Source organism: Bos javanicus, chromosome 18 (assembly GCF_032452875.1).
Source record: "Bos javanicus breed banteng chromosome 18, ARS-OSU_banteng_1.0, whole genome shotgun sequence".
Taxonomy (NCBI): Eukaryota; Metazoa; Chordata; class Mammalia; order Artiodactyla; family Bovidae; genus Bos; species Bos javanicus.
The window spans coordinates 8250646-8483654 of NC_083885.1; the positions used below are offsets into that span (position 1 = coordinate 8250646).

At 56.8% G+C, this 233009-nt stretch overlaps 2 protein-coding genes and 2 long non-coding RNA genes across 8 annotated transcripts; 2 read left to right on the forward strand and 2 right to left on the reverse strand.

The window, feature by feature from the left end:
* The first annotated feature begins 11185 nt into the window (after positions 1-11185).
* CMIP (c-Maf inducing protein) lies at positions 11186-224096 on the forward strand. Of its 2 annotated transcripts, XM_061386844.1 has the most exons (21): positions 11186-11689; positions 143397-143522; positions 151407-151457; positions 174775-174936; positions 179347-179388; positions 183766-183828; positions 186148-186228; positions 190414-190517; positions 191989-192093; positions 197600-197953; positions 205611-205676; positions 210222-210248; positions 210542-210590; positions 213264-213371; positions 216270-216386; positions 217436-217576; positions 217917-217964; positions 218988-219134; positions 219865-219970; positions 220492-220562; positions 222138-224096. In XM_061386844.1, the coding sequence occupies exons 1-21, from the start codon at positions 11393-11395 to the stop codon at positions 222189-222191; spliced, it is 2319 nt and encodes a 772-aa protein (XP_061242828.1). In that variant the 5' UTR covers positions 11186-11392; the 3' UTR covers positions 222192-224096. The 2 variants fall into 2 exon arrangements, with proteins under 2 accessions (XP_061242828.1, XP_061242829.1); XM_061386845.1 differs by lacking the exons at positions 11186-11689; positions 143397-143522; positions 151407-151457 and adding an exon at positions 169349-169553.
* Positions 48698-98688, forward strand: LOC133230007 (uncharacterized). 2 transcript variants are annotated; one of them, XM_061386846.1, is made up of 2 exons: positions 48698-94518; positions 94762-98688. In XM_061386846.1, the coding sequence occupies exon 2, from the start codon at positions 96855-96857 to the stop codon at positions 97947-97949; it is 1095 nt and encodes a 364-aa protein (XP_061242830.1). In that variant the 5' UTR covers positions 48698-94518; positions 94762-96854; the 3' UTR covers positions 97950-98688. The 2 variants fall into 2 exon arrangements, with proteins under 2 accessions (XP_061242830.1, XP_061242831.1); XM_061386847.1 differs by having other exon boundaries at positions 48698-93713; positions 94489-98688.
* LOC133230008 (uncharacterized) lies at positions 139990-153989 on the reverse strand. 3 transcript variants are annotated; one of them, XR_009730705.1, is made up of 11 exons: positions 153015-153989; positions 152063-152278; positions 151717-151914; positions 149423-151507; positions 148539-148677; positions 146918-147070; positions 145541-146485; positions 145014-145228; positions 144674-144924; positions 142046-144278; positions 139990-141667 (listed from the first exon to the last, which is right to left on the reverse strand). It is a non-coding gene; the product is annotated as an uncharacterized LOC133230008 (long non-coding RNA). The 3 variants fall into 3 exon arrangements; XR_009730706.1 differs by having other exon boundaries at positions 145014-145072; positions 151717-152278; XR_009730704.1 differs by having other exon boundaries at positions 151717-152278.
* On the reverse strand, positions 211857-213323 carry LOC133230010 (uncharacterized). Its single transcript, XR_009730707.1, has 2 exons — positions 213241-213323; positions 211857-213097 (listed from the first exon to the last, which is right to left on the reverse strand). It is a non-coding gene; the product is annotated as an uncharacterized LOC133230010 (long non-coding RNA).
* Positions 224097-233009: the final 8913 nt, after the last annotated feature.

Sequence of the window (233009 nt, forward strand, 5' to 3'; positions counted from 1 at the left end):
GGAGAGAGGAGGCTTTGTGCAGACCCTCCCTCCTGTTCTTCCCGGGGCCTGGCTGTTCCGTGCTGGCTGGGTTCTGACGTGTATGTCCTTTCTGAAGATTCTCCTTCCTTGAGGTGTCACAGAACAGCATGCTAGCTGATCTCTTTGCCTGTCTTTGGAAGTGCTTTGAAACTTGTAAAGTGGGGAACACGTTTTCTCGGCAACAGCCGCCTTATTGAACACCTGCTGCACGCAGGTAAAGAAGCTGTAAGTCCTGCCCTAGGTGGGCCAGGCCAGGGCGGTGCCACAGGGCGGCGTGGGGAGGCAGTGGCAGTGCCGTCCTGCCCAGCCTCCGCCCAATTCAGAATGGGACAGGCTGCCCGTCAGGGCTCCAGTGTTTTTCACTGTCGACTAGAAGAGGTTTTGTGAGACGTCAAAGACGGCATTCATCCCCTTCCTCGTCTTTTTTTCTCATTTTGAGAAACGTGAGCTAACAGCAAAATTATGAAAAGCATAACTGGGGCTAAAACAGGCAGCGCTGGGAACTCCCTGGCCGTCCAGTGGTTAGAAGTCCAGGCTCTCACTGCCAAGGGCCCAGGTCGAGGAACTAAGATCTTGCATGCCATGAAGCATGACCCAGAAAAATAAAATAGGCAGGGACTTCCCTGGAGGTCCAGAGACTAAGACTCCAGGCTCTCAGCGCCAAGGGCCAGGCTTGATCCCTGGTCAGGGAACTAGATCCCATCCCACATGCCGCAACTAAGATCCTGCGTCCTATAAGATTCTGCACTATACAGCGGAGATCTGAGTGCCACAGCTAAGACCCGACGCAGACAGATGAGTAAGTAAATAAATATTTAAGACAAATAAAATAGGCAACGTGGCAGGGTGGCTAAGAGAGGGAGTCTAGTACTAAACTGACCAGGCTCAAGTGTGACCCTGGCTAGTTAATGAACCTCCCTACTCGCCAACCTCCTCATCCATGCAATGGAGACAATAACCCCACTGCAATTTCGTGAGGATTAATTTAAAGGAGTCAACACAGGCAAAGTGCTTATACCAGTGGCTGGCACAGAGTAAGACATATGTAGGTATTTGCTATTGTTAATAAAATAAATGCACAAGGTTGGGGAACACAGTGAAAGAAGTGGTTATTATTTGGGATAAGATGTTTCTTGGGAGACTGCCCAGCCCACAATGACCCACCTGACCATCCTCACCTCTAAGGAGTCGGTGCCAGCATCCATATTTGGACAGCTTAGCTCAGACACTGGCTGGGGTGGGCATCTGGGCCACCTGACCAGCTAAATTCTTCCCTTAGAACTGAACCAAAGAAAGAACTCCCAGTAACTGTATATAACTTTGTATATGTAATTTTTCAAGTCTCCTGTAAATGCATTATCATATTTTCATAATTTAAAAGACAGGAAGAAAGAGCTCGTAGATTGTTGACCTCAGCGGATCTCTCGAGGGGTCCCCTTCTGTCAGGCTGAAGTGACACAGCAGAGGAAGTCTGGAGGCAGGGTAAGAAGATGCAGAGAGAAGCCGGCACACAGAGCCGAGAGAAATGCCCTGGTTTCTGGCCGTTTCTGAGACCTGTCTACCTTTACGCTCTTAGGGGTCCTGTGAGACACCCTTGATTCCTTCTAAGCCATTTCCACTCTATTTGAAGCTACCCTGGTTGGTTTCTGTTGCAGCCGGGGTCTTGGCAAGCACCCTGATGCTGCAGCCTGCCCTCCCCTCGTTTCTCTGAATCTGTGAGGGTCTGCTCACCAGAGCTACAAGAAAACGTCCACTCCTCTCCCTTCAGCCCAGGCAGACTGCAGTTTCAGTTTCATGGCTGCCATGAAGTTCAGTTTAGTGGCTGAAGAAAGAAGGAACCAGGAGTTGAGCAACCTGGCTTCCCTACCATGCATTGGGCACTTCTTCCTAAACCTCGTTCTGAGCACTTTACATGCATTGTCTCATTTGCTTGATTGTGACTATCAGATTGGATCTCTATTTCACAGATGAAGAGACTGAGGCTTCTGAGAAGAGGTTTGGGTAGTGTCACCCAGCTAAGTCAGGTGGACAGCTGGGATCCAGATCCAAAGTTTGTGCTTTCAGCCTCCTTCCCATCCCTCCTGCAGCCCCTGGATTCCATCCTCCTGTTCTCCTGCTCTGGGATCCTGGACAGACCCTTGATCATGTCTCGGCTGATGAAAGGGGGTGTGGCTAGGTTTTGGAAGAGCCACACATACTCCACACATGTTAACACGCTGCCCCCCGCCACCCCGCCCCCCGCCATACTTCCTTTCCTTGCTTCTTAGCAACTGACTCAGAGCGGATGGAGGGGAAAGAAGTGAGGTCACATTTAAATTGGTCAATTTGAGCAGCTCACCGCAAAGGCTGGTGTGGGAGAGAGATGCAATTAATCTGAAAAACACAGTGGTTTTTATTTTTAAAAATATGATCCGTGGCCTTCAAACCTCTGTGTGGCTGTGCCAGGCATCCATTTCCACGCGTCAGCAGCAGCCTGGCATTTCATAAAGTCCCTGTGAATTTTTAAAAAAATGAATGGCATTTGTCTTTTTTCAAAAGTAAAACAAATCAATACATGTTTATTGTAGGAAATTTGGGCTTGGGGGGTGGGAAGAGAGCAGAAAGAGGGCAACAGTATTTGCCCATAAGTGTTGCAACTGTGTAGTGGATAGATTAGCCAGCCACGAAAGGAACAGACCACAATACGTGCACCAACACGGATGGATCGCCAAAAGTGTTATGGTGCGTCAGAGGTCAGACCCAAAGGAGGATGTATCTTCTGACTCTATTTATATGAACTTCAAGAAGGGGTGAAACTATCTATAGTGACCGAAGGCAGATGGGGGGATGTCTAGGCCAGCAAGTGGGTGGCTGGGATCAACAGCAGAGGAGCAGAAGAAGCTTTGTTTGGGTTGTGAGAATGTTTTATATTGGTGTCTTGATTCAGGTGGTGGTTACCTGGGTGTAGACCTTCATCAAAACTTATCAACCTGTTCTTTTTAAACGAGTGACTTTAATTTCATGTAAATTGTATTTTGATAATGTTGATTTCAAAAGGCAAAAGAATGACTTATAACCCCACCCACTGCAGAGATAACTGCTATTAAGGTTTTGGTGTGTGTATGTAAATCAACTGACTGATTGTGTGTAACAAAGATTCAGTTCAGTTCAGTTCAGTTGCTCAGTCGTGTCCGACTCTTTGCGACCCCATGAATCGCAGCACGCCAGGCCTCCCTGTCCATCACCAACTCCCAGAGTTCACTCAAATTCATGTCCATCGAGTCAGTGATGCCATCCAGCCATCTCATCCTCTGTCGTCCCCTTCTCCTCCTGCCCCCAATCCCTCCCAGCATCAAAGTCTTTTCCAATGAGTCAACTCTTCACATGAGGTGACCAAAGTATTGGAGTTTCAGCTTTAGCATCAGTCCTTCCAATGAACACACAGGACTGATCTCCTTTAGAATGGACTGGTTGGATCTCCTTGCAGTCCAAGGGACTCTCAAGAGTCTTCTCCAACACCACAGTTCAAAAGCATCAGTTATCTTCTGCACTCAGCTTTCTTCACAGTCCAACTCTCACATTCATATATGACCACTGGAAAAACCATAGCCTTGACTAGACGGACCTTTGTTGGCAAGGTAATGTCTCTGCTTTTGAATATGCTGTCTAGGTTGGTTATAACTTTCCTTCCAAGGAGTAAGCATCTTTTAATTTTATGGCTGCAGTCACCATCTGCAGTGATTTTGGAGCCCAGAAAAATAAAAGTCTGACACTGTTTCCCCATCTATTTCCCACGAAGTGATGGGACCAGATGCCATGATCTTCGTTTTCTGAATGTTGAGCTTTAAGCCAACTTTTTCACTCTCCTCTTTCACTTTCATCAAGAGGCTTTTTAGTTCCTCTTCACTGTCTGCCATAAGGGTGATTTCATTTACATATCTGAGGTTACTGATATTTCTCCCAGCAATCTTGATTCCAGCTTGTGCTTCCTCTAGCCCAGTGTTTCTCATGATGTACTCTGCAGATAAGTTCAATAAGCAGGGTGACAATATACAGCCTTGACGTACTCCTTTTCCTATTTGGAACCAGTCTGTTGTTCCATGTCCAGTTCTAACTGTTGCTTCCTGACCTGCATATAGGTTTCTCAAGAGGCAGGTCAGAAGGTCTGGTATTCCCATCTCTTTCAGAATTTTCCACAGTTTATTGTGATCCACACGGTCAAAGGCTTTGGCATAGTCAATAAAGCAGGAATAGATGTTTTTCTGGAACTCTCTTGCTTTTTCCATGATCCAGCGGATGTTGACAATTTGATCTCTGGTTTCTCTGCCTTCTCTAAACCCAGCTTGAACATCTGGAAGTTCACGGTTCGCGTACTGCTGAAGCCTGGCTTGGAGAATCTTGAGCGTTACTTTACTAGCGTGTGAGATGAGTGCATTTGTGCAGTAGTTTGAGCATTCTTTGGCATTGCCTTTCTTTGGGATTGGAATGAAAACTGACCTTTTCCAGTCCTGTGGCCACTGCTGAGTTTTCCAAATTTGCTGGCATATTGAGTAACAAAGATTAGTTTTAGATAAATGTTCAATCCTCTGTAATACATTTTTTTTTTTTTTAAATTAACCTCAGGGACTTCCCTAGCAGTCCGGTGGTTAAGACTTCACCTTCCAATGAATCCGGTACAGGTTTGATTCCTGGTTGGGAAGCTGGGATCTCATATACCTTGGGGCCAAAAAAAACAAAACATAAAAAAACCAGTAGCAATATTGCACCTCCAAATCTCCCAAACTAGAGAAGTAGGGGGTGTGGCAGGTCATCACTCAGCTACCCGGTACACAGGCTGCTAACTAGGAAACGGAGCTCCACATCCCCTCCCTCCCTCCCTACCCGTGAGCCTAGAAAATGGGCTGACTTTACATCAGCTCAGAAGTGGGAGGGGGATGTTCCCTGACTTCAGGATGAAAACATGACTCCTCTCCTTACACCAGGAGAATAAGCACATTATTTGATTGGTACATTAAATGCCATCAGTACAGAGTGTGTGCTCCATTGTGCTGGGATCTCATGCCTGTTAAAAATGAGGCTCAGGAATACTCTCCTGGATGATGTGATTTTGAGATGGAGTTTTCAGTTGGAGCTTTGGGAGTGTTCCCCCAAAGCAGCAGTTCCATGGGGCAGCTACGAAATTAAGAACAAATAATTCTGCTTCTGGCACCTGGCATATGATTACAGGCGTAGCTTCATGCCATTAAGGGGCTCCAGAAACATGACTCCAAACAGGTTGCATCTCATTTCATCCTGTGAGTTACTGTGTTCCTTGACAGCCTGATAAAGCTGGCTGTGAGTTTCCTCCAGCCCCTGGGAAGTGGCATCTGAGGAGGGACGTGCTGTTGCATGAGTGTGGACGATATAATCTCCCCCAGACTGTGAAGCACAGGATGCCTGGGGAGCAGCCTGTACCGGCTGAGAAGGTGGGAAAAACATTTTCCTTTAAACCAGGGGTTCTCAATCAGGGCTGATTCTGCCTCCCAGGTGACATGCGGTAACGTCTAGAGACGTTCTGTTTGTCACAAATCGTGGCTGCTCCTGGCATCTATGGGTTAGGGCCAAGGATGCTGCTAAACACCTCTAGTGTCCCGGGCAGCTGTCTGCTGCCAGGAATGACCCAGCCCTTAAATGTTCATAGCAGCCAATGTTGAAACCCCTGCAAAGACGCTGTACTGAGTTTCCGTGCTCCAGTTGTTGGGCAACATGAGCTTGAGAAGGGCTGTAATCAGGGCCTTGGGAACACGGGTTCGAAGATGACAGTGGCAACATGAAAACACAATGCTTATTCTACGTGCTCACCCAGTGCTGGGCTGTGAGCTCATTTAATTCCTATGACTCTGGGAAAAGGTGCTGTTATAATCCCATTTTACAGCAAATCAACCAAAGATACACACATCTGGTAAACGGAAGGGCAAGGAGTTTGTTTTCTTCTCGGCACACTTTTTTGAGGGGGTGAAGTGGGAGGAGGAGTGTCCGATTCCCCTCACTCAACTATGAGCCCCGCAAGGGCAGCATCTTGTGTGAGCTGGACCTATAGGCCCCAGCAAAGTCCTTGGCCCTCAGTAGGTGCTGACAAGGGTTTAATGGAATTGAATGAAGGCAGGCAGGAAGCAGGGCAGTGTTGCCTAATGGTTAGAATGTTGGCATTGCAGTTTGATTTCCAACCATTCAACAGATAACCATCATGCAGCTTCTATAGTCCAGAATAGGCAGGGACCTGTTGGAGCTGACCTATGCTCGCCCATGAGAGCTGACTGTTTTTCAGGAATTTTGAAAGCTGGTTGTCAGAGCCATTAAACAGGATGGAATTAGTATCAACTTACATTTAAATAAATTGTATCTTTAAAAAGGTAATAAAACTCATCAGTTCAGTTGCTCAGTCATGTCCGACTCTTTGCGACCCCATGAACCGCAGCACGCCAGGCCTCCCTGTCCATCACCAACTCCCCACTTCCTAATTATTTTACTAGCATTTCTGTTCCGAAATGTTATTTATGCCTATTTCAGGGGTTGCCAAGCTTCTTCTGTAAAAGGGCCAGATAGAAATATTTTAGGCTTTGCAAGCCCTGAGCTGAGACCCCTCCGCCCCTGTTTCATGTCCCCTGGAATGTTGTATCTGTAGGGTGGAAACACTCTGCAATGGGGTACGTCCCTTCCCAACTCTCCATGTTCAGTGAGGCCTGCTGATAACCTGAAGATGGCCGTGGTGGGAATATTTCCACCAGGGAGATTGTCAAATGCTATGAATCAGCACCCCCGCCCCCCACCCACCGCAAGCTGATGCTTAAACCTTCACCAGCACACCGCTGGACACAGTGATGGGCAGAACTGGAACAGATCCTGCCGTCTTGGAGGATACAGTGTGTTGGGTTTGTGGAGCATTTTGTTTGTGGGGCCTACCTATGGCCGTGTGGTAGGTAGAAGCAGAGGTGGCCCTCTCTCAGGGCTAGTCATCGGCTCTTGCGCCCTCCTCCCCACTTCTTCACGTCCCTCTGTGGGCTGCCAGGGCTCTCTCAGGGCTAGTCATCAGCTCTCGCGCCCTCCTCCCCACTTCCTCACGTCCCTTTGTGGGCTGCCAGGGCAGCAGGTCTGTCTTTACCCTCGGAGTTGGCTCCAGGGGGTGACCTGAGGGACCTCAGTGTTGAGCTGCGAGCTGTTTCCCGCTCCCTCACTACATGTCCCCAGCGTCTAGCATGGAGTAGCATCTTCACCAACATGGCCCCGAGTGAATCCGTGGTACACTGTTGATCCGAGTGGAAGAGGAACTTGCAGTGAGCCGGTGAGAGCAGAACGCTGGTCTTTGGGACGGGCTCAAACGAGGAGGGGCTGCCAGCAAAGATCGGAGAACATGGAAGCTTTGTCTGGTGATCTTTGTGAGTCAACTGGCCCACGAGCCCCGGGAGAGTGATGGGTTCGTGATCTTGCCTGTCGTTCCTACTGCTCCATGACCCTCAGGTTTGATGCCAGAAGGGTGACCTCTAAGGGACTTGCACTGTTGCTGGCAGAATCTGGACTCCTGTGGCACCGAGGATGACCTGGGTACCTGAGGCATTGGTGGAAACTCAGTGGGCTCTTGTCTCCTACAGAGGCTGGGGGGCTGCAGGGAGGGAGCTTCCGATGGAATCTGACAGCTGGACTTACTCATTTTTAGGTCAAGAACCTGGGCCATTGGGAGGCGAGGGACTCTGCGTATCACTGAGTATAAGCGCATCCCATCTCCTCGCAGCCTCGCTCACTGACCTCAGTCTACGGCCTAAGCAACAGGGGACAGGTGAGCCTGACCACAGGTCAATGTGTATTTGCTTGCAAGCACGAGGGCTACCGTTGACCAGGAACTCCTGCTTTCAATTTCCAGGGAACTTCTTATAGTATCTTGTGGGCTCCATGTCACTGACCTCAAACTCAAACCAAGAAATATTATTGAAAGATATATTGATCAAATTCAGCACTTTTCTTCCTGAGCCTCTGCTCAGGAAAACATTACAAAAGGAGTGGGAAAAACATGGTCAGGCAGAATTTTGGGTGAAAATCTTGGCTAAGATCCTCATGTTTGTCTAAACCTCAACTTCCTCATCCTTAAGATGGAGATGGTAATTTCTGTCTTCTGGGTTGGTTGAGAGGAAGAAAAGAGAACAAATATATATCTCCCCCAGCATAGTACCTGGCACTTTATCACGCTGTTCCTATTCAATGCTTATAGATCAAGCACCATATCAAGCAGTGCTGAGGAGGTCTGGATGAAATCTGAAACTGCATCCTGGTAAATCTCATTCTGCTGAAGTTCTGCCCCCTGAACAGGGTGAGGAGGGTCCACAGATGTCCCTCAAGTGGACAGCAGCCGCTTTGTCTGCCATCGAGTCTCCCCACTCATGATTTCCTGTTGCACCCCATCACCTCCTTCCTGGGTACTCTTGACGGCCTCTCCACCAGCCTCCCAGCCTCCAGGCTGCTGCTTTGCAAACCTTGTCCAAGTTGTGCTGTGGACAGTGACCTGGATGAAGGTGACATCTACAAGTCACTCCCCTGGATGGCCTGTGTGGTGGCTTCCCACTGCTCTCAGGGGAGAGTCTGGTCCCTGGGCCTGCACTTCAAGGCACTGCTTGCTCTACCCCTGCTCACCTCTAGGGCCTTTGCCCTGCACCCCCTGGGCTCTTTGTATGCCGTGGCAAAATGCCTGCCATTTCCTGCACGGGCTGAGGGTCTTCCCTGATTCCTAATGACCACTTGGAGTCAGGACATGTCCACAGTGCCACAGCACACACCCGCAAACCTCTCCCCACCCCCAACCCCACTCCTGTAGTGCCATGAGTAGTATGGTAATTGTCTTCACATGGCCTTAGATGCTGAGCTTCGCACCTGGGCCGGGTCCTGATTAGCCACATGAGGTTGGCAGCCTCTCTGTATCCTTACCTGCAGGAGGGGATGGTGATGGGTCAACCCTGTGTCATAGTGCTGCTGTGAGAAGGAAAAGTTGTATGTGTGCTTAGGACGCTAGGAATTATTCCTGCAACTGGCAAACAGCAGCTCAATAAAGGTCTGAACAACAGATCTAACCCCCTTAAATGGGCTTCCCAGGTGGTAAAGAACCCGCCTGCCAATGCAGGAGATGTAAGAGATGTGGGTTTGAGCCCTGGGTCAGGAAGATCTGGAGGAGGGCATGGCAACCCACTCCAGTATTCTGGCCTGGAGAATCCCAGGGACAGAGAGGAGCCTGGCAGGCTACAGTCCACGGGGTCGCTAAGAGTCAGACACGACTGAAGCGACTGAGCACGCACAAACCCTCTTAAAGGTATGGCCTGGGGCGGTGTCATCAGTTAGGGGCTCCGGCTTGACTCCTTCTTGTTTGATGGTTTTCTCAAGGCTGTTGAAGTTCAGAACTTGAAGAAGAGAATTTGCCAGCAGGTTGTAGGGAGTCAGTGAATTCCCCATTTCCCCACCTAATTGGCCTCCCCAGGGCTCATGAGAGAACAGCTCTGCACATCTATCTCCCGGGCAGCCTGCACATGTCTTCTCTGCAGAGGGACACACATCGGGCCTTGACTTCCACCCAGGTGCCAGCCCTGGCCTGGCTTGGGTGAGTATCTTTTGGGGAGCCGTAATCTTGCATGTTCTGGAGCAGGGGAAAGGGACAATCCCCACTGAAGGGCTGCCGTGGACAGACTTTGGCATTTATGATGCAGTTCAATGCATGCTCACACACCCGTGTGTCCACTTACAGACGCACCTTCACTGAACAAAAAGGCACAGATCTGGGGGTTTTAATGCTATCGACTGTAGAAGTGTGTGGATGTGAGGAACCCAAACCCAGAGCTGAGCACTGGCTAGGTAGCTCTGGGTACTTCTCCCGATGGTGCATAGGGACCATTTCTTGTTGCACAGCTGGAGTGCCCCTGTGACATGGCAGTTTGTTCCTTGAGGGTGCTTCCAATATGGTTCTCTCACAGCCCTGCAGGGCCTGGGGATGCAGAGAGAAATGACCCGGCCTGAAGGGGAAAGGAAAAAAGGTCCGGGCTGCTGGGGTGCAGGCAGAGGGGGTGCCCATAACGCTGGAGAGGGATTCTGTGTCTAGGTTCCTGTTAGGAACTGATCAGACTCCAGGAGGAGAAGGAAAGCAAGGAGGGATGGTGGCTGGGGAGGCTTGTCTCCGCACCCCCGGCAGAAGCTTGAGGACTCCAAGGGCAGACAGACATCTGTAAATGACCAGAAGGCCCGTGGAGTCCGACCTGCTGAGACAGGGTGTTTGTGTGGCTCATTATTTGGATACCTGATGGGACATTTGCAATTCGAGGGAATATCTGTGTCCAGTGGCCATCCAAGTGGGTGGCCAGAGCTAAGCTGGGGGTGGAGGGTCACCTGGTCATCCAGGTGGGCGGCCAGAGCTGCGAGGAGGGTGGTGTCACCTGGCCATCCAGGTGGGCAGCCAGAGCTGAGCGGGGGTGGAGGGTCACCTGGGCATCCAGGTGGGCGGCCAGAGCTGGGCGGGGGTGGGGGAGTCACCTGGCCATCCAGCTGGGCGGCCAGAGCTGGGCGGGGGTCCCAGGTCGGGCAGCCCTCTCCCAGCACCTTCGGCCCAGCCCGCCCTGGCCCCTCGGGCTCGCACCCGGCCGGCCCTCTGCCACCCGCGCGGACCGCTCTCGGGCCCGGGCCGCCCGGGTACCGGCGGCGGGGGGGCGCGGCCCGGCGTGACGTCAGGCGCCCCGCCCCCGTCCCCGGTTCCGGGCGGGGCGCCGGGGTCCCGCAGGCCAGGCCGCCCCCGCCCCCCGCCCCGGGGCCGCGGCTCCAGCCCGGCCGCGCCCGCCCCTCGCCCCCCCCGCCGGCGGACCCCGCCCGCGCGAGGCCCAAGCCGCGGCGGCGGCCGGCGTTGCCGCCATTGACGTCAGAGGGCGGGCACATGACCCCCGGGGACCAATCGCGCGCGCGCCGCGCGGCTCCGCGAGCTCCCCGCCGCGCCGGCCCCCGCGGCCCCGCCGCACACTCGCCCGCGGACGGCCGCCCGGACACACGCACCGTGCACACGAGCGGGCGGCGGGCCCGAGACACGCCCGCCCGCGCGGCCGCCCGCCCCCGCCGCCGCCGCCGCCCCCCGCCCGCCCGCGCCCCCGCGCCCCCGTCCGCCGCCCGCCGAGCCGGTCCGGCCGCCGCGAGCATGCACCCGACGAGCTAGGAGGAAGCCGGAGCCCCGCAGGAAGCCCCGCGCCGCCCGCCGCCCGGGCCCCGCCCCTGCGGGGCGCCCCCAGCCCCGCGCCCGCCGCCTTCCCGGGGGCTGGGGGGGTGCGGGCCGCCGCCCGGGGGGCCCCGCCGCCCCGGCAGCCCGGGCCAGCCCCTCTCCCCGCTTCCCTCCGGCCCGGCCATGGATCTGACCAGCAGCTCGGGCGGCGGCGACCCTCGGCAGATCGAGGAGACCAAGCCGCTGCTGGGGGGCGACGTGCCGGCCCCCGAGGGCACGAAGATGGGCGCTGTGCCCTGCCGCCGGGCCCTGCTGCTGTGCAACGGGATGAGGTACAAGCTGCTGCAGGAGGGCGACATCCAGGTCTGTGTCATCCGGCACCCGCGGACCTTTCTCAGCAAGATCCTCACCTCGAAATTCCTGAGGCGCTGGGAGCCACACCACCTAACGCTGGCCGACAACAGCCTGGCGTCCGCCACGGTGAGTCGCTCTTCGCGTCGGCGCGCCCGCACCCCCGCGCCTCCCCTCGGGGCCCAGGAGGCGCCCCCTCCCACCGGCCGCAGCACCTGGAGCTCGGGGCCTGCCCGGCGCCGGGGGGGTGGTGGGGGCAACGGGAGAACCAGGCACCCCTTTCCTCGGCTGGGCTCCTGGCTGCATTGTGGATTCCGGCGGGCCCGGGGAGACCCTGGAATTCTGGAGAGGATCTGGCCCTGTCCCCAGACTGAGCATTCGGGCACCTCCGGGCCCAGCGCTTGTGTTCCTTACGGCCGGGACCTTGGGATAGACCCGAGGCTGGGCCCCGATGGTGGTGAGGGTTCCCTTTCTGAAGGCACATCTGGATCTGCGCCGGAGGGGAAAACAAAACAATTTTTTTAAAAAAGAAAAAAAGGCCCCAACAACCTCAAAACCCCAAAACCCAAAAAATTTCCAGAAGCCAGTTCCTTTCTTTGCTCTACCCGTCTTTTTCCTGCCCGGGCTGGTAGGCAAAACTGGGTGCTTCCCTTTCTGGGGAAAAAAACAAAAACAAAAAAACCCCACATCGTTGGCAACACAGGGAGGGTGGAAGTGAGGGGGAGGGGGCGGGGGTCCTGGGTTATCTCCTCCCCACCGAGGGCGGTCAGGTTCCAGTGCGGAAGCTGGCTTGGGGGCTCTGGTGTTGCATTGTCTGTGTAGTATTTGGTACGTGTGTTTTGTTGCTGGAGGTTGTATTTATGTTATTGTTTTAAAATGTATGGTTGGGACTGGGTCACCCTGATGAGAGGGAGAGAGAAGTCGCGGATTGGTTTCTGAAATCAAATCTGCAAGGTGGAGAGAGAAGGCTGTGGTGGGGTCGTTGCGGGGGAGGGTAGCAGGCAGGAGGTGAACAGGATGCTTTGTGTTTTGAAACAAGGACAGTTTAAAGCACCAGCTCTGCTTGGGCCTGAGTCTTGCTGGGTGCAGGGTGGTGTGTGGTGGGGGGTGTCCCATCCTCTCTGGAGAGGTGGCAGGTCTTCCCCAGAATGCAGTCTTCGCAGGGGCATCCGTGATCCTGTTTACTAAGCCTGTGGGGCAGTGGGGGTGTGCTGAATCCAATGTCTGCCCACACCTGTGCCAAGAACACCCAGCCAGGAAGCAGGGTGTCACTTACAAGACATGTCACAAACGTGTAGCGTGTGCAGATATCCCCCCGGCGTCCATGTTCCCTTGGCAGTGTGTCACAGGCCATGACACATGCTCCAAGGAATGGGGAGGGGGGAAAAGTTAGCAGAAGAAACCATACTCTTTGAAACAGCTCCCCCTCCCCCCCACCTCCCGAGAGCATTGAAACACACGAGGACTCTTATTCTGAATTTTGGGTCCGACGTGCTCAGAACACCTATTTTTTCTTTCCTGTGGGCACGCTGGTGCAATCTGCAATGACCGCCTTCTCGGGGAGGATCCTGGGTTGCCGTGAAGCCTTCTAGCCCCAGTTTCAGGCTCGCGCACGTTCTCAAACCCTGTCCCAAGCCCCAGGCCGCGGCATTGGGCTTTTCATTTGACAGAGGGGGAGCCTCGGAAAACCCGCCAGCACACAGCGTTTTAGATTCAGCCCTCAGTGGTCCCCTGCCTGGGAGCTGCAGCCTCCGAATCTGGCTTCAGAATTTTCCCCTGGCTGGCGGGGGGTGGGGGGTGGGGGGTGGGGGTGGGGGGAGGTCATAGTGCGGGACCTTTATCTTTCTTTCTGCCACCCCTTAACATGAAGGGGAGCTGGGGAGGAGAACGCTTCTGGGAGGCACAGTGGCCCTCCGTGGGAAGGACGGGCCCAGCTCCTGTGGCCCCCTGGGGGAAGCCGGGCACTGTGCTGTGCTGCCCGTGGTTGAGGGGAGCCAGCTTGGGAGGCGCAGGGTGCCCCTCCCCCTCCCCGCCCTCCCCCAGTTTACCTCTGATTGCTCAAGAGGTGTGTTTTGGAGAGAGAGAGGGAAGGAGGCGAGGTGAAGCCACTCGCCCTGGGCTTCTCAAGCAGCCCGCCTTCCTCCCCCCCCCCCCCCGCCCCCAGCCCCACACCACCTTCCCCAGCTGGAGTGGGTGGCACCTTCCCCTGCCCAGGCCCCTCTGGAGAAGAGCCGTGATTTTTGGGCTTGGGGGCCAAGGGCCTGATGCGTCTCAGCAGAGCCTTGCCCTGGCGTTGGGAAACACGTAGGGGGGTACTCCGGGCCGGTGTGCCATGGGCTGCCCCCCTTCTTCCCCTGTCAGCAGGCCCCACTGGCAGGGGAGGGGTTGTCCCTAACTTTGGCCATGGTGGGCTCCAGGGGGGTGCACGGGTCTCTTTGTGCCAGGGCCCGTGGGCACGGACTGGGGCTGCTGAGGCAGGCCCAGCTACGGCAGCGGCCTCTAGGGCAGAGGTGGGGTTGACGGGCACCTCATCCCATCACCAGACACCTGGCTGGTGCTGGTGTCCAGGCCCCGGGGAAGGAAAGCAGTCCAAGGGGTTTCCCTGAGGCCCGGGCGTTATGTAATCTGTCTGCGTTTTAGAGCGTGGCCCAAGCCCTCGATTGAGAAACGTTAGCCCAAATGAAACAAAGGTGAACTTGAGAGTAGCTCACGGCAGCGGCGGAAAGCCCCGTGCGGCCCAGCCTCGATGGGCCGGTGGGGCAGTGTTTCGTATCGGTCACAGCCTTCTGTAAAATATGCATCGTCCTTTCATTAAGCCGTCTACACAGCTCCTCTCAGAACCATCTGGTGATTATCTGGTTAACTGTGTGGGCTTCAGGCACAAGACTCAGAGTGATTGATCTGGATTCAAACCAATAAACAAACCAAATACACTCTTTGCCCAAACCCTCTTTGTAGTCTGTCTACACCATCCAATTAGCTGGATGGTGGTCAGAGATACAGACCAGGCGTCCAGGACCACAGCTGTCTCAGGCGGGGCGGGGGTGGCGGGGAGGCATCCAGGCTCTCAGTCCCACCTGGCGGCAGCTCCAGCCGGGTGCCCCCCACCCCCCAGATGGACGGCCCTCTCTCCATTCCCTGCTGGGGAGGTGGGCTCAGCCCGGGGCCCCCTGGGGTGGGCGGAGGATGGGCTGGCTGGTGGCAGCCTCCTCCCCTGGCCTGGCTGTAAACTTTGCCTTCGGTGGGGTCAGGTTGGAGCTTGCCCCCGCGCCTATCTGCTGGGCCAGTTACTGATTAAATCCTTGCAGAGTCAACAGTGTGCCTGACATGGCGGTGACAGCGCCAGGCCTGATGCACTGCGTGCAGGAGACTTTGGATCCGGAAGACTCATAAACAAAGAGGGGAACACAAAGGCCACAGCGCCCGGCGGCTGCGAGGGGTGGGCGGGGTGCCTGCCAGGCGCCTGCCCCTCCCTGGGGTACACATGGCCGCACCTTGCGGGGGCAGGGCCCATCTGCCCAGGCTGTGGCCTGCACACGGCGCCTCCTTGCCGCTTCATGTCCGGACTTCCCAGTCCCCCGCCTCCCTGGGCCTCTCGTGGCTGCTGCCCACGGTGTCGGTGGTAGCCAAAGGCTCACAGTCCTGCAGAAGCAGGCAGGATTCGGGTCTGAGGGACCAGAATCCATTTTGCTGTTGTCTTGCCTGGGCTGAATTTGATCACCTGCTGGGCATGTTTGTCCGCGGGAAGAGGGCTTTGTCCTGCGCTTTGTCTCCTCTGCACCAGAGAAGTGCGGGTCAGCTGCTAACCTTTCATTCTACCTTTTTTTTTTTTTTTAAATAACATGTAGCATGTGACATCTCAGAATTGGAGGAGGTGGTCTAGAATTGGGGGAGGTGGTCTAGTCTGACCAAAGAGGGATCAGAGCACAGGTTAACAGTGGCCTTCTTTATTCTTAAGCCTCGATTCATCGATGAGACTTGTTTGTAAATTCTCAGCCATTCTGCTGCTTTGGCTGAAATCTCTCTGGGCTTTTTGCTGCGAAAGGGAAAAGAGGAGTCCCTGCACTTTTTGTTGCTTTCTTTGGCCTGATGTTTTCTTCGGGGCCCGACCTTCTGAGCTTGGACTCACGCTTCCTAAGCACCTACTGGGTGTCGAGTGCCAGGTTCCTTTGAATGGTGGTTTCTCTTGGGAGTTGAAGTCTGCGTCCTCCCGAGTAAGTCCCAGGTCCCGTGGGAACTTGCCTGCGTGTGCATGCACGTGTGTGTTCGTTTCTCCACTCCCGTCACTTGCACCTCCTCCTTGGGCCCGTCCCAGCCTTTGATTTCTGTGGTGCTTTTCGTGGTGTGAGTAAACACAGAGAATTCTTTTTTCTTCTTTCGGTGCCATTTGTCATAAGATTTTGGAGTATATCAAATTTGTTTCCCAGGTAACTTGTCTGATTGGAGGGGGTGGAGGGGAGGGGCAGAGACAGAAGAGGAGGAGAAAATCTGAATTCTCTGTAAACAGCACAGGTGGTCTGCCCCCCAGGCTGTAGTAAATAAGTGCGTTTTCAGGAGGGATAGTTTTGACGCTGCCACTCACCTGGTGCGATCTGAGGTGCCCTTTCTGGCCACAGGCAGAATCACGCCGGTCCAGGTTGAAGGTGTCAAGCCTGCCACTCACGACTGGGCTCTGCTACTGAGCCAGCGTGGGCTCCGTGCCCACAGGTGGCCATGCCCGGCGTGCCCACTCTTCAGTGCCAACTGGGGTGCCCACTGACTCACCTGGCAGTAGGAGAGGGCATTTGTGGGGCACCACATTCAGCCAGGCTTAGGGGAACCCTGGCGGCCAAGTCACCCTGAAAAACTGAAGCTCCCCGAGGGTACCTCATTGCTGGCTTCAGCTTGGCCCACGAGCGTGGTACCCACTTGGTAGTTTGGTGGAATGGACCTCCAGATGTGGTCAAGTTATGCCTTAGATGAAAGGCTTACATGAGATTCAGCAAGGCAGCCTCGCGGTTCAGGCGTCTCCACTGCAGAGCAGCACAGAAGGGTTTGCTTAGGGTCTGGATTGTAAACTTCCTGGCTGTGTGACTTTGGGAACGTTGCTTTCCCTTGCTGGGCTTTGCTTTCCCCCTAGAAGAGGGGATGAGCCTGCCTCATGTCCAGGGCTCCTGTGAGTACTGGAGATCGGTCACGTTGGCACCTGGCATGTTCCAGCACGCAGCAGGGGTGTGACAGGGGGCCTGTGATCCCCTTGGGGTTCTCCTCTTTAGCCTGAGAGAGCGTCGTGAAACGCTGGACGCATGCAGAGGCGACCGCTCTTTAGAAACGGGCCAAGTCCAGAGGAAAGTCTCCGGGGACGAGCGGTGTGTTTGGGAGACTTAGGGCTATTTAGTGGATCTGGGATGTATGAAGGAAGAGAAATTGTTGGAAGCAGTTTGTGAACAATTTCTCAAGGGGAACAGTCTAGTTTTTTTTTTTTAAAATACAGAATTCCCCCCACCACCTTTTTTTTTTTTCCTGAAAACTGAAATACTAATACGCACGTCGAGTACCTTCAGATGGTACGGCAGGGCATATGGGGAAGGTGATGCGTCCCTACAGTCCCCAGTTCTGCTTGCAGGCTGGCCCTGCGTCCTTGCTGAGTGTTCGGGGTGTCTTCACAGGGTCCTGTGCTGCCGTTCCTGGCCGGGTGGTGTGCTCTCTGTCGGTCGTTCTGTGCAGATCCGTCCCAGCTGAGCTGCTCCTCTCTGCGGCATGGCAGAGGGGCACCGCAACGGCGTCAGTAGACTGTCCCCTGCCACTGGACACTTAGCTTAGTGCCAGGCTTCTGCTGTTTCCAGACAGACAACTTGCCATTTTTATGGAGCGGAGTTGCTGTTTTTATCATTTGAGTCCTCTTCGCCTGTTTTTCTGGCAAGTGTTAAAATATTCAGGCCCACAGTGCTTTGGGAGGGTGTGCTGACCCTCCCACGGCGGGGACAGGCCGTGCAGCCTGGGGTCACTGCTGTCTTGAGTCACGCCTGGGTCTGGCTCACTCTCAGTGGCCAGCGAGCCTCCTGAGCGCCTGGCTGCCCGGCCCCGGCCAGAGCTGCTGACCTCCGCCCTGAGGACAAGGGTCTATGTGGCCAGGCGGGCCGTTTCCTGCTCCACCTGCGAGCATCGCTGCTGTCCCCCAGCTTCCTGCTTCCCCAGGATGGAGGCCAGGCTGCCCAGCCCCGTGGGGGAGAAAAGCAGGAAGTGACAGTGTCTCTTCCCAGCTCCCGGCGCTGGTGACAAGGCACCCAGTGTGTTCAGTGGGGCGTCGAGGGGGGCCGTGTGAGGCTGAAGCTGGGCTGATACCAGCGGGGCCCTACGAAGGGTGCGCGCGCGTGTGTGCGCATAGCTGGGCTGATACCAGCGGGGCCCTACGAAGGGTGTGCATGCGTATGTGTGTGTGTGTGCATAGCTGCGCTGATACCAGCGGGACCCTACGAAGGGTGCGCGCGCGCGTGCGTGTGTGTGTGTGTGTGTGTCATAGCTGCGCTGATACCAGCAGGGCCCTACCAGCAGGGCCCTACGAAGGGTGTGCGCGCGTGCGTGCGTGTGTATGTGTGTGCGCATAGCTGGGCTGATACCAGCAGGGCCCTACCAGCAGAGCCCTACGAAGGGTGTGCATGCGTGTGTGCGTGCGTATATGTGTGTGTGTGCATAGCTGCGCTGATACCAGCAGGGCCCTACGAAGGGTGTGCATGCGTGTGTGTGTGTGCATAGCTGCGCTGATACCAGCAGGGCCCTATGAAGGGTGTGCGTGCGTGCGTGTGTGTGTGCGTGCGCATAGCTGGGCTGATACCAGCAGGGCCCTACGAAGGGTGTGCGCACGTGCATGCGTGTGTGTGTGTGTGTGTGTGTGTGCATAGCTGCGCTGATACCAGCAGGGCCCCGTGCGCGTGCGTGCGTGTGTGTGTGTGCGCATAGCTGGGCTGATAGCAGCAGGGCCCTACCAGCAGGGCCCTACGAAGGGTGTGCATGCGTGTGTGCGTGTGTATGTGTGTGTGTGTGCATAGCTGCGCTGATACCAGCAGGGCCCTACGAAGGGTGTGCATGCGTGTGTGCGTGTGTATGTGTGTGTGTGTGCATAGCTGCGCTGATACCAGCAGGGCCCTACGAAGGGTGTGCATGCGTGTGTGCGTGCGTGTATGTGTGTGTGCATAGCTGCGCTGATACCAGCAGGGCCCTATGAAGGGTTTGTGTGCATGCGTGCGTGTGTATGTCAGTGCACGCGCATAATTGGGCTGATACCAGGGGGGGGCCCTACGAAGGGTGTACGCGCGTGCGTGCATGCGTGTGTGTGTGTGTGCGTGCAGAGCTGGGCTGATACCAGCAGGGCCCTACGAAGGGTGTGCGTGCGTGCGTGCGTGTGTGTGCGTGCGTGTGCGCGCGCATAGCTGGGCTGATACCAGCAGGGCCCTACGAAGGGTGTGCGCACGCGCACGTGTGCGTGTGTGTGTGTGTGTGTGTGTGTGTGTGCGCGCGCATGCGGGTGGTTTTCGCGTCTGTTGAGACTAAGGGGATCACGGAGAACATATTTTTTGGTGCGGAAATGGGTTGTTGTGCTGAAAGTGAATGTCCAGTAGCTTTTATACCTGGCACATCCCACTGTCTGGGATGTCAGTGGGGTGGGTGGAGGGGAGCAGCCAGACTCAGCAGAGGGGTCAGACGGGCAGGCTGGAGTCCAGCCCCTGCCGCGCCCTGGATGGTGGGTGACCTTGGGCAGGCCACCTCCCCTCTCTTGTTATCTGTGAAGTTCACATTATGGGGACTTCCTTTTAGCATGATGTCAGGGTTAGGTGAATTAAGGCTTGGTAGTTCATTTAGCAGATAAATATCACTGTCTGTAGGCACTTTGAGGAAAACCAGTCCCTGCCCTCCTGGAGCGTGTGTCGGTGGGGTGGGGGACAGACAAGAAACCACTGAGCAAGGAAATATCAAGTCTGTCCAGCCCCTGAGAAAGCAGCAGCAGTGGGTGGGCGAGCTGTGTGGGGCTCAGGCCTTGCTGATCTACATGCTGTGTTCAGGGCAGGAGGCGGTGTCTGGTGGGAGAGCATTCCTGACAGAAAGGACCGCAGGTGCAAAGGCCCTGAGGCTGGCCTTAGCTTAGCGATCCACCCCTGCCTTCCAGGAGCTGCCGTCATCTATTAAAAAATATCTGTGAGCATCGGACGTGCTCAGAGGGGGGCACACCGGCAGCTCCCTGCCCCGTGGAGCTCCTTCCTTTCTTTCTAGCACTTCTGGGGTGTGTGTGTTTTATTTAACCCACTCCCTCCCTTAGTGGAGAATGGCAGTGCTGTAAGAGACTCTTAAAAAAAATTATTCAGTACAAAACCCAGCCAAACTCTTCAAAACCAGCTCCCTTTGTCCATACTGCATTACAGAGGTTCTCAGACCTAGAACCTACTAATCATTGAATTCGCCTCAGGCTTTTTTTCCATTGAGGAAGCGCTGAGGGCCGGCGTGATTCCCAAAGACCCTTGCACTTGACCCAGCAGCTGGGCTGGCACTTACCCTGGGGCTCCCACCCCCCAGCACCCCAGGCCGCTGCTGCCTGCCTTTCCCGTTGGTTCTCCTACTCTCAGGCTGCTGTCAGAAATGATGTGACCGGGAGAGCGTGCACAGATGAGGCTGAGCAAACTCCTTTTGGAGGGAAGGAGAAGGGCCAGATTCTCCAGTCACCAGTGGGACTCCGTGGGGCAGGGCAGCAGAGGCTCCTGGGGCTGGGGTCATCAGGGGAGAGGAGATGGCCCTGGCATGTTTCCTGGGGTCCTGGGCTGGTCCCCAGCTCTCAGAGGTCCAGGAGAGTTGCAGGTAGGAGCGCACAGCCTGGGGAGAGCCCAGACTGCCTCCCGGCCTATCTGCTGCCTCTCTCGGCTCACTGTCCAGCCCAGGTGAGTCTGGTCTCCTCCGCGTGCCCGCGTGAGGCTCACCGTGGGCTGGGGCCTCACTGTGCACAGGCCGGGGTGCTGTAGGGGGTTCGGGAGAGCCAGCCTGTGCTTCCCAAAGCACGGATCCCTTCTGGCTCCTGTCCTGGGCCAGTGGGGGGTTTCTGCCCCGTCCAGGGCCTCATGGAGTAGGGGCTGGGGAGAGGGCGCGAGCGCCATGTGGAGGTTTGGTCTGTGAGTCTGGCCACTCTGTAGGCCACAGCTCAGTCACAGGGTGACCCCGGAGGGCGGGGGAAGCTGGGGAGCAGAGTTTGTCACATGTGGGAGACAGGAGCCCCTGGATCAATGGTGACTCCCGCCCTGGGGCCTCTGAGACGCGACAGCAGTCTGGGGGTCTCCAGGGTACCTGGAGTGGAGCCGCTGCCCTGGAAGGGAAATCCACACGGCCTGGTCTTGTCTGGCTCCTGGGTTTGAGCGTGGGGGAAAGTCTGCAGTCTTGCTGTCTGGTGGGGAATAAAACAGAGAAGGTAAATCTCTCGCACGGGCTGAGCAGTGCGCTCATGATCACCATGAGGCTCACCGTCCGTGCGCCGAGGACCAGGCAGCGTGCTCAGTGGATTTTCCGAACAGATGCTGAGGTGGAGACTCACACGGGGAGAACTGGGGAGAGGCGGAGTGGCGAGGCAAAGGCGGGTCTGCGCCACACCTGGGGGTGCTTGTCCGTGAATGTCCACGCGTCTGTCTGCTGGAGGTCCAGAATGACTTCAGCCTCTTGCAGAAGCTTCTCAGTTGGGAACCAGTGCGCTTATCAGTTTCGTGTTTGGCAGACATCCCTTGGCGAATTTGTCAAGTGAGTTCAGGGAACTGGTGTTGGAATGTGAATGCCAAGTATTTGCACAGAGTAAGCGCCAGGTACTAGGTTTTTGGGTGGAGTACCAGCTACTGTGTGTGCAGAGGGGTTTCCAGGTCCTGCCCTTGGGAGCAGGTCCCCCCCACCCCAGGCGCTGGCTGGACAAGGTGAGTGTTCACTGGTACCGCACGTACAAAGTCAGATACACCCTTTGCCCCCCAAAGACTCACAGTCAGATTGGGGTGCACTTCAAATGAGGGGGCACTATAGGAGCACGCCTCCTCAGAGAGATTTGTGCCTTGTCCTGCTGTTTGGAGGCAGGAAGAGGTGCTGCTGCTGGAGGACAGGGGGTTTCATGAAGGACTTCGTCAGAGAGGCTCATCTCGACGGATAGAAGTGGGATTGGGGACTGGCAGAGAAGGGGGTCGGAGAAGGCGATGGCACCCTACTCCAGTACTCTTGCCTGGAAAATCCCATGGGCGGAGGAGCCTGGTAGGCTGCAGACCATGGGGTCGCTGAGGGTCGGACACGACTGAGCAACTTCCCTTTCACTTTTCACTTTCATGCATTGGAGAAGGAAATGGCAACCCACTCCAGTGTTCTTGCCTGGAGAATCCCAGGGACAGGGGTGCCTGGTGGGCTGCCGTCTATGGGGTCGCACAGAGTTGGACACGACTGAAGTGACTTAGCAGCAGCAGAAAAGGGGGTAGGGGCCAGGGCCGTGGGAGCACCCTGGGAACACTGTGCTGTCCTCCGCAGGTGGTGGGCAGTGTGAGAGCATGTGGGGATGAGGACAGGCAGAGTTGCTCCTCAGTGTGGGGGGGCTCACCGGGGCGCGGGTGGGGTGGGAGGGCCCGTATCACGACGTGGGGGTGGGGGGCCCGGCTGAGAGCCCAAGGTGCCCCTGAGTGGGAGCTTCGGGAGAGCGGGGGTCTGCGTCACCAGGCCAGGCTTCAGCCCCAGCAGCAACCACTGGACCGCAATTCACCGCCCCGGGTTCACTTTCAGGAGCTGGGCTGGGTGGACACTGCCATGACCCCTAGGCACCCCCACACTGCTGTCACCCCTCCTTTTCACAGAGGGGGCCCCGGGGCCAGGCCTCTCAGTAGATGCTCTGTGGCTGAGCGGGTGGATGACTGAGTGAAGGAAGGAGCGAACGTTCGGTCGGGTGGGCCCTCGTGTGGGTGGGGCGGGGAAGACCGCCACCATACGAGTCCCCTGCCTGTCTCCATCGCCTCCAGTGAAGGGCAGCGCGTGCCCTGCAGTTGCCCCACAAAGGGCTGGACAGGCCTGCGCTTCCTGGCCCGCAGCCCCCAGGGCCCTCGGGTGCTTTCCAGATCCTGGGCCCTCCGCGGGGCATTGTGGCTCCCAATGCTCCCCTTCTGGAAGCTTCCTTCCTGGAGGCCTGAGGGGGAGGCCCAGCCCGGCCCTCGGGCGCTTGGGCAGGGGGTCCCATGGAGCCGAGGCTGGGTGGCCGTGTTGGCCCCCGGGGGCCATCGTGGGCCAGCGGGCCAGCGGGCCAGCGGGCCAGGCGGTGGCGGGGGCAGGGCCGCTCTCTGGGAAGAGGAACAGCCCCTCTCTGACGTCTGTCTGCTGTTCCCGTGGGTTTGTGTTTCCTGACCCAGCGACCTGCCTTGGGGATGGGAAAAGGGAGAGCTTGACCCCCTGCCATCTGGTGACTCCTGCGCTAGGGGGTCCCAGCAGGGGGGCCTCCGGAGTCAGACGGCGGAGGGGACTGCTGGCCAGCAGTGGCACTGAGCCCTTGGTGTGTCTGCACGTTCAGACCAGCCCCCTGTTTACTCGTGGGGAAACCGAGGCTCCGAGAGCCTCAGCGACACTGGGACCCAGACGGCCTGGCTGCACAGCCACAGGCTCCTTCCTTTATAGCACGGCGCCCGCAGGGCAGCGAGAACTGCAGCTGGCACCCACCCCGTCTCTGTGCTGAGTCCTTCACGTACACGAGCGCTTCTCTCTTTCATTATTTTGAGCACAGTATAGTCAGTTTACAGCATTGTATTAGTTTCGGGTGTATCAGGTATAGTGATCCGATGTTTTTACCGCTTTTGCTCAGTTAGACGTTATAAGGTAACGGCTGTAATTCCCTGTGCGGTAAGGCGTGTCCTTGTTGCTTATCCATGTTATACGCAGTAGTTTGTGCCCCTGTCTTGCCCCTCAGCCCTGCCCTTTCCCTGCTGGTAACCACTGGTTTGTTTTCCACCTCTGAGTCTGTATCTGTTTGGCTGTATGTATGCATTTGTGTTGTTTTTCAGATTCCACACATAAGTGACATCATGCAGTATTTATCTTTCTCTGTCTGATTTATTCCACTAAGCATAATATTCTCTAGGTTCCGTCCTGTTGCTGCAGATGCCAGAATTTCATTCTTTTTTATGGCTAAGTAATATTCCATCGTAAGCATACATCCCGTTTTCTTAATGTTTGCCTGTTGAGGGACACCTGGGTTGCTTCCGTGTCTTGGCTATTGTAAACAGTGCTGCTGTGAGCATTGAGGTGCATTATTTTTTCAAATTAGAGTTGTCTTTTTTTTTTCCAGGTATATTCCCAGGAGTGACACTGCTGGGTCAGATGTAGATGAACTTGTTTAAACTTCCCGATGCCCCTGTGAGGTGCCACCTTCATTGTGCCCATTTTGCAGATGGTCAGACTGGGTCCTAGAGAGATGAGGTCACTGTTCACCCAGCTAGTGGTGCTGGAGCTGGGATTTGCCTCCAGGGCATCTGGCTCCAGAGAATAACTGCGAGCGCCGGTGAGCAGGGCTCAGGAGCAGAGGCGGAGAAAGGGCCAGGGTGGTCAAGGCTGTGTGAGGGGGTGGTGCCCGTGGAGTGGGGGAGGGTGGGGACTGAGCGAGCGTCTCACCCTGGGGGGTTCAGCTGTCTCCCTGCAGACCTGTGGAGGTTTGCTTCTCACCTGCCCCTGGTAAGGTGTCGGGATCATGAACTCAACCTCTCAGAGCCTGTTTGCTCACCTGAGATGGCCTGTCCCCAGAGCTGACTTTGATGGCTCGGTGGTGGCAAGCCTGGGGTCCAAAGCCCACTGTGGAGCGTGGCTGGGCTCCCCCGCCCTTGGGGCTCTGGCTCGGCCCCCAGAGCCTTCTCTGACCGCTGGTGGGATGAGGGGAAACTTGGCCCGGTGCTTACCCAGCTGGGGACCATGGCGTCTGTGCCCACCTATCTTCTCTGTCAGCTGTTCGCCTCCACACTTGTAAAATAAAACAAAAATAATCCCACGGGGACGATGATGATCTTACAAAATGCAGAAGGAAATCATTCTCCCATAACCCCGCCACCCAGAAACCACCCAGGTGGACGCTTTGGGGTAGAGGTGTCTCTGCTCTCCCCTGGATGAGTCCGTGTGACACACGCGGTTGTGTGCACAGTGAGCTGGGCCAGGCCTTCTTAGTCACCGGTGCTGAGCCGTTCTCGTGCACCATCTCAGAGTGTGTGTGCGCTCTGGCCCCGTGGGTCTCGGGGCCCAGATCCTGCTTGCTGGTGGGGACTGTCCTGGGCTTTGTGGATGTTGAGCTGCGTACTTGGCCCTGGGCCACTAGATGCCAGTGCTCTGCTCCCCACAGTTAGAACAGCCCCCGATGCCCGCAGATGCAGCCGGGAGTCCCCTGGGGGGCACAGGGCGGATTGAGAACGCCGTGGTGACCCGGCAGGGGCCTCGTCTGCCCCCAGAGGTCCCACGTGAGGAGCGGCCCCAGCTGCGGGCTGGCCCCTGGCGGAGCTGGGAGCCTGCACTCCGTCTGCAGTCACCTTGCCCCCCTGGAACCTGGCACACGGTGGGAACCAGGAGCTAGCTGTGTGGGGCCGCAGGAGCCCTGACCCCGGCGTCTGTGGTGCAGGGCCGAGAGCCCCGGAAGGAAATCCCGAGCTCCCCACACCTTTGATCCCTGCTGCGGGGCACCCCCCACTGTCCCTGCCTTCGCCTGATGACTCAGGACTTCAGAGATCTGGGTTGTTGGAAGGGGAATTGCATCATGCCAATAAAAAAAGAAGAGAAAATTAGCATTAGAAAGTTTTGGTGTGGGGAAAACGACTTTGAGACTCGCTTCTTGAATCCTGTCTAAGTTGTGTTTTAGGGGGATGGGGCGCAGAGGGGGTGGTGGGCACAGAGAGGAGGGGGTGGGTGCAGTGGGCGGCCGGCTTCGTGGCTCTCCTGTAAAGGCCTCCTGTGCTTGAATCAAGCCCCACCCGTGGCTGTGCTTTGGGTTCCCCTGCTCTTTGTAGCCGGGTGACCACACCACCAGCAAGGATACCCAGAGGAAGCTTCTGGAGCCTGTGTGGGTTCTGCTGGCAGGTGCAGTGACGGGGTGAGGGTCTCTGGCCAGAGACTGTTGCGGAGGGCAGTGGTCTGGGGCCCTCTGATGCCCCAGTGGTGAGCAGGGCGCCCTCTGGGCTGGGACAGCCAAGCATTGGTGGATCTTAGCGCCTGGCCAGGTGGTCCTGTGTCAGGCACGACCCGCTCGGCGTTCACGGCGGGTCCTGATTGAAGGGGTGCCCGCTGCAGAGCGAAACCCTGGGGAAGAGGTAGCTCATGACCCTGCCTCCCGGGTCCAGCCTTCCCTGATGGGGACGTTCATTGTCTACAACTGCTGCCCAGTGATTTTGGATCCAGGTACTTCTTAATTAGGCCACAGGAGCAGTGGCGTGATGCAGCCCTCGGTTTTCTTGTCTGTAAGATGGGGCTAAGGGGGGCTGCCCCCGGGTTCTCTGAAGAATGAAGGGCCATGGTGCACGCATGGAAAGTGCCCAGTGGTGTCACGCAGGGAGCAGCGCTCAGCAGACACCCCTGCGTCGTCACTGCCAGCTCGAGCCTGTCCTGCTCTGCCTGCCGCGCTCCTGATTCTGCTCGACTGGGAACTTCTTGAAGGCAGGGGTCTCATCCAGCAACACCCGATGACGTCAGCGCTGGCTTCTGGCAGAATCCAGTTGCCTGACGTGTAGAGGCCCCGGGCATCACAGGCCGAGAAGGGATGGAATGGGTCTCAGGTTTTGTGGGAAACCCCAGCCCTGCCTGGTGACCCCGGAGCTGTCGGGAGAACCTCCAGGGTGTGCCTGTGACCTCGGACCCTGGGACCTGGAATGGACCTCAGCCCTGGACTCAACCCCAGCCGCCGCGTCACTGACTCGGGCAAGATGGAAACCGGCAGTTGGGAGGATTAAGCTATTATTGGTGGTTTTCACCTCAGCTTTCAGCAGCAGTGCTTGGGAAATAAGATTTTGATCTTGGAAAATATGATTTAAAAACAGAAATGAAAGTCGCTTTTATTTTCTCAACGAGATTGCCCCTGACACATGCACAGGGCCTAAATGTTGGCGTTGAGGCTGAGCCTGCCGGTGGGGAGGCCACGCGTGGTGCTTCTGCGAGGCATGCCTGTACACACGTCTTAACCCCCGCACCCCGGCTTCCCACCTGTGATCCCCCAACTTGGGTCTGCAGTGCAGGGGCATGCGATTTAGACAGGGCCCTGGCAGGCCCTCGTCTCTGGAGGTAGCTCATCGTGTGGTCTCAGCCTCGCTGACAGCGTCGGCGGTAACCCTGCTGCCAGGGGAGGGGGCACCTCCTTTGGACCCCTGCCGAGAATTGAGCCCCTTGCTGAGTGGCTTCACGGGGCTTGCCTCTGGTTCTTCACTCCCAGCGTGCCCGTCTCCGAGCGGGAACTGGGTGCTCTCCCGTCGGTCGAGGCCTGGGAGCTCTGCGTCCCCACTGGGCCTCTGTGGAGCCTTCTAAGAGGGGAGGTATCCTGGCTGCCCCAGGGCTGACGCTCCCCTTCGTGCACTCTTCTATGTGTCAGTTCACCCCCAGGCTTCCATGCCCTCAGCCTCCAGGTGGGTCTGGCCCATCGGTAGGGACCCTGGAGGGAGATGGGCCCTTTAGCTTCTCCCTCGGGCTGCCGTGGGCAGGCAGCGTCCCTCAGCCACAGCCCCTGTCCCGTTGCCCCCTGTCCCGGCTTCTGCAGCTGGGGCTTCTCCATGTCCCTTTGGGCTGCAGGGCAGGAATTAGGCAACCGAAACTGTCCCACGCGTTTCCACTCACTCCTGTGTCCCGGGAAAGCCCCAGCCCCAAGCTGGTCAAGACAGTGGGTCGCCCCAGGTAGAAACCCCCTCTCGTGCTTTGCCCGTGCTCTGCCCAGACCTTGCTGTGTTGGCCTTTTGTCGCAGTTTCTTCAGAGGACACCAGTTTGTGTCTGCCATCTGTTTCTTTCCGGGGCCCCGACTGAGGCCCCAGAAGCTCCAGGAGGATGGAGCTGTTTGCAGAGCTTCCCTCCCCTTAGAGTTCGGAGTGACCAAAGGGGCTGTACTGCTGAATGTGGGGAAAGAAGTTACTCTTTTGCACTTAGACCTTTTTTTTCTGAAAATATGCCCCTTCAAAGACAAACGGTGATGGTGGTGGTGGTGGTGGTGGTGAAAGCAGTGGCTCTGCCCACTTACTACGAGCTTGTTGTTGTGTTAAGAACCCCGATGCATTGATGTGTTTAATCATCATGACAACCCTCAGCGGCTTTTCCAGGATGAGAGAACTGAGGCTGAGTGAGATGAAGTAATCTGCCGGAGCTCAGGATGGGCCCGAGGTCGGGCCAGGGCCTGAACCCCAGAGGCCCTCCCCGCGAGGTCCCTGTGCCCGCTGATGAGGTGTTCTGCAGCCCAGGCCGACCCAGGCAAGCCCACGGTTGCACTCCTCCTGGCTTGGACGGGCTGTCTCGCTGGGTGTGCAGGCAGCAGATCTGATGTTTTCCACTTCCTCTCATGTGGCGGGGCTTGTGTGTATGGAGCACGCAGGGCTGGCTGGGCGGCCGGTTTTGGCTTTGCTGAATTTAGCTATGGCCAATGTTGGAAAATGTTAGTCTGTTCTTTCCTTTTCCGTCCCTCCCCACTTTTAAAATTTTTGTAATTAAAATCAGAGGCAGCCAGAATTGAAAGCGAGTCTGCAGGTCATCTAGCTCTGGGATGGCAAATGCATGTGACACATGTGTAGCCCCTCCTCTTTGCTTTGCCCCTGGTAGATACTACTAATCAATCCTGGCAGAATCACTCCTTCCCTTTAAACCTGGAGACAGTCAGTACCAATCAGTTGTTGGCAGGCAGCATGTGTCCCACTGCACACATTCGGAACCCAAGGCCCAGAGAAGTTACATGACCCTCATGGGAGCCACTGGGGTTGTGGAGCTCACTCTTCAGGGGACTCGCTGGGAGATGACTTGGGGTTGAAAGCCTGCCAGTGTGGGGGAAGGACCTGGGTTTTGCATAGCAGTGTGTGGATCTGGGTTTAAATCCCACTTCTGCTTCTGGTTGCAACTTGAGGCAGGCCACGTGGCTTCCGTGAGCCGGCGTCGCGGGGCTGTGGGGGGCGAGTGCCGCGGAGGGTTCACTCAGCCTCCTGCAGATGCCGATTGCGGGCCTGGCGGCACGGGGACTGCTCTGGTCCCGGCATGTGGTGTCAGCCCCGTGGACGAGGCCCCGCCCTCCGTGACCTCAGAGACCAGGCCTGACTCAAGTAGCGCTGGGTTTCTCCCCCTCCGCTTCTTGGAAGCCTGTGAGATTGTACTGGTATGGTTATTTTTTTTCTTTAACAACTCTTCCGTCACATCCACTTAAATTTGGCCTGTTTATGCATCACAGGGAATTTATTTTTTTCTTTCCTCCCTAGTTTCGTTGTTGTCCTTATATCAAGGCGGGTTGGGTCAGGGAGACCGAATGGATGGGCCAGGATACTGGGTCCTTTAGACTGTTTAGAGGGACACCCTCCTCTTGGAAATCTGATGAGAGCTGTGGACCCTTCCTCAGGCAAAATGGTAAGAAGACAGGATCATAAAGTTTGGCATCTAGAGTATAGGCATTTTTAGGAATTGATTCATGGACCACCCCCCCCCCCCCGTCAGGTTATAAACCAGTCCAGGGGGCCTGTGAGACTCCACCAGCAGGAAATGGACCTTTGCCCAGAAATAAACGTGTAAGTGACAAAAGAAGGACGTTTCATTATGAAAGGTCAAGGTTTTTATTTGAAAGGTCAAGGTTTTTATTAGGAGTTCCGCTCCATGGCTGGGCCCATGGGTTTGTCCACGTAGCACTTCGTATGCTCGTTAAGCTGTGTTTAGTCTTCTTGGTTATGGTAAAACATTTTTTCTTTTATCCTAGTCTGGAGTTTCAAGGTTGGTACTTCTTGCCCCTAAAGTGTTTATTTTAAGGTTTAGCACAGTGCTTTACTCTGATAAGGCAGACAGCATCCCTGCAGACACGCTGTGGTCAAGCCCAGGCCGATCGCGCCGGCATCGCACATGGTGGCCCAGCACTCAGCTCGCCCAGCACACAGAGTGCCCTTGGGCCCCTCACCTCTGACCTGCGGAGCTGGGGACAGAATGACCCCCAACCCCTGGAGGTCAAGAACTAAAGAAGAGTAAGCCTGACAGTCTAGGCCTGGAGGACCTCCAAATGGGCCGCAGTGGGTTTTGCATTTACTTCCTTTTGGAATTTGGACTCAGAAGTGTGGATGCTTTGCGCTCTGAAAGGTTGGTGTTTTGTGTGATGGAGGTTGCCTGGCAGATTCAGCTGAAGGGGACTGAGTTCCTCTATCAGCTGCAGGGTGGGTACAGTTCTAGCACCTCCTCCTCTGGACGCGGGGGACTTCGGGCAGGCTGACGTGCAGAGTGAGGAGAAGGCCAGGGTCTTCCTTGGTTGGCAGCTTGCAGAAGAACCCCAGGAATGGGTTTCCTCATTGTCTTTGACTCTTTGATGCTGCCTCCCCCAACCTGGGTACTCTCTGTAGCCACGCCCTGGAGAAGCATGATTTAGGTGACTAGAGAGAGAAGGTTCCAGGGGAGCATTTCACATGTAGACCTGGGATTTTGCCGGGCTGGTTCCTTTGCCACGATGTTGCACTTGTGTGTTCTTAAGCCAGAGAGAAGAGCTGAACTTTCCCTCTTGTTTGCTTCATCACTCCCACCACATTTGGCAGTTTGGGTGGGATGTGGTTGTGTTTTTTTTTTATGACTCTCAGATTCGATTTTAGAAGTGTGCTGTACGCCTGGAGGCCTCTCGCATCCTTGAAGATTTCGTAGGGAGTTCCAAACCGACTGTCCAGCTGGGCATAACAATGGAATCTGCCGTTTCTTGAGCACCTGCTGTGTGCCAGGCGCTTGGGCACCTGATTGCACCCTTGCAGCACCCCCCACCCCCCAGTTACAGCCCATGTTACAGGGCTGTGGACAGCCCCTGGCCGCTGGGCTCACACAGCTGTAGGCTGGGAGTCACACCCTGGTCCGGCTGGCCTGAGTCCGTGGGCTTTTCCCTGAGTCCCACGCTTCTCCTGTGACCTCGAGGGACTTTCTGAGTGTTCTTTCTGTCTCCACCCTGGTAAGATTCCACTGGAGGAAAAATGAGTAGGCATCGGTTGGATAGCAAGGCAAGGTCTGGAGAGTTCTGCTTCTTCAGCTCAGCCGCCTCCCTGCTGAGCTCAGATGTGGCTGGGGTCATCTCTGCCATCCAGCCACTGGCCAGGCCGCCCCTCTCCAAGTAACTAGCTCTGGGGTGAAGTTGGGGCTCCGTCTGCCTCACCTCTGTGACCTTTCCTGGCAGCCGGGGCTGGTGTGTAAAAAGGGCAGAGGAGGTAGCTTTCCCATCAGTTTCCCTGTTTTATGGAGAGGCCTGGGCTCTGGGGGCGTGGCTTGGGCGTGGCCACTCAGACAGACAGATGGGAGTCCAGGCTGAGCCTGAGTTGTTCCTGGTAGGCGTGCACCGCCCCTTTACCTGGAACGGATGCCTCTTGGGGGTTGGTGTCAGGACCTGGAGGCAGATACCTGCCAGCATCTTCCTCAAATCAGCTCTGAGTCACTGCAGGAAGGAACGGATCTGTGTGGTCACTCAGTCCACCTCTGGTCTGGTGGGATCATCTGGGCTGGTGCTTCCATTTTGCAGTTGGGCAAACGGAGTCACCGTTCCTTCCCCAGCACAGCTTCTGGTTTTCTCTCTTTAGTTGCAGTGTACTGCTGTGGTCTTATCTAGGCATCTGAGTTCTGTGTGTGAGTGCTGTAACACGCACACCATTTATCATTCTAGCTGTTTGTTGGGGTAATGGTGCCATCACCACCACTGTACCCCGATCTTCATCACGCTCAGCATAAACCCTGCCCCTGTTAAACTATAACTCCCCCTTCCGCCCTCCCCCCAGCTCCTGGCGACCGCTGTCCCGCTTTCTGTCTTTGTGGGTTTGCCTCTTCTAGGTGCCTCACGTGAGTGGCATCACACGGTGCTTGTCCTCCTGTGTCTGCCTTCTGTCACTTAGCTTAATGTTTTCACAGTCTCCCCATGTTGTGTGTGCGTGCACTCAGTCATATCTGACTCTTTACCCCATGGACTGTAGTCTGCCAGGCTCCTCTGTCCATTGGATTTTCCCGGCAAGAATACTGGAGTGGGTAGCCATTTCTTTCTCCAGGGGATCTTCCTGACCCAGGGATTGATCCCAAGTCTCTTGCGTCTCCTGCGTTGGCAGGTGGGTTCTTTACCAGCTAAGCCATCATGGAAGCCCCTGCCCATATTGTAACATATATCAAAATTTCATTCCTTTTCATGGCTGAATAGTACTCCGTCGTATGGGCGGACCATATTTCGTTTATCCATTCATCTGTTGATGGACATTGGGTTGTTTCCATGAACTTTTGTTGTGCGATTGATGATGCTGTGAACATGGGGCAAATGTTGGTTAGGGCTGTTGGTTGCAGTTTTTTTTTGTTTTTTAAAATGTTATTCACTTCAAAGCCTTTATCAGAGACACGATTCTCTTCTGGGGTGGGTGGGTAGCCTTGAGCTCCAGAGGGACTCTGATGTTTCTTTCCCCTTCCCCACGCAGGACAAACCAGACCTCCTCCTCCTCTCCAGCAAAGGGACGCAGGATGGGGCCCAGGCCAGACCACAGAGGGGTCCTCGGGCCTCTGAGCGTTCACCCCGGATGGAAAGTGCGGTTGATTGCAGTTCTTTTGTCTATATGCCTCGTTGTAGACGTTTATTATTGAAGGACGGTCATCTCCACCTCTCCCATTTCAAAGGGAACTCAGGTGCACTGTAGAATACTTAGTCGATACGGTCAAACAAGAGAAGAAAATAAAATAACCAGAACGAGAACATCCAGGAATGATAATTTGTGTTTTTTTGGTAGGTTGGTCATTGGCGTGGGCTGTTTTTTCCGTGCACCCGGGATCACTCTGTATCTGCAGTCTTTGGTGCTGTGAATAGGTCTTCGTGCAGGGATGGGAAGGCCTCGGCGTGAGGCGCCGGGAGCAGGGAGGAGGCGCCGGCCAGCCTCTGCCACGGGCTGAACGTGTATTCCCTCCAGGAAGCCCCTCTCGGGGACCCATTCCTGCCTGTGACTGCTGGGCCTCCTTCACCCAGTCCCCTTGCTGTCACTTGCCCCCTGGCCAGTCCGCCTAGCCCCACGCCTGGTGGTGCTTCCTGTTCCATAGCGAAGGGGCTGAATGAATGGGTGAGTGAGACTGACAAGCCTGCTGACTTGAGACTCACGGAGATAAAGGAAGGGCTTTTCGGGGGGCCCTTCCGCCCGCACCCTGCGCCCGGCGCGCTTCACACCGCGTCGTCCCTCTTCTGTGTCCCCTGCTGTGGATGCTCTCCCCCAAAGCTGCCTTCACATGGCCCCGTTTACGCCCCCTGTGCGTGTCCCCTCCCTGCACACGTGCTTGCCGCGGGTCTCCTGTGTATCAAGTGCCTGACTAGTGGCTGGGTGTGGGGTGACCAACACAGGGCCCCTTCAAGGACCTCACATTCCAGGGTAGGGGGACATCTGTGTGCAAAAGAACATGGTGACTTCAGATAGTCGTTAAGTGTGAAGAAGAAAAACACATCTTTTTCTCCTGCCGCCCCTTTCTTTTAATCCAATCCGGCACTTTCTTGCTTGCTTGAGGCCAGGGTTGTGTGCACTTTACTGTGTTCGAATCCCAGCTCCTCCTCTTGCTGGCAGTGCCCTTGGCAGTGCCCTTAAACTTGGCAAGCCTGCGTCTTCCCACCTGTGTAGGAAAGAGTGGTGTGTCTGCTCTCTGGGCTGTGGTGCGGCCCGGGGGCGGCGCAGCCCGCAGCACGCCGTGCTCAGTGAGTGCCTGGTGTGCAGCTGCTCTCGCCACGAACCTGCGATCCCAGAATGAAGCTGCCAGCTCTGTGGTTTTAAAACGACGAAACCAGCCCATCCGGAGCAGAGGAGCCAGAGGAGCATTGAGTATGGGGGACTCGACACAGCTTCGCTTCCCTGGATGTGAGGCTGAATCACGTTTGTCCAGCCTGCCCTTCTCCCTGGGAGCAGGGACAGAGGGGTCCAGCGTGACGGGCCCCGGGCCTCACCAAGCTGGGGAAGCCGGCGCCGGGAGTTCTGCATCAGGGCCCGCCCCTTTCCCTTTGCCTTAGATGGGGCCAGGGCTCTCTGGTTAGATGGTTGGGATGCTCAGAGCATACAGGAGAATAAGCAGAAGCCCCCAGAATGCCCTTGGAAGCATCCCCATCCTCATAGGGCGTGGACAGGGGCTTCCCTGGGTTCAGAGAGGTTTCTAAATTGAGCCAGTTTCCAGGTCATCAGGCACAGTGCTTGGCAAGATCGCAGGGTGCCCCCCTGGCCCAGGTGGGCCCAGCCAGTGTGGCCATCGGTCTTGAACCCTCATGGCCCCTCACTGCGGGCCCTGGGTGAGCCCTTCAGTGGCTCTGAGAGTCCAGCCTCAGGTTCGCCTGCACAGGAGGTGCGGCACGGGGTGGGGGACAGAGCAGCCCCAGCAGGGGCGCCCCAGATGCCTGCCGTGTGGATGCGGTCCCCTTGGGAGCACCACCTGAACCCTGGCTCAGGTCTGGAAAGAACAGACACAGGGCCTTGCTTTCTGGGCCTCCTTGTTGTGCTCCTCTTCGAACCCGAGGGGTCCCGGGCCTGGGCCTGCTCCACAGGACCGTGAGGGGCTCAGCCATACTGGGGCTGTGCGGTGGCTCTCGAGTCTGAGACGACGTGAGGGTGGGGAGGTGGGCGAGGGCTGCATGGGGAGCTGCTCCCTCCTTCCCAGGTCGGCTCTGAAAGATGCTCCGCTGGGCTCACCCCCTCCCCTCCCGCCCGCCTCTCCCACCCGGCCGCGGGTCTGTGCCAAGTGGGGAAGGGCGGCTTCCAGCCCCAGCCCTGCACTGCCTTTCCTCATGGGATGGAGCCTTCCGCACGAGGGAAGACCCTCGTGAGAAGACCCTCCTGCCTGTGTGCTGGGGGCTCCCGCTTGGCACTTAGGTGTCCGTGCCCGAAGCACGCACTTAGGGAGTGTCTGCTGGATACCAGGTGTGGTGGCAAGGGTCAGGAACACAAGAGCTCAAGAGAAAGAGAGCTGAGGACAGTTGGAGCTAACACCCTGTGTGCTGGAGGTTCGGGGGGAGCACCAGGGTCCCCCGAGGAGAGAGCTGCTGATCAGAGAAGGAGTTGACTCTGGCCGGTTGGAAGAGGCGAGGGGCAGCATTCCAGGCCTGGAGGCGTGGCAGGGCCGGCCCAGCTGGAGAGGGAGATTCTCCTTGTGCCAGGACTGTGGTGAGCGGGGTGGGCCCAGGCGAGCTGTCCATGTGCCGGGCTCAGGACTTTGGACTCGGACGTGGAAGCCCAATCTCTGGAATGTCCCTGAACATCTTGCTCCTTCGTGCTCAGCCTTGCAGGGACCTCGTTCTTTGCCCCCACTTGGTCATCCTTAGGCCTGAGAACCTGGGGAAGGCCAGCTGGTGACCAGGGTGGGGCTCGATTCATTGCCAGCGAGGAAGTGGCCTTTCCCCCTGAACCTTTGGTGTTGGTGGGGAGACTCACAGGGCCAGCCCTTAAGATCTCCCTGGGCCACAAGCTTCTAGGCCCAAGACGGTGGAGAGAACTGCCTGGTATTTGAAAGGCTGGGATCAGTTTTCCAGGGTGAAGGGAACCCCGGGGCCAGTGATCAGAGCAGCAGGTTGGGAGTTCTCCTCCAGGCTCCAGCTGTGTGACCTTGGGCAAGTGTCCTAGCCTTTCTCAGCTTTCACTTCTCATTGGTACAGTAGGGTGGCTCTCGGTACCAATCGTCTGGGCACCAGAGAGGATTTGCTGAGAACAGTGCACATCTGGTTAGAGCTGTGCCCGGCACGTAAACGGTGCCCGAGACAACGAGGGAATCTTAGCAGTCCTCCCCCCAAGACGAGCAGGGGCCTGACTCCTGCACCTGGGAGGGAGGGGCCAGAGACGGCTTCCCAGGGCAGGAGACTTGGCGCTTTGGAGACAGGCTGTGCCCTGTGTGTGACCCTGGGCAAATCTCTGAGCTAAAGTTGAGCACGTTATTTACAGCCTCATCCTCACCCCTTAGTTGCCTGGCTTGGAAAATGGGATGACAACCCTTTACTCCCAGGCCACGGTGGGGACGAGAGCCGCCAGGTGGAGGCTCCAGTCTGAACCACGTTTGAGGGGATGGCATTGAGCAGGGCTTTCCGCAGCTCCCCCTGTCTCCCAAAAACCCCCCGCAGACGGTTGGGGGCAGGGAAGCCAAGGCTCAGCCCCGGTGGGAGCGCTGGCCTCGTGACATTTCACCCAGAGCTGTGTGTTATCTTTTGCAGAAGTCATGAGCTGGAGGAAGGACAAACCACTTCCTCTACAGTCTTCAGATTTATCAGGCTCAACTTTTGACAGTTTCAGTTTGAAGAGAATTGAAAAAAAAAAAAAAGAAAACGACGCAAGCAACGATGTTGAGAAGCGTTAGATAAATACAGCGGCCTCCAGCCTCTGCTCCCTGCGCCCCGCCTTTGGACAGGGCGCCCATCTGTGGGAGGCTGCGGGGATGCCCTCGGGTTCGAGAAGCCGTACAAGTTGGGAGCCTTCTGTGTGTGGGCTGCTGGCTGAGAGGCCAGGGCTGCAGGGCTCTGCCCCGGGTTCCTTGTCCTGTGCGCTGTGGTATCTGCACAGACGTCAGGTTGTGGAGATGATGTTTTAGAAGTTTGACCTCAAAGCAGCTTTCTTTTCCCCTCGCAGTGTTTGAAGAAGGTGCTGAAGATAAGCTGGGCCACCCTGCAGTGACTGGCCGGCCCCCTGGGACTCTGGCCTGGGTCTTGTCCCCTCAGCCCCTGGCCACCTGCTAAGACTGCACACACAGGGTACTCTCGGGAGCCTGGGGAGACTGCAGGGAACTGCGACCTGGTGGCAGAAATGATTGAATATTGGTTTCACAAAATTCAAACTACAACTTTGCAAGTCAACTCAATTCCTGACTTTCTGGTGTCATTTCTTGGCTGTGGCCCCGAGACTCCTAAGATCAGTAACAGGAGGAGGCCCTTTCTTGGGGAGGAATGGGGAACGTAATGGTTGGTGTCCTTATGCATGTACGTATACACATGTAGATACACGCGTGCATGTACACAAGCATGTATATACACATACAGACACACACGGGCGTATACACAAGTGGGCACATGCATACATGTGCACACGCTCCTATACACACGTTTTCAAGGACTGGTGTTTCACTCCTGTGTTCACATCTACCGGGTAGGTCTGCGTGACTGGGGGCAAGTCGTCCAACCTCTGCCCTGAGTCCTTGTCTCTGACGAGATCGGCAGTACTATTGATGAGTCCTCATCTCTGTGAGGAGGTTGGCAGGACTACTGATGTCCTGAGATTGTGGTCAGGATGCAGTGAAAGCACTCACGCAGCAAGCTTGTGACGAGGCCCAGGGCCTGGAAGTGGCTCAGTGCAGATGAGCTGTTGTGTTCCTCATCTCTCCTCGTCTCCTTGGCCGTCCTCTCTGCTGTTCGCACGGCCCTCGGCCTGCCCACGGCTGGAGGATTTGGCCCGTCCGGCCTGTGGTTCTCCTGGTTGCACAGTGACTCTGCCACCCACTCAGCACCGCCAGACAGCTGCTCCGTGCCCCGCTCTGTCCCAGGGCCACGCACAGCCTCTGTTCTCAGGAAGCTTAGAGCTCATGGTGCGGCTGTGATGATAGCAGCCGAACTAGTCAGCAGTCACCATGGTCCCTTCAGGGGTGCCGAGTGCTAGGGCAGAAACGGGACGGGGGAGGAGCCACACTGTAGACGGTGCAGTCAAGGAGGATCTCTCTGAGGTGGTGACGCCGATGCTGAGCCAGTCCTGTGAGGTCTGGGGAGGAACGTTTCCGGGTTGGGAACGGGGTGCAAAGGCCCTGAGGTGGCAGGCTCGTGGGGCAAGCATGGTGACCTCAGCAAGGAGCTGGGATTTTTGTTCCCAGTGTCTTGGGGAGCAGGGGCGTGGTGAGGTCAGCCTTTTTCTCAGGCTGGTGGGAGAGGGCTTGAGGGTGGACCGTGTGTCCTGTTCTCCTGCTGCCCCTGTGGGCCTCCTGGATCTGGCCACATGGCAGCTGCCTGGCGGCTGCCCCAGGCAAGTGGAACCCTCATCCCAAGGGTTTGCGCACAGACGGTCCCTGGGTGTCTGATGGGCCAGGCCTGTGTCCTCGGCGTCCTGACCTGTGCAGTGAGCCGAACGTGGGCGCCTTCAGCCCAGTACCCCTCTGCCTGGGGCCCTGCCCCCGCATCCTCTCCTGAGGTCAGCTCCGTTCCGTCCGTCCCGGGGGAGGGCGTCGCGGTGCATTCCTGCCGCGTGAATGGCACACAGGGCAGGGGCGTGTCTGCACCACCGCTCTGTAATTTTCATGTCTGGGACGGGCCCGCTCCGAGCTGCTCTGCTCCGACGGGGCGGCTGTCGCCCGAGTCAACAGCAGTGCGTCCCCCGGTCTGCCTTTGTTGGTTTCCTTTTTTCTTTCTTCTTCTTGTTTTAAGAGGTCTTCCTCCACCCCCCTGCCATGAAAAAAATCTGGCGACTTGGATGTGGTGGGTAGGAATTAGTAGTTTCTGTCCTTTTGGTGTGGGAGGCGGGGGGCCAGGGGGAGTGCTGATTTAAACGTTTATTTCCCATTAAGAGGTTCACGGGCTGGAAGCTGGTGCTGGAAGTGGGGCGATCCCAAGGCCTGGCTAGTGGTTTGCGATGCCCGCCGACCGGCCTGCCTGGGCGGGAAGCAGGGAGCCCGCCGCACGGAGGTTACAGGCGAGGATCCGTGGGCCAAGTCCAGTCTGCCGATCTGTTTTGTTTGGCTCACACAGTATTTTGGAAAAAAGAAAAAAATCTCCAGTGAGTTGTCCACATTTAAAACTCGGGAGAGTTCCCCTAAAAAAATGGGATTTCCATTTTCTAATAATAATAAAAAAGCAAACATTTCTGTGTCGCTTACTGCGCGTGGTGCCCTGAACGGCTCACGTCTCTCTGCTCCCCAGACTCCCTGGGAAGGTTCTGTGCTGCAGGCGTTCATCTTGCTCTTAGTCGCCTTCTGCAGCTGGGGCAGCCGAGGCGGTGACCCAGGCTGTTCCTGGTGGTGTGTGTGCCTGCCTGGTGGCCGTGGGCCCGGGCTGGAGGTGGCCTGGGCACATGCCCTCCACTCACCCCAGCCTCGCCTGCTCTCTGTACTCGGGCTCCTTCCTTGCCCCGGCCCAGGCCTGGGGGTCACTGGACTTGGACCCTCTTGAGCATAGAGAGGTCAGGATGGGTTGGGGAGGAACGCTGCTCATCTCAGCACTGAGTCACTCATCACCAACCCATCCCTCCCGCCCAGGAGCTGGCAAGTCAGCCGGGCCACCTGGACCGGCCGATCGCGCACCACTGCCACCCCCGGGGGAGGCGCCCCATGAGGATCTCCAGGGTGAACCGGAGTCAAGTCCCAGGGGCAGGGGACCCAGCCTTCCTAGAGAGGGAGCTGGCAGGGTGGCCGAGAATCCGTGGCTCACCTGTGGAAAGAGCTGCACGGGGGCTGTGCTTGGGGGCGCCTCCTTGTGGGGTGCCCCCGCCTCCTCCACCCACCCCTGCCTCGGTGCCAGGGAGCAGGCCCAGGGTGCTGTCTGTCCCCGGCCCCGCCAGCCTGGCCATCCTGTCCTGCTGCCGGGGGGTGGTGAGGGACGGCCACTGTTTGTCGAAACTGCTGGCGGGCGGGACGTGGTTCTGGGTGGCCAGGCTCGAGCTGACTCATTCTGGAAGCTTTGAGATGGCATTGCACCTAAGGAGGCTTCAGCAGCATGGAGGTGAAGTGGCCTTTTTCACAGAGAGCCTGTGGCTTCGTGGATGGAGCTGCTGTGGTCAGCGTGGCTAGCCTTCCCCGGGGCAGAGAGGAGCGTGTGTTGTGATGAGAAGCCGCTGTGTTTGGAGGCCTTAACTCTTCCCTCCCTCCCTCCTTCCTATCCTCCCCACCCCACCCCCTGCCCCGTGCTCTCCTTCTCTGGGTACATTATAAAAAAAAAAAAAGCCTCTTTATTGCAGTGTAATTGGCGTACAATAAACTGCACAGTGTCCCTCTCCTTTTAAGATGCTGAACAATTTCAGTGGCTCGAAGCAGTGTGTAAAGTGTTCTGTGACTGTGGCCCCCCCAGCATAAGCAGTAAACCCTCCCAGCTTCGACTCCTGCTGTTTCCGTGTTTGGGAACAGCCCCTCTGTGCCTTCCCTCCTTGGCCTTTCTCCAGGCCCTGAATTCTTGTAAATATCCCCCTTCACAGAGCGAGGCATTTCCCCTGCTGACCCATCCTCCCCTCCTCTCCCCACGCCTCCCTTCCTCACGTCTTCACATCCCAGAGGCAGCCAAGTTTGGCCCGTTGGGCCTCTTGGAAATCCTCAGGGTACAGTGAAGAGTAATGGAAAGAACTCCAGGCCAGAGGGCTGGGTCTTTGGTTTTTGCCCCAAAGTGCTGGATGTCTTTGGACTTCACCTGTAACAGGGCTGTTTCCATCTTGTGGGGCTAAGATAATTCTTGCAGAGTTGAGCAGAGCACCAGGGGCATACAGTAGGTACTTGCTAAATGGTGGCTAGTTGTATTACCCTTCACTGGTAAAACCAGTCCATCCACTGACTTGGCAGAAACATGTCAACCTTGGAAACGCTGGCCCTGAATTCCCGAGGGGAAGATATCAGGGCACGGTGGGGGCTGTATGTCGAAATCACAAGAGCCTAATGACTGGGGCTGCCTCCCTTCCTGCTGAAGATGGCAGGGTGCTTGTCTTGTGTGAAGGCAGCCAGACTCTTTCATCATCTGCAGTAAGACTTGGTTTATCCTGTACTGGGATTCAGGGTTCATAAAATGTTAAAGAACTCCCAGGAGCTTAAATAAACTGAAACTTTGTTTTTTTTCCTTCTCATATAAAAGTGTAGGGTATAGGCTATCATAGTAAGACAGGCTATCGTGTTAGAGCTAGTGTGGTTGCTCTTTGCTCTTCATGGACTCTGCTGCTTTTATCTTGCTGTTTCACTGTTCTTAGCACCTTGTCTCATGGTCCAAGTAGCTGCTTAAGTTCCTGCCATCACGTCTGCATTCCAGTTTGTAATAGCAGGGAGTGGGGGCAGGGAGAGTGGAAAAGGACTTCTCTTTTAAGGAGACTTCTGCTGTCATGTTTTGGTCATAAGGAGTCACACAGCAATTCCTAGCTGCGAGGGAGTCTGGGAAATGAGTCAGGAAGGCACGTGGCGAGTAGGGCACAGACACGCCCATATGTTTCAGGCCATCCTTGGGAAGCCTGCTCACACGTGGAGCAGTGGAAGGAAGTCTTACTCCGGGGTCCCAGGGGGAGCAGTAGGTTTTCTTCTTCAAGGGTAGTAGACCAGAGGAGTAAAGTAGCCTGGTAAAGCGAAGTAGACCAGAGAACTGTCTTATTCTTCATGGTATACGAGATTAGAGCTAAGATCCCTGAGAAAGGGTTGAAGGCAGAGATTTTGGCTTCCTGTATGTGGAGCAGTAGGTTACCAGGTGAGGTAGTGAGCTCCCCTGAGAGAGGAAGTACGCAAGTGAAAGTTGAATGGACGTGTGTTAGTCAGGGAGGCCACCGAGTGTGTTCCAGATCTGGAAGGAAGGTTCATGGGACCTCATGGAAGAATCGCTGTCCAGGGGATCTCATCCAGGACTGGACCGTGCATGCTCACCTCCCTCCCCCATCCCGCCTGTGGTAGTCATCACTGGTTCCCCAGTGCACCGCCGAGCCATGGGCCACCTGAGACCTCTCCCGGAGCCTCCCGTTGCTGGCCTTGGCTCAGTCGCCTTTCCTGCAGGAGTCCAGTCTGTCAGCTGAGGACGAGGAGGGCGAGACAGGGCCATGATGTGCCCAGCGGTGCGCAGTGTGGGCCAGCAGGCCCAGATTCAGGCCCCCGTCAGCCCCGCTGTGTGCCTCCTCGGTGAAACCCAGGCCTGCAAACAGTGCTTCCAGGGGCTGGCATGGCTGGGTCATGTTTGCCGGGGCCCAGTGTAGCCCCGTCCCCCGTAGCTGGCTGGAAAGCCGCACCTGCCCCCACGCCGAGGCTGGGCTGGACGCCCGGACGCGGGGTGCCGGGCGAGCGGGAAGTGAAAGTGTACGCCGGCCCTTTTAGTTCTGCTACTGACCCGGCAGAGCCTTTCCTGGGGGGAGGGGAGGGAGGCGCTGTTTTCTTTACTTAATCTGGCCTTGCCCCGGAGAGAAAACAAATGGACAGTCTCCATCCTGTTTGTAGAGAGGGCATACGGGCACTCGAGGTCGCGGGCCTGGAGAAGCTGGGACAGTGTCGCCCGGACAGAAGTGAGTTGTGTGCATCCACGTCTTGGACGGTCAGCTTGTGACTTCTGTCACTGTGGTTAACAACACAGGACATACGGTTTTACCCTTCCAGCCATCTGTACGTGTGTGTGGTGCTAAGTACGTGCATTGGTGGTGCACCCTTCACCACCACCCATCTCCAGAACTCTCTCCCCTCCCCAGCAGAAACACTGTCCCCTCCACTCACCCACCCCCCGTCCCCTCCCCACCCTTCCCCAGCAGCCCCGCTCCCAGCAAGCACCCTTCTGCTTCTGTCTCTGAGTTTGGCCACGTCAGGTACCTCGTGAAGGTGGAATCGTATATTGCACCGTGCTGGTCCTTGTGTGTCTGGATTATGATTTTTGTGTCCCAGTGAGGTGAGATTGACACAGTCCAGCCATGTTAAAGCCAACAGTTCCGTGGCATCTAGTGCATTCACGGTCTTGGGCAACCAGCACCTCTGTCTAGTTCCAAACTGTTTCATCACCTCCAGAGGAACCCCCTGCCCGCTCACAGTCGCTGCCCTACGCCCTGCCCCTAGCCTGGGCAACCAGCAGATGGTTTTAAAGCTGAGACGTCTCCTAGGTGTGTGCTTGGCACCCTATGTACAAAATGCGTGTTGAATGAACGAAGGAAAGGCCTTGCCAGTTGATGAAATAGCGAGGAAGCTTGAATCTCCTGAGCACTGTCCATGCAGGCATCGGTGTTTCTCTGCCCTGGTTGTGCTGTGGAACTGCCCAGGCGGTTTTCATAACCTGGAGACGCCGAGTGCGTTGGTCCAGGGCAGGCCTGGGCACTAGCCTTTTGCAGACCACTCCTGGAGTGTTCCGGTGTGAGGATGACCGATAGCGCAGCGTGTCACTGTGCTGCAGCCCTTCTTTGGGGCTACGTACAATATCTCCATTTTATAGAAAAGGAAACAGGTTCAGAGAGGTTAAGCAACTTACCTAGGCTCACACAGATTCCAGTCTTTAGTCCAGAGCTCTGACCCAAGCCTCTCTGCTGCCTCACCCTCCCCTGATTATACCCTGTTGTAGGCAATTTTGAAAGGGGGACCTGTAGCTACTGAAATGTGTACTGTGGGCTAAAATAGCTGAAAACTCTCTCGCTAGCATCTTTGGAGCACCAACTGTATACCAGACACTACACGCTTCATTCAGCTTCCCTGGTTTCACCCCTGCGGGAGCCCTGTGCTAAAGAGACATCACAGGGACACGTTGCCCAGGAGCTGGAGCCAAAGGGCACGTGATTTGCTGAGACACTCCTGGAGAGCCAGGTGGGACCCTGCCAGCTGTCATGCAGCTGTCTCCGCAGGAGGGCAGTCTGAGCCTGGTCCTGAAGTTGGGCACAGCGTTTTCACAGGAGGGCTTTGGTGGTCGATTTTCCCTCTGCCCAGTCGGAGATATTTGGGGGCCACTGGCATCAACCCAGGAGAAGTCACTGTGACCTCAAGGGCCTGGTTTGGCTTCCTTCAGGAGTGTCAGGTCATGTGGTTTGTGTCTTAGCTCTTTTGATGCTGTGGGCCTCAGTTAACTCGTTCATTCATTCACCAAATAGTACTGAGGCCCAACAGCCTGGCGCTGCGGGGGCTCTGGGTGCGTAGTGGGAAGGCTGGGCACAGTTTCCATTCTCCGCAGTCTGGGCTTCTTCCTGGGACACAGATGGTCGTGAAGACCCTCGCCAGGTCTGCAAGCTGGGACCATCTCTGCGTGGGTTCTCATGGCCGTTGTAGGGGACACGCCCTTGGGGTGGCTCCGTGTGGGACATGAGGAGGTGGCAGAGAAGTTGGGAAACCGTTTGCAAAGTTGCGCGGCTTGCGAGAGGTGGAGGCTGAAGTTGATCGGGCTGCCTGGCCTCCTGGTTCAGGCTCCCCACCGCTGATGGATCATTGTGAAAGAGGAAGTCCCTAGAGCGCCTGTGCGGTGTCAGACCACAGGGTGGGGGGGTGTGTTGTTTTCCTATGGCTACTGTAGCAAAGGACCACAAACTTGGTGACTTAAAACAGAACCCGTTTATCTTCATACGCTTACGGAGGTTGAAAGTCCAAAAATGATTCTCATGCAGGCTGCAGAAGGTGCTTGCTCTCCTTCTAGCAGCTGTAGGGCAGAATTTGTTTCCCGCCTTTTCCAGTCTCTGGAGGCTGCTGGCGTTTCCTGGTTCCCAGTGCCTTTAGTCCAGCCCCTGCTTCTGTTGTCACTTCTCCTTCCATGATCCTCCCGCCTCCCTCTCATATGGACCCTCGTGATGATGTTGGGGCCACCCAGGTGATCCAGGGCAGGATCCTTGGCTTAGCGGCATCTGTAGAGTCCCCGTTACCACCGACTGTTGCACGTTCCCAGGACAGGGACCTCGCTGCTGTGTCTTCCACAGGCTGGCCCGGGCCCCGGGGGAGAGGGGGCCCTTTACCCAGTGGTCTCCGGCCCAGAGAGTGGAGAGCTAGGGTGTCAGTGCCCCCGGGTGCCCGTGGCCACTGAGACAGGACGGCGTCTGGCTCCGTGGGGTCAGGCAGGCCCCGCGTGCTGCGTGCGTCATCCGCTGCGACACGCCCGGGCCCTGGAGCCTGGGGCTGGCTGGACGCGGGATCCGCCGCGTTCTAATTCGAGCCCATTCTAGTGTAAAACGGGGGTGCGGCGGTGGCTGTCTCCCAGGATCACCTGTGAGCAGGTGCCAGACGAGGCTCATCTCGGGACAGTAGGGCTGCAGAGCAGACGGGGGCCTGGGCCCCACGGGGCTGCCCGGCCATGGTAGGAAGGAGGAGAGAACAGAGAACCCTGTGAGCTTCTGGAAAACGCACCTCAGAAAAATGCAGCAGGATAAGGGGCACGGGAGTGCCGGCTTGAGTGGGGCGGGGTCTGCATGTCGTGGCACTTTAGATAAGGTGGCCAGGGGAGATGGGGGTGAGGGGACACCTGAGCAGAGCCCTGAAGGGCGTAAGGGAGCAAGCTGTGCAGCCATCTCAGCACGTGTCAAGGCCCTGGGGTGGGAGCTTGGCGTACCCTGGTGGGGCCTGGAGGTTAGTGTGGTGGAGATGGAGCCTCTCAGCTTGAGGAGGGTGGTGGGTGTGAGGGGCCAGACGGCCTAGGGCGCTGCGGGGAGAAGAGAGAGCCGTGCAGGAGCAGACATCCGAGAGCCCGGCAGCTCTCAAGGCCTGAGCGCCTGCCTCCTGCCCTCCCTGCCCCTCTGTGTCCCCTCCTCTACCACCCGCTCTGCAGCACGAGAAGGGCTGGCCCGTCAAGGCCTTGCTCCGCCGAGCTGAGCCTCACTCACTCTCTGGTTTGGGGACCTCACTCAGCTGTCCGCTCCTCCAGCCAGCCTCCCACCCATCTGACACGGCTTTTGCTGTTTAGACAGCACGTGGTTTACAAGCTCTGCTTCTAGAACGTCACAGTCTCTCCTCCAGTACCTTCCCTCTCCAGGTGCATAACGGCGAGCTTTCTCCAAGTCAACGACCACAGAAAGAATTGTCTGCATTTCACGCTTCCCACCCATTATGTTTTCCCTTATTCTTTGGACTTGCAATGGACTCGTGTAAGGTAGCATGTGGTTTAGCTCAAGTCTGTGTGTAATCATTTCAGGGTTACTGGATTGGTTAACGTTGGTTGAGCATCTACCCTCCGCGCAGTTTTCTGGTAGATGTGAGATTTGACTGGACGGAAGGGTCCCTTCTCTTTTTCTGAGTGGCTTTATAGGAAGCGAGAAAACAAGTCAAAATGATTTTTGTCTTGTTTCGATGTCATCACCCCAGGTCAGCTTGGAGGCCCTTCTGGCGGAAGCCATCCTCCCCTCCTGGGCCTTGCTGGCCCCCGTTCCTTCTGGCTGGCGGTTGCACTTGCCAGCCTGGGGCACCTTCTGTGGGTTCAGGAGCAGAAACTGCCAGCAGCTCTCACAGGCCTCCTCCTGGGCCAAGGTCTTGAGGGTGCAATTGCCATGGCTCCCTGCCTCCCCGAGGTCCTGGAGAGGGTGCAAGTCCTCCTTGACTTTAGTGAGAAAAAAGATTACTCGCTTCTAGAAACCCTCACGGTAAAAACCATCTCCCTCCCCCTTGGTCTGAGTGGAGCTGGAGGTGAGGCGTGTACACAGAGCAGCTAGTTAAGGGCCATTGATCACTTTTGCAGACCTTTCAGTTCAGTCGCTCAGTCGTGCCTGACTCTTTGCGACCCCATGGACTGCAGCCTGCCAGGCCTCCCTGTCCATCACCAACTCCCAGAGTTTAGTTAAACTCATGTCCATTGAGTCAGTGACGCCATCCAACCATCTCATCCTCTGTCGTCCCCTTCTCCCGCCTTCAATCTTTCCCATCATCAGGGTCTTTTCCAGTGAGTCAGCTCTTCACATCAGGTGGCCAAAGTATTGGAGTTTCAGCTTCAGCATCAGTCCTTCCAATGAATATTCAGGACTGATCTCCTTTAGGATGGACTGGTTGGATCTCTTTGCAGTCCAAGGGACTCTCAAGAGTCTTCTCTAACACCACAGTTCAGAACCTGTAAGTGATGGAGATACTGGGCAGACCCCATCCTCTGAGGCTCTGGATGCCGTTGAAGATACTAGGTGGCTTCTAGAATGTGTGGGACTTCACCCCCTTCTCCTGCTCCCTGGCCCGCGGGCCTTCAGTTGACTCCCAGCTTCCTTCTTCCTCTGTCCCCTCTTGGTAGTGGCCTCTGCTCAGGACACCCTCTTCCCTCCCCTCCTGCCTGCAGGTGGACCCTGATGGCCTCCCTTTTCTGTCCAAGGCGGCAGCTTTCATCCTGGGCTGCCCTTCAGAACGTCTGGGGGTTTAGGAGACTGTGCCGATGCCTGGCCCCACCCCTGGGGGCTGGGATTCCTGCGGTGTTTGGTGGGTCCCAGGCATCGGTCGTTATGGTGACATCATCTCATCTAACAGCTGCGGAGTCGTCTCTCGCACGTATGTACCAGCATTGTTTCCTTTGACAGACATTTCATTTGTCTGAAATTTCCAACTATAGTACGTTTTACATCCATCTTTTTCTGAGATCGTGTCTGTCAGGAAACACTGTAAATGACTTTGAAATGGGTGGGGAAAGATTCCTGGGTGTCTTGTCTGGCTCACTCATCTGAGCTATTTTCTGCCTTTCATTGTCTTCGAGCTATTTTACAACTCTATTGTAGAAAGCTAATGATAATGTAAATGATTCTTGTTCATAGAAGTGCCGATTGAGCATGCCCACGGAATGCAGTTGGTTACTGCTGGACACCATCGTTTGTAAACACGCCCCAGGTGACTTTATTGTGCATCCAGAGTGGGCATCTCCAGCTTAGACGGTTCCAGGTCATCTCCAGCCACAGACTGTCATCCCTCTGGCCCTGATGGGAACCAATGGCTTATTTGTTTTGCTGTAGGTTTTGACAAACAGTGGACATCATTGTAAGAGTTCTCGTTTGCTGTGCATTTACACTACCCCAGAGCATTTGGGGTATTGTCTAGTTGTGTGGGTGCCGTCTTACACAGGTAAGAAGCGACCTGGTGAGACAGGTGGTGCTCCTGTGACCCCTGGTGTAGACGGGGAAGTCGAAGCAGGAGGAGTGGCTGGAGGTGCTATCAGTGTTCGGGCCGCCACACGGAGGCAGGGCCCTGGGGTCTGTCTGCACCCACCCCTCCTTCCACCGTGTCACCCCGCTGCTCTGAGCCGCGTCATGGGGCTCAGAGCTCCCAGGCCTGCTGCTGAGAGGCGAGCCTTTGGGTGTGAGTCTGGCTCCGTGCCTGGGGCTTGGGGGTGCTCAGCCAAGGTCACGGTCAAGGTCACCCTGTGTTCTCTGCCCATTGGGTGTTCATTCTCGTTACCTGCCTGGTCAGAGCGAACACGTGTGTCAGACCTCACGTGAGTGGGTGCGGGGGCTCTTGGCTTCCTCGGGGGTGTTCAGGAGCCCAGGACTCAGGCTGTGAAGTCTGGAGTGGACAGACTGAGAAATGCAGGGGCGAGCGTGCTGACATGCTCTGCCAGGGCCTTGCGTCTGTTTCCCCGTCTGCCCTCAGGAAGCCTGGGGGGTAGAAATGATCATGTCCATTGGACAAATGAGGAAAACCGAGGCCTGGGTGTTCATTCCCAGGTTCCTCCACTCATTCCCCTCGCTGGACCCCAGCACACAGGGGCCACTTAGGAAATGGCATTTTGGGTCCTTTCTGGGGTTCATTCTCCATCGGGAGAGGTGAGATGATTTGCCCCGCAGCCCAGAGAGGGCAGGAGAGGTGCACAGGGGCACACAGCAGGCAGTGCCCGGGCTGGGCCTGCTGCCCTCTCAAGCCGCTGTGCGGGTGAGCGCATACCAAGACTTCAGGCACACCTAGAGGTCCATGCTCCCTATGGAGGCAGTTTCCGGGTGCCTTAGCCCAGCGGGCCCCTCACCCAACCCCCGGAGAGACCCAGGCTCCCCAGGAACTAATTTCTTAAGAGAACTTTATGGCTCTTAACTCCCTAAGCGGATCCAGATGCGCCTTGTGGCCGGCGCTGCTGCACATGTCCTGGCCAAAGCCAGCTTGGTTTGGAAGCCCAGCCTCGGCAGCCGCCAAGTCTGGAAATGCAGTAAATGAGCGAGTTGTTCTTGGCCGTTTTCCCCTCATCTCGGCCCAGCTCAGATCAGGCTCAGGCTGCGACCTCAGGCATCGCACATTCCAGCCTCCCCCGGCCTCCTGGAGGCCGGGGCACAAGGCAGGGGTGACCCCGTCGGGGGCGCTGAGAGGGGCGTGCCTGGAGGGAGCGTGGGACCCGGGGTGGGGGCAGCGGGAGAAGGCGAGGGGAAGCCCGCGGGGGGTCCCGGGAGAGCGGCCAGGCCCTCTCTGCTGGAGCAGAGGCGAGAGCTCCTGAGCAGCCAGGTGTGGGGGCGCCTGGGGGCTCCCGTCCACACCCCCAGCATCTGCGCGGGAGCCCCAGCCCGACTTCCTGAGCCACGGCGGTGTCCTGCTGCTCCCACTGGGCAGCCGCGCGGGCTGCACCTGGATTCCTGAGGTCCTGGGGAACCCGGTTCAAGCCTGGGTGGTCAGGGGTTAGCACGGCCCTGATTCCTCCAGTCCCTGCCCTCGGCCCAGACCAGACCACAGCCCTCAAGGTGAATCACTTTAAAGTGACGGGGTTCTGGGTCCCGTGGCAGCTGAGGGGCCGACTGGGCGGGAAGGGGCACACCGGGCTTGTCCCTCTTGGCTTCCGCCACTTCCTCCCCTTCGTACTGAAGGAGACTGGACCCTGGGGGCCAGGGGCCAGGCGAGGGGGTCACAGAGGCTCAGTTCCGAGGTCCCTTCCTACCTGTGTGACCCTGGGAAAGTCCCTTGACCTCTCTGAGCCTCAGTTTGCTTTAATTTGCTGCATCTTCAAAGGAGAAAATCTACAGTGAAGTGACTGGCTCCAGAGTTACAGTATCAAACAGTAGTTAGTGGGGGGAGGCACGAGCCACACCCCAGCTGAGGTGCAATCCAGACAGAAAAAGTGCTAGTTTTGCAGACCGCTCTTAGTCTCGTGATAGCCCTCGTCTCACTGACTTACTGCCTGAAGTCCCTCTTCATATACATTCTGGAGGAGCCTTTGTTGCACTGTTTTAATTATGATTGTTGTTGGCCATGTGACCTTTGCACACTAACGCTGAGAGTATTGTTAGATTATCGTGACCATCGTCTCCACGACCAAAGCACCTTAAAGCTGAGAGACGTCGACCATAGCGGTTACGAGCTCAGGTTCCACAGCCAGCCTGCGTGGGTTTTAAATTCCTCTTCGTCTGCTTCCTAGCCGGGTGACCTGGGGCCAGTCTCGCCCCCGTCCCCTTTCGGTGGGCTCTTTCCCCCTCGCCCCCACCTGACCTCAGCCCTGGCGTGTCCGCTGAGATGCCCAGAAGCGCCTCCGGTGGGCCCTGGAGCCCCCAGACCCTACTCTGGGAACTCTGCCCTGGGCCCGACTCCATCCTTGTGACCCAGAGTGACCTCTAGGGGACGAGGAGGAGGGGACTGTCCAGCCCAGGTTGGCGCCACTGTTGTGAGACTCTCGACGCTGGCTCCTGACTCTGGGCGGCCGCTGAGGTGGGAGACGGCTGCCTGTGGTTCCCGCGTTTCATTCACGCTTCAGTCTGTCGTTCATTTGGGAGAGGGCCCCTCTGTGGTTCCCGCGTTTCATTCACGCTTCTGTCTGTCGTTCATTTGGGAGAGGGCCCCTCTGTGGTTCCCGCGTTTCATTCACGCTTCTGTCTGTCGTTCATTTGGGAGAGGGCCCCTCTGTGGTTCCCGCGTTTCATTCACGCTTCTGTCTGTCGTTCATTTGGGAGAGGGCCCCTCTGTGGTTCCCGCGTTTCATTCACGCTGCTGTCTGTCGTTCGCTCGTGTTTTTTTTTCGCCCTGTTCCCACTCTTTTTGCTCATTCACTGTCTTCGTTGTTCTTTTGTCGTCACTCACTCACCACCTTTCTGAGCGTGTGCTGTGTCCTGGCCTCACGCTCAGGTGTGGGAGATATGGCCAGGGCCCACACAGGGGCTGCGGGGACCCTCAGGCCGACTTGAGGGATCAGGAGAGGCTTCCTGGAGGAGGCAGCATCTCAGTGGACCCCCGGGGTGGGGCTGGAGGTAGCCAGGTGAGGAGGGGAGGTGGCGCTCATCGTGTAGAGTGGACCTTCCTGCAGAGCCTCGGGTTCCTGAGGCCAAGCATGGGCTTCCAGAGCTGCAGGGGGCCATGCTCTCTCTGCCCCGTCATGAGAGGCACTGCCATTGGGCCCAGGGGCCGAGGTGCTAGACCTGCAGGTGAGACCTGGTTTGTGGGTCCCTCATCCCCAAGATGCCGCTGTCCCCAGAGATCTGGTGGCCCTCTGGGACAGCTCTGTCACCAGAGCGACCCCCACGGCGCCCTTCTCCCAGGACGCAGCCCCCGGGCCGCCTTGGTGGCCCTTCCCTCTGGGTTGGAGCCCTGTGCTCCGTGGCCTGGCTACGTCAGGCCTGCTCCACGCCTGTCCACGCCGCTGTGGAGGGGCAGAGCTGGGACGACTGTGAAGTGCCCGCACAGGGGCGGCTTCTGCAAACACCAGCGCCCACGGCCCTGGTCCTGGCCTGGTGCCCCTTCCCCCAGCAGCAGTCATGTGGGGGGCTCCACCCCTGGGGAACTCCCCCAACCACCCAGCAGCAGGAGCCTGGCTTTGGCCTCTCCAGGAGCTCCGGAATGCAGCGCTTGAAATCTGTCATTCCCGCTGCAGCAAGGCAGTTTCTCATGTTTCTGGCCAGTGGGACTAGTGACACCTTCTCAGTGGCAGCCTCTGGGCTGAGGCCCTTTCGGTCCCTAGGGAGGGGGCAGGGAAGCAGGGAAGGCGTAGGCCAGTGGGCACTGTGGTGGCCTGGCCAGAGGCCTGCGGCGTCCAGGGAGTCTGGTGCCCCTTGGGGGCTGTAAAGGCCGTGTCAGCCCTTAGTCACATGTGAATGAAGGTTCCTGTTTCTCCGGCAAAGTTACCACCGTCCATGCTTCTTTCATCTTTAGTTCAGCATTTATTGGGTTCCTGCTACGTGCTTGAAAGATGCATCACAAAGAACAGAAACGATCTTTGTTCTCATGGTGGGCGGAGCCTGACCCCAACCTGTGAACACGCCGCATGTCAGGTGTGGACGAGGGCCACGAAGGGGACTGAGGCAGGTGAGGGGGAGGAACGCGCATCTTGTGCATGCGGTAGGCTTTCCATGCCAGGGGAACCCTGGAGCCACGAAGAGGGCAGTCACGCAGATACCGTTCTAGATAGAGCACGTGCAAAGGCCCTGAGGCGTGGAGGAGCGCGTGCTGTGGCCGGGCGCGTGGCGCACTGCCCCCTTTCATCAGCGACCCTTGGGGTCCTGACCACGTTGCTCACGGTCACGCTGAGGCTCAGGGCGGCTCAGCAAGCGGAGGAGCCGGACTCACAGCCTCAGCTCCGCGTTTATACCGTCCTGCCCATCAGCTGCAGGGTTGAGGTGAGGGACGCGTGGTGGAGGTTCCCCTGTGTGTACGGTCAGCCGCAGGCCCGGGGGTTACCTCTGTGAGGGGGATCTGGCTCAGAGTGGGGTCACGGCCAGAGATGTCCAGGGGCTGGAGCTCTGGTGTCTGAGGACGGGCCTGGGGGCCTGGTGTGGGGCTTGGTGCCTCCCTCCTGGTGGCCCTGGTTGGAGCTCTGTCTCTGCCATCACGTGGCCGTGTGATGCTGGGGAAGTCACTCTGTTTCTGAGCCCTCGCTCTCATCTCCGTAAAAACCAGGGTCAGCAACTTCCCTGCCCTGCCTCCCCTTCTAGAGGACCAAGAGAGAGTATAGACGAGGAAGCTCTTTGTCAGCCCTCAAGATGGCACATGAAAATTCTGATGGTTTCCTTTATTTAATAGCAAAAATGGTATCAAAGCAATATTAAAAAGAGTATAAAAGGAAAAGAAAAATCCTTTAGTTACAGTTCTACCGCCTCAGCGTAGCCACGAATATTCTGTCCTGCCCAAACACGCCCCAGCTGTACAGCTTGGGATGTGTTTTCCCATAAATTCTGTATTTACCAAACTTTGCACTCATTCCTATCCCCCGCTCAGAGCCGCACAGATTTCCTTTATCTGGTATCCTCTCCCATCTGACCTAGAGCCGAATGGATTTGGCCATCAAGAATTTCTTGTATCGATTTTCTAATTATTCCTCTTGGTTTCTGTACATATATGCCTGTGTTTTGATGTCTTCGCTGGTCGAACGCGCCAGCTTCCTTTTCATTTTCTCCTCCACAGTCACTGTTTTTAGTGGCTCCTCAGTCATTGCCGGAGAAGGCAATGGCACCCCACTCCAGTACTCTTGCCTGGCAAATCCCATGGACGGAGGAGCCTGGTGGGCTGCAGTCCATGAGGTCACTAAGAGTCGGACAGGACTGAACGACTTCACTTTCACTTTTCACTTTCCTGCATTGGAGAAGGCAGTGGCAACCCACTCCAGTGTTCTTGCCTGGAGAATCCCAGGGACGGGGGAGCCTGGTGGGCTGCCGTCTATGGGGTCGCACAGAGTTGGACACGACTGAAGCGACTTAGCAGCAGCAGCAGCAACAGTCATTGCACCATGTCTCTATGAAACCCTCTCCCTTTGGTGAGAGAGGTTAAGGCAACTTCCAGCCTTTCTTCTTCACTGGAGTCTGTCACCGTGCATATCTGCATGCTCCTAGTTCTTTCCCCCTTTTCCTTGTGATGATGAATAATTGTTTGGAAAAATTCCCAGGAGGGAGATTAGTTGGTCAAAGGAGTATGAGCATTCTGATGGCTTTTGATAGCGGCAAGGCTCTGTAGCTTTCCAAAGAGCTGAACCCATTTGTAATACCATCGACGGTGACGTGGCCTTGTTTTCCCACAACTGAGTCTTCTCCAGGTGTCGTTTTTTCTTTCTTTTTTTTGGTCTTAAATTGACTTCATGGGTGGGAAGTGGTGTGGCGCTGTGTCGTCAGCCAGCCATCGGCTCTGAGACACCTGCTCATGGGCCTTCAGCTCATGTTCCTTCTGCCCCTTGATGCTTGGCCGTCAGCACCACCGCTGACCTGGGCCCCCTCCCCTCCGCCTGCAGAGCTGGGGGGCCGAGGAGCGGAGGAGTGCGGGAGAGGGTCTGGGCTCGGTGGCTCCTGAGGAGGGCGTACCAGGCAGGGAGGGCCCCGGAGAGACCTGAGGAGGGGAGCACAGGGCATCAGGAGTCGAGCCCCGGGCAGCAGCGAGGACCAAGGAGAGGCGCGGGGCGAGGCAGCATGCAGGACGGACGGTGGTGTGGGATGGACGGGGGTGAGAGAGAGACAGACAGAGATGCGGGGCGAGGCAGCATGCAGGACGGACGATGGTGTGGGATGGACAGGGGTGAGAGAGAGACAGACAGACAGAGGCGCGGGGCGAGGCAGCGTGCAGGACAGACGGTGGTGCGGGATGGACGGGGGTGAGAGAGACAGACAAAGGCGAGGGGCGAGGCAGGGTACAGGACGGACGGTGGTGCGGGACAGTCGGGTGGTTCCAGGGGAGGAGCAGGGAGGGAGGGTGAAGAGAGAAACAGGGTGTGAGAAGGGCTGAAATGCAGGGAGAGGTGGCTGCTGGCGAGATAGAAACCCCTGTTTCTTAGGAGGTGGTCGCTTTCTCTGCGGGGGAGGGCGGTGGCCTACAAGATGGGTGGGATCAGGCGGGGGGACGGAGGCTGGGACCCCCGTGTCGTCCCCGTGGCACTGGATGGGGAGCTCTGCGCCATGACTTGTGTCTGGGACCTGCTTTCTGCCCCATGCTGCCCCTTCCCAGGCATGTGATGCCATTCCTGTCTCCGGTGATGGTATCGTCCCCGCAGGGTGACAGGGCCCGTGCAGCCGGCACACAGGCATGCCTGCTTCCCAGTGACAGAGCCCCCTGCCTGGTGCTCCCGGATGCCCCGCGGCAGCAGAGGCCAGGCCGATGGGGTGGCGCATGGGCACGGGCCCTGTGGCCGGGGTGCCTGGGCGCTCAGCACGCTGTGGTCATAGGCCCCCATCCCACGGTGCCCATGCTGTTTGTCATCCTGAAAACCGTGGGACTGACCCATGAGCAAACCAAAGCTCCAGGAGGAGCCTGGGCTGCTCCGGCCCCATGGCCACCCAGGGCTGGGACCCACCTGGGCAGGGTGCACCCAGCCTTCCGGGCGCTGGTTTCGTCCCCAGGCCCAGAGCCGGTGAGCTGGAGCTTTTCAGGAAGGCTTAGGAGAGCTGGCTTCCTTACTAGCCATGTTTCATCTCTTAATTTTAAAAAAAAGGTCTGTGAGTCTGTGGAGCTGTGATCCCACGTGGGACCTGAGGGTGGAAGCCAGGGTTCCCGACCCAAAGGCTGCAGCCATGCCACCTGGCTGAGGAACGTTCCAGAAGCTTGTGTCCAGGCGCCGTCCTCATTAGCCTGGGGAAGCAGGGTTGGGTTGGATTGGCACCAGGCTGTTGGGGCCGCCTCTTCCTGGGTCTCCAGCCTGTCTCTGGCCCCGACCTCGGCCAGGCCCCCCTCAAACTGTGGCCCCCCTCTTCCCCGTCCCCGGCCCTCCACTGGGGCACCCGCAGCGGGTCCGGTTGTCCGGGGGTGTTTGCCGCCACCTGCTGAGAACAGGGCAGGTGCGGAGGAGGGCCGGGGCCGAGCTCCGTGCATGCAGAGGGCGGGAGAGGAGTGGGGCTGCAGGCAGGGCTGGCCCCCTCGGGAGCTTTCCAGGGGAAGGCCGAACGGCCCTCCTTTCACCCCAGGGAGGAAACAAACAGGACGCACTTCCTGCAGGAAGCCAGCGTCAAAAGAGTGGGTTAGAGAGGGGCGCTGGCTGGTGTCCGCCCAGGCCGAGAGTTCAGGGCGGCCCCTGGTGCCAAGCCCTCTCGGTGTTCCTCTGCGGGGTTCCCGGGGCTGCGGTGTGACCCGAGCGGCCCCCTCACCTTGCTCACGGTGCCCGGGGCCCCGTAGTGAGGAGTGCTGAGACCGGATTCCAGCTCGTCATCTTGGGCTGCTCTGACTCCCCGTTGCTGCCCAGGTGCCTCTTGGTACTGGGTCCTCTTGTCCCCAAGCAACACAGAATTGACTTCTGTCTTGAATGTTCTTATTAATAATGGCAGCTGCCGCTTATCCAGGAGAAGGCAATGGCACCCCACTCCAGTACTCTTGCCTGGAAAATCCCATGGACGGAGGAGCCTGGTGGGCTGCAGTCCATGGGGTCGATAAGAGTCGGACACAACTGAGCAACTTCACTTTCACTTTCACGCACTGGAGAAGGAAATGGCAACCCACTCCACTGTTCTCGCCTGGAGAATCCCAGGGACAGGAGCCTGGTGGGCTGCTGTCTATGGGGTCGCACAGAGTTGGACACGACTGAAGTGACTTAGCAGCAGCAGCCGCTTATCCAGAGCCTGTAGACGCAGGCGCTTTTCTGCAGTCTCTCACTTATCCGCCAAAGCCGGCCCTGACACGGGCCCCTTTATCCACCATGATGCCTGGATCGCGTCACTAGCCATCCATCACCAAGCTGGTGTGGAGATGGAGGGACGGGTCCTCCCCCTTCTCTGATGACTAAAGTCCTATCCCTGGGCACTCCAAGGCTCTGGGCAAGTCAGGTGAGCTCTCTGAACCTCAGTTTCCTCCTCTATACATGGACCTAACCCTGCCCCCTGTGGCACAGTTTTGAATTCTGTGAACTAATACATGAGCAGCACTTTGCATGGTGTCAGCTGGCGTCCCTGTCGTCATCGTCACTGTTCCATCACACAGGGTCTCCCGAGGAATCCACGCTGATGGTCAGAGTGGATCTCCCTGGCCTGGACGGGGAGCGGAGGAGCCCCCGGGGGTGTTCCCGGGCAGGCTGGGCGCAGTGGTGGTGAGAGCCAGGCAGACGCAAGGGAGCGAGGCTCCTGAGGGGCCTGGGTGCGGGCGGGCGGCGGAGGGGCCTCCGGGAGAGTAGCAGACTGGCCCAGCCCGGTCGCTGCTCCGTTTCCCGCAAGGAGGGAAGTTATGGGTTTCCTCCCTGGTGTTCAGGGAAGGATGGGACCCGCTGCGGGGGCGCTGTGTGAATGGAGAGGACGGGGAAGCCGGCCGAGCTCTGCCCCACCCGCGGGCTGAGTCAGGGCCTGCCCCCACGCCACTGCCCACAGGCCAGCGGGAGTCACAGACCTGCTTCCGGAGGGTGGGTCGGCTTCTCCTCTACTCTCACATAGCCTGGACCCCCTTCCTTTTGGGGGGCTTTCTTCCTGGCGTCTCAGACAGTAAAGAATCTGCCTGCAGTGCGGGAGACCTGGGTTCGATCCCTGGTTTGGGAAGATCCCCTGGAGGAGGGCATGACAACCCACTCCAGTATTCTTGCCTGGAGAACCTCATGGACAGAGGAGTCTGGAGGGCTACAGTCCATGGGGTCGCAAAGAGTCAGACACAGCTGAGCAGCAACTTTCAGTCCACTTCACTTCCCTTCCTTCTGTGTGAGTGGGAGGAGCGGCCGAGACCCTAGAGCTGTCGGCCTCTGCTGTTCTCAGGCCATGGCATGCAGCCCTCCCAGCTGGAGGACACTCCACTCCAGCCTGCCCATCTTGAGGTCCATCGCCTCCTGGAAGCCCTCTCTGATGCTCCGTGGTGGGCACTCATTCTTCTTAGAGTGGGGTTAGCCCCACTTAGCAACTTCCTTTCCACTTCGTTCCCTACCTAGAGAGGATGCTCCTAGTCGCACGTCTCCTCACCTTGGGACTGTGCACATTTGCAGGATTGTTGCCCGCACTCACCCCGTCCCTCCTGTGCTGAGACTTACAGGCCCGGGGACAGTGGTGGGAAGGGGAGGATCACGGGAAGCAGGGTCCTGTTCCAAGCATGGGTGGGGGCTGGGCAAGAGAGCCAGCAACGGAAAGCGGGGGCCTTGGAGACACTGTGAGTCACCACTGTGGGTTCGAGCCCTTGGGGGCCTTGTGACCTAGCCAGCGTGGAGAGGTCATGGTGCTCACTCGTCCTCCCCATGATGTCCCAGCCCCGGTAGGGTGGCCAGGCCTTGGCAGCTGGAACCTGGCTAATCTGAAATCCCAGGGGAGCCCTGGTGAACGGGATGCCAGTTTGCAGCGTGCAGTTTCCAGGCCCGCGTGGGCTCTGGGCTGGTGGAGGTCGGCCCGGGAGCCTCCACCTGGCACAGGCTGCCTCCTCTGCCCCGTGGGCCCTGGGCCGCCGTCAGAACCACTGCCGGGAGCGGCCCTATGGCCTCGCGGCTCCTTGACTGTGGCGTGCCTGCGGTGCCAGCCCTTCCCTCGTGCCAGTCCCCTGGGCTCGGTTTCGGTTTCCTCCCCGTTGTCTTTTGTCTGTTCACTCACTCCTGCCCCATGCACGTTCACTCATTCATTCTCTGCTTAGAGCAGCACAGGGGCTGAGAGGGCAGGCCCAGAGTCACAGAGCTGGCTCAGCGCCCCTGCTCCACGTGGGGCGTCTGGGGGCAAACCGCTCAACCCGGCAGGCGTGGTGCTCCTCCTGGGGCTGTCTGGAGGGTGGGGGTCTGGTGAGAGCGCGTGCAGCGGCCGATCCGTGCCTCGTCGTGCGTGTCCGTCCCTCCCCTGCTTGTGTGAGACGCAGGGCCCCGTCAGCCTTACTGGAGTGGGTCCCGCCTTTTCCCGCTTACAGTTGGCCGATGGGTGCCTCTGGCCACTCCTGGCCCAGGCCGCCCAGAGCTGCCATCCTCACCGGCGTCATCAGGCCTTCGCCCACCGAGCGCGTCCACCTCGCGCACACGCCTGCATGCCCCACGTGCACGGGCCCAGGAGCAGCGCATCTTGGGCAGTCACACGCACTCCTCAGGCACCGTGGGGACGCGGGACACACGTGCGTTGCACACACACTCCACCACTGCACCCCCGGGCACCCCCAGCCGTGTGTCGCTGCTCCAGGTGTGCACGCAGCCCAGTCAGTTCTGCACTCTGTGCCCCTCTCCGTGTGCACAGGTGTCCGTGCCCAGCTGTGCCAGTACCCGCCTGCCGGCCTGTGTTTGTTTTTTTAACTCCCACATAGGTCGCCTTTATTCAGGCCCTGTCTCAGCGCTTTACAACTGGGAGTTCACTCAGCCCCGCTTCCGGCTCTGAGCTGGGGGCCGCCAGGAGCCCCGTCCCTAGATGAGGAAGCAGGCCTGGGAGGTTGGGAAGTTGGGTCACGAGCCGGGCCACGGCAGGCCAAGACGCGATGGCCGCCCGGCTCCGCCCAGGGCTCCGAACCCGCGAGGATGCTGCTCTCTGGAGGTATGCGGCGTGCGCTGCCTCCCCGCGCGAGTGTGTGCAGACGCGACGTGCACCCGCACGGTGCTGGTCCCACGTTCTCAAGGTCATGGGTGCACACCCCTCCCGCACGCATGGCAGGACTCGTGCTGGAGAACACGCTTGTGTCCGCACACACACCACTCACACTCTCTCTCTCACACATACACACGTATCCTGCGCCCGCGTCCTAAGCCTTGCCCTCGTCTCCAGCTCCCTTTCCCACCTTCTGGATTGTTCTCTGCTCCTCTCATGTGCTCTGCTGGAGAGGAGAGTGATCTTGTAGGTCTTGACTCGCCCAGCACAGTCCACCACAGGCCCCACCTCCCGGGCCTGTGGCCTCTGTACGGAAGGCGACCCTGTCCTGGCAGCTCCCCGAGCACCTCGCGGCCCTTTCCTCTGCCAGGACCCCCCATGGCCCCCCGCGCATCCATTCTCTCGGCTGACACAGGTATCTGGGAACATTCACACTGCACTGGGCGGTGGATGGGACCACATCTCAGAGCAGGAGTGATGGGTCCAGAGGAAGCTCAGGTCTCCCGCTTCCAGGCCTTCACTTCCTGCAGTTCCCCCACCCCGCCCCCACTCATCCCCACCCCCGCCCCGCGGGGCCTTCCAATCTGATCTGACTGCTGTGGCTCCCGGCCCTGCTCAGGGCCTGCCATTGTTGCCCGTTGTTCTCAGATTCAAGTCTGGGCTTGTTGGCCAAGGCGGGTCTCTCCTGTTTTGTCCTCATCAGAAGCATCCAGACTTCTGGGCCCTGAGCCGCTTGGCTCCCAGGCATGGTCACCTGTCTCTGCACCTGGCTTGGCTGTCCCCACCCCTCCACCCCCCACCCCCATAGCGCGTCTCTTTCCTGCGGCAAAACACCCCCAGCCTAGGAGGAGGGGCCAGGTGCCCCCCTGCGCTCAGCCGTCCTCAGCCCCTGCCTGTCAGGGCTGGTGGTCAGTGCTGGGCGCCGCTGGGCCTGGTGCCGAGGGCTCTCACTGAGCTTGCGACTGTCCTCTTGGTGGATTTTAATTCTTCATCCAGATGCCCATCCTCCCCCTCCCTGTCCCCTGCCCCCTTCCTCTTTCTTTCCACGTGCCTGGAGCTGTGTCCAGCCCCAGGCATTGCCTCCCTGAAGCCCCACAAGTTGAACAAAAAAGAGAAAGCCCCAAGGAGCTGGGAAATCACTCAATTGTGCAGGTGCCCTTTGCCAATTGGTTAAAAAGTTTTTATGAGCAAATCTGGTGGTTATCCTTTGGAAAATAAGCAAAGGCAAACCACTTCCTGCCGCTTCCAGGAGCCCGAGCGCCTGAGCTTTCGAAGACCTACCAAGAATCTGAAACTTCAGGCAAGCTTCCTGCGTTTTCCTGGAGAACTCGGCGATTTGTGTTGGTGAAATTCCACTGGGCCCGATGGGGTTGGAGATTGCATTTCAGTCGTGTCTTGCAAAGGAATTTCTGAACTCGAGTAATTTGGCTAGTAGACGGGAAAGGGGAACTCTGGCTTGTGACTGAGGCACAGTGCCCTTCTACCGAAACGTCCTACGGGACGAAGGCCGCCCGGCTTTGCAAATGGCCACCCGGCCTCAGGGGACCCAGGCCCCCTCCTGCGAGTCAGCCCCCAGGCCCGGGTGAGCTCCGGCAGCACCACGTGCCGGGTGTGGGTTCAGGCCTCCCTGCATGTCTTGCTTGACCTGTGTCCTGAATTCCCAAACCGGGAGAGGAAGTGCTGTGCTCCCCAGTGGCGGAGAGGGGAAGGACTGCAGGTGGTTAAGACATGACCTGAGTCTTAGGTTCGACTCCTAAGACTGACATGAGCTAGCAGGCGGCGTAACCGCTCTGTGCCTTAGCCATCTTCTTGTTTGTCGGCGATGATTCGAGTACGTCCCCTGGGGGTGGTAGGACTCTGATTCAGCAAACAGATAACGCACCTTCCGCGCTGGATTCTGCATCAAGGCCTCCCCGGCGTTGACAGTGGCCCCTGGGCGGCCGCTGGTACCCAGCCCCTTTGTGCGGATGAGAGGTTAAGGAAGCCACACAGCTGTAGGCGGCAGGGCTGGGCCTGAGGCCGAGGGGCTGGCTCCAGGGTCAGGCTCAGGTGAGGTGCTGTCCTTCAGCAGGATGACCCCTGTCCTGTTTCGCTTGGGACAATCCCAGGGTTGCACTTGCAGTCCGGGTATAACTACCACCTGTGCCTCATGGCATCCCTGACTCGGTGGACATGAGTTTGAGTAAATTCCGGGGGTTGGTGATGGACAGGGAAGCCTGGCGTGCTGCAGTCCATGGTGTCGCAAAGTGTCAGACACAACTGAGCGACTGAATGTGCCTCATTTCATGTCATTCTGCAGAGTGTCCCGTTTGGAGGAGGGAGGATGTGGTCGGCTTACGCGTGGAGCACTCAGGATAGTCCGGAAGGCGGCGGGAAGGTGACCCAGCCACCACCCCCGCTGGGGGCGCCTGGGGCGGTGGCTGAGTCAGCGCAGAACAGGGATGTCGTCCCCCGTTGGCTCATCCAGTGACCGTGCTGGGAATCTGTCACACGCCAGGCACTCGGGTGTCCTGCTGGGGAGGGGGTGATGAGGCTGGAGGCAGACAGAGGGCACAGCTAGCAGCTCTGGAAAAAGAAGTCACACCCAGGACTCGCCCTTGTAAGAAATGCAAAGCATTACCGTTGGGATCTTACTCCCCTTGCTTTGTTTGGCAAATTGCGACAACATGTCACTGACCCAGCACATTCTGATTGCCTATTGTTTGATTTTTTTTTTTTTTTTTAAGAAGAAGCTGGCCAGAATTGCTTCTGGTTATGGGATCAGTATTTAGAAGTTTCCATTTCTGAGCAGGCCTCAGGGCAGGGCTGGTCCCCAGGCCGTGTGGAGCCATCCTGGCCCTGAGATGCCTGGTAAATTGGTTTATCCTCAGTGTGTACCCACCGCACCCCGTCTCCCTGTTCTCAGAAGTGTTGGCGGGATGTCGTGGGATGTGACTTTCCCGGTAGATATTTTATTAAAGACGTGCCGCACGTGCTAAATATGGTGGCTCAGGAACACAGGCTCTGGGGCCTGGTGACCCGCTCACACATGTTTGCCCGCAACTAGCCCCCTTTTAAAACTGGAACTCCCCAAGTCCCAGGAACGGCCAGCAGTTGGTCCCCCTCCTCTGGAGTGAAGCCAGCCGTGAGCACCCACGCCTGGCTCTGCTGTGTGTGGGCAGGTGCGTGGCTCAACCACACTAGCCTCAGTTTCCTCTCCTGCAAGAGAGGCTTATCGGTGCCTGTCTCATGGGGTCACTGCGAGGTGTCAAAGTGATATATGGCTCGGTCCTGGTTATCCTAATGGTGCTGAGGCAGTTGCTTTGTATTTCTTTATTTGTTTATCTTTGGGCGTACTGAGTCTTCATTGCTGGGTGGGTTTTTCTCTAGTTACAGGGAGCTGGGGCTACTCTTAACTTCAGTGAGCGGGCTTCTCATTGTGGTGGCTTCTCTTACTGCAAAGCATGGACCCTGGGCAAGTGGGCTTCAGTCGTGGCCCCCGGGCTCTAGAGCACTGACTCGATAGTTGTGGTGCACAGGCTTAGTTGCTCCACGGCAGGTGGGATCTTCCTGGATCAGGAATCGGACCCGTGTCTCCTGCATTGGCAGGTGGATTCTTTACCACTGAACCACCAAGGCAGCCCCACTGAGGCGGCAGTTTTTATCCTCTGGTCTTAGCGGACCCCCCAGGAGGCCTGCCCAGTCCCCCTTAGATGCCAGTCTCACCACCTTATCTCAGGGAGGGCATCTGCAAGTGAATTCTGCATCCCAGCCTGCTGCCTGGTCCTGGGAGGCTGCTTGCAGCCTGCGGCCCTGCCTAAGCCCCTGAGTCTGTCCCTGGGCCTGCGTGTGACGGGAGTGTCACCTAGGGACAGGGCCGGATGTGCGTGAGGAGGTGACGCATACTGAGCCCTTCTTCGCACCTGGTGTTGTGGTCTGCGTGCTTCATCCTTAAGTCCTCACATGAACATTCTTACCTTGCAAATGGAGACCTGAGACTTGGAAAGGTTAAATTGTATCCCCATCATCAGAAAGAGCAGGAGCCGGGGCTTGAGCCTGCTTTCCTTTTGATCCACTTGCAGGGTGGCCCAGGATCTGCTGCTCTGCGAGGAGGAGGCAAGTACAGAGAGTAAGAGCACAGACACTTTTCTAACTTAACATTGGAATGATGTTTTTGTTGTGTTTCCAAAAGTATCGGTCTGCAGCAGATTTTAAATTAAAGCTGAAAAGTGGTCTCTCTTCCCAGGTATGCTGAGAAGTGCTGCTGTCGAATGTCTTTGACTCCTTGTATCAGCCAGTTAGGCTAGGTTATGCCCCAGTAACAAACAGCCCCACCCACCGGTAGCTTTAGGCAACTGAAGTTTATTTCTCCTTTGCGCTGAACATCAAGGCACCTCAGCAGGTGCCTCTAGAATACTCGGGGCCCCAGGCTGGCGGAGGCCCCATCTAAATGTGCGTCTCCACCATCAGGAGAGGCAGGGCAAGAGATGTGGCAACTTGCACACGGGCGTGAAGTGACGCACACCCCTGTTCCCGTTGCACTGGCCGGAGCAAGTCACACAGCCACACCTACAGTTTCAGGAGGGGTCGGGGGGTGGAGTCTGACTCTGTGCCCAGGTGAGGGAAGGGCCCTGCGTGTCTGGGGACCTCCCTGCTTCCCGCTCCTGTGTGGGGCGCCCAGTCCTCTGGGCCGGCCGGTCTCACGCAGCCTCGGGGCCGCGGGTTCTGCCCCACAGACTGTGCTCCCTCCGGTCCTCAGTCAGCGGGGTTCGTGAGCTCAGGGCATCCGCGGGGCCCTCTTGGGTTCTGGGCATGTTGCAGGGGAGCTTTAGTGCTTTCTTGGTTTGGGAACTGAAAGTCTTGTCGACTTCCGCCAACCCCGTGCGAGGGAAGAGGTGGTGAGCGGCGTCAGGAAGCTGCTCTGACATGCTGGCCGAGATAATTTCCCTCCCCAGACCTCGGGGCTGTCCTTGCTGAGACGCGGGCGGTGTGGATCGGGTATAGTACGAACTACCCTTTGTTGGGGCTTCCTCTGTGCCAGTCAGCAGGCTGAGCAGTTTGCACACATTGTCTCAGTTCATCCTCTGGCAACCCGTAACAGAGGGGACCTGGACGCCTCATTTTGTGGATGAGGTGATCGAGGCGAGGAGAAGTTAAGGCATGTCCTCCGGGTCTCACGGCTGGCTGCACTGGGGTTGGATCCCAGCCGCTGTGATGACCCGCAGTCCGAGTGTTTCAGTGGTGTCCCAGTGACTGAGCGGGGGTCTCAGAAGATAGTAAAGAGACGGGCTCCGCAGAGAACTAACTCTTCAGCCCTTCGGGGAGAAAGCCTAGTACAGTCTTGACGTTTATTCTTGAGACCTGGATCCTAGGTTCAGTTTAGCCACTTTTTCTACACAGAGAATCCTGATCCTTTTATTGACATTTACATTTTTTTTTTTTTTACTGTCTTTGTGTAATGGAATTATGGAAATGGAAATGGAAATAAAAGGAAAATAAAAGTTAGTAATGGCTTAAGAACACTAGTTAGGGGCAGGGGAGGTTTTCCAAATGTGAAGATTATTAAGCAAGTGGAGTTGCAGTAGCTCACGCTTGTCTCTAAGTGTGCCCTGAGGCTCAGCCCTGTGGCCTGGCTCTGGGGTTCTCAGGTGCCTGCGCTCTGCAGATTTTAAAGATGGGCTCCCAGCTACTCCTCTCACACAGCACACGTGTAGCCCACCAGGAATCAGGAGTTCCAGAATCCATAGGCTAACTTGGTGGGTCTTCCCCACACACTTGCTTGACTTCTCAATTCAGAGGGAAGAGCTTAAGTCTCTTAGCTGATCTGTACTTGAAGGGGGAAAGGTTACATGATTTCACCGGTGTGTAGTTTCTAACATTGCACCTCTTTCTGGAAGCATCCATTTTAGTAGCAGACTAAATGGGCAGGGGAGAAGTTTAACCAGGGAGTCATTTAAAATATTAGTGCACTGTTAGAGCAGGCGTGGGTATGGTGTGTGCGCTCAGTCGTGTCCGACTCTGTGACCCATGGACTGTAGCCCACCAGGCTCCTCTGTCCATGGGGATTCTCCAGGCAAGAATTCTGGAGTGGGTTGCCATGCCCTCCTCCAGGGGATCTTCCTGACCCATGTCTCCTGCCTTGGCGGGTGGATTCTTTACCACTGAGTCACCTAGGAAGTCACAGATGTGGGGTGCAATGCAAAACTCACAAGTCTTCTTAGAAGCGAAGGCTCGAGTGAGATTTCCAGGCAGAATGGATGTGGGTTACTGAGTGTTTGCCCATTGTATGTGGGGTTCTTGGAGAATCAGGAGGCCTAGGTTCTAGGGAGGGTTTCTAACCACAGTGCCAGCAGTGCTGGGAGTGTGCCTGGGGGTCCTCTTGCTGCCCAGGACACCAGGCGAGCCTTGAGGGTCTCTGAAGGACAGAGCGATCCTTTCTCCAGAGGTGGCCTAGGTACACATAAGCAAACGAACGCATATTTTTATTTTCTTTTTTGTTAAGCAGATGATGGAATCCCGCACTCCCGGTTCCTGTGTTGTCACCCCCCTCCCCGTACTGAGCAGTCTCAAGGGATTGCTCCCGATCAGTATGGCTTTCTCCTTCTCCCTGTGCTGTTGCAGAGGATTCCCATTCAGGTTCATGGAACCCTTCCCTCACGATGGGTTTGTTTCCAGCCTCTTGCTCTTTCACGTGCTGCTGTGGTGATCAGCCACGTATACACATCTTTGAGACACTCAAGCTCATCTCTGGGATCAGTTCCTAGAGGTGGAGTCGCTGGGTCAAAGATTGTGTGCCTTTGGAATATTGATACAAATTTCTAAATTGCTGCTGCCGGGAGAGGGTGCCTCTGAGGAAGGTCTCAGGACTGCGGTGGAGGCCTGGGGCAGCCCGTGGAAGAGGCAGGTGCCGGGATGGGTGGGCCGGGCCCCGCGCGCCAGGGCCTGACATGTGCTCCGTGAGCCCTGCCACATGGGCCGGGAAATGCTTAGGAGAACACGTGCCCTGGTCCAGAGCCAGCCTCCCGGGTCCTGCAGCCAGTGGCTTGCAAAATTGAGCGCATGATACGTGCATTCCAAAGAAGTGGAATTTGGATATTTGGGAGGTACAGCCCTTTTCTTTTTTGGAGCGAAGCCCCTCCTCACACACCCTAGTGAGCTTTTCCATCAAACCGGGGTTCTTTTCACTTCATTCAGAGAGTGGCAGCTTTCATGATGAGAAAGGAAATCATTGACTTACTGTTTTTCAAAGAAAGATCACCTTCAGGGAGAAGAGCCCCCAGGCCCCAGTGAAGAGCGGGCTCTGCAAGTCTGTGAGGGTCACGCGTGCTCTTGGGGTTCCATCCCTGCCCGCCCCCCGGGTCCAGCAGCCTGCAGCAGATGGAGCATGGCTTTGGGGATAGTCACTGGGTTTGAAGTAGAGGCTCCCCTGCTTCCTACCTGCGTCACCTCCGGCTTCTCTGAACTTGAGCCTCGTCAGCACTCAACGGGAATGGCCGTCATGATAGGGGCACCCAGGGAGTCGTGGACTGGCTGTCTTTCCCGCCTTTGCATTTGTCCATCTTCCTCCAGTCATCCTGAGTAGGTTGGGCCAGTGTGGCCCCAACACAGAGCTTGTCCCGTGAGTGGAGCGGGGACACATTTTGGGGTAGCTCCCAAACCTTGCCTGGGCCCCCCAAGGGCACGGCCTGACCAGCCTGCTCTTGGGGTGCTCCTGTCTCTGTGGCCGGGTCTCTCCCGGGCCCCAGGCCGCGGTCCCCCGTCTCCTCTGACCAGACGGGCTGCAGCGCACAAGTGTGTAGGGAGCACAGGGTGCAGGGCCTCCCCGCCTCTCTACAACGAGGCCGGCTGCCTGGGCCTCCACCTGGAAGTCTTGCCCTGGAGGAACGTCTTCTCGGCCGGGTCTGGCTGGCACACGCAGTGTGCTCTGATCAGTCGGCGTCACACTCAGGGAGGATGCTCTTGCTTCTCTGACGGGTCCTTCGGCAGGAGCCCGCCTGGTGGGTCTTAGGTGATGCCGTCAGTGTCCTGCCGCCTTCCTGGTTCTCAGGGGCCGTCCGGGGACCAGCAGACGCTTGCTCCTCATGGCCGCCCGGAGCTGCAGAGACCACGTGTCTGGGGCTCCGTCTCCCAGGGCGAGGCCCTGAGAGCTCAGGTGGGAGTGTGCTCACGTAGCCACCTCGTCTGGGTGCTGGCGACACGGGGAAGCTGGGGGTGTGGCTGCTGCACGTTGCTGTGGGCCTGAGAAAGCCCTCCGTTTGGGCTATTGTGCTCAGTCCTCATGGCAGGCTCCCGAGGAGGCACTGTGGCGATCAGCCCCACTTAACAGGGCGTCAACTGAGGCTTGGCTGAAGGGACATGTGCCGTCCCGTGACCAGCCCGCGCCAGGGCTAGGCTCTCGGTCCTGGAGACGTGGTTCCTGGGCTGGCTCTCGGCACGCCGACGCCACCCTTCTCTGCTCCTACCCCAGATCAGCCTGACATGCGTGGATCTTTTTTTTTCTTCCCCTAATTAAAAAAGAAATAGAAGAAAACCAATATTTGGGGGAAACTTAAAAACATACACTGACAACAGAGAAGAGTACAGTGACCCCCTGTGTGCCCATCACTGGCTTCACCAACCCTGAGCCGGTCTTGTCCAGTAACCCCTCCCCGCCGCCACTTCCCTCCTCTCCAACCGTGAAATTATCTGGAAGCAATCCCCATTTTATCTTACCGAAACAGGTATCTCCAAAAAAACAAGGTATCTTAAAAAAGATACGTATAAATGTAATACCATTCTCATGCCTAAGAAACTGACAATAATTCCTTGATATCAAATGCTCAGTCACATTTCCCCAATTGTCTCATAAATGATTTTGGTCGTGATTTGTTCGGTAAGAATCCAAACATGGGTTAGTACATCATGTTTGCTTGGTATGTCTCTTAAGGGTTTTTAAAACCTCTTTTGGAATCAGGGCATGTGGCTTGTGGAATTTTCCGTATTCCTAGCCTTGCTGACTGCTTCCTCGCGGTGTCAGGGAACCCGTTCCTCAGTGCCCTGTAGTCCCTGAAAGTTCCACGCTCACCCCACGACTTTCTGGTCCATCCTGCGCCCGCGCTTCTAATGCAGCAGCCACCGCCGGCCTGCTAAGTTTTTAGATGTCATCAGTGACCACGCCTGGGTCCAGTATTAAATCAGGGTTGCAAAGCGAAGCTATCTGAAGTTCACCTTTCCTTCTTCGATTATTAGATGGAATTATTCTGAAGGGGACTTCATCAACTGCTTGTTTGCACCGAAGTTCAGTTTACAAAGGGGAGGCAGGGAAAAAAGCTTTAGTCTTCCTTCACCTTTATTGCTAAGTTTTAGAGCAATGAGCTGATCTTGTAGCACTTTTCTCAAGGCTTATTTAAAAAAATTTTTTTTTACCGTCAATATGAATTCAGGGATCTAAATTTTTACTTGGTGTGTTTGAATCCAGGGTAGTCGTTTACTCTTCTTTCTGATGCCCAGATCGTCCCCCACCCGTGGCCGGTGAGTTCCTCAGTTAGACCTTTTGTGAACAAATCTCTTAAGTTCTGTCCTTTTTTCATCGGGACAGAGAGTTCCTTGCTTCCAGAAGGAGTCTTCTGTGGAGCGGGGCCTGCCCGCGTTCTCCGCTGCGCCCCAGGCTGGGAGGTGGGGGCTCCCTGCCAGCGGGCTATTCAGAGGTGCCACCTTCCTGCTGTTCCCGCTGCCAAGGCCATGGCAGGTGGCAGAGTGGCCGAGCCAGGCCAGCCCCGCTGGCTCGGGCCCCATGCGTAGTAGGTGTTCCGGAAGCGGCTGTCGGGTGGATGAAGGGCCCGAAAGCCGATCCGTCACGCCACCTGGCTTGGCTGGGCTCCTCTCCACCCAGGGATCCTCCCGGGAGGCCAGCGCTAAAATAGAGCTGGCCCCCGCTTCCCCACGGCCTCAGGACACCTCAGAGCCAGGCGCGCGGGAAGCAGGGGCGAAACTTCCAGGGTCACACTGAGGCTGCTGGCGTGGGAGCCACCTGCCCTGCGGTCCCGAGAGGAGGTGAGGGCCGGCCCTGGATGCTTCCGAGACCCGGCCTTCTGGGGGGCCAGGCTGAGCTGGAGCTGGTGCCTGCCCCGCAGCAGGGCTCCTTCCTGGGTGGGTTTCTGCCGCCCACCTCCAGGGAGCCTCTGGTTTGGCCACCCGCCCGCCTCGCAGCCTCAGGCACGCGGGCAGCACTGTCGGCGTCTGCTCTCCCCCTGCCCTGGCCGGGCTTGTCCCTGGCGCCCAGCGCCGCGGGCAGCACTGTCGGCGTCTGCTCTCCCCTGCCCTGGCCGGGCTTGTCCCCGGCGCCCAGCGCCGCGGGCAGCACTGTCAGCATCTGCTGTCTTCCCCCTGCCCTGGCCGGGCTTGTCCCCGGCGCCCAGCGCCGTCCTGAGCACCAGGAAGGCCCTGTGACCGGAGCCCCTAGTGGGCCTCGGGGCTTCTGCCCTGGTTGCTGCTGCTCGTTTAAAAAACAAAAGAAAATGAAAAAGGGAAGATGCTGCTGCCAGCTTTGCTGATGTCCAGAGATACGGAAATACTGTTTGTTTATGGAGAATGACTTTGTGTATTTACTAGACAAGAGGCTAGAATCCGGTGACACTCCTGGTCTATTTGAGGGTGGATTGTGTTGGAGGGCAGGTGTTCCAGCCCATGCAGCTAAATCCAGGGAGGGCGTGCAACGAGGAGGACCAACGGAGCTTCCCCTCTGGGGAGGGGGTGCGTGTGACCACCCCCAGCGGATGAGGCTCAGAGAAGTCTCCGGAAATGGTGTGCGGAGAGCGGAAGGGGCAGCCCAGCCCGGACTTGGCGGCAAGGCTGAGCCCTCAGGCCCAGCGAGTAGCTCTGGAATGAGACCGCGTGGGCCCCAAGCTGCATGGCCACGTGTGAGCCTGTAACCCCGGACAGTGGCTTCACCTCCTCGAGCCTCCTCTTCTTTATCCACAAAGTGGGGAGCCCTTCTGGTTGTTCTTGGCACATCGCGGGCCCCCGTAATGGTCAGTGTCAGCATGGTGCTTATTCATAGGGGCTCTGGGGTGCCCACAAACGAGTTCTGGCACCTCCTCTTACAAATGGTGAGCTCGTGGGTTCATTTCCAAACGTCTCTTGGAAAATTCGTTTGGCACATTTCCAACAATGCCTTAGTCTTCTCGTCTGTAAAACGGGCATGATTATGTTTCCTGGCTCTCAGGCCTGTGAAGATTGAGTGCCTCAATAGATGCAGAGTCCTAGGGTAACACCTGGCCCGTGTCTGTGCTGGGTCAGTGCTGGCTAATAAAGAAGAACTGAATTTTTCTCATCAGAAGTTTACATTTCTGCTCTAACTCGATAAAAATACGTCTCCCCCACCGTCTCTTTCTAATAACAATTTCTACGCAAAGGCATTCAATCATTTAAATATCTCCTGTCCTTCTGTCCAAGGTGGCTTCCGTGGTCCCACAACGGGGCCCTTTGCTTCAGTAACAGGAAGTGCAGCAGATGGGTCACCCAAGGGTCACTGAGAACGAGGCACCATCTCAGTGAATTTCCCAACATCCCTGGAGGGAGATCCTGCCCTTCCTGTTTCCTAGAGCTGCAGCGCAAGGCCCGGAGTGGCCCACAGCCACCCAGTTGGTCCCTGGCAGAGCCCTCAGGCCTCTGCCCCTCTGTCTCAGAAGCTTCACCAGGACCCCACGCTAGTCCTCCCTAGAGCAAGCTGGCCCTGCCTCCCCAGGCTGGGTGTCCCGGGGATGGCGGGCACCCCGCGCTTACGCTGGGCCCGGATCTGGCTGTGCACTGCTGAGTCCAGGGGCCCGCGACAGGTACCAGACCATCTAGGTGTCTGTTCCAAAGAAGAGCTCCTTCACGTGCCTAGAGACACGCCCGGGGACGCATGAGGGAGCAGAGTGAAAGCTAGAGGCCGCGCGCAGGACTCAGTAGCCGCCAGCCTGCTGGTTCTGCGGCGTGCGATGCATGGTGAAGAGCAGTGAGGACCGTCTAAAATGCCTGGCCGTGGAAGGATGCCCAACACGTGCTGTTGTGTGAGACCCGTCGTCACACCAAAGCATAAGACAAAAGATTTTTTTTTACATGTACATAAATGCCTAGAAAAAGACTCCCAAGGAAGCACCTCCCACTGACCAAGGGGATTATCTGTGGGGAAGCCAGTGGGATTGAATCCAGGTAAAGTTGTCTTTGTTGTTTTTCGCTTTTCATATTTCTGGGTTGTTTGAGTTTTTATGATGACATCATATTCACTTGTCAGCTGCGTAACTGTAAAATAAGTAATGGTCTGTCAAGGAAAAGACAGCCCCACGTTTAAGCTAGTGTATCTTGTCCTTGGAGTATCCCCACAAACAATGGAGGGAGCCTGGGAACATTTTCTCCAGAAGAAGCATGGAACAGCCTTGATTCTGTTGTGAATATGTCGGGAACAGTCCTATCCTATGGGAATGCCATTTTGGAGTTAGTTAGACCTTCCCTGGAGGCTTGGAAGGTGCAGCCATGGTGCAAACTTGGCTTAAAACATACATGTTCAACCTTGACCTCCCACCACAACAATGGGAACCTCTTGTAATTGTTGGATTTTCTGGGAAAATGGGTGCCAGTGGGTCTGTGGAATTTCTTTGCCGGCAAAGTAAATGAAAAACATTGGCTTCGAATGTCTCCTCCCCTCACTGCGCCGTGGTTAGCTCTGAGTGTGCGCGCGCGCATGTGTTGTGTGTCTCTGTGTGTGTGTTTGTGTGTCTGTGTGCGTGTGTGTCTCTGTGTGTGTGTGTGTGCACACGTGTGCACACAATCGCACGCTGTGGCAGTGGAGGCGGAACGGGTGATGCCGCTCTCAGAGGACGCGCCACGCTCTGGAAGGCTGCAGTGGACGGGATGCTGTCTCCTGAGTCACCTTGGAAACTCCCGTGGCTAAACTCAGTGGATCTTCTCCCTTCCATTTCCTGTCTGGCTCTCTCTTTGGTCAGAAGGTCGCTAAGCACAGAGAAATCTGGGGTCATTTTTGAAACCATGACCATCCATCTGCGAAGGACTCCATTGCTCTGGCCCACTGTGTGTCCTCTGGACCTTTGACACCATGGACTTGGGGAAGCAGAGAGAGGTGTCAGGGTCGTGAATGAAAACAGGGGCTTTCTCGTGGTGGATGGAGTACAGGAAATGCCTGGGCCTTTCAGGGAAAGAGGAGGGCGCAGGCTTGGGAAAGGCTTCCTCCCAAAGTCCCCCAGGGGAGCAGGCTGGGCCGCACCCGTCCAGCTTGGCGGGCGGTCCAGAGGCCAGCCGTGCACAGCAGAAGTACGGGTTTGGAGCCCCACCCGCATCCCAGGCGCGGTGCTGGGCTCGCGGCTCCCAGCATGACGTTTAGTTCTCAGCCAGTGTGTGCAGTGGGCGTTAGCACCCTCCCTTACTCACTTGGCCAGCTGGGCTCTTAGCGACTAAGTAACTGTCTGCCTGCTTCCTGTGTTGTGGTTCAGTTGCTCAGTTGTGTGCGACTCTGTGACCCCACGGACTGCAGCATGCCAGGCTTCCTTGTCCTTTACCATCTCCTGGAGCTTGCTCAAACTCGTGTGCATTGAGCCGGTGATGCCATCCAACCATCTCGCCCTCTGTTGCCCCTTTCGCCTCCTGCCTTCACTCTTTCCCAGCATCAGGGTCTTTTCCCGTGTTCTGTGTCTGTTGGTACTGATTTAAAAAGTGAGATGAAATCCCTATAATTGCTGGTCTCAGCTGCGTCCATTTGAGAGTGAGCTGGGTCCCTGGAGAAGGTCCTCGCCCCTGGCCCCCGCGTCAGATCTCACGCAGCGCAGCAGTCGGTTCCTCTGGCCTGTTTCCCCACTCAGCCCCACCCTCGCCTGGCTTCCCAGCCCCTGGGGCCCTTGGGGGAGACAGCAGGGCTTGTTGGAGGGAAAGGACTTTGAGACCAGACAGACCTGGCTCCAGTTCTGGAGCCCCTGCTCCCCATCTCAGTGACTTCTTAAGACAGGTCAAGTAACCTCACGGAGCCTCAGTTTCCTCATCTGTAAAGTGGGTGTGTGGGAGGCCCAGGTACTGAGACAAACCTTATGCAACTGCCGGCATTCAGCCACTCTTACCTTATCATAAGGCAGTGTCATACAGCTGTACCCAATCTATGCAGCGTGGAAATAACCTTTGTGAGCTACAGGGACTGACTAGACTCTCATTTCCTCCCTTCATGCCCTCGGCCTTGGGGGCTCTGTCTCCCTGGACTGCAGTGAACGGGAGGTGGCTTCTGAAATTGTTGCCTCGGGATGAAGAGGGAGCGTTGAAGCCGTGACTCCCTGGGGTGGGCCGTTATTAGGGTGCGTGGAGGGGCGCCAGGCACCCAGCCATGGGCCGTGACCCACATGCTCCTGTGAGGCCAGGCAGGGTCTTCTCACCCGTGCCGTGGGGTGACAGGTGCAGGCCGGAGCGTGGGGACCTTGGGAGGGTGGCTGGGTGGCTGGATCCGTGCTTGCGTTTCACCTGCTGGCGTAGTCGGGAAGCGGCTGGCTGAGGGCCCAGGCTCTGGAGTCGAGTTTGAACCCCAGGCCTCCCTCTTGCTTGCTGTCTGCAGCCCTCAGACGCACCCCCACCTCTCTGTGCCTCACATTCCTCTTCTGCAGTGGCTTCTGCCTCATGGACTCATACGCTGCCCCATGCAAAGTACCTCACACAAGGCCTCACACAAAGTAAGCAATCGCTGTGTGAATGCTTACTGAAGATAACACTTACTAAAATTCATCCACTAGCTGCTGTTCTTAAGTAGGGCCCGATTCATTGAGCACAGCATTGGAGGTGGTAAAGGTGAGCAGACTCTCTCAGGGCCGGAGAGTCAGATCCAGACAGCCCTGCCTAGTGTGCCGTGTGACCATATGCAGGTCCCTGACCCTCTCTGAGCCTCGTTCCTCTGTAAAATGTGGGTAGGAAATGGGACATTCAGTTGATGAGCAGAGTTGTGAGGAGGAAATCACATGCTGCTTTTGAAAGGGCCTCTGCCTGCTCCTGGTCTGCTGTAGAGGCTGCCACAGGGAGCTTGTGGTCTTACTGTGGAAGCCCCGTGGTCTCACGGCTTGCTGTTGTCTCCATTTGAGCCGTGGCCAGATGTGGAGAGAGGCACCTGTGAAGTTCCTATCTCAGGTGTTTTGCTCTGGAAATTTCTGCAGCTCAGGGACAGGAAGGTACTTTAGAAAGGATTTAATTTGGGGGGGTACATTAGTTCCTGAGGAGCAGGAGGAGGGCTTTTAACTCCCAGGCTAGTCATTTCAGAAGGCTTCTGCCGCTTCCTGGTCCCCGTGACTGTGGACCGCAGGACCCTGTCAGCCCCAAGGCCTTTTGCAAGCAAGCTTTCCTGAGTGGCCTCTGCATCATTGCTTGCTGAGTGGATGGTACTGTGCGGTTGCCATGGTAGCAGCAGGATGTGGTTCCTATGGTGATGGTCGGCAGTGGCAGGAAGACAGCAGAGGTTTTAGTTATCCGGTGGCTCTGCGTTCGCCGCCCCCCTGAGCAGCACAGCACGAACTGCCCCCACTGCCGCTCTGCTCTGCAGAATGGTTGCTGTTGAGGGCACCGCCTCCCTGAAACGCCACTGCTGCTTCTTGGAAAGACAGGGTCGTGCTGGGGTGTTTCTGCTTCCAGAAGGGGAGGGTGCTGAGTGTCTGGGACCCTTCCGCTGCGGAGGGGGCTTTATGCTCACCTGGAGCATAGCAGGTGGGGCCTGTGGGGGAACTCATAAGCTCCTCCTGGTGGCTCCCTGCAGTGAATTATTTCCCATCCGAGTTTGCCTTGGTTTTTAGGAGAAACTAGACGGTTTGGAAAACTGACTCGGCACCTTGCATTCAGGTTTCAGCACGGCCACATTGTGGGGGTCGCTTGGGTTGTTGAGCCCCAGGGAAAGGAAGACAGTATCCTGAGTATTTCTCTCCCCCTCTGGCGTCTGAATCTTGCAGCTAGGATTTCTCCATAGAAGGATGAACGGATGACACAGACATAGCTCGCGGGGTGTCACCTCTTTTTTATCTGGGGATGAGGGAGGCAGAGTGAGTAAGCAGGATTCAAGGGGCACCGTTAGGATACAAGAGGAAATCTGAAAGTTGGGAGCTCAGCGTGGGCAGGCACGGGGGCCGCCGGTCTCGGTGCTGGGCAGTGCGTCCATAAATTGCACAGGCACCTTGATGAAGGCTCCCCGAGAGGAAGCAAGCGTCTCTGCCTCCAGCTGACAGCCTGTCAGCCCGGCGTGGCACACTCTTTGCTCACGCCGGCCAGCGCTCCGATTGGTGGCCGGTGCCGTCACCGGGTCTGCTGGAGCGTGATTGGCGGAGGGGACCCTGCTAGTAGAGGTGCCATCCGGGTGGGCACCCCTGGACCACAGGCAGTGGGCTGGGGGGCTCGGCGAGGCTGCCTCCGCCGCTGGACACCCCGAGCTCTTCCAGAGGTCAGAGGCGTGCCGTCCGCCCCAGCTCTGGGTTCTTATTGGGAGGACTGCAGTCTAGTGAGCACTTTTAAGGAGCACTCTGTGCTCTGGGAGACCTCTTCTTTTTGAATTTTGAGAATTAAAAAGAAAAATACAATTTAGGACACATGCAATCAAGAAGATTCATTACTTGACCATATACTGATACCTGGATGACTTTCAGATTAGCCAGTAATCAAACAAAGAGCGTCAAGGACTAATAGTAAAAACCGCATTTCTATTACCCAGACTGACCCCTGTTTATATTCTATATCCTCTTTGATATAAGTAAAAGGAATAAAACATCCCTGGAAAAGTGGTAATTAATTACCTTGACCTCTGGCTCAGCACCCGCCTCCAGGTACCCTTTATTGTATGTCTGGTGTAGATCTTTCCATAGGATTTTAAGCACTTTCGCACACTTCCGTCGCCGTAAGGAACAGTAGACAATGTGTAGCGTTGCTTCATGTGTTCTCTTAAAACGTGCCTACAGCTTGCCTTTTCCCCTCTGCACCATCTGCTCCTGGGTTTGGGGTCTGCAGCTGTTGGCTCCTGTTCAGTTCTTCATTTTCCCTGCTGTGCAGGGGCCTTGCGCCTGCCCTCTTGTGCAGATTCACCCCATTTTACTGTTTTCACCCACGGTCACCTGGCTACAAAGTGGGCTGCATGAGCCCCTGAATAGCGCCCATCTTGGTGGGACTCCAAAGGCAGGGTGTCCCTCTCACACCTCACGCCTGCCTGGCGCCCGGCCCAGCGGCGAGGAACCCAGGTCCCCGAGTCACCCAGCCCAGCTGCCCTGGCCTGATTTAGGTCACTGCCACCCACTCCACTCCCCCACAGAGCCCTGTGGCCCAGAACGCCGTCTGCACAGGAAACCCGCTGACGTGCTCTCGGTGGTGGGGGCCCACTGCCCGCCTCCCCGACCACCCTCGTTCCCAGTCGGGTGCCCTCGGCATCGGGGTGGCAGAGGCAGACTGGGGTCCCTGGGCCGCTGGGCGCCCTGAGCTGCCTCTTGTGCTGAGTCACTGTTGGGGACCCCTGAGCTGCTTGCTCAGGCGCAGCCTCCTCATCCAGGGAGCATGGCCATAGGGCTGAGCTTGTGCCCCGTCTCTCTCAGCGCCAGGACCCCTTGAACCGTCAGCATCCCCCATGTGAGCTGGCAGCAGCACGTGGGCCGCGGCCTGGGTCACCGGTGTCCTCGCCAGCTGCGCCTGGGCTGTGCCACAGTGTGTGGCCGGGTGCGGCCCCCAGAAGGCACACAGGTGTATTTTTTTTCTTTTCTGTCCCTCTCACTGCGGCTGCCTCCGGCCCCACCTCTGCTGGAGGGTATCATAGCATATTAAAAAGCAGAGACATCACTTTGCCAACAAAGGTCCATCTAGTCAAGGCTATGGTTTTTCCAGTGGTCATGTATGGATGTGAGAGTTGGACTGTGAAGAAAGCTGAGCGCCGAAGAATTGATGCTTTTGAACTGTGGTGTTGGAGAAGACTCTTGAGAGTCCCTTGGACTGCAAGGAGATCAAACCAGTCCATCCTAAAGGAGATCAGTCCTGGGTGTTCATTGGAAACTGAAACTCCAATGCTGAAACTCTAATACTTTGGCCACCTTATGAGAAGAGTTGGCTCATTGGAAAAGACCTTGATGCTGGGAAAGATTGAAGGTGGGAGGAGAAGGGGACGACATAGGATGAGATGATTGGATGGCATCACCGACTCAATGGACATGAGTTTGAGCAAACTCCAGGAGGTAGTGAAGGGTGTGTTGTAGTCCAGGGGGTCGCAAAGAGTCAGACACGACTGGGCGACTGAGCAATAATAGCAGCAATCGCAGCTCCGCACGGAGACCGGAGCGCCCCGGCCCTGTGGCCGCCACCATCCCGCTCTTTATAGGGAAGCCAGTTTTGGGACCAGACAGAACTGGATTCTTCCTGTCGCCGGGCAGGTATTTACTGAGCCTCCTGTGTGCGGCCCTGGGGACCGTGTGGCCAACGGAACAGACTCAGGGTCTGTCGCGCTGGAGCCTGTTGCCCAGTGGGAGAGACGATAAACAAGCAGCAGGCAGATAACCACAGGTCGGACTTGGGCTCCTCTGTCAGCCCGGCCTTGCCGGCAACCTTGGGCAAGTCAGCTAAGTCCCCTGTTGGGGTAGGCACGGTGCTCATAACCCCGCGGGGTCACGGAAGTCTCCGCACGACAGCGGGCCCGCCGCCCTGCTGGCATGGCACCCATGCCTGACGCGCCACAGCTGCCCTTGTGCCTGCAGCCCCCCGTGGAGGTGGAAACTGAGACCGGAGAGGTGAAGCAGCCTGCCCATGGTGGCCCAGCAGCTCGCAAGCCCAGGCGTGTGTGGCAGCTGGCCCCCAGCCATGGGGAGGCGGTTCCTGTCCTCAGAAAGCCAGTGCCTTCCGTGTTCTGCAGGGAGTTTACTTACTTATTTATGAAAGTGAAAGTCGCTCAGTCGTGTCCAACTCTTTGCGACCCCATGGACTATACAGTCCATGGGATTCTCCAGGCCAGAATACTGGAGTGGGTAGCCGTTCCCTTCTCCAGGGGATCTTTCCAACCCAGGGATTGAACCCAGGTCTCCTGCATTGCAGGCGGATTCTTTACTAGCTGAGCCACAAATGATCGTGGTCAAATATACATGGCACAAAGCTTACCATTTTAGCCGTTTGTAAGCGTGCAGTTCAGTGGTGTTAAGTACCTTCCCCTTGTTGTGGAACCATTGCTACCATCCGTCTCCGGAGCCTGACTTGCATCTTCTGGTACAGAAGCTCTGTCTCCAGTATACCCTGACTTCGCATGCTCCCTGCCCCAGGTCCCTGTGACCGCGTTTTCCTCTCGGTCTCTATGAATCTGTGTAGCCTAGGCCCCTCCCATGAGTGGAATCAAACAGTATTTGTATTTTTGTGTCTGTCTTACGTCACTTAGCATAAAATTCTCAAGCTTCACCCATGTTGTAACACGTCAGAATTTCCTTTCTAAGGCTGAATAATATTTGTGTGTGTGCGCACACCACAGTGTGTCCATCCATTCATCCATCGTGGACTTGTGGGTTGTTTGCACCTTTCTGCTGATGGAAGCAGCTCCGCTGTGCATGCTCGTGTGCAGGTATCTGAGACCCTCCCTTATTCGTATATACACGTAGGTTCAGGGAGCATTTTATCACCAGGAATAGAGTAAAGGGGACAGAAAGAAAACCCCCAGTTTCCAGTTCTTATCCTCAGGCCCATGGATAGAATTCAGGGTATCTGTGACCCTGGACGTGAAAAAACAACGGCAGCTTTGCTGTCACTGGCCTGTAACTGACACACAGCGTTTCCGTCCAGGATGCCCGCTGGCGGTACTGTGAGCCGTGACCGGGACCCGGCCCCGGCCCCTAGTGGACGGCCCGGAAGCTTTCCAGGCCCGTTCCGGCGTTATAGACCATCTTGGAATATTGTTACCTTTGTCGCTACTCCAGAGTCACGGTAGTTATCAGACCCTTGGCTAGAGCTTGTTATGTGATGCGGTAAGACGTTTTCTTTTCCTGTTGCTCTACCACAGGTCGTAAGGAGTATCTTGACAACCATATTTCAGTGTGATCGGGTTCCCTTGTGAGATGTTCGTTTTTGTTGCCAGATTGTGTTTCAGCTTACGACTGTACCATTCTACTAGCGGTGGGCATTGGGTTGTGTCCATCCTCAGGAACGCTTGCACATGCCGCCTGGGGATTTGTGCGTGACGTTCTGTTGGCTTAGAGTTGGGAATGAGCATACAGGGTATGTATAGAGTCAGCCTTTGTAGGTGATGCCAAGCTGTTTTCCACAGTGGTTGTACCAGCTTATCCTCCTAGGAGCAGTGTATGAAGTTTCCAGTTGCTTCACCTCCATGCCCATGTTCATTACTGTGAGTCTTCAAAATTCTCGCCATTCTCACGGGTGTAGAGCAGTATGCAGCTTTTCTTTATGTTTGAAATTTTTCATAGTAAAATCCCGGAAAAACACCATTCATACTCATGCGGCAACTTCACGGAAAAATGGTCTTTTTAAGGCAAGTGGTTGAAACTGGTGCATGCCTGGCCTTGAGGTGAAGATGCAGTTCTCCATTGGGAGTGGACAGGGCCCAGGCTGCCCTAGTCCTGTGATCCACCCCCCCCACCCCCACCCCCACAAGACACCGGCAGGTCCTGGGTAGCATTTAATAAAGCTGGATGTAGACGGGTGGGGCCCGAGTGAGGCGAAGGCACCTTAGAACTGCGCCTGTGCATCGAGCTGCGGTGGCACGGGGCGGTGGGGGTGGACCCCGAGCTGGTTTCTGGCCCAGAGGAGGTCCGGACACCCACACTGGTTCCCAGAGAAGTGTGCTTAGGAGTCAGCACGGAGCTTAGACCAGTTGGTGGACCTTTGGCAGGTTCTAGCTGACCGTGTGTCCGCTCACCAGGGAGCTCTTGAACGCGGCACCGGAGATGCCCCTGTCTTGAGTTTCTTCCTCACGTTGGCTGCTGCGTAGCTGCATTCTCCCAACATGGATGGTGCCCCCACTTCACTTCCTTTTCCTCTCTTTCTCCCTGCCTCCTGGCTTTCTCTCGACAAGTGTTTATTGAGTGTGTACTTTTGTGCCAGGCGTGGCCACAGTCTCCCTCCCTCCATCCTTGCATCTGTCTGCCTGTCCATCCATCCCATCTGCCCATCCATGCCGCCACCCAGCACTGACTGGATATCCTTTGCAAGACAGGCCTCGGGCCCGACCCAGATGAATGGACCGTGGTCCCCCCAGTACCACGGGGGGTACACTCCTGTTGGAAGAGTGTGACGTGCATGGTGGGTCAGGAAGAGGGAAGAAACAGGGTGTGGCAGCCAGGTAAGCGGCCCCAGGAAGAGCTCCCTGGAGGTCACGGGGTTGAAGCTTCGTCTTCACAGTGTCTTGGGATGGGCCCAGGGAGGCAGGGCGATGGAGAGAGTGGGCATCTGGCTTCCCTGGTGGAGGGACAGAGCCTGGGGCCCGGAGTGGACCTCGGTCACCCCTTTTGAGGTCAGGTGGTAGACAGAGCTCTGACAGGGTCACAAGCAGGTTAGTCGGGACCTGATGGTCCCCAGGGTTGCTGGGGCAGCTTTCCCATGGGGTGGTAGGACAGACCAGTGCCCTCTCCCCCAAGGATGTCGCATCCTAACCCCCAGAACTGTGACTGTGTGACCTGCCACGGCACGAGGGCCGCTGAGATGTGATCGAGTCAAGGATCTTGCGATGGGAAATTGTCCTGGGTTACCCAGATGGGCTCCCTGCAGCCACAGGGGTCCCTTAGGAGAAGGGGAAGCAGGAGAGACAGGTCAGAGGAGGAGACTGTGGGGACAGAGCACAGGTGAGGGGGTGCTGCTGCCAGCTTTGATGATGGTTGGAGGGGCCCCAAGACTGGGGACGGGGCACCTCGAGAGGCCAGGAAGGCCAGGAAGCAGTCTCTCCGCTCGGGCCTCGGGAAGGACCGCAGCCCTGCCACACCGTGGTTTTTGGCCCCGTGAGACCTGTTTGGGACTTCTGACCTCCAGACCTGTCAGAGGACACGTTTGTGTTGTTTGAACGCACGGAGGTATACTCATGCATTGCAGCATCCTCAGGAACCTGACACGCTGGTAAAGTGTGGACTCACCCGAAAGCCCTTGTGCAAGGGCCTGGGTGAAGAGGGGCCGGGCAGGACTTTTTGGCCTAGCCTTAATGGATGGTGAGGTCATCACCATTACCTGGAAACATTCTTAGAGAGTCCCTCTTCCATCCTGTGTTCTTGGTAGGTCGATTGTGGTCCCACTCAAGTTCAGGGGGAAGTTCGCCTCCTTTAGGATCAAGGAGCCTCGCTGCTCCTGATACATTCTTGCCCAGGACCTGCGTGTTCTGCCTTTCGAGCCTCTTTCTAGGGGGATTCTGATGACACCTCGTCCCAGGCAAATACAAGGTGAGCAGGGCCCTGCTCTAGGGGGAACATCGCAGCGACAGGGGCACCCCCCAGGGGCCTTGCCAGGTGTCCTGTTACCCGTCCTCCCGTCTGCTGAGCGGGCGGTGGGGAGTTCAGTGAGTATCACTGGGACCTGCACTTTTCTGAAGTCAAACAGATCTCTCTGGGTGGGAGCATTCCTCTCTTGTGGGATGGGTGCAGCCCGTCTGACTCAGCAACTCCCCCAGCCGCACCCTCTACCGCTGACACCCAGACAATCCATCCTCGTGTGTCTCCCGCTCACAAAAGCCTCCCTCCCCGGGAAGCAGAGCAGAGCCTCTCCCGCCCCGCCCCCCCTCCCACGGCTCGGGGAGAGCCGGGCCTGTGTGGCTGCTACCCCCTAGACACCTGTGTCCATGGCGGGATGTCAGCGTCACCGGCGATGGAGCCGGGAGCCTCCTCCTGTCACCACCGAGGGCGGCAGTTCTAGGTGGGACTGTATGCTGGCCCACCTTTCCATCCGTCAGCTTGTTTAGCAGTACACCCCTGCAGTAAACGTGTTATCCTGACATCTCAGGGTTAATAATGGGGAAGGCCGAACCTGACACCCAGCACCTTTACCCGCCGACAGCTCGCACCCCTTCCACTGCTGAACTTGGGATGTTCACCGCTGGCTGAGGTCAGCTTACGCCAATACCGTCGTCACTGCTGTGGGTTGAACTGTGTCCCCGAAGCAGGTCTGTTCAAGTCCTTGCCTCCGGTACCTGGGAGCGTGACCTTATTTGGAGGCAGGGCCTTTGCAGATCCAGTCAGGCTCGGGTTCGCTGTCCGACCTTTGCTTGGAGAACTGAGTTCACTGGGTTCAAGAATTGCTCCCTCTCCTTACAGGCTAGCTGATTTCAAAAGGTCAAACCACGCTGTGGCTTTTCCCAAACCAGCTGATTCAAACCTTGCCATAGCCAGGAAAGAAAAAAAAAGCCAACAGATTATTGACGAAGAAACATTCATTTCTGTAGAAAATTACTGGTTGGGGCTAGTTGTTGATTATCTCACCTCTGTTGCCATTTGTATTTAGAAATGGCTCATAAATTTGCTTACGTGGGTCTGGTTTGTCCTCTACAAGGAAACAGTTGCACTGCAAAGTAGTTCCAGAACCCTACTGTGATTTGATAGCTTCCATTTCCTGGCTCTCTGACGCTGTCAGGCACAGCAGTGGGTGCTTTCCTTACCGTGTCCCTGGTTTTCAGAGTAACCTGGTGAGGTCCACTTCACAGATGAGGAGACTGAAGCCAGGACAGCTAAGGAAGTTAGGATCCGAGGTCATGCACCTCACACATGTGCGAGCTGGCTGCTAAACTGCCGTCTCCAGACTCAAGAGTCTGCCCTGCCCCACCTGTCTTCCTGTTAACTGCGGACAACTTCATAATTGGATGGCAGAGAAGACAAACACAGGGTGTTCACGCTGAGATGTGCGCTTAGGAGAAGAGTGTTGCGATTGCATGCATGCGAGCGGGAGGCAATGCTCTGGGACCCCGTGCCACGAGGTGGGCGAGGGGAACATCGACAGGGCCCTGGGCTTCTGGCCACCGGCCCCTGAAGGAGGGTGGAGGCAGGGTGACCCACACGGGGCTCCAAGCCCCCTTCTCAGAGTGCCATCAGCGTCTGTTTGGTCTCTCAATGATTAGCCGTGCAACCTTGGGCACGCCACACGACCTCCCGGACAGCCAGCAGAGGCAGCATGGCCTGTGAGCTCACCTCGTCGCTCACCCTGGGACCGACCTGGGCTGCCTCCTGGGACATGCCCGCAATGCCCCTGGAGGCCTCTGCCCCGGCTAGGCCTTCAGTCTGCATCTTTGCCTAAGTAGCCACACCGCCCACGGCCTCACTTCCTTTTGCTCTTTCCTCGGAAGTCGCCTAGTCAAGTTTCCTTGGCTACCCATCTGAAATGTTGACACCCCACCCCACCACCGCAATGTTTTGTTTTATTTTTCGTTCTCCACCTTATTCTTTCTCCTTAGCACCTACCATAATCTAACAGACTATGTGTTTGTTATTTTGTTTATTTTCTCCTCCTGCTAGAAAGGCAAGAATTTTATCTCCTCTCCTTTCCCTCCCTCCCAACTGCTGTATTCCCAGCATTTAGAACAGGGCTCTGTGCCTGTCGGTGCTGGATAAATACCTTTTAAGTGAATGAATGAATGAATCAATTTGACTTCGCAGAGCCTCACTTTACTCACTGGAGTGAAGTCAGCCTACTAGGTACGTGGTTGGCGTTCTGAAACTATAGACACTCGCTGAGTGACAGTATTTATGTTATCTTTCCGTGCTTTACCTTTAAAATCGAGGGGCTGCCGCTGAAGTCTTCGCAGAGGCTGAGCAGGGGCTGCGTGTGTGCAGGACAGCAGAGGAGCACTAGTCTGACGGCAAGGAGACCCCCTTCGTTCTGCCCCTGCCCATCGACCGTGAGCATCTCGGGTGTCCTCTGGCAGCCAGAGGGAGGGGAACATCCTGGAGACTAGCATTTTCCTCTCCCCTTGTCCCCCTGTCTGATTCCAGGCAGAGCAGAAGAGGGGCCCCGTGGAAGCTCTTTTCACAACTCCAGAGCCCCCGTTTCGTGGGCCTGCATGTCCGCACCAGGCTGGGGCTGGGGCTCCTGTCTCTGTCAGGGTTCCTGCACCTGGGCACGTCCCGGGCAGCCTGCGGTCAGCTGTGTCTCGTGGCCAGGACTTTCAGGAATGCACCCTTTTGACCACACAGGCCAGGCCACACATGCCTGATTATAGTGAACTCTGAACTCTTTGAAGGAGCGTGAACCTCACACGGCGCCTTCCGTGAAGACTGGCCACCTTGAACCTCATTCTCTCCCCTCACTCCGTGAGTTCATCAGTTATCTGCATTTCTTTTGTGCAGTTTAGATTCTTATATATTTTATTTGTAATTGGAGAATATGCCTTTTTTTAAATAAGAAAAGCTGTTTTAAGGGTTTTCATTTTTAATATAGAAGAATCACTAATTTTTTTCAAATCGAATAGGTAACAGTTGTTAGCTTTTTCTACGTTTCCTCTGGCTTCTTAATTTCATATGAGGTATTTATTGATGTATAGACGCTTCACATTTTTTGGTGGTTGGATCTCAGAGCCTGTATTCATGGCTTGTTAATGACTTGTCTTAGTGGTTTATCAAAGTTCTTCCGGATTTCAAGATTGAGCAGACATTCCCCATTTTTTTCCCTAACATATAACTGTAAAATTGACCTAGAATTAACTTTTGGTGTGAGGCATGGCATAGTGCTGTTCCAGATAGATCACTGAGTGTCTAGTATTATTCGCTGAAAAATGTTCCCTTATCCGCTACTGTAAAACATCACTATACCATATACTGACCATTTCACGTATGTGCTCGAGTCTCTTTTCAGCCTTCTGTTAGTTCCTGCTGACTTACTGTCCTCGCTCCAGCGCTGTGCTGTTTTGTTAATTGTAGGTTCATAGTATTGTGAAATTAAACACCTTCGTTTTTTAAAGATGAAGGAACTAAGGCGTGAAGAGGTCAAGTAACTTCCCCAGAATGTCCCAGCTGATCGGAAGCTCCGAATCTCATGTGTGTATTATTTCCAGGGTATTTAACCTCCTCGTCGGCCTTGTCTCATGATGCCTTCCTGTGCTTCTTAAATTATCGTCACTGTTACTCACAGTATATCACTGAGGTGTTGTTTTTTTCTCCTGCAGCCTTAGTAAGTTCTGTCTCCCCTAAGTGGAACTAGCCATAAGTATCTGCTATGTAAAGTTACTAACAAGAATGAGAGCAGATGTGAATTTCATAGCACCATGCCTGGCACACAAAAGCCCTTAATCTATTAATAATAGTACAGTTATTTTTATTCCCATTGGTGTAATTGACTTTCTGTAACGTACATTCTTACTTCTTTAAGAAGTAAGGTAGTTCTCAGACCTTCCACCTCTGGGCAGATTTCGTGATAAATGCGTGTCCTTGATGCTAAAGGATACTCCCAGCGGCCAGTTTGACCCTGACGTCCACCTCCCCCTCCTCAAGCCAGTACGTTATTGAGGCGGCCCCACATTCTAAAGGGGCTGATGGGCTCTTACAGTGATAAGAAGTCACGCTCTCGAACGTTCCTGTGAGCTGTGGGCACTCCAGGTCCATCCGGCTCTTCCCCCAGAGTCGTGCCATCCGAGGGCGCAGAGAGCCTCAGTGACGAGGGGCCGCGTGTCTGCAGCGTCCCGGGCCCTTCTGGGCCCACAGGGTCCCTGTGCAGGACAAACTTGTGGGCCGGGATTCAGAGCACCCCCACCCAACCCCAGGGTCTGCAGAGCAGTGTCGAATGTTTGCACTCAAGTAAATTGTTAGTTCCTTTCACACTGCACCCAGGAGAGGCCCCGTTCTGTGAAATGGCTGGTTCCTGGAGCCCCTTTGCAAGGTGACAACCAAAGGCACTTGGAAGCGCCCCCCATCCTTATTGCCGAAGTCGCCGTCTTGCACGTGGGCAGAGGTGCATCCCCTCGGAGTGCCTGGACTCTGGAATGGGGGCTGATGTCAGTATTAACCATCGGCGGAAGCCCCTTGTGTCAGGCTCTAGAGGAACCTGTGCTGGGCAGTTCCTTGGCTTGAAAAGAGGTACCTGGTCTGGATTTGGAACAGAGTTGAGAGTGAGAGCGGTGGTATCACTGGAGAGGTGGTCCACACAGGTGTGGCTGTGGAGTCTCCCGCCACCTCTGCTGAGAAGCGAGACGTGGGAACGTGGGTACGCGTCAGCGCCCCGTCCTGCACTCACGCCAGGGGGCGAGGGCAGCCTCAGGGAGGGCGAGTGTAACCAGCGGCGTCGGTGTGTGTGCTTGGGTGGCCCTGCCCTGGACACTGTGTTGGGAAGGATCCCGGGCCTGGCGTTCAGCTCAGCAGGAAAAGGGCAGAAGCTGCTTCCACGTGGAGGAGAGCGGCAGTGGTGCCTCTTAGAGACGCAGGAGCCCACAGAGTGAAAACAAAAGCAAAACTGGGCCAAAAAGGGGAGGAGCTAGACCCTGAAGCACAGAGGGCTAGTTACTTACATGTAGTTTTATAATCAAGAAATACGAGCGTAAAATATTCGAAGTGTTGAAAAATAGAAAATCATCAGGATTTCTGCTCCCCAGAACAGTAAATGCTGTTTGTCTGTGACTCTGTTTCCTGCTCTCTGTCTAAATCCCCGCCTATTTCAACGTACTTTTCCAAAGACATAAAAATGTATACCCTGTTTTTTCTTTGAACAGCTATGGCTGTTAATTCGTTTTCCCATGCCTTAAGGCAAGAGTTTTGAAACATAGAAGCCCTGGGGTACAGCCTGGTACCTTCCCCTCCAGTCTTTACCTCTGGGGCATTAAGAATGGATCTTCAGAATTAGAGTATTTCCTTATAGTTCATCCTAGCCCCTCCCTGATTGTGGCAAAATGCAGTGTGAAATTTGTCTTACAAATCTTAACTGTCCTAAAGTGTGTAGTTTCATGGTGCTAAGTATGTTTACATTGCTCTGCAGCCAGTCTCCAAAACTTAATCCTTCATCTTAAATAAAGCCCTAGAGCTGACCTCAGGATGGGCAGCTAGTTCACGACCTCCAGGTGAGGCAGGGAGAATTTAGGACAGGAAGGCGAAGGAGGAGCTGCACTGGCAGAGGCCTCTCCAGTAGGTCTGGGTACCTCCCTAGTATCGCCCATTTTACAGATAGTGAAACTGAGGCACAGATTGTCATTCATTGCTTTTCTTTTTGGGGGGCAAACATTATTGAAATATACATCTAGAAATGTGCACACATATTGTACAGTTCAGTGAATTTTTGCCAACCAAATGGCTCTGTAACCAGCACTCAAATCAAGAAACAGGCTAGCCATCGCCGTGGCCTCAACCCCAAGGTAACCGCTCTCCTGACCTTCATTAGCATTCACTAGTCTTGCCTGTCCCGGAGCTTCACCCCGGCGCATCCAGCGCGTACCCTCTCTTCTGGAGACTTTCGCATATGTGATGTTTGTGTGATTTATGCAAGCAGCTTACTGGAGCCCTCAGGGACAGAGCTGGGCTGCAGACTCAGGCTGCTCCACTGGCCTGCCTTTCAGGGGGCACGCGGGAATGCCAGTTGGCCTAGGGTGTGGGGGGACCCCGAGAAATAAAGTTGGCTAGATACAGCCAGATCAGGAGTTCCATGAATGTTCAGTGGCTTCGGACACAGGTGTTCCAGAAACAGCTCCTGCTGATTAGGAAGCGACCTGTGTTCTCGGTGACAGTGAGACCCCGGGGTGGTGAGAGCTATCCGGAGGGAGCACTGGGCAACGGTCCCCGAGAAGAGGGAGCAAGGATTCCCAGAGGAGCGTGGGATGGGTGTGGGCGTTGCGTGCGTCACGGGCAAGAGCCCAGGTGTTCTGGATCGAACAGTAATAACTTTTTAAAGATGGTTAATTTATTCAGAGTGGTTGCTTTGCAACGATACTGTCTTAATTTTCTGTTGAACTTGCTTCATCTATAATCATGCAACATTAGTATTTATCTTATTCACTTAATTTGAAAGTATTCTTAAATTAAGTATTTCAGCATTCTTGCCTGAGAAATCCCATGGACAGAGGAGCCTGGTGGGCTGCTGTCCACGGTTTCACAAAGCGTCAGGTGCAACTTAGCGACTGATCAACAAACAGCATTCTTAAAGCTGTTACTGCTATTTTACTGAAGTTACTTCAGCCTAGACACTACCATGAAAATATCACAGAAAACATGAGTGTTACAGCTGTGATCTGGTTTCATAAACAGAGTACTACAAACCGTTTTAGTCAGCTAGGAAATAAGTATTAGAATGTGAGGAATGGTAACACTTGGCCTTTGGCAGGGGCTGCCCTGTGCCGGACCCAGCACGGAATAAGCAGGTGACGCGCTTTCCTGCCTCCCTGTATCCTCCCGAGGAGGCGGGAACTGTCACCGTGCCCATTTTCAGACGAGGAAACTGAGGCTCGGTGGGTGAGGTGACTCCCTAGGTCAGGTGTCTGCAAGGAGCAGGCGTGGGATTGGGCAGTCTGGTTCTCAGAATGTCCTCCCTGACCCCACACTCTGTGACCTGCCCACGGAACTCATGCAGTGAAGACACGCAGGGAGTCAGCGATGGGCTTTCCTGCTTCCAGGAGCCCGAGCGCCGTAAACACTGAGAGAATATTCTGTCTGCCTACGAGGGGTTGTCGGGACCAAGTGGAAACGGTCAAAACCAGTTTCATCATCATTAGCAATTGTGCAGTGGGTTGGCTGGAGTTTCTTTCAGAGGATTTGCTTGAGGCTGGCATGTGTCTCCATATTTTTACTTCATAAATGGAGTAAGTTGATAACTGCAATTTAAGTAGAGCCTGGTTTTGGAAGGAAGTTGATTTGATTACCGTTTTATAAGATTTTCTTGGTCTGGTCTTGATCCTGTGGATTTCTTTCGGTTTCGGTAATTTTGGGGTGGTGACCTATCCCCTGCCAATTTGAGCCAAGTCCCGCTGAAGCTCAGTGTACCCAGAAGAATGTGCTGGGCTAGCCTCGTTCCGAGAAAACAGAGAAAAGGCAAAATAGCGTGCAACATTTCCAACTAAGACTGTCATGATCTCGGATGATGATACAAGTCGTCTGATTTTTTTTTTTGCCCCCACGGCAAGTTGATTCCTTCTGAGGTCATTAGTTTTATCCATATCCACTGGAAATTGCGTCCATTTTCAATTAAAATAAAAGTAACGGCGTCCCTCTGGTTTTGGAAACCTTAATCTATCAAAGTTGATATAATCAGTCTGTTTACCAGATCATCACGGGTCAGAACAACAGCATTTATATTCATGCACACAGGAAATCTGATTAGATAGAGCAGAGGAAGAGCACACACAGATGGGACGCGATTGCCCTGAATTCAGGCGGCCCAGATTTCTCCAGTTCACTCGAACATCCTATTAGCTGGGGAGATCCCCGTCGTGACGCAGAAGGCCTGCAGCAGAACAGTTGGGTGTAGCCGCCTGCGAGGAAGAAACCCTTGCTTTGCAGCAGGGACCTTCTGAGCAGGCGTCTCCGTTGCACAGAGAAAAACTGTGGGAATGTTTCCATCAGCCTGGCGGTCTGAGGGTTTCTGCAGCCCCGTGAGCGGGTTTTAACCAGGTGTCCTTGGCCATGACGGGCGAGGGCAGCTGCAAAGGGTCCCGCTGTCCTTGGGGGCCCGACGCGCACCATGGCAAGGCCCACGGTGATGGAAGAAAATGAGGGCGGTGCTGGCAGCATAGGCTGCAAAATTGGTGCTTGGCTGGGCATGGACGGCACGTGCGTGGCGAAATACCACCCTCCCACTCAGGAACCCTGCTCAGGGTGCCCCAGTGCGTTTCAGGAAAACCTGCATAGTTCCTGACCTGAGCCTCACAGCTCTGCATGCTGCCATCCCGACCCGTCTCTCCCCGCTGCTCACAGGCCCTGGAGTTCATTTCCCTGCCCCAGCTGAGGGGTCCTCTGCTCAGCCAGGCCAGCCTGCTGACCGCCAGGTGCACTCTGACCGCTCTGCAAAGACTGAGTCTCTCCCCCACCTTCAGTCCCCCACACCCCCCAGTTCTCACCGGGTCCCTGGCCCGGGAATGCCGCTCACCACGCCATTCACCTTCTCACCCCCGCTGAAAGGTGGACAGCTCCTCCTCTGAAACCAGTTGAATGTTCCCACCGCGATTCCCCCCAGTTCTCAGCTTCAGGGGCCCCTCCCCAACCCCCAGGATCGGCCAGGCCATTATCCTCATGGGCTCTATGCCGCGATCACCATTCTGGTGGAATAGTTTGTCTGTCGGTGGTTTTGGGTCCCTGTGTGCCGAGACACAAGCTCCAGGTTCATGGCCGGCCCACAGCTCCGAACGCGGTGCCTCACGTGAACGAGGGGCCCACACAGATCACTGGGGGTGAAGGATGGAAACACGTTTGCAGTGATGGAGGCTGAAAGTGGTTGTCCAACTCACAGAATAACCTCTGCCACCTTGAAAGCTCCCTTTGAGCGCTGCTTCTCGGTGGACTTGTCAGACGTACAGCATATCCAGCTAAACAAGAACAAATCAAGGGTCACGCTGGTTGCTGCGGCAGCTGAACGCCACCAGTGACCTTGTGTCTGGTCCGAACCCTTTGGTTTGATGAATTCGCCGACTGTTACTAGCCCTGCCCATTGAGGAGCCGCTGGCCACGCCATTCACTTTCTCATCCTGACTGAGAGGCAGACAGCTGTTTCTTTGAAGCCAGTTGAATGTTTCTTATTTTGGCATTATTTTAATTCTTTTTCTAACCTGCATTCATATGAGGCTCTGGGCTTATTTGTCTAATGCGCTGTAGGCTTCTGTTAAATCTTGTTGATTAAAAAAAATCCAATCATGTCTTCTAGACATAAATCCTTTTGAGAAACAGCACCTTAGAGAAAGGAGTAATGTTGCTCTTCCTCTGCCAGCAGCCCCATTCCCACACCCCATCCTTCCAGTGTTTTTTCTGTAGGTTTACACCTAAACAGGCAGTTCCGTGGGAAGTGTATAAACCTCAGGTGTCCGATCGGATGCGTACCTCTTCAGTTCGCCTCCCCACTCCTGAGACTGTGGGCACGTGTCCGTGTTCGTTCGGTAGAGCTGTGTGAACTGTGCTAACTGGACTCCTGAGTGTAAATGTCAGAAGCCTTGCTTGACAGGTTGGCAGAGGTGATGACCCCTCCTCTGCGGCCCGCGCACCGGGAAGCCCCTGAGCTTTTCTCCTGGTGAATCACGTTGTGTGTTTCCAGGAGCCGGTGTGTTTGTTCCCAGGCCTGATTATGCTGGCTATAGGTGTTCCCATAATTACACAATTCACTCCATACGAGTGTGAAAAGAGAGTGGCTGTTTTTATGAAAGCCAAACGGGAATGCTTAAGAAAGTCTTGGTGAAACAATAGCTATTGTGATGGCCATCAAAGAGTGAGAAAAAGCCATAATAACCAGATGGCCTTGTGGAGGTCTTTAAAGAAACAGGAACTGCAAACTGCCAATTGTTTGGGGTTTATCTAAAAAAACAAAACAAAACTGGGGGCGCTTTAGGACTGGGGGCCATCTTCAGGGGCACGACCCTGCTGCGGCTGCAAAAGATGGAGAACAAATACCTGTTTCATATATTTTCAGTAGAAATAAAATGTCTGTTTCATTTTATCGTGTTGGCAAAAAGTTTGTTCAGATTTTCCCCCAAAGACGTTCTGGGAAGACTCCCAAACAAGCTTTTTAGCCAACCCAAAGGGATTCTCTCCTTCAGTTGTTTTGGGTCCGTCACCGACTGCTGGCTCTGCGGGCTGCAGCCCTGCCTCATGCTGCTCCTTTGCGCTGTCCCGTTCCTTAAGCGACCTTTCCGCCCGCCCCACGCCCTTCTGCCCAGTCCTCACACGGCTGAGCGAGGGCGCTCTGGTCTCTTTCTCGTCATGTGAGGACGCTAATCCCATCGTGTGGGGCCACCCTCTGACTCGTCTACACCTGATGGCCTACTGAAGGTCCTCCTCCTCAACACCAGCACACTGGGGGTTAGGGCTTCAGTGTAGGGGTTTTGGGGACAAACACATTAAGTCCATAACACCATCCCCGGCATGGAAGAACAGAGGAGGAACGTTGTACTACAAAGAGCAGAAAATGTAGAAGTTCACTTGTGTCTTGCCTCTTTGCAGGGGCTGTGGATATTCAGTCCAAGGCCTAGTGAAAGGTGCATTTAAAGTGCCTTCCAGGGAGCATCCATCTGACCGCCTCCCCGTGCCACGACTGGGAAACTGTGAGGTGGGGTGGGGAGAAGGGTCACAGGACCTCTGGGTGTATCCTGATCCTGCCTTGCGCTTGCTGTATGGCTTTGGAGAAGTCGCTTCTCCTCTCTAGGCCTCAGTATACCCATCCGACAGGTGGGCTGGGCTGGGTTTGGGGAGTCTCTAAGCCGTCCAGTTCTGAGAAGATGCAGAGTGGCACCTGGCGCCAGGCTTGGTGACCGTCGTTGCCCTGAGCGTGATGACCCCCCGCCACCCCCAGTCACAGCCAAGGCCACATGATAGCCAGAGAGTCCTCTCCACTGGCCCCAGGAGAACATTTGGAAACAATCACGTCCGCCCCCATAGATCACTGCCTGTTGCTAAGCCTGCGTTGGCCGGCCAGCCCCACGTCACAGCTCAGGGTCGCTCGGGACGCTGCTGCGTCTTCGTAGGCCCCGCGAAGTGTGTGTGTGGCCCAGCCTCGTCCCAGTGGAGCGAGGGGGCCCGGGGTGCCGGGACAGGAGGGCTGGGCTGTGGGGTGAGAGCCTGACCCCAGAGCCTGGTGGCCAGGGTGCATGCGCTGGCTTCAGCTCAGTGGCCTGGGCACGTCACTTCCCTGCTCAGCTTCCTCGCTGAGGGCCGTGGCGAGGATGCAACCAGCTGCCATCTCAGAACGTGGGCTTCCCAGGTGGCACAGAGATGAAGAACCCCCCTGCCAGGGCAGGAGACTCAGGAGACTCCGGTTCCATCCCTGCATCACGAAGATCCCCTGGAGGAGGAAGTGACAACCCACTCCAGTACCCTTGCCTGGGAATCCCTTGGGAAGAGGAGCCTGGTGGGCTAGAGTCCATGGGGTTGCACAGAGCTGGACACAACTGAGGGAGGGAGCACACACTCACACACACACACATATCTTAGAACAGCACCTGGCTCCTGTGTCAAGCCTAGCGGAGATGGTTTAATTCTCTGAGGTAAATGTAAATCTTTATTTGGCACAGGCAGTCTCTCCTTCCGAAGAAATAATTGAGTTTGAATTCATTTTTTTAAAAATTGACTCCCTCCAGTCTACCCTGTGAGGTCCCTTCCATTTCAACTGCTACTTTCTCTCTGAAGAAGAGGGTTTACTGAGTTCCTTGCTGATCGGGACTGTCTTGCAGGGGCAAAGGTCTGTCCTCCGAGGACAGTGCTGCTGTTTTAAGCAGCATGAGCATGTCTTCATTGCACCAGCCTGCCACAAGGAATCTTCCTTGTGATTGAGCCTCCTCGGGGTAGCCATTCTCCGCGGAAAGCGTTCCATCAGCTCAGGAGTGGGAGGAAAGGAGAGACCAAGTGTGGGGTCCATGTGGTAAAGCCCCCCCTGCCACATCATTCCATCCGTCCTGGGCCCCCCGCCACTCCAGTCCTGTACCCCAGCTCTGAGTTCCTGCAGACACACTCACACTCTCCTTTTAAATGTGGGTGATGGAGAAGGGAGGAAGCTTTGGTTTTTGTTTTTTAATGAGGATGAGGCTGGAAAGCTGTGCAAGGGAAAACCTTTTTATTGTAAAGTCTCTGGTGCTGCATGTGGTCGCCCTGGCAAAGGCATCGCGCTGGAGTTACCTGCGTCTTCAGAAGGTGCACGTGCGCGTGTGTGCACGCGCATGCAGGAAACGCTTGCTTACGGATGTTTCCTCCTCCGAACAGCTTGAAGCTGGCCTCCCGGTTCTCTCCGTGGTTCTCACAGCGCGTCCTCTTGGCTGTATCTTGGTCCCTGAAGTGAAAGTGAAAGTTTTAGTCGCTCAGTCACGTCGGGCTCTCTGCGACCCTGTGGACTGTAGCCCACCAGGCTCCTCTATCCATGGGGTCCTCTAGGCAAGAGTCCTGGAGTGGGTTGCCATTTCCTTCTCCAGGGGCTCTTCCTGACCCAGGGATCGAACGCTAGTCTCCCACATTGCAGGCGGTTTCTTTACCATCTGAGCCATCAGGAAAGCTCTTGGTGCTTGGGAGCTCCTGTTTCTGCTCTGGGTCCAGTGCACGGGGCCAGGAGAGTGTGTGTGTGTGTGTGTGTGCGCACGGGGCCAGGAGTGTGTGTGTGTGCGCGTGCGTGTGCACGGGGCCAGGAGTGTGTGTGTGTGTAGGGTGTGTGTGTAGGGTGTATGTGTGTGCACGCGCGCGTGCATGCACGGGGTCAGGAGTGTGTGCATGTGTGTAGAGTGTGTTCATGTGTGTAGGGCGTGTGTGTGTGTGTGCACGGAGCCAGGAGTATGTGCGTGTGTGTGTAAGGGATGTGTGTGTATGCACGGGGCCAGGAGTGTGTGTGTGTGTGCACGCACGTGCGCGTGTGCACGGGGCCAGGAGTGTGTGCGTGTGTGTAGGGTGTGTGCGTGTGTGTAGGGTGTGTGTGTGCACGGGCCCAGGAGAGTGTGTGTGTGTGTGTGTGTGTATGTGTGCATGCGTGCGCATGGGGACAGGAGTGTGTGTGCCTGAGTGTAGGTGTGTGTGTGCACGGGCCCAGGACTGTGTGTGTGTGTGTGTGTGTGCGCGCATGGGGCCAGGAGTGTGTGTGTGGAGTGTGTGTAGGGGGGGTGTGTGTGCACAGGGCTAGGACTGTGTGTGTGTGTGTGTGTGTGTGTGTGTGCATGGGGCCAGGACTCTGTGTGTGTGTGTAGGGTGTGTGTGTGTGCATGGGGCTAGGACTGTGTGTGTGCACACGCGCATTCATGCACGGGACCAGGAATGTGTGCATGTGTGTAGAGTGTGTTCATGTGTGTAGGGTGTGTGTGTGCGTGTGCATGGGGCCAGGAGTATGTGTGTGTGTGTAAGGGGTGTGTGTGTGTGTGCACGGGGCCAGGAGTGTGTGCGTGTGTGTAGAGTGTGTGCGTGTGTGTAGGGTGTGTGTGTGTGCACCGGGCCAGGAGAGAGAGTGTGTGTGTGTGTGCGTGTGCATGGGGCCAGGAGTGTGTGTGTGTGTGTGTGTGTGCATGGGGCCAGGAGTGTGTGCATGTGTGTGGAGTGTGTGTAGGGGGTGTGTGTGTGCACGGGGCCAGGAGAGATTGTGTGTGTGTGTGTAGGGTATGTGTGTGTGCACAGGGCCAGGAGAGTGTGTGTGTGTGTAGGGTGTGTGTGTGTGTGTGCGCACGGGGCCAGAAGTGTGTGTGTGCGTGTGTGTGCACACGGGGCCAGGAGTGTGTGTGTGTGTGTGTGTGTGTGTGCGTGCACGGGGCCAGGACTCTCTGTGTGTGTGTGTGTGTGTGTAGGGTGTGTGTGTGTGGGTGCACGGGGCCAGGACTGTGTGTGTGTGTGTGTGTGTGTGTGTGCGCGCTCCCAGTCTCCAGGGTTGAGTAACTTTATGAGTGGTGCTTAAAACCCTTCTATCATTCACAGGACAAAGTTCAGCTCATTTTTTTCCTGGCAGAGGAGACCAAATTTGGCCCAAACTCAATCTTTTCATTTTCATCCCCTGCCAGTTCCTTACCAGGCACCCTCTGCTCTAGTCACAAGCAACCTTTTGCTGTTGTCCAAAGAGCCCATGATCTTGTGCACTCCGAGACCTTTGAGGATGGCAGGCCCACGGCCAAAGATCCCATTTCTTTCCTCTTTCCGGGGCCAGCTCACATGGGTGTGAAACCTCCCAGGCCTGCCCAGATTGAGTCCTTCCTCCGTGGGACTCCTCAGCTTCTCTTATCCTCACAAGACCCGCTCGTCACATGCACCGCTCTGTTTGATTTGTTGCATCTGTCACCCCAGCAAGCGTCCGGCTGCCTGAGAACTGGCAGACCGGAGTCTGATCCATCTCTGTGTCCCCAGCACCTAGTGGGGTGCCCAGCAGCGGTTCACGTTCCGTGCTGGTTGGAACTGGGGAACGGCAGCCCAGGATCTGTCGTGAGACACTCGTGTCCTGTGGCTGAAAGAGGCTGGCGGACTCATCAGTGTCACTGGTAATGTAGTGTATTGAGGTCTGCTTCTGTTCTGGGCCGCCCTCTAAGCCCTGGACCTCTGTGATCTATTTAGCCCATACCACTCTGAGGGTGGGTTCTGCCATGACCGCCCCTATTTACAGATGGGAACATACAGCCTAGCGGAGAGAAGTGACTTGCTCCAGGTCACAATGAAGTGGGGCCAGTCCCCATTCAGCCAATCTGCTTTTATTCTGGACATGAAACCTTCCTTGGGATCAGTTTTCTTGTGACAATGGTTTTTGAGGTCCACCCATCCAACTTCCTTGGCTACGGGCACCACCTTCCCATGTGCCCCAGGACCCTTGCACAGGATTTCACCCTGCGGTTGAAGTCTGGGTGTCAGCGGAACGAGGAAGCCCACGTTCCTACGTGCCCTTAAGAGAATTCATGAACTTGCTTCAAGCACCTCTCCCCACCCCTACCCCCAGCACACCTAGTGAAGGCAGGGAGCGTCCTCTGACCTACGCTGGAGGGAAGTGGGTCAGCGGAGCAGGGGGAGCGCAGCAGTGTCGGAGTGCTCACGGCCAACATTCAGAGATAAAGCATCTGTTGTCGCACAGACGCAAATGAGTGAGTGTTACCCTCACTCTCCAGAGTTGGGCTTTTTTCCTGAACGTTCCTGGGGGGCCTGTGCCGGCTGAGCGGGGACCCACAGCCCCAGGGAGGGGAGGGGTCCCAGGCCCTTTCCTCTGAGTCTGGGGCACCAGGCCTACCCTCCTCCTCCCTTGGAGTTGGTGGGGAGGGCGGGGCACACAGGAAGGAGGCTGCCACCGGCAGCCAAGGCTCGCAGGTGCCACCAGGGTGAGGCAGAGATGGGCACAGCAGCGGGCAGGAGGAACCGGGCCGGAGACACATTCAGAAACCAGCCCAGCGGGACGATTTTCCCTCAGTGTCACGGGGAAGGGGGAGAGGGACTGAGCTACGGTCCATTCCTCCCGTGGATACTTACTGAGGTCACAGGAAGCACGTGTTTATAAAGACACTGGGGATGCAGTGCTGAGCAAGAAGTTTGTCCTGCACTCAGGATGCCCTCGGCAGGAGAAGACAGCCGTGGGACCATTACCATGCAGGTTGGTGAAGTAGGATAGTAAATGCCATTCATCCATTCATTGAACGAGCGGGTACCGAGCACTCACCATGGCCCAGGCGTTGTTCTGGGCCCGCACCTCCTCTGTGGTAGCCAGCGAGCCACGTGTGGCTGTTCACATTTAATTAAAATTAAAACTGAAAATGCAGTCCTTAGGTGGCCAGGCCACGTTTCTCATGCTCCTTAGCCGTGTGTGGGCGCCGTCTCCTGTATTGGTTGGGGCACGTGCGGATGGTCTCCATCACTGTGGGACGTTCTGTCGGGAATGCAGACGCCGGGCTGTGAAAGCGGGGCGCTCGGGAAGGCTCTGCCCTTGGAGTTGGTGGGCCGGTCGTGTGGTGTTGGATGGAGACGAGCAGGCATTCTGTTACAATGCAGGGAAGTGGGCGGTGAGAGGTGGGTGCACCGGAGCGGGGCAGCCCAGCCCAGCCCGGTCCCTGGAGGCCGGGGCTGTTGCAGGGAACCCTCTACCGTGGAGAGGGTGTGAGGAACCTTGTGCCAGGACGAGGGAGGGACAGGCGTCACGGCCTGGGCTTGTTCCGTGCAGCCGGTCATGGCCCCGTGTGTTCTTGTGGCTGTCAGTGGGGAGGGGGGTGTGCGGACGGGCGGGCAGGGAGGTGGGCCGACCCCAGGCCGAGCTGGCTGTGTCATGGGGCCCTCTGTCACTTCTGGAGAGAGACCCCTCGGCGGGGTGGGGGGCGGTGAGAGGACGGTCCGGTTTGCACGCCTGGGCACCTTGCTCAGAGGAGCACTCTTGGCAAAAAGCTGGAGCAGCCGCTGAGAGGCCGGGAGAGGGAGGAGGCAGGCACGGAGGAGTCTGCTCTGGGCCCCCTGCCGGGTCAAGGTCCGAAGCCGCCCGTCCCGCCCCTGAGGACGTAGCTGCAGAAACGGGCCGGAGGACAGCGGCGGAGGGCCTGGCCCGCGACGCTGGGCAGGAGGGTGGACTGACAGGCTGTGCCCAGCCCCGGACACAGTGGGGGCAGGGACGCAGGTGGAGCCAGGCGGCCCGGGTGACTGCTCCTGCTGTTGCCAGAGCGAGTCTCAGCCACTCGGAGCCCAGCTCCCCTCTCTGCAGCCTGGCGACAGTGGTGTCAGGCCGCAGGGCTGCTGGGGACCAGTTTGAGACGATCGAGCGACATTTACTGGGGGCTTATTGTCCCGTGTATTCTCACAACGGCCTGTTTGACAGACGAGGGACCGGCTGGCGTCAGAGCTCAAGTGTCCATGCTGGGGTTTGAACCCAGGTTGTCCGTCCGCTCAGGCCTGGGTTAATTGGCCGTTCACGCTGTGTTACAGCTCATGGGGCTGGCACGGGTACAGCCAAGGCCAGGCATGTAGTAGGCTGTAGGTGAAAGGGCACTTTGGATGGGCGAGCGCTTGCTTGCTCAGTCGGTAAAGCAGACCCTTGGACCTGGAGACGCAGGGTGGAAGGGCAGGCTCGGATCCCCGGCTGGTCCCTGACCCCCAGACCTGCAGTCGCACCTAGGGACCAGCTTGAGGGATGAGGGAGCCACCTGTTGTTAGGCAGAGATTAACCAGGAGGTTAATTCTTAGGGGGTTAAGTTCTTAGGCAGGGCTGGTCTCTCATTCAAGAGTCAGAACTTGACCCTGGAAAGTGCCAGCCTTGCAGACGTGGGGCCGTCGTTTCAGATGCTCTTTTTTAATCGACTTGTTACGAGGCCGCAGGCAGGGTGGAGGGCCGCTGGGCATCTCAGGTGGATCCCTCCCTCCTTCCTTGCCAGCTCAGGTCTGTCGCTTGGGCCCGGAAGCTGTCCACGTGGGGGTCTCTCAGGGCTGGGTTTTATGAAGTATGAGTGTGTGTGTGTGTGTGTGTGTAATGTATGGTGCGTGTATGTGTGTGTGTTTCTGGGACGTGTTGAACAAATGGCCCTGAGACCTAGGCCTGAGGCCTCCTTGTTTATTTACTGTCTTTGGAAATCACCGTCAGTGATGAAATGCCTGAGGGCCAGAGGCGGGAAGGCCTAGCATTTGCTAAACCCGGCGGCCAGACCAGCAGGGCGCAGGGGACCATGTGTCCTCCTTCCCGTGTGTTGAGCCGCGTGTGTACGCACACAAGTGCTTGGGCGTGCCTGTGCCCGCTAGCCTGTGTCTGGGGGATTGCGGTACGTGCCTCTCCGTGTGTGCGTTTGTGTGCACTTGCGTGTACACGCATCTGTGTGCTTGTGTGTGTTTAAATCTGTGCACGCACGTGTGTCGTCAGTGTGTGTGCGTGTGTATCGCACACTTGAGTGTGACATGACACCTTCTACCCTTGTCACCGTGTGTGGACACAGAAAGACCTGGATGACAGCCGGCTATGCCAGTTGCTTATCCCTGAGGCCTGCCGTGCATGCTTTCTGGGCCTGGCATTCCAGTCTGTGAAGTGGGAGGATAAAAGCCAGCAACATGAGGAAACCACGGGCGACGACGTGCCTGTGGCTGGGAGCCTGGCTGGGAGCAGCCGGTAGAGCTTGTGCCCCCGCTGTGGGGAGGCAGGGACCCCAGTTCTCTTCACCACCGCACCCCCAGCCTGAAGCTCTGGAACCCCAGCTGCGCGGGCCGGGCTGTGTGTTCTCGGTGTGGCCCAGTCACGTGGCCTCCGGTGCCCGGAGAGGCCAGAACTCAGCAGAGCTGTTTATGCTACTGCAGCTCTTCTGCTCAGGGCAAGAAGTTACTACAGGCCTGAGGTCTGGGGCTCCAGAGGCCCTGACTGCGCCCACGGGTGACCACGACACTGTCACTGCGATGTGAAGCTGCCACCTGTCCCCTGGCGACGGCCTCCAGGGTTCTCCACGTTGGCCCAGACCCGGACAAAGAACATCCCACCCCCATTTTGCACACCCCCCCCCCGCCCCCCGCCCCAGCTCCATCAGATAAAGCCAGAGGGTTCTCAGTAACCACGGGCAAACCAGAGGCAAGGAAATGGAGCATTTTCTCTGTCTCTCTGTTTTCTGATTAGTCACTCCTGGCTGATTAGCACGTGATAGACGGGACAATAAAGCTGGGAAAACATCCACTGCCTGCCTGGAGTCCCAGCCACAGGCATGGCGAGGGCCTGGCGGAGAAGCAGGGAAATGGGAAGGCACGTGCCCAGGGCCACGTTGCGCCGGGCGTCCAGGCACACACCCCAGAGACAGGCGGGCACGCGCCCCAGAGACATGCAGGACACGCATGGCAGGCTCGGGAGGCTCCGGCTCGCCCTTTACCTCCACGCTGTCTGGAAAGAGTGATTTCACATCGTGGTCATTTGATGACTAAGGTGGATTTCCCCCATCCCCGGGGGAAGTTGTCGAGGGGACCCTGGGGACGTTGTAAGGGCCGGTGGCAAAGCTTCCCGAGGTGTGGCCGGGAGCCCTTGAGCAGACAGCTGCACCGACGCAGGAGAGGAGCCCAGCTGCTGCTACGTAGGGGTGTCCCGAGGTGCCCGTCGGACGGGGGAGGTCGTGCGTCGTAATGAAGAGTCCCCGACCCCAGGGCCTGCCCAGTCCGGCAGGAGGACCCTGCCCTACGCGGGCAGCGCAGGGCTTCCCCCACCCAGCGACATATCCGCGCTGTGCCAGGCTTCTGGGGTGGGGAGGGCCCTCCGCACGGTCCTTTGGCCCCGGAAGTGACTCACGTCGCTTCACTCCATGCATTCCGCTGGACTCTGTCACTCAGCCGCAGCTTGGCTTCAAGGGGGCAGGAATCTTCCCCTTTCGGGTGCCCAACGGAGGAGGGGGGAGACCAGGACCCTGGGGACGTTGGACCCCTGGACCCCAGGACCAGGACCCTGCCATCTGCCTGCCCCAGATTATCACTGGCTGGGGCCCAAGAGCGCCCTCCTTTGCTGTTCTGGTTTCGTTTGGCCACTGTGACAAAATTCCCTTACGCGGCTTAAACCCACTTACATCTATTGTCTTGTAGTTCAGGAGGTCAGGAGTCCAACGTGGGTGCCCCAGGCTAAAGTCAAGGTGTCAGCAGGGTGTCCAGGAGAGAATCCGGTCCCTCCCTCCTCCGTCTCATCGGCCTGCCCGCACTCGGGCTCGCGGTGGCATCACCCTGACCCCTGCCTCTGTCTGATAAGGAGCACGCGGTGACGTGCGGCTGCCTGAATGATCCGGCGTCATCTCCCCAGCTCGGGGGGTCATGACCCCGCCTGCAGGGACCCGTGTGCCACATCAGAGCACACACTCACAGGTTCTGGGGGTTGGGGTTTGGGAGTCTTTAGGGGACCATTACTCTGCTGACCACAAAGGGCCAGCCCTGGGAGGAGAAACCAGGTGTCCCCACCCCCACCCCACCCCCTGCCTCCTTTGTTCTTCCCTCGCTCTTGGCTTCCCAGCTCCCCAGCTCCGTGCTGGAAGCTGGGGACCACCAGGTCCTTTTCTCCCTGGAGCCAGCAGCACCTCCCAGAGGGGCATCTGGTGTGAACAGGCCTTCTGGTGGGCACCTTCTGGGGCTGGGGTGGGGGCAGGCAGTGCCTGAGCAGCTGCGATCTGAGCAGTGAGCAGGGCTCCGGGCAGTGAGCTGGGAAGCATGTTATGCAGAGCGCTTCCTTGGCCGCTTGGCTTCTGGAGGTGGCTCCTTGCTGTAGTCTGCCCTGATCCCCGTGCCTGCCCCATTTGGGGCCCACCCACCGCTCCGCCCACCACTCTTCTGGGAGGTGGCAGGGGGCGGACTGCCTTCCCCTCATGCCGGTCCAGCTTGGCTGCAGGAATGTGGGAATTAGGACCCGGGACCTGTTGGCGGAAGCCCCGGTGGGAAGCTGGGCGGACAGGCTGGGCTCACTGTTTGTGCTGGGGAAGCGCCCATCCCTCGGATGCCTTCCTCCTCCTCCCCCGCCAGGCCAGAAAGGGGGATTGTCTGCCACTCCTCTGATGAAGAACAGATACTCCAAACAAACCCCGCTGCTGGTCCCGATGCCAGCCTCAGACAGGGGCGACTGTGCCGTGTGGCGGCTGCCCCCACGACGGCGGGTGAGGCTGTTCAGGCTGAGGGGAGAGTGCGACCTCTAAGTACAGCCTAGAGATAGAAGCTGGACACGCTCCACCGCCTCACACACACCTTCCCTCTCAGCCCTGTGCTGTGCCCTTGGCCTTCCCCACTCTCCTGTGCCCTCGCCCCCTGCCAAAAGCTCTAGCGGTGTGGCCAAGATTCCTCTCTGGGGTGGAAAAATCAAAGGAGGAGACATGAGCTTCTAATTAGCAGAGAGGGACCCGTGGCCAGTGGAGGGACCACCCTGGGCTTCGTGTGCTGCAGCGTCCAGCGGTCTTTCCGTCTGGTGCCCACACTCCTCAGCCTTCAACACTCTCCCAGGCACCAGAGCCAACGTGCAAGTGTTCCCAGTGGGCTGTGGACAGAAAAGTAATTTTCCACATCAGGATCAAATCCCCGCCAGGGAGGCAAGGACTGGCAGGCGTGATGTGGCCCCCTGCACTTTTCCACTGGAGGCATTTAGACCAACTGCCTTTAATTAAGTTGATGGTTTGTCTTCCTTGCTTAAATGTAGTAAGGGCAGACACTCTGGAACACGGTGGGTGCCTAGTAAGTGTGCACTGCGTGGAGCCTACCTTTCCTGTAAGAACTGAATCTTATCTTTGAAATGCCAAGTGTGCCTTTTAATGTTCGGAGAAAATAGCTCCCTCTCTAAAAGCATTTCTGCCTGTTATTCTGTACTGAGCTCACCAAATGGAAGAGGACGCGAAGGAGCAGGAAGTCCTTCTCCAGCATCAGGAGAGGATGTGTTGTCGACTCGTGATGAGAAATGAGGCATCTTTTCTACGGCGTCCCACAGCTGTGTCCAGAGCAGACATCAATAATCAATCACTGCTCTCCTGTGGAGCCCAGATGCCCGCTGCAGGATCCTTCACAACACACTCCAGGCAGTCACCACCAGGCGCATCAGATGTTTGCAAAATCCCAAATGGACAAACATCTCCATGTAATCTAATTCATCTGTGCCCTACTTCCAAATTTCTACTTCCTGACTCAGGATGGCCAACGCACTTTCTCGTTTTCTTTAATCATCGACTTCAGTAGGTGTCTTTCTTCCCCTGGCCACTTCACTGACCGTGTGACCCTGGTCCAGGTCGCTTTAGCCTTCTCGTGGACCACAGTTCCTTGTTTGTAGAGTGGAAATAATTATAGCGTCTGGCAAGACTCCCTGACACCCAAACAAAGCTTAGTGCACTTGGCACAGTACTTACTTGCCAGCATCTAATGGGCACTCAGGAAATGAGAGCAATTTTAAAAGACATTTGTCTCCCCACCTAAATCCTCAGCAGATTGAAGCCCCAGCAGCAGGTGGCCCTGGGCTGACACACCCGAGGAGGCCCGCCCATCCCGGATCTCTGGCCAGCCCCGCTCTTCACACCCCTGCGGCGGGCGGGGGCACCCTGTCACCTGGATGCCACACCCCTGCCTTCACACCTCCTGGCCCAGGGAACCACCGCGCCCCTCAAGATTTCATTTCTGGTCTGCCGCACCCAATGCAAAGCCAGGGGCAAAAGAAAGCCAGAGACGTACCCCCCTACCGCCTTGCGGAAATCCACAAGAAACATTTCCGATGTTGTCATAGGTATAATAAGCAGCAGGCAGCACTGAGGGATGGGAACACGATGGAGCAGCTCAGAAAAACATCCCTCTTGACCTTTTCTCCGAAGTGGTCTCTTGCCTCTGGGGAGATCGAGGTGCCCTGGGCTGAGATGAGGACGTTTTCTCCTTCCTGACTTACCTTTGGGGAGCAGACCTTTACACCCTGGCAGGGGACACAGGGAGATGGGGACCCCCCCAAAGACTTGCCGACACCACTGCCAGGCCTCCCTGAGAGGCGGCCCCAGGCAGATTGGAGCAGAACCAGCAGGCCCCAGGTCAGGTCGCCGGAACAGACGGGCCTGCCGCCCTGCACGGGGGTGGGGGGGCCCCAGGCGGCCAGCCAGGGCCGGGGCCCCTCTGTGGCCCACGCCGCTGTTACCGTGCAGCGGCAGGCGTGTCTCCTGGGCAAGCCTGTTTCGTCTTCCTCGCCCCGGCTGGGAGCACACAGCCTTTGCCGTGTGTTCCCCTCCCATTCCGATTCTGCCCGGCCTGCTGCGGAGCCGTGCGTGCCCGACTGTCCAGGTGCTCCCACAGCCTCCAGTCTGCATGCTACACATGAGTCCGCTGCTTGCCCCACGTGGCTGAGACTGACCTCAGAGACGTGAAGCCACTTGCCCAAGGCCACTCGGCTCCCGGGGCGCTAGCGCAGGTGCAGGGGAGCTGGGGTGCCTCCTTGGAACACATCCTGGACCATGGCTGGAACTTCCCAAGTTTGAGGAACAGAGCGGGTGCCAGAGAAGAAACTTGAAGATTAATAAGAGGCCAAAAATGTGAGCTCCGGGAGGTAGTTTTGATGTGGGTTAGGGTTGACAGAAGGGCTGTGTTCTTGGCCCTCTTCTCCAGCTCCAGGCATGGCCTCAGGAAAGTTGTCCCCACGCGCAGACAGGGGCTCTGAGGCCCTTTCCTGCCTTAATGCATCCAGCCTCACACTGAAGAGTCAGGGACACTCCCCAGGGCCAGGTCCTCCGTGCGGAGTGGGGCTGGTTACCCTCTGCCCTGATTGAGGTGCCAGATTGCTGCCAAGTGGTTCTGCCCACTGAGCCTCAGTTTCCTTGTCTCTAGAGTGGGTCAGTTATAGTGTTGCCATTGGGGGCCACAGAGAGGGTGGCCGGAGGTTAAATCTTAGCAGACAGTAGGTGCTTAATAAGCAGGAACTCCACTGTGGCTGCCATTGGCTTTCCTCACAACTTGAGTACGGTCCCACCCAATAGAATCACCACCTTCTCTCTCATTAGCCTCTGTTTTTCCCTAAAAACCGCAGACCTGGAGATGGGTGGTGATGGGTCCTGATCCTCCAGCTGGGGGCGGGGGTGGGGTGGGCTGAGAACGTCCCCTTGGCATCAGAACTCGGGTTCTGGAGTCACACAGGCCAGGCCAGCACCTGTGTGACCTCGGGTGAGTTGGATCAGTTTCCCTGCGGTGAAACGGGGGTTGGAGCGGGGCTGGTTGTGCTGTTCAGCACCTATTCAGCCCCGTGAGGGTGACTCTCAGCAGGCAGTTGCTCTCTCGGTGGGTGCTGCTCTGTGACTCCCCAGGGGTGGGTGTGCTGGGGACGGGGCGGGGGAGCCTCTCTCCCACTATCAAGAGCCCCTGGCTGGCAGTGTCAGCCGGGCCGCCGGCCCCGGTCGGTCTCCTCCAGGGGGCCGGCCGCTGCCTGGGGCCCTGGGTGTCCGCTCTGGCGCCTCAGCCCTGCCCTGGGATGCGGCCTCGGCCGGGAAGTCCATGGCCGGGCCGGCTCACCTGGCCGCAGGTGGCCCCAGCGTGCCCTGCGCCTACGTCGCTGGGGCGGGGATGCCCTGGGGCGCTATTCCAGGGGGAGGCCCGTTGTAAAAGGAAGTCAGTGCAGGGTGCGTCCGCTTTCTGGGCACTATGAATAATGCTGCTATGAACAGACGTCCAAATACCCACGCAAGTCCCTTCTGTGGATTTTTGAGAGCGTATCCCAGTGGAATTGCTGGGTTGTGTGGTGATTCCATGTTTAATTTTTGGAGGAACCACTGATCTGTCTCCCACCTCCCCAGCTGTGTTTTGTAACACAACCCTCTGTCTTCCCAGCACTTGCTACTTTCTCATTTTGATAATGGCCATCCTAATGGGTGTGAAGTGGCGTCTTGGTGGTGATTCTGGTTTGCATTTAGAGAGACAGGGTGGAATCATGGGCACCCCAAGGCATGATGATGGGGGCAGAGGGTGGGGCAAGGGGGGTGCCTGGCGTTGAATGAGGAGTGACCGTGTCATGGGGGCAGAGTTCCAGCTGGGAAGACTGAGAAAGTTCTAGAAGGTTCTGGAGACAGGTGGATGGTGGTGGTTGTGCAACAGTGTGCCTGTAGTTAATGCTATTTAAAAATGGCTAAGATTATAAATCTTAGTTATATATATTTCACCTCAGTAAAGAAAAATGGGATGCCCCACGGGAGAAACCCAAATTCGAGGCCGTTCTGTAAAACCCCTGAGCAGTGCTCCTCAAGCCTGTCGAGACCTCAGAGACCAGGCGTGTGCCACACGTCCAGACCTGAGGCGGCTAGGGTGAAAGGATGTGTGTAATCCGGGGTCCTGGCCGGGGTCCCGGGGCAGGAAAGGAACCTTGGGGCAGGGCGGGGGCGGGCAGCCAAGTTCAGGTAAAAGGTCAAGTTAGCTGGTAGTCATGTCCCAGTGCTGGCTTCTTGGTTGTGATGAATGTTCCATGGGTGTTAACATCTAACTAAAATCGTTTTAAAATTTTAAAAAGTTGTTATAAGTGGGGAGGTGTCTGCTCTGTGTGGGTCTGGCTTCCAGGAGGAGAGACGGTTAAAGTACTGCATTGCCTTTTGGGGCGAGTATGGAGGGACGAGTGTGGGGGCAGAAGGAGCAGCAATCACGGGGGGCTCAGAGTGCAGCCCCACAGTTAGAATCCCCAGAGAGCTGAATTCCGCAGCCTCAACTGCTTCTCCACCCAAGAGAGTATTCTCGGTCTCTGGAGCTTGTTTTTTTCCCTTGCAAGTGCCAAAACCCTGTTCGTTATTTCACTGGGTTCTTAACAACTTTTTGATGAGAGACATATTAATATATCTTTTGTTACTCCAAACGTTACTCACTTCCATAACAAATCTCAGGCCTTAAGTGTTTCTGCAAAACCCCCCTGGTCAATAATGTGTTAATTGTAATACCTTGAGTATTAGCTTTTTTCTTTGAGTGAAATGCCTTTATTTATTTCTTTTTTAAATCAACTTTTACAGCAACACACACACAATCAGGCAAACAAAACACTTGCTTATAGGAGATAAAGCAGAACAAAGTAAATAGAAATTACTCGGACTCCCACAACCCAGAGATAGCACGGTTAATATTTGGGGGAATATTCTTCCAGGCTTTTTTTTTTTCATCTTTAACCTTTCCTTGGATCCCTGGGAGATCCCAGTCCTCTTTCTGGGTAATCCTCGTTATGCTAAAAACCCAGGGAACTTTCAGGGGCTCTGGGCCCTGTGGGTTCAGCTCTGCAGGCTGGGACAAGCAGCACCACCCACCAGCTGGAAGTTACCTCTGACCCGGGAGCTGGTGATGGGGTGAGGGTGACGCACCCTCATGGGGGAGCGTGGGGGATGGGGAGCGTGGATGAGCAGGCCGCCTGGGCTGGTGAGGGACGCGGTCCCCAGTGGCGCTGACCCACACCCTGTCTCTCTGACCGTGACTCCATTAGGTGGCTCATCCAGGTGGAATGCGACATCTGTATTTTCATGGCTGGCATACCGCACCTGACGTCCTTGGGGTTCATCACGCGTCTGAATCCCTTGCTCTTCAAGGCTGAGCTGTTCCGCCGTGAGCAGAGACCGCATTTCCTTTACCCGTTCGTCCTCCAGTGGATACTTGGGCAGCCTCTGCCTTCTGGTTACTGTGAGCAGTGCTGCCGTGAGCACACGTGTACACATGTCTCTTAGGGATCCCGCCTTCACTTCTCAGGGGCGTGTGCCCAGAAGAGGGATAGCTGGAGCCTCTGAAAATCGATTTCTCCTTTTCTGAGGAGCCTGCATCTCCACTGCCCACCACAGTGGGCAGAGGCTGGGGCGACTGCTCAGCACCAGACCACGCTCGGGACAGGCCCCCACTGCAAAGGGCAATCTGGCCCCAGATGTCTCCAGATGGAGAAACCCTGGGTTGGAGTGAGCAAGGGGAACAGAGACACAGAATCAGAATGAGGGAGGCGGTGGAGGCGGAGGCGCGCCGGCCAGGCAGGCTGCTGTGTCCCAGGGAATAAAGTTGGTAACCACAGCAGCGGTTAGCATTTACTGAGCTCTCCCTGGATGCCAGGCCCGCCCGGCCGGGAAGCACTTTGTCGTGTGTTCTCACTTAAACCCGCGGCACCGCAAGGGTGGGTCCAGAGCGTTGAAACGGGGCTGCACACAGAGGTTCTCAGCAACCTGAACCTGCCTCCCCGCCCGCTACAGACACGTGCCCTCGTGACGCTGGTCCCCTTCGGCGTCGCTCCCCAGGATACTTTGTCCTTTCGAAAGCAAGGCGCAGACTCTGGCGGCCACGTGGGCAGATAAGACAGCCATGTAAACACGCAGCCTTTCCCGGTGGAACCCGCTTGCCCGGGTTCATGAGGGATGGGGTGTGGTTGCATGGCAGCCGGGCCTGCGAGTGCCCTCTGCTGCCATCCCGCACAGCACTCCCTCCTTTGCGGGACTTCCAGCTTCTTGGCACCCAGAGGCGGGGCACACTGGCAGAGGAGAGGGTGTCGTCCCCCCGTGGGTTTTTATTAAAGGGAATGCCAGGCCTGGCCGGGTGGGCCAGGTGATGTGACATCAAACCCTGACATGGGGTGGTTGGGTTTGGAGTGAGAATGATTCCGCAGCAGCAGAGCACGTGCTATGCGCCGGATATCTTAACGACACTTCTGCTCAACTTTATCTGCTGTGTGCCTGGCCAGGGCTGCTTCAGGCCCGGGAGACACAACCGTGAGCGTGACAGGCAAAGGTTTTGTGTCTGTGAACCTTACATTCTGGTAAGGAAGGGGAGAATAGATGTGTGAACAGGTGACACGTATCTCAGGTGAGCATAGGGGTTTCGAAGGAGCCAACCTGGGGCGGGGGTGGCGAGGCACTGGGGACTCAGGTGTCCTTTCGTGGCACCGGTACATGTTTAGCGGGTGTGTGTGTACACAGCACATGCCAAGGCCCTGTGGCAGAGTGGGATTGGCCGGGGTGAGCCTTCGGGGTGGAGCAGAGTGAGCGAGGAAGAGGGTGGTGTGTGCTCAGCCTGCAGAGAGTGAGGCCGGCGGGTCACGGAGTGTCTCACAGGCAAGCGCCAGGGCTCTGCGTTTCCTTCCAAGTGAGAAGGGAGCCTCTGGGGGCTTCTGAGCAGAGGAGGGACACAGCCTGACTTTGCCTTTAAAATCCATCCCTTGGCTGCTGGATGGAGGATGGGTTAAGCCTCCAGTCCGACAGAGCGCCACTCGGCACAGGTGGCCATCGAAATGTAAGTGGATTGAAGAGAAATGCAGTTGCAAGTGCAGCTCCTCCGCCACAGGGGCCACGTTTCGCGCATCTGGTAGCCAGCACAGACACAGAACGTCTCTGCCGTCACAGTCAGACCATATGGACGGGGCTGTGGCCGGGGGTGGGGAGAGCGTGTCTGGGGGCTGCTGTCATAACCCCAGGCGAGGCCCTTTAGGGCCTCTGGGGCCGGGCGGTCTCACTGCGCAGGGGCCCGTGGCAGTGGCCACCGAGCAGTCCTCCCGTTTCCCTGACGATGCCCTCTCTCACCACAGGCGGGTTGCCCTGCTGGGCCCCTGAGCACCTGCCTGGCTCGTTCCCCTATCCAGTGTCAATTCTGTGCCAGCGTCGAGGGGCACAGAGTTCATATTTCACAATAGTTCCACGAGGGAGGGAGGTATTTCCCCCCTTTTCCAAATGTGGACACTGAGGCTCAGAGAGGTGCAGCCACTTGCTCAACGTCACACAGCGGCCAAGTAGTAAAGGTGGGATTTGGACTCCAGACCGTTGGAACGCAGGGCCCGTGCTCTTCCTAGAATTCACTGCCTCAGCCTGAAACGCGGGGGCAGGGCCTCCCTCAGCTGGCGGCGCGCTGTTCAGCTTTTCATTTCAGCCTTTGTCACGGCCAAGGGTCGAGTGGGCTGGAATCCCACGTGCCCTGGCAAGGAACTGACCCACCCTGACTAAAGGGCATCTTGTTCTTTGCACAAAGGCGTCCCCAGCTCGCCCGGCCATGACCCGTGCTGACTGAGAGGAGGGTTCATTTTCCAGTTCCCACAGCCCAGCTGGCACCCTGGACCCGGGGAACTGGCGAGAAGGAAGCAAAGCCTGGAGGGCGCCCAGGGGGAGGCTCCCCCAGGGTATAGTCACACCCTCGGGCCCTGGGGCCCCCAGCCCGGGTTCAGATCCCGCCTCTGCATCCCCCGCCTTTGTGACTCCAGGCAGACCATGAATTCTACAAGCTGCAGTTCCCCGTTTGTGGTTAACGCGGGAATGCTGGTGATAACCTCCTCCTCTGTCTGGTGGGAAATCACTTTGCCTCTGATGCGTGGTCCGCGCACAGCAGCCTCTGCCTCGCCTGGAAGTGTGCTGGGAACGCACACGCTCAGACCCTGCTCGAGCCTGCTGCACAGTGCTGGGGGGTCTTCACTAGGCACGCGGGTGACCCATAAGCATTCAAAGTTAGCAGCTTGGGGTGAACCGGACGAGGTGATTGTGTAGCAGCGAGAGGCAGGCACATTCTGCCTTTGTCCGAGCTGTGTGGTGTCGGGCTGCCTCTCTCATGCTCTTGTTATTCCCGGGCTTCATGGCGCAGAGATGAGGTGCCCTGGAAAACAGATCAATACCTAGAAAAGTCTCTGCCTTTGGCCCCGCTCCCGCTGCTATCTGGCCGTTTACCTTGCCTGGGAGAGCCAGGCTCCCATCGCAGACCACAGGCTGGAGGCCGACCAGCCCTGCTGTGACCCGGCCGTCTCCAGCCGGCAGAGTTGGCGCCCAGCGGATGCCGGAGCCGCAGAGCCCGAGCCTGGGGCCCGGAGGCCAGCTGCTTGGCCTCCCTCCTCGCCCCAAGCCGGCAGCTTTCAGACAGATGGACATACGTGGTCTGAGAGAGCTCGGGGTGGGTGGGAGAGAAGCAGGTGGCTGGTACATCACAGCAGAGTCCGGGTCTCAATTGGGCAGATGGGTCTCCCGAGGGAGAAGAGAATGCGACCCCCACGCAGGAAGGCTAGTCAGCGGCTGATTGGGGCACTTCCCTGGGAGCCCAGTGCTTAAGACCCCCCTGCGTTTCCACTGCAGGGGGCGCGGGTTCCATCCATGGCCGGGGAACTGGGATTCCCACATGCCACGCAGCATGGCCTAAAAAATAAAAAGTAAAAAAAAATAAAGTCCTCACCACTGGCCCATCCGCACTGCCCCCCGCACCCCCACTGAAGCCACCTTTCTTGGGGGGGTGCTTCCGAAGCTCTCTAGACAGTCAATTTAAAAGCATGTGTATACATAGGCGCGGTTAAAAATAGAGATAGATCTTTGTGGTGGGTGCGTGTTGTATATTTAATGCTCTCAGAGCAGAAGTAAACCATAAAGCTATTAGAGAGGAATCTCGTCTCTGCGTCCTGGGGTTCTCAGCCCCTTCCTGGAATCTTTGAGGGTCGCTGGGGAGGGGTGGAGCTCAGGGAGCCTGTTACAGGAGCGTGGCTCGGGGGGCTGCTGGCGGCGTGCCGGCGGCTCTGTATTTCAGACGGGCAGGCCCAGGCGGGCCTGAGGCTGTGGCCCTGCGAGTCACCCCCTCTGAGAAACGCGGGGCTGGGGGAAGAATCCGCACTTGACAGGTGACTGATGAAAGGAGGCAGGAGCAGAGGGAAGAGTAAGACTCACACATGGTGTTGGATGAGTGTGCGGACCGTGAGTTTGCAGCTGATAACGTGCCGAAGCAAAGCGGGGGAGCACGTGTGTGGGTGCACGTGTGCAGGTCGGGGTTCCAGGACGATGAGGGTGGAGCGGCGGCCTCCCGCCTGGCTCGCACGCAGGGACGGTACTCTGGGGGGCCCTGTGAGGTCTGGCCGATCTAGGAGGGAACACAGGACATCCAGCTGGTGGCGGGCTCAGTTCCGGGAGTGAGGCAGCAATGGCACGGTCACCGTGGGTGGAGTCTGCAGAAAGTCCCTACTTAGACCAAGGTCGGGGCAGCAGGTGAACTTGAGGCCGGAGTCCGTGCCCCCGCTGGGTGTGCAGGGGGTGCGTTTGGCTACGTGGCGGACCTTCCACACGGACACTCGCACCTTCGGGTGCCAGCGGGCTTGCTCAGAGGAGACGAGCCTTTCTCCAGGTCTTTACAAACGCCTGTGCATCCTCAGGACCCACTGAAATGCGCCGTCCCCAGTTAACCTGCCAAAGGCCAGGCGCGCGTCATGGCAGCCTGGCTCAAGAAGCCACGGGACAGCAGGACCCAAAGGCCCGGCCCCTCTGTCCCTGCTCCCTCTGCTCCTCGCTTCCCTCCTGCCCCCTCGGGCTGGCGCGCGGCCCCCGCGCACCCAGCTTCCTCTTCGCAGCTTCCCCTTTGCTCTCACCCTCTTTCCAGATTCCCAAGAAAAGACCCCACAGAGCCAGGCTCAGGGCCTGTACTGACCCTTGGACCATCCCCGTGGCTGCTGGGCGGGGTCCCAGCCGCCACAGGGAGCTGCCTGTGTAACCGTGGTGGCCGTGTAGCCCCTGGAGAGGAGGGATGTTCAGAGGGGAAGTTTAGAGTTTTTGAAAGAGGAGGGAGGGGCATGGAGCACCACCCCCAGGAGGAGTGCGGGACCCTGCCGGCCTGTCTGATTCCACAGCCCTTCGCCTGTCCAGTCAGTGGGAAAGCAGCCTGTGGTTGTGTGCAGCCCTCTCTGCGCACGTGAGCGCCTTCCGGCCCTGCCGGCACCCTCCGTCAGCTCCCAGCCCTGTGAGGGGGCTGGCGGGGCGGGCGCCCCCCACCCCCTGCAGGTTTCAGACCGAGGACCAGACAGAGCGGGTGCTCACCGCCAGTGGGAGGCTGCAGATGAGAAACTTGAGAGACCAGAGACATAGTTGGTCCTTTGAAGCTGAAGGCGGGCACTGGGGGACATGGGGGCCGTTGACTGTCATCTGTTTGCACAAGTGAGGCTTCTGCCACCCTGTCTCGGACACCCCGGGGAGACAAAGGCGCTTCAGATCGGAGGCTGCCCTCTCCCCAAGAAGGAGGGCGCGCCGGGCGGCGGGACGCCTTTGCTTCCAGATGAAATTATGTGCTTGGGGTTTGCTGGACTTAGGCCTCATTCATGCGTCTCTGTTTGCTCAGCCCTCCCAGCCCCATCCTCGGTCTCCCGGCCTCCTGGGGACAGAGTGGGGCCTTGCTGCTCTTTCAGGGAGTTAAAGAACATTGTCCTCCCCTGTCCTCTCTGTCTGAAATCTCTTAGGGCATATCTGCCAGGTACCACCCAGGGCACCCACCCATGCGAGAGGGGAGCTGTGCCTAGCTGAGTGTGAGCCCAGCTCTGCTACACTCTAGCTGTGTGACCCCAGGCAAATTACTTGACTTCTCTGTTTCCTCATCTATATGATGAGGCTCATGTTGCCTGCCTACTGGGTCTTGGCAAGGATCCATTGTGTGATTCTGCCTTCTCCTGGTGCCCAGGGATCCTACTCCCAGTGACATTCACCAAGAGACATGAACAAGAGAGTTCTGAACAGCCAGAGTAACAGCCTGAAACTGGAAACGAACAACCCAACAGTAGAATGGATAAGCACATCACGACATAATCACACCGGGGAGTACTATACAGCCACGAAAAATAACAGATCCTGCAAATCAGTCTCACCGGCATTATGTTGAGCAACGTAAGCTGGACACAGATGAGTACATACTGCATGATTCCATTTAAATGAAGTTCAAGGGCAGGCAGAACTAGCCTGTAGTGATAAAAAAAACAGGAGTGCTTATTTCTGGGGAATGTTGCCAGGGAAGAGGCATGAGAGAGCCTCCTGGGAGCGGGGCAGTGGTCACATGGGTGTGTGCACATATGAATGTCCGTCCAGCCTGCACAAGAATCAGAAGGAACTGGGTCCCCCACCCTCAGGTGAGGGGCTGCTCCACGAAAACCCTGTAACCGCTGGGCCGCTGAGGCGCCGTGCCTCGGGGTGAGTCACTCCTTCTTCGGGCCAGGCAGGAGCTCCAGGGGACAGGGGAGTGACCCCATGGAGCCAAGGCCTGGCCGGGAGGAGGCCCCGGCACGGCCCTCGGCTTGCTGGGGGAGGAGAGAGGGGAGCGGAAACTTTTACAGTTGTTTCTCACTGTGCGAGCCAATTAGCAGGGATCAACCTCAGATCAACAACAGCCCTGAACCTTGGCTGTTTCTGTTCGAGAAACCACAAAAGAAGGGAGAGCTAGATTTGGCTGCATAAGAAGTGACCCTCGAGCATGGAGAAACAGTCAGATCAGCCTCGCTGTAAATCCATTTGAAAGGCAAATGATGAGCCAGGAAGATGCAGTTGCAGCATGTTTGGCAAATAAAGGATAAAAAAAAAAAAACAACTTAATGTGCAAAACGTGTGTGTGAATCAGTGAGAAGGCATGACTGCCTCAAAGGGAAAAAGTGCAAAGACCAGGAGACATGATGGCCAGTAAGCTCCTGAGAAGAGTCAACCTCCTGACAAGCAGAGATGTGCGTTAGAGAGGAAATGGGATAGAGTTTTTCACCTGAAACTCATGGAGATCTGAACATGATAATGCGTCCTCCAAGAAAGAGAGGTGCCTGCAGCATCGCTGTAGGCCCTGGGCTTGTCCTGTTCCCTCTGCCCTCCTGTTCCATGTCCGCTGAGACGTTGTAGCCACCACTCACGAGCACCTACTCTGGATCAGGCCTTCTGCCCTTATTGTCCTATTCTGGGCAACCTATGTGGGACGGCCTATTGCTCCATTTTACAGATGAGAAAACTGAGGCTCAGGATGGTGCAGTGACTTGGGGAAGGCCCCACAGTGGGTGGTGGAGCCAGAGTTCGAACCAAGAGGTAACCAGCCCCAGAGGCTACGCTCTCCTCCTCCCTGCCTCCCCGCTAACCACTTTTTGGCTCCTGCCTTTCTCAGAGGGAGATGACACTGGCTGGAGCCCAGGTGGTCCTGGCGTCTCTGGTCTGCGTTTCGGCCTTGCCGCCGCCGCTGTAGTCTGCAGGGGCTGACTGGACAGGGCAGTCCTGCCCAGGAGGCCGGTTGGCCGTGGGTGGGCATCCATGTCTTTGCCACAGGGCCTTTGCTTGGGGCCTTTGCTTGGGGCCTTTGCTCATTGAGACAAGTCATCCCATAAGTATCTGGACTCTCAGTGTGGGAATGTGGGTTTTTAACAAAACCTGGGAGCCCTGAAGGGCAGGGCTTCGCACCCCTCCCCGTAGACACATAGACTCATGCTCAGAGAACAGATACGGCCTGGTGGTGGAGAACACAGGTGAGAATTCTGATTCCCTGTATTTGAATCAGTGATGTGTCTGAGAATCTGCTTTCTGGGAAGTGGTGAATTTTCTGGGGGTAAAGCCTTGATTTGTAGAGTTTGCCAATTTCCAGTGTAAATACCACCGGTGTACACAAAGCAAGACCACAGAGGGCAGAATTGGGCAGCTGCTGCTGCTGCTAAGTCGCGTCAGTCGTGTCCGACTCTGTTCGACCCCATAGACGGCAGCCCACCAGGCTCCCCGGTCCCTGGGATTCTCCAGGCAAGAATACTGGAGTGGGTTGCCATTTCCTTCTCCAATGCATGAAAGTGAAAAGTGAAAGTGAAGTCGCTCAGTCGTGTCTGACTCTTAGCGACCCATGGACTGCCCATGGAGCCCACCAGGCTCCTCCGTCCATGGGACTCTCCAGGCAAGAGTACTGGAGTGGGGTGCCATTGCCTTCTCCAGAATTGGGCAGAGGTGTGCCCATATGGACATCAGACCTCCCAACCAAGGGACCTTCTCCAGAACACCTGACCAGCGCTCCTTGTAACTCCAGGTCATTAAAAACAGGAAGAATCTAAGGCTGTCACAGTTAGAGGAGCCTGAGGCAACATGATGACTAGATGCGATGTGAGATCCTGGAGCAGGGAAGGAATGTTCGGTTAAATAAAATAGGTAAAAACTAAGGAAATCAGAAACAGGCGTGGACATTTGTTATAATAAAGCATCACTGTTATTTCACTTGTGGTAACAAAGGCATCACACCAGTGTGAGCAGGGGAGACCATGGGGGCTTTCTTATCTTCCCTATTGTCTGTAGATCTGAAGCTATTTGAAAAGAAATCCATTAAAGGGAAAAAAAAAAGGACTGAGAAAGAAATCAGTTAGCCCCCTCATCTTGAGCTTGCAAGTACTTATGAGATCACAGCATGGGCTGGCAGGCCTCCCATTCATCACCTTGGCTGGTCCCACCCCTCCCCAACCGAGTGTGGCAGCTGAGTGTGGCAGTCCCAACTGTGCCTCCCAAGCCGGCATCGCTTCCCAGTTCTGAGCCCTTCCTGAGATGGCCAGGAAAAACCCCAGCCTCCTCCTGCACCAACTGGTGAGCTTGTGCTGAAACGACCTCTTCCCTGGTCCTCCCCACCTGGTTCCCCTCACTCAGCCTTCCTCTCGGAGAGGAAAGCACTGGGAAGAGCGTGCCCCACTGTCAGACCCTCCTGGATGCATCACTGGGAAGTCCTTGGTCCCAGCCCTGGGCACCAGCCCAGGACACTTTGATGTAGTGTTCTGGCTGGTCCTTGGGCCAGCTTCCCTCCTTCTCTGCCCGGGGCTTTTTTGCGTGTTCATCCCAAGGCTTCAGAAACCTTGAGCTCATCAAGTGGCCATCTCTTTCCTGGATCTCCAGAGTGGTGATTTCAAGCAGTCAGCCAGACTCAAGTTCTGGTCTCTGCCATCAGATCAGCCTCCTGCCTGGGTCCTGCGTGTGCGTCCTGACCCTGCTCAGAGCAGCATGTGACCCAGTCAGCTCTTTCTGTGGACGGTGTGCACAATGTGAACCCCTCCCCCCATTCCAGCACAGGAATCTGGGGTCTCCCTTGGAAAGAGTCTCTCCCACGGCAGAAAATGGGATGTGGGGTGTGGGGATGTGAATTAAACATTTTGAGCTCTTCCTTGCAATCATTTGGAGAAGTCAGTTGTTCTTCTGGGCTTTTAACAGTGGCAGCACAGAAGGGCAAGGACCAGTGTGCTATGAGCCCCTGCTATGCTTCTATTCCTTCGTTCTCCCCACAGCTGCCCTGGGAGGGGAGTCCTCACTGTCCTTATCATACAAATGAGGAAACTGAGGCTTCAAGAAACTCCTTGCTCCAGGCGCCAGCTTGCAGGGTTGGGGCTAGGATCAGTCTGGCTTCAAATCCAGACTCCTCTCTTGGTGCCCCTGCTTGCCTGGGGGCTGCTGGCCCCTCAGTCAGAGGTGCCCCCCCCCAGGTCCCTGGTGATGGTTGGGAAACCAGCCCAAAGCTTCTCCTGGAAAGCGACACGGGTCAGGAAGAGTCAGTCCCTCGTGACGGAGGTCAGTGACCTGCTGGTGCCTTCCCTGTCCCAGCGTGGGAAGGCCCACATTCTGGGAAACTGCTCCACCCCAGGCAAACTGTGTGGTTGGTGGGTTGGTTGGTCGTTCACATCCCAGTTTCTTCAGGTGTCAGTGAGTCTCGGGTCCAGAGAGAAGTGTAGGCAGAAGATAATGAAATAACACAGTGAAACGACCTCCCGTCCCTAATGATCAAAGCCATGATAGAGGAATTCCTCTATAGGAAGAGCCAGGATTTTAAATGAAACCATGGCACGGGAACTTTCTTTTTAAAGGAGTGTGCACCCTGCTTATTTCATCCTTGGGAGGCTTTGGGAAGAAGGAGCGAGGAATTGGATCGTTGGCTGCGGGGTGGGGGAAATTGCGGAGTGGGCGCCCCAGAGGTTGGACGCGGGAGGTGGGGAGGTCCAGGTGGGGGTGCCCCCACATCGGGGTGTCAGTGAGCGTTGTGAAATCGAGAGGAGACCTACAAACCCCTGGCCCTGAGAGCCGAGGCTTGCTTCTCCCGGGCTGGAGGGAGGGCTTTGAGGGGAGGCGTGGACTCAAGTGCACTTTTAATCGGAGGAAGCGATGTCGGTGGAGTTGTCCCTTTACGTGTTCTGGCAACGCCTCCCATTTCCTGCGGGCGGTGGGCCATCTGAGAGGAACCGGACACCCCCTGGAGGCTTTCACCACCCTCCTCCCCTCCACGCCTGCTCTGTGTCCCTGTTTTCCAGATGGACAAAATGGGGAGAAAGTGCACTGCTCCACAGCCTGCTGCAGGAGGGCCGGCCTGCTCCGGGAGCTGGGGCGCGGGTACGGCGTGGAGATTGGCTGGGGGTGGGGAATGGGGTACTATAGGATGGGGGCTGAAACTCCAGAACACTCAGACCTGAGTTCAAATCCTTTGTCCCTCCAGCAGCACAAGCCCCAGCCTTTTTATCTGCGAGATGGGTGATGTCACCACGCTCACCTCCCCCAGTGGTCATGCCCAAGAGGGGCTTAACGCAGTGCCTGGGTTCGGAAACGCGAGCTGTCAGTTGTCTGAAGCCCCTGGTGCAGAGAGGAGACCGTGTGTCGAGAGCAGGGACCTGATGTGCTTTGCTTCATCCGGCTGGTTTCCGGGGCTGCAGTTTAACCTCAGGATCCCAGGTTGGACCTCTGGAGACTCTACCTGGGCAGCCCAGTATGGCAGCCACAGGCGGAGGATTCACATTAATTACAGCAGAGTTAACCTGCGAGTTCAGTTCTGCAGTCACACTAGGTGCCCCCTCGCCACTCCTGGTTGCCGTGTTGGGGCACTGATCCTGGGGGTGGGGTGCGGGTGTTGGCACTGCCAGGGTGCCCACCTTCCCGCTTCCCCGCACTCAGTGTCAGACTGCAGGCTGCGGGAGTGCCTGTCCTGCGGCTCCCTGGCAAGCTCTTGGCCCATCCTGGCCACCTGGGGCCTGGCCCGGCAGCCTTCCCACGCTGGGAGTCCTCCTGCTGGCAGGTCTGGCGCGTGGAGGGTGCCAGGCCTGGCACCTGGCATGTTGGCTTAGTCAGACCGGGCAGGCCCTGTCCTGGGCCCGCGGTGTTTGCGCGCCCTGCCAGGAAGAGAGGACGCTCTGGCGAAAGTGGAGAACCGCTGGAGGATTTTGTCCTGTATGAGTCGGGAAGCTTTGATTCACTGGAACGCGGAGGGAGGGGAAGGTGAGGGGTGTTTCTCTGTAAGAAGGAGGCTTTGACTTTGAGCTGAAATAGCCCTTGACCTTTGCTCTTTTCTTTCACCCATCTGTTCGGTTTGGGGTGTTGGGTGCTGTGCTCCACACCGGGAGGTACGTGGGCGACCCCTGGGGGACAGGGCACCGTCCCCACTGACAGGTCCCAGACCCTGGCAGGGACTGTGTGGTCCCCAGAGCGTCCCCAGGGCCCTGTGCACGGTAGGAGCTCATTAAGTGGTTGCTGGAGGAACTTTTTTTTCCAACGTTTTATTTTCTATTGAAGTAGGACCACTTCTGTATTCTATATAATGTTGTCACCTGCTGAAATCTCTCTCATGTCCTCCTGAGAGGGGATATTGATTGCTCCCAATTCATGGAGAAGGCACTGGCAACCCACTCCAGTCCTCTTGCCTGGAAAATCCCATGGGCGGAGGAGCCTGGTAGGCTGCAGTCCCTGGGGTCGCTAAGAGTCAGACACGATTGAGTGACTTCACTTTCACTTTCCACTTTCATGCATTGGAGAAGGAAATGGCAACCCACTCCAGTGTTCTTGCCTGGAGAATCCCAGGGACGGCGGAGCCTAATGGGCTGCCGTCTATGGGGTCACACACAGTCGGACACGACTGAAGTGACTTAGCAGCATGGGCTTCAAAGAGGTACCCCTGCCACTTCTGGAATGTTCTCAAGGAGAGTTGCCCGATAGCATAATATCTAAGATGGACTTAGGTGTACTGAGCTTACTGTGTGCTTGTGTGTGCACGCTAAGTCACTTTAGTCATGTCCGACTCTTAGCTACCCCATGGACTGTAGCCCGCCAGGCTCTTCCATCCATGGAATTTTCTAGGCAAGAGTGCTGGAGTGGATTGCCATTTCCTTCTCCAGGGGATCTTCCCGACCCAGGGATCGAACCCCCACATATCTTGCATTGGCAGGCGGGTTCTTTACCACTAGCGCCACCGGTACCTGCTGAACGCTTTACCCTGATGACTTCATTTACCTTTCATACAAACAAGGGACCTATTATTATCATTCCCATTATACAGAGGTGGAAACTGAGGCACAGAAAACTTAAGGCACACAGCAGAGGAGCAGCAACCCCTCCATCTCCTCCTCAGCTTTATGAGGCTTGGAACTTTCCCAAGACGCCAGCTTGGACTGCGTTGACCCTGGCACTGAATTCCTTGCCCTCACCCACCACGCTTGCGGTCGGTTCCAAAGCTGTCACTGGCCCAGGTTTTCTAGGAGACTCAGAGCAGGGCCCACGCAGGGCTGCGGGGAACAGAGTTCTTTACCCCCCGAGTCCAGCCAGTGGGTCTCCAGAGTGAGGATCTGAGCCCCAGGAAAGCAGGTCCCACGTGGAGGCTGACTTCATCCATTAGTGCAAAGTAAGCACCGTGACTGCGGGCCCTCGGGGCTGAGCCACGGCCTGAGACACGCAACCCGGGACACACAGCCCCTCCCTGCCTCCGCCTCCCTGGTGCCCCTGGGGATGCCGAATTTCTGCCAGTGTGACAGCCGGGAAGCTCTGAGCCAGAGCTCTCCGAGCTGGGTGTGGGCAGTTAGGGAGTTCCAAGTTCTAGTCCTGCCTTGGGCCCTTCCTAGCCCTGTGAGCGTGGGGTCCAACCCGAGTGGGCAGGACTCTGTGATGGTCTCACAGGGGAGGGGCAGTTACATCACTTAACTAGCCCTTGAATACGTTTTATAGACGGGCTGTGTTTCAGAATGAGAGCAGATGCTTGGAAACGCTTGCTGAGCGGCTGGTGCAGTAGATACCGAGCGCTCAGTAGATATTGTCTCACCTCGTCCCTGGAACAGCTCTGTGGGGTGGGGACCCCCATCTTTCAGCAAATAAGAGACTACAGCTCGTAAGAATTCTCTGAAGTGCTCTCAGAGAGAAAAGAGTGCACCCCAAACTTCATTATCACATCAGCTTTAGAGGAGGGGAGGTTCAGCTGTGCGTCTTTCATTCTGGATGAAGGCAGAGGGGTGTCTGGACAGTGTTCAGAGATGACAGTCAGGGGAGAATGTTAAGTGCTCAACCCCAGCCTGGGGACTAGTGGGCCATAAAATTCAACTTGGATAATAAGAGTGCTCTGGAGTTAGGCGGGTGCAGGGAGGAAGTAGGAGAAACAGTTCACCCGATGGAGTCCTTCTGGAGCGCTGAGAGGAGACTTGGTGTGATGCCTCCATCCAGCTTGCCAGCACACCTGCATTGGGTCAGCTCAAGAGCAGGAAACCCCAAGAGAGGCCTGAGAAGGGGTCCCGGCCTCTGTTTTCTCATCTGTAAAATGGGTACCACAGCACTGAATTCATTAACAGTCCCTCAGCACGCTCCCTCTTCCTTGCGGGAAAACACGTATGTGATTTTTTTTCTCTTAGCTCTGAAAAGCTCCCCCTGCCTGGTGAGCTCAGCGGATTGTTGTGTGCGCATGCTAAGTCGCTTTAGTCCTATCTGACTCTTTGTAACCCTGTGGACTGTAGCCCGCCAGGCTCCTCTGTCCATGGGAGTCTCCAGACAAGAATACTGGAGTGGGGTGCCACGCCCTCCTCCAGGGGATCTTCTCAGCCCAGGCATCGAACCCACGTTTCTGATGTCCCCCACGTTGGCAGGCGGGTTCTTTACCACTAGCGCCACCTGGGAAGCCCACGAGATTGTTACCAGGGCTTTTTCTGGAGGCTCAGCGGATTCTGAGCGGGGAACATCGGGATCAGTGGTGAAGGGAGGGGAGGTGATACTGAGGAGACAGCACCCAGTTGTCGAGGGTGTCAAATACCGTCCTGCGGAGTTTGGACTTTTTCTGAGCGTGACAGCATTGCATCAGAGTTTCTTTAGAAGGCCGGTGATCTCCTTGCTGTTGAGAAGGACTTCCTTCCAAATGAAGAAACTCAAACTGCTCCCACCCCTTTCCTGGTGGTGCCAGGCATATCTTAGCCTAAAGTGAGTTCTGTTGCTTAAAGTGAGTTTTGTTCCATGATGTTAATAGGTGTGCCAGCAAAAAGTAAGAGTAACAGCAACTGCAAAACAAACACACCCGAAGGTTCTGCAGTGTGGACATGATACAGACAGCTGTTTCGGTTATGGGCCTTCCCAGGGCCTTTATGGGTCATCATGAATGGCAGCCCTCAGTGAGAATACCAGGGAGGCAGTTTTCCACGTGTGTTTGTCTGTGAGACCCCTCCTTCCCTCCCTGTCTTCCTCCTTCCTTCTTACCTTTCTCTTCTGTCCGAAACCAGCCTCAGCTTGGAACCCACGTTAGAGAGGGCTGTCCCTGTGAATTTCCCATCCCTTCCCCCTGGTCCCTTCAGCCCTGAAGGTGTGACATCCTCTTGGATCAGCTGATGGGCAGATAACTTTCCGGACCAGTTAGATAGGGATGCCCTGGGCTTTTACACATGGAAGACGTCACAGACAGCTGTGTGCAGGCACGCTCCATGGCTGTCTCTGGGGACGGTGGCCTGGAAGCAGTAACACCTGCTCCCCGCCGGTGGTGGCTGCAGGGAGGTGCCGCTGAAGGTGAGTCAGAGCTGCCTGCACACTGGTCCTCGGGGAGTGGTGATGGCGGAGCCCAGCCCAGGCCACCTCGGGCCCCCGAAGCCACACGCTTTCACCCTGGATGGCAAGGCCCAGCATCACCTGTTGACTTTCCAAGCTGGGTCTCTCTTACCTCTCTGGACAGGCCAGGGTGGTAGGGTAGAAGGGGCGCTTGGCTATGAGTCAGGAGACAAGTGTCCCAGGTCTTGCTCAGCTCCGTCAGCTCAGGAAAGTGACATTCCTCTCCTGAGCCCCAGTTTTTCTTTGCGAGTTCAGCTAAGAGGTCCAGTTTACCTTGAGCAAGCACGCTGATCTCTCTGTGCCTCTGTTTCCTCTGCCCAGAAATGGGGAGGGTGCCCCTGCCTGATAGAGCAGATGAATAGTCATCTACCTGGGCTTCCCTGGTGGCTTGGTGGGTAAAGAATCTGCCTGCAATGCAGGAGACCTGAGTTCAATCCCTGGGTTGGGAAGATCCCCTGGAGAAGGGAAAGGCTACCCACTCCAGTATTTCTGGCCTGGAGAATTCCATGGACTGACTAGTCCACGGGGTTACAAGGAGTCGGACACAACTGAGCGACGTTCACTTTCAACAACAAGCGGGAAGATGAGAGTGAGGGCCGCTGAGGTCAGCCGAGACAGGTGCAGTGGCCCCCCTGGGGCTGCTCGCCTCCCCAGGCAGCTCTCACAGCCACCCCTCTGCCTCAGACCCTTCAGCCCTCGCTCTGTTCTCTTGAGACACCCACAGATGCAGCTGCTTCTCCTGGCCCCACGAGCAGCCCTCCAGACTTTAGAAGGCAGTGTCCAGCTCCAGAGCACCTCTGTCCTGTACTGAAAATGGTTCACCTTGAGCCTCCTTCCTGAAGGGATCAGCAGGAACCTGCTGGGTCCTGCGTGTGTCCCTAGGAGGGTGTGAGGAGAGGGACCAGGGCCAGGTGGGGCCGGCTCTGGGGGCTCCGCCCAGGCCTCCCCCGCCGCTTCTCCTCAGAGGTGCCTGCCTTACCTTTTACCCACTGGGACTCTGGGCACAGGTTGCATCTGAAAAAAGGGTCTGGCGCTTTAAAAAGACAGAATGACCCGACAGGTGTGCAGAGCACGCAGCTAAGACTTGCTGAGGAACCGGCGCTGTTCCTCGTAGAACTGAGCCCGCGTCTCTGGGTTTGGAAGGGTTCTCGCTCCTCTTCAGATCCTTGTAAACAAGGAAGGTGTGTCTGCCTTCAGACATGCCTCGTTTACCAGCCCCTGCACTGGGTCTCCATCCCGTCCCCGCCTCCTCCTGCCTCTAAGGACCCCCAGCATCACAAGCTGAATGTTTTGGCCACCGTCCAGGCCCCGTGTCAAGCACCTGCTCACGCTGTCTCGTTTCTTCACCTCAGCAGCCCCATGAGGTCACGGCCATGCAAGACCCACTTGGTGGACTGGTGAGGAATCTGAGACTCCAAGAAGGGAGCCGCAGAATCTCCCACTGCTGGAGCCTTTGACACAGTGGACTGTGTGCTGGGCACTGACTGTGTGCTGGGCGCTGACTGTGTGCCGGGCGCTGGGCTGTGTGCCGGGCACTGGGCTGTGTGCTGGGCGCTGAGCTGAAGCTCTTTTAAGCTCAGGTGACAATCACACCGCGTGAAATTACCCATTGTAAAGGGACATGTTCAGAGGCGCTTAATACATCCTTGTGGTTCAGCCGCCACCTCTGTCCACCTCCAGGACATCTCACCGTCTCCAGCAGAAGCTCTGTCTTCCTTCACAGTCACTCCTCACTTTTCCCTGCCGCCCCAGCGCTCTGTGCTCTGTCACCCCTGTGGGTTTCCATATTCTGGATGCTCCAGATACACGGAATCGTACAATACGTGGCCTTCCGTGTCTGGCTCTACTTAGCTTGATGTTTTCAAGGTTCATCCATGTTGCAATGTGTAACGGGCTCTTTTTATGGATGAATAGTATTCAGACCACACTTGGTTTGTCCGTTCATCCATCAACGGACTTCTACGTCATCCCCATCTTCTGGCTATTGTGAATACACTGCTATGCACAGTGATGTACAAGTATTTATTTGGGTCCCTGTTTTCAGTTCTTTTGGCTACCGTACCTTGGAGGGGAATTTGTCAGCCTTGCGTTTTAAGAACCTTGTTTTCTTTACTCCTCACAATAACACTCTGAGGTAGGTGGAGATGTTTCAGAGACACAGAGTGATGGAACCGCTTGCCTCACATCCAACAGCTTTGAAGCGATAGAGCTGGGATTTGAACCCAGGGAGTCTAACTCCCAGAGCTTAGGGCCTTTGTCTCCTGCTCTCTGCCTCCTCCCTTCAGGGCCTGGGGACCCAGGGCATGCTCCTCCCACATTGGCACTCCAAGTGCTCGGTCAGCACCCTGGAATTCCTGCCTGGCATGGTTATGTGCTGTCTTGACAGGTCAGCCCCTGTCTGTCTTTCTGAGCCTGACGGGGCCAAGGTGATACTTTTAAAAAATCAGTCACCAGACCGAGCTTGAGAAGGGCAGGCGGGTCTGGACAAGTGGGGACCCAGAAATCAAAGGCCCGGGTGCTGAGAAGCAGTGGCCGCTACACCGCGAGCCCATGGGTCTCATTCGCTCACACCCTGGGCACTGCCCCAACAAGTGTATTGCTTGGGTTCCCGAGACCACGAACTAGAAACAGCGACTTTGGGAGGTGGGAGGAGCGGGGCAGGGCTTTCACGAACCGACATGCAGTCCTCAGGGAGCACAAACACTTGGAGCACTAGGCTGGGGGAGGGGGGCAATTGATGGAAAGGAGATGAGAGTGCAGAAATGCACAGCGGTTGGGCAGTTGGGGCCCTGAGTGCGGGGCCAGCTTGCCGCTCACCGCTGCATCCTGAGCTCCTGACGGGGGCAGTGTGTGGTCACGGATGCTCAGAATGGCAATTAATGTCATCCAGAAAAGGGCAGAGGATATTCTGAATGGTCTGTTTACAGCAAGGAAAGAGGAGGCATTTCTATCTAAAATTATTTAAATTTTTCTAAAGGGCCTTGGCACGGAGGGTAAGCCCTGGCTGGTGTTGCCTCTGACCTTGGCGGCCTGCCTGGGCCGTGAAAGAGGGAATTGTTCCTGGGGCTGCAAACAGGACCCTGCCAACATCTGGGCTGCCTGGTCCCCGTGTCTCCCCACTGACGGCGAGTAGCGTCGGGAGAGTCCCAAGCCTCTCGTCTGTGTGAACGTCCCCCCCCCCCAACCCGTGTCACGAGTCCTGCCCCGAGGTCGGGGCTGGGGGCCTCTCCGGCAGCTGCGGTCCCAGCCGGCAGCAAAGGAGGCTCTGTTCCTTGACCCTGACTGCGATCGGCCACCAGGCTATTCTTGTTATTTGTGGAGCAACTGTCCGGGGCTAAATCTGAATTCTTTCTCAATCATTGCCCGATTTTGCTTTTTAAAAATAAATCATGGGGAATATTTGTCCCTAGGCAGAGCGAGGGACCAGCCCTCCATGAAAGTCGTCAGTAGAGTTTCCCACAGTCGGGTCAGAAGTTCGGAGGAGGGGGCAATGGGGTGAGCCCCCAGAGAAGGCCTGTTGTCTCCGAGTCCTTCTTTTCACCACTGCCCCCAGTTGGGGTTTGAGGAAATAAGTTTCTTTGGACCCAAGCTCCTCTCTGCTCTTAGATGTTGCACAGGTGCTCTGGATTCCGGGAGACACCAGAGCATCTGAGACACCTCATGGTAGCTCCTGGGTGCAGGGCCAGAGGGCTGGGCTCTTCTCTGAAGGCAGAGCAGGGCTATCCAGAGTCATGGGGCAGAGGGGCAAGGAAAGCCAGTGCGTTTTGGGAGCATCCTCTGGTGGCGGCGTCCCCTCAGAGAGAGGTGGGACGAGGAAGCTGGAAACGGGAGCTCCGGCCGGGAAGTCTTTGCCGTGTTCTAGAAGGAAAATGAGAGGCAGCAGAACTGGAGGAGCGAGCCTGGGGAGGTGCGGGTCAGTTGATGGGATGAGCGGCAGCAAGATCTGGCCCTGGTGATGAACTGACTTCAGGGCTTAGGGCTGGGAGTCATACAGTCATTAGACTTTGCAGGAGGCCACCTAGATGAGGTGCTGCCACATAGCAGGCTTGGGAAGACCACAGGGAGACCCCCTGGGTGGGCACAGCTTGGGTGGTGATCTGGGGGAACCTGGAGGACATCAAGGGGGTGGTGCCCTCAGGCCATCGCTAGAGCGTAAGCCGTCCACTGAGGCAAAGGGCCTTGTTCCGTTCGATGATGTGTCCCCAAACACTCAGAACAGTCTGGAAGCACTTTTGTGGCACACAGGAAGCCTTCAATAAATATTTGATGAATGAATAAACTGTGAGTCTGAAGCTCAGGAAACAGACTCTTAATCCAGTTTTGGGATTATTTATGTTGAGCAGAGTACAGGCAGTATGTGTGTGTATGTGTGTCCATGTGTGTGTGCCCGTGCGTGTATGCACATGTGTGTGTGTGCACATATAAAACCATCCTTCTCTCTGCCAGAAGAATGACCCTGTTTCTACCTTGTGTGGTCATAGAGTTTTCCATGGAAATCGATGAGGCCATTGATCTGGAGTTAAGAGCTTGTTGACATCAACCGATTGCAGTCACACGCAGTGGCTCGCTTCGTCCCACCCGGCCGGCCGGTGCTCTTGGAAATAACCATGGCTTCATCCTGTACAGACCAGCCCGGCGCCATCCATCATCTGAATTATCAACACGTGATTCAGTGCCAAGAGATGATTTTCTGCTCTTGAGATGGCCTCCGAAAGAGTCCCCTGAGACACCCCTGCCCCGATGCCCCGTCCAGAGCAGGAACGCTGCCGGCCACTGGGCCCAGACACCCTCACGTGAGACCTAAAGGGGGGCAGAGGCTTCAGGCCAGCTGCTCCACCATCGCCCTGCAGTCTAGAAAGTTCTTGGAACTCATTACATGTATTCAGAACTTTTTAGGAGTTGAAGTGAAGCTCACATAACATGCAATTAGCCATTTGGTGGCCTTTTGTACCGTCACGGTGTCTTAGACACCCGGTTTATCTGGCTCCACAGCAGTCTCGTCACCTCCAAAGGCACCCTGCCTCCCCCTGCCACCCCGCCTCCCCCTACCCGGCGCTCGCTAAGTCACTCCCCAGCCCTCGAGAGCCACAGATCTGCTTTCCGTCTGTCTGGATTTACCCATTCTGGATGTCTCGTGTAAATGGAGCCATACGCTCGGAGGCCTCTTGTGTCTGGCTTCTTTCACTTAGCGTGGTGTTTCCAGGCTCATCTGCGTTGTCGCCTGCGTCAGTATGAGTTCAGCCCATTCTGTAGAGAAGTTCACGCCAAACCACAGAGTTTGCAGATGCCCTTCACTGAGCAGCGCTCAGGACTCTTCCCTGGCCCCTGGCGGCTCCTCTGCCCGGGTCGCCAGCCTGCCCGTTGCCTGCCTAGAGGCCTAGGACGCCGCCTGAGTCTGTAGCTGGGCCTGCCCGGCCCGGCCCAGCCCAGCTCTCTGGTCTCACAGCTGCCCCCCATTGTGGAGCCGCCCTGCAGTAACACCCGCTCCCCACCACCCCGGAAGCTGCCCCAGAGGCCTTTCCGTCCCCTTGTCCCAGTAGACTCCTGACTCGCTTCCCCAGAGTCAGCTCTGCAGAACCCGTGGTCATCCTCTCCTTCACGCCCGCCGGAGAGTCTGTGCCCTCGTGCGGCTCTGCAGTGTCACCCCACACCAAGCTCGCCAGGCCCCCGTCCTCTGTGAGCTGCTGGAGGACAGGGCTCAGGGCGCTGCTGGTCTGTTGAGTGGACGAGGGGCTCAGTGAACGAGCAGCTGGCGTTCTGGCCCTCGGCTGTCCCTGCCCCCTCTCACCAGCACCTGCGGCTCGTCACTGTGTCATTTATGTGTGGGTCTGTCTTTCTCCAGAAGGGATGTGGGGTTTGCTTGGGTCTAAACAGCTGCTTGTAGTGAGTGGGGTCACTGCACCTAACCTTCCGACTTCAGGGGTCCCTCAGAGGTCGGATTTTGGAATCTATTGTGTTAAGTAGGGTGCTGAGTAGTGGAAGGTGACTTTCACACCACTGTTTTGGTAAGTCAGGCTTAGAAATGCTCTTGATGGACAGGGCAAGACGTCCCCCCGTGGTCCTTTATGCCTGAGAGGGAAGACCTGCTGGGACTGCTGTGCGGCTCTTCCTTGTAGAAGTGACGACATGTGACTATTCTGATAGCAGCGTCGATAACGGAGGGGCATAGTTTGTTCATGGCTCACCTGGTTGCCCAGTTGCAGACGCATAGCAACAGCCATCTTTGGGGGCAACCTAATGAGTCACTCTCTACAAGGCCTGCTCACGCATGTTGGTTCCCTCGCTGTCTTTTGTGTTGGGGAATCGAATCCCACCTTCCTCAGTTGTCCTTTGGAATTACAGCCAGACATCTGAGGAACTCTCTGGATCGTAATAGTTTTTTCTAACTCGTCTCCCTCAGTCTCCCATCTCTGCCAGATAAACTCCTATTCACCCTTCAAAACCCAAGTCAGGTAGCTCATAATCTCTGAAAGCTTCTTGAATGACCCTGTATTTGCATTGGTTAGTTCACCTTGCCCAGGACTCCCATGCCTTCAATTCTGCCGGTGTCATACCCATGGATTTCTGATGATCTATGACTCCCCCACTCAACTGCTGCTACTGCTAAGTCGCTTCAGTCGTGTCCGACTCTGTGTGACCCCATAGATGGCAGCCCACCAGGCTCCCCCGTCCCTGGGATTCTCCAGGCAAGAACACTGGAGTGGGTTGCCGTTTCCTTCTCCGATGCGTGAAAGTCAAGTCGCTTAGTCGTGTCCGACCCTCAGCGACCCCATGTGCAGCCCACCAGGCTCCTCCATCCGTGGTCTTCTCCAGGCAAGAGTACTGGAGTGGGGTGCCATTGCCCCACTCAACTGAGAGATCCTTAATTCTAGACTTTTTTTTTCCTTGGAGCAGTTGCTTGACGGTGAATGAGAAGGTGTCAGTGTGGGTGCTGTAAGTTGGTAAAGGAAGCAAGCAGATAGATGACCCATAGAGGGGCGATGGCTGAATTCCAGGCATTCACATACATCCCTTGGGACCCAGGGAAAAGGGAACAGTCTTCAAGACCAAACTTACAGAGTTGGTTGGTTTGGGGTTTTCAGTACAGTGTGTTCCGTTGGATTTGGCAACACCAGTGGTCCAGAATGCTGCTGGGTGGAGAGAGAGAGGCGAGAAGGGGGTTGTGCACGACCCATTGCCACAGGCGGGAGTCCCGTGGGCTGCACCTGGACGTGGGAGCAGCTGCTTCCAGCTGGTGTCTGTTCCGTTGCGTTCATTCCCAGGCTGTCTCGGCTATTAAATATTTTTACTATCACTTCTGTTTAATACGTCACAGATAGGTCTTGTTTGGTAGGGAGAATGCCTGAGGGTCAGATTGTGAGGTGGTTCCCTGCGTCATGTCTGGACACGAGGGACCGGGACTCGGTGGACCACTTGACCTCTGCACCCCCAGCGCCACTGCATAGACACTCCTTGGCTTCCAAGTGTCCACGTCCACGTCGTAACCATCAAGGTCCCAGTGACCATCCTAGCGGCGACAGAAGGTGAGCTGGCCGCCCAAGGCCTCCCCGCCGGTGGGCTGTAGAGCTGGGATGGGGATCCAGACCCCTGGAGTCCACATCCCAGATAACTTGGCTTCCTGAAGTGACTAGCCTCTTCTGCCAGGGGAGCAGGTTCTGGGGGTTTTTTTTCCAGTCTTCATTTTTTTTTTAAGAGCAGTTTTAGGTTCACAGCCAAATCAAGGCGAAGGTACAGAGATTTCCTGTGTACCTGTGTCTGTCCCGTGCACCCCCGCCCAGGCGGCTCATTCATCCCAATTGACAGACACGCCACCCCAATCCCCTAAAGCCCGTCGCCTGCCTGAGGCTGGGGGGGGGGTCCCTTCTAGTGGTGTACGTTCTGTGGACAAATACGTAATGGCCGTGTGTCCACCACTACAGTATCACACAGAACACTTCTCACTGCCCTAAAAAATCCATCCCTTCCTCACCTCTTCTCCCCGCAGCCCCTGGCAACAACTGATCTTGTCCCTGTCTCCAGATTTCTGCCCTTTCCAGAAGGTCAGATTGTTGGAATTACACAGTATGCAGCCTTTTCAGGTTGGCTTCCTTCCCTCAGTAACAGGCATTTAAGCTTCCTCCTTGTCTTTTCGTGGCTTGATAGCTCATTTCCTTCTAGTGCCGGATGTACCGCACGATATCCACTCACCTGCTAAAAGACACGTGGATTGCTTCCAGGTTTTGGCAGTCACAGAGAAAGCTGCTGGAAGCACCCCAGTGTAGGTGTTCACGCGGACACATGTTTTTCAGAAGCAGACTTTTAAGCCGTGGTCCTCGAGATCCCACCTCTGGGTGGTGAGCAGGAGCCTGCACGCGTCTTAGAGACCCTTCTGGCCCTGTGGCCCAGCTTCCCTGGAGAAGGGTCAGCAGGTCTGTGCGCAAGCGGCTGGCCTGTCACACAGCCTGGAACCTTCGGGTGGAAGCCTGCAGCCCCCAGGCAGGATCTGAGGCAGAACAATCAAGGAGTCCCCGCTTGTGATTTGCAAGGCGCCGGCGGTGGCTGCCAGCCATGCTTCCCTGAGAGTGATTGTGCTTATTTGCCTAAGCCTGCCTGCCTCCCGGAGGCTGGCGGCTTCTCAGAATCTCAGATGCCCGCTGTGTGAGACGAGGCAGGTAAGGGTCTCACAGAAGGGGCTCCTTAATCCCCAGAGATGCCGATCAGCCCGAGCCTCGTCTGGCTGCCCCGGCTCTCTGTTTAGGCGGAAAAATGGAAACATGGCTTTGCATTGCTTTTGTTTTCTGACCAGGAAGAGCACACAAGTCCATCTCGCAGGATAGACCCTCCGCCTTCACCCTCCTCTCTCTCTCTTCTTCCCTGTTCATGGATTAAACCTCCTTAAGAGGCTCTAGGTAGGACTGTCAATCAACGGGGCCCCTAGAAAGGGCTGCCTCCATGAACTCTGACCCTTAGTAGGAGGAGCTGGTTAGCCTGGCCTTTTTGTCACCATCTGGGGGTCTTGTCTCAGGCTGGGGTGGTTCGCCTCGGGAACCGGCGTGTCCCAGTGGATCTCCGTGTGATGCTGTCCGCATTCTGAGCTTTCTTTCGAAACTGTGTGGCCACGCCAAAGCCCAGCCTCCCTCCCGCCCTGCTTTTGTTTCACTTGAACTTGCAGCCACTTGACACCCTATGTATTTTGCTTATAAAATACCCGAACTCAGTCTTGCTCCTCAACAAATTTATATTCCTAGGAACAGCATCTGCCCACATTGGAAGGACGTGTGCAGCGTGCACATGGACAGAGCTTTTTCTCAGCCTGCGGGCTGTGCCGATGGGCAGGGGTGGGACTCACGCCATGACCGCCCCCCAGTCTGGGGTGTGCCCGGCACACGTGGGCACTCTCTGTCGAATGATACAGCGTGCCTGGCGAGGAGGTGTCACAGTCATCCTGCCAGCCCCCACCAGGGTCTTGTCCTGTTATTGGAAACCATCAGTCCAAAGGAATCCTGTCTTTCAAAGGACACGTTTTCTGTTGAGTTGTGTAAAGTACCTACAGAGAAACCCACAGCTCCTAAGCCTGCGCCTCAGTGGATTTGCACATCGGCCATGTCCCTGTCACTGTGCCCTGGCTTAGGCCAAGAGGGTGGCCACTCCCGAGACCCTCCTGGGTCCCCTTCCAGCCACCCCTCTCCCCCAGAGTGACCCCTGCCTGGGCCAGCGTCTGGACCTTCTGTAAACAGACTCTCACAGTACAGACTCTTCTGTTGGTGAAACTCATCACCCTGCTGCATAGATGTGTAGTCCCTGTTCTCACGGCTGCGTAGCTTTGCACTGGGTGAATACCCCTTCATTTCGCTACTTGCTATCGATGGGTGCCTGTGGAGTGCTGCTGTGATGCAGGGGACATGGTGACGTGTGGGGGGCAGTCTGGTTTGGGGGGACCTGGGAGTGGCGGTCCCGGAATGCAGAAGGTAGGGGAGAGTCGGCTTTCGCAAACGCTGCAAGTTACTTTCCAAAGGGCTGGGACCAGCTCCTGCTCTCACTAGCAGTGCTGGTCTCCCTCATCGCACTGTCACTGACTATTATCATTTTCCCCAAGTCTTTTTTGTTGTGGTGGTAAAATATGCATGATGTAAAATTGACCATTTTAGCCATACGGTTCTGTGGCATCCGTCCATTCACGCTGTCATGCCCCCGTCACCACCATCCTTCTCCACCATCCTTCTCCAGAGCTCTTTATCTTGCAGAACTGAAACTCCATACTGATTCAACTCCCACCACCCGCCCCCACCCCCAGCCATGGCAGTCTTTCTACTCTCTGTCTCTACGAATCCGACTACTCTAGATTTCTCAAGTAAGTGGAGTCATATGGTATTTGTCTCTTTTGTGACTGTCTTATTTCACTTGGCATAATGTCCTCAAGGTTCATACATGTTGCAGCGTGTGTTCGAATTTCCGTCCTTTTTTTGGTTTGCTTTTTGGAATTTTCTAGATCCGTTTTTTTTTTTTTTTTAAATTGATTGAAGTATGGTTGATTTACAATGCTGTGTTAATTTCTGCTGTACAGTAAAGTGACTCAGTTTTATACACACACACACACACACACACACATGTTCTTTGTCATACTCTTTTCCGTTATGTTTACCACAGGATATTGAATACAGCCGCCTGTGAATCTGCTGTACAAATATCTGTTCCCTGGTGGAGTAACTACTTTCCAGTTGTCTGGGGTGTATACCAGAAGTGGAACTGCTGAATCGTACGGTGGTTCTGTGTATCATTTTTTGAGAAAACTCCAAGTGTTTTCCACAGCAGCTGCAACATTTTCTGTTCCTACCAGCCGTGCCCAAGAGTTTCGATTTCTTCATATCCTCACCAACACTTGTTCATATTCTGGGTTTTGGTTTTAGTTTGCTTGTGGCCATACTGATGTGTGTGAGGTGCTGATAGTATCTTTTTTTTAAGAGCCATTCTGGTAGGTGTGTAGCGATCCTTTGGTGGTTTTAATCTGATTTCAGAAGCATGAAGGTGTAGTGGATTTGTCCGGGTATCTGCCTAGAATCTGGATTATTCTGCCCTGGGCTGTGGTAGCTGATGTTGGGTCACTGTCAGCGTTCTTCGGCCATGGTGAGGCTGCTGGCACACAGTAGGTGCCCAGTACTCACTCGCAGCGTTCAGTCCTTGTTGAGAGAGCCAGCCACATGCTGGGATTCCAGGGAGTTGAACTGTGGAAACTTCAGAGCCGCACTTGTCCCGACAAGTGCAGAACCCCCGCAACCCCCAGGCCATACTAACCCCCACAACCCTCAGCCTGTAGGGTCTCTTGTCTCTCTCTTTCTTTGCAAGAAAAGACCTGCTCACCTTTCGCAAGTTCTTGTTCCAGATCGGGGACATTCTGTCTCACAGAGTGTCAGAGACGGCAGGAGCTGAGAAATGTCTGGGGCCAGAGTAGCTGCCGGCCATGCCCCGGTGCCGCCCCCTCCCGGGGACCCCAAAAGCACACACACTCCTGAGCGGCATGCGAAAGGCCATCCTCGCAGCCCTGACCAGACAGGGCCACATCCGCCTTGCTGCAGCTAGCACGGGGCAGCACCTTCTGGAATGACAACCGACAGAGAGAAGAACTCTGCCCCAGCCCCGCCCCCAAGGGTGTCATCGGCCGCCTTTCAGATCTTGCAATGTGTTGGGGGCCAGCACCAGCCACACGTTTTCTCTTTGCTATGTTTGCATGTCTAATTAGAGCTTTTCCTTAGTCCACTTGTTGCTTGACGGGCATGCCTGTGGTGACTTCAGCGGATTACAATAGGCCCCCCGGGGCAGCCTGTGTAGCGTCAGAGCCGGTGTCCAGAGCAGGAGACCCAGTGGCACCTCGTGCTCTGCGTCCCCAAAAGCCTCTTCCTTCCCCTGCCCTCTCTTCCCTCCTCTTCCGTTTGCTGCAAGCCAGTGGCTGCTCCAGGGCCGCCTTTGTTACCAGCATCGCAGGGCAGAGCAGCGATTCCGGGGATTAGACGAGTCGGGGCCCCAGTCTGGGTTCCACGGCTCCCCTGCAGCTGACTTTGCCTCCTGGCACCTTGCAGGCCCATCCGTAAAATGGGAGGAACGGGGCCGCACACCTCAGTGCGTTGATCGCTGATGCTTGCAAAGACCTTTGCATCGTCAGGCTTCGTAAAAAGGAGCCCAGTTCCTTCTCTCTCTTAGGCTGAGAGTGGGGTGAACCCGGGCCTGAAGTTCTCTTTGATGACAAAGCGTAAGTGAAAGACAATTTCCACGTGTAAAGGTTATATGCTGACATCACCCTAGATAGAAAGTGAGGAGAGAGAACGGTCCACTCATTTTCTCCCGTCCATCTGTCCATCACCTGTTTATACTCCTCTTGAGTGGTTTAAGTCAGAAACAGCGCCAAGGCCACACCTGCCCCGTCCCCCGCCCGTCTTTGTTAATCAAGTTTTATTGGAACGCGGGCACGGTCATTTGTCTACCATCTGTGGCTGCAGCACACCTCAGCAGCACTGTTGAGTTGTTAGGACAGAGGCCGCGTGACTCACAAAGCCTAAAGAATTTACTGTCTGGCCCTTTGCAGGAAAGTTTCCCCACCTCTGGTTTAGATGGAAGGGCTGGAGTGCAAGTCCGGGCTGCACTAGTAACGGGCTGCACGGCCTGCTTGTGTGCTCGGTCACTTCAGTCGTGTCCGACTCTGTGACCTCATGGACTGTAGCCCACCAGGCTCCTCTGTCCAGGCAAGAATGCTGGAGGGGGTTGCCATGCCCTCCTCCAGGGGATCTTCCCAGTTCAGGGATTGAACCTGGGTCTCCTATGTCTCCTACATTGGCAGGCGGGTTCTTTACCGCTAGCGCCTCCTGGAAAGCCTGGCGGCGTGGCTTTTCTGGGCCTCAGTTTTCTTAGCGGTAACGTGGGATCACGGTGACGCCCATCTCGTGGGTCCTTCTAAGGAGTCAGTGGGAAGACGACCTGCACGGGCGCGCAGACGGCCCTCGACCAGGACAGTTGCTGCGGACGCAGGCAGAGGGGCAGGTCCCTGTCCTCAGGAGCGCACTGCACAGGATGGCGCCGGGGTGGGGCCAGCCTAGAGGGCCCTAGAGCCAGGGGGCCCTGTTTCTAGGCCGTCCGAGGTCACAGCTTTCCCTGGCCGACTCGCACCATCAACTGGCTCATCTGCAAGGACATGGCCGTGTGCCCCCCTGTCTCTGCCGACATCCTTCCATCCGAAACAGCAAGCGGATTAAGGCCTGCGTGACAGCGGCCTGTGATCTGGGAGCTAAGCGCTCACGTCAATCCCAAAGTGTTAGTTTTAGCTCTGCACTCGCTCCAGTCTGAACAGACACGCCCTTTCCTCCTGGAGCAGCGTCTGTGCGAGCTCGGCGAGGAGACCAGGCCTGAAGGGAACAGGGACGTCCGTTTCTGCCACGTGAGCCACAGAGAAAGTTTCTCGGCGGCCCGGCCACGTCCTCGGCGGCTCTGAGTCCAGCTTTGAGGGGGGTGCTGCCTCCTGCGGTCCTCAGAGGCCGGGAGAAAGACTCCTGAGAAAACCGAGCTCCATCCCCACCTGGTCCCACCCCCGAGACTCAGGAATTGTGTTCTCCTTAAGGCGTGGGTATGTGAGAATAGCGGCCCTTAGACGAGCTTGTGTTTACAGCAGACCTCCCGGGAACTCCCCACACGCCGATGTTCTTGGACTTAAAGCAGTTTACTCGGTGGCCCAGGAGCAACCCCACTCCGGGTATTTCCCCAAGTGGGAGCTCTTGTTCCCCTGCCCCCACCCCCCCCCCCCCCCCCCCCGTGCAGCATCTTCCTACACGGCAGCCCCAAACTGCAAATAGACAAGGGTCCGCAGACAGCGGGGGTGCGTAGGGAGGAAGACGGCGTGCGATGGAAGAAGCTTTGGGCACACGTCTACACAGACAGGATGCCGAGCAGAACACAGGCGCGTGGGCGTGCGCTTCCAGCTGCAGCAGCCCAGGGGCCCAGCTCTCGCGACAGATCGAGAAGAGCAGACACTGCCAGGCAGTCCTCAGGATGGGCTTGAGGGGGCCCGCCTCATGGGGTGTCGCAGATGGCCCATAGTTTGACCTGGGCAGGCTCGGCCTAGACTTATACAAAAGTAAATGCAGTCAAGTATTTGTGCTTTTTTCCATTTTGCTGTTTATATGGTCTGCCTTCGTTTAAAAAAAAAAAAAAAAAGGGAATGTCAGAAATTAGAGGGTTGGACAGTCAAGGCTGAGCCCTGCTCGGGGTCCTGTCCCAGGCCTCCCTGGGAGTCCTTGTCTTCCAGCCCTGTCCTGAGACCGGGGTCCGCACACCGCAGGCCTGGAGACCCTCCCTTCCCTCTGCTGGGAGTGCCTGGCACTGCCCTGCCCACTGGGTCGAAGGTCGCCTCTGGGAAGCCTTCCCCAGTGTTCCAGAGTGTTCCTCCCCCTGGGCCTGCCCTTTGTACCTCACGTCGGCACCGGGGCACTTACCACCCCGTGCCGTAGTTAGCTGTGTGCACCCGTGACACACACCCCTTCCCCCCACCGCCCTAATTGAGAGGCCCCCTCCTGCACCCTCTGGTCACCTTGGGGCTCCTGGGCCATCGTCTCACGGAACGGGCAGGGGATGTGGCACCGTGGACCACACCTGGCCTCTGAGTCAGCGACGTGGCCTTTGTGCTGAGCAGGCCGTGATGCCTCAGGCCCCCTCTACCGGGGACACCAGCCGCTCCCGGTTCCCAGGGGCCTCGTGAAGAGTCAGTGAGGAGGCGCCTGGGGCGTCTGTGATCCTTGGGACGTTTGCCCACCTGCTGGTTGGCCGTGTGCTGCTCTTGCGTTTGGCCCTCAAGAGCCTCCATCAGCCACTCGGATCAAAGACGCCCCAGGGTGGCACAGCACCCCTGGGGCCCTGGTTTCCATCTGGCTTCCCATGCCCACGCTAGTGGCCGGGGCTGGAAGGGTCTGAACGTGGAAGTATCAGCCCTCAGCTCTATTATTAAACTTCTTGAGCTGTTTGGCCATAAAAGGGGGCAGCTGCCATGGCTGGACTCGTGATTAATGAGCCCAAAAGGGCCTCCTGACTGTCTCTGCAGAGCAGCCCTGGCCAGCCCCGGACTCCGGGCCTGCCCTCTCGGCCTGGCCTCTGCTCTGTCGAGGTCTGTGCAGCAGGGACCAGGGGCCGGTGGCTCTTCCTTCTGTCCTGCCGATCCCACGGCCCCCTGGGCGACCCCTCCTGGCCCCCAGGGAGGCCTGGGCTATTGCAGGGGTGGTTGATGGGACAGAGCGAGGTCGGTGGGCCCGGGGCAGGCGGCCCAGAGCTCCTGGGGTACCACCAGACCCCAGACCAAATGTCCATAACTGATGAAAGCCTGCTTGGCGTCGGCATCTGGAGCTGGCCAGTGGCCGCCTGTGTGCCAGGCCCTGCACGCCAGAGTGCTTCTGTCTGATCCACCTGTTTGCAGCGATCCATGGTGATGCAGGGCCTTGGAGAGTGTTTGTGCATGAAGCCGTTTTCCTTCTTGTGTCTTGAATCAGCCCAGAGCCTCATCTTGGGGGCCTGCGGACGTCATGATTCTCACTTGCCTCTACAGAAATCCCCATGGAAACCAGCAGGCAGGCAGCCCTGGGCGGGAGGGAGGGGTTCCCTGGAGAGGCAGGGGAGGCGGAGCCTGGAGACATCCTGCCGGCCTTAGGGGCCGAGGTCAGAGGCTGTTGGGGTGGGAGGGGGCGGGGCGCCTGTGGTCACCCTGCTCCCTGCCTCACGGGAAACCCAAGAAGGTCCAGGGTTTGAATGTCAACTTTGAGGGCGTTTGGGGGTCCCTGGGGACCTTGGTGACATCTCTCCAGACCCTGCTGCCTCCAACAAGCCCAGGTGCTACGTGATGGGGTAGGGAGGCGGCCGTGGTCTCTTCCCGGTCTGTCTACAACAGGGCCCCCACCTGGCTCCTCATCAGTCTCTGAGAGCAAGAGGACAGAGGCACCCCGACCTGTCCCCCAGCTTCCCCAGGTGCAAGGACCCTGCTTTCAGAAGGACCTCCCCCCGACCCCACCCCGCCCCGCAGAAGGGCCCCCCGCAGCCTCTGAGATACCAGTACCCTTGCCCTGCAGTTACATCGCAGGCCCGCCGCAGCCCACAGGACCCAGCCAAGCTGGTGGCCCGGGGTAAAGGCCCCTGGTCTTAGCCAGGGCTCCCCAGTTCTCCCTTTGTCCCAGTAATTCCATTTCTGGGAATCCGGCCTAAGGAAGTAATCCTAAACACGGGGCAGGAGAACGTGCTTCACAGGGACGTCCATTGTGGCGCTGTGTGTGAGCACGGAGCGGGACCACCGCGCCGTCTGGGGGAGGGGCCGGAGTGGTGATGAGACTGGAGGGGTCGAATATTTAACAGCTCCGAAGATGGGGTGGGCATATGCTGCAGCATTGTGTGGGAAAAGGCAAGTTACAGAACTGTATGGACCTTCAAAAAGTGAGGTGTTAAAAAATAACACAGGCGGTCTGCCAGAGTGCTTGTGAGCGGTGTTGATGACGATTCTGTCTGAGAGATTTCGTCCTATTCATCATTTCTCCCAAATTACCTTGAACGTTCATGCGTTGCCTTTCTTAGTCGGGTTTGAGTTGTAATTTACATTTGGTGAAATCCACTTCCTGCGTGTGTGCGCCTGTGGACTTCAATGAGTGTGTGTGGTCAGGTAACCCACCACCGTGGGACAGACTGTTTCCATCGTCCCCAGAGGTGCCCCCACTCCCGTGCCCCTCGGTAACCAGTCCCCTCGCCCCCCTGCTGGCCACCACTGGTCGGAGCCGTCGCTGTAGTTCTCGCGTATTCCAGGATGTCATACAAACAGAGCCACACGGTACGATAACTCGTCATCTGCTTAATGTTCTCTTAAGAACTCCTCTTAGAGCGGGTTTTCCTCGCTCTCCTCAAGCAGAGAATTTAATTTTTCCTTTCTACCTAACTCAGCCTTTACCCCATGCAGGAATCTCCTCTGCTGTAGCCCTGATCATCGTGTTCAGATTACCAGGGAATTATCAGTCCTCTGTGAAAGCGTCCCGGCAGTGTGAAAGTACCCAGGATGAAGGAGGTCCTCGGCCTGCACAGGCTGACACCTGCATCCAGAGAGGGCCGGGGGTCTTCCAGTCCCGGGCTGCCCGCACCCCTCGGAGACCTCAGGGGCTCCAGGGCCCGTCCACGATGCTGACAAGAGCGTCAGCAGGAGCGGTAGCAGCAGCGGGGCGCTTTTCTTAGTGAGGCTTTTGCATCAGGACTGTTTGAGAGGCAAAGGAAAGCTGCAGGGACACACAGAGAGCTCCTGCAGACCCCACACCCACCTTCCGCGGTGGTTTTTCATTTGCGGGGTGGGGTGGGGAGGGTTGGCCTTGCTGTGCAACGTGCAGAGTTTCAGTTCCCTGACCGGGGAGCGAACCTACGCCCCCTGCCTTGGAAGTGCAGACTCTCAACCACTGGACCGCCAGGAAAATTCTCTGCCCGCCGCCCCCCGCCCCCAATGTTAACATCTTATGAAAGCACAAGATGTTTGTCACAGCTAATGAACTCATACTGATGTGCTGTTACTGAAGTTCACACTTTGGTTTCCTTAGTTTTCCCCTAATGTCGTTTTTCTGTCCCAGCATCTCATATGGGCCTCCAGTCCATTTAGTCATCTTGTCTGCGTAGACTTGACAGGGACAGATGCTCAGACTCACCTTGTATTTGGTGAGGACTGTCGTTCGGTTGGAGTTTGTCCGATGTTTTTCTCACGGTTAGACTAGAATTATGGCTTTAGGGGAGGAGGATCCTGGAGATAAAAAAGTTTAGTGTTTCTCACAATAGTTTATTTTTATTGAGTTTTTCAGTGTGTTCCAGATGCTGTGCTGAGCCATTAACAGATTGGATCCCCTTTAAATTCTATTTTACCTAATAAATTCTCATTTTACCATTGGCAGAAGTGGTATCAAGAGAGGTGCAGTAACTTATACAAAGACCCGCAAGTAAGTGGCTCAAACACAGAGCTCATTAATTCTCCAAGTTTTGCTTTTTGCCAGTACTACTTCAAACAGCAATACATCTGCTTTAAAAAAAAACAAAAAACAGTATGTGTTTATTTATATCCAGTGTTTCCCGAAAATGCTTGTGCTGAAACTTCTAATCAAGGCCACCTTGAGACAGCTGCAGCCAGGTCACGAGAAAAGCAGGCATGGTGGTCAGCTGTCCCCCCGTCACACTAAGTCCCACCTGTCGTGGTCATCTGGAGCCTGTTCCCACAGGCTTGGTGTGGGCGTGGGCTCCGGGCAGTGCAGGGCCTCTCCATGCCTCAGTCTCCAGGACACTGTGGTGGGAAATAGAAGCATCCAGGCTTTCTGCTCACGTGCCCAAGGTGTGACTCCAAACTGGCCGTTTCCTCGATAATCAGATCCGCCTCATGTGCTCACACACTGTACCGCTGTGGGATTTTCGAATGGGTTTCCATGTGCTCACACACTGTACCGCTGTGGGATTTTCGAATGGGTTTCCGTACCTGTCGCTGGGTGTGGCCAGGTGATTTTGTAGATGCCAAAGCAACTGCGTCCTGGCCCGTGTTCTCTGACTTCTCTGTGCACCAAGGGGACTGTGGGCTGGGGTTTAGGAACCAGCCAGACCATGAAAAGGCAAAGGGGTAGCTGTGGGCCGCCAAGGAGAGAAAGACCTTCAGCGCATCCAGGCATACAGGCGCCATTGCTTTCTAAAGGAGAGTTCTTTAATTTATTAATTTATTTTTAATTTAATACGTAAAACTAGTCACCAAAGCCTCTTCCCAAGTATGTTATGCATGGATGGGCATTTTTGACTTAGGAAAATCTTCCTTCGTCTGTCAGGGAGGTATACCCATCACCTCCTAAACATCAGGCATGTGAAACAGGGCAGGTGAAAGTTCCCATCGCGTTGTGCTGAAAACCCCAGCACGGAGACAGTCAGCAGGCAGCACAAGCCTGTTCACACGAATCCCCGAGGCCCCTGGTGCTGCTGGTCTGCTCAGGACAGGACGTGCGGTCGGGGCTGAGTCATTTATGCAGAATATTGAGAACGTGACGGCTGTGGCGCAGGGCAGAGGGGCCATGGGGAGCCCACGCGTTTGCCTTTGGGATGCATTGGCAAACCGTCTTGGCTGGACACCGAGGTTGCCTGGGTTGGTGCCAAGGGGTGGGCCATGGGCCGGAGAGAAGGGCTGGGTGAACTTGGCTCCCCACCCCCGCTGCAGTCTGGGCGGCCTCTTGGCTCATCTGGACCCGAGGAGGAGGCTCCAGGCTGTTCCTGCTTCCGCCCTCTCGGTCCACGCAGCAGTCCAGTGATGCTGGAGAGCGCCCCGCAGCCCTGCCCCTCCCGCCCGTGGGCACCCGTTCCCGGAGCCCCGCCGGGCCTGCCCGTGCCTCCGGGTGTGGCCTGGCCCGCCTCGCCACGGCCTTTCTCACCCGTCCTGCCTCACTCCTCCCCGAGCGAGTGCCCCCATCTTGTGGCCGCCCCTGGCCCTTTGCGCCGAGCCGCACTTTGCCGCCCTCGTTCCTCGGTGCCCCACGGCCGGTCCTGGTTTTCCGTGCCGCACTCACCACTCTGCAGTCGCTGGGTGTTTCTGTCTGTCTGTCTGTTGTCTCTCTGCCCCACTGGGCTTCCGTCTTGTTCACTGCTAGATCCCACAGCAGCCAGCACGCGGCCTGGAAGGTAACAGGTGCTCAGTTAAGTGTCTGTTAGGTGACTGACTGGGTGAGTGAATGAATGAATTGATCGATCAGTCCCTCTGACTGCCTGAGCGTGGGAGCTGATCGTATCAGGGAAATTTGAGGCAGCTTAGGCCTTCAGCCCTTTTCTGCTCCTCAGCCACCAACACCACCGTATCTCAGCTTTGGCAGATAGGAATTGAAAATAAACAACTTGGTGGGCAGAAACCAACACAGTACTCTAAAACAATTGTACTGCAATTAAAAAATAAATTTGATTTAGAAAAAAAAGAAAGCCTCATGGAGGTCCTCAGTCCTTAGGGGAAAATTCGCTTGCTGGGCCCCAGATTTTACATTGCTTGTGTCAGAGCTTACTGATCAGGTCGGAGATCCCTGAGCCAGCAGCCAGGCGGCCCTGGGCCAGTCAGGTGACCTCCTGAGTCTCGTTTTCCTCATCCGTGCAGGGGGACAGCCCGGCACCTGCTCTGAGCATGGTTATAAGAGTCAAAGGCGGTAGCTCCTGCCGCACGCTCGGGGCGTCTTGGCCTGTGTCAGATTGTGGGGGGTGTTAGCTGTCACCCTTCTCAGGGAGCCTTGGCCTGTGTCACATTGCGGGGGGTGTTAGCTGTCCCCTTTCCCAGCTGGGCCACACTCGCCTGCGACACTGCTGAAGTCTGGCTTCCCGGGCCCTGAGTGCCAAGGACATGGCCTCTGGGTGCCTGGCACCTCCTCTCCGTCACAGAGGAGCTCACTCAGCCATGAGTGACTGAATTTCCTTCGCCCCACCCTCACCCCGGCACTGACTGGTGATAACCCTCACCAGTCGCCCCCTTTCAACACAAGTCACTGGGTCCTTGCCGTGCACCGGACCTTGGAGACAGAGTAGGGACCGAGACAGCCATGGCCTGACCTCGTGGAGCCGCAGCCTGGGGGAGGCAGACGGCAGACAGACAGCCCACACAGGTCACAGGGATGGAGACGGATGTAGTGAGCATGCGGGACCCGGGGAGGGGGTGGCCCTGTGGGTTTCAGGGTCTGGAGAGTGGAAGAGGAGATGGCAGGGTGGGGTGGGGGTGACCCCACCTTTTGGGGACACAGGGCAGGCCGAGTGCTGTCCGCAGGCCCGTGTCGGGGTGCATGGAGAGGGAGAGGGAGGTGGGGTGGGACTGGAGCGGGTGCGAGGCCAGATGCGGGGAGCCTGTGGGTGGAGTTAGTGGTTGGGTCACCAGGAACCCCTGGCAGACGCAAGCAGAGGCGTGGAGTGGTCGAGTTTGCTGACTCGGGACGCGGCCCTGAGTGCCAAGTGGGGACCATGTGTCTGCAGGGGGAGACAGGAGGGGAGTCTGGAGGGCAGGGGGCTATGACCACTTCCTGGGCAGGGGAGGGTGGTGGCTGGGACACGGTGATGGGTGGAGCGGTTCCGGCTCTGGCCACACTGGGTCCTGCAGATGCCTGGAGGAGCAGTGGCCAGGCGTCACCCCCAAGGTGCCCCCGGTCTAGTCCTGACTCCGCACCTCCCGAAACACGTGGGCGGGTGTCTGCCCCGGCCCCTCCCCTCCAGCTGAGCGCCGCCAGCCAGGAAAGACAACTCCTTTGGCCTCCAGAGTTGCCAGGTGTCTGTACCAGCTCCGCGTGCTCGTTGCTAAACCGAGAATGTTTTCCGAGGCAGTGATTGTGCCTGATCTCATAACCAATGTATGTCTTTTCTTTTTTTCTTTTGCTGCAGCCAACTGGGTACATGGAAAACTCAGTCTCCTACAGCGCAATTGAAGATGTTCAGCTGCTGTCCTGGGAGAACGCCCCGAAGTACTGTTTACAGCTCACAATTCCTGGGGGAACTGTCCTGCTGCAGGTAGGACATGTAAACAGGAACGAGCACTTTCTGCTCCGTCCCCGCTCAACGCCCTCCTCCTCCCCTAGGAGACGGCCAGCTATCAAGAGGAAAGACTGTTTGACTTGGAGTGTTTTTTTTTCCCTCCAAGTACAAGAAAGGTGTCAATGGGGGCTCACTGGGGGAGCGGTGGAGGGAGTGTGCACAGGCTGGGCTCCTGCTGAGCGCCTGTCCCCACCAAGGAGCTTCCCGGGCTGTGTTTTGTTTCTCCTAACAAAACCAAACTGTCAGTTTTCCTGTCTCCCATTTTACAGATAAGGAAACCGAGGCACACAGACACAGGCTTTAAAAGGCTATAAAAAGCAAGTATGCGACAGATGTACTACCTTCTGTTGTACTGTGAATGAGATTTCTCACTCTTCATTAATCTTGGTCTGTTGAGGCCCTGATGGAAGTAGGAGCCCTCTCCTTGGGAAAGAGTGCAGGTTTTGTGTGTACTGATCAGGGACTGTTGGTTGGAAATGATGCAGATGTTGTTCAAATGATTTGAAGCAGGAAGAGAATTTGATGCTGTGGCTGCGTTACGTAACTGGGCAGTCTGGGAGTGGACTTCAGGCACAGCTGGACCCAGGAGTCAAACGCGATCGTGAATGTCTAATCTCTCCATCTCCTGGCTTTGCTTCTGTGTGCTGGCTTCGCTGTCAGACAGAGGCTCCCCATGTGATGGGAAAGACGGATGTCTGGCAGCCTCAGGCTGCATTCTTGGAGTCTGTAATCCTTAAAAAATGTGAGAGCCCACTTTCCTTTCAGTATCTTCCTATCAAGTCTCCTGGAAGGTCCTGATTGGCTGGGCCGTGATCTGATTCACCCCGGGGGGCCACGCCCACCTTTAGCACAGGCAGCCCTATACTCTGACAGCCCTGCCAGGACCTCGTGGGTGGGGAGAGGCGGGTCCGCCTAGGAAGGGACTGAGGCAGAGCTCATGGCACAGCCGCCGCAGCCCATATGCGTGGCACACACTGTCTTTTTTGGGATCCCCGCCCCCTATGACTCAGGGGGGTGTTCTCAGCCCCCTCCTGTCGGCTTTCAATGGCCTACCATCATCGCTCTCCCTTGGGCTTCCAGCGGGGACTCAAGTCAGGACTGCTGGTCCAGAGGGAATGGACTCTCACCTCCGAGAGGACGGTCTTCCTTCGCCTCTCTTTCAGGAACATTTTCTTTCTGTCTCTGTCTCTCCTGGGAGACACTGCTCTGAGCCCAGAGAGATGATCCCTAAAATTTGTTTCCCCAAAAGTGGCCACCGGATTATTCAACGATGCTGGAGCTGAGAGGCACATAGTTTGGCCTCTGAGGAATGTTGAGCACCAGAAGCTGAGTGTAACTGCTCATGGTCCTTCAGGAAGACTCCAGCTTTACCGTCATCCTGCAGAGGACACTGCATGTCTGTTTTCTTCCTAAATCTCTCACACCCGCAGGTTTTCTCCTAGCTGCCCTGCCCTTTTCCCTCCTCACCTCCAGCCAGCAGCGCTTTCCTTTCTGTTCTTCCTGCCCCTCTGTGATGGTTGCACCTTCTGTGAAGGGAGTGGTCAGCTCTGGCCCACTTGGGCTGGTGGGGAGCAGTGGCGGGTACTCGGGGCGAGGGGGCAGTACTAGGAGTCCATAGAAAGCGGAGAGGAAGGTGCTGAGAAGATGCCCTTGGAATCTCAGAGCCCCGAGCCTGCTGTCCCCTGTGTAGGCGGGGGGTGAGGAGGCGAGTCAGGTCCCTGGGGAGACAGCCACAGACAAACCCCCCAGAGGCAGCAGCTGAGATAGAGGTCTGTCCCCAAGGGCTGGGGACTCGCTTTCACCCTGGAGTTCCCAGGAAGGCTCCCCATGGGTGGTGATGCTAGAGCTGGGTGTTGAGGGGTGCGTAGGAGTGTGCCGGGATGGGATGCCCACTGTGGGCAGAGGGAAGAGGGGGTGCGAAGCCTGGGAGTGTCGCGGCAGGGGTTCCTTGCCGTGGACAGGAGCGGGCGGCAGTGCAGGCCCTAAACACGCACCCAGAGTTGTGGGGTTGCAGGCAACCAGGCCCCACAGGTCACGTCAGCAGAGGGAGGGAGCCGCAGCCGCCAAGAGCTCCTGAGTGGGGCGGGGACAGTCGAGGGACCGGTCTGCTGGTCGAGCGGACTGCGCATCCGTGAGCCCCCCAGGCAGGCGGGCCCAAGGGAAGCCCTGTAATTGCCCTACCCCCGGCAGGGGCATTTTCCAGTGCTTTGGGGCTAGAGCGGGCAGCGTCCCCCAAGGAGGGACCCGCAGACAGAGGGGCAGGGAGCTTGGAGGATGCGGGGTGCCGGGCTTCGCCCAAGTGTCCCTCTGATCCTGCGGGGGCCTCCTGTCAGCGCTCCCTGGGCAAGGCTGACCAGGGCAGGTGGGCCAAGGCGGTGGCCAGGTGGGTGCAGCCCCGCCGTCCCTGGGGTCCTTCCCAGCTTGCTTCCCCTGTGTCGTCCCCTCCTCCTCGCCCTCCTGCGGTTCACGGGCAGCAAGAGGCCGCCCGGTTGTCTTAAGTAGACTCGAGGCGCCGTGGGGCTGGGCTGCAGGTTGCAGGCCTACGTGGTGACGGGGCGGCCCCCGAGGTGGCGGGCAGGGCGCCCCGCACAGGCTCTCCTGCTGGTCAGCGGGATCCCCTGCCTGGGGGCTTGTGCAGAGTCACAGGGCGGGCCCAGAGCAGGGGTGTGACGGCAGTCCCTGTGCCCTGGCGGGGGTGAGGGGTGGGGGCCGAGCGCGGCGGCGAGGGGCGCTGGGGATCAAGACCACGCCACACCCAGGTGCCGTCCCGAGCCGTGCTGCCCCCACAGCGGCCTCCAGACGCACAGGGTCATCTGCACTTCAGTCCAAGTCAATGCATCAAGAGGGCGGCTCTCCTGCCCAGCAGCTGCTCTGGGTGCTCAGGATGTCCGGGTGCTCGTGGCTCAGTTCTGCAGATGGCTCCCATCCGCACACCAGGGCTGAGACCCGGGACGTGTCATCCCGACCCCTGCTGCCCCCGCGGGAACAGCCTCAGCGAGAGGCGGCCTGCGGGCCCCCAGCACCCCTGCCTGTCTGCAGAGGAGTCCGTCCTGCGGCGTGTCTCTGGCGGGGCAGTGTCTGGGGGTCCCTGCCCGCCTTCTCTGCAGGCTCTCTGTCTCTCTGATACTTCTCTTCCCTCCCCTCCCCTGTCTCTGTCTGTCCCCTGATGCACCTCACTCTCTGCTTTCCCCCCGGGGTCTTTCTCCAGGCCTCTCTCTCCCACCCCCCGGCCCCTTCTCTCTGTGCGTCCTGACCTAAGTCTCTCTTCCGCTTTCCGTTTTTTTCTCTCTCCGCTCCCAACCCCTCATCCTTACGTAGCTGTTTGGTGAGAATTTGAGCCGGTGCCTCACTCAGACCCCCTGGGAACTGACCTGAGTTCAGGGAAAGTTCAGGAACGCTCTCAGGGGACTTCTGGTGGTCCATTGGCTAAGACTCCAGGCCCCCTAGGCAGGGGTACCGGCTTCCATCCCTGGTCAGAGAGCTAGATGCTACATGCCATGGACTGAAGACCCCGCACACTGAAACTAAAAAACAACAACAACAAAAAAGATCCCGCCTGCTGCAACTAAGGCCTGGCGCTGCCAAATAAATAAATAAATGAATATTAAAAAACAAAGCACAAGTGCTCTCAGGCAAATGGTCCTCCTCCCCTGCTCAGAGACACCGAGCAACACGCCAGCAGGTCGAGTCAGCAGACAAAGGCGCCAGCCCTCCAGCCTGGGTCCGACTGGCGTGTTTATGGATGCTTTGTGTGTTTCAGCGTGAGCTCCCTAATGGCATGTTATTAGAGTCCCCGGGTGCAGAAAGGACCTATTTATCTTCTTTCTTCCCCTAATGCCCTGTCTGCTGGTATTTCATCGTGAGGAGTAACTCCACGAGCCCATGAACGGTGCCGGGCAGCGGGTGGGGGTGGTGCTCCTTGCCGGCCCGTGGAGTCGTGGAGCAGAGATGAAGACCCGGATCATCTCCCAGGGATCTCTGCCTCCCCAATGGCTGTCCAGTCACTGATGAGACGTGGACAAAGCCCACTGCTCGGACAACAAGGGTTCAGGCGAGACCAGGAGCAAAGGGACCCTCCCCACCCTACCCTGCTTTCTCGAGAGTGCTGCTGCTTTCTGGAACAGTTTCCGAGACCGACTCATCTCAGTGACATTCCTGAAAGCCCCCGGGGAGGCCAGGCCACTGTTTACCCCAAATGCTGGCAGCCGGGGCAGGACAGGGCGGGTGCCCTCCTTACTGGAAGCTGGAGAGAGAGACCTTTTCCGGCTGCACAGCACGTGCTGTTTTTTCCCCAAGAAGTGGGGCGGGGAGGGCGAACCTGGGAACGGTCACCCACCATGCACCCTTGGCTGTTTTTCTCACCTCTCCAGACAATACAACAATGAGAGGGAACTTGGCAACTTTCGAAGAGGAAATTAGGCAGAATTTGCCTGGAACGAGGCCCTTGCAGGATTCGAAAGATTTATCGCCAGGAGAGGCTGGCGCCTGCCAGAGCCTACTTCCAGGGCCTCTTTCCCAGGCTGGGCCCCGGCTCCGCCGACCGACCCTCAGGACTTGGAGATGTGCCCTGGGTCCCCCGCGGTGGGGCTGGGGGCCGTCGTCCAAGCTTGGCCCTCCCTGCGGCAGCGTGGGATTCTGTGTACTCCACGCTGCCTACCCCCGGACGGCACCCTGAGTTACCCGCCCTGGGATTCCGGACGTCCCCTCATGGCCTCTGTCCTTCTCCGAAACTTGACCAGCCGGAGGAAAGAGCAGGAGGGCTTGCTCTTGCCATGGCCTCCCTGTCTCTAGCATCAAGACGGGAGTCGCGACTGCGAGGGTGTCACACAAGTCGCTTCCCCTCTCCCAAGCAAACTTCTGGCCCACCCTTTTGTTTGTGGGGTGGGGGCCTCGCCCTGACCGGAGCCTGTCCCTTCATCAGCGTGGCGCCTTCGGGTTCCCCAGCCTGGTTCCCAGGGGCCCGGCGGTAGAGAGCAGGTGGTAGGGTCACACCTGCTGCCGAAAGGCAGATTTCCTTGACTGTGGTGGTTAGCAGCACAGCTTTGAGAATTCCCTGCTGATGCGGGAGTGAAGACTTGGCGCTTTCCCTGCTCTGGGCCCATGTTTGATCCCTGCTCAGGGAACTAAGATTCTACAAAAAAAAAAAAAAAACAGCACAGATTTGTATCCTGACCATTCTGGAGATGTGAATCCAACATGTGTCCCTCTGAGCTAAACTCCCAAGTGTGGGCAGGGCTGGTTCATCTGAAGCCCTAGGGAGGAATCCATCTGCAGCTTCTCGAGGCTGCCTGCATCCCTGGGCTCATGGCCTCATCATTCCGACCTCTGTTTCCGTCACTGACTCTCACCTGATCCTGTCTTCCTCTTATATAGACACTCGTAACTACACAGACTCACCCAGAGGGGCCAGAGGGACCAGAGTAATCTCCCCACATCAAGGTCCTTAACTTGATCTGCAAAGTCCCTTTGCACCAAGGTAACACATTCCAACCAGTCCATCCTAAAGGAAATCCGTCCTGAATGTTCATTGGAAGGACTGATATTGAAGCTGAAACTCCAATACTTTGGCCACCTGATGTGAAGAACTGACTCATTTGAAAAGACCCTGATGCTGGGAAAGATTGAAGGCAGGAGAATGGGACGACAGAGGATGAGGTGGTTGGATGGCATGACGGACTTGATGGGCGTGAGTTTGAGTAAACTCCAGGAGTTGGTGACGGACAGGGAAGCCTAGCATACTGCAGTCCATGGGATCACAAAGAGTCGGACACAACTGAGCAACTGAACTGCACTGAACACATTCCTGGGGGTTAGGACATGGACAGTCTTTGGAGGCCCCTCATTCGACCTGCCACACCTCCCCTGTCCCTGATCACCTCGGTGTGTTGAAAAGCAGAGAAATGGCTGTGGGCCTGAAGCATGCTGGAACAGCTCATTCCCGCCTGTACGAGCTCCTGAGAGCCACCAGGATCCTGTCTTAGCTCTGGTCCAGGGATGTCCCCTGGGAGCCTGGACTCGGCCAAGGGGCATCAGTGTGGATGTCCGCGCACACCACAATCAGGGCTGTTCGTCCAGGGGAGCCTGCTGTTACTCGTTTGTCAGCACCGTGCTGGCCGAGGCCACTCCACCCTGATCCCTGCTGCTGGCACGTGCGGGGCATCGTGCTCCGTGGGCATCTTCCGTGGCTTCATTGTTTGGGGTCTTGCCCCACTCTTCCCGAGTGTGGGCTGTGTTCAGTCACCCTAACATCCATGAGCTGTCCTGAGACCACAGCTTGGTCAGCACCGGCAGATGACCCCTATGGGCCCTCCGAGGGGGCTGCTGGGCCCTGTGGCAGACTCTCCCATGGCCTGCCCAGCCCTGGTCAGGTGTCACAGGCTTTGGGTCCTCAGGGGGCTTGAACCCAGGGCTTCTGGAGACTCAGCTACTGCAGAGGTTCCTGCGTCCCATGGAGGGAGTCCCCCAGCCTGCTCCCCTACTCAGAGCAGAAGCACAGACTCACATGGCCTCCAGGTGCTTGTGTGGAGCCGCTTGGGGTTTCAAACGCGTCTCCGAGCTTGCCCGTGGAAGCCCGATTCCCAGCTCCACGGGCCACTGAACTGGTTCATTTGCTGCAGCTCAGAGACTTCCCCAAACTGACCTGGACAAGCAGCTGGAGTTTCATCTGTGGTTTGCAGGGGATCAGAGGAGCTCATTTGTAAGAGCTGAATCTCCTTGAATGAAAGTGACCCCAGGATGCACATGCTGGGTGCATTTGTGCATGTGTGTGTGTGTGTGTGTGCGTGTGTGCAAGTGTGTGTGGCTCAGGGAAAGAAGGCAGGCATTCCTGCCTGGAGAGAGGCGCTGGCCTTTGTCAGAGTCCCTTGCCCATCAGGGTCGGCCACTCGGAACGGCGGGCTGGGGCTCAGGCAGGGGAGGGGCGCTACGTTTCTGCTTTGGGCGTGGCCAGCAGCAGATTTGAGACGCTGTCATACAGTGGTTTCACTGTGAGTCCGACCGCTGGGTCCAGGCCCTGGCCCCCCACCCATGCTGCCTGTGAGCCCCTGGGGGATGAGTTCAAGCTCTCGAGCCTCAGTTTCCTCATCTGCACCATGGCCGGCAGTGCCTGCTCCCCAGGGTTGACTGAAGGACAGGATGAGCTCTTCCAGGAGTAGGGCCTAGCGTCCAGCACCTGGCAGACCTGCCGTGAATACTGCCCTTGTCATCAGCAGACGTGTTGGAATCGGGGGTGAGAGCCGTCCGACCCCAAGTGGCCCGAAGGCTCGCAGCTGGCGTGGTGTTGGTCACGGAAGGCCGAGCTCCCCGAACGGGGATGTGTAACATCTACTAGCTCTGCCTGAGGCCAAGGCTGCCTGGTCTCCACCGTGGCTGTCTGCAGTTGGCAAGGGGTGCAGTGGTTAAACCCACAGGCTTGGAAAACAGGCTGCGGGTTTAAATGCGGCCAGTTGACGTGAGCGTTCAGGGTCTCAGTTTTTCCCTTTGTGAAACAGAGCGTTGCCCACCCCGGGGGACACATTACACGGATGGCAAATGCCTGGCGCCTGGAGCATCCAGGCGGCTCATCCCCATCACTCCCTCACCCCGTGCCTCTTCCCCACTCATCCCGGCCCCTTCTCTGATCCTGCAGAAGCTGACATAACATGTGCTGCTGAAGCTCCTGCAGCCACCAGCGTCTGCCCAACAGAATAAGCGCTAGGCAAGAGCAGTGTCTTATTTCAGACGAGTCCACCAGGTGACCGCTTCCGGTTTGGTTTTACACACAAGGGGTTCAGCCTGGTGCAGGACCTCATGCTGGCCTGTAAAATGCTCTGAGATGCTGCCGGCCAGTGACTGACCCCCACTGTCCTCTTCTCGTTGCAGGCCGCCAACAGCTACCTGCGAGACCAGTGGTTCCATTCTCTGCAGTGGAAGGTGAGTCCTGGCTCGGTGCTCATTCGAGGGGCCACTCTGTCACCCGGAGGCTGGAGAGCAGGGGTCTTTTCACCTCCCGGGCTCTTTGCCCTGTTGTCCGAAAGCCCTTACCTCCCTCTTTGATGGTTGATACTTTGCCCCCTTGCGATGCCAAAGCTGTGTCTCCGCCCAGTTGGCCTCTGACTTTGCCTGGGAACCTCGCGGCGTGCCAGCTTCCAGAAGGTTCGTAGACCCGCTTGCTCTCAGAACAGGAGCTCACCTGAGTGGCTCTGGGGGGCAGGACTTGAGGGATTCCAAGTGATGAGTTGAAAGTAACTTTTGAAGTTGGCAGCAGAGGAAAATTTATCAGAGATGCAGAAGTCCAGCTGTATTTCCACAGGCTTCCCTTCCTTTCTGCTCTCTGGTTCTTTGGCTTGATTTTTGGGTTCTAGCTCCACATGAGATGGTCCCCAGCTCTCTAGCACAAACGGTGAATTAGTCCCCGGCTGGTCGTGTTCAAGACCCGGGGCCAGATCTGTGCAAAGTGTCCCCCACCCTGGAGAGTCCACATTCTGCTCTGTGGCTCAGGACCCTCACTCCCTGCTCCTTGTCCCCCACCTCCTGACCTTTTAGCTTAGAACAAGCACGGCAGGCCTTGCAGAACCAGCAGGGTGTGGCTAGGATGAGCGGTGTGTGTCCCGAGCCGGCACCTTTACAGTAAGCTGGAGCGCGGTGGGGCTGAGCGGCTGGACCTGGGCGGGGTTTGAGGCCGTGTGTCGTGTGGGGAGGACCAGGGGACACTTCGCATTCTTGTCACGCCTTTGGAGGGGTTCTCGTCACAGCTAGGCAGAGGACAGAAACCCAGCCCTGGAAACTGATGTTCCAGGTGCCCTGGACGGCCCCCCCTCACCCCACCCCCCAGCCCCCCGACAGTGGCAGGCCTCTCCTGTGCCCGGGTGGCTGTCTCCGAGGCTGAGCCTGGGTCTCCAAGCTGGGGCTGCACTGGGAAGGGACTGGCGGGCACCGAGCGCCTGCCACCTCGTGCCTCTTTGACCCTTGTCAGGATGCTTGTTATCATTGCTCCTGCCGCCTCGTGCCTCTTTGACCCTTGTCAGGATGCTCGTTATCATTGCTCCCGTTTTCTCCGTGGGGAAGGCGAGGCCAGACCCGAGCCCAGCTCCCGCAGCTGGTACAAGCCTGGGGCTGGGTTCAGACCCAGGCCTCGCCCGTTCCTGGGGCTTCCTGAACGCAGGCAGAAGGCCCTGGGAGGCACCCGTGTGTGGAGCTGGCAGGTGCTGCTCAGACCATGATTTCTGCAGGGACATCTTTTCTGAGGCCTGATCTCTGCAGCCGGGTGTCCCGGGATAGGCGGGGCCTACATCAGGACCTGCCGGCGGGCCCTGGGAGGTGAACACCAGACCAGTCATGGGAGAGAGGAATACAGGCGGCGTGATGCGGCCCCTGCGAGGAGAGGCCGCCCCGCTGCTGTGGATATCGGTGGCTGCCTGTCCAGAGCTCCCCTCTTCTGTTCCCTCCTCTCGTGCGTATTTTCCTCGTGAGTCCTCAGTGAGTGAGCACCTTGCTTTCTCTTAGCGCAGGATGGAGACCTACTGCCCGCCCAACAGGTTGGGGAAATGTCTCTTTGAACAGGTGGCCAAGGTCAGTGTCAAGGAAGAGGTGGTCTTGAGTGGATTCCACTCTGCTTGCCGCCTTGCCCTGGTCCGCATTGTCTCCAGCTGCTTTCCGGAATCTCTGGGAACTCCTGAAAGGCAGTGCTTGTGACATGTGTGAATTCTACGCAGCTACAAGCGATGACTAAGATGGTAGACATGGAAAGTGGAGCTTTGGGAGACTGTGACAGCCCGAGGATGATTTAAAGGTGACAGGCTCGAAATGTACGGATTCAGGCGCATGTGGGGTTCAGACAGTTGATTGAGCAAGTACTGAAATGGGGAGCCCTGGGCTTCTAGCAGTTCTCATCAAGACCTGGATGTCTGCTCCATTTCGGTGGTGGTTGGTTTGTTGATGGTTGTTAAATCAGTTAAATTTTATTTATTATTTTTCCATAGTATCGTTTTATTTGTTTGCTGGGTCCTTCTTCGTTATCCCTCTTAAATATAGCAGTGTGTACACATCCGTCCCAAAAAAACAAAAGCAAGCACACTCTGGTCAGGGTGTCAAGGAATCATCAAATGCCCAGTAGTCAGTGGCCCTTTTGCCCGGTGATGGATGGTGACCTGTGTTCTCACTGTTTAAGCACTTTTTGTTGTAGGCTTAGGATTGTGACTTCACTTTCCCTGGTGGCTCAGATGGTAAAGAATCCGCCTGCAATTCAGGAGACCTGGGTTTGATCCCCGGGTTGGGAAGATCCCCTGGAGGAGGGCCTGGCAACCCACTCCAGCATTCTTGCCTGGAGAACCCCATGGACAGGAGCCTAGTGGGCTGCAGTCCACGGGGTTGCAGAGTCGGACACGACTGAGCGCAGCACAGATGTGGTGCTGGTAGTCGTTCCCTTTCCACACCCCCGCCCCCCGTAGTTTAGGTATGCTGCCGCCAGGTGGCAGTGGTATCTCAGTGGCAGCAGCCTGATGTCATTCCCGTGACTGCCACTCATTGTTGATGAGATTGACGGAGGCACTCTCTCCTTCCTTGTAAAATGGCAAAGAAACATAAGGTGTTTTTGAGGGACTCCTGGCTGGTGAAATGAGCCAGGAGACCCGGGGTTTGAATCCAGGCTCTGTAGCCGATCCATCTTATGGTTTGCATAGATTGCAGCAAGAGTTCATTCCGTCAGATGCAGTTGCTGAGTATCTGCCACGCACAGGGTATGTCTCGGCGCTTTCCTGTAGCTTGTCATTCAGCACATGTGGGGGCTCAGAGAGGTCCAGCGACGTGTGCGTGGTCTCACAGCAATTTCAATATGGATCCAGGGGCCGCCGTGCCCCCTGCCCGATCCACCTGCGCCCGATCCCGCGCCAGCCTCTCAGCCCGGCTTGGATTGTGTCCTGGTTCTCCTGCCTGATACCGCCACTCTCTCCTCCGTATGTACCACCGACCGTTTGGGATTTTTCTTTTTCTTTCCTTTGCTTTTCTCTACCTTTAACTTAAAATCAATAGAACATCAAAATTAAGGACATTCGAAATCCCACAACCTCAGGTTGAGTTTTTAAATTCTCTAAGCGTTGTATTTATCGTTTTTCCCTTACACCCCACGCGTGTGCGTGTTGTGGCTGCAGGACAACATAGGGAAATTCTTCTGCTGGTAAAGAATGCTGCCTCTTACCTGCTGTGTCCTGTAGCTTTATGGAGTCTTCACGCAGTGGTACTGGGACCCTCCCCGGGCGCTCTCCACAGGTGTGCCACTGCCTGCAAGGGGGCCAGAATCAGTGTTTGGGGCTTAAATATACCTAGTTATTCCAGTGGTGTGCAGAAAATGTAGTTCAGTCTACTCAACAGAATCTTGTTTTCTAGAATTTAACCTCAATGGGATCAGGACGGATTGGGATGGAAGTGTCTTAAAAGGCTCCTTAGGGGAACCGTAATGAAAAAAAAAAAAAAGCTTGAGAACCACGTCTCTAGAATCAACCTCTAGGTGTGCTGTGGAACAGGCAGAGTCTGAGAACAACACCCGTGTGACGTCCTCGCCTCTCTCCATCCTGGGGGTCCTGCTGCTCTTCTGGCCTCAGTGCTGATCTCCAGCGTACCCCAACCGTCCCAGCCCACTGAGAGTGTTTCCTCCAAGGGGCACTGGGCTTTGAGCGTCGTCTCGGCTTACCAAATGGCCCGCTGTCATTGACGTTTGCAAGTGAGGGACTCCAAGCCACTTGTCCAAGATCCCAAAGCCCCCAGAAGGGGACAGGGGGCGACCCTCAACGTCCTCGGCTCCGGGCCCCCTTCCCTGCCCCCTCCAGTCTGCAGGCAGCTCTGCTCTTCCTCCTGGCCTCCCGCCCTGGGGCAGGTGGGTCAGGGAGATTCGGGGGGCCCCGGGGCCTGGAGGAGGAGGACAGGAGCCAACAGGAGCGGGCTGGGGTGGCAGCCAGCCCCCCCAGGGTGTGCTGGAGCTGAGCAGTGTCCTTGGGGCTCCCCGGGGAGCCCGGCCCTACCCTGCTGGGTTTGGGGGTTTGGCCCCTGAGGCCAGTCCCCGGGGGTGTGGAAGCATAAACAGTCATCCTGCGTTAATGAGGCCTCATTTCTGTTTCGGATGAACTTGGAAGCCCTGTCCTGTGGACACAGGCCTGTTCCTGCGCATCAGGCTGTGAGGGGCCAGGCCGGGTCTGTGTGATAGAGCTAGGGTGTGCTTCAGGTGGCAGGGTCCGGGGTGTGTTTACAAAGCTGGGAGGAGACTGGCCCGTCCCTGGGTTCGAGGCGAGAGGCCGCTGCTCGAGCTGTGCGGGACAGGCCCGTCTGGTGCACCAGGCCCTGGACCTGAGGACCCGGCTGGGGGAGACATGCCCTGAGCTGCCCCGAAGGAGGCCCGAGAAGCACGGTATGCCTGCTTCACGTAGCTGGCATTTCTGATGCCTCCGGCTCTGAAAAACACCTTCTCGCTTCCTCAGAGGGGTTCCTGGGCCATTGCCCAGAAGTCTTGAAAACCAAGGTGATTCTCCCCCTGGGGGAAGCTGGGGTAAATCCAGTCCAGGCCCCCATCCTCCCCGGCCGGCTGCCCACCCCCTGCATCCCTGAGCAGAGTTTCCCCAGCCCCTGAGGCGGCCACCACTGCTTGGTCACCCCTGTCCAGGGCCTGTCCCTCTGCTGGACAGAGTAGGTGTGTAGAGAAGAAGGTGGGGTCCGTGCCTGTGTGTGCATGTGTGCTGTCGGGAGACCGTGTTTTGAGTACATTGGGTGTGGGCTGTGTTTACTGGGGCCTCAGTTTTCTCATGGGGAGATCACTAAGTAGTGCCTCGCTCACAGGTCAGTGTGAAGATGGGCTGCCCTGCCAGGGCTGTGGGAGCCTCACCACACACGCCCTGGTCAGAGCAGCCAGTGGGTACTCACCAGCCCTCACAGGGCCCCCCCATGGAGTGTCTGTAAGATCGGGGTGGGGGGTGCAGTCTGTCCTCGGAGGGCGCTGCCTGGCTGGGAGTGCCCCTGTCAGTATGCCTGCTGGAGTGGTTCTGCATGGTCCCAGCTCTCCCGTCTCATGGAAGAAGGGATGCAGGGGACGAAGGCCGTTGCCAAGGACAGCTGCTCTTCATGGTGTCACGATCCAGCTTCCACACCAGGCCCCGGGCTGAGCCCCCGTGAGGGCCCCCAGTGGGTAGGTGAGGAACTGGGGTTGCCGGATATGGGGCTGAGAGCCTGGGTGCTCCCACCGGGCACCCTCTTGGAAGGCTGGCCTGTCACCCCTGTTCCCATGCAAGGAGAGAGGCCCGGCATGTGGCAGGGTCCCCAGGAACCAGGTCAGAGGGACAGAAGGCCCCGAGCTCATGCCCTCCCCGACGGGGGCCTGGGAGGAAGGGTAAGACCCTCACCCCCGACTCTGACCCTCCTCCTGGGTAGTGGGGAGCCACTTCCAGTCCCAGTGCCCGGCCCTTAGATGCCATGCTGTGCCCACTGAAGACCCCGGAGCATGCATTCTTGACATGCGTGCCAAGGCTGAGTCCAGCCCCTCTACCCTGCCCAGGGCGCTCCTCCTGTGCCCAGCCAGTGCCAGCACCTTGCCTGGCACCCTGGGGGATCCCCACAGCCCTGAGAAGGGGTCTCAGCCTCCCGTTTCCCCGTCTCCCAGATGCAGAGACCAAGGCCGAGAGGCTAACACGTTGGCTCAAGGGCCTGCAGCTCTTAGTGGCAGAGCTGGGGCTCATTTGACTCCAGCACCTGGGAGTGTAGCCACGGGAGCGGGGCTCCCACTGCACACGTGTGTGCACACAGATGCGCACACGCACCAGCAGCACCCCCACACCTGCGGGCTTCGCTCCGCAGCGTCCCGTCGCGTGTCTGCCCTCACGCCTCGTGTGCCAGGGGCCGTGGCGTCCTGTCTCCAGAGGCGTTTCCTGAGAGCTTTACATTTTTCTCTGAGCCTCACAGCCGTCACCGAGAGGATTACGTGAATTAACCTCTGACGGCAATCCCCTGCTTCTCATGGGAGAGCTGATTTTCTGGGACACGGCAGACCCCCTGGGCCTGGGCCCAGAAGGTCACGCTCAGGACCGGCTGCTTACACACCTCCCCAGACACGCGGTGTCACCCAGGTCCCCAGACTCGAGCCTCGCGGCTGTCAACCGCCCGCGCCTCACCGCTGGCCCCGGGCCCTGCGCCACGGGCTCCTGGGTGACTCGCACTGGGCTCGACGTGTCTGGAGAGAAGGCGGCGACCCGTGCTCCCCTCCTGCCGTTTCCACGCGGCCTACCCCCCTGCCCCACTGCCTGCTCCCCTCTTTAGTCGTGGTGAAAGCACCCTTATGGACACAGCGAGACCAGTGACCGCCCTGCTCCCTGGTCTCACCTCCCGATGCCCTTCCAGGCTCTGTCTCCCTTTGCACAGCCTCTTGGCAGCTGTGGCCAGGTCCTTAGACATGTCAGCGTGTCCGTCACACGTGTGAGGAGGTCATGCACAGCTGACCACAGGACCTGCTGTTGGGCATTTGGTCAGTGCCCATTCTCAACTGCAGACAGTGAAGTCATGACCGTCCGCCGTAGCCAGGCATTCACTTCTTTAGAACTCCTCTTTCAGGACAGATTTCCAGAACAGTGGGTGCTAGACAGAGAGTAGGGATGTATTTTCTTTGGTGACTCTTTCCACATATTGCTAATTCGCCCCCAAGAGAAACATTTCTAGCCCCAGACTGCCCAGGTTCCAGCCCTGGCTCCCCGCCCCATGGGCCGTGGGACCCCTGGACTGGCTACTTTCCTCCATGGACCTCTTTTTTTCCTCCTGAATAAAGTGGGGGTCACATTAAGACCAAACCTCTTAGGTCACTGTGAGAGTCACATGAGTTAATAGCAGGAAAGAACTTAGAAATGGCACCTACCGTGTGGATAAGCACGGGATCAGTGTTAATTATTTTTTTAGTGATCAAGGTCTCTTTCCCTTTGTGTTGATAGTTTCCAGAAGACGGGGCTCTGGAAGAAAAGGCACGTGCGAACGGCAGGCGTGCCACCCACCCCCAGGGAGCCCCTGGCAGGCCTCGCTACTCAGTCACTGCACTCAGTCCCCCCGGGGCAGACCCCTTCTCCATGCAGCCCCTGTGGGTCACGCAGAGTTAACAGAGGGAGCGAAAGCTCCCCCGACCCCTGCCTCAGTGACCTCCCGGACCTGTGGAGACTGGTGCGACTGGGAATCCACGTCCAGCCCCGTCAGCTCCGGCCTGTGTCTCTTTGAGGCGTGTTCTTGGGAGCCTTTGCCGAGCTGCCCGAGGGGTCTTGAGTGTCAGCCCTCCTGCCCCTGAGCGGGAAGGTGAAGCCGGGGCGGGAAGCAGGTTGGGAACGGCCGGGAGTGGCCTCTTCGGTCCTTTCAGAGGCCTAGCCACAGGTCGGCTTCCTCCAGGTCCGAGAGGCAGGAATTCCGTCCAGATTAGTTTCTGGCACTTGGTCAAAGAGGGCTTTGTGACTTCCTAAGAGGGATCAGAGGGATTCCACAAAGAACCGTGAAAGGGGGGCTCCCCCGCCGTGAGGCAGGGGGCCCATCACCGTCCAAGACTCCAGGGGATGCCCATCGGGAGGTGCCCGGGTGGCAGAGCTGACCCCGGGGAGCAGAGGCCCTTCCCGAGGAGAGTCCAGCCAGGCCGCCTCCGCACCTGCGCTCATCACAACCCGCGGGAGGCCACGGTCTCCAGCGACTCGCAGCCGCAGCTCCTGGCCCCTGGTGGGCCATCAGGGGCCCTGAAAGTAATAACATGGGAAGCTTCAGGGATTAAAACTAACAAGTGGCAGAGGGCGGCGCGCCCTGGGGAGGAGAGCTCACGCTCCTGTGGGCTCTCCTCACAGTAGCCGGAGAGAACAGTTACTAGGTGCCTACTAGTGTCCGGGGCTGTGCCGGGGGCTCCGGTGGACGCTCTCTGCCAGTCTTCTCAAAGGCAGGTTTGTTTGGAAGGGGGAGCGAAGAGGGCCAAGGAGCTCGTCCACAGCCAGAACCAGGTGGAGCTGAGATTTGAACCCTGGGTGGTTGGTGGGTCTCCAGCCCACTTCATTTGGCCGAAGGGGGCACCACCTTGGGCATGGAGAGGGTGGGTGGCCTAGTCCCCTGTCTGAGCCCACAGAGGCAGGGAAGCCCCAGTGAGCATCAGGCCCTTCCTCAACCAGACGTTTCTTTGTGTTTGAAGCAGACTTTTCACTGAAGGGGTAGCATACATGTAGAAAAGTACACAGATCAAAAACAAAAAAAAAAAGAAAAGTATACAGATCAGACGATACTACTGGCTAAAAATGCCACAGATGCCTATAGAATTGATCTTGTAATTGCCCAGATCGATACAGAGAATGTGACTGCCTCCCTGGAGCCCCCCTCCCCACAGAGTTCCCCCGGCTCCTGTGCACCCCACCGCCCACCAATGGACCCACTCTCCTCCCTTCCCGCAGCATGGATTTGTCTGCCATGGACCTGAACTTCAGGTAAATGGAGTCACACAGCCTAAACTCCTGCATGCCTGGCTTCTTCGGCTCAAAGTTACGTTTTTAAGATTTATCTGTGCAACATATAATATCCTGTGTAGTAGTGATTTGCTTCACTAGATAGTGTTCTGTTAAATGAATAGACTATTAATTTGTTCATTCTGTTACAGACAGAGATTTCCAGGTTGGGGCTATTACAAACAGAACCGTTACAAACACATCTCTGAGTGAACAGACGTTTACATCCTTTTGAGGTCAGGCCGTTGGGTAGGCAGAGGGTCCCTTTTGGTGGACGCTTCCCCAACAGTTTCCCAAAGGGATCGAAACCAGTTTATACACCTGACAACAGAATACAGGAGTACTGAGGTGGGATGTTTAAAATTGCATTTATTAAAGTTTCCTCTGAATAGTAAAAAGGACAGAGAAAACTGGGGGGGGGGGGAAATGTGCCACCGTCCATAGACCTCTGTAAACACTTTTAAGTTAAAAAGAAAATGGAGCTGTAACTCAGACATAACAAAATGCACAAATCTGTCGGGTTGCTTGGGTTTTGACTGCTGTCCTCACTTGAGTCTCCAGCGCCCGGGTTCCCGTCAGCCCGGACAGCTGCCTCCTGCCGTCTTCCCTTTCAGTCTGGCGCTGCCCAAATATCTGCTGATGGCAGCCAAGACCAGTGACAGCTACACATGTACTCGGTCCTTGGGGAAATTCTGAAAGGTTTGAAATGCACAGTCTCTCCTCCCTCAAGTTCCTTTTCCCAGAGGCAGTCCTGTTAGTTTTGTGGAGCCCTTCAGAAGGTTGTCATCAAAGTTCCTTTTAAAGCCCCACACGGATTTCATTACCCACGCTGGGCGTTCCTTGCTCCCTCCGCATTCTGTCACGTCCCGTGGTTGATCTCACACACAAGCTTGTACAGCGCTCTAGGGTCTACCTACTTCATTGTTTTTTACGGTTTTGTAGTAGCTCGTTCAGACAAGGGTCAAGCCCGGTGGGACCTAAATCTTTGAGTGAAACCCCGTTATTCAGACGGGAAGTTGAGTGTCTGAGAGAAAGGACGGCGATGCAGGTGCCCATCGTCCGTGGACCAGGGACAGCGAGGGGTACCTAGTATAGCCTCACCCCTGCAGAGCCCTCTGCCCATCGAACCCAAAAGGTCAGGAGTGTAGAGCCCCGGGGGGCCCGGAGGAAGCATGTGCTTGAGCCCCAGGGCAGGAAGCAGGGGTTGGGGTTTGCAGCACATCCCTGGGACCCCAAGCCTGTCCCCCACCCTGTGCTGCTCCAGCTCTGGGCTCGGGGACATCAGACACCCCACAACGCCCGCGTGACAGCCTTCCCCCGGCCTCAGAAGGGGCGAGTGACAGCCGGCTCGCCACACAGCCAGGAAAGAAGCGCATTTGTGGGTTGCTTCTCTCCCAGACGAGGAGGGGGCCCGGGGGCTCAGCTTGTCATCCCACGCACGCTTTGACGGGGCTTATGACTCACCCCACCACACAAGGAAGCCTTCCACGTAAACGCTTTGCGGGTGAATTTGTTTTCTGCCGTTTAAGGCAGAATTTTTTTCTCTCCGTTTCTCTTTCTTCAAATAAGTCCATAAAACGTAAATGGGAGGCTGTCTCTTTACCAGGAAGACCTTCTGTTCTATAGGAGTCTGTCTTGGGGGGTGGGCAGCGAGCCCCCCAAGTTGGGGAGGCTGGCAGCTCTTGGCAGCGTTGGGGGGGGCGCTGCCATTCTGGGTTTGCCTCTGAGGCTCCTGCCTGCTTGTTCGCTCAGAGATGAAGCAAGAGCCTCCAAAAAGAGCAGGCCTGTCCCTGCAGAGGGACTAGGTCCTTACCTCACCCGGGGATCAGAAAATATCCCGGGAGCAGCCTGCTCTCTGGATGGAATGGGGTTTGGGAGGGAGGCTGACTGATCCTGAGACAAAGGCGGAGGCGCCAGGGCCCCGGTGGCCATCGTCTGCGCCTGCTCCCCTGGTGCCCTCTTAGACCCAAGGGTGGTTTTGCAGAAAACTCTGAAATGGACAGACAGCCCCTGTCCAGGGTCTTAAAGCCACCCAGATGGAGCCTGCCGACCTTGGTGGCTGGAGGCCACAGTGGCTTGTGTCCAGGTGGGAGCTGGAGAGGCGGCAGGGACCAGGCGGGTGCATGGATGGGAGCCTTTGGCAGAATGGATGCCATTCTGAGGTCATCCTTTGGCTGACCTCTAAGCTGGAACAGATGTCCAGGAGTCCATGGAACCCTAAAAGCACACCCAGGAGGTCTGGGACAAACTCGATTCTGAGGGAAGGTGGTGGGCTGCAGGAGACCCTTGGTGACTGTTGGCTCTCAGAGCCTCTGACAGTGTCTGCGATGAACTTTCCATCTAGAACAGTTTTTATTTCCTTCTAGGCCTCTCCACCACAGTGGACCCACCATGTCTCACTGGTTCTCAAAGTGGGGTTCCCAGACCAGCAGCCTGTATGTGATCTGGAAACTTACTAGCAATGCACACCCCTGTCTCAGGAACTGGAAGGTGGGGGAGGAGAGTGTAGCAAGGTGTGTTTTCCAGGTGATTCTGGTACACACCGCAGTCTGAGAGCCCCTGCAGTATCTCGAAGAAAGGGAGAAAGTGCAGCAGACAACGTACTGCATGCCCGCTGTTTTCCAGCCACTTCATCTGCTGCCCTTTTGAGACGGTACAGTGTCCCTGGGAGATAGGATTCAGTTCAGTTCAGTGGCTCAGTAGTGTCCGACTCTTTATGACCCCATGGCTGCAGCACACCAGGCTTCCCTGTCCATCGCCAACTCTTGGAGCTTGCTTAAACTCATGTCTGTTGAGTCAGTGATGCCATCCAACCATTTCATCCTCTGTTGTCCCCTTCTCTTCCTGCCTTCAATCTTTCCCAGCATCAGGGTCTTTTCCAATGAGTCGGTTCTTCCCATAAGGGGGCCAAAGTATTGGAGCTTCAGCTTCAACATCAGTCCTTCCAATGAATATTCAGGACTGATTTCCTTTAGGATTGACTTTGAATCTCCTTGCAGTCCAAGGGACTCTCAAGAGTCTTCTCCAACACCACAGTTCAAAAGCATCAAGTCTTCGGCATTCAACCTTCTTTATAGTCCAACTCTCACATCCATACATGACTACTGGAAAAACCATAGCTTTGACTAGACAGACCTTTGTTGGCAAAGTAATATCTCTGCTTTTTAATAAGCTGTCTAGGTTGGTCATAGATTTTCTCCCAAGGAACAAGCGTCTTTTAATTTCATGTCCCCATTTTGCAGACCAGAAAACTGACTCTCAGAGTAAAGAACTTTCCCCCGTACCTCAGGCAGAACTCAGCCCCCAGTCTGAGCCTTCTCTTTGTCCCTCTTAGCTCGAGACCATTGAGATCAGGCGTGACGGCTTTGGGTTGCCTCTGCTGGCGTCTCCTCTACCATGTGGGCCACTCAGATTTCACGGCGGTGAATGCACTCCAGGTCCCACCCCTGGATCTTCCTTGACCTTGCCCTGGGCCTGCCTGAGTGACTGGTGACACTTGCTCCCCACAAGACCCCCTTCTCAGAAACGCAGGACACTTTCCCCCTTTGATTCGAGCGCACCTTCATTGCCTGCCTGGACACGAACATTGATGATCCACTGCAGGTGAATTAATTGGGGAGCTGGGTCCTTTTCCAGGGCACTCATAAATTAAGGCCCTTCGCAGCAGGAGCCATGGCTCCAGCCCAAGAGGAGGCAGCCTGGCGATGCCTCAAGGCTCCCCGCACGAGGCCCGAGCGGATCAGATGCCTCTGAAGTCCTGTGAGCCCCAGATAAAGTTCTGAGTCAAATAAACAGTGGAGGCCCCTGTCGAGATGCTACCGCCTGAAGCCGAGCCCGGGAACTCCTTATTTGGGATAGAGAGTTCCCTTTCTCGAGCCCAAGGCAAACAGCCCCGTGCTGTCCTCTGCCTTTCAGGGGAGCGAAACTTGCTCTGGACGTCTCTCCCACCCAGCAGAAGAAGAGCAGCCTCGGTACTGTATTTGCATTTTTTAATTTATTTGTTGAGTCTACTGGGGGTGATTCCTCAAAGACAGCCTTTCCTGTTAGTGACGAACACACCCTGAGTTGAGTTGATAGTTATGAGGAAGCAGGACACGTCTCTGGGTATGCGAGAGCCTGGAGGCGGGGTGGGCTTTGATCCTGGGGACCGTGGAAGACCCTCTTGGACCGAGGGGGCCCTCTTGGGGGCAGACAGTAGACCCTGGAGAAGAGCTCCGTGACACAGAGTGCCTGGAAAGGGTCTGGCTGTCTGGTCAGGGGACGGCCCTGCCGGGGTCCCTGATGCTTGGCAGTCACAGCACCCGATGACCACTGCCCAAAAAGGCCACGCAAAGGAGTTGCCCAGAGCTCTGGCTGAGGTCAGGAGAGAAGACTTCCGTTTGCTTGATTTTCATTTTCTAAATGTACATTCTGCCTTTGCCCGGTGACATTTGAGGTGGCTTACGACAAGACTCAGCATGGGAAAATCTAATCGATGTGGGGCCACTTCCACCCACGGGGTGTGGATGCAGAGACCCATGTACAGCGTGATGCCCTTTGTGTAAAATGAAAGGAGGAACTGAACAACGAAGGCTGGGAGCAAAACCCAGCTCTCTGTACGTTTGCATCTGTTTGCGCGTGGCCAGGGAGGACGGTCGGAACTGATACCCCTGGGGGTTGACAGACTGGCCCATCGCCTGTTTGTTTGTTTTAAATAAGAGATTCAGGGGGACCCAGCCACCCCACCCCCAACCCCGGTCATGCTACAACAACAGAGCGTGGCCAGAAAAGCCTGCAATATTTATCACCTGGCCCCTTCCCAGAAAACGTTCGCCAACCACATGTCATGGTTTTGGCATGGGTGCTGGGGTAGGGTGCAGTGGGGGTCAGAGGTGAAGTTAAAAACAAGCCAGCCTGTATGATGTGGGCTGGATTCACGTACGCTTTTAAGGGGGGTAGGGTGTGCATTCAGGGAATCTGTGGAACGATGGACACCAGCTCACGACCGTGCCGGCGGTGAGCACTCCGTGAGCCTTCGTGCTCTGTAGCAGTCCCCTCCCAAACACTGCTCTGTCGGATTCTGGTTTTCCGGTCAGCGTCTTTATCATTTCAAAAACAAGGTGATCGACTGGAACAGTGAAAAATCAAGGAGAACACGATCTCTCAGATACTTTCCAGCTCCTTCTAAGAATGTGGGGTTCTGCCCGATTTTAAGGATTCTGTGAACAGGGACACCACCACCTCCGTGATCCCAGTTTCTGAAATCTTTGGGGGTGTTTCTCTTCACTGCTTTGAGGTTAAATGTACAGCATAGTTCTGGCTTCCTGCAGCAGTTTGAAACGTTTCATGAAGCCAAAGCTCTTCCTTGGCCCTGCACCCACCACCACCACCGTGGTCTTCCCCTGCCCACCCGCGTGTGTGCTCCTACACTTCACGTGACTCACAGGGCTGGAGTCCACGGCAGGGCTGCTGGCCGCGCTTCGTTCCTTTTACCTGCTGCTGGTGTGATCTTGCACGTGGCCATGGTTAGTTCAGGCATTTCCCTGTCAGTGGGCATGTAGGGGTTTCTCGTCACCTTTATTTTCTCTCCAGACTTAACTATCTTGAATCAATGCCCCACTGGCCCAATGGCTAGCATTTATTAAACACCTAGAAGGTTCAGCATGAAATCCCACATTTAATCTCGTCAGAGCTGCCAGAGGCAGGCACACCTCTTAGCCCCATTTTGCAGATGAGGAAACTAAGGTTCAGAGAGGTGGTGTGGTTTGCCTGAGGCTGCACAGCTCACAAGCAGCAGAACAGAAGTCTGAATGCAGAGATGCCCCACTCTGCACACACCTCAGGGCCAAAGCAGGGGTGGGGCTGAGCCTGCCCCGTGACTCCTCTGTGCCGAGGACCCCGAGTCAGCCCTGTGCCGAGGTCCTCCCGGGAGTTCCCTCTGCAGCTTCCCGGAGTGTCCAGCCCTCTCCTTGCGATGGCAGTGATGGTGCAGGTGCACAGGCGTCCCCGCCCGGCCTTCCTTGAGGCAGCACAGGACCAGAGCTCTGTGCTCAGGTCATCAGCTGGGGGTGGGCATCAACGAGAGAGCAAGGAAGAGACAGGGAGTCAGGCCTTTCCCAAGAGGAGAAAGTGAAAAGTGAAAGCGATAGTCGCTCAGTTGTGTCCAACTCTTTGTGACTCCAGGGACTGTAGCCCGTCAGACTCCTCTGTCCATGGAATCCTCCAGGCAAGATGCTGGAGTGGGTTGCCATTTCCTCCTCCGGGATATCTTCCTGACTCAGGGATCGAACCTGGGTCTCCTGCCTTGCAGTCAGATTCTTTACCATCTGAGCTACCAGGGAAGCTCAAGAAGAGACAACCCAGCAGATTCCAAGGGTAAGCTGGGAGAGGCTGCTGAGAGCAGGGGCCCTGGCTACCACCTCCGCATGAGAAAAGGATGGGAAGGGCCAGCTGAGACGGCAGAAGCAGGATGGCAGGGAGGCCAGGAGCCAGGCTCCCAGGGGCCTGCCTTGCTCTCACACTCGCCAGCTGTGTGAGTTTCCTGTGACAGAGAACCACAAACTGGGTGGCATCAGCACAAGTGTGCCATCTCTCGGATGTAGGGTGCGGGCAGGTGCCTTCCTGGCCTCTCGCAGCTTCTGGGGGCTGCCGTGCTGCTTGGCGTCCCTCTGCTGGTGGGAGCCTTGCTCCCGTCCTCACCTGACCTTCTCCCTGTGTGTGTCTTCCCCTGACCTTTTTACGAGGACCCACCCTGCTCCAGCATGACCTCATCTTCCCTTGATGGCGTCTGAAAAGACCTATTTCCAAAGAAGGTCACAGCCACAGACACCAGGGGCTAGGACTAGGACATACCACGTGGGGGACATAACCCGCAGGGCCAGCTGCGTGACCTCCGGCGAGGCCTTAACCCCTCCGTGCCCCCTTCCGTGTGTCACAGGAACCAGCGAGCGTGCCTGTGCCCTGGGGAGGAGCAGACCAGGCCCCGGGGTCGGTTTCACACAACTCTTATGTGCAAGCTGCTTCAAAGTGCAGACTCCCAGGCCTCATGGGCTCTACTGAGTTAGAACCTGCCTTTTAACAAGCCCCACTGCAGGTGGTTCCTGCGTTTGCAGTGGGCAGGGAGGGTTAAGGGTCTGGTGTGGTAGCTGATGACGGCCAACACATACCACTACGAACCAAGCTCGTGGCAGTGATGGGATTTCAGCTAAGCTATTTCAAATCCTAACAGATAATGCTTTAAAGTGCTGCACGCAGTATGCCAGCAAATTGAGAAAAGCAAGCTGTTTGTAGCTGTCTTTCTGATTCTGAATCTCCTCCCTTTGACAAATACTGAGAGCACCTTCCAGGTGTCCCCAGCAGTTCCACCACCACACAGAACAGTGAGGAGACAGACAGGGCTTGACCCTTTCCCCTGGAGTCAGAGCTGAGAGAGGAGAACAGCCACCGAGAAGTTTCTCAGTGCAGTCAGTCGGATCCATGGGTTGATTGGATTTTGCCAAGGGTGCAGCAGTCCCCAAGAGCTAAGTAGGATGTGGTACCCAGCTGCCAGTCTGGCACCATGACCAGTTCATCGCCTCACCAGCCAGATGCTTGGTTTCCCAGGCAACCAGCTGATGCTCTGGAGACGACAAGCGGGACACTGTGCCCGTGTGTCTGCTGTTTCCTTGGAAGCAGTAATGACTGCAGGGAGACCGCCTCCGGTGGGCACTCGGGGCAGAGTGCCAGGATCTCTCCCGCTCTCTTTCATACAGATTACCCAACTCCCCAGGCTTCCTGGGCAGATGTCAGCTAGGTGCCCAGCTGCAGCCAGTCTGCACCTGCCCCTGGGCTCAGCGCCTCAATTTGAAGGGCTTCTTGTTTGTTTCAGCAGGAGGCAGCAGCATCGATAGAGGCAGAGGAAGCACTCGGGTATGCCCCTCAGAGTGGCCTGGCGGTCGGGGACTCGGGATCCAAAGCTGGACCTGAGTCCAGCTCCAGCTCTGGCTCTTACCAGCTCCTCGACTTAACCTCTCTCAGCCTCAGTCTTCTTAACTGTAAAATGGAGCTAATCATGCCGTTCACATTGACATGATTGTCAAGTGAAGTGGGTGTAACGGGAATGCCATTACAGGTGCTTTGCAGAAGAGGGGCTGATCTGCGGGGAGCCCTCCAAAAGCGATGACGGCTAGTGCTCTTGTGTCACTTGTCACAACCCATTATCCTGGCACATGGTGCGCCCTGGACAGGGCTGGCCAGTACTGCTGGGAACAGTGGCTCTGTTAGGGTGAGAAGGCCATGCCTTCCCCTCCAGCCGACGGGAGCCCCAGGTCTAGGCTCGAGTCTCGCTTTCTGTCTTTTCCTCTACTCCCTGCCCCTCGGTACTAGAGCCAAAGGCCCCACCCACTCAGAGTGTGTGTCCCGACTCCCGTCCTGACAAACCCAAGTCCTGGAGGGTGTACCTTGATTCATCCGTCTGTCGGTTCTGCAGTAACAGTACGGTAACTGTATTGGCTAAGCTGGAGTCTCTGTGGAGTGTACGGGGGGTGCTGAGAGGGTATGGTGGTCTCAGGGTGGCGATCTAGACTTGGGCCCAGGTGGGCAGTCAGGAAGTGACACACGCGGGCCAGCCACAGGCCTGGGTTGATTCTGAAGGCAAAGGGATGGTGCTTCATGCAGAAAGGGTTTAACAGAGGCCGTTCCGGAGGGCGAAAGAGAGGGTCAGAAACGCCCCCCACCCGGATGTCGGGGACCCCCACCCCCAGCCCAGAAGTGCAGGTGGTTGGCCACCTGGCACAGTCAGCGTGCACACTCACGGTGAGCTTGAGAAAAAGGAGGAGGTCAGAGGCCTGTCTAGGAATCAGGGACGCCAAGGAGGTCACCCACGTGGTCATTCTGCCCGGGAGTGTAGAAGACATCGGGGAGAGGCCTCTGTAGGCTTTGGAGGGGAGACCCGCGGAGCCTGGGCAGGCGGTGGGTCGGGGTGCTGCTCACACACCGGCCCTGAGGGGTGGGAGGGGCAGCGAGCCCATGGCTGGTCCTCCGGGGCGGGGGTGACGAGGGGACACTTAAGACTTGAGGACAGCCTGCCCGGTAGAACTTTCTGCCACGCCGCACACATCCTCTGTTTGCAGTACCCATTGTGGCAGCCCCCAGCCCGGTGTGGCCTTGGAGACACTGAGTGCTCAGCTGTGTTTCCTTTTAATTTGTTTCAGCCTAAGTAGCCACACGCTTTTGAAAGCTGGTGGCTTTCGAGCTGGGCAGCACAGCTTCGGGACGTCCCCTGGCACAAAAGAAGTTGCAGAAGCCAGCCCAGCTCCAGCCTGGCTCCTCCCCCGCCCCCCCTTCCCGCCCCCCGCAGCGCCCCGGGCGGGGGAGCATGCGTGCTCCTGTGAGCCCAGCCTCGGAGGCTGCGGCAAGCGCCGGAGTGGCCACCCTGTCACTGGGAGGCGTGCTCCCAGCCCCTTCTGAGTCACGCCGAGGGGCGCCTCCCTGGTGACAGCTCGTCTCCCGCGAAGGCGCCGGCGGGCTCCGCTCTCCCAGACCGGAGGAGCCGGGCGTCTTGTTTGCCAGAGAGATGGCGGAGGTTGCCCAGGTAACGCCCCCTCCCTGATAAGCAGAGGGCGAGGACTGCGAGGACTGCAGTGGAGCTGCCGGCTCCGTGGTCTGGGTAGCTGGGAGCCTTCCTCGGCCGTGCCTGCTTTGGGTCACTCACCCTCGGGACTCGGGCGATAAGAATTAGAGCTGCTGTTCAGCCAGGAACAGGGCTGAGTGTTTGTATGTATTACCCTCTCATGGGCTGGGCATGGCAAGCCTCTGCTAGTGGTCGCTGTCATGGCACGCTGCAGACGAGGGCAGCAGGGTGTCGGTAAGCTCCGTGAGCACCGGGGTCTGTCTGCCTTGCTCCCCACGGGTAACGTGAGCACTTAACTCAGTCCTTGGCAGACCACACTAGATGGTGCCCAGCAGTATTGCTGGCTGGTTGGAAAGATGGATAACTCTTGGCTGGAAAGGATGGATGGGTGGATGGGTGGATGAATGGAGGAGTGAATAGGTGAACGGGTAGATGAAGCAGAGCTCAGATCTGAAGTCTGCTGATTGCAAAGCCTGCACTCCTAATCGCAAAGCCATACTACCTCTGACTTTGATACCTTCCATCTGCATGGGTGGGGATTTTTTTTTTCTCATATACCTTAATTGAGGTGTAATGTACATGGCATAAGATTCAAAAATTCACCTATTGTGAGTGAGGGATTCAGCGATTGTAGTAAATTTATAGTTGTGCAGCCGTCACAGTGCAGGTTTAGAATAGTTCCATCGTCTGCAAGACGTCTTCATATCTGTTTGCGGTTCTAGTCCCTGTTGCCACCTCCCAGCCCCAGGCACTTTCTGTCTCTATAAATGTGCCTTTTTCTAGACCTTTCATGTAAAAGGAGTCCTCCAGCATGTCTGTTGCGTCTGTCTGCTTTCACTTAGCATATTGGGGAGGTTCGGCTGTGTGGTAGCACATGTGAGAGGTTCCATCCTCTTTGCTGCCAACTACTATACCGTCGCGCAGAGACCACTTCTTGTATCTCCATTCATCAGCTAATGGACGTTCGGGTTGTTTCCAGTTTGGAGCTGTTATGAGCAATGCTGCTGTGCACGTTCATGTGTGTGTCTTTATGTAGAGTCTGTCTCTGTTTCTCTGGAGTAGATTTCTAGGAACAGAATTGCTAGGTCATATGATAAATTTACGTTTAACGACTTGAGGCACTGTCAAGCTGTTTTCCAGTGGTGCTGTACTGATGCAGTGACAAGGGTCCCACTGAATCCACACCCTCGCAGCACGTGGTGGGACCTCTCGGTTCCATCCAGCCTGGTGGGTGCGGAGCGGCGTCTCCACGTCGGAACCTGCGTCTCCCCGGCAGCCTCCCAGCTTGAGCTGCATATGCTCTGACCTCTCGGCTGGATGGGCTTTTGACCCTTTCCAGCCTCCCGGTTAGCAAACTTTTTCTTGAAAGGGCCAGATGGCAAATGTCTGGGGCTCTGCGGGCTGCATACGAGTCTGTGGCATATTCTTTTCTGTTTTTTTTTCTCCCCAACCCTTAAAAAAAAAATAATGAGACCATTCTTGGCTTCCTTGCACAAAAATAAGCAGGGAGACAGCTCCGAGGCTCCTGTCAAAGGAACCCCTCGGCCCATGCACTCGAGACAGGGCAGGAGGTCGCCCACCCCTCTGGTGAAGAGGGCTTGGTGGAGGGGTCCCGCGCAGCAGGGCCCAGGGCCGGGCTGCCAGGAGCCTGGGAGTTCAGGTTCCAGAGGCGGCCCCAGCCCAGCCCCGCCATGATTCATTACCACATGAGCTCATCAGACTGGCTCCTGGGATGAAACGTGCCGTTTTGTCACCCGAGGCGGAGTGACCGGGCCCCTGGTCCTGCCTCCGCCCTGTGGCCGTGCCCTGCCAGGGCTCAGAGCCCCTTCTGGGAGCCCACTGCCGGTCCATACCCTGTAACCACAGCTGTCACAGCCACCCTGCCCACGGCTGCTCCCACGACCCCCAGAGCCCTGGAAATGTGTCCCAGCCCTCGTCCCAGGCCCCAAAGCATTCCTGATGGCTTCCTGACCGTGTCTCTAGTGAACCATCTGCTCTGGCCCTGACCTGTGTGATAAGACACCTCTCGGGTCCCTCAGAGCCCGTTCGTACTTGTGACTCTGCCACCTTTCTAGTTGTGTGACCTGGTGTGAGTCATGTCACCTCCTGGCTGCAGTAGCCACGTGTGTAAAGGGGCTACCAGAGCCCATGGTGGAAGCGGCAGGCCCCCTGTTTCTCGGCCTCACCCTGCCCTGAAGGCTGCTCCCTGTAAGCCCAGGCAATCCGCCCGTGGACGTGTCTACGGAAGCACCCTAGCCTGGGCACAGGGCAGCCAGGAGCCCAGGAAGCTGGTGGGTAGCAGCCCAGCCTCCTTGGCCCTTGGGTGCGTTGGCGTGATCCGCCCTGGCCGTCTCGTCCCCGCAGGGGTGGCGATGCCGGCTGCCGGATCCTAACGCTCCACGATGCCCTGGTGACTTGCTGCCCGCTCCCCCCAGCCCCACTCCCTGCCTGCTCTCCTGCGCCCTCCATCACCTCCCAGGGCTCCTGGCAGGTCCCCGGCTCCTGGGGTGACCGGGAGGGTGGCGTGAGCTGACACCCGGAAGTGCCCTGCACGGTGCCCAGCGGGTCACAGTACATGCTCATTAAACGTCAGCCCTCGTCAGCCCCTGGGAACTTCCAGCGGGGACGCCTCTCAGGCAGGGGCCTGTGGGAAAGCTGTTGTCCCCTGGTCCTTTGAGGGGGGCTGTGTCTGTGAGCCCGAGGCTGGGCGTGCCTGGGAGAGGGCTCGTGGGAAGCTGTGCAGGGGCCGAGGGCACCCGGAGGGCCCTCCCCCTGGGCCGTGTGTCCCGGAGCCTCGGCGACATCCAGGTGTGGGTACCTGGGGATGGAGGGAGCACGCTCACGGCCACCAACCCCCACGGGCCAAGTCTGAAGGAGAGCTGGCTGACCAGTGATCACCGAAGATTAACGATGGCTATTTCTAGGTGGTGGGATCTCTGAGGCCCTTTTTTCATTGATCCTTTTGTCTGTGTGTTTCAGCATGGTTTACATTTCTCACAGTGAGCATGCCCCGTTTTCACAAAAAGAATGAAGTCATTATCCTTTCCAAAATAAATAACCTGCAGCTGATTAGAAGAGAGGGCGCTTAAAGCCCAGGCCGTAGGCCCATCTAGAGTATACCATGGGAAGACCTGCCCATGCGTCCTTGTGGTTTTCTTTGGGGCTTAATATACGGCAAGTTTCTGCAGCCATCTCATGGTCATTTAAAAAATAAAGCAATTCTCTGGTCACAGAACCGACCCGCAACATCCAGGACTCAAAGGAGCATTCGTCTTTCAGGGCTGGGTCAAGTTCTTGCCTTGCAAAGTGTCTCTGCTGCCTGAGATTTCAGGCGCTGTGTGTCTGCTTGGACCTGGCTGTGCTCCTGGCTGACAGTCGCTGGGACTGAGGCTGGTCACCGTCCCAGGGAAGCCTCGGGAAGCTGGGTGCACCTCCTCACGAGAGAACGGGGTGTGGTGAACACTGCCAGTCACCGTCATCCCCATCTATGGTGTATGTACTGTTCAATAAACACCGCCCCCCCCCCACCACACACACACACACACACACACACGCTCACACACACACGCACGCACGCACGCTGCCATGGTTTCTTCCGGCCCTTGTAGGATCTAACATGATTGACAAGTAAATGTCTCCACTCTCTTCTGTACCCGACTTGAGGAGAACTGTGCTGTCTTCACGGCAGCAGCTGGGGGTGTAGAGTAGAGGGAGGTGGGGGAGGTGGAGGGTGTGTGGAGAGAGAGGAAAGTGGGGAGACAGACCGCGTATGTACATGAGTGAGGGCTGGGATGAAGACGGGGAAGTACTCCCAGGTGTGCGTTCACTGAGTGGGGGATGGCGGTGGTGACGGGCGTGATTAGCAAGGAAGAGGCTCCAGAACACCGTGGCGTGTGAGAAAAAAACAAAAACGGGAGAAAGAAAATTAGGATGCTGTGATGTCTGGATCGCAGTGGCTCGTAGGTTTCATCCCTTTCAAGTTTCTCAGGAGACCAGCTGAGTGTCTGAGTTCCCTCTTTGTTCCGTGGTTGTGATCCTTGGACTGTGCTTCTGAGCACAACTCCGTCCAGAAAGGGGACCACGCGGGTCCAGGATTTATCAGGCTTATACAGTGGACGAGGCCACAGGCTGTTTTCACGTGTCATTTACAGAAGTGGAAACTGAGGCTCAGGAGGTGGAATGCGGGTCTGTCTGATTCCACAGTCTGCCTGGGGGTTTCCACCACGACGCCTCACTCAGCACCGTGCGCTACTCAGTCCAGTGTGGACTTTGTCCCCCAGATATTCTGTTCTAGGCCCTGGGGTCCAAGACCCTTCATCCTTGTTAACTCAGAAACGCAGTGGTCAGGGAGACGCTGGAGGCCTGCGAGCTTGCCTCGGGGGCCAGCGTGAGACTCTCGCCGCCTCCTCCCCTTGTCCAGACTTTGGCTCGGAGGCTGTGACGTGTCACCCAGCTGGCTGCTGGTTCCTTGACTTTAAAATTAGGTTTTCCCCAGGGAGTGGGGCACTTAATGAAGGAGTTTATCCAGTTAGAAAGAGAGGCTCCCAGGCAAGCCGGGCGTCCGCGAGGCAGGCAGCTGCTGGGACCGCGGCCTTCAGAGAGGGCTTCTGTTTCCATGATGTCAGAGGGCGGAACCAGCCTGGCCCCTGCCCCAGCTGCTCCCCAGCTCTGGGTCCTGAGGCGATAAGGCACTGTCTTACTCCCCACTTGCAGTCTGAGGACCATTCTGGGCTCAGTCCCTGCCTGGCTGGAGCTGAATTCCAGGCGCCAAGCCTGTCTGTCTGGTTTCCCAGCTGCTCACACTCTCCAGGTGGCCTCGTAGGACCAGCGTGAGCAGAAACATTGCCTCCAACACAAAGAAAGTACCTTCCTGCTGTGATTGCATTAGAATACCTGGGGAACGAGTTTGGCATAAGATGCGATCTGAAGGATAACTATCTTCATCCTTTTCAAAAGGTCACTGGAAGCATAGTAGAAATGACTCCTAGTTGTCAGGAGGCCTGGCTGTCTGCAGCCGCAGCCTTCGACTTGGGGCAAGACTCTGTTCTTCCGGGATGGGATTCTGATGGGGAGGGAGGGAGGCGTCCACCCTGAAGCAGCGGAGTCACCGATTGTGTTGTGTATTTCGCCCACCCCCGGCCTGTCCATCACACGCGTGGGTCTCTTTCTCTCTCCCAACCAGAAAAAGATTTACAAATACAAGAAAGTCCTGAGTAACCCGAGCCGTTGGGAGGTCGTCCTGAAGGAGATCCGGACGCTGGTGGACATGGCTCTGACGTCCCCTCTGCAGGACGACTCCATCAACCAGGCCCCACTGGAAATCGTCTCGAAACTGCTCTCAGAGGTAAGGCCGCCCCTTGGCCTGATCCCGCTCTGTGCCACCTGCCCCCACCCCAGCCCCTCCAACACTTGGAAGTTTTATTCCTTTACGGGGTCCACTGAGCACCACCCCGTGTCAAGCGGCAGATTGAATTCGAGTTTGTGTGTCTCCCCATCACGGGAGGAGGTGAGCCATCCCCCAGCGACATGAGGGAGCTGAGAAGGAGGACAGGTTGAGGGGAGAGTGGTTGTCACCCCACTGTGCCCCAGGACCTGCTTTGGGACAGGACCTGGCAGGGGCTGGCCTTGGACCCGAGCTGGGCTGGCGGCCGCTGTCAGAATCCTCTCGTTCATCCTGGGTGGGAGTGCATCGTGCAGCCCCCAGACCGCCCTTCCTCCACCCCCTGCGCCGGCCGCCTCCCCACACCCAGCGTTGGGGTTCCGGGCAGACGTGGCTTCCTGGTCTTCTCAGCACCCACAGCCCACAGCCACACTGTTTAGCTCGCACAGGGTTTGAAAAATCAAGAGGCTTTACCACAAAGTAGGACTTTGCAGGTCGTGTTTAGAAACGATCAGAATGCCTAGCAGCAGTTGGCAGCTGGCTGCGCAGCGCCACCCAGCCGAGCCTCCGGCTTCACCAGGCAGCCTCAGGCTGTGAGCGTGTGCCGTGTGCCAGGCGTGGCCCCGGGCTCCTGGATAAAGGTGGTCGCCTCCCTCCCGGGGCAGGAAAGATGGCGGGACATGAGGCCTGATCTCAGCTGGTCTGCCCAATGGAGAGCAAGGGGTGCTCGGGAGCGTCTCACTGTCCCCTCTGTCCCCGTGCTATTCTGAGTGCTTCACAGAGGTCAATGCTGCCCTCTTTCATTTGCTCCCTGGCCCCTGAGGGCTGCTGGGGTTGATGACTCCCGGTCTCAGCTATGCATGGCCACCAGAGTGGTCTCTCTGTCCCTCTTCCCTGGGAGTGGCCCTGGTTCCCTGGGTGGCTCCTCTGCAGACCCCCAGACCCCGCACAAGGTCCCTGCTACCTAGAACCTCCGCCCTCTCCCAGGCACAGGCTGGTCACTGCCCATCGGTTCAGGAAACCGGCCCAAGCCTTCCACGTCTGCTGAAGAGAGAGGGTCCCCCACCCTGGGGGGAGGTGGGGGCGGGCAGTGAAAGGTGCATGGCAGAGATGGCTGTGGGCAGAGGGTGTGACCGTCCTCAGTCAGGTGGGAGACCAGCCTCATCCCATGGGAGACTCAAGACTGCGACTCTGGAACGGATCACGGTCACAGTCTGGGATTTGAGGCTGGGCGCCGTCAGCCCAGCCTTGAGTCCAGGACTCCAGCGTGGTGGGTGGGGCCAGTTGGCAGGCCCAGGCTGGTTTTTCGCAGGCGAAAGCGGAGCGGCTCATCCTCAGGACGCACCTCTCATGTGCCGAGCAGGTGCCGTGCACACAGCTTTCCATCTAACACTCACATTCCCCCTGAGAGATGGGCCTCGCTGCCTCCATTTCACAGATGGGGAAACTGAGGCCCAGAGACACCGTGTGACCTGCCGAGTAGGCCGTGGGGCTGGAAAGTCCACCCCGAAGGGCGGCCTGGCTCCCACCGCACAGTCGCTCTGACCACTTTGTCGGCCCCACTGGTCTCAGCCACCATCTCTAAGTCAGGCTTGTGGTCAGCGTGGTGGGGACGGTGGCAGGTGACCCTGTGACTGGCCTCTGCTGGGACTTCCTGCCCATCTCAGATGTGGTTCCCGTGGCCACAGTCTCACAGACTTCACATCACTTCTCAGGCTTTAGATCAAGGGTCTCAGAGTCAGCTGATCCCAAGAGCTAGGGTAAAGAGACGAAGGCATTTAAAGAAACAAAAATGGAAGAAGCTTGTATCTCCTCTGCACCTGCTGGGTGTCAGGCAGGGGGCCCATATTGTCCCCGATGTACTGATGAGAGCAGCCATTGGCAAGGAACAGAGCTGGGGCTGCAGCCCAGACGGCGTCCCCTCCAGTGAGATTCACACCTCTGCCAGTGACACCAAGGTTCTCTGAGCACATGCCCTGTGATGATCAGGGTGGCAGGCGTTTACACCAGCCCCTTTACATTTCTCCCAGCGACCCTGCACGGCAAGCACACGGAATCACAAATGGAGGCTCTGCGGGGTTAAGTCGGCTGCCCAGGGTCACTTGGATGAGGGGTGGGCAGGACCCAGGCCCAGGTCTGCCCCACTGCGAGGTGGATGGGATGTTACCTGAACTGGAGGAGGCTTTTTGGTGAGCGAGGGAGCAGGCCCCTAGGGCAGCAGTGTGCGGAGTCGGCAAGTCGTGGCTCTACCCTCAGGAGCTCACGGGCCTTACACAAGGAGCTAGGTCTCTCAGTACGTTGGGCTAAGATTAGCACCCGTTTCCTAGAATTAGGGATTGGATGTCCTCATGTGTACACAGAGCCTGGCTCTGTGCCTGCTATACGGGGACCAGTTGATGAACAGTCACATTTCTCTCATGGTGGGAGATGGCTGTGAACTTGACCTTCAGCACCGTCAGCTGGATACGTAGAGGGGATGGCTGGAAAAGCAAGCTCTCCCCACTCCTTGCCCTTTTTTGTTTCGAGCATGCGGATTAGATTCTTTGTTCTCTTTACTTAAGTTGCTGCCCAAACCTCCTCCTCCTAAGAGGCTCCAGGCATCATCACCAAATCGGCCCGAAGACGGGCAGGATCCCGAGAAGGGAGAACGAGGACAGGCTTGTGAAAGCCGGTGTCCCCTGCCTCCCGGGCTTTTGTTGGGTCGAGTGTGTGGAGTGCCCACTCTGTGTGGCATACAGTTGTTCCCTCCAACACAGTGGCTGTTAGTGAGCACTCCCCACCCAGGGTCAGGAGGAGCTTCAGTGGAGAGAAGGCTCCCTGAGAAGGGCAGGGGCTGTCACCAGCGACGGGGACCAAAGAGACACACCCGTGCCTGCGAGAGACTCTTGCTGGAACTATGCGCGGGGCGGTGAGGCCCGGTGGTCCCTTCAGTGTGCCCACAGCAGCCCAAAAGGGGGAACTGGCCCTTGTGTGGCCTAAGCCCTGCAGCTCAGTGGTGGGAGATGGGGGCTCAGGGACAGGGCAGACGGGGTCACAGCCCCACTCCACCCTGTCATCCCCCACCACTGGGCGAGCCCCTGGCCGTAGGACCTGTCACGGGCGCAGGAAGCGGGTGGAAGGAGTGTTGCGGAGCCCTGACACAGCACCTGAGGCGTGAGCAGAGCTGCGAAAGCCAGGCTTTTTACCTGACCTTGGCTGAGAAATGGCTGGTGGTTAAAAGTCTGCCATTCGTGGCTGCTCAGACTCCACCCACATCCACAGAAAGGAAAGGTGTTAGAATCCAAACAGCATCCCCCCTGCGTGGTCTGGACCCTGGGCACACAGGTCGGGTGGTTGCCATGGGAACTGGGATGCTCCCAGCGCTCACCCCGCCTCCCTTGGCAGCCAGCTGCCTGGACCAAAGCAGAAGGATAGCTCCCTTGCTTTTCCTTCGCTTTGGCTGGTGTAAACGTGTTCGATACCAGACACTCCTTAAACCTGTTCAGTCCGTGGGGCTCCTTCCAGAATCTGGGGACCGTGTCGGTCTTGCCATTTACTGCCCAGTGAGGAGGTGTGTTACGAACACCTGTTGGAGAGAGTCGACACCGGTGGAAGTCTGTGTCCACAGAGACGCTCAGAGCAGAACACACCAGGATGCTAGTGAAACAGACAAGACTCTTGTTTCGCTAAAGGAGACTGTCTCTTGTTTATTGCATATCTGTCCCTTTCCTCATTCACATCCTCTTTCTTACACACAGGATGGTGGTCACAGGCACCAGTTACGTAAGAAAATTCAGAGAGGGAGGAGAGGGAAAAAAAAACCTAAAAATTTAGCAAGTTTAATCCATTCCACTTAATACTTTTGCAGGTTGGTCACTAGAATTCTAACATAGCTAAACCATCTTGGGCCAACATCGTGGAACTCTAGTGTTCCCTGGGAACCTAGCTGGGGAGCCACTGAAATACTTCCCAAAGACTGGCTGACAGAGGGTTTTACGTGTTTATTATGCACCTGCCTCCAGGCTTCCAGGGGGCGTGTGTCGCCATGAAAAGGGCCAAGCACAGGTTTAAGCCCAAAGTGGACCCCATCCGTGGACGAAGAAACCGTCTCACTGAGAAGTGACTCGCCCGAGGGCGTGTCACTCCACTGGTGAAACAGGGACTTGGAGCTCTCTTCTCCCTGCCCCAAGGCTACACTTCCTCCCACCCCCCACTTCCCGACTGTGACTTTGATCAGCTTCTGATCTATTTGATTAAGAAAAAGTGACAGCCGTCCTCTGTCCGAGAGGCTGAAAGCGGTTTTGAAACCATGTGGCCCTTTGAGATACCGATGTTCCATCTTACTAACCGTGTGTTTGTTCTGTTTTCCTCCTGCCGTCCCTGCTCGCCCTTCAGAACACAAACTTGACCACCCAGGAACACGAGAACATCATCGTGGTAAGTCCTGGGCGGCCCCCTCCCTCACCCCTCTCCCGCACCCGCAGCCCTACCCGGGTCCGAGTGGATCCCCCAGGCACGAGTGCAGTCTACCAGCACAGCGGCCTTGCTCAGTTTCGTCCCTTCTGTCAGTCCAGACATGCCTCCCTCCTGTCTTTGCACATGTCAGAGCCCCAGCTGATGGGAGGGGGTGGTAATTATCAGTCTCTGAGGCTTGTAGCAAATGTGTCTTAATCGCCTCCTCCTTCCTGAGTCTGCTGTGCAGAGTCAGAGGCAGGAGATGGCAGAGACCGTATGATGTATTCTCAGCCGTCACCCCATTAGCTGAAAGGTGAACTTGCTCTTTCTTGCCCCAGGACCTGTCTCCTAATCCACACATAGAACCTGGATATAAGTCCCTCTGATGTGCAAAGTGAGGGATAGTTGTAAGCGTGTTTGAGGTGAAACATCCTTCCTGGGTGATTCTAACACCAGAGAGAAGAAAGAAAAGAAGTTGCCTCTTCTGGGCACCAGGCCCTGTGCTGTGTGTTTGAATTCATGGATAGTTAAGACACCCCCTGCTCCCAAGGAGTCCTTCATCTGTTAAATGAGATCATTGCAAAGACAGAGGCTTGTAATCTGGAGAGTGGAGTGGTGAACTCACCTGGGAAAGAAGCCAGAGAGCTTCCCAGAGGCAGTGAGGTTCTGAGCTGGGTTTTGAAGGATCAGTAGGAGTTTGCCAGATGGGGAAACAGAGGAATGTCTTTCCAGAGAGAGAAAACAAAGTGTAAACAGAGATTTTAAGCAACATGGGATATTCTGGGCACGTCAGCTTTGCTGGAGCATGAAACGTTAAGGCAGTGGGAAGCAGGAAGGCAGAACTTGAAATGGAAGTGAGAGGCAGAGCTCTGTATGCCTGGGAAAGGGTCTAGAAAAATCGCCTGCCCAGGAGGTCCCGTGGGTACAGCTTTTCATACAAGGGCAACATCCCAGACACCATGCCCCTCTGAATTGCGTTTTAATCACAGAACGCAAGGCAGAAGCTTCTGTGGAGGTCCCCCCCCATGTAGTCACTCACCGCAGCTGCTCGCTGAGTGTCCACTCAGAATGTAGAGGTTTTCCCCACGCTCTGCCCTGACCACCCCTCGCCTTCTCTTGCTAGAACAGGGGCAGCATTGACCTGGGCCTCCCCACCACCTCGTTTCTCTGGCATACTGTCAATTAATAATTTAACTTCACAGACATCTGTTGACCCATGAGTACAAGTATGTGCCAGACACTGGTCTCTTTTCCACTGAGAGAGCTGCCATTGAGGGATTACTGTGTGCTGGGGGAACGTGGCAGATAATCTGGAAATCACGTGGTCTGGGCTGGAGATGCATCCAGGGAGTTAGGGGAGTACAGAGGAACTGGGAGGAAGACGACGGAGGGCTTCAAGGAGGAGGTGAGGGACCTGGAGTCCTAACGACGGATAGGACGCTCCCAGGGCGAGGCAGTCCAGGCGGGGACCCAGCATGGGCGAAGGCAAAGAAGCTCCGTCTGTCAGAGAAGCAGGCGGTGACCGAGCAAGGCGCTGGCGTCTTCCCCTCCCGGCTGGCAGCACCCCGGGTCCCACTCTGCACCTTGTCTCCCGAAGTGGGGTCAGGGCCTTGGACTTGGGAGGAGCCTGGGAAAGGAATTTTGATCTGAGAAATCTGGGCTGCGTTTATCCAGCTAATTTGGCCAGCTGACCCCTTAATTGCACTGGGCTGAGTTTCCCTGCTCAGCGGGGAAGCCTGAGAACGGGAAAGAATTTGATCTCGAGGTCTGACCCTGAGCCCACCGTTTTACAGCCTCTCTCGTGTCCAGTGTTCTCTGTGACCAGTGCTGTTAAAATAACCACCCAGCCTTCTGTCGCCTCCTTTTCATCCCAGCAATTACATTATCCGATTTGACCTGCTGATGATGAGTCTTCTCCCCACGGGGATTGGTATTAGGTATTTTTTTTTTAATGTACTTAGTTTTCAGAAATACTTTCACAAGTAATTTGAGTTGGTTTTATTCAACCCATCAGTCAGTGCTGTAGGTAATTGTTGGCTGGTAACAGCTGGCCTGTCGCTGGACAAGCGGGGACCTGGGGTCCAGACCCTGGCAGGGTTCCCACATACCGGCAAAGAGCATGGGCTTAAAGCCAAGTATGGTTCAAGTTCAGAGGCAAGTGTAGACCCTGGGCCAACCTCATACCAGCTGAGACCTTGGGCAAATAATGAAGAGCTTTTAATTTTACTTAAAGAATATCTTTAAGAATTTCATGAGTATATTTTCACTGTTTTTAAAAACAAAAAGGAAAAGATTCATCCCATCCCAGCCCTGGGGCATTTCAGGGGGTGATAAACTCCTACAGAGAGATACGGTTGTGTGTTTATATTTTGCTTTTAACATTAACGATATGAAGCTGAATGTGTTGTTCTGTGTTTGGTTTGTTTACTTAACGACATGTCTTGGAGATTCTCTTAAGTCCTTTCTTGCACGTCTAACCTGGCGTTTCTTGCCCTCGGTACTAGGGACGTTTGTGCATGGATGGTGCTTCATGGTGGGGGCTGTCCCGCCCATTGTAGGATGTCACAGCATCCCTGGCCACAACCCCCTGGATGCCAGTCACATCCTCCTGTCATGACGATCAGACTGTCTCCAGACATGCTAATTCCCCCTGGGAGGGGGACAAAGCAACGCTGAGGGAGAACCCCTGGTCCACCCTGTACTCCATTCAGCTGCCTTGACACTCTGAGCCTCAGTCTTCTCATCTGTGAAATCGGTGTGACCACAGCCTTTCCTGCAGGGCTGCTGGAACAATTAACTGGGAAAGATTCCACAAGAACATACACTCTTCTTTTTAATACTACAATCTAAAATGATCACTACTCTGTGACTGGTGCAGGGCTTGTAACAGCCTCCCCAACCCTCTGTCTCTTCATCTGTACGAGTGGAAATCACTCCCGTTTGACCTCACAGAGTTGTCATGAGGCTCAAATGAGATAATAGCCGTGGAAGCGTGGAGCCCACGCCTGACACCCACAGTGGATACTTAATCTGTTCCCACTCCTTCATTCTTTGACTCATTCCTGTGAAGAGGGGGGCCAGCTTGATGGAAGGGGCTGGAGCCAAGGGGCTCTACCCTGCTTCGTGGTCCCCCCTCCCACAGATCAGTGCAGGGAGCGGTGCTGAGGGCCAGGTGGTAACTCGAGGGCTGGGGGAACCCCTCGCCCTGTCCCCTCCCCCTGCTGCGACCTGGCCTCTCCCGTGGTCACCCACACGGGGCAGAGGAGCATCCCCATCCGGCAGGCCAGGCGCTGAGCTTCTGAAAACAAAGTGCGGAGCCCAAACCGTGGGCCTGGCTTACTTGGGGTCTCTCATCACCGCCTTTCCCCTCCTCTGCATTCTGTCCCCAGATGGGTTGCCTATATCCCGGTCTTGTGGAGAGCTCAGGCTGAGAAGTCGGCTGGTGAATAGCTCATGTTCTTGGGTCACACTTGAGGGTTCAAATTTGGCTCCAGAACCTCCTAACCATGTGACTCTGGGCTGCAGACTTCACCTCTCTAAGGAAAGGGCAGGACACACACCCGCCTGCCAGCGCGTAGTGAAGAGTGAATGACGGGACACAGCCCGGAGCCCGGCACAGACAAGCACCCTGTTACAGCAGCGGCCGCTGGGATGTTGCTCATGGTGTGCTGTTATTATCACCAGTGTGGTGATTGGTCCATGTGGCTGTGGGGGGCGGCGCAAGGGCATTGGGCTCAGCCTCGCGGTCAGCTTAGAGCCCACCACCCCCTTCCCACACCATGGGGGAGAGCTTCCTGTGGTGATGGGCATGCCCTCTGTCTGCCCTGTACCTGGTGGTGGCCACTAGCTTCATGGCACTGGTGAGCACTTGAAATGTAGTTAGCATAACTCAGGAACTGAACTTTTATTGCCTTGAAAAATTACTTTCTTGGGGCTTCCCCGGCAGTCCAGTGGTGGTTAGAACTCTGTGCTTCTGCTGCAGGTTCGATCCCTGGTTGGGGAACTAAGATCCTGCAAGCCACATGGCATGGCTAAAAAAAAAGTTTTCTCCCATGTCACTTAAAATGTTAAGATTCACACATGGCCAGTGGCTACTATATTGAACAACACAACCCCAGGCAAGTAAGACCCTGGGCCCCTTCTCTGCCTGTGGGTCAGCCTGCCCATTGCTGCTGTGAACAGAGCCTCAGTTTCCATGGCTTCATCTCCCACTGAGGTGCTCATGTAACTGGCCTTATCTGCCCAGACAGCGACCAGAAGGTCGGGTTTTCCACCGTGAATCAGCCCTCGTGGGTTGACACACCCCCCGTACGATTCCTTCCGAGAGATTCCGACTGACGTGTGTTCCTCTTCTTTCAGGCAATCGCTCCTTTGCTGGAAAACAACCATCCGCCACCGGATCTCTGTGAATTCTTCTGCAAGGTACGGCATCGCCGAAGCGGGGCTATGTTTGCAGGAAGCAGACTGTCTCCATTTGTGCGTTGTGGGGGTTGGTTTTGCGAAATTTCCTGGAAACCCAGACTCCTCCCTGAACAGATCAGGGCCCCAGACAGAGTTAGAGACGAGCCAGGCCTCCTCTCCACCAGCCAGGTGATAAGTGAGGCCCAGGGTCCAGACCAACAGGTCAAGGGGGAGCACTGAGCTTTCCTGGGAGTATCTTCCTGGCCGTCTTGAGAGAAGTTTGCAGCACGTTTTCTGGCTCCTGACATCAGAGCTGGGCTTTTATTAGCCAGGTCTCCCGTGAGCACCGACTGGCCCACAGTGGGAGCCTGGCCATGGGGCTTTCCCTGAGCTGGGCAAGTATGGGGTGGTGGGGGTGCAGGTGAGCTTGGAGGAGCCTCGGAGCAGGATCTCTGCTCCCAGGGACCCAGCACCAGCCTCGCGGTGGGATTCGCACTGAACACGCCCAGAGCACGTCGGGACCAGTCACCCCTCGCCCGAGAGTGCACCTTGGTGGCCTCAGGGCCGGACCAGCAGGCCGTCCTGCTTGGTCCCTGGCTGGGTGATTTTTGACGCAGTGATCTGATGTCCTTGGACAGTTGCTGGGCCTGGGTTTGCTGCTCGTCCAGCTTCTCTGGTCTTCCTCCTGCCGAGCCTCTTCCCCAAGCTCGTGGGGGTGTGGGCTGTGTGCACCAGGGAGATAGGCGCAGCATGGATAGGCAGGTCCTGGGGCCTCCAGTTCTTGGAAGCCAGGACCCTGAGTTCTGGGGAGGGTTTGTTTATGAAGGATTATCCAGGAAAGCCCTGGTTTCTCACATCCCAAGTCCAGGCCTTCTGGAAACAGCACCTTCAGGCCCCGGCAGGTTTAAATGTGTTGGAGCAGTGGGTCCCATCTGCTCCAATCAAGGGCCTTCAATTTCATTTTGAAAAACAAAATCCCATGCCCGTGAGATAGATACGCTGAGAGCCATGTGTGCCCTGCACACGGCAGTAAGCTTACTCTCAAAGCCCTCGACAGAAGACTCACGGAATTTTTGAGATTCTGGCATCCAAACACTAGCCCCCGATTTTCAAGAGACTCTTCCATTGGACCTTCGTGCTGCAGGAATCTCACGCTGTTAAACAGGACTGTGTGATAGGACTGTCCTATTAAATAGGATTGTCTGTACCACCGGCAACAACCGCAGACTGTCAGATAAAACCGAGAGCAAGCAGGAGGTCCCATCCCCGCCCACTCTTCGTCCTCTCCCCAGAGGGAACAGAAAGCCGCACAGCAGTGTGGAGCAGGGGGCCCGGGCAGCAGAGCTGGGCCCACCTCCCCAGCACACCGCAGTCAGGGCTCCTGGGGCCCCCGGGCAGCAGAGCTGGGCTCCCGCCTCCCGCGCACATGGTGGTCAGGGCTCCCGGGGCCCCCAGGCAGCAGAGCTGGGCCCCGCCTCCCCTGCACATGGTGGTCAGGGCTCGAGGGGCCCGGGCAGCAGAGCTGGGCCCTGCCTCCCCTGCACATGGTGGTCAGGGCTCCCGGGGGCCCCGGGCAGCAGAGCTGGGCTCCCAGGGGTCCAGGGGAGCAGAGCTGGGCCCCCGCCTCCCCTGCACATGGTGGTCAGGGCTCCTGGAGCCCCGGGCAGCAGAGCTGGGCCCCGCCTCTCCCGCACACCGCGGTCAGGGCTCCCGGGGGCCCAGGGGAGCAGAGCTGGGCCCCCGCCTCCCCCGCACATGGTGGTCAGGGCTCCTGGGGCCCCCAGGCAGCAGAGCTGGGCCCCGCCTCTCCCGCACATGGTGGTCAGGGCTCCCGGGGCCCCCAGGCAGCAGAGCTGGGCCCCGCCTCTCCCGCACATGGTGGTCAGGGCTGGAGGGGCCCAGGCAGCAGAGCTGGGCCCCGCCTCCCCCGCACATGGTGGTCAGGGCTCCCGGGGGCCCCTGGGCAGCAGAGCTGGGCCCCCGCCTCCCCCGCACATGGTGGTCAGGGCTCCCGGGGGCCCCGGGCAGCAGAGCTGGGCTCCCAGGGGCCCGGGGGAGCAGAGCTGTGCCCCCGCCTCCCCCGCACATGGTGGTCAGGGCTCCTGGAGCCCCGGGCAGCAGAGCTGGGCCCCGCCTCTCCCGCACACGCGGTCAGGGCTCCCGGGGGCCCGGGGGAGCAGAGCTGGGCCCCCGCCTCCCCTGCACATGGTGGTCAGGGCTCCCGGAGCCCCGGGCAGCAGAGCTGGGCCCCACCTCCCCCGCACACCGCGGTCAGGGCTCGCGGGGGCCCCACCGGACCCCACCAGGCCCGTCCCTGACCATGTGCTGCTGTCTCCCCAGCACTGCAGAGAGCGGCCCCGGTCCATGGTGGTCATCGAGGTGTTCACCCCTGTGGTCCAGAGGATCCTGAAGCATAACATGGTGAGTTGCCCAGGGCCCCCCCCTGCAGAGCCCCCCGAGGGCCACGAGCTTCCAGTCTGTCACTTTTCCCAAAGAACTGGGAGATGGGACTGGCGGCCAAGGACCAGGGGACTGGACTTGGGATTGCAAGTTGGGGTTTTCGTGCAGCCTGCCCTGCTTGGCTCTATGCTTTGCAGGTAAAAGGCAACAGGAAGAATCTTTGCACAGTAAGAATGACAAAAATAACGTGGTCGGGGGAGAAGAGATAGGTCTCGTGTGTATAGCATCACAGATAATGCCTGGGAAACTGGGCCCTCGAGGAGGGGGGGTGAACCCCTCACTCCGTAGGAGGGGGCTGCAGGGGCAATATCCGTGGAAGTGGGGAGCAGGGCCGAGCGGTGCAGGGACCTGACGGTCGTGACCTCAGCCTGCTGGGCAAGGTTGGGGCCAACAGTAAGAAGTCATGGTGTGGCAGGCACCCTTTGTGATGTGAGCAGGAGGGCCCCGGCCCGCGGGGGTCTTCTCTCTCCAACCCTCCGCCTCCGTCTGATGGTGAGAAAAGCCTCAGACCAGTCCCAGCTGAGGAACGTTCCACACGATGGTCCTCTGAACGGCCAGGTGCTCAAACATAAGGAGAGTCTGAGAGGAGGGAACAGCCTCGAGGCCCCAAGGGACCTGACAACTCAGTGTCACAGGTGTTCAGGAGGGGATCCCAGGACAGGAAAAGGGCCTGGCGGAACCGTGGGGAAATCCGCGTCAAGTCTGCCCTGTAGTTCATTTTAAAAGCACAGAGGCAGCATTTCATTGCACACTCAGTGGTCCAGGCGCCCGTAACCCGCCAGCCCTTCTGCAGTCTCGCCTCGGGCCAGTGGGAACAGCCCTGGATGTGGTTGTTTTCTCTGTATTGCATGCGGGGAAGCTGGAGCTGAGCAGACTTGGCCGACAGGCCCCAGGACCACAGCTGGGAACCGGAACAGGGACACCTGCTCTCAGCTACGCACGGAGCGCCTCTCGGATCCAAGTGACACTCCAATGTATTGTCTCACATGGCTCTCCTGATGGCCTGTGGCCTCCTGCAGACGAGGAGACCCAGAGAGTCCCATGGGTCACTCTGGGACCCTGTGGGCAGGTGTGAAAACAGCTCTGAAGAAGGGTGACCTGCTCACAGTTTGATCTGTGAGGGAGCTTTCCTGCCTTGACCCCGGGCCCCCAAAGAGGAAGATGCAGCCCATCCCCTTCCCCAGTAAGGGGTGGAAACGCAGGACACGTGCGCCACGCCCAGCATCCCACTCCCAGGGCAGACATACTTAGTCGATCACAGCGCTCGTCCCGCGGAGCCCAGAGTAGCTGCAGAATCTTCCTCCAGGCAGCCACGAGCGGGGAACCGTGCTGGTGCTGTGCGAATTCTCTCTGATTGATCTATCGCACACCGCCGTTGAACTATCGCTTGTTTCAGAGCTCTCCTCCGTGGTTTGAGATGAACATGTGTTTCTTGTTTTCTGAGCACAGGGGGTGGGTCCCCTCCATCCAGTTTTGTCTCTAGGACTAAGAAAGAAAGTTCTCTGAGGGGTGGGGGTTGAGAGGTGTTCTGCCTGATTTGGGCTTTAATCATTTCAAGGGCACTCTCTGGCTTTGGCCAGCTGGGAGAAAAGGGTCCCTGACTGTTAACTTTAAAGTCACTGTGGATGTGGTGTGAGGTGAGGGTCACGTTCTCTCGGAGCCCAGAGCAAAGGTACTGGAGTTCCTTTGGGAAGAGACCTCATCTCATCGCACTTGTCAGGGACGGAACCACCCACCCAGGGCGTCCCTGGCCAGGGTCCACCCTCCTCAGGTACAGAAGCACTTAATAAGGGTTCTCTTAGGACGTCTGACTTCAAAGGGGAAAACGTCAAAATTCAGGCAGCCTCCCAAGGCTTGACTGTACAGCGTCTCCCTTATGTCTGGTTAGTTTTATGGGCCCAGAGTGTTGACCATGTAATTTTCTGGATAAAAGTCAGAACAGCTACAGGGCAGACTCAGAACTTATAGCATCTGTTGTGGTCTGGCAGAGCCCGGGATCCCTCAGGCGAGAACCCTCTCTTCATGTTTATAGAACTTCCCCCCTGTGGTCCCGGCGTCCAGGGATGCTATAAAGCTTCACAGTCCGCTTGCTCTTGAAGTCCACTGATTACACACCGAACTGTGTGAGGAGAGCTGTAGGCAGGACCGGGTCGGGAGTGAGGCCCTCCTGCAGGAGAGGCAAATGTGACTGTGGCTCACGCCCCGTGTGGGAAGCACCACGAGCCTTCGGTGTCACCCACATAACACCCCCTAAAGCTCAGTGATTGGCCGGGACGCTGTTTGGGAGCTGGCATGGAGCGCCTGGTCACTCACTGGCCAGTGAGTGCCTAGCTGGCCGCCAGCCATGGACCTGTGAGTGTTCCTACTCTGCAGTTCCTATACTGCGAGTGCAGCTCTTGTTGGTATGTCACGTGTTCCATCTCGTGGATGAGCAGTCCTAACCTAGGTTAAGAATCTCAGAGTGTTGCTCCCTGGGCCGCAATAAAAATTAGATATGGAAGCAGTCATTAAGTACGTTCCCCTGGAGATTCTAAACAATGTGTTCACTGCGTCCCTAAGAACAGTCATAGTTCCTGTGCCCACATGCCACTCACTGGCATGTTCTTGTAGCCAAGGTGGCAGGAAGATGTCGCCAGGGTCCTAGTGGACCGCTGGCTGATCAGACCTCCTGCTTTCCAAGGGGAGCGTGTTCGACTTTGCCAAAGAGGCGAGATGTCCCTCACCCACATGTTCAAAGGCCACCAGGCCAATCTATAATGTTAAAAATGACCTTGGCTCTGCAGAAATCTAATAGAGATGATAATGGCAGTTATCTTTAGCATGGCTTAACGGAAGCAGTTTTCATAGAATCATAAAACCTCATGGGTGGAAGGGTCCTGGAGGTGAGTTCTTGGAGCCCTTGTTGCACAGGGAGCAACAGTGGGCCCAGGGAGGGGCGTTCCTGCCGCCTTCTCCCGGGGACTGCGGGCGTCCACCTCGGTGTGAAAGCAGTCAGGCTTCAGGCAAGGGCCCCGTCTTCAAGCCCAGTGCGCATGTGTGCACGTAGGTACGTATGTGCACACACGCACACGCACGTGTTTAGATTCCTTTTGAGCTTTCTCCGTGGCTTTTGCTGCCCTCCTCATGCAGAGGCATAACTCTAGCAGGCAGGGTGGGAGGAGGTGAGCCCCTACCCCCTGGGGAGCCTAATTCAGCCCTTCCCTGCAGGTGCAGAGCACCAGGCAGGTCTGGAAAACCCACCCTGTGAGCTGGCCAGAGGAGGCGGCGGGCCGCATCCTACTCCGAGCTCTTTGCCCAGAGCCTGTGGGATCCATGAGATCCGCAGGGGAAGTCCCCAGGGGCTCTGTTTAGATTAGAGTCCTGGCCCAGGTTGCTTTTTGTTAAGTGGGTTCCCCCGAGTGGGGGCTGGAGGAGAAGCCGAGGAGGCTGGAGACCTCCAGGCTCCCCGCTGAGGTCGTGCTGGTCAACCTCATTCCTTACCCTGACTGGCCCTCCTGACTGTTGGCACCCCAGCTCGTGGGTTCAGAAGCCCAGCGACTCCGGGTCCCTAACATGACGTGGAAAGGGGCTCAGTCCTTGGCCCGGCCCACACTCTCCATCCCTGCTCTTCACTCTGGACACGTGATTCCTCCTTCCTGCCCCACCCCTGCTGGGCTGACCCCGGACTTACCAGCCACCTCCCTACACACACTCCCTGTCCAGGGCACACACCTGCCTTCCAGGCCACAGCTTTCAGGCACGCATGCCCACGCACAGGAAGCAGGGGGCCCAGAATCCCTTGGGGGCTGCAGAAAAGGCGTTTGTGGTCATGGCTGGAGGCCGGCTGGGCATCAGCAGGCCCCCACGCGGCCCAGCTGGGCTGTGTTCCCAGCACGTCTGGGTGGCGTGCTGACCCCTGCCCCATCGCAGGGTGGCTGACCAGGGCCAGGGACCCTCCTGTGCCAGGTCATCTTCCAGCTCCGCAGGCAACCATGGAAGGGTGTGAGCTCAGGAGTGAGCAGGCCCGTTCCTTCACGTGGAAGACGTGTGTGCTTCTAGGAGGAGGGAGTCGCTGGCGGCACCTCGTTGCTCACACACCCGGGGCAGAGTGGGACCCCACACCCCTTCTGGTCTCCTCCCAACCCCTGTCCTCTGCGCTCCCTGCAGGACTTTGGGAAGTGCCCGCGACTGAGGCTGTTTACTCAGGAGTACATCCTTGCCTTGAACGAGCTCAACGCGGGGATGGAGGTGGTGAAGAAGTTCATTCAGAGGTGGGTCTCTCGTCTGGGGCCCCTCCTCTCCTGGCCGGCGGGCCAGCTTTCCCTAGCACCCAGGAGAGGCGCTGCTGGCGTTAAGAGGCCCCAGGCACCTCATCTTCTACAAGGGCCTCTTGGGTCCTCTTGACCATGTACCATCTGAGGCACTCACTTGCTGTGTGACATCAAGTCAGTTGCTGTACTTCTCTGATCCTCTTTCCTCTGTTATCTCCCAGGATTGTTTGTGCAATTAATCAGATAATATCTGAGGAGGCCCCTAGCACAGTGCCTGATGGTCACTAGGAACTCGGGAAATGGCAGCAGTTGTAAATGATAAGAGTATTCCTGTGGGTGCTGGGGGCGTGAGGAACCTTCTCCTGGTAGCCCCGGAGAGTCCTCGATGGGGAACTGAACAGCCACCTCCCAAACTTGGCCTCGAGGAAGTCAGATCCTCTGAGTCACTTCCGGTTTTGGGGTGGTGGGGGAAGGGGGGTTGTTTCGCTCTGATTTTTTTAAACTTTTCTCTGTGCCTCAGTGTCCTCGTCTGTAAGATAAGGACTATGGTACCCACTTGATCCGGTTACCGTGAGGACTCGATGAACTCACACATGTAAACACCAAGAATGGGGCCTAAGTGTGGCAGGAACATTAGTGATCATCGTCACAACTCTTCTCATTTTGTTTAAGAAAGTTACAATAGCCTGTTCAAGCCGGTTCCAAAAGCTCCTCAGTACCTGAAACTCACAAAGCATTTCCAGACCCAGAGGACTGTCCTTCTGCCAGAGCCCTGGGGACTCCAGGGCCCCCTTACAGCACCCAGTCATGGTTTATGAAACTGTTTCGGTTAGGCCTCTTAGCCCCAGCAGCCATGACGTTTTTCCAGCAACGTTTTGGGTACTGTCCCCAGGCCCCAAACAGCACTGGGAATGGGGGTACGAGACCCATTTTACAGATGAGGAAGCAGACACGAGATAGCTGTGGTAAGTAACAGTGGCTGGCATTTGCAGAGGATCGTGTGCCAGACCCTGTGTCAGGCCAGGATGCCGATAATAACTTTTTCTTTCAAAGCAGCCCACATGGACAGGAAAATGAGGTGCTGTGAGTCCTCATTTACAGAACCACTGGGCATAAACGTGTTGGTCCCAGGCCGCCTGGCTCCTGTAGGCGACGTCATCCCCTGAGTTAGAGAATTGGGTCCTGAAATGAGGAGGGGGCCGATGTCCCCATTCCAGAGCTGAGGAAAGAGTGGAGAGTTTACAAAGTGTGCCAAGGTGCTCCGCTGGGCTGGAACCCAGGCTCCCTGAACCCAGGGATCCCCGGCCCGGAACTTGGCCCTCATGCCTGTGCACAGCGGAGCCCAGGACCCAGATCCCAGGGTTGCCACCTCCCTGCAGAGGACTGGGGCCACCCTGTCCCACCCCCCACCTCCCTGCCCTGGGCGGCGCCCCCACAGCCACTCACTCACCGGCCCTCTGCTCTTTTCCAGCATGCATGGCCCCACGGGGCACTGCCCCCATCCCCGGGTCCTGCCCAACCTGGTGGCCGTGTGCCTGGCTGCCATCTACTCCTGCTATGAAGAGTTCATCAACAGGTCAGTGCCCTCGGCCTCAGGAGGGCCTGGGTGGGACACGCTCTGTCCAGGGACGGGGGTCTGTATACACCTGGCCAGCCGGGAGGGTGGAGTGGCTTCCACTGGAGCTGCCCCCAGTGCGTCTGCCAAACCCCCACGCTCCCTGGTGCCAGGGCCCAGACCCAGGCTGTGACGGGAGAAGCCGACACCGAAGCTGTCGTGTTGGCTCGGCTTTAGGGACACGTGTCTATTCTGAAGATTGCTCAGCCTCGGGCCCGTGTGACGGGAAGAGGGCGTGACAGAGCCACTGTCCTGGGTCCCCCAGGGCTTGGGTGCGTCGGCTTGTGAGTAAGCTAACCCCCTGACAGCCGTGGGAGGGAGCCCGGGAGGCCCCTGAGCACGCCCTCGGGGGCCTCCCGGGAGACCGTGCGACGTTCTCAGACGTTCTCAGAGCCCTCCCCCTGAGGGATGATGACGCCAGGGTGGGTAGTTGCCAGCTCCCATTCTTCCCGGGTCGAGGTTGGCTCCTAGGATGCAGAGTGACATAGGTGCCGTTAGTCACATGAACTTCGTATGGTGATCTCTGGGGTCACGAGGGAAGATGTGACATGCAGGGCGCAGATGGCATCTGCAGCAGCAGCCTTGTCCAGTTGTTCAGGCGGTGCACTGCACAACTCCAGGAGGGCCAAATCGTGTCCAGGCACCACTAGAGCCGGGGCCACCACAGGAATGTATTTCAGTCCTTAAAGAAGAGGCATTGGAGCATCGAAAGCCTGAGTGAACTGGGCAACATGAAGATGTCCTGCCGGTCATTCCTGAGTGCCTGTTTCACGCTCTACAGCAGCTTATGTTTTTTTTTTTTTAAAAAAAAAAGAGGAGGAGGAGGTTGAGAGTAGTCCACAGCCTGTACAGCCGTCCTCGGCTTCCCTGTGTACACAGATGGTCACGTGCCCTGGCCTCGCAGCCTGTGCCTCTGGAGCTGATGCGCATGCATGTCAAACGCAGCCCACCCCAGGAAGTAGGAGGCACATCGGGGTGTCACACACTCTCAGGCTCCTTTTGCTCCTGCAGCCTCTCCCTCCCTGGCTCACTCCGCAGACACCCAAGCTGGGGCTTAGGTCTCGGGGCAGGAGCAGGAAACGGCACCTCCCAGAGCTTTCCCTCTGAGTCTCCATGGCTCTGCCTGGGTGCCCTGGAACAGGGATTCCCTGACTCGGGATGCAGAATGGAATCTCTCTCCCAGATGACCCCCAGGAGAAAGAACCAGAATTACAAACCAGGCACACTGTTGTACACAGAGGGACCTGAAGACAGCAGTGACCACCTTCATCCTTTCTCTTTTTTTGGGGGGTGGGGGGTGGGGGCAGGTCTTATTGGCTGTGCCACACAGCACGCAGGGTCTTAGTTCTCTGACTGGAGATCGACCCAGGCCCCCTGCATTGGGTGCGTGGAGTCTTAACCACTCTTCCCACAAGGAGATCCCCTGCCCTCCAACACTCGTTTAGTGAGGGTCCATGGGGTGCCAGGTGCTGACGGCACAAGAGTGAAGCAGCCGCCCCCCGAGTGGCTGGTGAAACGGTGGACGGAGGGGGCAGGGAGTGAGAAAGCGAGCGGCGAGGTCAGGGCTGTGATGAAAGGAACCAGAGGCATCACTCACGTGGTCTACAACCCTGGGTGCACTTGAGTCACCCGAGAGGGCGCTACGAACTGAAGCCTGCATGAAGCTAAGCATAAAGTAAACCCTGGGATGCAGCTCCTCATCGCTGGGCTTCATCCATCGGGAGACAGGTATGAGATTTACAGCAGCGTTGTTAGTCACAGCCCCAAACTGAGATCTGCCTCGAGCCCAGTGTCCTAGGGCAGACACGCGGATAAGCTGTGGTCTGTTCACACGAAGGAATACCACAGGGCAGCGAGCAGGAGCGAACCAGTGCACCCGGCAAGCCGGGGACTAATCTCCCAAACACAGTGTGGAACAGAAGAAGCTATAGAGTTTAAATCTTGTTCCTTAAAGTGCAAGAACAGGAAAACAAATCCAGGGTGATAGAGGCCAGAATAGAGGCCACCTGCTGCTGGCAGGTGGGGAGTTAGGCGTGAGAGGAGCTTCTGGGCCTCAGGAAAGTTTCACATCTTGACCATGGTCAGTGGTTCTCAGCTGGGGGGCAGCTTTGACCCCCAAGGCGTATCTGGCAGCGTCTGGAGACACCTTGAGTTGCAGAAGGAGGGGTGCTGCTGGAAGAGGGGGTGGAGGTCAGGGATGCTGCTGAACTCACTGCCATGCGTGGGGCAGCCCCCTCGTCCTCCCAGGAGTTACCTGAACCGTCTGGGAGCAAATATCAGGCATGTCCGCGTGGAGGAGCCCTGGTCTGGTGGCTGTCTGTTACACCAGGGAACTTGTGACAGTCACAGAGCACTGCGCGTGAGATCTGTGGGCTCACCTGGACTGACGTCACCCCAGGGGTGTGCTGGAGCCCTGGCATGCTCGGATCCCACAGTCAGGGATGGCACGTTGGCCGTTGAATCAGTCACCGTGGGAGTATTTACTCCAGGAAAATCGGCAGGCACTACCCCTCAGGGCTCCTGTTTTCTCCTGTCCCACTGGCTATATCTCTAAAAGGAAAAGGAAAAAAGGGTGCCTGGGCCCCACCCACTGCAACTCTGATTGAGTTGGAATGCTCCTGGCATCAGGTTCTGTTTGGTGTTTTGTTTTTTTTTAACATCTTAGGCAAATGGCTTGTGTGGCCAGAGCTGAGAACCCCTGCTCTAGGGGAAAGAGAGGAAGGGGTTCTGCGGAGCGGTGATGCTTAAACTGACACGTCCTGGCTGTCAGCGGGGCTGGAGGCAGGACAGGAGGACCCAGGCAGGGGACCGGCAGGCGCCCAGGCCTGGCGGAGCAGGTGGCCCGGCCAGTGGTCACGTGTCCTTTACTGGTGGTCCTTAAGCGCCTGCTTCACAGTCCCCTGGACAGATTATTTCAAATGCAGACTCCTGGATGCCGCGTCTCTGGGCCCGGCCCGGGAATCTGCATTCTTCACAAGCTCCACGGGTGAACTGCTTCAGGCGAAAGGTCCCTGCAGGGAAGGTAGTGAGGGAAACTGGCTGTGACCCGAGCAGAGAGAGGGACAGAGGCGGAAGACAAAGTTGGAAAGGAAGGCCGGGCCACAGAGGGACCTGCACTGCTGAGCATCTCCCACCTCCCACGCCGAGCTGCTCATGGGGTCCTCCTGCCAGGCCTGCTTACCTGACAGACCCCCAGGACCGCCGGGGCCGCTGCTTGGGGACCACTCTTTGAGTGGCAGGGCTGTGCCTGCCTTAGAGGTTTTCTTCTAAGGGCATTGTAGTCACCTGTGGGTTTTAAGTAGAGAAAGGACTTAATGTCCGTTTCTGGAATCCCCTCTCGCCACTGCTGCAGAGGCCAAGCGTAACCTTGGGCATACCATTAGGCAGTGGTTGCAACTCGGTGCCCAGGGTGGAGGCCTGGGGAGGGTGAAGCGGGCCCTGGTGCCCTCCCCAGCCCACACGGGCGGCTCCAACTCCCTACTCAAGACAGCCCCGCTTCGAGGCCCAAAGTAGCTTGGGTTCTGAGAGCCACCGTGAGCCCTTCCAGGAAGTCACGCCACGGGCTGCGAGACCTTTCCTGGGCTCAGGTTCCCCCACCCTGCTGGTCAGTCCCTGGAAGATAGAGCCCCACGCCGTCCTCCGGGGCCATCCGCGGTGCTCTCTGTGGGTACACAATGTCCTCATACACAAAAGAACAGACAAGCTGACCCAGGTTAGCGTAGCTCGCTGGAAAATCACCCAGTCTGAGCCAAACAGCCTTGAAAATCCACTCCTAAATCCCAGCAGAGGCGAAAGGGATGGAGCTGAGGCTTTGGGTAGCAAGTCAGCTCCGAGCCCCTGGAGTCAGCTAGCGCGCCTCCCCCACGGACCACACACAGTGTTCCATGAGCCATAGAATTCTTGGACTTCAGCTCAAGGGTTTTGTTTTTTTCCGCAGCAAAGCTTAGAGTGTATTTATCAAACATCCTTGGTGGGCTCTGCTCAGACCTGGCTCATGGCATGTGCTAGACCATTTGGGTCCTCTGAATGCGGTGGGTGTGAGTTGTACACCCGGCCCACTTGCACAAGGAGCGTGCACGTCTCTTTGGACACATAGCCACGTGCGTGTGGCCCATTTAGGGAGGGTTGGGACAAGCAGCTGTTTGTGGTCACATCCTTGTGCTCTGAGTCCCTGAGAGCAGCAGCCTCAACCTTGACAGCACACACAGGGAGCCCCAAACCTTACTGGTGTCCGGACTCCACCCCAGAGAGTCCAACCTAACAGGACCTGGGGATGTTTAGAAGTGCCCCAGGGGACATTGGTGTCCAGCCAGGGATGGAGAGCTCTGGTACAGGGGCAGGAAGGGCGAGAATGGCGGGTGGAGGAAATCAGGGAAGACTTCTTGGAGGAGGTGGACCTGCATAGGCTCATCCTGCATCTTAGAAGTGGAGGCAGCAGCCTGGTTTCACATCCCAGTCCCGCCTCCCCACTAAGAAGCTGTGCCATCTAGGTAGTCATTTGACCTCTGGTAGCATCTTTTCTCATCTGTAGTGTGGAGAGAGAAATTCCTCCTCTTCAGAGATATCTGAGAATGTCTGTGTGAAAGCGCTCGGCACCGTGCCAGCCCAAGGGCACCAACAAAGGACGCCCACTGCTGGAGTTCCCTTCACTCTGAAGTGCCACCTCGCAGTATTTGGAAGCACCCGGGGAGGGGGCATTTTACCTCCACGACGCTCTGACAAGTCCTGCCGTAAAGAGGCCCAGCATTTCCCACTCACGTGTGACCTCAGTGATGCCACAGCGCCCTTTGCCCAGCCAGCACCTATTAACCCTATGCGCCCGCGTCATTCCTCTAGGTGGTGGAGAGACTATTCTGGGGAGTTAGCCAAGAGTGGTGGGTGCTGCAGATAGGAGTGACCTGCGGACCACAGGGGACCAGAATCTGAGTTTGGGGTCCCTTGGAAGGGGGTTCTGCGGTGGAGAGCACACGCTGAGCTTTCTCAGCCGGCAGGGATAGGGTGGCAGAGGCGGGGCTTGGGGCTTGTCCCGAGGACCTTAACCTTGTGGCCTCAGCCGGAGGGGACAGTTAGACCACAGGAAGCAACTGGAAGCCAGATCGCTAGGAGGTCTCCAAGGTATGTCCAGAAGGCGTCTTGGTGGAGGTGGACGCTGAGTCAGTACTGAGCCTTACAGGTCAGTAGAGAGGTCAGCATTCACTCATTCACAATCGTGTGTCAATCACCTGCTGCGTGTGGGGACACCAGCATGTGCCTTAGTGACAGGCGGCCCAGTTCAGATGCCACCTCTGAACCTCCGCCTCTCCTTGTCTGCAGGCCTTGAGCAGGCCTGTGTGCTCGCTGGTGGGTGGGAGCCGGCCCCCCACCCGATCCGGGGCCGCGGGGGGGCACTAAGCAGGTGCAGCCCTGCCCGTGACGTCCGGGACCCCCATCAGGGCTGCACTCACGGCCCTCCCCGCCTCTCCCGCAGCCGTGACAACTCCCCCAGCCTGAAGGAGATCCGGAACGGCTGCCAGCAGCCCTGCGACCGGAAGCCCACCTTACCTCTGCGCCTTCTGCACCCAAGCCCGGACCTGGTGTCTCAGGAAGCCACGCTCTCCGAGGCGCGGCTCAAGTCAGTGGTCGTGGCCTCCAGCGAGATCCACGTGGAGGTGGAGCCCGCCAGCACTGCCAAGCCGGCGCTGACGGCCAGCGCGGGCGACGACAACGAGCCCAACCTCATCGACTGCCTCATGGTCAGCCCCGCCTGCAGCACCATGAGCATCGAGCTGGGCCCGCAGGCCGACCGCACGCTCGGCTGCTACGTGGAGATCCTCAAGCTGCTGTGAGTGACCCCGCCGGCCAGGCGCCTTGGGTGGGGGGAGGGGCTCACAGCTGGGGGTGTGAGTTGAGTGTGCACACGCATGAGTGTGGGTGCACAGGATGCAGACGCAGGGCATGAGGGCACAGGTTTTGGGAGTGTTGGGAGTGCAGGCCAGGCTCTGTGTGCATGAGTCAGGCATGGCACAAGCAGGATGTCCACACGTGTGTCCATGAGTCTGAGAATCTGTGAGTGCACACGCCTGCCCAGGCTGTGCTGCAGTACGCGGTACCCGAGTGTCTGTGTGTGGACACCTTGGCGTGTTGTGTAAGGTGTGGGCTCATTCTGAGTTGTGATTGTCCTCGTGTGCGTGTGAGTGCCTTTGGATGTATGAGGGCAGCGTGTGAGTGGTTGCCTCCATGTGTGTGACTGTGCGTACACGAGCTGGGTGCGGGATGGATGTGGATGCCTCTAAGAAGCCCGTATGTGTGTTTCAAGTGCATGTACACAAGTGTGGTTGTGTCTGGGTGCTTGTGCTGCTTCTGTGCATGCGTAGCTCTTGAGTGCTCACGTGTGGGTGTGGACACTTGTGCACAAGAGCTGGAGTATGTGTGTGTTTCTCTGTGTATGTGTGCAGAGGTGCCCATGAGCCGGCACGTGAGTGTGTTGCGTGATCTATGCATGCTCTGTGTGCATGGTGTGTATGTGGTGTTGTGTCCCGTAGCCTCATCCGGTGGGCAGGGAGGAGCGTGCCATGCAGATGAGGGTCTGCGTGCCTGGCTGGTGGGAGGAGCCCTGGGCGGGAGCCAGGAGACGTGTTCTGCTCTGGGTGGTGCTTCTGAGCTGGGTGCTCCGGGCCTGCGCATGCCCCTTCCTGAGCCTCGGCTGTGGGACTCTGAGGAGCCTGTGGTGTCTGTGAGGGTGAGCACGTGCATGCACGCACAGGCACACACACACACACACCTGTGCACACAGATACACGCCTGTGCGCACACATGCATGCACATATGCACACGTTAAGCAAAGGCTTCTCATGTTTGGAGGCGACTGAATGCAGCCCCCTCAGACTCTTCCTCAGCCCTTGCTTTGGCCCCGAAGAGGAGGCAGTGGTCTCCCAGGGCTCAGCCCAGCCTGGCTCATAGTTCTGGCAGCCGAGGCCAGCCCAGAGTGCATGTGCATTTAGCAATGCCCCCACCCAAAGCAAATCCCAGATTCCACCCAGAGAGCACCCCCCAGAACGCATCTCAGTTTGAGGCTGAAGAACTGCCCACCTCCTCCCGGGGTGGCAGCCAGCCCTCCGAGGGACAGACCAGCATGGTCCCGTCTCCTCCTCTGGCTGGGCCCTGGCCTCCTCCCCGGACCCCTGAGTCCAACTGTTCTCTGCAGACACCTGGAGCTCCTGGGCCTTGTGGTGGCCTGGGCCCTGACTCATATTTCTCATTAAGCACTAAGGGTTTGAGTTTCATCACACAGTTGACACTCATTTTTTTTTCCCTTCTTCGTAAACACATGCATGAATGAAGACTCTGTTCTTCCTAATCTGCTTCCAGACCTCCTGCCTGCCCACACCGCCCAGCTGCCAGGTCGTGGGTGGGGGTTGGGGGGCCCACCGGGCAGTGTTCCTGACCGCTGCTTGGAGCAGCCCCTCCCGCCAAGTTCGGGGGTCTCCACGAAGCAGGGTGCACACTTCTGAGGCCCTTTTCCCCATGGGGCTGCTCAGAGCACAGTTTGGGCCTGATTACTTCTCCTGGCCGCTCTCCTCTGCTAACTCTGCCGCCTGCTTGAGTCCCTGGCCCACCGGAGGGCCTCACATCTGTCAAATCCGCAAAACCTCCGAAGTATGATCCGCTGGAAGAAGCACACATTCAGAGTCAGGCTTTTGGGTTCAGGGGCTGGGGATGTCCATGTCAACTTGGGACCGGGGGCTGGTTACACGCTCTCTCTGAGTCATAGCTGCCTCCAAGCAGAGAAGGCCTGGGTACAGCACAGAATAAGTACCCCCCAGGCACAAGTACTGGGCAGATGGGGGTTACTGTACTTTCAATAAGAACAACAACTGTATTTCCTCTATTTTAAGGTACTATTGGGACTGAGACACATCATCTATTTAATAACAGCACTTAGGGAGGGGAAAAAAAATTATGGGATTCAGTGCAGACTCAGTTTGCAAGAAACGTGCATCTGAGAATTGAGGAAGTGCTGCCATAGGACTTAGTCTGCTGTGTTCTTGGGGCCTCGGTTTTCTCATCTGTAAAGTGGGTGTTTTCCTCAGAGAGAAGAATTTAGGACTTGGTGAGAGTGGACTGCTGTGATCAATAGGACGGCTCGCTAGATGAGAGTCATGTGTAGACAATGAAAGAACAGAGGCTCTCGTGTGAAATTGAGGGGTCTTTTCAGCACATTGTGGGGTCCAGAGAAGCCCTGCCCAGAGCCAGGGCCCAGCCTGGCAGACCGCATCCACAAGGAGCAGGCACCTCTCTATCCTGAGAGAGTGGGCGAGGGTCCTGGTTAGTGGTCTGCCCACCGGAATGCCTGCAAACCGTTAGAGTCTGACACCTTCAGAAAGGAACATAGGCCACAATCAGCTCCCTGGAGACTCTTGCAAAGGAAGAGCCCAGCACAGGTCAGGGCTGACACTGAAATCATGGTGTGAGGGCCAGGCTGGGTGGGACGATGGGAGGAACATGCACTTGGGAGTCAGACAGACCAGCTTTGGCCTCTAGTCATCTGGAGTCCAGCTCTTAGCCTGCTGGGCACGTGTGTGCAGTCACACATTTGTGTATCCATCTCTCTATGCATTCTTTCATCAAACGCTGACTGCACGCCCAGAGGGGCCGGGTTCTGTGCTAAATGCCAGGACCCCTTTGCTCGAAGCCTCTGCGTCCCAGTAGTGCCAAGTGCTGAAAGCAGCGGCATCGCCCGGTGGGGTGGAGCGTGGGAATCTCTAGGCACAAGTGCCGTGGCAGGCCGAGGGATGCCCTTCTGTCCAGGAAGAGAAAAGCTGCCATCACGAGGGCTAGACGGGCACGTTGGCCATTTTCTCATCAGCTCGAACCTGTCTGCCTGCTTGTTACTTTTGCAAACACCTGGATTTTGAAAGAGGCCTCAGTGGGCTGGGGGTCAGCTGGAAGATGCCTCACCCTTCTGGGGCCCGTAGGGAAAATGCAGATGGACTTGGGGTTGTTCTAGTGACCAAGAAACATACTGGTGACCAGAATGTAGAAGGCAGGTGCTGGGGACATGGCCCAGGACAGCCCTGCTCGGTGAAGAACTTGCTCAGCCAGACGTGTCGGATGGCACAGCTCTGCAGAGGGGAAACATCAAGGGTTTGGTGCAAGGAAGCGGGGAGACTGGAGACCCTGGCAGATAAGAATGGCTGAAATAGCCTCCGGCAGGCTGAGAGATGGAGAGAGGGGCTGTTATAGGCGAGGGGCCAGGATGAAGCCACAGAGTCTGATGAGGCTCTGGGGCGCGGTGGACTAGAGCCCAGCCAGCATCCTCTGTCCTCACGGGGGTCCCCGGGCCCCAGACGCGACCACTACCAGCTCACCCTCCACCAGCCGCTGTCCTCCCAGTGGGACTCAGGATCGCGAGCTGGGTTCCCTGCGGGGCAGGGGTGGAAGGACCACCTCCTTGATTGCACATCAGTCCACATCTAACTGATGAGCTGCGTTAGGACTCTGAGTCTGCCTCTCCGGGCCTTGGTTTTCCAGTTGTGAACTGAGGATGGTCCTCCTGGTCAGTGTGTTCCCGCCCGCAGGGCTGCCTTGAGCATTCAGTGAATTCCTGCGTGCCTCGTGTTCACCACAGCACCTGGCATCTGTGGGCTTGTGGCAAGGACAGGAACCCGGGCCCCACAGTCAGCGTCTCTGCACATGGGCCTCCGGCGAGGGTTGTAGATGTTGCTGGCAGAGCAGCAGAAACTCACATCTGTACGTGTGTGCGCAGTGCACGTGTTCCAGTAGGCGGACCCGTCTGTTTGGAACCTTGCAGGTCCAAACTCCTGGGGCTCGTGGCCGCTCAGTAGAGTCCACACGCTCCCTAGTGCACCCGAGAACCCTGATCCGCCCGCAGCCCGGGAAGGTCCCCAGTGGGGTGACGGGGCCGAGAATGGGGCTTTGCCCAGGTCGCCGGCCGCAGAGATAACGGCCACTCATTTCTCACTGTAGATTTTAATCCCTGGGCCAGCTGGTTGGCCTGTTCAGAGAGCAGATGGTTGTGCGTGTGATGGCAGGAGCAGGGCAGGGCAAGCCTCCCGACACACCCTCCTGGCACCCTGGTCTGCCTCACCCCAGGTGCCCTGCTCACGGTCCTCCAGGAAGGCCGTGGACCTCCCGCCAGTCCCCTAGGCCTCGCTCTGCCCTAGTTCACCGCCCCCAACCCCGGAGCCCCTTTGAGGACCCCACCCCCACCCCAGGGAGCCACCCTGCAGGGTGTGGCTGCAAGAGACCAGGGTTCGGGTTGCACGCTGCGTGCAGGCCGCCATCAGGACCAGGCCTGCCTGACCCAGACCCTTGTGCTTCTGAGAGGCTCGTGTGGCCCCAGCGTCTCTGGCTGGGGTGTCTCCCCAGGCACCTCGTCCGGGGCGGCGCAGAGCCCCAGTTTCATGGCACCGGTCGAGCTGGGCCGCAGATCTGCCAAAGTGCACCGTCTCCTGCCGGGTCAGGGCGGTCGTCCACACCCTCAGAGCTACCCCGCCCTCACTTCCTGCGTCCCCCGCCTCCCCAGCCCAGCTTGACCCCAGTGTTACCCACCCGCCATCTCCCCGCGCCCACGAAAGGAAGTCCTCGGTCACGTCGGCGCTGAACCCCTCGTGGAGCAGCACAGGGCCGGAGGCCTGGGTCTGCTGCTCAGAGAGCCTCATTCAAGTACAGCTTCTCCCTCGTCAGCTCCGTGACCTTCAGCAGGCGTCCTGGCCTCTCTGGGCCTGTCTCGCCTCTGTAAGCAGGGGTTAGGGGAGTCCGTGCATGCTGTTTGGCCCCCAGGGCGCACCAGAGGCCTTGAGGATGTTTAAGGGCCCCTGGTCCACCCTCACTCCCTCCCTGAGCCTCGGGAGGCCTGGCTGTCCTATGCTTCCCAGGCTGGGCTCAGTCCTCCCAGCCTGACTGGCAGCTCTCCCTGCCCCCAACAGGCCGGCCTGGCCTGCCAGCCTGGAGGCCGGCCCTGCTCTCAGGGTGCTCGCGACAGGCGCCCTGCTGACCATGGGAGTCCCACCCCCATCCCATGGGCCTGGCCAGCCCCCTGGCTCACGCACCCGGCCGTGGCCCGACACTGCCACTGGAGCCTCCAGACTGGTCACACTGGGCGTTTGGAGCAGGTCCAGGAGCCGGCCACAGACTTGGAGCTGGGCAGGGCCGCGGCCAGGAAGGACAGGCCCTCCCCCTCGTCCTTCGCCCCCGGTTCTCCTCCTGGTCCCGCCCACTTCCACCCAGACCCCAGCCCAGCTGCCCACTTGGCACCAGGTGACGCATGCTGTTCACCGAGCAGTGGTGTGACGTCCCCTTCCGTTCAGGAGCGAGCCCCGGGCCAGGCAGATCCCACCCAGGGGCCCGGCAGGCACCCACAGTCCCGGCCCGACCCTGGCCTGGGCCTCTGACATCTACTCTGGTTTGTGGTTGTTGCTCAGCTGCCCCGTCGTGTCTGACTCTGCGACCCCATGGACTGCAGCATGCCCAGCCTCCCTGTCCCTCACTATCTCTTGGAGCTTGCCCAAGTCCGTGTCCACTCTGATTATGGAGGATTTAAACGTTGCTTAGAATTTTCTGTATTAGCAGCCTTTCCACACTGAGTGTTTTTTATCATCTTTCTTAAAGCACAAGAAAAACTAGTACGTGCCCCTTTTTGAGAACAGGAATGGGCCTGCCTCTGCAGATGGAAACAGTGGGCCGGACCACGGACTCAGGAGCCAGGCTCCCGAGTCACAGTGACCATGTGACCTTGGGCCTGTGCTCACCGAGACTCAGTCTTCTTGGCTGTAGAATGATGAGCTCACTGGGTACCCTGGAGGAACGCAGGTCTGATCCACACATGTGCCTGGAATAGCCTCTGGCTTGTGACGGGCGCTGTCTACAGCGTTTGCACCGATTATTCTTAAATTTGTCTAGAAACCATGAGTGAGTCAGTGACATGTTGGGGCGGGGGGATGGGTTCAGAGGGAGACGAGGCGCCTACCGAAATCGGCGACAGCAGGTCTGAGGTCAGAGGGGTTTCCACGTCCTGACAGGGGCTTCCTCAGCCCAGCACCCACCGCCCCAGGCAGTGGACACCCAGTCTTGCCACTGGAGTCTGAGGGCCTGGCTGGGTATCCTTGCTCCCAGCCTCCCGGCTGCCTGAGCTCGGCCGGGTGGGGAGGCATTCCGGGCCTCACTTCCTCACCTGGAGGGCAGGTGTGATCCTCCCGTCCTCAGGAGCCTGTCCTGAGGACTCGGAGAGCCAGGCTGTGCCCAGCGCACGGCCTGGTAAAGGGCTCAGTAAACCTCAGCTGGGCCCACCCCAAGGACTTATCTCAGGCTCACAGGCCTGTCTGGGAATCCGTTCCCGTGCGTCCGGGGCTTGCGTTTTTCCTCAGCACACTTCAGCGTGTGCGCTGGACCCCGAAGGCTGCCCCGTTACCGCCCTTTGTGTGGAGGAAGGAGGGCTGGGAGCACTTCCGACCCAGGGGTTGTCTGCACTGTGCTGGGTGAAAAGATCTTCCTCCTTTTTGGGGGATAAAGTACAGGCAGACACGCGGCGTATAAACAGATACTGTATGCTGGGAGCACAGTTAGGGGAAAGTGTTGAGAAAGCCCCTTGGGGCGGGGAACAGGAAGGCCCAGCTCCGGGAAAGAAGGTTGAGAAACTGAATTCTGGGAATTCCCAGGGGTAGGATCCGTGCTACCCCTGCCAGAGGCCCAGGTTCAACCCCTGGTTGGGGAAGTAAGATCCCACAAGCTGCGGGGTGCAGCAAAAACCACCCCAAAACAAAAAACCATCGAACTCTATACATAACCGAGTCGTGGGGCCATAGGACCAAGAGTTAGGTCTGGGGTCTGGGGCCACCCTCTGCCTAGGCCAGGCTCCCACAGAGATCTGGGGGCTAAGAAACAACGAAAGTGCATTTTCTCTCATTTCTGAGGGACCTGGCACTCTGGCATCAAGGTGTGGCTACTGTTGGTTTTGCCTGAGGCCTCTCTGCTCGGCTGGGAGGCGGTCACCCCTCTTTGTGTATCTGTGTCCCGAGCTCTGCTTATGGGGACACTGGTCGGGTTGAATCGGGGCCCGCCCTAGTGACCCCAGTTTACCTTGCTCTCATCTTTGAAGGCCCCACCTGTGTAAAGCTACTGTCTGGGGCCTCGGGGTTAGGCCTTCAACGTGTGAATCTGCAGGGGCACGTTCCAGCCCACAGCGCAGTGGTGGTCTGAGAGCTGGGTGCAGCAGCTGGGAGGTGGAGTCCGGGAGCTGGGGGGCTGGCCCCTTCGGTGGCCGCGGCCAAGTCTCTGGACAGGCTCGACAGGCCCCGCCGCCACGTTGCAGATGGCACGTGCTTGTCCCTCAGGGTCCCTGGGAGCCAAGGTGACCAAGAAGAGTCAGAGCCACTGTGGTCCCTGCCTGACTCTCGCCTCATCTCTGACCCTCAGTGATGACGCACCCTTAACCTCCCCAGGTCCAGACCAGACCTGACTGTCACCCCTTCTCTTTCCAGGTCGGACTATGATGACTGGAGACCGTCTCTGGCCAGCCTGCTTCAACCCATTCCATTCCCCAAAGAGTAAGTCCCCCACATGTCCCTGGAAACCTTTGGCCTAAGAGAACAACTGTCACCGTCCACCCTGGCCTCAGTGGGGGACTGGTCAGGTCGTGGGACGCACCTGGGATGACAGAGGGAGGTGGAAGCGTTGGTCCTCGGCCGGGGACCCGGGAATGTTCACACCCCCACCCCGAAGGATGGGGATACACCTCATTGCATGGTTGGATGGCTTCACTGGGCCACGAACACAAAGCTCTCTGCACTGGCCTTCAGGCAGTCAAGTTAGCGATGCTTACGGAGCATCAGATGGAGCTGGGCGCCTGCCCCTCCTGTCTCTGAGGACCAGAGTGAAGATAACACGAGTGGGACCGCTCCGTCTGGGGTACAGCCAGTTGCTGAAACGCTCCCTTGTTATCCCCGTGACGGTGATCTCGCTCCACAGTGAGCTGGGCCAGAAATGGACCCTTCGGTCTCTCTGGATGGTCCTCATCCCGATTATGAATTTTATCTCGGGGAAGAGGGAGAAAGCTGTCTGATGGATAATGGCCCGAGGGGAAGGCTCTGTCTCCGTTAGATCAGATCAGATCAGTCACTCAGTCGTGTCCAACTCTTTGCGACCCCATGAATCGCAGCACGCCAGGCCTCCCTGTCCATCACCAACTCCCAGAGTTCACTCAGACTCACATCCACCGAGTCAGTGATGCCATCCAGCCATCTCATCCTCTGTCGTCCCCTTCTCCTCCTGCCCCCAATCCCTCCCAGCATCAGAGTCTTTTCCAATGCGTCAACTCTTCGCATGAGGTGGCCAAAGTACTGGAGTTTCAGCTTTAGCATCATTCCTTCCAAAGAAATCCCAGGGCTGATCTCCTTCAGAATGGACTGGTTGGATCTCCTTGCAGTCCAAGGGACTCTCAAGAGTCTTCTCCAACACCACAGTTCAAAAGCATCAATTCTTCGGCGCTCAGCCGTCTTCACAGTCCAACTCTCACATCCATACATGACCACAGGAAAAACCATAGCCTTGACTAGACGAACCTTTGTTGGCAAAGTAATGTCTCTGCTTTTGAATACGCTATCTAGGTTGGTCATAACTTTCCTTCCAAGGAGTAAGCGTCTTTTAATTTCATGGCTTCAGTCACCATCTGCAGTGAGTTTGGAGCCCAGATAAAGTCTGACACTGTTTCCACTGTTTCCCCATCTATTTCCCATGAAGTGGTGGGACCAGATGCCATGATCTTTGTTTTCTGAATGTTGAGCTTTAAGCCAACTTTTTCACTCTCCTCTTTCACCTTCATCAAGAGGCTTTTGAGTGCCTCTTCACTTTCTGCCATAAGGGTGGTGTCATCTGCATATCTGAGGTTATTGATATTTCTCCTGCAATCTTGATTCCAGCTTGTGCTTCTTCCAGTCCAGCGTTTCTCATGATGTACTACTCTGCATGTAAGTTAAATAAACAGGGTGACAATATACAGCCTTGACGAACTCCTTTTCCTATTTGGAACCAGTCTGTTGTTCCATGTCCAGATCTAACTGTTGCTTCCTGACCTGCATATAGGTTTCTCAAGAGTCAGATCAGGTATTCTGGTATTCCCGTCTCTCTCAGAATTTTCCACAGTTTCTTGTGATCCACACAGTCAAAGGCTTTGGCATAGTCAATAAAGCAGAAATAGATGTTTTTCTGGAACTCTCTTGCTTTTTCCATGATCCAGCGGATGTTGGCAATTTGATCTCTGGTTCCTCTGCCTTTTCTAAAACCAGCTTGAACATCAGGAAGTTCACAGTTCACATATTGCTAAAGCCTGGCTTGGAGAATTTTGAGCATTACTTTACTAGCGTGTGAGATGAGTGCAATTGTGTGGTACTTTGAGCATTCTTTGGCATTGCCTTTCTTTGGGATTGGAATGAAAACTGGCCTTTTCCAGTCCTGTGGCCACTGCTGAGTTTTCCAAATTTGCTGGCATATTGAATGCAGCACTTTCACAGCATCGTCTTTCAGGATTTGGAATATCTCAACTGGAATTCCGTCACCTCCACTAGCTTTGTTCGTAGTGATGCTTTCTAAGGCCCACTTGACTTCACATTCCAGGATGTCTGGCTCTAGGTCAGTGATCACACCATCGTGATTATCTGGGTCGTAAAGATCTTTTATGTACAGTTCTGTGTATTCTTGCCATCTCTTCTTAATATCTTCTGCTTCTGTTAGGTCCGTACCATTTCTGTCCTTTATTGAGCTCATCTTTGCATGAAATGTTCCTTTGGTATCTCTGATTTTCTTGAAGAGATCCCTAGTCTTTCCCATTCTGTTGTTTTCCTCTATTTCTTTGCATTGCTTGCTGAAGAATGCTTTCTTATCTCTTCTTGCTATTCTTTGGAACTCTGCATTCAGATGCCTATATCTTTCCTTTTCTCCTTTGCTTTTCACTTGTCTTCTTTTCAAAGCTACTTGTAAGGCCTCCCCAGACAGCCATTTTGCTTTTTTGCATTTCTTTTCCATGGGGATGGTCTTGATCCCTGTCTCCTGTACAGTGTCACGAACCTCGTTCCATAGTTCATCAGGCACTCTATCTATCAGATCTAGACCCTTAAATCTATTTCTCACTTCCACTGTATAATCATAAGGGATTTGATTTAGGTCATACTTGAATGGTCTAGTGGTTTTCCCTACTTTCTTCAATTTAAGTCTGAATTTGGCAATAAGGAGTTCATGGTCTGAGCCACAGTCAGTGCCTGGTCTTGTTTTTGCCGACTGTATAGAGTTTCTCCATCTTCGGCTGCAAAGAATACAATCAGTCTGATTTCGGTGTTGACCATCTGGTGATGTCCATGTATAGAGTCTTCTCTTGTGTTGTTCGAAGAGGGTGTTATGACCAGTGCATTTTCTTGGCAAAACTATTAGTCTTTGCCCTGCTTCATTCCGTATTCCAAGGCCAAATTTGCCTGTTACTCCAGGTGTTTCTTGACTTCCTACTTTTGCATTCCAGTCCCCTATAATGAAAAGGACATCTTTTTTGGGTGTTAGTTCTAAAAGGTCTTGTAGGTCTTCATAGAACCGTTCAACTTCAGCTTCTTCAGCGTTACTGCTTGGGGCATAGACTTGGATTACTGTGATATTGAATGGTTTGCCTTGGAAACGAACTGAGATCATTCTGTCGTTTTTGAGATTGCATCCAAGTACTGCATTTCGGACTCTTTTGTTGACCATGATGGCTGCTCCATTTCTTCTGAGGGATTCCTGCCCGCAGTAGTAGATATAATGGTCATCTGAGTTAAATTCACCCATTCCAGTCCATTTTAGTTCGCTGATTCCTAGAATGTCGACATTCACTCTTGCCATCTCTTGTTTGACCACTTCCAATTTGCCTTGATTCATGGACCTGACATTCCAGATTCCTATGCAATGTTGCTCTTTACAGCATCGGACCTTGCTTCTATCACCAGTCACATCCACAGCTGGGTATTGTTTTTGCTTTGGCTCCATCCCTTCATTCTTTCTGGAGTTATTTCTCCACTGATCTCCAGTAGCATATTGGGCACCTACTGACCTGGGGAGTTCCTCTTTCAGTATCCTATCATTTTGCCTTTTCATACTGTTTATGGGGTTCTCAAGGCAAGAATACTGAAGTGGTTTGCCATTCCCTTCTCCAGTGGACCACATTCTGTCAAATCTCTCCACCATGACCCGCCCGTCTTGGGTTGCCCCACAGGCATGGCTTAGTTTCATTGAGTTAGACAAGGCAGTAGTCCTAGTGTGATTAGATTGACTAATTTTCTGTGAGTATGGTTTCAGTGTGTTTGTCCTCTGATGCCCTCTTGCAACACCTACCGTCTTACTTGGGTTTCTCTTACCTTGGGCGTGGGGTATCTCTTCACGGCTGCTCCAGCAAAGTGCAGCCATTGCTCCTTACCTTGGACGAGGTAACCAGGGCCTAAAATGCCTGCAGGCCTCTGTTTTGATAGATGCGAAGCAGCGGGCCCCGGGAGGCCACCCCGAGCCCTCTGCGGAGCCTATTAACGAGGCCATGTTTATGAAATGTGGCCCTCCAAGGGGACATTACCCTCGGTAATTGCCCCATTTGCCGGCCTGGCTGGTCCCTACAGCCCCCAGGACGTGAGACCGGAGAAATCCGACTCCCGAGGGCAGTGGCGTCACTGGCGGCAGCCCTGGCCCCACGGCCTGTGGGACGCACCTGACAACGATCCATGATGCAACTCTGCCCCAGGGGCGGTCCCTGACCGCCGCTCTGATGCAGCCGGCAATTAGCGCAGCTGTGCCTCAGCGGTGGAGCGATCAACACACACACCTGGGTCCCTGGTGCCCACGTGCGGACACGCTCATGTGCACGCCGCTGAACGCCGCTTCTGTTCAGCGGGGCGGGGCCCGGGGCTCAGCCTGTTCCCGTTCTGACCATGTCCTGTTGAGTCGGGACACGATGTCCGTGTTGCCTGCTCAGCTTCCTGTTCGTTCCTGGAACCAGGCCTGCCATCCCCAGAGGCAGGCCTGCGGGCCACCGTGCTGTCGTCGCGAGCACCTCGCTCACTGCGCTCTTCCCCTTGTTTCTATTCCAGAGCTCTCGCGCACGAGAAGTTCACCAAGTGAGTATTCGGGCAACACCCGTTACCCTCTTCCAGTACGCACATGCCCTGTCCTGCAGGCATCCCCCAGCGACCAGCCGTCCTTCTGGCCAGTCCTCTGCACGTGCATCCAGGGAGGCGAGGATGGCGCCCCCCGGAAGTTCTCCCGAGACACGTGTCCCTCCAGGCCCACCCGGGCATCTTCTGATCCTGCCAGCTGAGCTGGCACCCCACCCCATCCTCAGCCTCCCCATCCTGGTCCACCCCCAGCCAGGACCCCGGGCGCGACTGTGTCCCCACCCCGTCTCTTTCAGGGAACTGAAGTACGTGATTCAGAGGTTCGCTGAAGACCCTCGACAAGAGGTGAGGCTGCCCCGTCCCTGGCAGGCATGCTGTCCCAGCTGCAGCAGGGCGCCCATGGCTCTGCTGGCACCTCCCTGACCTCCTCAGGCATCACAACAGTTCACACGGGCCCCCTCCCCTGCCTTTGCTCAGACACAGCCCCTGCCCCGCGTGTCTGAGCCCGGCCCGTGATGCCAGCGTTCTACTGTAAACGCGGGCTCACCAGAGGTATTTCCTAAGGCGGTTTCTCCTTGGAGCATAGGCCTCGCTTTAGAGCCAGGCCGGCACCAGGGCTTCTAACCGCATCTGAGATCATGGCACATCCTCTCTGCCGTTCTGATGATCAGCGGGCCAGGGACGACACCGCACTGGGATGCTTCCCGGGCACGGTGGCTGAGGGCTGCCCCAAGGGGCCGCTCCCTGCCTGCAGCAGGTGGCCTTCAAGGGGAGCGAAGCCTTGCAGCCCAGGGCCCCTGTGTGTGAATGGGGACTCAGAGCGGGCCGCCCACCCCAGCCGTACTCCCATCACACAAGTGTAAGGGCAACAACCAGCCTTCATGAGGGGCTCACCCTGCATCGCGCACACACGTTCTCGTTTAATCCTCATGGCAGCCCTATGAGTAGGTGCTTTTATCACTCCTATTTTGCACCAGAATCACCTTCCTTTTGGAGTTGAGGAAACTGGAGGTACCTGCCCAGGGTCACAAGACAGGTGCCCTGGCCGGGACGGGAACCATACCCCGGGAGTCAGGCTCCGGAGCCTGCGTAGGGCCCAGCCCTGCAGCACGCACACTGGGTGAGGGGGAGAGGGGCTGCAGGGGACCGCCCTGGGGAGCTCAGGCCTCTTCTCGCACACTGGGCGAGGGGGAGAGGGGCTGCAGGGGACCGCTCTGGGGAGCTCAGGCCCCTTCTCGCACACTGGGTGAGGGGGAGAGGGGCTGCAGGGGACCGCTCTGGGGAGCTCAGGCCTCTTCTCCGCACATGGAGTCTGGGACATGAGGGGGCTGGCTCGCGGGCAGGGACAGAGGGGGACCCAGGCACCCCCAGCAGAGCCGGAGGACAAGGAAGGCAGAGGAGGAGGGGGTTATTCTCTGTGGGGCTAAGGCCACGCTGTAAAGCCTTGTTCTGGAAGGATCTGAAAGGATCTAATTTTAAAGCACCATGATCCCACCCCAACTCCAAAAGCGGTCCTCAGGCAGAAGCAGTAGACTGAGCTTCTGAGAGTCCGGGTCCCAGGGATGGCCTCCGCCGCCCTTAAACCTGAGCCATTCCCTGCTGGAGGCAGAGTCTGAGTCCTCCCGGAAAGGGAGGCTTTATTTCAAACAGACTTTGATGTTGATGAATGAAAGTGGTGCCAACTGCTTCCCAGGGCGGAGCCGCGGCCCAAGTGCCGGGAGCGGCATCTCCCAGGCGGGGTTGCCCCACGAGGACATAGCCCGCAGCAGGCCCCCGCCCCGCCCCGCCTCCCCTCTCCCTTCCTCACCCGCCTCTCTCCCCCACGCCCCTCCACCTTCCTTGCACTCGCCCTCTCTCCCCTCTCCTCCCACCTTCTCCATCTCAGATGGAGCCAGTGGCTGTTTGCTTATAAATCATTTGCTGGATCTGCTGCACAGAGTTCCATACTCTGGATCTCTCGTTTCTTTGAAGTAGCTCAGTTGACGTTCGGAGGGGAATCAAAGCCTGGCCGCCCCTGCGTGCTGTTTACTTGTGCGGGGGCTGTGATCAGTGGACTGTCTGTGAGCAAGTGGCTCTTGGCAGCAGGTTGGCCTTCACTCCTGAAGGAAGTGATGGGGCTCTTGCCTCGCTCTCTGCTGAGGAGGGGGAGGAGGAGCAGCACAGGCCTTTGTTTCTCTCTCTTTCTGCAGTTACAGTGGGGCCAGGGTGGATGTGGGGTTCCTCCCACATACGCACACGTGTTTACACACACGCACGCACCCACAGGCGGACACACGGCACTCTGGGAGGGGAGCTGACAGCTGTGGAGAGAGCTGGGGGCATTGAGATTGCCCGTGCTCTGCACAGACTGGTTTTCCTAAAAGAGGGTGTCAGGGTCCCAGAGAGGGGTGGGGGGTCAATGGGGCAGAGCCGACTCCAGAGGATGGCGCCCATGAAGGTAGAGCAGCGGAGAGGCTGACCCCCAGGGTTGGAGGGACAGATGCCCCAAAAGTGAGGGTGAGGGATGCGGAGAGCAGACACCACAGTAGTGAGGGGGCGGGGCGGAGGTTCCAGAAAGGAGAGCAGAGTGCAAGAGGGGGGACTTGGAGACACGAGCAGGGAGAGGCCCAGACAGGAGGGAAAAGCAGCTTCCCCGTCAGAGGCACAGGAGAACGCTGTGGGGGTCCCTTCACCCCTCTGCCCCAGCTTCACTGGGGCTTCAGACTGGGCGAGTCTGGCTTCATTCAGTGAAGACTGGCTTCATTCTGGTTGACTAGACAAGCCAGGGCCTGGCTGTCCATCTCCAGGAGCTGGTGGCAGATGGCTGGAGTTCCCCCTGTGTGTGGTCATCAGTTCTTCCTTAAAGGCCTTTCCTGGAATTTAGGAGAAGGCGGGGCGTGTCTGGGCTAAACCAGGTTGAACAGTTCCCTTAAGCATGAGCACGGGGCTCGCCTGGGCCTTGGGTGTTGCGTGCGTGGACCATGGGCCCCCGTCATCGTGGGTGCACAGGACTGACCTAGCGCGTCTCCTCTGCCGCAGGTCCACTCGTGCCTGCTGAGCGTGCGAGCCGGCAAGGACGGCTGGTTTCAGCTCTACAGCCCCGGAGGGGTGGCCTGCGACGATGACGGGGAGCTGTTCGCCAGCATGGTACGTGGGGTGCGGGGAGCACCAGAGCTCTGTGAGGGCGCTGGGTTCACCCCTTCTGAGCAGTGAGAGAGCTACCCCGTGCCCACTGGGGCCTGCCCCGAAATTTCCAGGCTGAAAGGATGCTGGTGATGAAGACGGTGATGGTGACGCCAGCCCTGAGTGTCACCTTCCCATGTCTCACCCGAGTGGGCACTGAGCCAGAGGGCCCCCCAGAAACGTGAGGAGGGACACGTCCTGTCGCCCCATTTTACAGTCGAGGAGTTAACTGCTCAAGCTAGTGGGTTCACTCTGCACTCCAGCGCCGTGTAGGTTGAGGGGACTGAGCACTTGCTGGTACAGGGGCCCCAGAAGTCGTTGCAGGTCCACCCGCTCGTCTTATCCTTGCACTGAGAAGTCAAGGTCAGGATGAGCGGCCCACCTTGGAGATGACGGCTCTAGAGGTCACCAAACCAGTAAGCACACCCTTTGGTGGCTTCCCCTTTCCCTGCACGCTGCGGCCATCACCTCACCTGACCACGCACCGTCTTTCTTCGTCTTCAGGGCAACCCATTCCCTTAACTACTTCTATGTTGACAAGCGGAGAGAGGTGCAGGGGCATGCCCGAGGTCACACAGGCCTCTGGCCTCCACGACCCTCCCTGCGCTGGCCCATACTATGTGGAGCCACCCTCCTTCCAGTGGCAGAGGGAGCACAGACGCCCCTTCCCCAGGGCAGACGCCCCTTCCCCAGGGCAGACGCCCCTCCAGGCAGCTGGTGCTCTCACCGAGCCTGCTTCCTGACACAGCTAGCTCTGTTCCACAATCACGCGTGTCCCAGAGCGTGGGAAGGCACAAGCCTAGGCCGGCCGTGGCTAAGGTCGCCGCCCTGCCCCACGCTAGCTTGATGACCTTGGACCAGTATCTTCCCTCTCCAGCCTTCAGTGTCCTCGTCTGTGAAATGGGGGTCGTAGTCCCGGCGTCTTGGGGTTACTATGGTTATGGCGATACTAGGTGCCAGGCGCCTGGCGCTCCGTCAGCGCCCACAAGTGACGGCTGTGGTTCCTCTCGTCTCTGCTGGGCAGCCGGTTCAGTGGAGTGAGCAGCTTGTCATGCCCTCTGCAGTGAACTTAGGGTGGTGGTTGTGCTGTGACAGCAGACCCCAGCGCTGCCTCTGGATCCTTGCTTGGAAAGGGGCTTATTTTTAGGTTCCTTTTCTTACGCGCTCACTCACCACTCCTCATCACCTGCTGCCTGAAGGCCCCCTTCAGAGTGCCCTGTGCATCCTGGAAATGCTGGCCTTGCCTGCCTGCACCACCTCTCTCTCACTTCTCCTGGGCTCCTCTGATGTCACAGTGTCACCATGGCAACGTTTTGTGGTGTGCCCCGCCCACCCCAGTGCAGTGACTGTGAACAAGAGAAGCTGGGAGCTGGCAGCTCCCCAGCCTGAGAGATCGAATTTGTGAGCCAGAATTGTTAATGATGGAGCGGAAAAGGGTCTATGTGGAGAAGGAAGCAGGCGGCGGTGCAGCGTTGCCATGGAGACACGTGGCAGGACGCTGTCCCCTGGATGCGGCTGCCGCTTCCAGCCGTGGAAGGGCATCTGCTCCACTGTGAAGTCGGGAAGGGCAAACCAGGTGGCTGGGGACCCTCGACCCTGAGGCCCACACGCAGGTGCGCTAGAAAGAAACAGGTCTCTGTACTGGCGTGCAGCTGGTTTAGTGTCAGGTTACTTGCAGGGGTGCAGTGAAGTGAGTCAGTTACACGTACACACAAATCCACTCTTTTTTAGATTCTTTTCCCAACTAGGTCATTACCGAGTACTGAGCATAGCGTTCCCTGTGCTATACAGCAGGTCCTCACTCGTTAGCTGTCTTATATACAGCAGTGTCAATCCCAATATCCCAGTTTATCCCCCGCCCCGATCCTTCGCTGCCAGTAACTGTTTGTTTTCTACATCGGTGATTCCTGTTTTGTATGTAAGTTCGTTTGTACCTTCTTCTTATTAGATTCCACATATACGCGATATGACAATCTCTAGGTCCATCCAAGAAACACAGTTTTCTTAAAAGCTGTCCCGCACATAACCCAGATGGAGCAGAATTTACCCGTTCCTGGATTTCTGGGGCAGGTGCCTTCGGGGCCTCAGAGAGCACTGGGGACGGAGAGACAGGGCTCCACAATGTCCCCTGCCCTGCGTGTGCGGCCGGGCCCTGTGCACCCTGAGCACGCACCTCCAGGAGTTCCTGCCAGGCTTGACCGTACCTAGAACCCAGGGGGCCAGATGTCAGCACAGCCACAAGGACGGCGGGAGAGGGGCTCCTGTGCGTGTGTGTGTGTGTGTGTACGTGTACAGGGCATGGGTAAAATGTACACACTGTGAATCCTACTACCTCCACCGCGTTTTTATGTTTTCCTGAAGTACAGCTGGTTCACAGGGCTGTGTTCATTTCCGCCCGCCTGAGCCCTTTCTGTGTGTCTGGTCTGTAGCATCAAGTGCACTGATGCCAGTCTGCAGTCATCACAGACCTCATATTCCCGAACGGAAACTGGCCCCACTCTGTAATCGCTCACTCCCCACTGGCCCCCAGCCCTGGCCCCCACCCCGCCCCCTTCTGTGTCTGTGGTCTGACTCTGCATCCCTCCCAGGAGTGGGCCCTGCAGGATGTGTCCTTCTGGGACTGGCTGACCTCAGGCAGTGCGGTGACCGCAAGGTTCATCCCTGTGGGAGCCAGTGTCAGAGAGGGGTCCTCTGAACCCCCGGGGAGGGTCTGGTGATGGTTTCAGATCTGGTATCCAGACAGGGTGTGGGGTGCGTCTGGTCAGTATCTTCTGGCCTCACAGTCTTTGGGCCACAGGCAGGCACTGTGGGGCACAGCCCGTGGCGGTCACGGCCCCTCACCTGGCCCGTGTCTCCTCACAGGTGCACATCCTCATGGGCTCCTGTTACAAGACCAAAAAATTCCTGCTCTCCCTGGCGGAGAACAAGCTGGGACCATGCATGCTCCTGGCACTGAGAGGGAACCAGACCATGGTGGAGGTGAGGAGCCGGCCCCAAGCCCTGGCCAGGCGGCCGACTCTCCCGGGCCCTCATCCTTGCCGATGGAGCACCTTCCAGGAGCTTCCAGGCGCACAGAGCTACTGCAGGAGCTGGGCCACGGCAGCAGACGAGGCAGCCCTCCCGAGTTTGGCGGAGCAGGAGACCTTGATCAAACTGTCTGCTCATTCCACCTTCATTTAACTTGTGATCGTCTGTTGGTCTCAGGGATTGAGCAGGTTTCTGTTCTGTCCTGCCTTTTGCTGCAGAACAGACTACCTCCAAGCGGGGGCTCCAAACAGTGATGCTCATCTGTTTTTCTCCTGGGTCTTCAGATGGTTGGGCTCCGCCAACTGCTTCTCACTGTGGTCTCTTAATGGGGTGGTGGTGGATGGGGGCGGGTGGGCTGGGTCTTCCCAAGGCTGCCCCCTCTGCATGTCCAGCGCTGACCTGAGGGGACTCAGGCCACGGAGACGGAGCAGCTGGGGCTCCCAGGCCACTGTCAGCAGCGCAGCCCTGGCCTTAACCTGCCCACTCGCCAGCCTCAGGCATTCAGTCACCTCTCTGTCCCCCAGAGCCCCCAGCAGCCTGGGGCTCCCAGAGCCATTGTCCAGACAGACGTCACGTCTCTCCTCTGGCCTCCGCCTCAGAGTCAGGCAGCATCACTTTCTAGCCACCAGAAGGGAGTCAGCAAGGCCGGACCCAGGGGCAAGGACAGGAGTTAGACTTCACCTGTTGGCGGGGAGGGCATCAAGCAATCAGACCAAGGGGAGAGAGCGTGGTCTGTCTCTCGGGCTCCCCAGCCCCCGAGCCCAGCCGCATCGTGCGTGGAGTGTTGGCCAGGGGGTGCCGGGGCAGGCAATTCCCCAGCATCGCGCAGAGGGTGGGAGGAGAAGGACCTCTGATCGCAGGGCACCCCAACCCCAGCCCCTCCGCAGGCGCACAGGGCTCTCGGGGCACTCGGGACAGGCGAGGGTTGGGCTCCCCAGCCTTTGCAGAGCAGCCCTGCCCAGAGTCCTGGCTGGTGGTGACGTGCCTCCTGGTCTCGGCAGATCCTGTGCTTGATGCTGGAGTACAACATCATCGACAACAACGACACGCAGCTGCAGATCATCTCGACCCTGGAGAGCACGGGCGTGGGGAAGCGCATGTACGAGCAGCTGTGCGACCGGCAGCGGGAGCTGAAGGAGCTGGTAAGCGCGCGGCTCCGCACAGGGAATCCCACCCCGGGACGGGACCCCCTTCCCACCCCATGGGCCTCTGCCTCCCTGACTCCTCTGATGTCCCAGAATCTGGCTGGGCTGGCCACTGCCTCTTCCTTTAGGGACCTTCATGGTCTCAGTTCCCTGTGTTTCTTGGAATCACCTCTCTGATAAACCACCTGCACTCAGGCCTGGCCTCGGGGTCTGCCCTGAGACCAAGACCATCATGCTGTCTGCCACTGCCGTCCTGAGAGGTGTTAGCTGGAGAGGGGCGGTCCAGGGTGAACGCTCAGGGAAAAGTGGGTCGTAACCAGCTGGCTTCTGTTTGCAGCAAAGGAAAGGCGGGCCCACCAGGCTAACACTGCCCTCCAAGTCCACAGTGAGTTGGTCTCCTCCTGGGGGCTGGGTGGAGGGAGGAAGGTGGGCTAGTCCTCCCTGGGGTTGGGGGCAACAGCAGGCAGCCTCTCTTGCAGGTGATGCGGAGAGGTGAACAGGGACTCAGTGGTGCTTCACAAGCCAGCTTTTCTAGGCTAGAACTGTGTTGCAGGAAACCAAACGTGATAAAGATTACTGTTAATATGTTACAAGTTATTCACAATAGCAACACTAATAGCTCACATACTTGTGCGCTCATGTGTCAGATTCTGTGCTAATAGTTCATTTTATCTTGACACTAAGCCTTATCAGGTCAATGCCTCTTTCCTTCCCCATTTTACAAGGTCTTCAGGGATCTTAGTTCTTTCTGTCCTCCCACTCCCCCGTCCTTGGCACATAGCTTCCACTTCACAGTCCAAAAGAGCTGCTCAAGCTCCAGCCATCTAATCTCCATTCAAGCCGTGAGGAAGAGGCAAAAAAGAACACCAGCCCTTCCCTTTATGGGCCTTCCTGGACGTTCCAACGGACACATCTGCTTATATACCATTGTCTGGGTTTAGCACATGGCCCCACCTAGCTAGGACATAAGCCTTAATTCAGGGCAACCAGTTGGCAGCTAGCACTCAAGGATTCTACCACAAAGATGGAAGGGACCCTCAGCGACCTCAGCATCTAGTGCTCATACTCGCTGATCCCCACAGGCCTTAGTGTTGAGGGGACCTCAGTGTTTTCAGGTGGGGAATGGGCACAAGCCTGGGAAAGAGAGAGGGTCAGACACACACACTCACACTGCGGGAGGGACATGGCCTCGGAACCCCCAGTGCTGACTCAGGGTGTGACTCAGCGCTCCCAAGGCTTTCTCCAGCCAGGCAGCTGCCACCCGCAGAGACGTGGAGGCAGCCCCGCCCTCACGGACACACCACTTCGTCCCAACCCACTGGCCCATACTGTCCCCCCAGTTAGAGCTCTTCGTGGGGAGGCCCCAGGCCTCCCCCGAGACCCCGCCTACCCGTTCACCCACCTGCAGGATGCCGACTTGGCTCGTTTGCTGAGCTCTGGCTCCTTCGGAAACCTGGAGAACCTCAGTTTGGCCTTCACCAACGTAACCAGTGCCTGCGCTGAGCACCTCATCAAACTGCCTTCTCTCAAGCAGCTAAACCTGTGGTCCACTCAGGTATGCATGGCCTGTCCACTGCGCCCTCCTCCGTGCCTGCCCTGCACCATCCTCCACGGCCGGCTTCTGCCCAGGACCCGTGGGTCCAGCCGCTCGATCCGCATGCCCCTCTGCAGCCCAGCACCCACACCCCAGCAGGGTCCCAGGCCAGAGGAGGGCTAGGCCCTGTGAAGCCCAGCGGCCCGTCTCACAGTTGGAGCTGCCGAGGCCCAGAGCAGGGACGTGCCGGGCGGAGCCTGGGGGAACTGACGCGGGTCTCAGGCCCCTGCCCGGGGGCACTGCAGGCAGCCTGGGGGTCTCCTCCAGGTGGTGATGAGCGTGCGGCATAGCGCGCTCTGTCCTGCCCGCACCAGTCCGGCTCTTAGGCACTTACTCCCCGGCACGTGTGCTCTGCACGCCCCCGTGAGGTGCAGACACTGACACCTCATCTCTCAGCCGGGGCCCCCAGCTGCCCCCCGTCCCAGTGGTAGCCACAAGTCGCTGGGTTCACAGCCCCCCTTGACAGATGGCAACACTGACTCTGGTGGGCGAGCGGGGCCCCTGTTGGGGCCACGGCACCAGCAGACCCGGCCTGGTGTGAACCCAGGTCAGGGAGGTGGAGTCTCCGAAACGAATGAGAGCAGCCTCAGGCCTGGGCCGGGTCCAAGCCGCTTCCTCGGCCACTGCCCCAGCCCCAGGTTTCCGGGGGAGGCCTGAGGCGGGCCCCAGACTGAGGGCGTCTCTCCCGCAGTTCGGAGACGCCGGCCTGCGGCTCCTGTCGGAACACCTCACGATGCTCCAGGTGCTGAACCTGTGCGAGACGCCCGTCACCGACGCCGGCCTGCTGGCCCTCAGCTGTGAGTCCACATGCCCATCCCCTCAGGCCTTTCTCCGTCCCCATGGCACACGGGGCACCACGTGCTCGCTGAGCACCTCCTCGGTCCAGGAGCACAGCAGGGGACTCTCCCTGCCCTCGTGGAGCTGGTGTCATTGAGAACAGGAAACCTGAGCGAGGCCTAGCCTGTCCCCTCACGTGGTCCCAGCCCTGAGGGCCGTGGTCACCGCGGGGTCCCTTTGGGCTGGTCGGCAGTGGGCAGCGAGCTCTGGGGACACTGGGGTACAGGCAGTGACAGCAGCCAGGGAGGCCCCAAGGGCAGGGAGGGAATGTGGGCCCGATTCAGATCAGCTCCTGCCTGAAACGACCTCTGTACCTCGCATACCCCAGCTGCTCCCCTGAATCCCCACTCCCCAGCCCTGTCTCCTGAACAGAGGCCTCAGTAACTCAACCCAGCCCCCAGCTTTTCTATCCCATATCTGCAGCTACCCTCGGCAGGGTCTCACTGACCTGATGACTGTCTGTCTGTCCGTTCCCATACAGCCATGAAGAGTCTCTGCAGCTTAAACATGAACAGCACCAAGCTCTCGGCGGACACCTACGAAGACCTGAAGGTAATCCCTTCTTCCCCTTCCTTCCTGCCTTTGCACGTGCAAAGGTCCTGAGGTGGAGAAGGTTGGCATGAACTGGCTCTGCAGCAGACGTGACTAGAGAGCGAGAGAACAGCTTGGGGTGAGACTGCATCAGCCCTTAGAGGTTGCGGCAGGCCCCTAGATTTCATCTGAGTTCAGTAGAAAGCTTGCAGAGGCTCTGAGAAGGGCAATACGTTATGCTAAAAGCTTGTTTCTGGCTGTTAGGTGGAAAACGGGGATTCTGAGGGAGAGTACAAGCAAGGGTAGCACCATAGAGAAGGTCTGCAGGACTGGGGTCGTCACACGGGCGGGAGTTGGGACCAGCCCGCCAGGCTAGGCTGGCAACTTAGAACTGGGGAAAGACAGAATCTGAGTGGTAGAAGGCAGACACGTTTGTTTAAAAAAGCATGTCTCATCAGGACTGAAGGCTCCCAGGCCTAGCGCCCTGGGAGGAAGGGCTGGGCCAGGAGACGCAGTGCCATGAGTGCACCGGCCTCTGGGCATCCCGGAAGCCCACTTCAGGTGTGGCCCCCTGCCCCCCAGCTCAGTCAGACCCGCAGCCCAGGGCTCACTCGCTGGTGAAGCCTCCAGATGGCCTTCGGAGCACCCACTGTGGGCCAGGCCCCTGCTGAGGATGGGGGCAAGGAGGTGCGGCCGGTTTACCTCTACCCAGGAAAGAGCTCAGACCCAGTGGACAGATACGCACAGCAAACTAAGGGAGGTCAGGGCTCAGGGGCCAGCAGGGAGGGGACCACCTGCTCTGTTCATCGGGCTGAAGGAGCCTACTCAGAAAGGAGGGCTTAGAAGTGAGCCTGCCTGGCAGGCCAGTGTGCAGGAAGCTGGGGAGACAGGATGTAAAGGCAGGAGACCAGCAGCCTCTCTGTACAGCGAAGGCTTGCCAAAAAAAAAAAAAAAAGTCAGCTGTTTATAAAAGAAGGCAGAGCAGGACCGCGTCTGGGTGGCAGGGGTGGGGAGCAGGAAGCCGCTCTGAGGAGCTTCAGGTGGGACTGTAGAGTCCAGTGACACGTCCTGTAGGGGAGCCTGAGTGCGAAGTAACTTGGGGGTCCTCCTCCATTCTCCCCGCCCAACTCCTGACAGCCTTGAGGATGCATAGTTCCACAGACAAGTGAGAACAGTCTGTGTGCTGAGCACGCAGCGTGGTCTCACACAGGGCGCTCTGTGTTTGGTCCCTCTCCCCATCTGGACACAACTGGACCTGGAGTCCCTCCACAGAGGAGGAATTCCGCTCTGGAGGGCCAGACTCTGCCCACGGGCACGTAGCCTGCAAGTGCCAGCGGAGGGCACACACCCCAGGCTTCCCACCCCCAGAGCTAGTGATTTGAAGCCCCTCTGGGGTGTGCACGTGGACTCCCCAGCAGCCGTCACCTGCTTTCTCTGGGGCTGGCCACATCCCACCCGCTGGGTTCTCCCCAAGGTCTCCCAGCTCTGGGCTTCAGAGCCCCCGACAGAGGCAAAGTGGGAACGGTAGTCACTGGTACGGCGGGAGCTCCGCGCCACCAGGTTCTGGAAGGGACCGGATCCTTCTTGCTCCCCCAGGCCAAGCTGCCCAACCTGAAGGAGGTGGACGTCCGCTACACGGAAGCCTGGTGAAGCTCCCGTCGGCAGGAAGCAGTTTGCAACCGCAACTCACAACTCCTGACTAATAGCCGTAGAGCAGCGGGTCTCGGGGTCCCACCCCCGTCCTGGCTGTGAGATAGATGGGGGAGTCTTTCTGGGGGCAGAGGGCGGAGGGGGGAGGGTGGGGAGGGAGGGTCCGTAAGCACGCCCAGCCCCCGCCTGATTCTTTTAGCTTCATAATCGGAAACCTTGACCTGATCTAAAACGGACTTCGTAGCAACCAGAGGAGTGGCAGTGGGTCGGGGAGAGGGTGGGGGTGGGGGGCTTGGGGAAGGGGGACCCTTTGTGGATTTTCTTTGCCTTTGTGTTCAATGCCGCGTGGGAACAGTCAAGTCCGACCCCACTTTCACGTGACCCCGCTGGGCCCAGAGGCCGGGGAAGGACCTGTCCTCCTCCAAGGCCCGCCGAGAACTCGCCCCACCATCGCCATCGGACAAGACCCAGTCCCGTCATCCCACCGTCCTGTGTCCTCGCCATTGCTATGCAAAGTGATTCTTGTTGTACATAAGATTTAAATAACGCGCCTATTTAAGAAACGTTGACAAATTGCAGGTCTGGGACCTGCCTGTTATTTATGAAGTCTTTGACCTACCCACCCGCCCGCCCACCTGCCCGCCAGCCACCCCTGGCGTGTAGTACTGTACAAACCAGTCAGCTGGTAGTGCTAGTATTCTTGTTATTTTTTTAAAGGAAACAGACGGAAAAGAAAAAAAAAAAGAACCTCCTTGGAAAATTAATTGCTTTTTTTGTAATGGATTCTGTCCGCTAATGCTCTCTTGTCCGTCCGTCCCTCTGCCCGCCACGCCACCGTGCATTTCGATTCCAGATGTCTCCAGTTTCCTCACGGGGTGGGGGTCAGACTGGGGGAGGAGAAGTGGGGTCCCCACATTGTCGTCTCGCTCCTCTAAGGCCCCAGCTTCCTCTCGGCCCCCTTTTACACATCTGGAGGGGTGGGGTGCTAACCTGTCCTCCCGTCGTCCCATAAGAGAGCTGCCCCCACCCTTCCCGCGGAGTACGCCATCTCTGGTGGCCTCTGCCGTCCCCCTCCTGACTGAGACTCTGCCACCCGTGGCTTCCCCGCCGTCCTGTGCCTCCCGTGGTCCCTCATGCATGCCCGCCTCTCTGCATGGTCTCTTGGGAGAAGAGAGACGTCTCCTCCACCGGCCTGACTGCCCGCCCCACCCCACGAATGTGACCACTGCAACGCAGACTCCCTCCTGCCCTTCTCCGTCCCCCGACCTGCCCCAAAGACACACCCATCTCCATTTCTTTTATAAACAAGCCCTCACTGTACAGAACAGCCCTCATGGTTTACTTGGGGTCCCCTCTCCCCCAAGCCCCATCTTCTGTTGGTTTAGCACAAATACCCTCCTCTTTCAGCACCTCCAGACCTAACCCCCAGTCAATGTAATTGTTTTATATATATTTAATCTTATTCAATGGAAACCATGCTTTTGTCGTTTTATACTTTGCTAGGTAGACTTTATTACCCCCCCCAACTATGCCCTCATTTTTTTAAAAAAGGAAAAAAAAAAGAAATTGGGTTTCAGTCTTAATTCATTTTCTGTGCCAGGTTTGATTTCGTGCGTGCGTGTGAATGTGTTCTGTTTCGTGTTTTGTTTTTTGTTGTTGTTTTCTGTTGTTTGGTTTTATTTGCTCCCCTCTGGTCCCATACTTTACAGCACTCTGGTGCAGGAAGAAGCAGAAGCAAAAAAAATTAAAAAATCTAAAAAGAAAAAAAAAAGAAGAAGAGCCGAGACATGCCACCTTTACCCTTCGCACTGTTGCTTTTCCTGATGGTTAATACTACTGTCACGTAGCTGTGTTCAGAGATGTGAAAAACTTTCAGGCAAAAATAAACTGTAAGTGACTCATTGACATCTGGCCTTTCTGTGTGGCTTTGAGGGGGCCTGGTGTGGGGACAGGAAGGGCCAAGACCTAGGCCAAGAGTTGGGGGGCTCACAGCAGAGCCTCTACACCCTGTGTCCAGGGCTCCTCACCCCGGCACACTTGCAAGCCAGATCTTTGTTGTGGGGCCATCCTGGGCATCAAAGCCCCACCCCCCACCCACTGGATTCCAGGAGCACCCACCCCTACCCCAGCAGATAGAACAACCAAAAATGTCTCCAAGGGGTGCCTAGCGCCCCTAGGGGACAGTCACCCCAGGAGACAGCCTGGCTGTCCACCTGTGCCGCAGGCCCCCCGCGGAAGCTCTAGTCCAGCGAGGTGCCTGGGAAAATGCAGGGTCTGGGGTGGGGCCCCAGACTCTGCATTTCTGAGGAGCTCTGGGCGACGGATGCTTCCACCCACCCTCCTCTGTCCCCTAACCCCCTACACCATCTTCCAAGCCCCGAGGACACTCTACCTCGCCGCACACCTGCTCTCACTTCCCGAGGCCACTGCAGCTGACCCCACTGGGCTGACCCGCGGGACGCCCTCCGGCCGATCAGGGAAAGCGGGTGCCCTGTGGGAGGCTCAGGACGGCCCAGACCGGCAGGGCCGGCGGACGGGCTTCGGGAGCTCCGGTGCTCAGGCCAGATGGGCCGGGCGTCACGAAGGCCAGCTGCAGGGCGGGACGCAGGGCAGCGAGGCACCGCAACCCACCACCTTCCCACCAGCAGAGGCCCTGGCTCAGGAGGCGCTCATCACCTGCCAGACGAAAGGGAGGACCCTGCCAGCGACCGACCTCAGCCCTCTGCCCTCTGCTGTCACCTCGGCTCCTCTGGCTGAGCGGGGAGAATGCAGACTACCTGGCGGAGGCAGGGTTGGGGGAGAGGGCGTTTCCTCCCCTGTGCTGTTCCGTCAGGAGCCTCCTCTTCCCTGAGCTTTGATTCCAGCTACCAGCACAACCCTCACCTTCTACCTTGGCCTGGCAGGACCTGCGGTAGTCCCAAGAGCCTCACTTGCTTCAACTCCGCCCACCCACGTGAGCCACAGCTCTCGACCCTGCCCACCCACGTGACTCAGCTCTTAACCCCACCCACCCGCGTGACTCACAGTTCCCGACCCTGCCCTCCCACGTGACTCATAGCTCTTAACCCCACCCACCCCACATGCCTCACACCCCCTGAACTGGAAGGCTCTCCGCTTGCGGAAACTGAGTTAGACGGTGTCTTCCTTTGCCCCGCTGACCTGCACGTTGGAAGCAGCCCCTGCTGCAAGTTCCCAGGCCTCAGCATCCCTTGTCAGGTAGCCCTGCCCCGCACCTCCACCCCCCACCCCCAGGAGTTAGCCTTTCCTTACATACTGCACAGCCCACCAGATTGGGCCTTATGTTTCATGCAGAGACCCTGCTTTCCTCCACCAACACGCAGGCAACCCCCGCAGCTGATGTGAGCACCCACTAAGAGCCCAGTGGAGCAATGGGCCCTTGAGATGGGGAGGGACGTTCATCAGGAAATTTCAGGGCAAATCCTGAATTAGGGACAGGGAGAAACACTCCCAAGAGAGTGGCTGTTGGATTAGTGGGAGCTGAACTCTGTAGTCCACAGGTCAGCTTGATGCCCCGCTCACGGTGACTGCTCCAGACGGCACTGTCTTCCAGTCACTTAGGCTACAGTGTGAATGGTACACCCTGGAGTCGTGCCAAGGGGGAACCTCATTGTTATTTGTGCCTCCCAGACTGCTCTAAAGTTAAGCTGTGCTAGAAGTTTCTCTGAAGGCCCACAGGGAAGGGGATCAGAGAGCCTTGGAAAAGGGCCTGGCTTCATTCATTCATTGATTCATGCATTCAACTATTCTTTGTTGAACACCTGCTTCTAGGAGGTGCTTGCAGGTTCTAGACAACATGCTAGAAGAAGCAAGAAACATGGCCTTTGCCCTTTGGGGCCCCAGTGACCTGAAGCATGCTGGCGAGGAGTCAGCGTTGATATTGTGTGGCAATAGCAATGACAGGAAGCTATGGCAGGCGCAGGAGGTGACAGCTAACCCAAGCTTTGGAAATCAGGAGGGCTTCCTGGAGGAGGTGGTATTGTTGACAGTGAAGAATGAGGATATATGTCAAGTCATCAGAGAGGAAAGGGGAGTGTGCAAAGACGTGGCAACAGATGAGCGGGATCTGTACTGGGAACTGCAGATGGAGAGCATGGTGGGGTGAGGGGGGACATGGGAGGGATTGTTATTGTTGGGGCTGAATTGTGTCCCTTAAAAAAGAGATGTTGAGGGAGAAGAGGACAAAAGAAAAAAAGAGATGTTGAAGTCCTAACCAACCCCCTCCCCCAGTACCTAAGAGTAGGACTGTATTTGGAAACAAGGTATTTACAGAGTATTCAAGTTAAACTGACGTCATTAAGGTGGGCCCTAATCCAATATGACTGGTGTCCCTGTAGAAAGGGGAAATTTGGATCCAGAAGCAGACATGCACAGCGGGAAATCTACTGGATGAGACTGGCACAGGGAGAGGGCCACGTGAGGATGAGGGCAGAGACGGGAGTCAAGCTGGGAAGAGAGGCCTGCAGCAGATCCGGCCTCACAGACCCTACCGACACCTTGAATTCGGTGTTCTGTGAGAACCGTGAGAGAATACTCCTCTCTTATTTTAAGTGCCCCCCCACCCCTAGTCCATGCTGCTTTCTCACAGCAGCCCTGAGACAGAGTACATCCGTTTTCCTGGGCCACCACACAGAGTATCCCAAACCCAGAGATGTATTCTCTTGTTTCTGGAGACCAGAAGTCCAAACTCCAGATGTCGGAAGGGGGCCTTGCTTTCCTTCTCCTCCAGTCCCTGGCTAGCTGCTGTGTCGCATCAGTCTCTGCCTCTGTCCCATGTGGCCCTGCCTCTTCTCTACCGCACCCTTCCCTCTGCCTTTCTCCTTCAGGGACATTTGATGTTGGTTCAGCGCCCACCTGGATAATCCAGGGCTTCCCTCACAGCTCAGACGGGAAAGGATCAGCCTGCAATGCAGGAAACCAGAGTTCAATTCCTGGATTGGGAAAATCCCCTGGAGTAGGAAATGGCAACCCACTCCAGTATTCTTGTCTGAGAAATCCTATGGACAGAGGAGCCTGGCTGGCTGCAGTCTATGGGGTCACATCCTGGATAATCCAGGGTGATCTCACAGCCAGAGCCTTAACACATCACCTGATCTGCAAAGAAGTTTTTCTTTTACCATATAAGGTCCCAGTCACTGGTTCCAGGTGAAGGCACCTTCTGGGGCCATTATTCCACATGCTGCATAATGGGGGCGAGACTAGCCATCGTCTCCTTAGTCATATTTAGAAGCCTGGGATTTACCCCGAGGGCTCTGAGAGACTGTTAGGACATTGCAATTATCTTACTCATTTTCTGACAAAGCATGTATATAGCTCCTCCTATGTGCCAGGCACAGCAACAGTTTTGTAACTCTGAATCCATTCATTCCTCCTGCCAAACCTTTGAGGCAGGTGCTAACATGATCCCTCTTGACCACTGGGGAAGTGGAGGTCAGGAGATGCTGCATCCTTCAGTCAAGGTCATGCAGGGAGCAGGGGACCAAGGCAAGCTTATGACCCAGGCATTATGGGAAGATCTATCCACCGCTGGCTGGTGAATGGATGGGGCTGAGGCTGGAGCTTAGACCACATGGAGAAACAAATTCAAGAGAAGCTTAGGAGTAAAACTGCAGAACGTGGGGATTGGTATGGAAGGAGGGCCAGCAAGGAGTGAAGGAAGAAGTTCAATTTCTTGCCTTGTTTCCTGAAGCTCTGTGAGCTCCAGAATTGTACCTCTGCTGGGCAGCAGCCCTCGTGGCAGGCAGGGCTGGTGTGTGAACACTAGCTCTGGGTCCTGGTGGGGGCGGAGAGCTCCAAGGCTCCTGTCCTTCCCTGGAGTCCTTCCCTGGGGTTCATCTCCAGCTGCCCCCAGGGTTCTCTTGCTTGTTAAGACTTCCTACCCTTCTCCTCTCACTTTCCCAGGGTTCCATTTCTGGTTCTGGGGTCACTTCCCACGTAAGCTTACCTGAGCCGGAGGAAATCATTGTTTTAGAGCCAACTTCTGGGGAAGCCCCAAATTAAGAGTGCCTGACCGTGCCAGGGGACAGAGGGCCGGGATGGAGGGGAGCGCCTCCATGACAGACTGAGAAATCCCTCCCAAGGGGACCAGGTCACCCAGTATTCCTGCCCCGTCCTTGGTGACACAGGCACTGCTGAGCTTTGCCAGAAGGGCTCTGCAGCTAGGGTCCCCAGAACCACCTTGCACCCATTTTGAGAGGTGGGGGTGGCAGCTGACGGGAGCTCCCGGACATTGCTGGTGGAACTAGAAATCGGTTTGACTGCTTTGGGAAGTGTATCTAATCAATACTAAAGCTAAACATCTGTCAACATCATGACCCCGGAGCTCTGCTCCTGGGGAGACGGCCAAGAGGGCTGAGCTCACATGTCCACCAGAGACACAAACAAGAATGTTTATAGCAGAGTATTCATAATAGCCCAGAGTGGAAACACCCTAATGTCCACTCACAGGAGAATGAATAAACTAGCTGTGGAACAGATACACAGTGGACGACGCAAATGCCTCCATCGACGGGAGGAAGAGTAAATACACCATGACACATCCGTATGATGGGGTTCTGCAGCAAAAATGACCCGACAGATACACACAATCGGGTAAATGCACTGGACAGGCGTTATGTTGTGCGAAAGGAGGCAGACACAAATGAGGGTTTGCCGTGTGATTCCATTTATATAAAGTTCACAAACAGCCACAGATCATCAGTAATTATAGAGGTCACAGAAGTGGTATCTCTGCAAGGGTGGGGAGCATTGTTGATCAGGAAGACAGGAGGGAATCTTCTGGGGGTGATGAAAATATGCTGCATCTCAATACACAAATATTTATACACATGGAGTTCTACACTTAAGACTTGTGTAGTTTACTGCGTATGTACACATCAGCTTTTTTTTTTTTTTGGCTATGCCATGTAACTAGTGGGATTTGAGTTGCTCAACCAGGGATCCAACTTGTGCCCCCTGCAGTGAAAGCATGGTATCTTAACCACTGGCCCACTAGCAAATCCCAACATCAACTTTTTCTTTTTTTCAAGATTTTTTTTTTTTTTTGATGTGGACCATTTTTGAAGTCTTTATTGAATTTGTTTTATAACATTATTTATGTTTTATGTTTGGTGTTTTGGCCTCGAGGCATGTGGGATCCTGGCTCCCCTATCAGGGGTCAGGTAGAACCTGCATCGGGTGCATTGGAAAGTGAAGTCTTAACCACCAGACTACGAGGGAAGTTCCTCAACATCAGCTTTTAAAAAGTAGCAGCAGGTAGAAGAAGAAGAAGGCAATGGCACCCCACTCCAGTACTCTCGCCTGGAAAATCCCATGGACAGAGGAGCCTGGTGGGCTACAGTCCATGGGGTCACTAAGAGTTGGACACGACTGAGAGACTTCACTTTCACTTTTCACTTTCCTGCATTGGAGAAGGAAATGGCAACCCACTCCAGTGTTCTTGCCTGGAGAATCCCAGGGACGGGGGTGCCTGGTGGGCTGCCGTCTAGGGGGTCACACAGAGTCAGACACGACTGAAGCGATTTAGCAGCAGCAGCAGCAGCAGCAGGTAGAAACAATCCAAATACCCATTCATAGATGAACAGATAAATAACCAGGATGCATATTCACAGTGGACTCAGCCACGCGTAAGAAGGAATAAAGCACCCCTGCGTGCTCCAACATGGATGAACCTTGAGACCAGTGTGTTAAATAAGCCAGACACGAAAGACCACCCACTGTATGCTTCCGTTTATCTGAAATATCCAGAACAGGAACGTCTATACAGACAGAAAGCAGATTAGGATTTACCAGCACCTGGGGCGTGACCACTGAATGGGTGTGGGGTTTTATGTGGGGGCTGTCGTACGGTGAGGCCAGCCACGATGGCAGTTCCCTCGCTCTCTCCACCTGCCCTGCCCGACCTGGGCCTGCTTCACCGTTAGCTCGCACACACAGCTTGCCTTCCTACACGCTTGCCCCAGGCCCCAGCTGGTGATTATGCTTCTCAAAGGGGCCGTGAGGAGTCCTGCTACTGCTTTCCCTGGTAGCTAAGGCGCCCACCTGACCCCAATTCCCCCCGGAACTGGTGACCTTGCCCTGACCCCGGAAGCAAAGCCTGCCGCCATGCTTTGCCCGCCTCCAACCTCTGCACACGGTGGGTGTTGCTCCAGGACCGTTACTTCAGACAGGTACTTTTCACGTCTCTGTTGCTGACTCCCGGCTCTTTTGTCTTGTTTTAAAGCTGGGCAAGTGCAGGGTTTTTTTGTTTAAGTTCAGTTCTTACAGGTCTTATGGGCCTGCGGGGTGTAGGGCCTTGTAGAACCTTTTAGGCCTGAGGGGTGCAGCCCACCGTTGAGGAAAAATTTTGGGAACTACATAAGAGGTGGTGATGGCAGAACATGGTGAATGTTCGAAATGCCATGTTAAAGTGATATCTTGAATTTGAATTTTGTGCCAGTTTTTTAAAAGCAGCATCAAAACAGAAGTTTTTAAATGAAGAGGTGGTTGCTGCTCGTTTCTGCTCTGTCTGGTCTGGGGAGGGTGAGGGATGCCGTTGCCAAAAACTTGGCTCCCTGTCCACCGACGCCAAATAAAAATACAGAGACAGAGTTTGGAGGAAATAGAAAGATGGCTTTAGTCCTCTTCTGGGCGAGGGGAGGACACAGCAGACCAGCGACTCTAGGACTGTACCCCCTCGCTAGGAGAACCGAGAGGCTTTATGTAGCCTGGATCTCAGGCTTAGAGTAAATAAATGATAAGGCGCCAAGTAATGAGCATCTTGCATTTTTCTTCTTCCCACGTTACTTAAAAGCAGTAACAGCTGGCATTAGGCAGCTTTGTCCGTTTGTCTCTGCGTTATTGGCCTGCGACCTTCTTTCTGAATTGCAAACAATTCTAAGGGGTGATTTTCTACAAGAGAATGTAGGGTGTAATGTACATAGTATCAGGGGTGATAAGTTTCCTTTGTGAAGGACAATTCTAGTTACACACACTGTAGATTAGCAACAGTTAAGCTAGGAGCGATTAACTCTGATTAAGTCCTGTCCCTTCTCTAGCCTGTTCACTCTTCCTTTTACTTTCCTTGCTATCAAGAGAGGGAAAACTTCTTTTCTGTTTTTGCTGCAGTGTGCCAATGCCACCATGACATTGCCTGTTAGAGCCATACTTGTCCATCCTTATGAAGCCTCTCGGTGAATGGTTGTGTCCCCGCCTCAAAAGACTTTCTACTGCCATCTGCTGGAAATTATCATAGTAAACACACAAGTTTGTATAATAGACATACGTACTTCTCGATGTGTTGCTCTTCTGCGCTGTACATGGCGGGACAGGTGACTTGGCTCTGTTTCTCAGTGCACTCTCTCCAGATTTGAATGGGCCCTTGAGCACCTCAAGGCTGACCTCCCCTCTGGTCCACACTAGCCTCTTCCATGTTTGTCAGGGAGATGAAATCCACATGGTCCCTAGTTTACTCATCAGTACATTGAAACCTGCCTTTCAGAGCCACCTCCAGAAACAAAACGTTCCCCAGGGCACTTCTGGTCATCACAGAAGCGGGGGTTGAGAATGGGCTAGAAGGTCTTGTGGACTTAAAAGTATTCACAGTCTCAAAGCTGGGAGTTCCGTTTTATTCGGTGGGAATTTTTAGGACTTCAAGCCAAGGAGACAGCATCTCCAGTAACCCTGAGAGAACTGATCCAAGGAGGTGAGGGGAGGAGGCAGGTTATATAGATTTTTGTAACAAAGGGAGTCAGAACATCAAAGAAAAAACCATATTCCAAGGTAAGTGCTTTTCTGTGTACGGGAAAACTCAGGGCTCACTGAAGTCATTCCTTTGATATGTGCATGCTAAGTGGCTTCAGTCTCCTATTTCTGCTTTTCTAGTCGCTCAGTCATGTCTGACTCTTTGTAACCCCGTGGACTGTAGCCCGCCAAGCTCATTTGTCCATGGATTCTCCAGGCAGGGATACTGGAGTGGGTTCTCCAGGGGATCTTCCCGACCCAGGGACCAAACCTGTGTCTCCTGTAGCTCCTGCACTGCAGGCAGATTCTTTACTGCCTTTGCTAGGCCCCTTGCCTCTCTGGGGCCAGCATCCTGCCTTTAGTGTCCTCCGGGCTCACTGGAGGGAGTGGCTGCAGTCTGCTGGATCTCAGGTATTCTTTTCCTTCCCAGGTTCCCTCAGGCTTACCTGCCTCTGTTGGGGCTGCAGTCACTGACAGGAAACATTCCATTTCTCAGGCTCCGCCAAGCTCCTAGCCACAGGCATCTTGGCTGTTTTTTCTCTGTTGTAGGGACAACGAGCCTAAAACATGCCTAAACACTGGGCTGTGTCTCATCTCTGACTTGCCAGGATTTGCCAGGGAGGGGAAGGGGCTGTGGGATCCAGTGGGAAGGAGATTCAGCCAAGAGGGCTCTGTGCTGGGCACACCTTACCCCTCACATTGATACCAGAAATTCAGCCTCTATGAAGCTGGTGCCAAATCCGATTTCAGAGACAGAGTTTTGGGTGAAGTAGAAAAGAATAGCTTTATTGCTTTGCCAGGCAAAGGGGGCCACAGCAGGTCTGTGCCCTAAAAAACTGTGTCCAACTTGGGAGGATTTGGTGGAGAGTTGTTTTTGCAGTGGTTCAAGGGCTGGGTTGCTGATAAGGATCAGGGTCTCAGGTGACCAATCTCCTGATGGGCTTTTCTGGTTCCCTTGATCTGGCCTCAGGTGACTTCTTGATGAGCTTCTCCAGAATAAAGAATGCTTACATCTTCCGTTTGTTGGGGGTTTCAGTTCTGTAAAGATTTAGCTCAGCAATGTTACGTATATCCCTCAAC

Bases quoted from the DNA above. Each gene is read 5' to 3' on its own strand.
- CMIP (XM_061386844.1), top strand. From the start codon at position 11,393: ATGGATCTGACCAGCAGCTCGGGCGGCGGCGACCCTCGGCAGATCGAG. The intron at 11,690-143,396 runs GTGAGTCGCTCT...CTTTTGCTGCAG, and splicing joins ACAGCCTGGCGTCCGCCACG to CCAACTGGGTACATGGAAAA. The intron at 179,389-183,765 runs GTAAGTCCTGGG...CTCTTCTTTCAG, and splicing joins AACACGAGAACATCATCGTG to GCAATCGCTCCTTTGCTGGA.
- LOC133230007 (XM_061386846.1), top strand. From the start codon at position 96,855: ATGCAGTCCTTAGGTGGCCAGGCCACGTTTCTCATGCTCCTTAGCCGT.